Here is a 288,358-nt window from a genome sequence, read left to right as displayed (position 1 = left end):
TGAACTATAAATTCTAATATTTAAGTCAGCTTCTACAAAGAAGCTCTCAGTTCTAAGAACCCAAAATATGAAATGTAGTATATTAAGGATACCTACTAAATATTATTGAAATCCTGACTCATCTTCAAAGGTATATGCCATATTTCTTTATTTCATATACTGTTCCATAAAAATTAAAGAATACATTTTTAAAACCAACTGATCATATTAAACTATGTCTTAGAACACTGCATTTTTTTGAAGGCTTTGATAAAAATGCAGTGGGTCTTAAAGAACACATAGAGAGAATTATTTTTATATGCTAATATTTTGAACATTTAAGAACGCAGAAAATATTTGGTGAAATACTGGTTATTTAAGGGAAACTGAACTAGCATTTTTATTTCGTAAATCATTTAAAGGCTATTTAAAAATAAAGGGGTGTTGCACATCGCTTCTAGTTATGTTCTTTTCATTGAACTTTCATTATTGCTGCAAAGACTTTAAAAAAAAACTATAGTTTATCACATAGTAATTTTATCCACAGCAGAAAACAAGTTTTATAAAGTTAAAAAGGACATTTTTGCAAGAAGTATTTTCAAGCACTTATGACAAACTACATGAAATAAATAAAATAAAAACTAGGTTGTGTGCACTTGAAGTTTATTGCTTAGGAAACATTCTCTTTAAGCTAATATAATCATTTCTATGACTTACCACTGTTTAGCTATGGGGGTGGGAGACATTTCTCTGGTGGGGAAAAAGAAACTTTGAGTTTTCCTGTCAATTGTGAATATTCTTGATTTGGCTGATGGGAGTCTTGATCTCCCAATCCTAATATCTTCAAGTGCAGGGAAATCTAATTCATTAACTTTTCCAAGCATTTTAAAAGTTTCTTTTCATCAGAGACCATTTTGACCTTCTTTATCCATACCACTCTAGAGATCAGAAATACAAATGACAATAACAGATACCCATTAGTAGCTCAGAAGCCCACGCTGTATGACTGTACACTCTAAAGGCAAATTATCTTTGTACAAAAATATCCATATTTTAAATGAACCGTTAGACACTGGATACCACAGTGACAAGTATCCTAAGATCAGCATAGGATCATTTTAAAATGTTCTAATCTTAAAAATGTGAGATATGAAATATTTTAAAATGTATTTACGCAAAATGTATTTTTAAAATACCCTCAGATAATTTACTCATCTCTATTCTCCCACTTATATGTTTAAATTAAATATTAAAAGTAAAGTCAAGTCCTGAGAAACGACTGATTTCAGCACAAAGGATAACTGTTGTTCTTCAAGTTACTTCAAAATTATAGGAAGAACTGTTCTTTTCAAAACTTGTATTGCTTGAGCAAAAATGTATTTAATTTACATATGTGTTCCTTTTACTGAATAACCCTTTAATAGTTAGTTTAGTGAAAACTGTGTTCTAATAATCCAAGGAATAGTATCAGATGCACGTATCAAGAATTGTTCATCCTTACCAATAACTATATTTTAGATGATTTTTTATTTCCAATATTAAAATAAAAATGTTTACAGTTCCTTTGTTTAAAATAATCATTTTATAATTAGTACCTAATATTTGTAGAAACAAAAGGGAATTTGTGTTTCAAATTTAGAATGTATTGAAGTTTTTAGGAGATAATAAATAATTTAAAGAATTTTAAAGATTAAGACAAACGACTATTTTTCAAGGTTATCTATGTTTGTAAGTGGTGGTGTTAGGTTTTCTAGACTTTAAATTTACAAATTTTAGTTTCACAAAGTTGTATTATACCCACACCAAAGGGGAGAAATGTATAAATTTGAAAGTTTTTTCGAACCTTTAAAATAGAAATATTAATATGAATGATTACTGTGACTTTCTTTAGCCAACTATAAGTAACTTCATTCAGGGAAGATAAATTAGTAAATCTCAATGCTTTAAGTTTTTTAAAATAAAAAATTTAAAATTAACCAGAAAATCAATTTTGAAGTACAATATTAGTGAGAATAACTATAAAGATCTATAAAATACTTTAAAACCGAATCCATTAGAGGTGAATATTATGAGATAAATTTTCTTTAAAATTACCTAATTTTCTATTAGTTATGCCGCTCTCTTTTGTCTCAGAGTTTCTATTTCATATACTCTATTTTATATATCTTACTGAAATTATAAAACATACACTGTCCTGAAACAAATATCAGTCAGACATTTCAAACTCCACTGATATCTAAAATGTCCTTAGAAAAAATAATAGAAAAGACTTAAAAATAAATCTGGAAAGACTGGCATTACAATAAGCTTTTCGTTAACTAAAATAATTTATTCACTACGTTTTTATTTTCAATATTTTGTTGAAACAGAAGGCATTTATATATGTACTCTTGTTACTCTTGTAGAAAAGAGATTCCCCCCTTTTTCAAGCATAATGAATGTACTGAAATCACTCTCCCGTCACTTATATAATTGCAACCATTAATAAACATTTGTGTGGCAATATTACCAAGCAGCACCTAAAGTAAATACATACTTTACGAATTCTGGATTATGTTCTCAATTTGCACTCCATTTCCTTTTTCCACTTGGTTATATTTCCCTCACTTCCCTTGTTTATTTTCATAATCACACCTTCCCCGACCTGTCCAAAGAACCATAGTGGTTACAGTAAAAAACACTGTACAGAAACATTTTCTACAGCCAGTTTATGAGAGTATTGATTCATTTTGGATACTTTTTCTTGCCACTCTACTGCTTTTCTGCCATTCTCACACGTGCTCCTTATCCAGGGCACTTACATGAACTCCCCTCCTCTCTCTGCTGATTTCATCGTCCCCCCCACCCACCATCAAACATTAAACCCCTTGAAGGACTACTCCCAAATCTCATTCTGTAACTGGATACATTAATTTTAAAAACTGGGTTTCTCGTGAAAGTTGGCTTTGTGATTAGGTGTCTTAGAAAATTCTTTGCACTGGGAAACGGACTATATGGGAATTTCCTTATGTTTTCTTTTTCTCTCCCCACAATGCCACATAAGGTGCGATTCAATATTTTTGATAACTTTAAGGGCAAATAATATTTCATGTTAATTCCTATTTCCTGAACAGAATTTTAAAGCAAAATAATATGCAGACAGTAACCCCCCAAAGATGGTTTAAAATTTTTTTCTCATTTGCATAGCAAGATTTAATTTTCATCCCTTAAATATGACGAATTGCTGAGATTTTCTCCAGTTAATGCTTTTAACAGCTCCCAATAAACTTCATTAATCAGGCAAGCTCGAGGCCCAATGTGTAGCCTGCAAGCAGCTAATTTGCTTGATGAGACCCCGACTTCAGTGAATAAACAGGTGTATAATCTGAGGGCTTTATGGCCTTAATTACAGTCTAATCAGTTCAGCGGTTGGCGGGCAAAAGAGAAAGAAAAAATGGTGGGGGTGCGGGGGGAGCTCAAAGCCACTTTTCCTAAAATAGGCGACATGTCCTCTTTCTTAATACACCTCAACGACTAATCTTCAGTTTCTTCTCCCCGTCTATTTCCTCCTTCCCGTCCTCTGGCTGTTTCTCCTCGGCCTTCCCTCCGCTTAACCTCTGCGTTCCCGCTCCTCCTTTCTCGCCGTCTTGGCGTCTCCCCGGGAAGCGCTCCGCTCCCGGGCTCGGGCTCGCACCTCCGCGATCCCGGTTTCTACCGTTCCTCGGGCGGCGGGGTCACTTTGCTCCCCCTCTTGTTGGCGTCCCCCCTTCCTCCCCTCTCTTCTAGCCCTCTCCGCTCCCCCCGGCATGTCCCGCCCCCGCTCCCCGCTGCACATCCTCCCTGTCACCCGTGGGCCGCCTGACAAATCACTTCAAGGGCAGCCGAACTTTGAAGGACAAGACAAAGCTCCGGCATATGGTCCGATCCCCAGATGTTTGTCTTTCTTCTGCCGCAGCCCCCCACCTCCCCCTGCCCGGGGTTCGTCGGCAACCCAGCTCAGCACTTCCTTCTCCTTGCGCCCCGCGCCGCTCCCCGCTCCCCCACCTCCAAGTTCCCCGCCGAGGGGGAAGTCGCTTAATTTTCCTCTACGGCTTTTGTTTCGCCGGCCTCCCTCTCTAGCCGATTAGTGGGGGGCAAGGCGAGGTTCCTTTAACCTAACGAGGTCTGTGGAACTCCGCCGTGAGAGTCTCCCGGTCGGCTCCCGGGACGTGGGGTGCGGAGAGGCCGCGACGCGGCGGGACAGGGCAAGGCCCCGGCGAGGTGCCGTCCCGAGACGCCGTTCGCGTCCCCGCTGGGGCGCGGGCTGGGGCCGCTCTGGGTCCCGGCGCCGCCCGGGACTGGAGGGCGCGCAGCGGGTCGGCGGCTCTTCGGCTTCCCTACCCGCTCACTCGGGGGCGCACTGGCACCCCCAGGCCCCGGCCGCGGAGGAGCGAGCCTCCCTCGCCCCGCAGCGCGACTCCGACTGGGAAGCCGCGGCAGGGGTGATGGAGGAGACACCCCCCGTTTGGGCGGAGGGAAGCCGCCGCACCCCGGGCAGCGGGGAGGGGTCCGGCGCTGCGCGAGCAGGGTTGGCCCTGCTCGACCTGGGACCCCTGCTGGGTAAAGTGCGGAACAGGACGGGGAGGAGGGAGCGACCCGCGCCGGGCCAGGCGAGGGCGGACTGGAAGCAGCGGGGCTCACGCGGGAGCGCCTCAAGGCTCTAGACCATAAGCCGAGCCCTACCGCCTCGGTGATGAGCCCGCACCTCTTCCCTATTTCGGACCGGCCAGACCTCCCACCCAGTCTTCTCGGTCCTGCTGATGACCCGTTGCTGACTAAAACTGTTTTGGGTCTAGAGGGTCGCGCACGTCTGGCCACCACAGCTTTGGGGCGAAGGAATTGGGTTTCACTTAGTCAAACTGCCCCGCGATTTACTTTCTTCCTTCCCCTCAACCTGCATCCCCTTAGCGGTGATTGATCCGTAAGAGCCCAGAGAAAGTCACTCCCCCCGCTTCTTAATCAGCTGCCTCTATCTATTTATAACCACACAACTTTGCTGGCGGTAGGTCAACAAAGGCGTGGAGAGCGGCGGAGAGTCTCCGCAGTGCAAACAATGAAATAAACGGGACGTGTCTGTTTGCATATACGTTACCCGGTGAAATCCGATTGTCCTAGGACAAACCAGCGCTCAAAGGCTGCAGTCATTTTATTTCTCCGTAATTTTATTTGCCTACATTTAAGGAAGTAGAAGGTACTAATCCTGCACGGCAAAAATAGAAGGGCATCCGGTAAACAGTCTACTCTCTTCCACGAAATGTTTTAGAAGTCTGAGCATGTGATGATGTCCTGTACAGTGAATTCTGGTTCTGACAAAAATGCAAATTCTAACCCGAGAAACTGAGTTTACATATTCAGATGTTGTTTTTATTGTTACCGTTCCCTCCCCCGACCCCACACCCTAGGTGGGGAGAGTTTTGGAGTTTTTACTTTTTGTTTAGTCCCTACTGTCACCATTCTTTAATAGATAATGTTATTTTTTAAATAAAAGTAATTAGTCATTTTAGAAACGCAGACTCGAATTATGTGAACAAAGTGCACAATAAAATATGTTATCAATATTTTTACTGGTGTAATGGAAAAATATATCCTACGCAGAAGGATTAACTCGAATAAAATATTGACTACTGTAAAATAGAAACTTCATGGTTTCACCACATATATTTTCGGTAAGTGGCTGAATCAGCAGAAAATTATTTAAAACTACACTACAGTTACAATGTCTTAAAAACAGATTATGGCACTACCTCAAACCATGTAAATAACTAGATCGTCATAGTAAAACAGAGGTTTCCAAAAAACATCAGGAAGAACTTAGAAAATTAAAAAGTATTTTTTTTCGCTGCTGTCCTCAAATAAGTTAGGTAGGTTCTACAGTCTTTGTGGACAATAGGTGAGCCTGGACCTTTTGTTCTTTGTGTGTGTGTGATCATAAAGGAACAAATGTCTGTTTTGCGACTAGAGAATCAGGCATCTCCAAAAGAATAGCCATGCTCAGCATCCTCTGCTTATCTAAACTAAATTACAGCTTAATAATATTGCATCCTGTGCTACCCGGATGCTCTCACACACCTGAGTGGACCAGGGCATTTTACTGCCTAATTTCTCTTTTGTGTTATGTCTTGATAATTAAAATGCATTATTCCTTCTTTTTCAAAATACAATAGGAATCCCTCATCTCCTGCCCCCAAGTTCTGAAAATTCTCAGACCGGCCCTGGAGAAATACAAATGCACAAAGCGACAGGCGAAGCAGGCCCTGTGTTCAGCACTCAATCATTTCCTGTCACAGGTGCAGCCTCTATGCATTATCCTGCCATGATTGATAGAGTGGGTTTGTGCAGACCAGGGGAGCTGGGGAGGCTCAGATGGGGTCCTGTCATTTGGGCTCCATTTCATACTACCTGTAGGGAAAAGGAAATGCTTTGCAGGGATTGGCTGTTTAGTGAGTTTTAAATTTTAGTTTCTCATATATAATAGAAAGGTCATATTTTCTAAAAGTTAACTATATCTTTAAGCTTTATCTTAGAGACAACTTCATTCTGGGAAAAACAAAACAGCCAATGGTAACGCAATAGATTTCATTTCATTTAGAGTTGATATGTTACAGAAGTACACCCACAACCTAATTTCCCATAATTACATTAAGTATGTAGAGTTATTTCCTTAAATCTTAGTCTTTAAACAGAAGAAAACCAAAACATTTTTGGTTTATACCCATATTGAGATTGATTTCTATATAACAAGGCTAAAAAATGCACTTACATCATTGCAAAGCACTTTACTACACGACAAATTTTGTTTTGTTATTGTCATTCAATAATACACTAAACATACAGAATACAATACAAAATAAAGCAGAAATATTTATCGTGTTAGATTGTGGCTATTTTTCATTTTAGCTGAGGACCAGATTTTTGAGTTAGCTGTTGCTATGATCAGTCAAGATCTTAACTAATTAATGTAAGATCAAAGTTGGCAACCATCTCACCAGTGTTATGTAAAACTGTAAAATCCTCTAGGTCCTTCATTTCTTTTTGAAATGGCTAAAGGCAAAATGATTTGCATAAGGAGGTCTCAGATTTTAAGATGTAAAACTTCTTTCATTGGGATTATTAAGTGGCTTTCAATGATATCCACAGATGTTCATGCACCCACTGCAATGCTTTAATATTTTTCCTTGTGGTTTTTACATACAGCCTGATAGATTGTTTAAAATGATAGGAGTGGGAAATGAAATGGCCTTTAAAATGTTCCCAATTTTTTTGACACCAGAGCATTCTATCAACACATCTCCATTTTATAATTGCAGCAAATGCTACTACATTTCTCTGAGAAATTTGCCAACTAAATTGTTACCAAACATCAAATTATCCTTTATTTTTCTTAAACTGACAAATTACACCCAAAGAAAAGAAGGATTAAACATTTTAGCTTCCTAGAAAACAGACCTACAATCTACAAGGCATTTTTGGTTTTTCGTATTTTCCCTATTACAGCAATGATCTGGAAAATACAACAATTTAAAATTCTGAGCGTCCACATAATCATTTGGAGTAAATGTTTATATAAGTAGCATTTATAAAGAAACATTAATAAAAGGTAATTCATATTGCCATTTTCTCTTTTTTATAAGAATTAGAATGAAAAGGGACAAAATATTAAAAGTTTTATATTAATAATAAGCTTTCAATGGCTAAAAAATTAATAGACATTATTTAAATGAGCATAATGCTGAGTAAATGTGTGGATTGCTGTATTTAGGTACATATAGTAAATACAAATAATACTGACCATTATCTTTAAAAATGCACATTTGTTTTATTTAGAGCAATGTTTTAGAAAATCAGCATTTTATTATTTGGAGAGCTTTTAATTATTTTAGCTATTATGACAGTATATTTTAAGACACTAAAATAAAAAGACAACTTTAAAATACCTATCATTTTATTGTAATTAGCATTAGACTACTAGATTCATAGTTAACTCTTGTCCATTTTGTTTTACGTTAACCATCAAGCAAGAACTGTGGTTATAAAGTGTTCATGATACAGAATGTTCCTTTGGTGTGTCATTTATTATTATTAGATGAAAAACGTCCTCTACCTTATAACACCATTGCATGAAGGTTCTTAATCAAGAAGAAATAACTTTTGTGTATACATAGAGAGAAACCTGCAGTGTTTTTTTTAAATACGAGTCAGTTTCAGGTTTGCGTTGAATTGCATTTATGACTTACGAATAAAATGGATACTGGATGAAAGATGACTATGGTTAAGTGAAACAAACTTTGTGAGTGGGAGAAAAAAATCTTTGGCATTGGGTATATGTATGTGTTTGTCCTTTTCATGATGGGCTTTTTACAATCTTATTTAAATATTGATATAGACCCCCCAAATTGAGAGAGAAGCCAAATGAGATATCGTCACACAAGGGCAAGTTCATCTTTTTTGCCTATACGAGGAATACCCTAAAAAGCAGACCCAAAGCTGCCAATGTGGCCAGTAGGTGAGTCAACCAGAGCCAGATGCTGCAGCAGGGGAACATTTTCTCTGTCCTTTCAGCTCTTTCTTTGAAACAACTCAGAAGGAAGAGAAGTGGAGAGGTTTTACCTCTAAATAATAGGTGGTATCCTTCAGTGAATAAAAATGACATTTCTACCTTTTTCTCAAACACACACCCACATATGATGGCATTCTTGAAAGAATATTATAATGTTATGCTGGTAGGAGTGAAGGATGAACAACAATATAATAAAACTTGAAAAGTTGAAGCTTGAAAATGTTTTTGGTTAGCTTGAATTATGAAACTCCACTTTTCTATTTGTTTCAAGTTTTGTGTTTTGAGGGCTGCAGACACTGATTATCAGGTTCAATGCTCCTGAAGGATCTTTTGGTTGACATCTAGAACAATACCTTTACAAATAGATCTCTAAGTAAACAGAGTAAGCCAATGAGACAGCTACCTAAGGAAACAACATGATTGAGCTCTCTGTTGGAAAGTCACAATTCTCACCTTTCTACATCCCTTCCCGCCACCCCAGTAGATCTCAGTGCTGTTATTTTTCAATGTCTTGCAGCTTTTGATTCTTCATGGCTTATAAGGCGAGCTTTTTTATTTCCCCCTGAAAGGTATCGTGCACATAGCTTGCTAATGAAACTTTTTGAAGTAGACTGGCATAGTGATTTATTAGTAGTAGCATTACTAATAATATACATAGTAGTATTTCTCAAGTGACAGCAATGTAATTAGTAATATCAAGAATACGAAAAAGACAGAACTCAAGTGCCTGTCTGAGAAAAAGACAAATAACATATAACCAAATCAGGATACAAGTACCCATTCAACCCAGTTCATGAACCTGGAATTTTAGACTTACTGCTTTCTTTTTAGCTAAAGGATAATTTTAAAAAATTACTAGAGCTGCAATGCTAAATCATGTAAACAAGTTGAATAAAATAAAAAGCATTTAGCTAGAAACTTGATTTTCCAATTCTATACTTACAACTTACTTGCCCTAGTGATAATCTCGTTTGGCAGAAAAGCTGAAAAAATGTAAACTTGCCACTATTGTGAGAGAATTCGGGCAGGGTAGCATTCAGGACAGTGCTACTAAAATGGACCCTAGGTTAGCCGTATTAGCAAGCATCTCGTTACCTGGGGCTCTGCCCCAACCTATGGAATCAGATTCATTGTGAGTGGCACCCAGGGTTCTGTATTACAAGCTCAAAGACAATTCTTATGCATAATGAAGACTGATAACGTCTATCTTAGAGTGTAGCAAGATGTTTTAGTCTTTCTCAGAAATGTATTTTCCTGAAATAGCTTCTATTTTAAGTAGGTTTCTATCAGAAAATATTTCTTATATGAGAAACGAAATTGACTAGAAAGTCTCAGAGCTTTGGACCTCTGTCTAAATTACATTTATAACTCTCTGTAACTTGCTTAAGATGAAGTCTCTAAAGTTGAGATAATGTACAAACATTTCCTATATTCGTTTAAATAACATAAACCATGAGTGTGTTAAGTAGTTATGTCTACATGCAGTAGTTGTTTGGTATTTTGGTTTTAGTGACTAGTGTATATGTGTAGCCCTAAAGGCTCTGACAAACCAGCCATCGTTTTTGAGGGTTGATTACAAGCCTGTTTTCTTGTGTATATCACTTCCTACCCTGGATCGCAAAGGAGGTGGCAGAACAGCAGGAACAGTGGAGAAATAAAAAAATAGTCTGGACAGTAGTTGGTATTTGACAAAATGACATGTATCATTTTTTGGAAATACGTTAGCCAATCAGTCAAGATTGAGATGCCCATAATAGAAAAGGCAATGTAACACAGATTTGATCAACAGATATTAGTTGAATGATTAACAAAATATGTAAAAATCTGCTTAGAGAATTCTTAATCACTTCTTCTGTCTGTAAATCTCCTTCTTGATACAGGAGATGAAAATGACTTCTGTACTGCATTACAGTAGAGAAGGGGTGTCCAATCTTTTGGCTTCCCTGGACCACACTGGAAGAAGAATTGTCTTGGACCACACATAAAATACAATAATGATAACTGATGAGCTTAAAAAAAGTCGCAAAAAAAAATGTGTTAAGAAAGTTTACGAATTTGTGTTGGGCTGCATGCAAAGCTACTCTGGACTGCATGCGGCCTATGGACCGCGGGTTGAACAAACTTGCAATAGATCATGCCCGATCAATGGAGCTAGCAGGTCATAAAGCATGTGGTGCTACTGCCTGAAGAGATGATGTCTTTGTCAAGGAGGACAAAGCATAAGTCAAAGCCAGGAGTCAAACCCTGAATGTGTATTGACTGTCTACTCTGTACCAGCACAGTGGTCAAGGAAGAAAACAGAAGAACCAATGGATATTGTTGTACCCTCAAGAAACGTTGTTGGAGAGAAAATAATTGCTTGCTCAAAAACATAGAAAAGCCAAAATGAGCGGTGTCTATTTATTGCAAATGCAAATTTGTTCAAAGAATATGATGGCGGTTTTGTTGCAAGGAGCAGAAACTGGCCAAAACCTAAAGAGAATACTTAGCTTACAAAACTGAGTTGTCTTTAGACTGGCATTGGAAACGACCTAATTGAGAATCTTAGTGATTCATCGCATGTCTCATATGCTTCCTTCTTTCTACCTTACCTACAGGAGTGTCAGTTTCATCCTAGGTCTAACTTGTTCATAGTTCCAAGATGTTTTCCAACAGCTCCTAGACCTGCATGCTTGTTTGTGCAGTTGGAAAAGAAAGTGCATCTTTGTCTCAGCATTTTAGCCAAACCCTAGTAAATTTCATATGTCTATCCCTGAACCAAATATACCATCAAGGGAATTCAGTCCCTGGGTTTAGCTCAAGTCTCAAGTCCTGCTTTTAGAGCTGAGGATGGAGTGAGCATCCTTGGAACCAGAACCTTGTCAAACACATCTTGGGACTGGTTGGAAGGAGGGAATGCAGGAAAAGGAGGCAAACAAGCGGCCAACATAAAGGGTAAGTGAAGGCCAGAATAATGAAGGAGTACTTCTTATAAGCAGTGGGACTAGGCTGGCACTAGAAGAGCCGGTAAATAGAGGGAAAGAGGAGAGGAGAACACTCGGTAGCAGAAAAGAAAAAAGAAGCCCAAAGTCGAGAATTGGCACGGATGATGGGAACAATGAAATGGTCCTGACTAAGCCAAAGAAAAAATCATATTGGAGAGTACAGGCATTAAGTTTGGTTCTTGGGGCTGTATTTTGCAGGGTAGGCCAGTTTAGATTTAATAGGGTAAGCAATAGGGAATCATAGATAGATGGAGTCGCACGGTAAAAAGTATTCTCTTACACTGTTTTGTTGTTTCTCAAACCAATTGAATGTGCCTTCATTTCATTTTTGTTTTGTTTTTTAGCAAACAATTAGGTATGAGGTGCTGGATATAAAGATAAAAGGCGCAGAGCTGACACTTAGAGAATTTCCAACCTAGTAATGTAGATCCATGTAACCGACTTCATTATGCAAACTGTGCCAAACAAATTTGACCCCACTAATTCATTTATCAAAACTAGGAAAAACACGATAAAATATGATTTTATATTTTGCTTCAAAATAATTACATCCCCTTCCTCCTTACATCTTTAGGTTTTATATTCAGACTCAGGGCCTTGTTTGGTCTTCTGTTTGGCCACAGTGAAAGAAGCCTTCATGAGCTCTGTGGGTGTGAGAAAGGAATTGAGAAGTCTAGCTGTGAAGGGACTCAAGTTATTTTGGAAAAAAGTCATAAACAAAAACTCAAAAGAAATGCCCTACACAAGAAGGTTCAGGACACAGAGAGAGAGAGAGAGACAGAGAGAGATTGAGAAAGCGCTCCTGTGTGCTCTCTTTGGAGGAACCTTCCTGTCTCCCAATGGGCCGGGCAGCCTGGCTGCTCCGTTCAGCGGGGACGAGTGTCAGGTTGCTGCAGGTGTCGCTGACGGCCGGTGAGTGATTGCACCATCAGCTTCCTACCGCGATCCATCATGCGGCCCCAGCCGGTGAAGAATCACAGCCTCAGCAAGGTGCTGAGCCCAGCAACATATCATTAAACAAGGTTACCACCGGCAGATTTGTTCCCATGATCAATCTGGTCAATAACCGTTCCACCTCGCTGTACAATTTCTCCCCCACCCCCCCCACCTTAAAACATAAACAAGTATTATGAAAGCACTTGCAGAACAATGTAAAGCTTTCAGAAGTCTTCATTTCTCCCGTGGCATTCCGCAAGCTTCTTTAAAAACCCTTATAAATCATGAAAAATAACCTTTACTACAGGATATATCCTCAGGCAAATGCTCTACCCTAATTCCATATTTTATTACCTGATACTGACTGATTTTTTTTCTCCAATTGATTACTGAATAGCATTGGGACAATTTCTTTTTTTATTTCCCCTCAAGTCTGCATAGCTCACTAGTTTCTTCCCTTAGGAGGTCCCAAATGAGATAGAAGTAAAACACTTATTGCTTTTACGGCTCAACTTTAATTCTCGTGTTTTGCATTTAACTCTTCACGTGCCTTGGCAGACAAATTACTAAGTGGTGTTGGATACTTGCTTGACAGAAAGTATCTTGACTTCATTACAGTATAATTGAGATCGGTAAATGTTATAACCATTAGAATTGAGCAAATTGAACAAGAATCTCACAAGAAAAACCAGTTCAGTACTCTCCATTGGGTGGTTTAAAACAAAAGATCCCAGTAGATATGGGAATTAAACAAACAAAAATGAAAAAGTCCATATATATGAACACTTATTTCAAAAAAGAATATTTTTCAAACATAAACTCTCTTTTCTGACTAAGCCCCTTGACTATTTCAGAAACTTTAAATTTTATCTGATAAAATATCTTATACTTTCAATATGAAATCATCCTTCAACTGTGGATTATGCCTGTAATCCCAGCACTTTGGGAGCCTGAGGTGGGAGGATCACTTGAGCACAAGATTTCAAGACCAGCATGGGCAACATAGGGAGACCCCCATCTCTACAAAAAGTAAAAAAAAATTAGCTGGGCATGGTGGCATGAACACCTGTAGTCCTAGCTACTTGGGAGGCTAAGGAGGGAGGCTTGAGCATGGGAGGTCAAGGCTGCAGTGAGCCATGATTGCACCACTGCAGTCCAACCTGGGCGACAGAGTGAGACCTTGTCTCAAAAAATATATACGTTAATCTTGTTCAAGTGGGATCTCCTCTTATTCTAAAATTAAATTATTGATCTAGTTGCTCCTTATGCCTGAGTCACTTATGGTTGTAAGTTTATATTCATATGATTAAAAATATATATAATATGTGGTTAAAAACAGACACATTGGTGATCTTGGCCTTCTTAAAAATCATTAGAATTTGAAACTTAATCACCAATATGAATTCAAACTCTATACCAATTTCCAAATACTTCATTAATACATTAATACAAAAATAAAGTTTGTTCTCACTCCTAACATTAGGGAAGGCCCTCTTGAGATGGTCCCAGGGAGAGAAAACAGATTTCATTTTTAAATCCTTCCAAAAAAAAAAGGTTTCTACAAAGTCTCTTTAAGTAATTGCATTGAGTAGAAAATCCATATAGAAACTCAAGTTGCCTAACCTATTTTTCTTTATTCTATTATTTAAATCCATTTCCTCCATTTCCTTATCTTCTTAGTAGAGATAAATTGCAGCTGGGGATTTATCTCTGTGTAGAACACCATGTATTCTAAGTTAAGCATTCATGGATACAAGATTAAATGCTTTAAATGCCCATGGTACAAAGCATACCACTGGCTTGATAAGCCTGAGACTTCTTCCCAAGTAAAAATTTAGTTATTTGGGGAAAGTAGAACTCATTGCTTAGACTTCAAAAATATATAATCGCTTCTTCTTTTAAAAGTATGATATGTTTCCTGTTTATTAATGGAATTCACTCTTTATATTATTTTTAATGTTTATTTTTAGCTTATTTTTGAATATTCTTGTAGTAATCCTTGCCAGGGAAGCCAATTTTAAGAAGCGTATCTAACCTATATTGATACTACCACTAGAAAATTGATTGCATACTGGTGTAGATTAAAAGAATGCATTGTTCTTTCAGAAGATGTGTGTTAGTCTATTCTGTTCTGGCTAATGTGAGTTCCAGATTTTCCCAGGAATATCATTTCATATATCAATGTTGATGACATGATGAAAATGTTATAGATTGGTAACTCTTAATTCATTTTTAGAAGAAAAATAGGAAAGATTTGTAGTAGATCCAGGTCATATTTTTAGTTCAACTAATATTTATTGTATGCCCATTGTTTGTAAGGCACTAGGTTTTAGTTTTCTCTTATAATAATTGCATGGCTGCAGATTACATTGCTATGTTCAGAAGATACTAAATCTGAGTCATGTAGTAGAGACTTAATTTGGTTAAAACCAAGATGACTTATAGTCTAGACACAACATTCATGGCAGCTTCGTAATGGGCTTAGGTGGCTCTTATAGTACAATAATGCAAAAGATTGAAGGAAGCTATTGCTTCCATAATATACTATAATTTGACTTAGGCTCTGCGTAGATACAGTCATCAATAACTCAGTAAAAACAATTTCACATCTAAGCATCGGCTCTAACGACAAAAATGCTTGGACTCTTGAAAGGAAGGTGATAGAAATACAAGGCATTTTTCTTATTATCCATTATCTTTCTTTTGTTGCTGATTTAACTAATGACATAAGCTCAAATTTAGAAGGGCATAAATGAAAAAAGATACATATGAAAATATATTAGTTATAGGTGGCTTTAGAGAGTATTTTCATAGCATTTTTAGTATTCTTCATAAAAGTGTTTTCAAGCATTAATAAATAACCAAATACTGTTAAATAATAGCATTTAATTTTTAATTCAATAAAATTTTCATTTTAATCACCCAGAACTAGGGATATTTGTCCCTATTTAAGGGTCAGTTAAAGCTTTCCCATTTATGTGTATTTGTATGTGTGTGTGGTTGTGTGTGCATTTTTTATGTTTTTCTGGGTCCCTATGGTAAGCCCCAGTTGTGTGCCTCTCACAAATTAATTTTCAAAGTCCCTCCAACTCCATCTTACATAAATTTTATTCTCAGTGGAAATATTGTAGGAGAGTCAATCAAATACTTTAAAGATGCTATCACCACATTTACTGTTTGTTCTACATTTAATTATTAATTTACAAATCCTTCCTAGAAATTCCACTCACCTCAAATCAAATGTGTTCCCATATTTGTTTTCCTCTGGATCATTCTCTTTAGACCACGTATGGTCAGCACAACATATCAAGCAAGGCTTGAAGCTTTACCTTAACTGAGGTTGCCTCTCTTTCTCACATCTGGTGCATTACCAGGTGGCATGATGCAACTGGCACGAGACTCAATGCCAACTGTTATGTATTCTAGTCCATTCTGTTCTGTTCGTTTTGTATTCCAATTTCTTTTCGGTAACAAAATTTCACATATGTCCTTAGGTATAACAAAAGAAGCTCCCTTTCTTTTGAAAGAAAGAGAAATGTCTTTTGCTAAGCAAGGATGAGGTACAGGGCTGGGGAGTAGGAGTGGTATGGAAGGTAAGATTTTTGTTTGTGTTTAATTTCATTCAAGGCTGGAAGTTAGCTTACCAAGGCATTGCAAGTGGATAACTTGGCATTGTAGAGAACAGGATTTTCTAAGTTTTTGGGCGATGCTAGCAAAGATGGGAGCCTAGTTATTTCTGAAGGACTTTATATTTTGTATTTTCCATTCTGGCTTTTTAACTTGTGGCCATCATTGCTTGGATACCCCTTCCTAGTTTCGCCTGATTAAAGCACAATCACAAGTAGTCAGCACAATGGAGGCCTCAGCCCCTCCAGTGGTACTTGTTGGTCCCTGGTATTATGCCAGGTTTAGGGTCCTTTGAATGGCAACAGTCTTGCACATTTCGAGACTATAGGGCCAGATATAGTGCCTTCTATAGGGCCAGATATAGTCTCCTACTAATATCAGGCAGCTGTATGGTGTTTTTGTTATCACTTCTGGACACGGCTGTATGCGCCATGGCAAAACAAGACTAATTGAGAGTTTTTGTGTGTCCAATCAGCCATGATGCATTAAGATGGCTAAACACGAACAGCAGGAACCTGTAAGTTCAGGCTCTTGCAATTCATCTCACTGGAGTAGACAAGTTTCAGGGAATCACATCTACTAAAACACGAAATACACTTGAATTTGCCTTTTTCTTGATGCTTTGCTTGCTTGCTTCATTCAACAAACACAACAGGGGCCTTCTTCAGGCTCTGTGAGAAATGGGATTTAAAAACACAGCTCCAGAAGCTCAGGGTCTAAAGCAATAACCTAGAGAAGCAATGAGATCATGCCAGGATTATGTGATAAGTGCAATGGCATGGGTATGCACAGGGTGTGCTGAGAGCAGGTGACAAGGAACTACACTGTCACCCCACATCGGGAAAGTCTTTGTGAAGGAGTTAATGCTTAAAAGCAGAAGACTGCTGTTTGGACAAGCAGGCAAAACGAGCAGCATGGTAAAAGTTCCCCAAGCCCAGGGGCTTGCAATGAGGCAGGTGTGGTGGTTGGATCACTGATTTGCTATAAAGTACAGGTGAAAGACGAGGCTATCTCAATTGGCAGGACCCACCTCCTAAAGGGATATGCTGAGAAGTCTAGATTTCATGAAGGAAGAGAGCAAAGTAACTCAGCAGTAACCTTGGAAAATGATTTTCCATCTTGTGTGGAACACTTCAACTCAGAGTACTAACAGATGTTTTAAAAATGTATTTTTAATAATAAATATCATAATTGTAAAAGCAATTAACTGTCATTTTCAGTATAAGTCACACCATCTGTTTTATAGAGGTTTATCATGGCTGTGCCCATTGAAAGAGAGATTAATTCATTATGTCTGAAAGTCATCAATGGAAAGAGAATAAAATTATTATAGAAATAGAAAATCAAGGGGGCCTATGCACTTAGTGAAATTATACCAATGAGGAAAATTGCATAATATTCTTTCTTGAAGAAGCATTGTTGTCAAAAGGATTTTAAAAGACAAAGAAATGGCAGGTAGAGAGCAGGCTCTAAATTTCTAAAGGGGGAGATGTTGTCAAGAACTGTGACTAGATGGATTGCTGGTGATGGAGAACTAGTGTGATTCTCTCAGTTTGTCAGCTTTTCCTCCAAGATTGCCATGAGGGATGGGACTCTTCAATTCTTGTTTTTCCACTCTGACAGCAGAAGCAGTTCTGCTGAGGAGCCTTCAGTGAGTGGCTGAGCTGGATACAGGTACAGTATTCAGTGGTTCACAGGATAGACATGCATTTGGGGGAAGACGGTCACCAAGTCAACAACAGCAAAGAACTCTACCTAATGTTTATTGCATCCATTGACGGAGAGGTCATCTAAAGAGAAAATATTGGAGTCATATATGAAAGATCAAGTATTTCCATAAGGAGTACTATTTTGAAATAAATAAAATGTTAAAACTCTTTGGCCTTAGACACTAAACCCAAAGTGGAAACACAAACATGCAAACGGTTAAATAGAGGATACACAAGAGCTGACTTCTTGTTTACATTTCAAGATCATGGATAATATTTTGTTAGGCCAATTTCTGTGCCTTTATCCATGTATAAACATTTGAAGGGATCAGAACAGAATCAATTCAAAATGTAAGCTTATTTGTATTCTTAGCATCATATTTTGTTTTTATGAACTTTATATAAAATAGAATCATATAGTATATAGTTCTCATATATTACTTATTTTGTTTAATATTATGTTTGTGAGATTCACCCATGGATTATGCAAGCAGCCTTTCTTTCATTTTTATTGGTGTACGATATTCCATTATATACCGTAATGTACTTATTCATGCTGTTATTGATGGGCATTTAGGTAATTTCCATTTTGGGGTTATTATGAATATTGCTGCTGTGAGTATGTCTTTGGTGAACACATGTACATATCTCTAAAAGGTGTACAGTTAAAAGTGCATCGGTCATTGGGTATATGTGTTCAACTTTAGTGAATACTGCCAAACAGTCTTGCTAAGTTGTATTAATTTATAGTCTTTTCAGCAGTGTCTGAGAGCTTGTTCCTCCACATTATTGCTAAATATTTAACACTTGATACTATTTTTTTAAAGTTAATCATTTTGGAGAGTGTTAAATAGTATCTCATTGTGGGTTTAATTTGCATTTTCTGGTGCATGATATTGAATGCCTTTTCATTTCTTTATTGGGTAATGAATATACTCTTTGAAATGCCTTGTTTAAATTTTTTGCTATTGGATATCTTTATTTTTATTAATGATTTCTGGGGGTTCATTTATAGTCTGGATTTCCATTATTTGTTGGATATACGTATGATATGCATCTCTCATTCTGTGGCTTTCTCATTCACTAGCTTAAGAGTGTCTTGATGAATAGAAGTTCTTAAAGTCAATAAGGTCTAATTCGTCCATTTTCTTCTTTAGAATTATTGCTTTTTCTATCCTATTTAAGAAATCATTGCTCATCCTCACAGCCTACAGACACTTTTCTATATTAAATTTTAAAAAATTTATTGTTTTACTTCTTACATTTAGGAAATAGATCTGAAGTTGATTTTTGTGTTTTGTGTGAGGTGACAGTCAAGAATTATTATTTTTTTCCCATGCTGATACCTATCTGGGCCCCCTCCCCGTTGCACTGGAATGTCACACGTCTACATAAGTGGGAGTCTGTTCTTGGACTATGACATGGTTTGGCTCTGGGTCCCCACCCAAATCTCATCTCAAATTGTAAACCTCACCTATCAAAGGAGGGACCTGGTGGGTGGTGATTAGATTATGGGTGTGGCTTCCCCCAGGATGTTCTCATAATAGTGAGTGAGTTGTCACAAGATCTGATGGTTTAAAAGTGTGGCACTTCTCCTTTGCTCATATTCTCTTGCCTGCTGCCGTGTAAGACATGACTTGCTTCCCCTTTGCCTTCTGCTGTGATTATAAGTTTCCTGAAGTCTCCCCAGCTATCTGGAACTGAGTCAATTAAAGCTCTTTTTTAAAAAAAATAAAATAAATTACCCAGTCTCAAGTATTTCTTTATAGCAGTGTGAAAACAGACTAATGAAGACTCTATTCTGTTCCATTGCTCAGTTCATCTGTTCTGGCACTGATAGCACACTGTCTTAATTACTGTAGATTTGTAAGTCTGGTGGTTTTAGTTCTCTAATCTTGTTCTTCTTCAAAGTTGTCATGGCTGATATTGATCCTTTGTGTTTTCTTGTTAATTAAATTTCTTTCATTTCCACAAAATATGGTTTTTCACTGGAGTTAGATTTTTCTATGAAGTATTTGAAAGGAGAATTTACATCTTTACAATATTACTCTTTTAAGCAATAAGCATGATACATCCTATCATTTATATGATTTTATTTAATTTCAGTAATGTTTTGTAGTTTTTCTGTAAGATATTGCACATGTTCATTAAGCTTGTTTCTAGGTATTTAATTTTATGATATTATTATAAATGTGTTTTTCAAATTTTATTTTTCTAATTATTTGTTGCTAGAACATAGAATACATTGATTTTAATTTACTGATATTTTATCTAATAACCTTGCTAAATTCGTTTAATAAGTCTGATAATGTATGTGTTAATTTCTTTTTAAGATTTTCTCTGTATACAGTCAAATCATCTACAAAATATGTTAATTTTTTCAACTTTTTACCATTTATTTTTTTCTTGACTTATTGCCCTCTCAATAACCTCCAATTTAATGTTGATTGTGGCAGGAATTCTTGTCATTTTTTTCTACTTTAAAAGGGAAATGAAAGCTTTCAATATTTTACATTTAATATGTATGACATTCATTGTAATTTTTTTGTAGATATTCTACACCAGATTAAGTTTTGTTTTCTACTATTTGTCTATCTTTTTATTTTTTATTTTATTTGTTTTTTTATTTTAGAGACAGGGTCCCACTCTGTCACCCAGGCTGGAGTGCAATGGCATTGTCATAGCTCACTGCAGTCTTGAATTCCTGGGCTCAAGCTAGGATGACAGGTGCATGCCACCATGCCCAGCTAATTTATAAATTTTATGTAGAGACAGGGATCTAGCACGTTGCCCAGACTGGTCTCAGACTCCTGGACACAAGTGAACCTTCTGCCTCAGCCTCCCAAAATGCTGGAATTATAGGCATGAGCCACTGTGCCTGGCCTATGTGTGCATGTGTTTTTTTAATCATTAATCAGTGTTAAGTTTTATTAAATGCTTTTTGTAAGTCATGTTTTTTCTCTGTTATGTTAAAGTGGCTAATTACTTTGATTTTCAAATTTTAAACAATTTTATAATTCTGAAATAAATACAACTTTGTGATAATTTATTATCTTTTTAAAAAATATAATTTAAAAGGTTATTTTATATATAATCCGAAGGGTTGAAACCAAAGGGCTTCAAATTGACAATGCAAGACTTGGACAAATATTACATTCCATTTTTACTACTGAAAGTTTCAAATTGTTGACATTATAAAAAACAAGCCAAAATAGGTTAATGCTTATTTATGAAATACTAAGATATTGTTATGATTTAAGTTTGTCTCCACCAAAACTCATGGTCTCATGTTGAAAATTGATCCCTAGTCCAATATTGAAGGGTACAGCCTACTGGGAGGTGTTTGGGTCATGGGGGCAGATCCCTCATGAATGGTTTGGTGCCATTCCAGTGGTATTGAGTGAGTTCTTGCTCTTATGAGACTGGTTAGTTCTCTTGGGAATGGATCAGTTCCCACAGAGTGAGTTGTTACAGATTCAGTTTTCTTCTGTTTGGTCCTCTCTTTGCACAGGCCTTCTTCCCCTTTGATCTTCTCTGTCATGTTATGATGCAGCATGAAAACCCTCACCAAAAGCCAGGGTCATGCCCTTGAATTACCCAGCCTGCAGAATCATGAGCTAAATAAACCTCTTCTCTTTATAAATTATCCAGCCTCAGGTATTTTGTTATAGCAACACTAAGTGGACTAAAACAGACATATTCACAGTGCTTACAAGTGCAAAATTAAATTAGAATTAGAGAGGCAGCCTTCCCTAGGGGAAAGCACCCTCTTTGGAGTCAGATGGCCCTGATTGAAACCTGGGTCTCACAATTTACTTAGATGACTTTGATAAGTGACGGTAAGCTCAGATTGTTTATTTTATCTTATTCTTAGGTTTATTGTATGGTTTAAATAAAATCATGTATTTAAAAATCTAGTTTCTTCTACAGGATTTACTTATTTTAATCAATATGGACTTTTAATTAATTTTAACTGACATTTGTCAATTTTGCTCTTAAAAATGTGTCAGTATGCATTACTGGAACATACCAATGCAATTTCCTTACATTCTGGGGGGATAATTTCCATTATTTCTGTGAATAAAAAGCAAATTAAATAACAACAACAACAACAACAAAAAACCCAAGGAGCTAAATTTTTACTATTACTGCAAGTTTTGGCCAACTTTTCTCTAGCACCTTTATTAAATAAAGCAAAGTTGGCTGGGTAGAGAAGATGGGGAGAACCATATTCTGAGAAAATTCTCCCACATGTACCATGCTTAGAATATTTTGTTGCTCTTAGATTCTTAGTGGTTGCTGTAGGGATTATAATCGGTACTTTATTACGATGTACTTCTGGTTAATGCTGATTTATTTGCAGTTAAATATGGCAACTTTGCTCCAATAGAGCAACGGTTCTTTTCCTCTTTTCATATGTTCTAATAGAGCAACATTTTTCTACATTCTTACTTTGTACTATTACAGTCATATATTTCATGTTATGTGATAAATTCAACAATGCAGAGTAATTATTATTTTATAAAATTTTGTATGTCTTTTAAAGAACATAAGAGAAGAAAACAAAAAAGTACAAAGTCTATGGTATTGACCCACATATTTACCATTTCCACTGCTCTTTATGCTCTTTCTTTTTCTTTTCTTTTCTTTTTGAGATGGAGTTTTGCTTTTGTCGCCCAGGCTGTAGTGCAGTGGCACAATCTTGGCTCACTACAACCTCCACCTCCCAGATTCAAGTGATTCTCCTGCCTCAGCCTCCTGAGTAGCTGGGATTACAGGCGTCCGTCACCACGCCCAGCTAATTTTTTGTATTTTCATTACAGGTGGGGTTTCACCATGTTGACCAGGCTGGTCTTGAACTCCTGACTTTCAGGTGATCTACCCACCTCGGCCTCCCAAAGTGCTGGGATTACAGGCATGAGCTACTGCACCTGGCCTATTTTTCTATAAATTCAATTTACCATATGGTGTCATTTCCTATCAGCATGAAGGACTTCCTTTTAAGTCAGATGCGCTAGCAATAAATTTTCTCAGTCTCTTTATCTAGAAATGTCTCTTCTTTTCCTTACCTTTAGAATGATAGTTTTGCTGCATATGGAATTCTTGATTGACAGTTATTTTTGTCACAGTACTTTGTGGCATTCCACTTCCATTTGGGCCCTGATGTTTATGAAGAGAAGTCAGCTGTTAATAATATTATTATTCCCCCTTACAAGATGAGTCTGTTTTCCTTCTGTTTTGTGTTCATTTTTTAACATTTTGACTATGATATGTGTAAGTGTGGATTTTTTTGTTTTGATCATATGTGATGTTACATTGACTTTCTTGGGTCTATAGCTTAGTGTATTTTTTTTTTTTTTTTTGTCAAATGTGGAAAGATTTTAGCCTTTGTTTCTTTTTTTGTTTTTTGTTCCTCTCTCTCTCTCTCTCTCTTTCTCTCCACTATTTATTAGACTTCCATTACATGTATTTTTTTAATTTTTACTTTTTATTTCAATAGGTTTTTGGGAAACAGGTGGTATTTGGTTTCATGGGTAAGTTCTTTAGTGGTGATTTCTCAGATTTTGGTGCACCCATTACCCAAGCAGTGTACAACTGTATCAATGTGTAGTCTTTTATCCCTCACCCCCTCCTACCCTTCCCCCAAGTCCCCAAAGTCCATTGTATCATTCTTATTCAGTCCTCATAGCTTAGCTTCCACTTAGAAGTGAGAATATATGATGTTTGGTTTTCTATTCTTGAGTTACTTTACTTAGAATAATGGTCTCCAATTCCATACAGGTTGTTGCAAAGGCCATTATTTTGCTCCTTTTTATGGCTGAATAGTATTCCATGGTGTGTTTGTGTGTGTGTGTGTGGCTGTGTATATGTGTGTGTATATATATATATGTGTTTGTGTGTATATGTATATATGTGTTTATATATATGTGTGTGTGTGTGTGTGTGTGTGTATATATATATATATATATATATATATATATATACACCACATTTTCTTTATTCACTCATTAATTGATGGGCATTTGGGATGGTTCCATATTTTTGCAATTGCAAATTGTGCTGCTGTAAACATGCATGTGCAAGTGTCTTTTTCATATAATGACTTCTTTTCTTCTGGGCAGATACCCAGTACTGAGATTGCTGGATCAAATAGTAGATCTACTTTTACTTGTTTAAGGAATCTCCACACTGTTTCCCACAGTGGTTATACTAGTTTACATTCTCACCAGCAATGTAAAAATGTTCCCTTTTCACCACATCCACAGCAACATCTATTATTTTTTGATTTTTAAATTATGGCCATTCTTGCAGGAGTGACATGGTATCACATTGTGGTTTTGATTTGCATTTCTCTGATCATTAGTAATGTTGAGCATTTTTCATATGTTTATTGGCCATTTGTGTATCTTCTTTTGAGAATTGTCTATTCATGTCCTTAGCCCACTTTTTGATGGAATTGTTTGTTTTTTTCTTGTTGATCTGAGTTCCTTGTGGATTCTGGATGTTGGTCTTTTGTTGGATGCATAGTTTACGGAGATTTTCTCCCACTCTATGGGTTTCTGTTTACTCTGCTGATTATTTCCTTTGCTGTGCAGAAGCTTTTTAGTTTAATTAAGTCCCATCTACTTGTTTTCGGGTTCTTGGTCATGAAGTCTTTGCCTAGGCAAATGTCTAGAATGGTTTTTCCAATGTTACCTTCCAGAATTTTTGTGATTTCAGGTCTTAGGTTTAAGTCTTTGATCCATCTTGAGTTGATCTGTGAATAAGATGAGAGATGAGGATCCAGTTTCATTCTTCTACATGTGGCTTGCCAATTATCCCAGCACCATTTGTTGAATAAGATATCCTTTCTTCACTTTATGTTTTTGTTTGCTTTGTTGAAGATCAGTTAGCTGTAAGTATTTGACTTTATTTCTGGGTTCTCAATTCTGTTTCACTGATCTATGTGCCTCTTTTTATACCAGTACCATGCTGTTTTGGTGACTATAGCCTTATAGTTTGAAGTCGGGTAATGTGATGCCTCCAGATTTGTTTTTTGCTTAGTCTTGCTTTGACTGTATGGCCTCTTTTTTTGTCCCATATGTATTTTAGGATTGTTTTTTTTCTAATTCTGTGAAGAATAATAGTAGTATTTTGATGGGAGTTGCATGGAATTTGTTGATTGCTTTTGGCAGTATGGTCATTTTCACAATGTTGATTCTACCCATCCATGAGCATGGGATGTGTTTCCATTTGTTCGTGTCATCCATACTTTCTTTCAGTAGTGTTTTGTAGTTTTCCTTGCAGAGGTCTTTTACCCCTTTGATTAGGTATTTTCCTAATTATTTTATTTATTTAATTTTTTGCAGCTATTTTAAAAGGGGTTGAGTCTTAATTTGATTCTCAGCTTGGTTGCTGTTGGTGTCTAGCAGTGCTACTGATTTGTGTACATTAATTTTGTATCCTGAAACTTGACTGAATTTATTTATCAGTTTTGGAGCTTTCTGGATGAGTCTTTAGGGTTTTCTAGTTATACAGTCATATCTTTGGTGAACAGCAACAGTTTGACTTCCTCTTTACTGATTTGGATGCCCTTTATTTCTCTCTTGTTTGGTTGCTCTGGCCAGGACTTCTAGTACTATGTTGAATAAAAGTGGTGAAAGTGGGCATCCTTGTCTTGTTCTGGTTGTCAGAGGGAATGCTTTAAGCTTTTCCCCATTCAGTATAATGTTGGCTGTGGGTTTGTCATAGATGGCTTTTATTACCTTAAGGTATGTCCCTTGTATGGCAATTTTGCTGAGGGTTTTAATCATAAATGAATGGTCGATATTGTCAAATGCTTTTTATGGCATCTGTTGAGATGATGATGTGATTTTTGTTTTTAACTCTGTTTATGTGGTATATCACATTTATTGGCTTGAGTGTATTTCATCCCTGTATTCCTGGTATAAAACCCAACTGATCATAGTGGATTATCTGTTTGATACAGTGTTGGATTCAGTTAGCTAGTATTTTTTTGAGGATTTTTGCATCTATGTTCATCAGGGATATTGGTCTGTAGTTTTCTTTTTTTGTTAAGTCCTTTCCTGGTTTTGGTATTAGATGATACTGGCTTCATAGAATGATTTAGGGAGGATTCCTTTTTTCTCTATCTTTTGGAATAGTGTCAATAGGATTGGTACCAATTCTTCTTTGAATGCCTGATACAATTCAGCTGTGAATCCATCTTGTCCTGGACTATTTTTTGTTGGCATTTTAAAAAAATTATCATTCCAATCTCATTGCCCGTTATTGGTCAGTTCAGATTTTTTATTTCTTCCTGGTTTAATCTAGGAGGGTTGTATATTTTCAGGAATTTATCCATCTCCACTAGATTTTCTAGTTTGTCCACATAAAGGTGTTCATATTAGCCTCGAATGATCTTTTATATTTCTGTATATCTATTGGTTGTAATATCTCCGTTTTGTTTCTATTTGAGCTTATTTGGATCTTCTTTCCTCTTTTCTTGGTTAATCTCACTAATGATCTATCAATTTTGTTTATTTTTCAAAGAACCAGCTTTTTGTTTCATTTACCTTTTGTAATTTTTTGTTTCAATTTCATTTAGTTCTGCTATGATCTTTATTTCTTTTCTTCTGTTGGGTTTGAGTTTGTTTTTGTTTCTTTAGTTCCTTGAGGCGTGACCTTAGATTGTCTACTTGTGGTCTTTCAGACTTTTTGATGTAGACATTCAGTGCTATGAACTTTCCTTTCACCACTGCTTTTGCTGTATCCCAGAGGTTTTGATAGGTTTTGTCACTATTATTGCTCAGTTTAGAGAATTTTTTAATTTCCATCTTGATTTTATTGTTGACCCAGCGATCATTCAGGACTAGGTTACTTAATGTATTTGCATTGTTTTGAGGGTTCCTTTTGGAGTTGATTTCCAGTTCTTTCCACTGTGGTCTGAGAGAGTACTTGATATAATTTCAATTTTCTTAAATTTATCGAGACTTGTTTTGTAGCCTATCATATGGTCTATCTTGGAGACTGTTCCATGTATGAATGAATAGAATGTATATTCTGCAGTTGCTGGATAGAATGTTCTGTAAATATCTCTTGGGTCCATTTGTTGAAGTGTATAGTTTAAGTCCATTGTTTCTTGGCTGATTTTCTCTTTTGATTACCTGTCTAGTGTTGTCAGTGGAGTATTGAAGTTCCCCAGTATTATTGTGTTGCCATCTCTCTCATTTCTTAGGTCTAGTAGTAATTGCTTTATAAATTTGGGACCTCTAGTATTAGGTGCATATATATTTAGGATTGTCATATTTTTCTATTGGATTAGTCCTTTTATCATTATATAATGTCCCTTTTTGTCTTTTTTTAACTGTTGTTGCTTTAAAGTCTGTTTTGTCTGATATAAGAATAACTTCTGCTCACTTTGGGTGTCCATTTGCATGAAATGTCTTTTTCCACCATTTACCTGAAGTTTATGTGAGTACTTGTGTGTTAGGTGAGAAGAGAGCAGATACTTGGTTGGTGAATTCTTTTCCATTCTGCCATTCTGTATCTTTTAATTGGAATATTTAGGCCATTTACATTCAACATTTGTATTCAGAAGTGAGTACTATTCTATTCACCATGTTACCTGAATAACTTGTTGTTTTTTTTCCTTGTGCTATTGTATAGGTCCTGTGAAATTTATGCTTTAAGGAGGTTTTATTTGGTATAGTTCAAGGATTTGTTTTAAGATTAGAGCTCCTTTTAGCAGTTCTTATAGTGCTGGCTTGGTAGTAGCGAATTCTCTCAGCATTTGTTTGTCTGAAAAAGACTGTATCTTCCCTTCATTTATGAAGCTTTGTTTTGCTGGATACAAAATTCTTGGCTGATAACTGTTTTCTTTTAAGGAGGCTAAAGATAGTACCCCAATCCCTTCCAGTTTGCATTTATCTGGTAACTAGGAATTTGAACAATTTATCAGATATTTATTTACTGTTTGTATTTCTTCAACCATAAAGTAAATGTCCAGTTGAATTTTTTGTTTGTATGATACGAGTTCTTTGAAATTGCATTGGGACTTGACTCATGGTATAGGTATGGTTAATTTTTACAAATGTGACATGTATGTCACAGAATGTATTCTCTACTAGATTAATGCACTTTCTAAATGTACTAAATAGTTCCTGTTAGTTGTGTTACTCAAATAGTCAATATCATTCCTATTGCTTTTGTTTATTTGCCATGTATATTAGTTTCCAGGTTTACCATAACAAAGTATGACAAACTGAGTGGCTTCAAACAACAGAAATGTATTAATTATCTCATAGTTGTAGAACCTACAAGTCCCAAATCAAGGTGTCAGCAAGACCATGCCTCTCTAAAGGCTCCAAGAAAAAAATCCTTTCTGCTGTTTTCTAGCATCTGGTGGCTGCTGTCAATTATTGGCATTTTTTGGCTTGTAGCTGGCTGCATCACTCCTATTTCTGCCTCCATATTCACAGGGCCATCTTCCTTCTGGGAGTGTCAGTGTCTGTGTCTGTGTGTCCAAATCTTCTTCTTTTTCTTTTCCTTTTTCCTTTTTTCTTTTTTCTTTTTTTTGTGACAGAGTCTCACTCTGTCACTCAGGCTGGATTGCAGTGGCGCAATCTCAGCTCACTGCAACCTCCGCCTCCTGGGTTCAAGCGATTCTCCTTTCTCCACCTCCTGAGTAGCTGGGACTACAGGCGCACACCACCACACCTGGCTAATTTTTGTATTTTTACTAGAGATGGGGGTTTCACCATGTTGGCCAGGCTGGTCTCAAATTCCTGACCTCAAGTGATCTGCCTGCCTCGGCCTCCCAAAGTGCTGGGATTGTAGTCGTGAGCCACCGCACCCAGCCCAAATCCTTCCCTGCTTTCTTATAAAGACACCAGTTACTGGCATAGGGCCCACTTTAATTCAATATGACCTCATCTTTACATGATTACAACTGCAAAGACCATATTCAAATAAGGTCATATTTACAGGTACCAGAGTTTAGAACTTCAATATATCTTATGTTCTGGGGAAGAAGCACAATTCAACCCACAATCCTCAAATAAAAATTGAGAACTTTTACAATATTTATCTTGGAAAAAAACTGAGTTTAACTGAAATTTTCTTCAATGAGGAAGTCATTCTGGTGATGGCGAACTGAAGCAATTGATAAATTCTCTTCCCCAAAAAACAATTATAAAACTGGACAAAGTTGCAAAAAATAAAACCCTACCACTTCAGGGATCTGGAAATTGACCAAAAGCAAACAACAAATTTAGAAGCATTATTTATGAAAAATGCCAAACTTTAGGTAGGAACAGTGAGAGTATGGGGGAATTCTTGCCAGAGGCTGCTCCCCGGGTCAGTTAGTACAATAATGCTACCAGGGCAGGGCTGGCTGTGAAAACCAGCAGCTTTGCTGACTGAGGTGGGTAATTCTTTGAAGCAGAGGAAGAAGAGCTCACACAGTAGCGCTGCCAATAAAAACACTGAATTCAATGAGAAACAAAGGACTGCAGCTTTGCTAGGCTAAAGTTACCATCCCATTGGGGTGAGCAAAACACTGGTGGACCGTCCATAAGTTTGACAGGAAAAGCCTTGAAGTGAAGAGAGCCATAGAGAGGCTCTATATGCTCTCCACACACCCCCGGCTGAATAAAAGGCTGTACACCATCATAGGGAAAACCTGAGAAGGCATAATCACTCCACATTTATCTGGCTGACTGGGAGCCTATGTACGCATGCACGGCAGACCCAAAAGGGCCTGGCAGAAAGTTACGGCTGGGGAAGACTTGAAAGCTTCTTGAACCTTGACTATGTTCCCCAGCCCCTACACAAAGCAGTCAGTCAAAGAGGAAGCCTTTCTGGAGAGATGTACTTGAACACAACCTCTGATTAAATATTTACTGATCACTATGCTATACAAACACATGCCTGGCTAGTTTTTTTTTTTTGTATTTTTTGTAGAGATGAGGTTTCACCATGTTGCCTTGGCTGGTCTCAAACTCCTGGGCTCAAGTGATCCACCTACCTCGGCCTCCCAAAGTGCTGGGATTACAGGTGTGAGCCACTGTGCTCAGCCTTAAATTACTTACGTTTGAGTAAAATTAATGCCCCCACAATATATGCCATACTCATTCAGTGCCATCCGTTTCCCAGTTTGGGAGGTTGTGGCACTCAGTTCAATCTTCAGTGGTAATAACATTTTATTGGTTTAGATTTTAAGATGTGCTTATAGTCGTATAAAGATTGGAGAATGCATCATTCCTTATGAGAAGTGTTAAACCGTGAGAAATTGTGATATTTTTGAAGTGATGGAGGTCTGTAGTAGTGTGGTGGCAAAAGGAATAGCAGTCAAGCAAGCACTCAATTCCTTATTTCTAAGGTACAAAATAATAATTTTAAAAAATTAACTTTATTAAGGAATAATTTTCATTTAGTAAAGTGTACTAGTTTTAAGTGAGTCGTTTGAGTAGTTTTGACAAAAGTAGACATCGTGTAATCACTGCCCCCGGATCAGGCTTGCATCTGTGTGCAGTTAGTCTCCCATCCAGCCCTGATCCCAGGCAACCACTAATCTGCTTTCTGCCATTACACAGTAATTTTCCTTTTCTACAACTTTACATAAATAAAATTACACAGTATATACTCTTGTGTTCAAGCTAGATACTCTTCATGTATATACTCTTTATTTGTACTCTTTTGTGTGTCAATAATTCATATATGTTATTACTGAGTAATATTTTATTGCATGGATATTCTTTACAGACTGTCCCTGACTTACGATCATTTTGAGGTAGGAGGTGGGACTTGACTCCAGAGATGGGGCTTGGACACTGGACCAAATTCACGGCTAGCTAAAACAGGGATGGGGCAGAAGCAGCTTTTTCCATAGGACACGCCCACCAGTGTGCCATGTCAGTTTACCATTGCCATGGCAGCACCCAGGACTTACTGTTCCTTTCCACGGCAATAACCCGATGACCCAAAAGTTACCCCCCCTTTCCCCAGCAATTTCCCTAGCAATAAACCACCCCTTGATCTACATGTAATTAAAGTAGGTAGAAATATGACTGCAAAACCACCCTAAGCTGCTACTCTCTGCCTATAGGGTAGTCCTGCTCTGCAGGAGCAGTCACGGAGCTGTAACACTGCAGGAGCTGTAACGCTGCCTCTTCAATAAAGCTGTTGTCTGCCACCCTCCACCATCCAGCCCTTGAATTCTTTCCTGGATGAAGCAAAAGAACCCTTGTGGGCTAAGCCCCACTTTGGGGGTCACCTGCCTTGCATCAGTTTGACTTATGAGTTTTCATCTTTACGATGGTGTGAAAGTGATATGCATTCAGTAAAAACTGTACTTCGAGTTTTTAATTTTAATCTTTTCCTGGGCTGGTGATATGAAGTATGATACTGTCTCATGATGCTGTGAGCCACAGCTCCCAGTTAGCCATGTGACCATGAAGGTAAACAACCAATACTCTACAGCGTACCGTGTTGCCGGATGATTTTGCCCAATTAAAGTATAATGAAAGTGTTCTGAGCACATTTAAGGTAAGGTGTGATGTTCAGTAGATTAGGTGTATTAAATGAATTTTAGACTTACAATATTTTCCATTTACAATGGGTTTATTGGTACATAATCCCATCGTAAGTTAAGGAGCATCTGTAATCTGTTTCTACATTTATGTGTTGGTAGGTATTTGGGTTATTTTCAGTTTTTAGCTAGTATAAATTAAACTGCTTGAACATTTTTAATGACTAATGAAGACTAATAATATTGAGAATCTTTTTATTTGATAGTTGGCAATTCGCATATAATCTTTTGTGAAGAATCTGTTGAAGCTTTGTGTTCATTTTTAAAAACTAGATTTTATCTTCTTATTATTGGTTGTAAGAGTTCTTTACAAATTCTGGATATTAGTAATTTCTCAGCTGTAGGTTCAATATAAAATATGGATTCAAATCTTCTGTCAGAATGTTTTCTTCCAGTTAGAGGTTTTTCTTTTTTTCTTTTCTTTGTTTGTTTGAGACAGGGTCTCCCTCCGCTGCTCAGGCTGAAGTGCAGTGACATGATCGACCTTGACCTCCTGGGCTCAAGCAATCCTCCCACCTTAGCTTCTAAAAGTAGTTGGGACTACAGGCATGCACCACCACGCCCGGCCAATTTTTAAAACATTTTAATTTTTGGTAGAGATGAGATATCACCCAAATTGGTCTCAAACTATTATGCACAAGCAACCCTCCTGCCTCAGCCTGCTAAAGTGCTGGGATTGTAAATATGAATCACCATGCCTTGCCATTTTTCGTTGTTTTTTTGTAATGGTGTATTTGAAAAGCATAAGTTTTACATTTTGATGAAGTACATATATTATCTTTTTCTTTTATGGCTTTTGCTTTTTTGTATCCTAAAAATCTGGACGACTACTACAAGGCTAAAAAGTGTTTTCTCTTATGTTTTCTTCTGGATGTTTTATCATTTTGACTTCTATGTTTAGGTATGTGACCTCAGTCTATGGTGTGAAGTAAAGATGGATGTCAATTTTTTTCATATCGATAGACAGCGCCATTTGTTGAAAAGACTATCCCTTTCTCATTGAAGTACCTTGGTACTCCTGTCATATACCAATCACCCATATATGTGTGGATCTTTTTCTATCCCATTGATTCTTACATGAATACCCACTGCCTTGATTACTGCAGCTTTATATTTTGTTTTGAAATCAGAGTAGTATATAAGTCCTCCAACTATTTTGTTTCAAAATTACCATGACTATTTTAGGTCCTGTGCATTTTCATCATAAATTTTTGAACCAGCTTGTTGATTTTTACTACATCCAACTTAGATTTTGAATGATTGAGATCTCTATAGATCAATTGAGGGAGAATTAATGGCTTCACATTATTGAGTCTTCTAATTCTTGAACCTAGGAAGTCTTTCCACTTTCTTAGATTATCTTTGGCTTATCTCCACAAAGTTTGAGAGAATTTTCAGTATATAAATCTTACACACAACTTATTAAATTTATCCCTATATATTTTATGTTTTGAAGCTACTCTGCAATTGATTTTTGCTTAGTGATCTTACATTCTGCAAACTTGCCACATCTACTTATTAGTTCTAGGATCTGTTTTGCAGATTTCATATGATATTGATTCACATGATCATGTCATCTATGAATCAAAACTCTTTTACTTCTTCCCTTTCCAATTTACATGATTTTAAAAATCTTTCTCTTGCTTTATTACACTGGCCAGGACCTCCAGTATAATGGTAAATAAAAGTCATGGAACTGGACATCCTTTATTCCTTCCTGATAGGAGGAAAGCATTGAATCTTTCACCATTATGTTATTAGCTATGGGTTTTATAGACAACCTTTTATCAGGTTGAAGAAGTTTCTTTTTATAACTAGTGTGCTGATGTTTATGTCACACATGGCTGTTGCAGTTTAAATTTTTTCACACATCTTTTCTGTACCTGTTGAGATAATCACAGAGTTTGCACATTCGTCTATTAATATAGTGAATTACATTGATATATTTTTAAATGTTAAACAAATCTTACATTCCTAGAATAAATTTCACATAGTCATGATGTATTATTGTATCAAATAGGTTTTGATTAGAAGAAAAGAACCACTATACTCAATATAGACTACAGAGTTTGTATATTACAAGGATTTGACTTTATGTAATTGTGGGAGCTAGCAAAACATTTTATGTACTACTATCACTTCTATCTTTGGTGCTGGGACTGGCCCAAGTGTTAGAGAACCTGGCAGAAGAGATTCCTCCAGGAGCTGGAAGAGTTGTGGGCTTGGCCGCTGCCCCAGGAGTTGCACATGCTGGCCAACGATTCAAAGAACCTGAAGGAAGAGATCTGGCGGGAGCTGGAGAAGCTGCAAGCTCAGCTGCTGCTTCCGGAGCTGTACACTCTGGCACTGGATTCAGAAAAGCTGAAGGAGGTGATCCAGTGGGAGTAAAGCAACTGAAAGCCCAGCTACTGTGCAGTGCCAACAACGTAAACCAGCAGATCAGCAACAATGTGTGTACACTGTAACGGCACCAGCTGCTCACATCAACCTTCCATGCATGAAAGTAATATGGTGGTAGCTTCACTTCCACCTTTCATATCTTAAGCAAAATGTGTCTTCATGCCCATGCTAACTTAAAATTATGGATGGAGGCCAGGCTCAGTGGCTCACGCCTGTAGTCCCAGCTACTCGGGAGGCTGAGACAGGAGAACGCTGTGAACCCGGGAGATGGAGCTTGCAGTGAGCCGAGATGGCGCCACTGCATTCCAGCCTGGGCGACAGAGTGAGACTCAGTCTCAAATAAACAAATAAATAAATAAATAAAAGAAAAATAAAATATGGATGGATAAGAATTCTGGAAAATGCAGTTTCAGCTTAGCTAAGTTCATGCAATACAAATCAACCATAATTATCCTTTTTACATATTGTTTAATTTGAATCCTTTTTCTGTTTTTTTGAGACAGGATCTCATTCTGTCACCCAGGCTGGAGTGCAGTGGCATGATCACAGTTCACTACAGCCTTGACCCCCCAGGTGCAAGCGATACTCCTGCCTCAGCCTCCCGAGTAGCTGGGACTATAGGCACGTGCCACCACACCTGGCTAATTTTTGTATTTTTAGTAGACACGGGGTTTCACCATGTTGCCCAGACTGGTCTTGAACTACTGAGCTCAAGCGATCTGCCCACGTTGGCTTCACAAAGTGCTGAGATTACAGGCATGAGCCACTGCACCCAGCCAATACTATTTTGTTAAGAATTTTTGCATCTGTATTTATGAGGGATTTGACCTGTAGCTCTTTTTTTGTGGTTTGGTTTCGGTATTAGACTAAAACTATCTTACAAAATAATTTAGAAGGAGTCTCTTTTTATTTTTTGAATAGTTTATTGATTGATTTAGTACAACACTAGTTTATCTTGTTGCTCATATTGTTCTTCTCTGTCCCTTTGACATACTTCCATCACTGAGGGGCTTGGTTTGTTTATTTGTTTTGAATACCTCTTTACTTTCTGGCACGACAAGAGGCTCCAGGCTCACTTGTATATTTCTTGCTCCAGTCCTAGAATCATCCATTTCTCCAAAGAGCCCTGGTTCTTTTCACTGGAGAGTGATATTAGAAACGAAGTTCTGGGTACTAAGTGTGCTTGTTGCTACTAGAGTGTCACTGCTTCTAGGCCCTCTTAGCTGACAGAAGGGAAACATGCATGTGTATACTAACTCCTTTTTTGTAAACTCCCACTCCAAGAGTGAGAAATTCAAATTCTACCATTCGCCATCCATTTACTAGTGTTTAATTCCATTATCCAGAAGTGTCAGAATTATTAATTCATATTTCTGTCAGGTACAACTTTATCAGCTAGAGTACAGTGCTTATGTACAGTTGTTTCTTTTTTGCTTTAAAAACTCTGCTCATTGATTTAGTAAGGCCATATTAAAAACAAACAAACAAAAATCCATTTCTAAAGTTACTTAGGTCAGCATCTTTTCTTCTAGCCCCTTCAGTGAGATTTTTTTTAATACATTTATAATACAGCCAGATTATTTTGTCATATTTAGGATTCTATCCTGATATTCTCCCAACCTTCTAAACCTCCTAAATGACCTTTTCTCTCCAAATTTGTGTGTGTTATACTAACATTCACTCTTTGGGCTGTAAAATTCAATAAGTTTTGACAAATGCATGATATCATGTTTCCACAATTACAGCATCATACAGAATAGTTTCAGTACTCTAAAAATATCCCCAGCTTCATCTATTTGACTTCTGCTCCTCTACTGCTAAACCTCTAGCAAGCACTGATTTTTTGTTTGTTTGTTTGTTTTGTTTTGTTTTGTTTTTGTTTTTATTCAGAGTCTTGCTCTGTTGCCCAGGCTAGAGTGCAGTGGCAGCATCTCAGCTCATTACAACCTCCACCTCCCAGGTTTAAGTGATCCTCCTACCTCAGCCTCTGGAGTAGCTGGGACCCTTGGCATGTACCACCATGCAGGTTAACTTTTTTTAAATTTTTATTTTTGGAGAGATGGGGTTTTGCCATGTTGCTCAGGCTGGAAGCACTGATCTTTTAATCATCTCTGTAGCTTTATCTTTTTTAGAATGTCATACAGTTTTTAGCCTTTTGAGATTAGCTTCTTTAACTAAGAAATGTGCATTTATGATTCATGTGTGTCTTTTTATAACTTCATAGCTTTATAGTAAGTTTTGAAATCAGGTAGTGTAAGTCCTTCAACTTTATTCTTTTTTCTCGGGCTATTTTACATCTTGTGCCTTTTCTTATAGATGTTACAATAATTTTATTGATATCTAAAAAATATCTCACTGGGATTTTGATTGGTATTGCATTGGACCTACAGGTCAATTTGGGCAGGGTTGATATCTTAAAAATATTGAGTCTACCAATCTATGAATCACAGAATTGTCTCCTTACTTATTTGGATCTTCTTTGAGCTCTTTAATCAAAGTTTGTTGTTTTCAGCTTATAGATTTTGTACATATTTTGTACATATTTTGTTAGATATATATATCTAGATATTTAATTTTTGGTACTATTATAAGTGATATTGTTAACAGATTTCAAATTCCAAATGTTAATTACTGGCATAGATCTTCATTTTTGATAGATGTTTTATATATATATATATATATAAAATTCTAGGTTGACATTTTTTCTTTCAAAATATGGCAGCATAGTTTGAGACAAGAGGCTCACTTTCATTCTTATTTTAGTTGTTTGTGTAATGGGCTTCTTTTCTTTTCTTTCTTTTTTTTTTTTTTGAGATGGAGTCTCACTCTGTCGCCAGGCTAGAGTGCAGTGGCACCATCTTGGCTCACTGCAACCTCCGCCTCCTGGGTTCAAGCAACTCCCCGCCTCAGCCTCCCAAGTAGCTGGGATTACAGGCACCTGCCACCACGCCCGGCTAATTTTCGTATTTTTAGTAGACACGGGGTTTCACCATCCTGGCCAGGCTGTTCTTGAACTCCTGACCTCGTGACCTACCCACCTCGGCCTCCCAAAGTGATGGGATTACAGGCATGGGCCACTGCGCCTGGCCAATGGGCTACTTTTCTATGTCAATATTTTTTCTTTACCGCAGATTTTTGCTTATGATTTATCTTGGTGTGGTTTCTTTGTGTTTATCCTGCTTGGGGCTTATTGAGCTTTCTGGATTAGGGCTTTGTAGTTTTCATCAAACTTGGAATGTTTTGACCATTATTTCTTTTCCAATTTTTTTCCTCTCCATCCTTCTTTTTTGGTAGTCTAATTACTCAGAAGTTAATTCATCTTATCCTATAGTCACTGAAACTCTGTTCATTTTTTCATAACTTTTCTCTTCTTCTTTGCTTTAGTTTCAATAAATATGTCTATTGATATAACTACAAGTTAACGATCTTCTGCAGATTTTTTTTTTCTTTTTGAGACAGAATCTTTCTCTGTTGCCCAGGCTGGAGTGCAGTGGTGCAATCTCAGCTCACTGCAACCTCCTCCACCTCCCAGGCTCAAGCAATTCTGCCACCTCAGTCTCCCAAGTAGCTGGGACCACAGGCGAGTGCCAGCATACCCAGTCAATTTTTGTATCTTTAGTAAAGACGGGGTTTCACTATGTTGACCAGGCTGGTCTCAAACTCCTGACCTCAAGTGACCCACCTGCCTTGGCCTCCCAAAGTGCTGGGATTATAAGTGTGAGCCACTGTGCCTGGCCTTCTTCTGCAGAATTAAGTCCCATATAGTAAATTTCTCATTTGGGAGATTGTGTTTTTTAATCTCTAAAAGCTCAGTTTGTTTCATTTATATATCCTTTATTTCTCTCTTTATTATTTTTATGTTCTCTTTTAAATCCTTGAGCATATTTACAATCTCTGTTTAAAGTCCTTGTCTGTACATTCCATCACCTGTCATTTCTGAGTTTTCTATTGAGTTATTTTTTTCTGATTATGAATAACATTTTCCTGCTTATTTGTATGTCTAATAATTTTTATTGGGTGCTAGGGATTTTGAATTGTACACTGTTAAGTGCCAGATTTTTTTTTATTTATTTAAAGTATTAGACTTTGGGCAGGAAGTCAAATGAACTGAGAATCAGTTTGATTATTTCAAGAATTATTTTTAGACTTTTTAAGGCATGTCAGTAAACTTTTTCTATAAAGAGCCAGGTAGTAAATGTTAAGTTAAGCTTTCTAGATAACACCCAATCTTTATTGTGTAACTTCCTCCTCCTCCTTTTTTTTTTTTTTTAATACAACCTTGTAAAAGTGTGAAGACCGTTCTTATCTGGTGGGTCAAACAAAAACAGGTCATCAACCGGATTTGGCCCACGCACCATGCTTTGCTGATCACTGATCCAGAGCTTCCTTTATTCTAAGGCCAGCTTAGCATCACTATGAAAGTGTAACTACTTGGGGCCTTCAGTGAAGGTATCTTTCAGCCCCTCAAGTCTTGAGTTGTTTTCCTGACCCCATGGACTTTTACCTTATTCATATATAGTTTAATACTCAACAATAGAGTCACGGGATCTGCGTCAATATTTTTGGAACCCTTTCCCTACACAACTGTCTTCTCTCTAGCCACCTCAATCTTCCCAAACTCTGATCTGTGTCTACTCAACTCAGTGAGAGTGCCATGCATTTTGGGGGTTCTCCTCACTGCACTGCAATCTGGAAAGCGCTCCCAGACAGAAAGATATGGCAGTTACATGGCTCACTTCATTTACTTCCCTTCTATAATGGATCCTAGTTCTGTGCTATCCAAAAACCACTGCCTCATATATTCTGCCTCCCCATTTCTTAGTTATTTCATTAGGAGGGTATGTTTGATTTTAGGTACTCCAATGTCATGAAATGGAACTTCTCCCCAACAAGTGCTTTAAAACATTTCTCTTCTTTTTGGAAAATTAAATTCAGAAAGAACTATAAATGGTGATTATTGTTGTTTAAAAGCCTGTCCAGGCCAGGTGCGGTGGCTCACGCCTGAAATCCCAACACTATGGGAGGCTGAGGTGGGCAGATCACTTGAGGTCCGGATTTCGAGACCAGCCTGACCAACAGGGAAAAACCCTGTCTCTACTAAAAAAATACAAAATTAGCCAGGTGTGGTGGCACAAGCCTGTAATCCCAGCTACTCAGGAGGCTGAGGCAGGAGAATCACTTGAACCCGGGAGGCGGAGGTTGTGGTGAGCTGAGATCATGCCACTGCACTCCAGCCTGGGTGACAAGAGAGAAATTCTGTCTCAACAAAAAGAAAAAGTCTGTCTGATTTTTCCTTTCTTCTGTGTTTTTCCTGCTATTATATAAAAGCAAGTTGTACAAGCCTCATCCTTAGATTACTGTAACAGCTAGATTATACACATATTTGAATTCAGTGATCATATACTATATTTGTTATCTTGAACAGGTCCTTGCTATGTCTTCTCAGGTAAGTCTGGACTTATTTTATTTTATTAAAATATTTTTAAACTTTAAATTAATTTTTTTTTCAGGGGACAACATGAACACGGGCTGTACTACTACAAATCATGCAGTCAAGTTTCCAGCATTTGGGGAAATTGCAAGGGTCAGCATACCTGGAGTGCAGTGGATGAGCTTAGCCTTGGAAAAACCACCTTTGGAATCGTGGTTTGTTCCCTGACAGGTAAGTATTAGATTTTTATTTATTTTTGTTATTTATTTATTTATTTATGTTATTTATTTATTTTTATTTTTTAGAGAAAGGGTCTTGCTCTGTCACCCAGACTGGAGTGTAGTGGCATGATCATAGCTCACTGCAGCCTTGACATCCTGTGCTCAAGCGATCTTCCCAACTCAGCCGCCCGATTAGCTGGGACTACAGGTGTGTGCTACCATATCTGGCTAATTTTTAAACTTTTTTAGTAGAGATGAGGTCTCAGTATGTGGCCCAGGCTGGTCTTGAACTCCTGGGCTCTAGAGATCCTCCCGCCTCAACCTCCTAAAGTGCTGGGATTACAGGTGTGAGCCCCTGTGCCCAGCCCCTAGACTTTTATTTTTGTCTTCTTTAAGCAGCTCTATAATTAAGAGCATATAGACTTTTATTTTTAATATGTACTTTTTTGTTCATATGTTGAGATGTCAAAGAACCAAACATCTGAACTTTGAAAAGAATAGGTGAGATACTATGGAAACAATATTTATAATAAAATGAAATGTAACACTTATGGAACTAGACAGTACGCTAAACATGTTTTATATCTTATCTCATTTAATCCTCACAACATTTCTATGAAATAAAGTATTTTATTTCCCACTATATTGATAAAGGGATTATGAAACCATTCCATTAATTCTCTCCTAAACACTCTGAGTTTGGTAGAGCTCATAGTTTTCCAACTTATTATTTCATTAACCAAGGCACAAGAAATCCAACATAGCCTACCCATTGTCATTTTGCAGACAGCATAACTTGATGAGTAATAGCATAAGCTAAATTCTAGCTCCATCGTTTACTATATACATGACCTTGGTAACTTATCCTCTTAGTACCCCAATTTCTGAAGCAAATTAAAAGTAAAAATAGAAATGTTCTTCCCAGTGCTTATGTGCTCAGGTTGGGAAATTTATTTTCTCACCTGGAAAGATCAATTCCAGTGATAGGAACGGAAGCTCTGAGAGGATGTAGAATTATGTAAAACTCTGGCAAGATCTCCTGAAAACAGTCTGGGAAACCAGCCTGCTTGCCTAATGACTTATCCTCTTGGGCATCTGGCCTCCTGGTCTCAATGCCTTTCCAATTGTAAACAAAACAAATTTAGTAAGCTCCACCTATTATTTCTCAAAAACCACCTCCCAATTCAGCCCAACTGCCATGCTCGCGAGAACTGTGCTGTGAAATATGGAGGCTGTGTAAAGACAGAGGTCCAGCACTTGAGCACTAGGCTCAAGGAAAGGAAAGGCCATTGACTCAATGCCTATCCACCCTTCGGCTAACTTAAAGTCACTCTGTTAAATGCACAGCCTCTAGGAATATAATAATTCTGCCTACTCTAGCTTTAAAGGTGAATTTTGCAATTTTTGAAAAGGTCCTTAGAATCACATTGCAGAATTAAAGGGTGTATTATAATTATCAATATCAATAGTAATAAAAGTTTATTAAAGGTCATTAAAATGAAAGGGGATGGCTCTAGATCCCATCAACCTGAATTGACTCCCTCCTCTTGTGTTAATTAGAAAACTCAGATAATGGTTCTATGGGGGAGTACAGGGAAAATTTAATTACGAAAGTTTAATGGGCCACTATCTACTTCCTGCCAGATTAAAAACTGATGATTTACACAATTTTAGATACTACGACAGGCTTTTCTAACAAAACATGTTGCGGAGTAATGTAAAAGTTTACTGAGAACATTCTATTCATTTTTAAACAATGCCAGCAAAAGCCATATTTGCTTGCTTCTTTTAAAAAACCAGGCCATATATTTAAAAAACTTATATATTGTTTTATTTAAATAATTATGTATTATTTACTAATATTTAAACAATTGTTTACAATATTTAAACAATTATATATTATTTACTAATGCTTACAACCCTAAAATAAGTAGCAATCAGAAAATGGAGATTTTTTTTCACATATATATTGGTTAAAAATAAAATTAAATCTTTTATCCTATTGGAACTGGGGAAAGGGAGACATACTGGGGTGGGGTGGGAATAGATTTGAAGCCATCAAGGAAAGGAAAAATGTTTTAATGTTTCTGACTCTTGTTTTTTATTGAGAGCTTTCTACCTGGGATCTCAGCATCTCATCCATTTTCCCTGATCTAGGGTTGCCTGTGCCCAACACAGAGTGATAGGCTCTCTGCAAAACAGAATTTGAAGGATATGGTTGTAGAGAAAAGAAATGACACAGGAGAGAAGTAAAAGAAATAAGAAGCGTCCCATTCTTAACTATGACTTACTTTTTAAATGGTGTAGCATGGGATCATTGAGGAGTCAGTTCTCTAACCTGAGTTGGAAAATATAGGAAATCCAGAACACTTACATAAAACACACAGACACTTTTGAATTTAATGATGAATTTATGATTGCTAGTAAGTCCTCTAGATCTGCACTGTTCAATATAGTAGCCACTAACTGCGTGTAGCTACTGAGCACTTACAATATCCCTAGTTCAAATTGAGATGTGCTGCAAGAGTCAAATAAACACCAGATTTAAGGCTTAGTATTTTTAAAAGGATGTAAAATATCTCATTAATAATGTTTACATTGATTACATTTTGAAATGATTGAGCTATTGGATTGAATAAGATCTATTATTAAAATTAATTTTACCAGTTTCTTTGTACTTTTTTAAATGCAGGTACTAGAAAATTCAAAATTAATATGTGGCTTGAATCCTATTTCCGTTGAACAGTGCTTCTGTAGATATTTAATATGACACTCAGGGAAGTGACGCATTTTAGGATGGAACTCCATGGCTTGGAGAATACTTTTAGAGACCACCAGGACTTACTTTTGAGGCCTGAGAGCCTGCGATCCAGCTCAGGAACAGCACAAGAACGCAGGGAAGTGTGATACTGTGAAGTGTCAGCTCGCCTCACAGCTAGAGGGTCTCAACAGGTTTCTGAGAAGATACAGTAGTGTCACATCATACACATCTTCAACTTATGTTAAAGGAACAAGAGAAACAGAGAAACACTTAGACTGAGCTGGAGAGCACATAGGACCTAAGCAGAACTGGTGAATCTGCAGTGTCCTCCATTGCATTCTTTGACCACATGCCCCAGAGTGAACAACTGTGAAAGAGACATAGAAACCTCATGTTTCTTCAATATCAGCTCCCTTGAGCTTCCCATAGTGTGGAACTCTTTTATGTTAGATATTATTCTAGAGCTCAAAAAACACTAACCCGGTAGGGCCCGGTGGCTCATGCCTGTAATCCCAGTACTTCCGGAGGCCGAGGTGGGCGGATCACGAGGTCAGGAGATCGAGACCATCCTGGCTAACACGGTGAAACCCCCGTCTCTACTAAAAATACAAAAAATTAGCCAGGAGTGGTGGCGGGCGCCTGTGGTCCCAGCTACTCAAGAGGCTGAGGCAGGAGAATGGCATGAACCCGGGAGGCGGAGCTTGCAGTGAGCTGAGATCGGGCCACTGCACTCCAGCCTGGGCGACAGAGCTAGACATCATTTCAAAAAAACAAAAAACAAAAATCAAAAAATGAAACAAACAAACAGAAAACAAAAACAAAAACAAAAAACACTAACCCATGCTAACTTGTTCACATCGTGCTGTACGTTAAAAAATATCCATTGTTCCAACACTGGAGAAGATGATGGCTGTGTTGAATTTATAGAGAGACTATATATTGCATATTCAGGGTGCTATATAAGAGTTTTTTTTCACTATATATGGTGAAAGCCGTGTATAGTTAAAATTACCCTGGAAAATCCCGTATATATGGGATTTTCACCACGTATTAGTTTCATCACATATAATGACTTCTCTGTATGAAAGAAACAGTCTCAAATTTAAAAGGGAAACCTGGGAAGTAGGTTATTTGGAAAAAAGTTAGCCCATCTTCCTACACCGTGCGCTAAAACAATTTCTGCCTAAATTAAATAGTTCAATGTAGACATAAAAGCACTAAAAAACAAAATGAAACAAAAAATAGAAGAACACATAGTTGAATATTTAACTGGATTAGAAAACAAAACACTTTTTAAAAATGCATACAGACAATAAACAGAGTTTCAAAGGATAGCATGGATAAATGTGACCAAATAAAACTTTAAAAGTTTTGGATGTAGAATAAATGAAAATTAAAGTCAAACAACTCAAATGTGAAAAGTATATGTAATAAATATGACTGATAAGGGATTAATATCTTTAAAATCTAAAAAAGCTGTTATAAATAAGAAACATTAATTTCAGTTAGAAAATGAGAGATAGGATATAAACTGGTAATCTATAGTGCAAAAGTACAGTGGAAGCATTTTGAAATTCAAGTTTATTTGTAATAAAATAACTGCTAATTAAAAAACAATACAATATGATATTTATGATAACAAAAATTATAACTAGTTGTTTAATAAGATGGTGAGATATAAATAAATTATTGTACATTCAATGCATAGGAAATAATGTAACTATTTTCAAATAGTTGTATTGGAAAGTTATATTTTCAATTTTTTAAGAATAAGAATAATGCTTTAAATAAAAAGCAGACTTCTAAATTATATATACTGTATGATTCACTTATGTAAAATACATATAAATTCTCATTGGAATAAGATTTAAACCATAAAAAGTAAAATATTATTAATGAGTAAGACATCTCTCAGTTATGCAATTACAAATGATTTTTATTTATACACTTCTATTTTGACATTTTCCTGATGACCTTAAACTACTTTTATCATACAAAAATTATTGAAGAAAAATATAGAAAAATTATTCAATATAGTGATTAATGAATACAAATTATATCAGTATCAAGTTACCATTTTTTCTCTTAAATCAGCAGTGAAAAAGAGCAACTAAGCATGCGTTGCTAAGACAGAGCCCCTGGCTGCAATGTTGCATGACCAGGGATTAAGAACTGTCAATACAGTACCGCGACATTCAGGAATTAAGGGATTAACCTGAAATTTGGGCAAAAATTCATTGTATCAAGGTGTTAATTAAAATTAGAATAGAACATTAGAAATAAGCCAAGCATTCAACAGTGGTGATTTAGTTAAACGAGATTCAGCCATACAGTGATCTATTAAATAGTCATCAAAAAGGTATTTGGGGAGTGCTTTCAATGACATGGGGGATATTCATGGCATTCCACTGAAAGCAAAAATTAAAATGCAAAACTGTATATACTATGTAATCCCATTATGCAAAATATTATATTGTATACTGAGAAAAGACTGAAAGGAATCATGGTAAAATATTAATAGCAATTATCTCTGAATTATAACATGATTATTTTTTTCTTATGGCTAATTTTAATTTTTTCTTTATCATTTTCTATGTTTTCCAAGTTTAAAAATCAGGAAAAATGTTTTTAAATTACTTTGATCTTAAAGAGCTGTGTTTAGTGTGCAGCTAAGATGCTCCTCAGAGGTTGCACTGAATGGTCCAGGGACTGAGGAATCCATAAACTAGAAGAAAGACTGGTTGCCTTAGGAGGTGTGGTCAGGAGCTGCTGCCAAGAGGGGAAGCATTCATGGCTGCTGGGGAAGGATGCCCTGGCCAGAGTAGCAGCTTCCAGGAGCAGCTGTCAGGAGACTTCACAGAGAAATGCCTTGGGAGCAATGCGTGGTCTTTATGCAGGAAGGCCACCAACCGCCCCATCTGCCTCCGCCAGTGGCATCATTCAAATGTAAAGGGCCAGTCATTCTCTTGCTCAACTTGCCCGCTTAGGGAAAAGTAAAGACTGTAGACTTTTCATTATAATCCTCCCTGAGGAGAGGAAAAAAATATTTTTCTTTTGGAACTCTGTTGATATGTGATGCCCAATCTGGGTTGGTCCTTACTGATCATGAATAATAATAACTGAGCTTTTTTCTCAGTTTCCAGCCAGAATCATATCGCCCGGAAAAGAGAGTTGGAGGAAAGAGTTACACGTTTTAAATACTTGTTAATTTTAAACATTCTTTATTTTATAAGTCATTTAGATTATATGAATTATATATACATACCAAAAAAGTTTTTGTCCCAGACCTCATCAGCAAAAAAGTATTGGACAACCCCCTTACATAAAAGTTTTTGCCTGAAATTTATATAATACTCTAATATACTAAGAGTATGTTTACTATAAAACATATAAACTACATAAAAGTTACATAAAAGTTTTTACCTGAAATTTGTATAATACTCTAATATACTAAGAGTATGTTTACTATAAAACATACACATATGTATGTGTGTGTATATATATATATATATAGTATGGACATATAAAACCTACATAAAATAGAAATTTAAAAGGGATAAGAGATAAGATCAACAATATTAAAATAGTTTTATTTTATTTACTGATGCTATAAAAATATAATAGGAACTGTGGTTAAATATGCTTCATTAGTTTTGAAAGAAATTTTGTTAATTCTCTGTAACATAATGATTTGAAGATCTGGTTTTTAAGCCTTTATTTTAGCAGAGTTTTAAGGGGATGTCACTGCTGGGAAAGAGGCACCTCACAAAGAAACATAGATCCAAATGGAAGAAGTTCATTCTTGGCTCATCTTACTAAATTATGATGCTCATTTTTCAATCCCAAGCTCCAATTATGCAAAGGTATTTATTGTTGGCAAGGCTGTGGGGAAAAAGACACTCTCATACATTGCTGGTGGGAGTGTAAATTGGTACAACATTTATGAAGATAATTTGGCAGTATCTTTCAAAATTATAAATGCACACACTTTTTGATCCAGATATTCGACCTCTTAAGAATGTATCCAACAGCCATACAAGCATGTGTGTAAACGGCACATAAAACATGGCTATCCAATGCAATGCTATGTGCGCTAGCAAAAGACTGGAAACAACATAAATATGTATTACTTGGGGACTGCTAAATCAATCATGGCATATCTATAAAAAGGAATATTTCAAATCTTTTGGGTAAATACCCAGAAGTGGGATTGCTGGATCATATGGTAATTCTATTTTTAGTTTTCTAAGGAACCTCCATACAGTTTTCCGTAATGGCTGTACAAATTTACATTTCTGCCAACAGTGCACAAACATTCCCTTTTCTCCAAATGCTCATCGTCACTTGTTATTACACAGCATGGTGAATATAGTTAATAATAGAGTATTGTACATGTCAAAATTACTAAGAGTAAATTTCAAATATTCTAGCCAAAAACATTGTTAAGTATTTGAGGTGATGGATATTTTAACTAGCTTGATTTAATTATTTCATATAATGTTCATAAGTCATAACATTACTTTGTACTACCATAAATTTACATAATTATAAGTTGTTAGTTTACAATAAAAATATTATACAGCCATTAAGAAGAGCACAAAAAGTCTTTACAAATTGATATGGAACTAACTCCATAACATAGCAAATAAAAAAATTAAGATGTAAAATGTTTTGGGATGCAACTATTTTTATTATAAAAGAGAAGGGTAGGCCGGGCAAGGTGGCTTATACCTGTAATCTTAGCATTTTGGGAGGCCAAGGTAGGCAGATTACTAGAGCCCAGGAGTTCAAGACCAGCCTGGGCAACACAGTGAGACCCCATCTTACAAAAAAAAAAAAAAAAAGAAAGAAATTAGCCAGGTGTGGTTGTGCATGCTTTTAGTCCCAGCTACTTGGGAGGCTGAAGTAGGAGGATTGCTTAAGCCCAGGAGTTTAAGGTGGCAGTGAGTTATAATTGCGCACTGCACTCCAGCCTGGATGACAGAGTGAGACCCCGCCTCCAAATAAAATAAAATAAAATAAAATAAAAAGAGAGTGGGTTGGAAGGCAAATATGGAGAAATGCCAGCTTGTAGTGTACGCATAGTGTATCTCTAGAAGAACCATAAGAAACTAGTACTGCTGATCATCTCCAGGAGGTGGATTGAGATGGGCAACCAGAATGGGAGGATGACTTCATACTTTATGCTCTGAAGTGGTTTGGATTTTATACACTATGAAGGTATCATCTTTAAAAAAAAATGTTAGGTTACTAAAAATATTTGTTTTTATAAAATTAATCACATTGATAACATCCCGTAGCATGTAAACTGAAATATATTGCAGCTGACAAATGAAGGCCTGAGAAATGTGCTGTCTACAGTCGCATCGTAGAACTCTTCACCTCTTCCCTCAGGATGTGGCAGATTCTACATGTCACGTAGGAACCAAAAGGGCAAGTGGTATCCATCCCTATATTAAAGGTCAACAAAGCTTAATTTTTTTTTTTTTTTTTTTTTGGAGATAGGGTCTCTCTATGTTGTCCAGGCAGTTCTTGAAATCCTAGGCTCAAGTAGTGATCCTCCCACTTCAGCATCACAAATAACTGGGACTACAGGCAGGCTACCACACCTGGCTTTTTCCCCTCACAATTTATACATAAAATGAATAAAAATAAAAGTTGTATTGTTATGATTATTTTATTATCTGTAGCTAAGGCAGGGGTGTCCAATTTTTGGTTTCTCTGGGCCACATTGGAAGAAGGAGAATTGTCTTGGGCCACACATCAACTACACTAACACTAACGATAGCTGATGAGCTAAAAAAATAAAAATGGTAAAAATATCTCATAATGTTTTAAGGAAGTTTGCGAATTTGTGTTGGGTTGCATTCAAAGCCGTCCTGGGCTGCACGCAGCCTGCAGGCCATGGGTTCGACAAGCTTGAGTTAAAGGATTCCCACAAATCCTGTGGATGCAGGCACCCTGCTTTGGGGGAACTGGTTCCAGATCTGTCAAAAGTCATAGTACCATTGGTAAAATAGCCAAATATTAGCATAAACTAAGAGATAAGAATTTATTAATGCATCCTACATATTGATAATACTCAACTTTTTCCACAACACAAATTCTATGTAGTAAAAGCTGTACACCAAGTCAGTGAGAGGGTAACATACTTCAGAAGTCTTTGTGCCGTCCTATTTCTGTGGCACATACACTAACCATGTGCTACAGTCAAGTCCCTTTGGACATTAAAATGGAGTAACTACTTTTGATTAATCATTTAACATCAGAAATATTTTCCTTTAAAATAAAGAGACATTTATACAAAGGACAACAAAGGAGGTGCCCCAAAGCAAAACAAACAGAAAAACTCAGTTTGCTCTGTTTCCTTCTCTAGCTAGGTTCCAGTGTTCCATGCTGAAGAATTTTGCCTTATAAATCTGGGGCTGAGTTGTCAGTTCTAATTTAGGTGAATGTAGACAGTTTTCCACAGCAGCTCTCTGGCCTGAAGCTGTCTATTTGGCTTCTAGACACCATTGTGTCAACAGTGTGTCCTTGACCATTTCAGGTGCAGATAGAGTTAGTGGTTTATATCAGAAACTAAGAAACTAAGACGCCAAGCAAGTGGAGCCATGTGATAGCAGTAGATATTTGAAAGTCCTCGTAGTCTTGTGTTACAAGATGTCCAATGACTCCAGATGAAATACAGAAAAATATTTATCCTATGGACACTTAGTAAATATATTGCAGAGAGTTTTTCCAAAGCATGTTAATATTTTCTGGGAGGAGGAAGGTGTACCACAAATAGTGAGAGTATAAACTGCAGAAACATTGTCCAGTATGCATCACAAGACAGATGCTGTGCCTTTTCCACATTTTCATTTGCAAGCCTTAAACTCAAAATCAGACTGGCACGTTCTATCTTGCCCATTTGACCAATGCTTAGACACCCAAGATTCATCTGGATTGTAGCCTCCTGACTGTAGTCTTCCTCAAATTTATGAATTTCCGCCCCAGTCCCTAGGCATGTAGAATTATTTGCTCCCTCTCCCGTCCTAAAGGCACTTTTAAGCAATGTCTATTCTTGCAATTGCGTGTTACCTTCTGGCTTTGTCCACATGTCTGCCTTCCTACTAAATAAAGTGAGCTTCTCAGGCAATGACTGTGCCTTACTCACATTTGATTATATTTTCTAGTGTCTAGTGCTATGCCTGACACTTTTAGATTTTTCATAAAAGTAGATTTTAGAGTCAATAATTACAATTTGATTTTGGTATATACACAGAATTCTTTCCTCTCAAATAATTGTTACATTCCTTTGGTTTTTCTAGTTATATTTTCAACAACATTTTTGTGTCGTCTGTGATCTACTATAATTATTGCAGCTGTACATGCTTCTTTGTGCATCCATAAAGTTGTAGATACATTTTTTGGACTGTAGTTAAGAAAATAGCTGGCACATAATAATGACTAGAAAAGAACGGAGTCTGATGTCAGGACCACTTACTTTCTCTAGGCGATCGAATAATTTTTAGTAAGAAAATTTTCTCCCCACCTCCAGGACCTACAGTAAACAAGTTAGAGTAACCAAGAGCAACTGGGTCAAAAATTAAGTTGGCAGACTATTTTCCTTGCAGTTTCCCAATTACCATTTCCCTGTTTCTTACCACCTGCCCTGCAGATTCAATACACCTTTCATGGCATTTTTGTAACTAAGTGCCTATCGTGTTTCATATTCAAAATCGTTTTTTGTCCAGAAATCATTTGAAGAAAAAACAAATCTTTAGATATAAACTCATCAGGATTTGAAGTTAATGAGCATTTTCATTTCAATAGAAAAATCTTAAAAGAACAATTTTTTAATATGAAGTTATCTTTGAGAATAAAAAGTGTATTGAATGGTTAAGATGTGATATTATAAAGAGAGCTTAGAACTAGGAATGAAGAGATAGAGCTCTATCCATCACTAATTTAGCCTTTATATCATAGATTCTAAGACATATGTTTGATGCAAATGAACTGAAAGTTTGTGCCCTCACCCCTCCCAAATTAATATGTTGAAACCCTAATCCAAAAGTGATGGTGTATGGAGTTGAGGTCTTTGGGAGGTAATTAGATCACAAGGGTGGAGTCCTCATAAATGGAATTGGTGCCCTTATAAGAAAAGGCCACAGGTGAGGTGCTGTGGCTCACACCTGAATTCCAGCACTTTGGGAGGCTGAGGCGGGTGGATCATGAGGTCAGGAGATTGAGACCATCCTGGCTAACGAGGTGAAACCCTGTCTCTACTAAAAATACAAAAAATTAGCTGGGCATGGTGGAAACGCGCCTGTAGTCCCAGCTACTCAGGAAGCTGAGGCAGGAGAATCATTTGAACCCAGGAGGCAGAGGTTGCAGTGAGCTGAGATCGCACCACTGCACTCCAGCTTGGGTGACAGAGTGAGATTCCGTCTCAAAAAAAAAAAAAAGAAAAAAAAAAGAGGCCAGAGAGCTATCTAAGAGCTATCTAGTTCATTTCCTGCCATATGAGGACATAGTGAGAAGTTGGCCATCGTCTACTTAGAAAATGGCCCCGGGCCAGGCGCGGTGGCTCACGGCTATAATCTCAGCACTTTGGGAGGCTGAGGTGAGTGGATCACCTGAGGTCGGGAGTTTGAGACCAGCCTGACCGACATGGAGAAACACCGTCTCTACTAAAAAAAAAAAAAAATATATATATATATATATATATATATATATATATATATATATATATATACACACACACACACACACACAATTAGCCAGGCATGGTGGCACATGCCTGTAATCCCAGCTAGTCAGGAGGCTAAGGCAGGAGAATCGCTTGAACCTGGGAGGCGGAGATTGCAGTGAGCCAAGATTGCGCCATTGCACTCTACCCTGGGCAACAAGAGCAAAACTCTGTCTCAAAAAAAAGAAAAGAAAAGAGAAGAAAGGTAAGGTAAGGTAAGGGCAGGGTCCTCAGTAGAACTCAACCACGCTGGCACCCTGATCTCTAACTTCCAGCCTCTAGAACTGTAAAACATAAATTTCTATTGTTTGTAAGCCACTCAGTCTATGGTACTTTGCTATAGCAATCTGGGCTGAATAAGATATTTGGTTATTTTTTAATATCCCTGAAATCAGAACGGTTATGATCAATGACATACCATAATTTAACTGACAGTGTTTTTTCTTTATTAATGGTGCATAAAATAATGGCACAATGCATGGCATTTTATTCATTAAAACATAGTAAATATTATGTTTGGCAATTCATAATCACATTTATTCATTCTGGTATTTAATAAATGTTTATCCAGCACCTACTATGATCCACTGTACTTGGCCTTGGAAACTCAGGAACAGTTTTTATCCTAAAGTTTAAAATCTATTAAAAGTATAGGGGGTGGTGATTCTGTGTATCTGTTTTCTCACCAGTAAAATGAAGGAGTTGAAATAGATGGCTTCTAACATTGACTTTAACATTTTATAGTCTTTAAAAATTAAATTATATGAAAAGCCTTTTGAACACTTTTTTTTCCCTATAAGAACAATCTTTTGTTACATTTTGCATTATTTTATGGTTGGGAAGGACACTAATATTTATCTTGTACCAAATACTGTAATAGCTGATTCACATGCATTAATTTTTTTTAATTCTTATGCTTTTGTCAGATGAGTATTATCCCCATTTTGCAAAACTACAACAAAAAGCTATAGTAAATATTTTAAAGAATCTACAAAAAAGATGAATTTAATGGATAAAAGAGTGGGAAATCCTAAATGAGATATGAACACTGTAAAATCAGAATAAACTGAAAATCTTGGGACTAAAAATTATAATATTTGATATTAAAAACTGGTTTAATGCAACTAACCAATGATTAGACATAGCAGAAGAAATGGCCCAGTAGAAATTATCCAAATTGGAAATTTTTTTAAGTTTTAAAAAATGAACAGAGCCCCCCAGTGACCTGTAGGAGAGTATCAAGTGGACTAAAACATATCAAAGAATTCCAGAAAGGAAAGAGAAAGAGAATGGGACATAAAGATATAAAAAAAATTGGCTAAAAATTTCCTAGTGTATTCGAAAACAGCAATCTACAGATCCAGAAACTGAATAAACCCCAAGCAGAATAAATACTAAGAGAATAACACATTATAGTCAAATTGCAGAAAACCAAGGATAAAATAAAAATTCTAAAATAAGTCAAAAAAAAAAGATGCATTATCCGTAGTATGCTGCAGCTGGTTTGTACTGACTCATGAGAGCTGATTGTGTATGCCACAATCTGTGCTCACAATCTAAACTCTGTGCTCTATGATGTGATGTTGGTACCTTGAAATTGGCCATAGTCAGGGCATTTACACCATGGAAATCAGCAAACACTGCAAATCAGGCTGTTTCCCCCCACAGAGAGCCAATTGTTAAACATCTACCAGCTCACCACTGCACATTACGTACAGGAGAACAGCAATAAGAATGATAGATGATTTCTCATCAGAAACAATGGAGGTCAGAAGAAAATAAAGTACATTCTTAGAGTATTAAAGAAATTGTCAATCTAAAATTGTATGTTGAATAAATATATCTTTCATACATGAAGGTAAATTACAGATATTTCCATGTATCAAAGCTAAGAGATTGTCATCGGCTAAACTGTACTGCTGGTAGTTCTTCAAGTTGAAAGAAAAATTTGGATCTGGGACGAGAAGAGCAATGAAAATGGTAACTATAAAATAGTATTTTCTTCCTTATCTCAAATTTTAAAAAATTGAGTAGACTTGTTAAAACAAAATAACAAAATTGTAGTGTAAGGTCCAGGACTTGTGTAGGTAAAATACATAATAACATTGCTCAATGGATGGGAAGAAGTCTGAATGAAAATATAGTGTTATAAGATTCTTACATTATGTGTGAAGTGGGTAATGCTAATTCCAGGTAGACTATGATCAGTTAAAAACACAAATTGGAATCTCTAGAGAAACCACTAAAAAATACAAAGAGATATGAGTAAAAGCCAATGGAGTAGATAGAATGGGATACTAAAGTATTTGTTTAATCTGAAATATTTCCAAAAGGGATAATGAAAGAAGAAAGAACAGAGTGGATGAATATAAAGCAGATAGAAAGATGGCAAATTTAACCAAATCTTAACAATAATGCATTAAATATGAATGGAATAAGCACTTCAGTTCAAAGACAAATATTATCAGATAATAAAAATAAGACAACTTTTTACTACCTACAAGATATGTACTTAAAATATTAAGACACAAACAAATTGAAAGCCGAAGGACAGAAAAAGCTACACGAACCAAAACTAAACACAAGAATGTTGAGCTCATACTATTATAAAAGTATATTTCAAGAGGACTATTAAAAGAGAAAAAGGGTCATTTTATAATGATAAAATAGTCAATTCGCAAAGAAGGCATAACTCTTAAATGTGTTTGAATCTAATATCATAACATTTTTTACTTACGGACAAGCAAAACTGAGAAAACTAAAGGAAGAAACCAAATCATAGTTGAAGATTATAACATCTTTCTAGACAATAATAGGGAAATCTGGGAATGGGAACTCACTGGGCTGTCTTTACAATTTTTCTGTATGTTTTAAACTGTTCTGCGATAAAAAGTTTGCTAACACCTGTAATCCCAGCACTTTGGGAGGCCGAGGCGGGTGGATCACGAGGTCAGGAGATCGAGACCATCCTGGCTAACCCGGTGAAATCTCATCTCTACTGAAAATACAAAACAATTAGCTGGGCATGGTGGCGGGTGCCTGTGGTCCCAGCTACTGGGGAGGCTGAGGCAGGAGAATGGTGTGAACCTGGGAGGCAGAGCTTGCAGTGAGTCAAGATCATGCCACTGCACTCCAGCGTGGGTGACAGAGCGAGACTCCGTCTCAAAAAAAAAAAAAAAGTTTGCTAAGAAAAAAACAGAGCAAAATGGAATGATAGAGTTGAAAAATTACAATAACCTAAATGAAAAATTTACTAGAGAAGCTCAACAGTAGACTTTAATTGGCAGAAGAATCAGAGCTTATAGATAAATAGAGATTATGTAATCTGAAGAGCACACAAAAAAAAAAGAATAAAGAGAAATTAAGAAGCTTCAGAGAATTGTGGGACACCGTTAAGTAAACCAATATACATATAATAAGAGGACCAGAAAGTGAAGAGAAATAAAAAGGAACAGGAATGTGTGAATGATATTGATGAATGTATGAATGATAATATAAACACAACATATCAAAATTTGAGGGAACACCCTGAGAAGTGCTTAGAGGAAATTCATTGCTTTAAAATGCCTATATTGGATAAGATAAAAGTTCTAAAATCAATTATCTAAGCTACTACCATAAAGAAGCTAGAAAAAAATGCTAATTAAGCCCAAAGTAACTACAGTAAAGGAAATAATGAAGATAAGAATGAAAAACAATGAAATACAAGTCAAAGAAAAAATCATCAAAGTAGAAATTGGTTCTTTAAAAAGATTAATACAATTAACAAACCTCTAGCCAGACTGATCAAGGAAAAAGAAAAGAGAGAAAACATCTTTTATCACTATCGGGAATGAAAGAGGAGATATCACTACAGATCCTACAGACATTACATTTTGTTTGTTTGTTTGTTTGTTATTTTCTTAGTGGTTTCTCTAGGGCTTACAGTACATATCTTATTGCATCAAAATCTACTTCAGATTTATACCAACTTAATTTCAGTAAGATATAGAAAAATTACCTCATATGTCTCCCTATTTTTTCTCCTTTTTTGATATATTATTGTTACACATATTGTATGCATATATATTATAAACCCAATAATACATTGTTGTAATTATTGCATTATATAATTTTCTATCTTCTAAATATGCTAGGAAAAGACAGAAGATCACAAATACATGTGTCATAAGTGAAGAAAGAGAAATAAATATGCAATTATGCTGTCTTTCCTTATTACCTACATAATTACCTTTATCAGAGTGCTTGTGTGTTGGGGTGGACATGGGGCTTGTGTGTGTGTGAATTCAAATTACTCTCTGGTGCTACTTTTAGCCTTAAGAACTCCTTTAATGTTCCTGTTAAGGCAGTTCTGCTAGAAATAAATTATCACAGATTTTGCTTATCTGGGAATGTCTTTATTTCACCTTTAGGAAGATAGTTTTGCTGAATAGTTGGTTGACAGAGTTTTCATTTAGTCCTTTAAATATGTTGTCTCACTGACTTCTGGCTGCCATTATTTCTCATGAGAAGTCAGCAATTTCCTTGCACATTATGAATCATTTTTCTCTGGCTGTTTTTAAGATTTTTATTTGTCTCTGTCTTTAGACAATTTGACCATAAAGTGTCTAGGTATGAATTTCCTTGAGTTTATTCTACTTGGAGGATGTGCTTGTCGACCCTCTTAAATGTGTAGATTAGTGTTTTTCCTGAAGTTTGGGAAGTTTTTAACCATTATTTTTTCAAATAATTTTATGTTTCTTTTCATCTTTCTACTAGTAAATTTCTCATTTAGGTTATTGTAATTTTCAACTCTGTAATTCCATTTGGTTTTCTTTTTTCTTAGGAAACTTTGTATTGTAGAACAGTTTAGAATGTATAGAAACATTGCAAAGATATCACAGTGAGTTCCCAAGCTGTTTCCTCTATTATTAACATCTAACATTAGTAAGGTACATTTGTTACAATTAAGAAACTAATGTCGATATGGGTCACACTTTCCTGTTTCTTTGCATGTCTTTTTGTTAAAACCTGAACATTATATATAATTTATTGAAGCAACTCTGGATACTGATTCCATACCTGTGGGGCTGGTTGTTGTTTGCTCAACTGTTCATTTATTTTTTTGCTGCCTTGTTTGAACTACTCAGTGAAGTTTTTTTGTTTTTTTTTTTTCCTGCATTTTTCAGTCTGTGATATCCCTGCTCAGGTTTTTCTCCTTGTTTTATCTCTTAGCTTCCTATGAGTCACCTTTGGTGATTATAAGTCACTTATTGGTCAAGGTTCGTGTGTAAACCCCCTTAGCCAGTTCAATTTTCACCCTTTGATATTAGATGTGGGTGTATCTTGGAGACTGCTTTACATTTCTGGCCTTGCATTTAGCCAGGAACTAGTAGCTCAAAAGTGCTCTCACTGGCTACTCTTGAGAGAATGCAATCTTGGGTATGCAATAGTCTTCTAGACTGTCAGGAATTAGTGTGGGTTATTTTTAATTCTAAATTTCCTGGAGCCACCTCTGGGCCAGAGTAGCTTATTGTTTAGTCAGTGGTTGGTCAAAGGTTTTGCTGAAGCTCCTTGAACCAGTAAGTCTGCTGTCATTTGCTAATAGATCTGTGGGTGGTTTGGGGAATACTTTCAAATCTGCCCCATGTCCTTCTCTGATTGGCCAATGGTGTGGGTGCATCCTAGTGCATGCATTCAGCCTTGTAGATTGCAGAGTTGACTGTGATCCCAGCAAAGCTCTTCTTGGCTATTCCTTTCCCTGGATTTATCTTCTAAATGTCTAACTACACTGAGATATTGCTTATTTCATGCAGCTAACAGCCTCCTCTTACTTTCTGCCCACCAAGATTTTCACTGTTTTTGACAAGGATGTTAGGCAAGGAGTTCTCTACATTCTGTTCCAAATAAAATCAGTCCCCTTAGGCCGAGTTCTGGAGCTCTTCACAGTCTGCCTTTCCTCCCCTATGCATAACCTGAGAGTTATTGCACTTTAGTTGGGGTGTGGACAGTGGCCCACTTTTCCAGAATGACACCTCTGCAGACACAGAGGAAATGGTAACTCCTGGTCTTCTAGATTTGCCCTTCCCAACATTGAACCTCTGCTCTACAAGTTAGCTGGGACAGGGGTATGGAATATGGCAGAGGGGGAAGTGTTGACATTAAGCCCCAGTAACTGATTGCCTGTTGAAATTAACATAAAAATTTGAAACTAAGAGCTGAATGGGGAAAGGGAGTCCAATGTTTTGGGTCATGACCACTTAAAACAGAACTTCTACAACACTGAGCTGGGGTGAAAAATAATGATGGCCTGCCCCTTTCAGGGTAAAACCATAGCCCCTTAGAGCTGAGATAAGCTTTCATAAAATGTTGCTGGCTGAAGGGAGGATGATGGGGACTAGAGTCTTGTTATTCCTACTGAGATAACAGATTTTCTTCAATTAATGTTTCTCTATTTGCTATATTTTCATGGTCGATTTCTAGACACTTTAATTTTTTTTCTTTTTATAATTTTTATCAGTTAAATGGTTGCTAAAGTGGGAAAAGGGTTGGCCAAGCTCCTTAAAAAATCATTACAGAAGTGCTGCCTCTACAGATGTGAAAATTCAGTATTGGAGTAATAAAAATAACTAAATGCCAATATATTAATCAACTTGAATTAAATGAATAAATTCCTTGAAAACTACAACTTACCAATGACAAGAAATGGTTTTTACAAGGCTGTATCTATTTTCTTTTGATATTGTAATTGATATAAGATGCTACACCCTACAATAGATATTAGAATTCCTATTGGGGAGGATGGGTGGAAAGAAATGGTAGCATTAATTTAGTTTAATGGCTCATTTAGTTCTTAGTGGAATAATTTTGCTATACACTACCCAGTTGGAAATATTTGAAAAATAAAGAGTATAATTTCTAAAATTATTTAAAGACTTGGCTACACTTTTGGCTTAGAAATATAACAACAAATTGCATTAAAAGGAAACCATAGACATAAATATGAAATCATTTGAAAATCAAAGAAACAATTTGTCATTTTATCTATTTCTTCAAATGAGTTTGAAGAGTAGTTCTAAAAAAGCTGCTTCATATTGTTGTGGTTTCACTGCTACTCTTGAGAGTTCCTTGTAACCACCACTTTCTGACCTGTCTAATCTATACAATTAGTTGTGGGATATAAGTTTTCTTCTTTGTTGTTACAAAGTTTCTGGAAGCCTCACTAGAAATGATGGAGTGAAGAGTATAATGTGAAAAGGATCATATTCTAAACAAGTCTGATAACACATACACAGTTTATTCTAAATTGCTTGTTTTGTAGATCATTCATAAAAAATCAAGTAGAGAGTTGCTACAAATTTCCATGTAAAGTGTGCCCTAAAAGTTCAAAATACTCCTGTCTAAATGATCTAAATGTTGATAGTTAAAGTAGTATTGAATGTAGGTAAATTGCCTCAGTTCCCTCCTATGCTTTGAGTGAGAAGACATCACCTGAGAGGAAATAACCGAGGAGGGTATCCTGTAGGCACCTAACAGCTGCTCGTTCTGAGGCTAGGAAACTGCATCATTAAGGATGATGAATGACAAAGTTGAAGGACAAGAGGTGAATTTGGCAGGTTATCCTGGAGTATGGTAATGGAATGTTGTAATAGCACTTGGATCGGCTTCAGTAATTCCATGTCCAGAAATTTCTGATGCATCTGGTGTCAAATTATTGAGTTTCATCTCCAAGAAGTCGTGCTATTAAAAATCTCCTTGGCTTGTATTGGCAGTAGTGGGGATTTAATAAGAGTCAGTAAATAAATTAACGAAATTTTTCAATAGTTGAAAAGCGTTATTATTTCAGATCTTTTGCAAGCCTTTAATAAAATTTCATTTTTTTACAAACTTCTGCCAGACTCCATACTATAGTAATTAAATTTTTCATCCATTATTCCAGTCTACTGAGCTCTGTTGAAACCTGCTTTTATGATCCAATAGATAACTCCTTATTTCAGCTTTATGTCATCTCAAGATATGATCAACATATTATCAGATACACTGTGCCCTAGTTTCCTCATCTATAAAGTGAGAGTAATAGTAATGCCTAACCCAAAGGGTTCTAGCAAGTATTAAATGAGTTAATGTATACAAAGTTTGTAGTAACTTTAGTATTTTAAATATTATTACTGTTATTACTATTTAAAAAACTGATTTAAAATAATAAAGAATTCAAAGGCAAGACCAAATCCCATATGTCACTACTCATACTACTACAAATCTCTTCCAAAAAATGGTGGTCAAATAACCAAAATGATTTGAGGGTTTTTGTTTGTTTGTTTGTTTATCGAGTGATATATCCTATTAGTTGGACCAGCACTCAGTTCATGCTTCTCCTTCTCACAAAAATAAAATGAGAATTTTTGTCACATGGGTTGCTCCAATCAAGAAGTACCATGTATTTTTCTGATATAGGTAAATAACCCAATCCAAATATGAAACAAATTTTTGTTATGTACAGACAATACCAATTATCTGTATTATATTTACAGATATTTCCTCTGTAAATCTCTGGCATTCTAGAGATCATCATTGTCTTTCGTAAATGTTTAGAGATTCTTCTCACATTTATTCCTTATTTTGAGTTGATGAGTACTTTCCATGTTCTAGGTAATAGTCTCTACATTAGAGATAAAGAATAGCTACTGCCTGGATGTCTGATAGTCTAAGGAAACACAGGAAGTCATTACAATTTTATGGGGAAATTATGGCAGGGTGCCATGAAGGCCCAAAGGAGGGGTTTCTTTAAAGACGTGACTCTTGAGCCAAGTCTGAAGACAAGTGAACCCTGGTGAAGGGAACAGGTAGAGCATTCTAAGAAGTAAGAGCATGTGTGAAGGGGTGGACATGTGTGTGAGAGGCAACTGTTGAGACAAGGAAAATAATGTGACCTATAGAGTTGTAGGGAATTGATAGGCAATGATGCTGGAGATGTAGGTAAGACTGATTAGTATAAATTAATTAGAGAACAGCACTGTGTGGTACATGACTTAGTGCTAAATTGCTTGTTCAGTACTGTGATGTTAAAAGAGTTGAAGGCAGGGGATGGCTCTGGGATGGGGAAAGGTTGTGTAATTCTACGGACAACAGAGGCTGACTGAGATATGACATACTCCAAGTCTTGTGAGTCTTAATCCTCTAAATGTTGCATCCTTTCTGGGAAAAGGGTAATGAGGAGATCACCTTGCTCCCAACATCAGTCCCATGGCAGCCTCAGGGACTGGGGTGCCTCTCATCCAACACCCTCGTGGGCAGTGAGTGGGGCAGTGACTCCTACTGTCCTTCCTGAGGTTCCTTAGTGGAGGCAGGCTGGAGGAAGATAGTTCTCTCCTTTCTATGCAAGAGCAGACAGTGGATATAAGTTCCATTTTAACTGGTGCCTTTCTTTGCATGTGTGAGTTCTTTTGTTCTCCACACAATGGGAAAAAGGAAAAACTTGTCAGAATAACTGATGCTAGAATTGCTATTCAATTGTAGTCCATTCTTAGTTCAGGCCTCACTTCTGTCTCACAAAATTTTCTGTTTGAGCCTCATAGTACTTTTTAAAAATGAAAATAACATTTCTATGCTGTACACAGAAAGTTTAATGTAAGAAATTTCCAACAACCTAGCCATTTTAGAACATGAAATTTTCCTTGAGTTTGGAGCCTAAGACTTCAATAAGTAGTAATATATTAAGGGTCAAATAGTGCCACCAACCACTCTGACCAATTCTTGCTAACTTAATACCAAACTGATTAGTTTAAAGAAGCCCAGAAAGCGTCCTACTTCTTAAGATTGTTGTTGTCACAAAATCTTAATGGTCCCTTCAAATGAAAATGTACCTCGCAGGCCTAGTAACTGACCTATTTGATTCCAACATAGATCATAATAATTTGACAGTGTCACTTATTTTAGAGTCTGATTGCCTTCTTTGCCTCCGGGTGCAAGAGAAAAAGGGATTTGTGACTGAAAGGGTTAAGTGGATTTTATTATAATGTGCTCCTATTTCATTTCCCTCCCTTCAGCTCCTTCACAAAATGTTAATCTAATTGTGATACTATCACTTTGATGACAATATGACAAGACAGACAAATTTGATTTTATTCTCCACAGAGCAAAGCATATGCTGCTTGGGAGGCTTTGACAGAGAGAAGGACATAAAACAAATGGAGTTCATGAATATACAATTTTTATTGTACACAGTAGTGACATCCAAACTTCGGAGAGTAGGTAGGTGAGACTGAGACTTTACTATTGAGATTAATGGGTACGTAAAATGGTGCCAACAGAGAGTACTACAGTTTATGTTAAAAATGTCGATGTGGATAAGAATAATTTTCTTCTCAAGATGAATGATACACTTAACGGTTGTGAGACATTTGTGCCCAGTAGCAGTTCCTCCAAAGTAATTTTTTTGTTGTTATTGTAAATTATATAATCTTAACTGCAATTATAGTCCTGTTTAGGTAAAGGTCAAGTTAGTGCTGTGGATAGTTATAAAGCAAAGAGGAAATTGGTATATGGATTCCCTTGTTGATAGCTTATGAATGATTTCAAGTAAGATGATTTTTTGGTAACTCTATTTCTTGTTTAATGTAATATAGCAAGTAAAGACAGCACACATTAACAAAACACAAATTAGATTTCTCTAAGTAAACATGTATCTTCTAAAGGAGTGGGGCTGTTGGGGAAAGGACAGTTTGAAGGTTAAAGGCATCCAGCAAACAGGGGAGGCTCATTTTCAAGAAAAGCAGAAGCATGACAAATTCTCATTTTTGGGTTTTAGTCTCTATTTTTCCATTTGGCTTACCGAAATGCAAAATATGGCACAGTTCCTGCTCTTTGCTTTTAAAAGCTTACTCTGACATTAAGTGAGATTCAACTCATTTTGAATGTCTGAAAGGGATAAAAATGGTGTCTGAATATCCTGGGCTCTAAGCAGGAAAGTTTGGATCTCCCTATGATAATGCGTTTAGAGCAATTCAGTCCAGGTCCAATTTGAATCTCAAAGTTTATTCTTTATTTTGCAAAGAAGAATAAAGGCCAAGATCATCATATGAAATGTGAAAGCAGTATGTTAAACTTTAAAATTTTTTTAATGTAATATATCTCATATAATTAAAGGCCTGAAAAAATATTATTGGAATTAACTGAGTTAGTATGTCTTAAGAAATATAAAACTTTATGGTTTAACTATGTAATTTCCTTCTACTTGAGTTTCCACATGATTTTGGTCAACAGAAAAACTTTCACAGAATGTAATGTCAAATAGAGTTAGAATAACTTTGATATTTACATCTGTTTAAGATCATCTGGTTAAGCTACAGTTTCTTTCTCTAGTAGATGTATCCCTTTTGGTCAGCGCAGCGCCTTCTTGGGAAAAAGCCTCTCCTGGAATCAGGTGGGGCTGACTCTGATCCTAGGCTCTCAGAGGGAGTTTATGACCCAGGCCTGTCCTGTGCAAGCTCTCCTAAATCATTTGCTAGCGTATGCAAGAAAAAGGTACTCTTTTCTTCGCTAGCAGTATGTATGTACTAAACACAAACTGAATGCAGTCTTGGAGCTTTTTGCTACCACCAGAATTTTGGATTAGCTGGGATACCAGTTTTTCTCTTCTGATTTGATATAATTTCAGCCAGAAACAACTTTGATGTCTTAGTTGGCCTGTGCTGGCCCAAATTGGGCTAGGTACATATAAAATTTCCACTGGTGCTTTCAAAATACTGAAAATATCTCATGGACGACTCTTCTTACTATCTTGAAAGGAAACTGGAAAATATAGCCTTGGATTGTCATAAAGGTCACTTATGGATTTTATTACATGCTTGGAACCCTCTTCAAGTTAGAATATGGAGTTCAGATGTGTTTTGGGATTAACTTGGGTACAAACCATATGCAGAAAGGTAATTATAAATGCATTTTTGTTCCCATTTTAATGTAACATGGGTTAATTTCAATAAAAACTGGTTTTAGTATTATATAAAAATAGTCTCTGAAGCCAGGGGCAGTGGCTCAGGCCTGTAATCTCAACACTTTGGGAGGCCAAGGCATGAGCATCACTTGGGCCCAGGAGCTTGAGACCAGCCTGGGTAATATAGTGAGACCCTGTCTCTACAAAAAATATAAAAATTAGCCAGGCCTGGTGGCAGGGGCCTGGAAGTCTCAGCTACTTGGGAGGCTGAGGTTGGAGGATTGCTTTAGCCTAGGCAGCTGAGGCTGCAGTAAGCTGAGATCGCTCCACTGTTTCCCAACCTAGGTGATAGAGTGAGATCCTGTCTCAAAAGTAAATAAATAAATAAATAAATAAGTCCTGGAGCTATTCTAGACCACTTAGAGGCAAGGTAGTCTAGCCAGTGATTGAGAAAGTAGATTCTGGCACCAGTTGGTTTGAATCCTGACTCCTTACTAGATGTAGATCTTGGACAAGAAACTACATGTATTTTTTCTTAGTCTCCTTGTCTGTAAATTGAGGAATAGAATCACATTTTTGTGGGGAATAAATGAGTAAATATATACAAAGTACTTAGAAAATTGTCTGATACCTACTATGTGCCACATACTTAGTTATTGACATTATAATTACTTTCTGCATCTATATTTAACATTCTTCCCCTGAAAGGAATTAGAATATGCAATCCCCAGAATACCTGATTTTGGCATAAAAATTATTTTGAGCTGAAGGCAACCGAGTAAAAACAAACACAGAAAAAGCTATCTGCCTTTTAACCATTTCTTTGAGTCTTCACTTCTTTCCTACATAGGCCTCGATGAACATAGAAATTAAAATGTTAACATCATATAAAAATTTTATGCCTTTTCTCCTATTAATCTGCCTTTTGTCAGTTTAATTTATAGGCTAGCTGCAGATCTAAGAAGGTAGAGGAAAATGTTTGTTTTCTCTCCTACACTCCCCACCCATCCCCTGCAAAATCAGTAACTTCTTTCTCTGTAGGTTCTTCCTGGTCCCGTTATAGGTCACAACGATCCAGCACCCAAACCAGTTGTTCTTAACCGAGCTACACGGTAGAATCACTTAAGGAACTTTAAAGCATCTCAATGCCCAGTCTGCACCCCTAAACCAATAAAATCAGAGTCTCAAGGTGGGGGGGGTGTAGAATTCAGGTGTCAGGATTTTATAAAGTTCCTCAAAATTATATGCAAACTAGCATCACCTGGGGCAATTTTTAAGCAATATCTATTGATATGGTTTTTCTGTGTCCCCACCCAAATCTCATCTTGAATTGTAGCTCCCATAATTCCCACATGTCTTAGGACGGACCCAGTGGGGGGTACTTAAATCATGGGGGTAGGTCTTTCCCATGCTCTTCTCATACTAGTGAATAACTCTCGCAAGATCGATGGTTATAAAGGGGAGCCCCCCTGCACAAGCTCTCTTACCTGCCACCGTGTAAAATGTGACTTTGCTCCTCATTTGCCTTCCACTCAGCCATGTGGAACTGTGAGTCAATTAAATCTCTTTCCTTTATAAATCACCCAGTCTTGCGTATGTCTTTATTAGCAGCATGAGAACAAACTAATACATCTATACTGGGATTTACTTCTAGATTTTCTGATTTAACAAATCTAGGATGGACCTGAAATTAATATTTTTAAAAAGCTTCCAAATGAATAAAATCTGCCATCAAGACTGAAAACAATTAGGGTGTAATGTTAACTACTAGAGGGGCAAAAACCAGCAATAACAGTTCCCTGAACTGGAGGAGCTGAGGTTCCCAACTGATTTTGAGTCCAGCTCAGGCTGAAGGGAAGGGTATGAGACTGAGCAGGTAGAACTGGGTCACATGATCAGAGCAGGGTTTGAAACTCAAGTGAAAGACTGAACTTAGTAAAAGAGACATCTGACTAGAAGAGGAAGAATGGGTATGTTCAATAGAGGGTATGACAGATTGACAGATGGTGCGATAGGAGCAGAAGTGGAGAATGATTTGAGACGAGGCTGAAAAGGTATGTAGGGTTAGGGCAGGTAAAGCCTTACAGGGCCTGTTATGGGTCTGATATGCATCATAAGAGTACAGACAACCACTAACAATTTTGAACATGGAAGACTACAACCACCTTTTCTCCCAGGTACTCTCTTTTCCCCTAATCGGGCTGTAGTTTTTCTCCCTAGCACTTACCACCATCTAACCCACTATAAATTTAATATGTTGAGCCATATGAAATAGCTGAAAGTAAACCATTTTGACCTACAAAAACAGCAGTTTCATTTAGCATAATCTATTGCTTATTTAGTTTTATTTCTTTCCAACTAGAGTGTAAGTTTCATGAAGGCAAAGATGTTTGTCTTTTCTGTTCATATTTGTGTTCTTAGAGTTTAGAACAGTGACTAGCACAAAAAAGGTAGTTAATAAATATTTGTTAAATAAATTCTATAGAAAGGGCTCACTGAGGATTAGAGAAAAATCAATGAATAAGATCTATCTATCTATCTATCGATATATATATATATTTTTTTCTTTTCTTTTCTTTTTTTTTTTTTTTTTTGAGACGGAGTCTCCCTCTGTCACCCAGGCTGGAGTGCAGTGGTGCGATCTTGGCTCACTGCAAGCTCTGCCTCCCAGGTTCACGCCATTATCCTGCCTCCGCCTCCTGAGTAGCTGGGACTACAGGCGCCCGCCACCAAGCCCGGCTAATTTTTTGTATTTTTAGTAGAGACGGGGGTTTCACCGTGTTAGCCGGGATGGTCTCTATCTTCTGACCTCGTGATCCGCCCGCCTCGGCCTCCCAAAGTGCTGGGATTACAGGCACTACATTTACAGTAATCTACATTACAATCTGTAATTGTAGATTACAGATCTACATTTACGTTTGCTGGTGAGATGTTTGAATTGAAAATATAAGAAAAACGTATTTATACATATTCAGAAAAGAAAAATAATTAAAACATAGTATCCGTAAAACAAAAATATTTCCTTTTAGTATCAGATTTCTCCTTGGACTAAATTAACAGAAACCTTTGAAATACATTTCCCAAAATTTTGATGGGAAGACCCATCACCCAGAAATTCTATTGCCCATTTTTTATGTATATGTAAAAGCACATAAGGCTGGGCACAGTGGCTCACCCCTGTAATCCCAGCACTTGGGAGGCCCAGGCGGGTAGATCACTTGAGGTCAGGAGTTTGAGACCAGCCTGGCCAACATGGTGAAATCCCGTCTCTACTAAAAGTACAAAAAATTAGCCCGGCATGGTGGCACATGCCTGTAATCCCAGCTACTTGGGAGGCTGAGGCAAGAGAATTGCTTGAACCTGGGAGGCAGAGGTTGCAGTGAGCTGAGATCGTGCCAGTGCATTCCAGCCAGGGCAACAGAGTGAGACTCTGACTCAAACAAATAAACAAACAAAAGAAAAAACAAAAACAGGCACATAAAGTTTCTCTGACATGAAAGGACTAAATAAAAATACATCATTCTCTAACGTTTTTGGAAAAGATGATCTTTGAAAAGAAATCTGCAGAAGACTGAGAAATGAGTCACAATAAGGAACTTAAGAAAGGGAGAGAAGCCTGGGCAACATAGTGAGAGACCCTCTTCCTACAAAAAATAAAAACAATTAGCCAGGCATGGTGGCATGTGCCTGCAGTCCCAGTTATCTGGAGGCTGAAGTGGGAGGATTGCTTGAGCCTGGGAGGTCAAGGCTGCAGTAAGCCATGATTATGCCACTGACTCCAGCCTAGGTGATAGAGTGAGACCCCATCTTGAAAAAAAAAAAAGGAAAGAAAGAGAGAGACTTAGTTTTAAAAAAAAGTGCTGAGCAATAGGGCCATAAAATGCTTAATCAACCCAGTGTGTATCTCCATGGGGTTCCATTCACATTAGTTTCAGCACAGTTATGAAACAATGCAAATGTTAAAATAATTTCTGAAAGATACATAGCTTATAAAATTAATTATTTAAAATCACATCCAAAATTCTAAATGAACTCAATGAAAATTTGAAGAGATAGAGAGGCATGTTTAAAGAGCATTATTTATAATAATAGAGAATTACATATATGTATTTCTATATGTACATATATCCATGTATACAAATATATACACATATATTTATCTTAATTCCTATCTATGGGCTTATTATTCTAAAACAATTTCAACTTACAAGAAAGATTAGGGGGGTGAAACATCAAGATAAGTCTTTTGACTTAATTTACATTCTTAAAAATTAATATTAGATTTGACCTTACTTTTAAATACACAACAATGGCTAATCATTGATACTATCCTTTCATACCTCTGCTGATTTTTGATGGGATACTAGATATGATATCTCTGAACTATGTGCTTTGTGCTTTTTTCTTAGAAAAAAACTACAAGCTATCATGCCTGCAAATGTGTGTAAGTGAATTCACCAATATATGTTTATGAAATAAAAATTTAATTTTCTTTAGACTAGAGTCTGTGTTCTCCAGTTAGCAGGAGGTGAGATCTGCAGATTCCCAACCCACTCTAAGGGGGATGCTGGCAGAGAGCTCCTGTAACTCATCATAACTTCCAAAGCACAGTGGGGTGGCATGGCTTTGCTCTGAATGAATGCCAAGGTTGACCTTTCTCCTTTTCCTTCCCCTGGGGACTCAAGCCATCCTGATTAACCAAAACTTTGTGAAAAATGATCTCTCCTGCTATTTGCATGTTTTAAGTATCCATCAATATCCTGTGCAGTGACGGCTTTATAATGCAGCTGTGACAGAGCTTGAAAGATGCCAGTTCTATCAATCAACGTGTAGTAGAATTACAAAGCAATGCTTTCCCATGCTATTTTCTTCCCTTTGTTCTTTTACTGTCCCCTTCTTTGGCAGTAATCATTTTTCTGTGTACACATTCTATTTGCCAAAAAAAAACTTCTAGGATTTGCAGTTTAAAAGCCAGGATAATCTTTTGTGGATAAACTTCAGCAAACTTCTTGAATAATAAACTTGGCTGCGCAGGCTATCAACAACCTATTTCATTTCCTGTTGGATGTTGTTATTTCAATTATGGAATGAATGAGTTACAGTTGACTACGTCAGAACTACATATGTTTCTCACTCCTTTGCTGGTTTTGAATTCCTTTAAGGTATTTCTTATTTGGTTCTCTATCCCTTCCATCACCTGCATACACCAGGTAGAGAAATTTAAGCAGTTTTAAGGCAGGAAAAATGTTTTATCAAACTTCACTTTGCTTCCTGAGTATCTCTACTCAATAACTGCATTTCTCTCTACACACACTATTTGTAATTGGCCACCAGATTACAATGATTTTCCTTCTAGTCATCTTTTTTAAAAATTGAGGTCAAATACATGTAAAGGGGCATGCACAGATCTTAAGTGTATTATTTGATTAGTTTTTATTCTATTTATTAACATCTAGCTAGCTATCTTCTGTCCATCTATATCTATACCTATATAGCTATTTAATCATCACCTCAATCAAGATATAGAACATACCCAGCATCCCAGATTGTTCTTTCATGTTCCCTGCTGGCCAATTTCCACCTCCTTCCCACACCTCAAGAAATTACACATCTCATTTTTCTGACTTCAGCTTTTTTTTTCCTTTTCTTAAACTTTTATCAAAAGGAATTATAAAATATATATTTTTTGATCTGGCCTCTTTCATTCTACATGATGTTTTTGAGCCTCATGGTTTTTTATGTCAGCAGTTTATTCTTTTTTTATTCTTTTTTACATATATGTTCATGAGGGATATTGGTCTGTAATTTTACCTTATTGTAACGTCTTTGTCAAGTTTTTGGTATTAGGGTTATGCTGCCCTCATACAATGAATTGGGAAGTGTTCACTCTTTTTTTCTCTTAAAAAATAATTTTTGTAGAATTGGCATTAATTTCTTCTAAAATATTGAATGGAAATTACTAACAAAGCCATCTGGATTTTGAGGGTGTTTTGGTGGGAAGGCTTTTGAGGATGAATTCAATAGTTTTAACAGATATAGGGTAATTTAAGTTTTCTATTTCTTCATGTGTCAATTTTGGTTAGTTGTGTTTTTTAGACAATTTGTCCACTTTATCTACTTTTGTTAATTATTGGTTATTCACAGTTTTTTTTTGTTACTTTTCAAATGTCTTCAGTGTATATATTCTTCATTCCTGATATTGGTAATGTTAATACTTGCCAATTTATTACACTTTATAAACAATCAACTTCTTGGTTAACTTTCTCTTTTTTCTTATTTCATTGACATCTGCTATTATCTTTATTTTTTGTGCCTATATATTTTGAGTTCACTACTCTTCTTTTTTTAGCTTCTTGAGGTGTAAGCGTATACAATTTTCTTTATATCTGTGGTTTTCAGCAGTTGGAGTATGACATACCTAAGTGATTCTTTTTGTACTATAATTCTACAAAATTTGAAAATTTTTAGCTATTTTTATTTAGGCTTTTTTTTGGTTCCATCTCTCTTCTCCCTCTGGAACATTTAAATGCATGAACATTAGACTTCAACATATTATCCCACATGTAACTGAGGCTTTGTTCTTCTGTGCTTTGTTTTGTTGAGGATTGTTTTAGTCTCCTTTCTTCCCTTTAGATCTAATACTATCTACTGATCTCTCCTCATATACACTGGATCTTTTGTTGTCTTCATATTGCCATTGGGACCTTTTGATGTTTTGTTTTGATTTTAAATTTCAGGTATTATACTCTCAGATCAAGATTTTTCATGTGATTCTCTTATCATTTTCATGTTTGTATTGAGAAACTCTATCTCTTCACTCACTTCAACCATTTTTTCTTTTAAGCCTTGAAATATATTTACAATAACTCTTTTAAAGTCTTTGTCTGCCAATTCCAGGACCCGAAACATTTCATATTCTGTTTCTGTTCATTGCTTTTATTCTTGATTGTGGGTCATATTTACCTACAAGTCTGGATTTTCCAAAATTCTATGTTAAACACTTGGGGTGGTATGTTGTAGAGATTCTGGGTTATGTTAGCATCTGTTAATTGGTTAATTAGTTTTGTTCTGGAAGACAATACATTACTGGCAGCTCCTTTTGAACATGTCAAGCATGGTTGTATTTTTTATTAGGGCGAATCTCTTTGGATTTTGACTTTAGCCATTGAGTGTGGCATTATCCTTACTCAAAAATTGTGTCTTTTGGGGAGTTTCAGCTAAATGCACGAAGGGCTTTTGAATTCTTTCTTCTCTGGCTGAGCTGGGCCTCAAATGTCTCCCAATACTGTATGACTCGATACCATCATTTGACATTCCATCCCATAGCTATCACTCTCTGCTAGGTCTTGCATAGTTTTCCCTGTTCATGTACAGCTTAACCTTGAAGTAAGGGCTCATGGTGAACTACTAATACAGACTCATGGTGACCTTCCCCCAACCCTTGCACAACTCCCTTTTCTCAGGTACCTTGTCCTGCAAATCCCAGCCACTTCAGCTGCCTTAATACGCAACTCTCTCCTTCAGCTCACTGTGCCTGCTGCAGTTTGAGCTCTTCCTCCTGTGCTAGCAGTAGGGAAAGTGCCCCCATTCAGAGGACTGTGTCATTTATGAAGCTCACTTCATGAGTTTTTCTTCTGTCAAGTCTCTCTGTTATTTAATACATGCAAACAATGCATTGTATATTTTGCCCAGTTTTATACTTGCCTACTGCAGAAAGACAAGTCTGAGAACAGTTATACTACCATGGCCAAAAACGGAACCTCTTAACTATTTTTTAAAATATAACCACTTTTCTGTATCTCCAAGCTGCCATTATTTTTCATTTTGATTGTATATCCTAGTAATTGGTCTACCAGTGTTTACCCTGTTTCCTATACACTATATGTCTCACGGTAAGCAGAAGTCGGAGGGTTATTTATCATATATGAGTCTGATTATGCCACCTCATTGCTTAAAATTCTTAGATGTGTCACAGTTCTTTTAGGCTAAAAGTAAAATTTATCAAATGATCTGCATGGTCGTGTTTGAATGCACCTCTTCTGCATGCTCTTAAACAAAGACCACCGTTGATCTCTCTCTGCCTTAGCCTTATCAGATTTGCATATCCAGGGCTTTTGCACATTCTAGTCCTTCTCCCTGGAACTCTATTTTCTTTTTTATTTTATTTTATTTTACTATTATTATACTTTAAGTTTTAGGGTACATGTGCACAATGTGCAGGTTAGTTACATATGTATTCATGTGCCATGCTGGTGTGCTGCACCCATTAACTCGTCATTTAGCATTAGGTATATCTCCTAAAGCTATCCCTCCCCCCTCCCCCCACCCCACAACAGTCCCCAGAGTGTGATGTTCCCCTTCCTGTGTCCATGTGTTCTCATTGTTCAACTCCCACCTATGAGTGAGAATATGCGGTGTTTGGTTTTTTGTTCTTGCGATAGTTTACTGAGAATCATGATTTCCAATTTCATCCATGTCCCTACAAAGGACATGAACTCATCATTTTTTATGGCTGCATAGTATTCCATGGTGTGTATGTGCCACATTTTCTTAATCCAGTCTATCATTGTTGGACATTTGGGTTGGTTCCAAGTCTTTGCTATTGTGAATAGTGCCGCAATAAACACATGTGTGCATGTGTCTTTATAGCAGCATGATTTATAGTCCTTTGGGTATATACCCAGTAATGGGATGGCTGGGTCAAAGGGTATTTCTAGTTCTAGATCCCTGAGGAATCACCACACTGACTTCCACAATGGTTGAACTAGTTTACAGTCCCATCAACAGTGTAAAAGTGTTCCTATTTCTCCACATCCTCTCCAGCACCTGTTGTTTCCTGACTTTTTAATGATTGTCATTCTAACTGGTGTGAGATGGTATCTTAATGGATTCCTTCAGAGCTTAATTCAAGGATCACTTTCTAGAAAACTCTTCCGACGTCCTTGACAAAGTCGGATTCTACTAAGATAAGCTTCTCTAGCACCACAAACTTGAATAGTACTTATCATTGCTGCAATTTTACATGGATTTCTATAATTATTTGACTGATGGCTCTCTTACCCACTAGGATATGAGCTCTATTAGGGAAGAGATCTTACTTGTTATTGCTCACTATTATATCCCAGTGCTTGGTGAATGCAAGCATAGAATAAATACTTGCTAAATGAAAGAATTCCTACAGTGGATCCCTGGACTCTTTGGAAATATATTTACAGGTAATTAATATAATTTCTGCACTATAAGGATAAAACAAACAAAAATTGGATTCAATTGAGAAAATTTAGTAAACACTACATAAACAGCTTATGTGTGATGATAAAGCTCCTTGGCTATGTCTATGCAAAGTTACACTATACAATGAAAATACAAAACATCAATTAACTGTTTATGTATTGGAAACAGCCATATAATATCCTGTTTTGTTTTTCATTCCCTCGGTATCTATGGATTTAAGTCAGAAAATATGCAATATAATTTCTGAATCCAGAAATCAAAACAGCCAAAGCTCATTGGAATAATTTTATTTGATGAAATATTTTTATGCTTTCCTAAAAAAATGGGAATGGCCCATTTTCAAAGGCTCCAACTCCTGAAGAATACATCTGGCCTAGTTACAACACATATAGTTTATTTGCTTGGTTACAGAGTGAGACTCTGCCTCTCACTCTCTTCATATCTATCTATCTATATATGTATATATAGATAGATATATGAAACTGACTAAAATGCCATATTTACCACATTGATGTTGTATTACAAATTATATTATATTGCATTACAAGAAAGTATACACTTCATGAGACCATGCAGATCATCTTCTTCTAATTCTTACCTTTATTTTCCTTAAAATATTGCTAAAAATGCAGTCAACCATAGCATAAAAATTTGTTACTGATATTTTAATTGTAATACACTTTATATCACAAGACTTGCTTGTCAGTCTTTACTGTTGGAATATCCCAGCTATGGAGAATCTTAGGTTTTTAGATTAAAAAATAAAGAATATCCCAGCTAGATTATAAGTCACTTGAATTAAAAAAAAATAGGCATATAGTCACATACATAAGTATATGCATATGTATATACTTACATGCATGTGTGTATGTGTGATGTATCCCTTATTAACTAGCAGGAGCATGTAACAGAGTATCAAGTAAAATTTGCTGATTGAATGTTGAGGAAAACACAGACTCAATATTTTAAGTGTGAACTGCCCATAAAGCATCCAAGACTCTCTTATAACTAAAATAAGATTGGCAGCTATGTGAGGACCTCTGCTGTGGTTTCTGATATGATTGCCTCTGTAAGGATATAAGAATAAACAAAGTCAGTTTTTCCTATTGTGCTCTCACAACACAGAATGCTTCTTTGACTCAGATGAGTGGAGTTTTTTTCCCTCCACACACCAAGCAATTCTGCAGCTGATTTTTCAGTAGACACCTGCTAAGTGTCCTCTAACTTAATTCAGTGCTGATGCTGTCTACCCGGAGATAGCACCAGACCTCACAGGTAGAAGGCTCAAACCCACAAAACTGTTCTCCACTTCAGATACCAGTTGTAAGTTTCAGATTGTGGTCCCTGCTTCTGACTCGCTGCCTGTAAATCGTTCCCACAACCCCCTCTTTGGTTTTGATTAATTTGCTAAAGCGGCTTACAGAACTCAGGGTGACACTTACTTACATTTACTCATTTATTAGAAAGGATATGACAAAGGATACAGATGAACAGCTAGATGAAAGAGATGCAGAGAGCCAGGTATGGGAAGAGGCATGGAGCTTCCATGTCCTGTCCCAGGTACTCCACCCTCCAGGAACTTCCCTGTGCTCAGCTATCTGGAAGACACCAGAACTCAATCCTTTCGGGTTTTTAGGGAAGCTTCATCACCTGGGCATGATTGATTAAGTCACTGGCCATTGGTTTGTCAACCCAACCTTCAGTCCCTCTTCCTTCCACAGAGGTTGGTGGGTGGGACTAAATCACTTGGTTGGTTCCCTTGGCAACCAGCCCCCATCCTGAAGCTATTTAGGGGTCCCCAGCCACTAATTATCTCATCAACATACAGAAGACATTTATCACTCTGGAGATTTCAAGGATTGTAGGAGTTATTTATCAGGGAAACAGGGACAAAGACCAAGTATATATTTCACAATATTACGGTCCCATTCAAATTTCTTCTTAGCTGAACGACTTAAAATACAAATGATTGGTTTTTGATAGTCAAAAAAGCAATGACTAAATTGGGCATCACTGGGCTTAATTTAATATGGATTCTTTACCTTTTTTTTAGAATCATACATTTATAATGAAAGTTCTCTGTTAAATAGGAAGTAAAATGCGACAGGATTTGTGCACTAAATAACATATTTAGGTGTAAGTGAGATTCTGAGCAACTTCTGTAATGCTCACTCTTTCTACCATAAACTAGAAGAGGTTGGGGCAGGAGTAGAGGAGGGAAAGGATACGGTAAGGATGAAGGGTGCTATCTTTGTCCATTATTGCTGCTATAACAAAATACCATAGACTGAGTGGCTTATAAACAATTCTGAAGCTTGGGAAGTCCAAGATCAAGGTGCCAGCAGATTCCGTATCTGGTGAGGAGCAGTTTTCTTGTTCATTGATGCCACCTTCTTGTTGTGTCCTCACATGGTAGAAGGGGCAAGGCAGTTCTCTAGGGTCTCTTTTATAAGGCCACTGACCCATTCATGAAGGCTCAACCCTCACGACCAAATCACTTCCCAAAGGCTGCTCCATCTAATACCATCACATTGGTGATTAGGTTTCTACATATGAATTTTGGAGGAAAACAAACTTTCAGACCATAGCAGCTTGGAAACAAGGGAAAAAGTATTTTTGTTGTTGTTGTGTTCTGTTTTAGCAGAAGTTAGAAGCTAGGCACATTAGATAAATTACCTAACTTAATTTTGAAGTCAACTCAATCAAGTAGCTATTGTTACCTTCTTTGTTTTGAAGAGAGGTTCGGAAAGAGTAAGTACTGTTGTTAATTATGAAGAGCTGATAAGGCCAACTTGGAACCCAGGACAAACTTGAAAGAAATCCTGAGAGCTTTCCAGTATAATTTTAGGGAGAGAAGTCTGATTCTTTATTCTAAAATGTCTATAGTTTAACATTTTACTTGTGGCATTAGCCATCAAAAGGACACTTCAAATTTCCTAAGTAGGATAATAGTATCCTAAATCTAATAAGATGTGACACAAGATCTAGGAAAAGATGACTCTCTGCTAACTAGGCTGTTAAGATGTTTTCTGTGACTGGCTCAACAAGAGGACATTCTTGCTCTTTCTCTTAACAGTGTCTGAAGGGGGTCAGCTGCCACTTGGAGGACATGCTGGAGCTGAAGGGAACTTGGTGCAAGTGATGTGCTGCCTCTTCTTCTCTTGTGGGCTTGCCATCTCCCAGCTCCCAGAGGGCTCCAGGCTGCCACAGGGGCAGTCCCAGCTGTCCCCTCTTATAATGCGCATTTAATTCAAGGTTGGTTTTCTCACATTTATAAAATGCTGCTACAGCTACAAATTAGGCAGACAGTTGTTTTCTAAGCATAGTAAACTGTAAGGTGCATATATACATATGGGTCTCTGCATATATATAAGGTGCATATATATACATATAATTTATACATATATAATTTTAACTTCAATCTTTACAACATTATGACCTTTATCAGTTCATCTTGAAAGATGAAGATAGCTTCTTATAAACATATCTTAGTTACCTGTGTAATCTTATGTGTTTTCTCTCGAAGTTTAGAATTAGGCAGTATTTACCCAACTGGTAGGATTAAAGTAGGTGAAAAAAGTTCTGGTTTTCTGTGAGCCAGCTGAAATGTCTTAAGCATGTCACTTTAGTTCTCAGTGTTACAGCTTTTTCTCTCCCATAGTTCAGTGAGTGGAAGGAAGTGGTGCCCAGCAGTTTTTTTGCTTCCACCTCCCACAGCTTGGTGAATGGGAGCATTACAGCTCTTTCACTCCTGCAGTTTGACAAGTTCCTTGTTCTTGTCCTACAATCAAGAGGAATAAGATACGTGGAAACCGCAGAGTGAGTAAGGCAGAGTAGAATTTTATTGAGCGACAGAAGGAAAGCTTTCATCAGCGAGAGGGGACCCGAAAACGGGTTTCCATCTGTGAGGCTGAATCCAGGGTTTTGATGAGCTTAGAGTGGGGGAATGTGTGCTGATTGGTCCATGGATGCACTTGGAAAAGGCACCATTCAATTTGTTAAAAGGGATCATTCAGAAGGAACCAATTGAGAGAGAGTGGGTAAGACAGGGATGGAACTTCTCACTCCCGTCTTGGACTCTATCCAGAACTGGCAGCTCAGTTTTCAGGCTTCAGACTGTCCTTGACTTGAGGGTCGAGTTTCACTGGGGACTCATCCTTGTCTGCCTAGGAACTTGTCTGTCTCCTGTCACTATCATTGGTAGCTCAATACCTTCGTGAGAAAAATGCAATTGGATGCATGTGTAGGTAACTACTGGGACTTCCTTTATCCATCCATTTCTATCCTGTCTAAATTCACTGTTAATTGAATATAAATACATTTTATTATAATCCTAGTAAATCACAATTAAGAAGGTAAATATTCCAGTAAAGTTATATAATACAATCTCAAGCCAAATATATGTGCATGTTTATGTACATGTATATATATATGCACATATATACATGCATATTTTGTCAATTATGTATACATGTATAAATTATTTGTTGTTTTGGCCGATATTCATAATCATTATCCCCACTTTTATTGTATTCAGAAGATTTCTCACCTGTGTAGTGTTTACAGTTTATGTTTTCTACCCTTGGCTCAGCTCCCACATAGTCTGGAAGTTGCTCATTCTACCCATAGAAGTTATTTCTTTCAGCCATGGTTTTACAATATAAGACAACCCCCATTACTTCAATTGCTTGGGTCAGAGATGGGCACTTGACATAGGTTTGGTCAATGAGGAAAATTGGTTTTCGGAGTGGGCAAAGGATAGGTAAACTGGGGAGGTTTCTGAGGGAGATGTGCTTCAGGACTTCACCAGGAGATGTAGAGGAAACTGGCCTGCGTAACAAAAGAAAAGGGATAAAGCAGATTTGCAGAGAGGAGAAGTGATACAGATGAAGAATGATTACTAAAGGTATCCAGTACCTAGGTCCCACCTGTTCCAAAAGCCAGCTACATCTGTGCCCTCAGGTTCTGCAAAACACTCATTCTTGTAATCAATTCCATTTTTGCTTAAGTTGGTTTCAGAAAGGTTCTGTTATTTGCAATCAAAGCAGTCCTAACCAATGTGACCTCCAGCCAGCCATATTTACTTCCAACCAATCAAATGTGTTTAATTCTCTGTCTCTGTAGTAAGTACTGTAATCTGCACAACTTAGATCTAATGTACATTCATTCTAATCAATGTGTACAGCTACTAAAAGAGTCTTTCAAGGGAACTTGGATTTATAAATCTCTCCATTCCATTTTCTCCACCAGCTACTGAACTATTACTTTGCAGCAAAACTCTTGGAATGAATTGTATATATTCACTGTCTCCAATTAACGTCCTCCATTCTCTGTTATACCTACTTTAATCCACTTCTATTCCCTGTGTCTAAAGTGCTTACGTCTTGGTCACTAATAAACACCATTAGAAAGCTTGTGGTTGATGTTTTGTCTTCATTTTACTTGGCCTATCGGCATTTGACAATTGATCATTTCCTCTTTGACAAATTTTCTTGACTTAGCTTTCAGGACACCACACTCTTCTAGCTTTTCTCCCACCTCATTGGTCACTCCTTCTCATTCTTCTTTGCTAGTTTCTTCTCTTCTCCCAGTTCCATTATTGTTAAAGTGGTCCCAGCTCAGTCCCTGGGCTTATTTTCTTCTTCCTCTTTTTTTTTGAGACGGAGTCTCGCTCTGTTGCCCAGGCTGGAGGAGTACAGTGGAGCAATCTCGGCTCTCTGCAAGCTCCACCTCCTGAGTTCAAACGATTCTCCTGCCTCGGCCTCCTGAGTAGCTGGGACTACAGGCGTGTGCCAACATGCTCAGCTAATTTTTTGTATTTTTAGTAGAGATGGGGTTTCACTGTGTTAGCCAGGGTGGTCTCGATCTCCTGACCTCATGATCTGCCCTCCTCAGCCTCCCAAAGTTCTGGGATTACAGGCCTGAGCCACCGAGCCCGGCCTATTTTCTTCTTAATCTATAGTAATTTCCTCATTGATCTCATCTAGTCTCATGACTTTAAATACATTTTTATACCAACAACTCCCAAATTTATGTCTCCAGCCACACCTTTCTCCCAACCTCTAAACTTAACTAATTACTTGATATTTCCAAGTGGATATCTAACTGATAGCCTCAGCTCAACATATCCAAAATTGGCCATCTGGTGTATCCTGCGTTTTGTAATTATGCCATCTCTGTTGATAACAATTCCATCTTTCTAGTTTCTCGGGTCAAATATCCTGTAGTCATCCTTGGCTTCACTATTTCTCACACATATATAAATGTGTTTTTTTCACTATGAAATTCCTTGGCTTGGCTTGTAAATATGTAGAGAATCTCACCCCTTCTTGCCACTTGCATCGTACCACCATTGTCTGAACCACCATTGTTTCCTGCCAGGATGCCTGCAGTGTTTCATAGCTGGTCTCCCTGCCTCCTTTACCTTTGACCTCCTTCAGTGGATTCTCAAAAAAGAAACTAGAATGGTTCTGCTAAAAATGTACATCAGATGATGTGACACTTGTGCTCAAAACCCTTCTACACTTCCCTATTTCAACTCAGAGTAAAAACTACAGTCTATAGAATGGTTTACAAGGTCCTGCCTGATCCAGCCCTTTCTCTCCTCTGACTACATCTCCTACTCCACTCCAGTACTATCTCACCTCAGGACATTTGTGCTGACTGCTTCCTCTTCCTGATCTACCCATCTCCCAGATATCTGCATGGCCAAATCCCTCATGTCCTTCACTTATTTTCTCAAATTCCCTATTCTCAATGAGACTCTGTTTCTTTCCACTATCTGACATCCTATAAAGTTGCAAATCCATTACATTTATTGCTTATTGTCTCCCCCCATGAGAATGTAAGCTCCACAAGGACAGGGACCTTGGCTTCATTTACTGATATATCCAAGGGCCTAAAACAGTGCCCAGAAAATTGGTGGAAATCAATACATTTATTGTTGAATGTATGAGGAATAGCCTGGTGCATCATGAATTCAAGTAACATTCCCTTAGTCCAACAGATAGTAAATTGAAAAGTTGGGATCCCATCTATGTTTGGTTAGCATCATGCTTGATGTAATTTATGCAATTCCTAGGAGGAAAAGTGCATTAAATAATTTGTTCCTTATCTATTAAACTGCACATAAACTGGTGTAAACAATTCCAATTCTGCTTATTTATGAATTGCCAAGTTTTATTATCAAAAAAATCATTGTGTGTCAGTACATCACAACTTTTATGTTGGCTCCAGTGATTGTATGTTCTCTTTCCATTTGGCACAAACAAACACAAACAAAACTAAATAAAAACAAAAACAAGTGTTCAGAAATTGTATGTTGGCTTACTTCCGTGTTTCTGGTCTGCATCTGACTTGTAGACATGGTGGAGTGGAGAGAGGAGGGAATAAGGAGGACAATTTCTTTCTCCTAAAACCTATTTAAAGAGTAACATAAGTTAATAAGTTTCTTTAAACATTTTTCAATTTTAGAGTCAGGGGTACATGTGCAGTTTTGTTACATAGGTATATTGCATAATGCTGAGGTTTGGGCTTCAACTGAATCCATCACCAAAATACTAAGCATAGAACACAATAAGTAGGTTTTCAACCCTTGCCTGCTCCCTCCCCTCTCTAGTATTCCTCATTATCTATTGTTCCCTTGTTTTATGTCCATGTATGCTCAATGTTTAGCTCTCTTATAAGTGAGAACATGTATTATTTGCTTTTGTGTTTCTGCATTAATTCAGTTAGGATAATGACCTCCAGCTGCATCCATGTTGCTGCAAACGACATGATTTCATTGTTTTTTATGGCCGTGTAGTATTCCATGGTGTGTAAGTTTTCTTTCGCATTTCCTTCATCCAATCCTCAGTTGAAGGGCACCTAGGCTGATTCCATGTCTTTGCAATTGTGAATAGTGCTGTGACAAACATAGGAGTGCAGGTGTCTTTGGTAGAACAATGTATTTTCCTTTGGCTATATACTCAGTAATGGGATTGCTGAGTCAAAGGGTAATTCTACATTTAGTTCTTTGAGAAATCTCCAAGCTGCTTTTCACAGGGGCTGAACTAATTTACAATCCCACCGACAATGTATAAGGCATTACCTTTTGTCCCCAATGGGTTGTTTTTGTTGTTTTTGTTGTTTGAGATGAGGTCTTGCTCTGTCACCCAGGCTGGAGTGCAGTGGTGCAATTACAGCTCACTGCAGCCTCAATTTCCCAGGATCAAGAGATCTTCCCACTTCAGCCTCCTGAGGAGCTGAGACCACAGGCATGCACTACCATGCCTAGCTAATTCATTTTATAATTCATTGTGTTTTGTAGAGAAGGGGGTCTCCCTATGTTGCCCACGCCTGGTCTTGAACTCATGGGCTCAAGTGATCCTCCTGCTCCTGTCCTCCAAAGTCCTGGGATTACTAGCATGAGCTACAGCACCTGGCCAAGTTTCTTTTTTTAAAAATCAGATATCCTTAGGGTGAGTTTTTCACTTCATTCCCATTATATATGAGTTTCTTTAACCGTGTTTATTTTTTCTTAATCCATGCTAAAATAGCCCATTTCTGGTTCAGATTTAGGGAGGAAGTATTGGAGAATGGTGTACTCTCCAATGGCTGCCTGATGAACATTCTGGAGAAAGGGGCATCATCCAGCTAGGAGGAAATGTCAGGAGTCATGATATAGAAGAAAGGAAAAAAAAATTAATAGAGATTGGAGGTGACAAAGCCAAATTCCCCTGGTTTAATGTTTTTCCCAGGACTCTATTGTCATCAATACTGATTATGCTGTAGCGGGTGTTGGGGCTTGCCTTCAGCACTTACTTCTCAGCTTTAAAAAATATCAGGGGTCATTTTCTTGCAGTCTCTCTTAGCAGGTCTATTCTCTGTCTGTCCTGTGAAATTCATACAACACACCTGCACAGGCACGCATGAGTCCAGATGATCTTTTTTTTTTTTTGGAGATTGTATCTCACTTTGTCACCTAGGCTGGAATGCAGTGGCATGATCACAGCCCACACAGCTCACTGTAGCCTTGACCTCCCAGGCTAATTGTTTTTTTTGTGCGTGGAGACGAGGCCTTGCTATGCTACCCAGGCTGGTCTCAAACTCCTGGGTTGAAGCGATCCTTCTGCCTTGGCCTCTGTAAGTGTCGAGATTACAGGCATGAGCCACCATGACAGGCCCCAGCTGTTCTTTTGATTAAACAAGTTAGAACTTACCAGGGACAGGAGGAGTCCTTGTTTCTAACCTGTCTCTGCTTTCTGTAGCCCCTATGATGTCTCCAAGTTCCAGCCTCCTCTTCTTCAAAACTGGCGAGTGGAAGGGTGGTTGATACAGATAATCTCTACTGTACTTTTGATCTCAAAAAGTCACAATTTAGTAATTCACAGGCAATCCCAAACTTGCCTTGTAGTAACTGACCCACATATGCCCATACAGGACCATCAAATGCACACAGCAGCCACCTGATGCCTGTTGGAAGAATGTAACTGCTTCAGTTCCCACAGGAAGTAATTTGTGAATTAAAAAATTGACAGGCATAATTCCCTCACTTATTCATCAATTAAGAAATATTTTTGAAGGCTGTGTGTGTGTGTGTGTGTGTGTGTGTGTAATAAGGCAGCAGTTCCTAGGTTTTGTTATTTCACGAAAATGTATAAAATAAAATTTAAAATGGGACTGACATAGATTTGTCTACTTTTGTTTTTTCTGGTTAAGGGCATAACTTTCCCTTCCCATCTACGTAAGCTTAATTTCAAAAAGAAAGGAGAGTTTAACTGAATTAATTTAAGAGAGCACAATCTCAGAAAAATTGAATAAATTTATCTTTTTCTTATTTAATTGTTGAGTAATGAAACACTTGACAACAGATGCCATTGCTCTGCTGGAGTGTTGGGGCCAGTGTTACAGGGAATAAAAAGCAAGTCTCTCCTCACCTGGAGAATGTAAATTCCATTTACATGCTCACATTTAGGAGGCATGTATGAAACTTATGTAACAAAATTTTAATAATGCAATAGGGTAGTAACATTGAAGCTGTGTAAAGACAATATTTGATTAAGGGTCAAATCAATAGTGCAGAATTAATAATATCAGATTTCTCTTTTAGTTGGGATATTAGAAAAATTAATTACCAGCTTTCATATTTTATTGGTGCTGGAGAAAATAGATTAGACAGTTATGTTATATAAGGTCTTTCTTTAAGGAATAAACTGTTGCATAGAGCAGGACACTATTATTTCTGGCACTATGGTTTTTGAAATACATTTAGCATTTTATAGTCCACAAAATGCTGTGCTGTCTTCCTTCCATTCATCTAATTCTGTCCTTGAGTATTAAATGAGTGCTGCAGCACCCTAGGCCCTCTCTTAGGCTGGACACAGTACCTACTCTCTGCAGCTAACCTTGGGCTGGTGGTGGACTGTGGGGAAGGATGTTAGACGGGTTCCTGAAAGGAAAATTTCAGGTTACCTGAACCCTTGGGTTGGAGCATTGGGAAAGGCGCCCCACAGGGAAATAAAGTGAAGTTTGAGAACTTCAGGATGAGTATCAATTAACTGAGTCAAGAGTGGAGGAAGCAGAATTCCAGATAGAGGAAAGAGTGTATGCAAAAGGCTCCCAGGTGGGCTAAAGCAAGGTGGGATACAGCACATCTGGAAAAAAAAAAAGCCTAGTCTGACTGTAGTACAGGTAGAAAGACCACGGGTCAGACCACACAAAACCTTTGAGGCCATGGGTGAGATATTATCCCAGGGCAATAAGAAGCTATTCAAAAGGTTCAAGAAGGGGATTGGTATGATCAGATTTGCTTTTTAAAGAGATCACTGACTGCAGAGACAAATTAATTGGAGATGACTACAGTAAATGTAAGCACTAAAAAAATTCAAGAGAATAAACTGCAAAACTATTAGAACTAATTAGAAATGTCAATAGATCAAAAAACTAAACCTAATAGTTTTCATACACATTGCAAGAATCAGCAGAAGGTTAAATGCATTTCTCAGGCTATACAGGTTGCAAGTGGGAAGGCTGGATATGGAAACCTGATTCCAAGTCTGGTGCTCATCTAGACTCAATTCCTTAACAAGCTTCACTTAGTTCAAGAAATATTTTCTTTCAGTCTAGAAGTTATTTTCATTCAGCAAACTTAAGGGAATCTATCAGGCTGGTGCAAAAGTTTGGACCAGCCTGATAGATTCCCTTACATTAGGTTTGCTGGACTAGAAAACTGCTATTTATTTTAAAATATATTTTAAAATTTTATAAAATGGGTTTTAATCACCAGAACTCAGGTTTACAGGTAACATTAAATGTACTTGCTAAACTCAGTGGCTTAATTAAAGATATTGTCCTAGTTACCTATTGCTAATAATTAACACATTGCTCCCAAAACTTTGTGGCTTAACTTACCTATTGTACTATCTCTCATTATTTTGTGGGTCAGAAATTTAAACAGAGCTCAGCTGGGCAATTCTTTGACTCCAAGTGTCATTGACTGATGCCATTTAATAGTATTCATTGGGTAGCTGGACTGCTTTTTAAGGTCCAAAATGATGTGCTCACATATCTGACCGCTTGGTGAGGGTAGCTGGAAAGCCTAGACTCAGTTGAAACTGTCATCTGAAATGCAGTGAAATTATAGGTATTTTAATGTTCTTTTCCCTTATACTATTGTAGTAGTTTCAAAATTGTTTACAGTGACCATGTGTTGTTTCTATCATCCAAAAGGCAATAACATAAAAATAAATTATTGAAGGTTTTTAAATGTGGTTTGAATGATTGTCCCCTCCAAAACTCATGCTGAAACTCAACTGGCATTGTACCAGTATTAAGAGGTGGGACCTTTAAGAGGTGTTTAAGTCATGAGGGCTCCACCTCCATGAATGGACAAAATGCATTGTTGCAAGAGAAGGTGTGCTATCAAGGGAGTGGGTTTGCCCTCTCTGGCTTTCTCTGTTGCCCTCTGTTTGCCTTTCTACCATGTGATGCCCTCTACCATGTTATGATGCAGCAAGAAGGCTCTTATCAGACACCAGCATCTTATATTGGGCTTCCCAACTTCCAGAATTATGAGCCAATACATTTCTGTTCGTTATAAATTACCCAGTCTCAGGTATTTTGTTGTAGCAGCACAAAACAGACTAATATAACCTATGAAACTTTTATTAAAAAATAAAATGCACTAGGCATGGTGGTGCATGCCTGTAGTCCCAGCAACTTGGGAGGCTGTGGCAGGAGGATTGCTTGAGCTCAGGAGTTGGAGGCTGTAGAGCACTGTGATTGCACCTGTGAATAGCCAGTCCAGCCTGGACAACATAATAAGACTCTGTCTGTAAATAAACAAGTAAAACAAAAATAAAATGTCAGGAATTCAAAAGTTATGTCAGCCTAAATATCAAAGTTAAATCTATAAAACTTCTGGAAGAAGGCAAAGGAGACAATCTTTGCAACTTTATAATAGGCACATTTTTTAGGCTGTAAAAAGCCAAACCATAAAAAATAGATAAATTTGGCTTTACCAATATTATAAACTTTTGCTCGTAGGAAAATACCATCTAAACAACAAAAGAGAAGCCACAGACTAGAAGAAAATATCCACAATACGAGTTTCTGATGAAGGATTTATATCAACCTAGAAAAGAACTCTATAAAAAATAAACCTGATCATATGAAGTGTTGACAAAGGCGAGGAACAACTATTACTCCTGGAAAAGTAAAATGGCACAACTACTTTAGAAAACTGTTAGCAGTTCCTTAATGAATTAAATACACTTCTACCACTCAAACCACATTCCACGACTAATATTTACCAAAGACAAAAGAAAGCATACATTCACGCAAAGACTTATACACCAATGCATATATCAGCTTTATTCATAATAGCACAAATTACAAACATCAAATGCCCACTGTACTAAGTTAAATAATGTCCCCCACTCCCACCAAATTTATGTCCACCCCGTGCCTGTGAATGTGACCCCTTTTGGAAATATGGTTTTTCAGATGAAATCAAGTTAACATGAGGTCATACTGGATTAGAGTGGGACCTAAATCCAGTAAAACTAGTCTCCTTATAAAAAGAGGGAATTTCAGACACAGAGACATAATCATACACAGGGAAGAAGACATCATGTGAAGATGGAGGCAGAAACTGGAGTTATGAGTCTGTAATGCAGAGGACTGCCGGCAACCACCAGCAACCAGGAGAGAGCCGTGGAATGATTCTACCCAGAGCTTTCAGAGGGAGTGTGGCCATTTCCAAGTTCTAGAACTATGAGAAAATAAATTTCTGTTTTGTTTTAAAAAGTCACTCAGGCTAAATGGCAATTTATTAAGGCAGCTCTAGGAAACTGACACACCTGCCAACAGGTGTTTTTTTAGTTTCCTCCATTTGGTCTTGAGGTCTCCCTCTTAAGAGTGATTGTAAACTCAAGCCCAGCCCTGATAGGCACCGGGAATTTGGTTGTTGATGTTTACAGTGTACCTTTCCTAGGACACTTTTTTTTCATTTATTTTTTCCTGTATTACAGCTCTCAAGGCTTTCCTTTATTTAAAAAAAATTATTATTATAGAGATGGAGTCTCACTATGTTGCCCAGGCTGCTCTTGAACTCCTGGCCTCAAGCAATCCTCCCACCTTGGCCTCCCAAACTGCTGGTATTACAGGCATGAGCCACTGTGCCCAGCTCCAGGACACTACTTTATCCTGGTAGATGGCCTAATGCCTAAGCATCCAACCTGCAACCAGGTCCTCCTCTCACAGGAAACTTGTTTATGCTGGAAGATGCCCTTATGGGTCCTCTCTGATCTGTGTCCAGTTTATTCCTACCCAAACAGCCACTGTCTAGGAAAGCCCTGCCCAGGAAGAGGGTTAGGTTCAGCTATGTCAGTCGAATGAGACACAAAGGAGGTGGCACAACAAAACACATGAAATAACAGAAGCAGTTTTTATTACCTACAGATCCAGAGAGGAGAGGACAGCATGCCTCACAGGCCCAGTGGGGAATGGGGGCTGTCTGGGACATGAGCTGTCGCTCAATCAGTGGAGGGGGAACAAGAAACAGAGTCAGGCATCTGTAGGGTTTAGGGCATTACCCAGGCAGCTTTCCCTTGGGGAGTTTCAACGGTGGGTTTACAGCAGGAAGGTATGAGCTCTGCAGAATCCTGCTGTGACTGAGAGGTGCAGTCCATGGGGCTGGTGGGAGTCAGTGGGGCAAATCGAGTAGGAGTAGATCTAGCAGCCTTATAGGGAGGTGGTCACTAGGAAGCAGTTGTATAATGCAGGCATCTGGATCCGCCACATTGAGGAACCAGGAAGACGGGGGAGAACTGGAAACTGTGTCAAGGGTGACTAAATCTTGCTTCGGGTGTGAGAAAGTCCAAAATATATTCAAAACAGATGCTGAGGCAACATAAAATTATGAAAATTCGCTACGAGGTGAATAAAACACAAAACGTGGTAGATCTATATAATGAACAATAGAGACGAATGATCCACAGACCCATGAAGCACCACGGATGAATTTCAAAGTCACTATGCTGAATGAAAGGCGCAAGACACAAATGTGTATATGCTGTATGACTCCATGTATATAACATTCCTGAAAATTGCAAACTAATATATAGTGACAGAAAATTGACTCGTGATTGCCCGAGGCTGTGGAAGAAAGGATGGACTTTGAGAGAGCACAGGGAATCTTTTGGGGGTGAAGGAAATATTCATTTTCTTGATTGTGGTGTTGGTTTCAGGGGTAAATACAAATGTCAAAGCTCATTTAATTGCACACTTAATGTAAATTAAAAATACAGTTTATAGCACATACATTATACCTTCATGAAGCTGCTAAAAAATTGCCATGAGTGGCCGGGCGCGTTGGCTCACGCCTGTAATCCCAGCACTTTGGGAGGCCGAGGTGGGCGGATCAAGAGATCAGGAGATAGAGACCATCCTGACTAACACGGTGAAACCCCGTCTCTACTAAAAATACAAAAAAAATTAGCCAGGCGTGGTGGCGGGCGCCTGTAGTCCCAGCTACTCCGGAGGCTGAGGCAGGAGAATGGCGTGAACCCAGGAGGCGGAGTTTGCTGTGAACCGAGATCGCTCCACTGCATTCCAGCCTGGGCGACGGAGAGAGACTCCGTCTCAAAAAAAAAATTTACCATGAGTTCAAAATAAACCCAAACAGACCGGGTGCAGTGGCTCACGCCTGTAATCCTAGCACTTCGGGAGGAAGAGGTGGGGAGATCACCTGAGGTCAGGAGTTCAAGACCAGCCTGATCAGCATGGTGAAACCCCATCTCTACTAAAAATACAAAAATTAGAGAGGCATGGCGGTGCACTCCTGTAATCCCAGCTGCTCGGGAGGCTAAGGCAGAAGAAGCGCTGGAACCCAGCAGGCGGAGGTTGCAGTGAGCCGAGATCAGCCACTGCACTCCAGCCTAGGCAACAGAGTGAGACTCCATCTCAAAAAATAAATAAAATAAAATAAACCCAAACTACAGACAATTCAACAGAATGAAGCAATTCACTTGGATGTCCTTCACTTCCTGAAGTTAAGGAAAGAACTTGTAACCACTTTGTTTACCTATATTGTTTAAAGTAAAACATTATAGACACAGAGACAGGTGTCAAGCATATTGCTAGTACCTTTAGCAACCATAAAATCATAATGCATTGTAATCCTTCTTTGAGTGTTGCCAAGCTCATATAGATGGATGTCCAAGATGATGAAAGCTCAGAGGAGGCTAGCATGATTTCAGTTCACCTTGCTGTGTTGCCAGACCACTAAAGCTCTCAAGAGCTGTAGAAACAAAATTATTTTGATATTTTCCATTATAATACAGTTACAAAGTGGGCATTCATTTTAAAACATTAAAGCATTTTTTTACAAACACTTACAAACACTTGCCATAAGGAATTCCAGGGTTCTCTAGATTGTTAATGAAGCCCTAGCATAGAAGAGCAATCAATGGGCCTATTTTCTTCAGTTTCCTGTCTGCCACATCTGCCTGTTTCTATAACTATGCTGTAATTTCAAGAAACATGTGTGAACTACGTTTTACAGTAGGATACATTGTCCAAAAGGTCCCTGGCTAGCATCATCTAGGCGGCAGAGGTCCATCAGACTGCTACCTTGGCAGATGGCAGCTTTTCGGAAACCTAGTGACATATGGTCTGCATGCACAGTGGTGAGGCATGCTTGTCACCCTGTGGCCAGCTTGCTGCAACAGCCACCATTCTCCCCGCCTCTGGTTCACTTGCACAGATCACTGTTCCTGAAACATCGTGTTCATTATATCTCAGCCCTATTCAGAAATAACTCTGTAACAGACTAACATTTATTGTGCATTACCTACTGGGCACCACAGCGCTGGTCGCTTTCGCATATGTTATCTCATTCAGTTTTTACAATGCACTCATGAGGTGCTCAGGGATCTATGGTGACTTCTTGTTGCTAATCAGATCACATTCAAATTCCTTAGATGAAAATTAAGGGATTCAGGCAATATGCACCTTAGACAGTCAACCTGTCCTTCATTATTCCTGCTCATGCTGTGTTTGTTAGGGCAGTCCTCCCATTCCTGTGCTCCACCTTTCTTTCCTTGCCAGACACCTTTCTTATTCTTCTTTATCTACTCAGGTTTTTAACTTCCTCCAGGACCACCCCTAGTTCACCTCCTCCAGGAAGCCATGCTTAACCAAAGGCCTCACCAGTTACAAAGTGTTCTTTCCTTCCCATGTTTATCCATCTAGTCTGTGCCTTTTTGGTATAGACATGTTTATGTATTGATTTGAAATAAACAGTTGTCTAGTTTTTTAATTAATTAATACATATGTTTAATTTCCTAGGGTGGCCTTTGTAGCCTTAGATACTGAAATTGATTATTGAATTGAGTTGTATGCCTGTGAGCGAAAATTTTAGTGGATTTGCCCCTGAATAGGAGTGTGATTCAATTAGACTCTAATTTTATTCAGGACCCTTCTTGTGTGGTGTTGGCTAATGCAGGAGGAGACTCAGAAACCTGCTGCTATTGCCCCAGAACTTCTTTTCTCCATCATAGTAAAAAGAGAATCATCTTTCTCCCTCATTGATACCACGAGAGTACAAAAGTGATTCAGACGCTTGAGTCCGTCAGAGCACACCAATACAATGTCAAGCCAGCAATCCGAATGAGTATTTACTCATTCAATAAAATAAATCAGTGCCTCATGTCCTCTTAGTCATATAATCAGAGAAGACTTTCTCGGTCAACAGGATATTTACTCTCTTGAAATGCAATGTCCTTTATCTGTGAGAATATTTTGGTAAAGAAGCCAGAGAGAATACCTTAGACTTACAACCCCAAACTTCAATTACTTTGAACCAATGGCCATCAGGTATTTTCACCTTTCTTTTTCTGACCACTTAAATTATAGTTTCTCTATTTCAGTTCTACTAAATATGAATGAAGCAGGTGAAGTGTGGCCCAGTTGGAACGTTATAGTGTTTGGGGCTGGTTACTATCTTCAGCAGAGATGCTGGAATTCATTCTCATCTCATTTGCTGAGCGCTCTATCATTAAAGTGTCATTGAGAACTGACACCACTTAATTTTAGCAGCTTTCAATTCTCGTTTGCAGCAAGAATAGCTTTAAATGGAGAGGAGTGCAAATTACAGAGAGAGGGATATTTTTACACCACACTCAGCATTTTATCAAACAAAGAAGCCTCCTGGGGAATAGAGGACAATACATTATAAAACCAAACTCTCCTCTGATGCTGCTGAATGGGTATTTAATCTTCAGATTGCAGGCATCCACTCTGATGAGCCTGTCATGAATATACTGGCGGGGACATTATCTGAGCTGTTGTGCTTTCCTACTCCTCAAAATATCCTTGGTTTTTATTTCGGGTGTGGTCAAAATGAAAAAAAAAAAGAAGGAAGAAAGAAAGAAAAAGAAAAAAGCTTCAGAGCTCAGCTGTCCCCTGCAGGCCAGCGCAGAACCTTTACCTCTTCGAAAATTACAGAGCTCTTGAGATTTTTCCCCTATTAATTGCATAATTGCTTTTCCTGCCAAAGTAATTTGAACCCTTGGGGGTTAAGAAAATCACTTACTGTGAAATAGTGGCAATTTTTAACCCATTCAGCTGGAGTTTCTTTGCCTAATTAAATGTAAAATGGCTGTTTGCTGCCCATGGTGTGTATGTGTTTCTGATGCTGCTCAAATTGCTTTGCCTTGGTAGTCTCTGAGTATTTAAACCTTAGTAGAATTATTGCACTTAGTTTCTGTGTGTCCTGAAGACTTAAATCATTATTTTGTGCAGGAGAACACTTTATTTAATCATTGACTGATCTCTAATATTTGTGTCTATCTTTCTGTGCATGAAAAAAACAAGCCATCATTAGTTATAGAGAATGTTTTGGCTGCTGGGAAAATATCTTGTCAGATGCTGGCTGTGAGAGCAGCTCAAAGTGTTTTCATAACAATCCAAATTATCATTCCATGGTGTAAAAACTTGAGCCCAGAGGCTTCATGACTTTTCCACGGTCACACCTGAAGTCAGCTTTGGGATTTTCAAATTATCCCTGCATTTCTGCCTCTTCTTTTCTTGCTTTAGTGTAAGTCACATTCTTATATCATGAACCATTTATAAGAAGCAATTTAACCCAAGGGTTTATGGTTCTAACGACTAGATGTAATTTGGTATTTTGAAAGAGATAAAATTGACCTATAGCAAAGAGACTTTAAATATCCATTCTCTACTTAAGAGAACATGTTTTGTTGCCTTACAATATCTGAGCATAAGTAGTGCAGAAAGAAGGGCCTAGCTGGGCTGTGCACTGGAGACCAATACAAAAGTAACCTCAATTTATAGTCTTTTTCTCCAAAATATTAACTTAACACATGGCTTAAGTTCTAATTTTCACAATTCCCTCCGTGCTTTCTCTCTTTTCCCTTTGTATTTTATCTTAATTTTTTTCCTTTTCCATTTCTGGTCCTATTGCTCCATATAGTTGACATCTGGAATATTTAGATGGCATTCAGTTGGCAAAGTTTAAAAGTTCTTATTAAAGTAAAACTGAACTCTTTGAAAAGCTCAGTTATCAACTGAAAAATACAGACATTGTATAATCAGAGTATATATTTATTCCCCCAAAGGAGTCAAGTTGTTGGTAATAAAATTTCCATGGGGGTGGCTTGTGGCAAAGGCTAAGGGTGCAGAGGAGAAGAGGTAGGGAGAGCTATATTTTGGGGTAGAGCTTCCTCTTGAGCTGTGTGGCTAACCCTGAGTGAGAAAAATGAGGCTCAGAAAGAAGACATGATGTGTCAGGGAGTTCTGGAAAGAAGGGACAAAGCTGGAATAAGATACAGCTCAGGTATTCTACTGCTATCATTTTACATAATACAATACCATCTATTGGACATGAAGTCCTAAATACTCTTCTATGCCTTTTATGTTATTTTAAATGGTTAAATCACAGCATTAGCGATAGTAAGTATTGTGTGTAGGTGTGTGTATAAACTTTTTAACAATCCACATACTGTTATTGTTACTTTACGCTGATTTCTGTTGCAGATGAATTCTCAGCATCTAGTCATTATTCACCCTGGCAACTTTTTGACCTTCTTTAGAGCATCATATGAATCACTCATCCAGGTTGAGTGGCCCTCTAGACACTGTGCTCTTGTCATCATGGAGACCTAAGGTAAATAGGTCTACCTTTCCATCTATAGTTGCCAAACAGCCCTGATCTTGGGGGATAAGTCCCTGGCCTTGTTTCTAAATGACACACAAGCCACCCATGCTAAAAAACAAAACAAAACAAAAAAACAAGTAGAATTTGAGCATAGTCAGGTAAATGGAGTTTGGTAAAGGATGCTGAGGCAAGAAAACACAGAAGTAAGATACTTCAGTGCATGGATGGGAAATACTGAGTAGTTGGGTTTGGCTCTAGCTTGGGGCACTGGAAAGTAAGTTGTGACTAGATTGTGGAAGACCTCAACTACTGGGTTAAGAAATTAATTCTTTACTTTTTAGGTAATAGGGAGGCTTTGAAGCTTTTGGAATGTGACATGATCAGAGCTCTATGGTAGCAAATACTGTCCAATATAAATTAGACATGGGGAGACCAGAGGCAAAGTCAAAGCCATTTCAGAAACTCTGCCAAAAGGTAACGAAGTCCTGAAATCTGCTTTTGGCAGTGAGAACAGATATAAGAAGGTGATTGTCAAAGACATTGTAGAGATAGAATTGGTAGACTTTATTCTGGGGTGCAGGGAGAGAAAACTGAGGAAAGTGATGTCCTACTGTCTAACACTGATGTTTCAAATTTGTTTTACCACCAGGAAGGTGATGCATTTCATAAAATTAGGAAACACAGGAGGCTTAGAAAAGGCTTAGAAAAGTGATTATTTGGTCTCATCTATAAACAGCCTGAGATGTCTTTCTGAGAGTAAGGTAGTGATGTCCAGTTGGTTGTTGAAAATACAGGCTGAAATGGGGAGAGAATTCCATTTCATCTGTATAAAGAAACCAAGACATTGAATGTGGCTATCAAGGGAGAGAGAATAAAGATAAAATATCAGAGTCCAACTCAGATCTTTAGGAAACACTACATTAGAGTGTTCGCCAAGGAAAATACAGACAGCAAAGGAAGAGAGAAGTAAGTAAGAAATGGAGTATGGAACATCATGAGAGTCAAGGAAGGAGAAACTTTTTTTGTTTTGAGAGGGAGTTTCACTTTTGTTGCCCAGGCTGGAGTGCAATGGCACGATTTTGGCTCACTGCAACCTCCGCCTCCCGGGTTCAAGCAATTCTGCCTCAGCCTCCCAAGTAGCTGGGATTACAGGCATGCACTACCACCCCTGGCCAATTTTTGTATTTTTAGTAGAGACAGGGGTTTCACCATTTTGGCCAGGCTGATCTCGAACTCCTGACCTCAGCTGATCCACCCACCGCGACCTCCCAAAATGCTGGGATTACAGGCGTGAGCCACCGCAGCCTGGCCTTGAGTGACTTCTTGAGCAGAAGTATTAGACTTATAAAAACAAGTCTGATCTTTAGAGGTTTAACAAGTTTAGGAAAGTTGTTCACAAAGAAACTTTCAGTAAGAGTACCAAAAGCAGCTTGGTCACAAAAGGAAAGGGAAATGAGAATTTGAACAGCAGACAGAATGAAAGAACGGTTTTATTTGAGTGAGAAGACCTGAGTATGTTTTTATAATGTGACTAATGATCTAACTGCAGAGAAGAGAGAGGGAGGACAATGTTTGGAGCAAGGCCTTGGAACAGGGGATGGGAAAAAATGCATGGGTGAGGGTGGTTACCTGTGAAAGCTACCAAGGATACATTTATCTCAGGGATGGGCAAGAAAGAGAAGAATGGGTGAAATGAAAAAGAAATGTTTAACTGAAAGAGAGAAAAAAAAAAGGCAGTTCATGTCAAAGGTTATCAATACAACATGGGACTAAGTCACATAAAGAGAGAAAGAGAACAGAGGATAGGTATCCTAAAGTACACTTGAGTAGGTACTGTAGAAAATCTGATTTGTGGCTGGGGGCGGTGGCTCACGCCTGTAATCCTAGCACTTTGGGAGGCCGAGGCGGGCGGATCACAAGGTCAGGAGATCGAGACCATCCTGGCTAACATGGTGAAACCCCGTCTCTACTAAAAAAACACAAAAAATTAGCTAGGTGTGGTGGCGGGCGCCTGTAGTCCCAGCTACTCGGGAGGCTGAGGCAGGAGAATGGCGTGAACCCAGGAGGCGGAGCTTGCAGTGAACTGAGATCGAGCCACTGCACTCCAGCCTGGGTGACAGAGCAAGACTCCGTCTCAAAAAAAAAAAAAGAAAACAAAAAGAAAATCTGATTTATTATTATTTTAACAAGCATTTACATATTGCTTACTATGTACCAAGCACTGTTATAAAAGTAGTTTACTTAAACAGTCATGAATCACTTAATGGTGGGGATAGGTTTTGAGAAATGATGATTTCATTGTTTTGTGAAGGTCATAGACTCTGCTTACACAAAGCTAGATGGTATAGCCTACTACACACCTAGGACCACCATTGTATATGTGCTCTGGCATTAACTGAAACATCGTTATGCAGCATATGACTGTATTTGCTTATTAAATATTTTAAACAATCCCAAGTATTATTATTACCTCCATTTTACAGATGGGGAAGCTGATGTACATGGAGGCTAAGAAACCTGTCCAAGGTCACACAGCTAGGAAGCAGCAGAGTCACCATCCCCGAGGCAATCCTGTTGGAACAGGTTTCTCTGAGACATGCAGTCTTTCCTGATAGTGGTCCATTGGGTATAAGCACAGGCAATGGCCAGCAACCCCGATGATACAGGTGAACCATATTACCTCATTAGGATTAGAAGGAATTGGTCCACTGTGGAAATGTTTATCATGTTCTGCAGCCCAAAGACCAATAATGAAAATTTTTAATTTTTATTTACTCAGAATGACATTAAGTAACAAATAACATCAAAAACAAGTCAAGAGAGAGCCCACGGAAGGAATCAACAGGGTTTATACTTCAGTACATTTAATGTCACCTTTAACGCTCTGCATTTTTATTCATATTTTGCACTGAACCCTGCAAATTATGTAGCTGACAATGTAACTACAGCAGAAATGTAGCTGCAGAGGAAATGAACAGTGAGTTTTCCAAGGGCCTCAGTGAGCGTGTCCATTAGAATCTCCAAAGGAGCTTTTATAAAACGCTGTGCCCTGGGACCTATCCCAGAGCAATAATAGTAAAAAGCTGAAGGTGAAGTTTAGGAATTTTTTTAAAAAAGCTCCCCAGGTGATTGTAACAGATAACCAGGTTTGAAAACCCACCAGACTTGGCAAATCCAGATGGAGGATGAAAGAGGGAGACGATCAAAGGTTCTTGTAGGTGTTTCCTTCACACTATGAGGACAGGCAAAGCTGAATGGGTAGCATTGGAGGACAGGAAAGGATGGAGGCTCTATAGACCCAGATTTGGGAGCAGATGAACTGTGGAGCAAAAGAAAGCATTAGAGGAAGTTGTGGTTAACTAGGGACATTCTTGATTATTATAGGCCAGTTTCTTCCAGAAGTAGCTGTACTATAATAGAAACCCCTTGTCACTGTTTCTAGAAAGAAATAAACATCTGTCCCAAAAAAGATCAGATCCCTGCAAAAACAGAATAATATGTCTATAAGCAAAAACAGCTTGTGGACAAAGCACGTACAATCTACAATGCAGGTAGAGATGAAGGCTTCTCAAATGATCTGTAAGGAAAGAGCAGGTTTTTGTTGGTTGGTTTGTTTTAGTTTCCCACCTGTTATGATCTGATGTTTTTGTAAGATAGAATAAAAAGTGAATTGCTAGAAAATGAATTAGACATCCCAAATACCTACAAAACACAAGCCCAAATGTTTTTATTTTTCAATAAAAATTTAAAACAGACTAGATTCAACAGACATAAAATTATTCTGTCAAATTGCTATAATCTTTCCAAATGCTCTGAATTGCTGTATCTTAACATCTCATCATGAAACACTTCAGAGATCAGCTTCAGTTCATAGACCTCACTGTGAATACTCACAGTCATTCTTCCCCCACTTGGAAATGTTCACGTTTTACACCATCTCTGTGACTCTCTCTGCACACCTAGAACCAGGGTTAGTTATACAATTTGCAGGGCTCAGTGCAAAATAAAAATGCAGGGCTCCCTTTTCACAAAGCAGAGAAAACAGTGATGTTGAAGGCACTAAAACATCAAACTTCTTCTTGTCTTCCATGGTCTCTCTCTTGACTTGTTGTGATGCTATTTATTTGCTATTAAATGTCATTCTAAGTAAAGAAAAATGAAAATTTTTAATTATCAGCATCAATGTAACCATTCATCCTTATGTTGTGCAATACCAACTTTAAATTTGAATACAAAAGCATTTAATTATATGCAGACTCATCAAAATTACATATTTTATATTTCACAGCTCAAACATTCATGTCTTTTCTTCTTACTGGAACAGTGGAAACTGTCAAAACAAACTCAAATGTTTTTATTTCTTTTTTTTTTTTTTTTTTTATTATACTCTAAGTTTTAGGGTACATGTGCACATTGTGCAGGTTAGTTACATATGTATACATGTGCCATGCTGGTGCGCTGCACCCACTAATGTGTCATCTAGCATTAGGTATATCTCCCAATGCTATCCCTCCCCCCTCCCCCGACCCCACCACAGTCCCCAGAGTGTGATATTCCCCTTCCTGTGTCCATGTGATCTCATTGTTCAATTCCCACCTATGAGTGAGAATATGCGGTGTTTGGTTTTTTGTTCTTGCGATAGTTTACTGAGAATGATGGTTTCCAATTTCATCCATGTCCCTACAAAGGATATGAACTCATCATTTTTTATGGCTGCATAGTATTCCATGGTGTATATGTGCCACATTTTCTTAATCCAGTCTATCATTGTTGGACATTTGGGTTGGTTCCAAGTCTTTGCTATTGTGAATAGTGCCGCAATAAACATACGTGTGCATGTGTCTTTATAGCAGCATGATTTATACTCATTTGGGTATATACCCAGTAATGGGATGGCTGGGTCAAATGGTATTTCTAGTTCTAGATCCCTGAGGAATCGCCACACTGACTTCCACAATGGTTGAACTAGTTTACAGTCCCACCAACAGTGTAAAAGTGTTCCTATTTCTCCGCATCCTCTCCAGCACCTGTTGTTTCCTGACTTTTTAATGATTGCCATTCTAACTGGTGTGAGATGATATCTCATAGTGGTTTTGATTTGCATTTCTCTGATGGCCAGTGATGATGAGCATTTCTTCATGTCTTTTTGGCTGCATAAATGTCTTCTTTTGAGAAGTGTCTGTTCATGTCCTTCGCCCACTTTTTGATGGGGTTGTTTGTTCTTTTTTTATACAAATATGTTCTATTATCATTTTCTATCCTATCTTTGGCTTAGTGGTGATAGGAAAAGAAGCACTAAACTAAAAAAAGGAATTATGGATTGCCTTGTTGTTCCTCTTTCCTCTATATCATTGTTTTGACCTTAAGTAGAGTGCAAAGAAGTAACTCAGGTAAGGATATGATAGAGTTCCCTAGTCATTCATGTTTTTTTTCTTTTCTTTCTTTCTTTCTTTCTTTTTTTTTTTTTTTGAGACAGTTTCCCTCTTCTTGCCCAGGCTGGAGTGCAATGGTATGATCTCGGCTCACTGGGTTCAAGCAATTCTCCTGCCTCAGCTTCCAGAGTAGCTGGGTTCAAGCAATTCTCCTGCCTCAGCCTCCAGAGTAGCTGGGATTACAGGCACCTGCCACCATGCCCGGCTACTTTTTTTGTATTTTTAGTACAGACGGGGTTTGTCAATGTTGGTCAGGCTGTTCTCAAACTCCTGACCTCAGATGATCCGCCCACCTCGGCCTCCCAAAGTTCTGGGATTACAGGAGTGAGCCACTGCATCCGGCCCATTCATGTTTCTTAGAATGTCATTGCCTTCTTTCTGTGTTTGAAGCGTTTCTGGTTCAGATGGAAACCAGATGGAAACCTCTCATGGCTGTCAGCACTCTTGCTTACTCAATCATAGATGTAACACACTGATCTCGTATTTGCTTTGCACTTCTACATCATGAGTCCACTGTAATTCTGTGCTCGGGGCACTGCAAACACTATATGTAAATGGATGTCAAGTAACAGCAGACACACATATTGTGTGTATCTCCTCTGCTTAGGCTTATGCTTCATTGTCCCATCAGACTTCACCTACAAAACACGCAATGCCAACAGAAGAGCAGACACCAAGCTCAGGGCTCTTATGAGCCTAAGACCCTTGCATGGCTTCACAGGTTGAACTCCTACAGCATTTTGTCAACAACTTTCTTATAGAACATTAAAAGGGTTTGTGTTCTGTATGGTTCAACTCTGAACATCATTTTCAAGGGTTTCAATCATGCCTTCTTGATCCCTGTTTTAGTTTGATCTTGTGCCTTGTCTTATTCTAGCAGGTTCTTCATACCTCTGCCATGGTAAGCTTTCTATACAAAAATCTCATTACACTACTTTTTGTCTGAAAATTCTTTCAGAGTTCCCATTGCCTTAAAGACAGAGTCAAATCTTTTAACTAAGATGCTACAGACTTTCCTGATTTGGTCCATTCCCTCCTCTCTAGCCTCATCACCAACCATGCTTCTATATATATGCAACTTATGATCCAGGCAGAGTCCCTTCCATAGGCCTTCCTGCCACCTTGAACATATGGTTTCCTCTGCCTGAGAAACAAACCTTTTCTCATCCTTCTCTTCTCCTCCACCACCCCATGGCATGTCCTCTGGATAACATGTACTGAGTCTTTAAGATTCAGTTTTTGCAGCATGCTATCTTCAGTCTTTCCTAATATCCAGGCTGGTTTGGAAATCTTCCTTCGTACTTCTCTGTACCCCCCACCGTGTGCCATTTTATTACTCTGTTCTCACACTGCTAATAAAGACATACCTGAGACTGAGTAATTTATAAAGGAAAAAGGTTTAGTGGGCTCACAGTTCTACATGGCTGGGGAGGCCTCACAATCATGGCAGAAGACAGAGGAAGAGCAAAGGCATGTCTTACATGCAGGCAAGAGGGCCTGTGTAGGGGAACTTCCCTTAATAAAACTATCAGATCTCATGAGACTTATTCACTATCATGAGAAGAGCATGGGAAAAACATGCCCCTATAGTTCAATTACCTCCCACGGGGTCCCTTCCATGACATGTGGGGATTATTATAATTCAAGGTGAGATTTGGGTGGGGACACAGAGCCAAACCATATCAGCCATGGTCCAGGGTTTGCTTGCTATGGTTAAGACCGCTCCAAGAGTACAGGCTGTGTATCCCCAGGGCTGCTCACCAAACTTGACACTTGGGAGATGCTTAAGACATCATCCAAGTGTCAGGATGTGGCCTTATGTTGCTTAAGACAAACATTTGATTAAGTCTTTGTTTAACCAAATAAATGAACAATCAGTATTAGGTACTGATTTGAGCTATATTTAAATCCTCCCTTGGGGCATATTTCAATGTTGGGGAGGAAATCTTATCTCTTGATGTTCTAACTTAAAAGAGCTTCCACAGTTATTTGTGCAAGGGGTGTGTGTTTGTGTAATTACTAGTGCTAAATTTTCACCTTTATTGCTCAGAATATGTTTTCATCTTCAACTTTTTTTATCCTTGCAAAAATGCCCCTGTGGGTTTCTAAGAGATGCCTTATTTGAGATCCTGGAGAAGGCAGTGTAGTATTATGGAAAAAGTGTTTAAGTGTTGGGTTTCAATCTCAGCTCAGCCTCTTAACAGTTATGTGACTTTGGAGAAGCTCTTTAATATCTTTGAATATCAGTTTTCTCATCTTCAAAGGAAGATTAAGGATTGTTGGAAAGAGTAACAAATACATACAGAAAACCTTTTTTCCCAGAGCTCATACATAATACTCAATGAGTAGCTGTAATTATAATGCTGTGAAATTTCTCATTCCTAAGTGTATAGCTCTGAGTCTGAAATAAGAACTGAATTCAAATAATGTGCAACATCCTAGAATGTTAGATCGGGAAAAGATTCAGGATAATAAACTTGATACTTTCTAGATGAAGAGACTAGGTCTCAGAGAGATCAGTGACTTACTTGCCTGAGGTTTCAAAGCTAATCAGAACCAGTCTTGGGACTCAAGTCTTGGTCTTCTGATTCCAAGTGCAGTGTTCATTTTCTAATAGCCATTTTTAAAATTCTCAGTGACAGCCAACTCTATGTGCAGGGCCAGTTACTGAGAAGTCTGGTCAGTCTGTGACCCTGGCTTCCATCCATTACATTCCAGGGGCCAGTGCTCTCTTCTCTTACTGCTCATGTTGGTTATGATGTGTGTTGATCTAACCAAAGATATGTAACAATGAGAGTGAAAATACACGAAGGAGACGAAAACAAAGAAGTGCTTCTTGGCCAGAGAGTAAACATCCAAATATATTCTTCCTCTATATTTTGAACTGAAGGCCTTTTGAGACAGAGACACCATAAAGAGGATTTCAGTGGCAACACAGCTGTGTCTGCACTTCTTTTCTTCTTTACTCCTGCAGTGCTGAGCTTGCTAGGGTTTTCTTGGATGCTTTCTGCTACCTTGCCACTCATCAGTGTCACAGTGGAACTCTCTCACTTGACATCTCAGCGTGAAATTATTTACAGTGAGCTGATACTCATTGAGGTCCAGGCTGCACTTACAGAGAGAACTGACCATTTGACTGTGAGGATATACTGTTGACAGGACATATAGCAATGAGTCTAGAATGTAGGCCACTATGATGTGTGGCTTTGGAATATTGAATGAAAATGCACAGATTTCAAATTCTATTTTATTGCAGATGTTGGGATCGAGCAGTTATACTAGTATTCTGTAAGAATTTGCATAGGTCTTTATTTTTTTCTTTCAATAACTTAACAAGAATTCCACTTGGATAATATTTACAGTTTCCTAATTTTAATATTTTATTTTGCATGATAAGGGAGCATACAATACATAGACTTTATTAGTCTTTTGGGTTTTTTTCCACAAACAAGGACTTGAACTCTCACAGTATGTTAGTATGCTATTTATACAAATATTTTTATTATCATACAGGCATAGATTAATCTGCTGTTCTTAAAAACTTGTTAACTATCCCCCAATGGATATAGAATCCTTTGAATTACCCTTTGAAATTACTTTTTACTGTAAATTGCATGGATTTGTAATGATCCATATACCTGACTCATACAACTTCCTTCTAAAAGAATGTTTGTTTCCAACGAGGGTCTGTGAAGTTAAAGGTAGAGTCTAAAATCATGGGAGGAAATGAGAAAATAGGACTTTGAATGGCAGCCTGAAGCCCACTGTTTTAAGCATCTAATTCATCCAGCCAAAAAGTCTACTAAGGTACCACTGAAATATGATCAGGCCACCAAATCTTTATATTGTTTTTCTATTTTTTTCTCAATTTTTGTTTCATTTTGCGGGGGAACATGTGTAGGTTTGTTACTTGGGTATATTGCATGATGCTGAAGTTTGGGGTATAAATGATTCCATTACCTAAGCACTGAGGATAGTACCCAACACTGAGTTTTTCAATTATTCATCTACTGGGTGAAACAACAGGTGTAGTTTTTCTCTCCTTTTTCTTATATCTGACACCTGTGACCCCCTCCTCCTTTACCAACCACTGAAGAAAAAATCCACTGCCACTGCCTCTTCCTCCTCCTTCTTTTCATTTTTTTTTAAACTTTTTTATTTTTATTTTTTAAGAGATGGCGTCTCACTCTGTTGCCCAGGCTGGAGTGCAGTGGCATGATCATAGCTCACTGCAGCCTCAGACTCCTGGACTCATGCAACCCTCCCACCTCAGCCTCTCAACCAGTTGGGACTAGAGGTGCATGCCACTAAATCTGGCTAATTTTTTAATTTTTATTTTTGAAGAGACAGGGGTTTCACTATATTGCCCAAACCGATCTCCAACTCCTGGCCTCAAGTGATCCTTCTACCTTGGCCTCCCAATGGGCTGGGATTACACATGTGAGCCACTGCACCCAGCCTTCTTTTTTTAAAGCACATTTTTGTTCAATTAATTACCCTTGAAAGGTCTTGTTATTTCTTTTACTAACCTTTAGTTCCTGATAGCCTGCAATTTTTATTCCATTTTGTATAGTCATCTTTGTATTTATATCTTTTCTTGTAAGTTGCTCCAAGACTAATCTTTTTTTCATATATAATTTAGGTACTAAATACCTACTGTTTCATTTAAGCAGAATGAATAGAGTATATCCTCTGAATACTTTTATTCGTGGTCTTTAAAGAATAGAAGAATAGATATGCATCTTTAAAGCTTTAAAAACTGTTATTTTTATTTTAAGGTAAAGAACAGATGTTGTAGGTGTCTGGGACATTATTACATTCACGCCTCCACTTTCAGTACCCTTAGTATGATAAAAAAATAATAAGGGAGCATAGACATCTATATACCACTCTCTTTACTCTCTAGGGCATCTGTATGACCATAATATGACATTTTAGCTAATAAGCTAGAACTAATTCATTCAAATGAGTGGTGCCCCCTTCAAAGTTGTCACCTTGGGAAAATACACATAAATTCCATTAATGCAGCCTTGTTCAAACAACATTTTATAACTCCCTTTTTGAAATAACCTTGAGAATCTGAGAATGTCCTAATTAGTGGCAAATTGATATACTTTTTTGAGGATGGGCTTGTTTTTTGGAACTAGCCAAATGTCATGTAGGAGTAAAATTGGATGGGTAATTTGATCATTAGTGGTATAATATCATCAATGGTCTAAAAAGATATTTGACTCTAAATAAATGGCACTGATTCTCAGGACATTCCATATAGAGTTATAGTAATTTTTTTTATCAATGACAGTGTCATTAGAGTAAGTGGGTAGTCAACTAAGGTGACTATTTTGAAGGCGGTTACCTATTTGATAGAAAGGCTCTGGTATGTTTGTTAAATTAAAAATACGACTTAGACTCACAATTTCTAAAACTTCCTTCATCTTTGTAAAGTCTGGTATTATGTAGCATTAGGTCAAAAGGATCCTTCATTTGGCTAGGAGAGAGGCAACGGTCTCAGCAGGACCAAGAACTAGACTCCACCCTTCTTTCAACTTCATAACACGTGATCTTGGCTTTCTTTGGCTGTGTGGTTGCAGGAGTCTCTTTTCTATCATCTTTCATTGTGTTGTTTTCCCACATGGGTTTCTTTGCTTCTTGTATTTTTATTTTTCTAAACAAGTAGAAAGGATTGAAACTGAAGACAGACAGCTTAATTGAGACAGCTGGGACAGGGCAGTTTGTATTAATGAGAAAAATGTTTCACTACAAATGAAACTGCTCTTTTTAAGCATACATGAAAAACATACTTGTTTTTTCTTTGCAAATGGAAGTCTGTCAATCTGCTTAAATTTCTGATAAAAATAAATTATACATTTATAAAATTATAAATTATAAACATCTTACCAATCTTTTTAGATAAAATACATGATTTTCCTAAATATGTTAACATTACATTTCTCCCTTGGTGCCACCTCATTTGTGTGACAAACACAGTTTGACATGGCACAGAAGAATTCAGCAGTGACTCTTGCTGAATTATCACAAATCTTTAATTAAAGGTGCCTATATTTTGAGGATGTTACTGAGGCGTACTTACTAAATACTGTTAATCCATGACTTTGATGTTCATTGAAAAACTTACTGTGTCTGGTATCAACCTCATTTCATCTTCATTTTAAACACCTGGGTATTGTAACCGGATCCTTGAAATGACAAAAATATCTTGATATTTTGTTTCAAGTTTGCCACTATTTCTCATTCATCTTTTTGTATTTTCTCATATGCCTCATAATAAGAAGTTTGCTTTAAGTGGATGGCAGAGGCATTTTTGATATGGTATTTGCTAAGTATTTCTTCAACAACTTGCCTAGATTCAAGGTGCAACATCCTCTAAAAAATGGAGAAAAAACCCTTAATTTGACTCCTTTAGTATATAAATAACTGCAGGAGAGAAGTATCACAACACACAATTGCATGGGGAAAGCGTATTTGAATCATTGGGATAAGATAGATTTCATTAATAAGACTCAGAGTCAAAACTGGCATTACATAAACAGAAATACAATTCCACTTTCCATGCCAGCAAACTTTGTCGTATAAGCTGGTTGTGTGTCTCACATTTTCAAAATTCTGACGTGTTCTATTTCTGAAGAAAACCGTGGGTTCTGCCTTTCCACTGAAAGCATTTATCTTCTCCCCATTTGGGTTGCTCGTGATTTGGTTAAGTCTTGCATAGCTTGAAAATCTAACATTTTTGCTTCACTTTAGATAATATTTCTGGATGTTTGGATCAGGATGTCAAAATTCCCTTTATTCCATTCTCCAAGTTCTAGCTTTAATTCCTTTATCATGCTGCAGTTCATGCTTATTAGGTTTCCCTTGGACCTTTATTCAAAAGGTAATACATCAGATACACAATGTGCCAAGCTTCTTTGCATACTGAAAACAAATGTATGCTTTGGTGTTTGGAACAAGATATAATACATACATACACAAACATATTTGAAATCTAAGTGTCTACTTCAGGCCTTCCTTTAAAGGAAAGCAGAAAGTAGATCACGGTGGGGATAGAGATGGGGTGGGGGCAGATAATTGAACTTTCCAAGATCAGTACTTAACATAAAAATTTCATCACAATCTTTATCATCTTGCAGTGGTTGCAGAAAAGGCCTAGGCTCCCTCCACCTTTAACTTCCTAAAGTCGCCTATTTTACCTTCAAATCTGATGAAGTGTCAAAGTCATTTACCAGTAATGAGTTCTGCTGCAAATTTTATTTTGCTTGGAATTTAATTAATGGGCCAAAGACTTTCCATTGTGATTTGAGCAAATGAATAATAAATCAAGAAAGGAGATTTGTCAAGGAAGGAACATCTGTTTCTTACAAGCGTTACAACATGACTACAGCTTGGCTGTGCATTACCAGCACAAAGACAGTAGGAGTCCTCTCCGGTGGAGCTCTCTTCATTTATTGCTCCACTGAAGGTGAACAGAGAGCACTCTAATGGGCCTCTGGTGTTAATAAAAGCTTTGCGCTTCTCCAGTTTGGCTGTAGCCTCTTCCTTTAGGGTGCTACTGTCCTTAGTACATGGTTTGTTGAGCCACGTCAGGATTCTGCAGCGTCAGTACTTTATTGGATGATTAATAAGGGAAAGACAAATTCATAAGCAGAAACAATATGAAATTACCATCATATTAGTGTTCACTGTCATGCTTTTTATTTTGGGGGGTTTGTAAATGAGATCGTGATTGAAGTTAAGTACTTTGACTTGCACTGTCAAAAAGCAAAAATAGGTCACCCGAACTGTTGGGCTTTGTCTAGTTAACCAATAACAGACTATCTATAGGAGTGTGACTTTTGTAATAGTGCCAGAGCATGTGGTCGATGGTTAAAAAGAGGAGAAGAATTAGTCTATCCACCAAGGTCTGCTCTGGTTGGGGAAAAAGAGAGACACAGTAGTGCTTTCTCTGCTATTTATTGCTGGAACACACTTTGCTCCTATAGACAAAGGAGGTTTAAGCGCCCACCAGGTAGGAATAAATCGCCTTATGAAAATTTGCACTGCAGGGTTCATGATGACCCTTGTGTAATGTTTATAATGTATGCAGAACAGTAATGGGCGCTAATGTCATGCAGAAATAACACCGGGTCCTACATGTTACCCTTTTTAAAAAACCTTTTTTTGAAGGCTGGTAAGATGATAAGAAGAATTTCCAATTTTATGATTTTTTAATATGTCTCTGGAATACACCTTAGAGGAATGTTTCCCTGATGAACCGAGTATTTCCCATCATTAGAATAATGTGCAGCCCCCCAAACAGTTCTTTCCAGCATCCTGCACAACGCTGCTCTGTTTGATATGGCATCCTTCATGCAATTTCTGTCTGAAATAGCTCTATAGAGTGAAAGTAAAAAATAGATCTATCAGCTGTGGGAGAGAAAGACAACATGAAAACAGAGAAAGGGGTTATTTTGGACAGGATTTAGTAAGTACTGAGTCAACAAGATGGGTTGGGATTGCTCCCATTTTTCAATGTCTGGGAATCAAGAATATAAATCTATCTCGAAAACCAGCATACTGAAAACCCTATTAACAGTTTCCCCCACTCGTTCCTTTTCAACATAAAAGAGTAAAATTTTAATTCATCCCAGGAAAGCATTGCCACATAAAATACAAAACGTTCTGTTAAATTTAAGTAAATAGCTGATTTTGTTTTTAGTATAAGTATGTCCCATATATTGCATGAGACATCCTTGTACTAAAAAATATTCATTGTCTATCCAAAATTCAAATGTAACCAGGCAATCTGTATTTTATGTGCTAAATCTGGCTACCTTACTCCAGGGACATTTCATATTATAAACATCAAAATTTCAAATGACCAACACATTATCTTCTGATTGCAGTGACTTAAAACATTAAGACTGGTTTGATTGCTAAGATTTTAAAAATAATTATTGAATTTGAATAAATAATTTTGAGATACATTTGAAAGTCAAATATCTATTATATAATTTAGAGATTAATGTAAATTATATATTAAAGTAAATTGTATAATACCATTATATGTTACTTTAAATATTCATATATATGAATTATATATTATATATAATATGATATATAAAATCATATTATATATGATATATAAAATCATATTTTATATATTATATATTATGTATTATACATATGAATCTCTAAAGTAAATTGTATAATAGATATTTGAAAATACTTTGTCCACTCTCACACTTCATGCCAGTCTTATTCAAACTCTTCCTCACATCTTTGACATCAGTGTCTTTATCACCACTGAGCCTCATTTGTCATCACAATTTTACAGTGGCTTCCCTTGCACTTTCTTCTTAGCTGTTTGAGATATAACACCTTTACATTTATATATGGTAGTGGCACTAAAAATATTATCCCAAGCCATGATGCCTATTCATATTATATTTGGATAGATTTTGGTTTTCTGTTCATCACAAATGCACATTTGTGTTTTTCACAGCATGACTGTTCATGGTGTTGTTTTAAAGTGATCTCTAAAAGACTTGATTACAATGGCAGCCAATACTTGTAACTGTACTCTCAGAATAACTACTAACCTGTGTTATATTTCTTAATATTTGTTTTTTCTTAAGCCAGTTCTAGCAACAATATTAACTGGTGATTTAGGGCTGTTCAGTTTTTTTCCCCAAATGATATGTTACTTTTGAAAATGAAGTAATTGAGAGTAAACCCCTTGGATATAAGAAAGTTCCTAGGGCCTCAAATATAAGGTGAACCACTGTTTTCTGAGGAATAATTTTTGGAACATCTCTTGCCTTGTAATTGGGCATATGACAGAACTGTGCCCATCACAAGAACTTGCCCATGTATTTTGCAATCGGAAGTTATCAAGGTCGCTTCTGGAGCTAACTGACAGTCCTTTTGAGCCTCATAGATATAGCTCTTCCCCTTTTTTTTTCTGAGTCACAGGAAACAAGGAAGACCTTCTTATTTGGATGTATATGTAGTGGGACCTCGGAAACTGGGAATTCATCTAGGCATGGTCAGGAACAAAACAATTAATCAAGGTAAAGGGAACAGAGTTATAAGCATATTATACTTCTGTGACTCCATCTTCCTTAATTGTCTAGGTAAATTATATATTTAAGTGAGGGTAAGAGTTCTTGTATTTTATTTTATATTTGAACATTTGATATTAATTAAATGATCAAGCTCATGTGGTATATTAGTCACCAAATTCTGGACATTAACCTTTGGTTTAGTGTAATTAAACTGTGTGTGTCTGCATACCATGAGCATCTAGACACAGGTACTTATGGCATGGCTTTTTTAAAAAGCATTATAAAGGAAATTTACTTCTCAAATGTAAACCCAGCTTTAGTTTCATATTCCTAAGGCTAAAATGAATTTATTGGACTACTCTTTAAAAGTAATTCAGATTCTTTAATTCCTAAGAAACTAGCAACTCTCAGGGCTATACAATATAAAGTTGCAGAAGCAGGTACCATACTCTATAGAAAACAGCTGCCCCAAAAATGCATGTTGAATGAATTAACTGAGAAGTTAAAAAAAAAGACTGAAATGATTTTTTGCTTCAAGAAACACTTCCCCACCTACCCTCAAATTGATTACATAGAAATATAGTGAAGGTAGCTGTTTTATGTCAATATTCTCACACAATCATCAAAGTTGATCAATTCTCCTCAGTCTGTCCTATCTTGTTTCTATCTCAGTCTGCCTGTGTGAACCTACCCTTAAAATCAGTCTAGACTTTCCATATTTGAAAATGGAGGACTTAAATACCATAATTGATGATGTCATTTTCAATGTGATGCCACTGAAACAGCTCACTCATAAAACGCCTCATTTCTACTTAGTCTTTGCCACGGGATAGTGCCCTAGAGGGACATATCAGAGTCACCTGAGGAACTTTTTCCAACCTCCTCCCTTTACCTAGAGCTGAACAGGCCCCTCTCCCCTTGAGAATTATTCTAACTGATGGGGGGGGGGGGGGTGGGTGTTGTAACCCTCAGGTGGGTTGGGGTAGAAAATAATTTGAAAGCAACCAATCAAATGAAAAGCCAAACATCTGGCCAATTATTAGCTATTTTCCATTATGTTGATGTAGATGTTATGTGAGCAAACATTCAGATAACAGAATTTTCTCCAGAATCCAGTACTTGTCATCATATAAATGCTGCTTTAGGCTCAATGGATTCTGTGGGATAATATATTTGTTTTCTTTTCTACAGACACACAGAAATGTTAACAGCCTAACAGTGTTTTTTAATTTTTATTTTTTAATTTTCTGAGAGAGTTCAAATGTGGTAGGCAGTAAAAGTTTTTCCCGTGTTCTGAAAACATTTTTTTAATGAACCTCTAACAATTATGAAGAAATTTCTGTTCATGAAACAGAGTCTTTACATAAGAGGATATGATTTGCATGCAATTCTACCAATCAAAATCACATTGCCTAACTTGTTTAGTCATCTGGGCAGAATTATGGCCATCCTTCACACTTTAAATTGGTAAGACTTGCCAATTTCCTGTGTCTTGGCCATCAGAGTTCCAAGATTTCATTCAAATTAGTACATTCAGAAAGTATTTGTCACTGAACTCCCACCCTCTCGAGACAGGAACAGCCAGCTACACGTTGGCCTCACTCAAGAGGGTAAAGACTGTGCCTGGCCGGGAGATGCTTTAATTAGGTAATGAGGTGGTGTTCAGCCCCTCTCTCTAAAACAAGGGTGGTTACATTTTAGATTACTCGTCTTGTTTATTTCATTATGGATTCAGATCAATTTGTCTGAATTCAATACAATACACATACATAATTTTTATGTTTGATTTCAACAAAATAACCATTTATAGAGGGAGGATGAGATTGAGTCTGTGAAAGAAGTTCTCTATATATGATGGCAAAATTTGGTCTAATAGAATATTCAGCTGTTGACCAAGTCATTTTTGTAAAGCTCATCTTTGATGGGAATTATAACTGTACGAACAGAGAAACAATTCTCTGTCTGACAGGAGATCCAAGCACAGTGTGATGTTTACTAAGATTTTCCCAATCAGTCATGGCAGTCTGATTCCAGACCACACCTACTGTGAGAAGGGGAAATGTTTGAAACTTCAGTCTGCATGTTCGCATCTAATGGTGAGGAAGGGAATACAGTCATTTAAAGAGCTGGGGGCAGAGGGAAGGAGGGCAGATAGACCTATACTTATGGATGAATTAAGAAATCCTTCCCTGCTTTTCCAAAGTAGCAAGAGTTACTACATTCCAGCCCCTTTTCTCCTCATCAGAGAATTTACACTTACTTGCTTTCTGTTTGCTTGTAACACTCTCCCTGCACCGTCTTCTATCCTTAACTTCTATGGCTGGTTTCTTCTCATTATTTAGGTCTTAGCTTACACTCCAGTGGATAGGCCATTGCTCCCAGATAGATGCAGTCTCTCTTCAACCAACTACCCCCTCACAATTGCTGCTACTACATCCTGATAATTTCTTTTGTTATATTTGCCACTTAAATATCTTCTCTTCCAGGTGTTCCATTCTATTCCCTTTACCTGAAACCACTAATGTCTGGTATATTTCAGAATTTAGATTAGTATTTTTTTTTTTTGAGACGGAGTCTCGCTCTGTCACCCAGGCTAGAGTGCAGTGGTGCAATCTCAGCTCACTGCTAGATTAGTATTTTTAAAAATAAAAGGTATTTAAATATATATATATATTTAGATTTAATTTACATTAATATTTACATTTTTAAATGTATTCATTTAAAACAACAAAAATCTAAATTCTAAAAATATGAATGACATAACCACATGTACAATATGACATGGTACATCATTATTTTAAAGAGCCTGGCACAGTACCTTGTAATCAAGCACATTAATATTTCTGTATAGTAAAACATACAAATATTCCCACCAAATGGGATGGATAGACAAATAAATAATGCTTTATTTTAATACAAATTAGGTTTTACTGCTAAAGGGGTTAAAAAAATACTTTTCAGAGTCTTTGTGATATCAAAATAATTGATGAGGGATGATGACTTGTCTATATGTATTTGTTTATTCGTTCATAGTCTGTGACCACACTAGCCTATAACTTTCATCAGGGCAGGGACCAGCCTATTTGTTCATCACGTACCTGGCTCTGTTCCTGGTTATGACAGGCATTCAAAAGACATTTATTAGATGAATGATTAATTTTTTCCCCAAATGAGTCTTGGCTTGTTCTTTGTGCTCACATGAAATACTGTAGCCATGATTAAATGTCACCTGTAGACTTCCACAGAAATCATCCCATCTATTTGTTGTCTTGCCACAGAATGCACAGAACTGGAATATATGTCAATAGAAACCAATTTATCTTCATTTTGGCAGTAGGAGGTATTAGTACCCATCCTTGTCTTTTGTACCCAAACAACTACAATCAGAATTCAAAATGGCAATATTCAAGTAAGGGAGTTATCCCCTGTATCATCAAAGAAACGTTGAGTAGTATTACTTTAATGTTATTCTTTTTTAAAATTAGCAGTCCTTAAATAATATAAAGGGCATTGTTCAGAATGTTCATGTATAAGTTAGGTTCTTGAAATGTAGAAATATTTTTTCAAGGAAAGAGAAAAGAGTTGGAAAGGGAAACTGAGTAAAAGAGAAAATAAATTTGTGAAAATGTTAGCCTTGGTGAATCTAGGTAAAAGGTAAGGTATATGCAGCTCCACTGTACTGTTTATTCCTTTAACTATTCTGTAACTTTCTAATGTTCCAAAATTAAAGGTTGGAGGGCCGCTGTGGTGGCTCATGCTTGTAATCCCAGCACTTTGGGAAGACGAGGCAGGCGGATCACAAGGTAAAGAGATCGAGACCGTCCTGGCCAACATGATGAAACCCTGTCTTTACTAAAAATACAAAAATTAGCTGGGCGTGGTGGTATGTGCCTGTAAGTCCAGCTACTTGGGAGGCTGAGGAAGGAGAATCACTTGAACCTGGGAGGCAGAAGTTGCAGTGAGCCGAGATCAGGCCATTGTACTCCAGTCAGGTGACAGAGCAAGACTCTGTCTCAAAAAAAAAAAAAAAAAAAAAAGTTGGGGACTATATACAATAGAATCAAACACAATAGAGTAATTAGAAATAAATTATAAACTTAACAAAGAAATGTAAGAGTAGTAAACTGAAAACTATAAGACATTGTTGAAAGAAATTAAAGATCCGAATAAGTGGACTAATATTCTATGTTTCTGATTGAAAGACTTAAAATTGTTACTATTGCAAACAATACTCCCCAAATTGATTTACAGATTCAATGCAATACCTGTCAAAATTTTAAAATTTGCAGGAGTCCCAGAGTAGCCAAAATGATCTTGAAATGGAAGAACAAAGTTGGAGGATTCTCACTTCCTGATTTTAAACTTATGTAAAGCTACAGTGATAAAGACAGCGTGATATTTGCAAAAGAATAGACACGTAGATCAATGGAATAAAAGCAAAAGTCCAGAAATTAACCCATAGATCTATGGTTATCTGGTTTTCAACAAGGATGCCACGATCACTCAATGGTGAAAGCATAGTCTTCACCAAATGATGCTGGGACAACTGGATATTCATTTGCAAAAGAATAAACTTGAATCCCTACTTTCTATCATGTGTAAAAATTAACTCTAAATGCATCAAAAACTTAAATGTAAGCTAAAGGTATAAAACTCCGAAGAAAACATGAGTATAAATCTTCATGACCTTGGAATAGACAATGGTTTCTTAGATATGACACCAAAAGCACAAGCAACCAAAGAAAAAGTATATATATTGGACTTCCTCAAAATTGAAAATGATTATGCATCAAAAGACAATACCAAGAAAGTGAAACAACAACCCACAGAATGGGAAAAAATATGTGTAAATCATATACCTAATAAAGTTCTGGTATTCAGAATATATAAAGATTTCTTACAACTCAACAACAAAAAGACAAACAGGCAACTGAAAAATGGACAACAGATTTAAACAGATATTTCTCCAAAGAAGATACACAAATGGCCAACAAGCACATGAAAAGGTGCTTAACATTGTTAGTCATTAGGGAAATGTATATTAATGTCACAATGAGATACCACTTCATACCCACAAGGATGGCTAAAATCTTTTTTTAAAAAAAGGAAAATAAGAAGTGTTAGTGAGGATGTGAAAAAATTGGAAACCACATACATTGCTAGTGGGAATGTAAAATAGTGAAGATGCCATGAAAAACAGTCTGGTAGTTTCTTAAAAACTTAAACATAGGCTTCTCATATGACCCAGTAATTTCACTCCTAGGCAAATATCCAAGAAAAGTGAAAACATATGTTTATGAAAAAAGTTGTACACAAATTGTTGATAACGGCATTATTCAAGATGGCTACGAAGTGGAAACAACCCAAATGTTCCTCAGCTGATGAATGGAGAAGCAAATTGTGGTATATCCTTATAATGAAATGTTATTTGCCCATAAAAGTAAGTAAAATACTGATTTGTGTTATAATATGGACGAATCTTGAACATGTACTAAGTGAAAGAAACTAGGTTCAAAAGGCCACTTACTGTATGATTTCATTTATATAAAATGTCCATAATTGGCAGATCAATAGAGACAGAAAGTGGATGAGTGCTTTCCAAAGGCTGGGGGTGGTTTGAGGGTGGGGAGCGGCTGCTAATAGGTACGGGGTTTCTTTTGGGGGGTGATAAAAGGGTTCCAAGTATCCAAGATTAGATAAATTGTGGTGATGGTTGTGCAACCCTAAAGTATACTAAAAACTACTTAAGAGTAGAAATGAAACTTCAGAAACTTTAAAGAGTGTTGAGAGGCTGGGTGCAGTGGCTAACGCCTGTAATCCCAGAACTTTGGGAGGCTGAGGTGGGTGGATTGCTTCAGCCAGAAGTTTGAGAACATCCTAGGCAACATGCAAAACCCTATCTTCACAAAACAAAAAAATACAAAAATTAGCCAGGCGTGGTGGCGCCTGGTCCCAGCTATTTGAGAAGCTAAGGTGGGAGGATCACTGGAGCCTGGGAGGTGAAGGCTGCAATAAGCTGAGATGGCACCACTGCATTTCAGACTGGGCAACAGAGTGACACCCTGTCTCAGGAAATAAATAAATAAATAAACAAATAAAGATGAGGGAGAAAAGCCTGAAAGAGTAGTGTAAAATGCAAAGCATAATGACATAGATATAAAACAAAATAAGAGGGCAGACACAGAGAATGAAGAATGAATACTCCTACCAAGTATTATAAATATGCATCTTCCTAGGAGTTAGGATCCTATACTGTGCCTCAATTGTTAGGAATAACTTTGCTTATTAAGCTTCTGAAATCAATGAAGGAAGCAACAACTCTTTCTTGTCCACCACTATGTCCACCCTGCCCTAACACAGGGTATGATGATACATAATAGGTACTCAACAAACAATTGTATAATTAACAAATTAACTAATTATATTCCAGAGGGATAGATCAGAAAGATAGAACTAATCACAGTTATAATAGAAAACAATTCCAAGCTCAATAAATACCAATCTAAAATTGTAAGGGATGTTTAAAATCTAGGTAATTTTGATTTCTTTTAATCAAACTATCATATTTCCTAGTATACCCATATACTAGGAAAAATTTTGAATTTTAAGAATAATTGCAATAATAACTGTAAGCATCCAAATAGAAAAGCTAGGTTTCCATAAAGAAACTGGCTTCAGACTTCTCTTCTACCACATTCAATGACAAAAGATGATAGGGAAACAGATTGCCACTTACGAATTAAATAGCAAGCCAACTTATCACTCATGTGCTAAGCCAAAAAGGCTCTCAGCTTAAGAAGGGCTCAAAAATATGCCACTTTTATACCTTGTCTAAGAAGAAATACCATAAAGATAAACTCAAGCAAAATGAAAAATGAATTAAAGCATCAGAATGGTATAACATAAATGAATGGTGATTAAACAGAGCTAATGCATTATTACAATAAACAATAAGTAGAGGCCTGGTGCAGGTCATGGGAGGATCACTTGAGCCCAGGAGTTCGAGACCAGCCTGGACAGCATAGTGAGATCCTGTCTCTACAAAAAAAAAATTTCAAAATCTCCAGGGTGCAGTGGCACACTTCTGTAGTCCCAGCTACTTGGGAGGCTGAGGTGGAAGGAGTGCTTGAGCCTAGGAGGTTTAGTCTGCAGTGAGCTATGGTGACATCACTGCACTCCAGCCTGGGCGACAGAGCAAGACTCTTTTTAAAAACAAAAAAATGAAAACAAAACAAAAAAACCCCAGTAATTATAAGTATCGTTAACAAATTTAATGCAAATATCCAGAAATGTTTACTGAGAGAGATGATACTAGACTAGAATGTTTCTGAAGGTTTTTCATGTTATGGCAGAGAAAATTCTGTTTCTACAACACACTGGCATAAATGGATGAGCCTGCCAGCAGCCGCAGGCCCCACTGAGTAGCTCTGTTAGCTGAGGGAGTCAACATCCGGGCACACCTGTAGCCAGCGTACCCATTGTACATAGATTTAGATTTAGCTCTCACCGAGTTGGAAAACCAATGGAGTTTTTAATAACAAGTAAATGGTAGGAGAAAAAAATCACAAAACAAATCTGAATAAAAAGTATGCTTTCAATTTGGCTATAATTTACATAATTGGCATACACACATTCACAGGAATGTTAATATATTATCTAGGTGGTAGGAGAGATTTTTTAAAATACTTTTCCTTATTTTCCAAATAGTCTACAAAGAGTTTTTTAATAATCCCCAAAATAGTACACATTTTTCATAGTTTCCAAAATAAAACCCAATAAGGGTTTTAAAAACAAAAGCTGTCTTGGCACTAAATACTGACAGATTAATGAAACAGAATAGCCTTGGGTGTGTGATACTAATTCTAATATGTATGTGTGAGTACAAATAAAAATGTGTAAATATATAAATAAAAGAAATAAGACTCCAAATATGAGCTGGGTGTGATGGCTGGTGGTTATCAGCCCAGCTACTTAGGAGGATACAGTGAGAGGATATCTTGATCCTTTGAGCCCAGAAGCTTGAGACTAGGCTGGGCAGCACAGTGAGGCCCCAGCTAAAAAAAGAAAAAAGAAAAGAAAAAGAAGCCAAATACATAACTATGTTAATAGACATGGTGTTTGCAATGTGATATATCCATTAATTTAAATAAGGGGTATTATAATAATTATTATTTTATCTATAATATCATTAGTCATTATAATTTCCAAATGTACCTTAACTTCTTGTTTTTTTTTTTTTTTTTTTTTTGGAGATGGAGCCTTACTCTGTTGCGCAGGCTGGAATGCAGTGGCGTGATCTTGGCTCACTGCAACCTTCACCTCCCAGGTTCAAGTGATTCTCCTGCCTCAGTCTCCCAGGTAGCTGGGATTACAGGCACCTGCCACCACTTCCAGCTAATTTTTGTATTTTTAGTAGAGACAGGGTTTCACCATATTGCTCAGGCTGGTCTCAAACTCCTGGCCTCAAGTGATCTACCCTCCTTGGCCTCCTAAATTTCTGGGATTACAGGTGTGAACCACGCTCCTGGCCGTACCTTAACTTGTTTTTTTGTTTTGTTTTTGTTTTTATTGCTGTGTTGCCCAGGGTGGACTCGACCTCCTGGGCTTAAGCAATCCTCCTGCCTCAGCTCCCCCTACTTTCAGCATTTCAGCTTTTCTTGGCATTTGCCTTTGTAATTATGTCTGAAAGTCATCCCCCAACTTTCCCCACTTCCCAGGCAGCTAGTCTGTGGAACTAAGTGTCTTAGTATTGAACTCCTCAGCTGCTCATTTAATGTATTTTCCTTAGAAAAGTTACTGTCTGCTTCTCATTGATCCTAATGGGTGCATCTTCTGTCTCATTCTGTCCTAATTCACTATTTAATTTGCTCAGCTTTAATTTTTGTTATTCTCTGAGCAGCAGGAGAAAAAGCAGCTCTGTAGTTATGAGAATTCTGTAGAACTAATGTCTGGCTGTACCAATGAGGGATTTATATATTTTTGAATCACTCCTGCTTGTGTCTCCTCTTCTGCATTATGAAGGGTAATTTAACCAGCAGCCACAACAGACAAACTGACATCTTGGTGGCTGAACATACTAAAAGTTGTATGTTACAGTCTCATACTGCACTTCCTCATTTCTTTTTCTTTTCTTTTTTTTTTTTTGAGATGGGGTCTCGCTCTGTCGCCAGGCTGGAGTGCAGTGGTGTAATCTTGGCTGACTGCAAACTCTGCCTTCCGGGTGCAAGCGATTCTCCTGCCTCAGCCTCCCAAGTAGCTGGGACTACAGGCTCATGCCACCACCCCCAGCAAATTTTTGTATTTTTAGTAGAGACGGGGTTTCACCATGTTGGCCAGGATAGTCTCAAACTCTTGACCTCGTGATCCGCCCACGTCGGCCTCCCAAAGTGCTGGGGTTACAGGTGTGAGGCACGCGCCCGGCCCTTCCTCATTTCTTAGCTACACAATCTGATGCTTGTGGCCCCAAGGTTACTGAGGAAAGGAAAGAGAGAGCTGAGACTCAACAAAATGTTTTTAGGGCCAGACCTGGAAGTGACTTATGTAATATCTGTCCACACTTCATTAGCTACAATTTAGCCCACAGCAACTTAACTGCATGGCAATCTGGGAAATGTAGTTTTGCTGCGTGTCCTACGTGATGCCTGACTTTGTCAGCTTCTTGTGATGCTGTCTCCACATTTTCTTTCTTTCAGCCTAACAAAATATTGAATGCATGTCAAAATGCTTTTTGTCACTAGTGTTATAGGACAGGGTAGCTCAAATATTTGCTGTGATTATGAACAATAATCCAGCTATCTTGATTTCATACTCTAATACATTAGACAACATGTAAAGTGAAAACAAAATGTTTATATTATATATATATATATATATATATATATATATTTGCTTTTGCAAACCTATGTAATTATTGGCACTTTGGGACTTATTGGCAAATATTTCTAACTGATTATGTTAAATTTCCTAACCCAACATTTGAGGTGAGAAGGCCACAGGCCTCCTATTCAGTGCACAGACCTCCTATGCAGCAGGAACTCAATAAACATTAGTGGATTATATAAATCCACTTTGTCATCTACTTTGGGAAGGTGGTAGTTGAGGCAGAAAGAAAGAAGCTTTTGGATTCCTGGTGTCTTCTGTGCCGTTCATTCTCTTGACCACTGGGGCAGAATGTAAGTTTAAATGTATCTACTTTGTGTCTCTTCCCTCCTTTCTCTCTCCTTTATTTTTTTTTTCTCCAAGCCCAAATGTAGGTATGATGGGATAAGGGGCAGTAAATAGCTTAGCAAGGGCAGGCAGAGGGGTTTGGAGGAAAGAATAAAGAGGGCACCTACACATTCACATAACTAAATTCATAAATTATAGACTCAAAGCTGAGAGTTGAGCTATTTTTTAGGTATTATAGGAAGTAGGAACAATGTCAATTTCACATTTTGCCAGTATCTGAGATGGTGAAAGCATTGCTCTTCTGTTTTTAGTTGACACCAGATTGACAATGTTCTAATTCCTTAGAAGTCAGGCCGTTTTTCTCTTTATTTTTAATGTCTTGTAGAAATAAGAGAACAATTCATGAAAAAACAGCAATAAAGAACAATTTATTGGCTGGGCGCAGTGGCTCATGCCTATAATCCCAGCACTTTGTGGGGTGGAGGTGGGAGGATCCCTTGAGCCTGGGAGTTCAAGACCAGCCTGGGTAACATAGTGGGACCCTGTCTCTAAAAAATATTATTAAAAAATTAGCTAGGTATGGTGGTGCACACCTGTGGTCCCAGCTACTTGAGAGGCTGAGGTGGGAAGATTGCTTGAGCCTGGGAGGTTGAGGCTGCAGTGAGCTGTGATCATGACACTGTACTCCAGCCCGCGTGACTCTGTCTCAAAAAAAAAAAAAAAAAAGAAAGAGAGAGAACAATATATTCAAATTTTCAATGTCTCCTTTCTGAGTAATTGCAAATATATATTTCACATATATGCAGACTGGAAGCCATTAATAGAATTTCACTGGTAAACCTAAACATTCCCAATGTAAGGTTTCATAGAAAACATCAAAACCACTCTGTTCCACTTTGGGTTCCCAGCCAAAATTAATTAGGGTCTCATCAAGAGAAGCACTCACCTTGACTTTCAATGAGCCATAGATAAATAATGAACTAAGTTTCAGTTGACAGTAAAAGGGCTTTGCTTAAAGGGAAAAGAAGGTTTAATACTTGGTTTGGGGACAGCCACCTACAGTGTGTCTCTGTAGTTTTTTTTTATTTTCTCTTAATATCTCTCTGTAAAGCTTCATCATCGCCCTCTGACATGTCAAAAGAGAACACGGGCCAAAAACATAACTATGTTTAGATAAAGAGAAGTTTGGGGTTGCATTTCGCCTTTGAGAACAATGTTATATGAGACAACCAATCTTTTATAACAAACCATCCCTAGAGGCCACTGTGGGAAACAAGCACTGGGAAGAATGAGCTATGGGTCTGGATCATTTGGCACTGGGATTTCGATCACAGAATCATCTTTTTTCCTCTGACCTCCAGATGCCAGTTCTCATCTCCCCATTATATGTATTTCATTGTACCTCATGCATGGACTTTGATTTGAGCTTAGAACAGTTCCTGTTGAGACACCTTTTAATTATAGTGCGAAACATTTATTCAGGCAAGGAAGTCTTTACTGCAGTTTTCATACTTCACAAAACTGAGCTAAAACTTATCTGTTTGGATGAAAACTTAAGCAGTGGGCAAGAAACATTGATTCTCCAGGCCAAGACCACGTAAGACAGATATTCTTGATCTGAGTGAGAAGTTTGTGGGTTTGGAGTTATTATTTCTCTTTCAACCATGTCCTATTTGGAAGAGGATAACAATGCCCAACAGATCTTTTGTTTAGGGCTTCTTATATATAGTAAAATACTGTAATTTAACAGCTTGCTGGGGGAACAAGAATTTGTTCCAGTTCCTGATTTAAATGTTTATGCTAATTGCTATTTATTGGCCCAGATGCAAATGATAGGTTGGCCAAAGTGAAATTTTATGACGAGCAAACTCCCCCGTTTTGTGCAAATTGAAAAAGTGAAACAAGAGGAGGATGAAATGAGCCGAAGATGGTCTTAATGGCTGCTTTTTAATGGGGAAGATAAAATTAAGACTGATTTACGTGGCCAACTCCCCTGTTTTCTCTTATCAGCTCATTTGGCAGGAAAAATGGAAAAGTAATTGTTCCTCTTTCAATGTGGGCCTCAAACCATTATTTATTGGCTGAAATTAATCGCTGTTTATCCTTCATTCACGTGGAAACCGCTCTATCAGCATTATGAACCCCAGCAACTCAACTAGTCCCTTGCAATTTTGTCGACAGCAAGCTTGGATCCTGATGAGGCGTGCCTTAATTTTCTGGGCTGTGGGAGTTAATGAAGACTCCTTTCTGAGGTGGACATATTTGTATTTCTACAACATTAATAACAAAGACCCACACTTTCTCTTTGGCAGCAAATAAACTTTTTTTTTTTTTTAAAAAAAAGAGGAAAAATTATTGAAAGGACAGTGCTTGGGGGAAAAACAGAAATAGGATCATGAAACCGATTTGTTTTCACTTCAAGCACATCTAAAACATGAAGAGCTGTGTAGACACTCAAGGGGCTGCACATGGACTAAAGTGCTTGGGAATGCCCTGCAAATTGGAAAAGGGGAATGGAGATACTGCTAAGCCACACATTCAAGAAGAATCACTTCTTAGTTCTTTTTTGCTTCCACTTTGCCTCTTCTTAACACTGCTTGATGCATGCAATTGACAGCCTGTGATTTTTATGGGGCAGAGATTTCTGGATTGCTTCCTGCTCATCCTCAGGGGACCATCTGGAACTGACAGTCTGTCCTCCAGACTCATATCTTCCTCTTTCCAATCAACCAGTCAATCATCAAGCATTTATGCACACCTTATGTGCCCAATAGGCCTCCTTTGCTGTGGAAGAAGCACTGAGAGCCAGAGTGCCCTCCACATTCACCAGAAGCACAGCTAAGTGTCAAGGCTCAGGTTACATCTTAGGAAGCATTTATGGGGAGGAGACAAGCAGGTTGTAATCGCAGGCTTTTCAGAGACATGTCCAGTCTCTCTGTGAGTTTCTTTGGATCTCATCTCTGGCATTTTCCTGCTAAAATCCAACCTTTCTACCCTTGCCTGACTGACTCTACTCTAAGGCTTTTGATCTAGAAGAATAGGTGAGTAAATGTTTTCATCAGTCCGCAATTTCCGTAATCAAAACTTAAATTATGTGCTTTACCACATAGTAGCTTAACAGATGCCTTGAGCATGGATTCACACTTGAAATTTTTTTACTTGACTTTTATTTATTTTTTTCAGAATGAAAAACATATTTTCTTCAACTTTGTAATGATTTTTGTCTTTAGTTAACCTTTTAGTGATGTGTGATGTTTTATCTTATTTTTAAAGTTATTTATTCATTCTTTTATCCAACAAGTATTTAAATAACCACATATTGTATGTCACACATTATTTAGGTATCTGAGGATAGAGCAGTGAACCAAAGAGACAAAAGTCCCTGCCTCTATGGAGCTACATTCCAGTTGACTGCTATAATGATGGTAAGTTCCTATGTTCTTAAATTCTCTGTGTTCCTAATTCTGAATAGCCAGATGCTAGTCCATTTATATATGAAATGGTTTACTTAGCAGTACATGAATTTTCTATTTTAAACAATGCAATGATGAACATCTTTTATGCACACTTGTTTTCTTCATGTCTGATCATTTCCTCAGGCTCTCCAGAATTGTTGTGGTCTGCTTTCAAGTTCTGAGCCTAGCTGCATGCCAGAATCACACCATCTGAGGCTTAATGAATCAGCATCTCCAAGGTAAGTTCCAGGTATATGTATTTCTGATTCTTAGCGAAAGTTTAGAATATTATCTTATTATGATTCTACAATGTCACTTTGATTCTGTTTTTAATTGCATATTAATTATATTTATATTATATATAATATTTATTATATTTATAATCCCAAGTTTCTCTGGGTTTTAAGAATAATTTACTGTAATAAAACCATACCAACTGACCAGTTCCCATAGGGGCTGGGCTCAGTCTTTATTATTATGCCATATTCATATTTTAAATGAAATGCTACCCAAAGAATGAAATATACTTTGCAAGTGAAAAGAGAAAAAACAATGATTTGTGTTTATCACAACAGTTCTTAACCTCCCTTAAGAAGAGTTTTCTCAAGTCGTATTGAAAAATTGATTTTATAATCCATATTATAGATTTTTATATACTGATGCTGTCTTTCAGCTATTTCTTTTTACTCTCCATTAGCACTTTACTGTCTTAAAAAAGAAGCAAAAAAAAATCTTACTAATTCATAGAACATTAAAAAATCCTATTTCTAGATAAGAGTCCCTCTAGTTGACTGAAAAACACAAGGTAACTCAAGATTTTGGTCGGGGGGCAGTGGTGGTAATAAGTTTGTGTGAGGACGGAGAGGTTTGTATGTCTGGTGAGAGGTCTAGAGAGATTTGGAATCTAGCACCTTAGAAATCTTTCTTTTTTTAAAAAAAATTGTACCCTGACTTTTTTAATGAGGTGCCTTTGTATTAAAAATAAAAAGCAGAGATAAAATAATCATTTGATTTAGATATTTTAAAGTATGAATATCATTCAAAACTTTGAGGACCATACAGCAATTGGTCACTAAATTCAGTTTTAAGCCTCCTAGAAGCCAAGGCAAAAAAGGGAAATCTATACTTCTTATTGGTCTAATGAAGTATATAAGATCATTCAGGAAAGCATCCTTTCCTCTGGGAGGTTTTTAAAGATACAGTCAAAAAACTTGAAAATATGATGGATGTATGTTCTGAGGATCAGAGTTATTTCAAAAACCTTTCAAGACTTTCTATTCCTTTCTGCTTCTTACTCTTAATCACTTCTCTTGTTTTGTCTTTATTATTTAGCATTTTGTAGATTGGCAAAAGTGCCGCTATCAAAGACAGGTAGAATGACTCCTGTCTCTAGCTGCTTTCCTGGCACTTGAGCTATGCAGTGATAATACAAGTTGGGAGGACTCAACAGAAGCCAGGTATGTCTAACTTCACATCAACTGTATTAGCTTTTTTCTAATTACATTATCAAATTCCATTAGACAAGGGTCAGGAATTAACATTTTTGGCATTAAATGTTTTTTATATTATTTGTATGATTTAAATTATTAAAATGACATAGATTGTTCTTAGCCACTTGCTATTATTCTCATTTGTCTTCATTGCTATGAGACCACTTTAGTAATTTACAGTTGACCCCTTAATGCAGCTGTATGAATTATTGACTATTCTTTAGCTTTCTGCTACAGTGTTTTCTAGAGAAACTTTTGATCGTGAACACACCCTGCTATTATAGTTTGCAGAACATAGAAATATTTGTGCTTTTTTTGTCTTTACAAAACATTATACATTCTCTCGGTAAACATATTCAACCATTAGAAAGGTAGAAAGTAGAAAGGAATATTCCCTGCTTCTCAATTTCTGTTTTCAAAGACATTTTGCTTGAAGGTTTATTATTTTAGGCTTTCAAAAGCAGTATTAGTGTTTCAGAAAAAAAGCAACATTTTTTTTTACCAGTAACAATTTAAAATTTTTATTTACTTAACATATACTTATCACTTGCCATGTTACAAATTCAAGTTCTATATACTTACATTGTTCTAAGTGTGTTAAAAATCATTAGTTATTGTAAAACTATAAAACTAAGACACGGAGGTTTAGCCACTTGCCTTAGGTAGGAGGTTTAGTCACTTGCCACAGCTAGGAAGTGGTAGAGTCAGAATTTGAATCTAGGCAGCTCCGCCTCTAAGACTTCTGTCTACCAAGCTCTTGATTCCTATACAACATCCCTTATCAACAAAAGAAAAAATTCATCTTTGGGATTTTTCAGACATAATAACATTTTCATAGTTTAAATCTTTATACATCTTCCCTTAATACGTGCAGTTTTTAGAGTTACCATGGTTTCTTTATCCTTCTAAGGTTGCCAGATAAAATAGAAGATACCAGGCTGGGTGTGGTGGCTCACACCTATGATCCCAGCAATTTGGGAAGCTGAGGCAGGTGGATCACTTGAGGTCCGGCCAACATGGTGAAACCCCATCTCTACTAAAAATAAAAAAGTGAGCCGGTCGTGGTGGCGTGCTCCTGTAATCCCAGCTACTCAGTAGGCTGTGGCATGAGAACTGCTTGAACCTGGGAGGTGGAGGTTGCAGTGAGCCGAGATCGCACCACTGCACTCCAGCCTGGGCGACAGAGCGAGACTCCATCTAAAAAAAAAAGTGGGGGGAAAGAAAATATATATATATATACACACACACAAACACACACACACACATATATGATACCTAGTTAAATTTGACTTTCTTATAAACAAATAACTTTTTAGTATAAGCATGTCCCAAGTATTGCATATTTAACCAGTATCCTGTATTTTTCTTTGCTAAATTTGATAGCCTTATCTCTTTCCCCTTGTCTTGAAACTTCTCAAAGTCAATATATTTACTTTCTGACCACCATTCTCTCTGTAATAGGACTCTTGTTAACCCTATTTTCTCAAAATAGTCCATGACCTTGTCTCACTTCCCATATTCTCAGAACTCTTGGCCACCTTGTATAATTTTGATAGTGTAACTACATAATTTAACATCAAAATTAGATATTTTTATGCTGGGACTGTAGGTGAAACAGAAATTGTCTAAGGAATATCAAGACTTAGGGTGGAACTAAATGTTGAGCACCTTATCCTTCTTAAAACTTATTTTTTTCTTGGTTTCTAATGTATGTTACCCTGTTTTTTGCACTTTTAACCAATTACACACTCAAATCCTCTTTACTGGCTTTGTTTTTTCTTTACTTCCTACCTATCAAATGCAGGTATTATATTTGTGATTTTCTCCCAGATTTATATATCTAGACTTGAATGCTTTCTCGAATATATTTCCAACTATCCTCTAGCCATATTTCTGTTATGTCTCCCAGACATTGCAAGTTACATGTAGATAGATAGATACAGAATCATAATATATAACATTTATGTAATGCTTACTTATGCCTCACATATACTGACTTATTTTATTTTCACATCTCTATTATTATACCTATTTTACAGAAGCTGAGGCACAAAGAGGCTTAAGTTACACTTTCAAGGTCACAAAGATAGCTAATGGAATTGCCAAGATTTGTCCCTTAGTACTGGAGAACTTCCCAGGAGCTTTCCATCTGCTGGGTCCAGGTGCCACTTCTCAGAGTCAGACAGATCTTCCATATTCGCTTTCTTTCTTGCACCAAGTCACAGAACCTCAGCCAGAACTTCCTTCTCCTTATGCTAGCTGCCACCGCTACATAGCTCCACTCCTACACCCCTTTCCCCACCCCCAACTCACCCTGGATGGCGAAGGAGGCACAATTTCTCCTGTGAGCTCTTCCATGCTCTCCAGTACAAACAAGCACAAACATAATCTGGGGGAAGGAAGTGGTGCAAATTATAACAAGAGATTGCAAAAATAAACACTTGGGGAAATACAATTATTCAAAGTTTCAACACTCATGATCTGCCCTATAATTTTTACATGTCTTCTGATACAGTAACTAACGAGAAGTCTAGTAGAAATTAGCACTTTTTTTTTTTTTGAGATGGGGGTTTCCCTCTATCACCCAGGCTGGACAGCAGTGTTATGATCAGGGCTCACTGCAGCCTTGACCTCCCTGGCTCAAGCTATCCTCCCACCTCAGCTTCCTGAATAGCTGAGACTGCAGGTGTGCGCCACCATGCCTGGCTAATTTTTAAATTTTTTGTAGAGACAGTCTTATCATGTTGTGCAAGCTGGTCTCAAACTCCTGGGCTCAAGTGACCCTCCTGCCTCGAACTCAGTGGAGAGATTACAGGTGTAAGCCACTGCACCCAGCCTGAATTATAAATTTTAAATGGATGATTTACAAAATAGCACAAGGCAATTTCTGGAGATATGGATATATTTAATGGATATATTTAACCTTTGGTTATGGCGATGGCATCATGGGCGCATGCATATGTCTTAACTCATGATGATGTATACCTTAAATGTGTGCCATTTTTTATATCAATCATACCTCAGTAAAACTAAAAAATAAAATGGGTGATTTGTCCCTCAATAAAGCTGCCCTAAAAAGTAAAAGTACACAATCTTCATGATACTGATCTAAGTTTCTCACATTCTTCATAATTCAGAGTCTGCCCTTTTTTCCTGAAAGCAGCTGTTGTTGTTGATGTTTATCCACGTTACTTGAATGGATCACTACTCGTTTATTTTAAAATGATGATTGAGCATCTAATATGTGCCAGGCCACGTTCTAGATATGGAGGAAGAGTGTAGCGATGAACTGCAGAGCGTTCAGGAAGTTACCGTTTCATCGCGGAAGACATAAGCTAAAGAAGTAAACAAAGGAAACACAAGTGTTCCCTGCCTGTGGGGAAAGGAAGGGCCCTGCTGCCCACCTGCAGCCGACCCTCTGTTCAGCCAATTCACCTTCTAAGCGTCATTTTCTTCATCTGTGACGTGGCAATCATTATCTTTGTTTTGCTTGCCACACAGGATTTTTTAAAAGAATCAAGTGAAATAAGTGCTGTGAAAAGTCCTCAAACTGTAAGAAATATGAAATTTAACGTTAAAAGAAGGTTTGTGTATATTCAAGGAAAAGAAATCTTATGTTTAAATGGAAAATGTAAACAGACACATGAAATGTCCATGAATCTGGGGAAGAGTTTCCTCAGTCACATTCCTCCAACACTTGTGTGCATTTTTAGTACAGTAACGATGCTTAAGATTGTGTAACTGAATATCGCATCAGAACAATCAAGGTTACCCTTCAAAGCAGTTATAGAATTATCTTCTCCTAACTAAATATAGGTACCTTAACAAACAGAAGGGCTTCCCCATGAGCCAAATGAAATGGCCTTTATATTTGAGATACTCGCTTACTTAAAAAATAAAAAAGGAAGCAATTTGCTAAATTTGCAGCTTTTCCTTCCTAGAACTTTGAGTTAAAATACTTGCAAGGAAAGATTTTTCACATGATGTATATTTAGAAATAAGAAAAAGAATTAAGTAAAAGGTAAATTTGTTATTGGTGAAAGGAGAGGGTTTGCATAGAGTTTTATATTCTATCTCTTGGGTATGTTTAATCTTCTGAATTTTAAAAACGATTACCTTGTATCTACCTTTTCTCTTTCTTGATTCCTTTATTTAACCTTTGAATTTAGTAAAAAGTAGTCTCTGTTTTATTATAGTTATAAAGATTAAAGCTGATCTTTACATTTTCCTTTTTTAAATTCAAAACTTTGGTCATTTTTCTTTTTTAATAAAGATGGTTATATAAAATTGATCCACCTACAAATGATGTAGGAATTTCAGGGTCTTATTGAGATTAGTCTCTATTTATTAATTATAAGGTGCATTAATTACACTCTAAATGATAATTAGCCTATTCGCTAATCTATTGCTTATTTTCTATTGGTTTCATACTTGGCTTTCTGCAACTGGTATTTAAGTTAGAAATTTTGTTTGAAAACTAACTTTAGTAGTGAAATTTCCTACATTACTAGACATTAACAAAATATCATAAACTGGGTGGTTTATAAACAACAGAAATTTATCTCTCACAGTTCTGGAGGCTAGGAAGTTTAAAGATCAAGGAACCAGCAGATTTGGTGCCTAGTGAGGATCATGCTCCTAGACTACCATCTTTTTGCTATGACTGCATAGTGGAAGCAGGGAGGGGTCTCTCTGGGGTCTCTCCTTTATAAGGGCACTAATCCCATTCACGAGGGCAGAAAGGACTTAGGCTCTATCTCCTAATGTCCTCACTTTGGGGTTAGGAGTTCAACATATGAATTTTGGGGGGAAACAAACATTGAGATTATAGCAGTATTATTATACATTCAATTTGTTATTTGCTGATTTTGCTCCAAGCAGCTTCCTCACCATCAAATCACTAGCTATGCATCCATCATCATTGCTCCTCCATGTCTCCTATTTAACTTCTCTTCTTTGAAATTCTCTTCCACTTTCCATCTTACCTCTTCAATGCCACTTTGTCTGGATCTCTGACTCCTCTTCTTCCCTGACTTAGAAATTTGGATGTTCTTAATCATATCCACGGCTTGTCTCTGTTTTTTTTTTTTTTTCACCTATATTTTTTTCTTTAGTGATCCCTTTTATTTCCTAGCACCATTTCTTAAATTATTTCATTTTACATGTAATTCATTCATTTTACATGTAATTTATCAGTACTAGAAACTGTAAACCGTCATTGATATGTATGTAAACACTAAATCTATAATCTGTAGTCCCATCCTCTCTTCAAACTCTGATTTCACACTTCCACTTGAGATGTCCTTTTGGAGAGGCTGAAATCTTCAATCTCATTTTCGCAAACCTAACCCATAGTCTTTCTTCTCCTCAAACTTGGCTTTTTTTTTTTTTTTTTTTTTTTTTTGGTTAATGTGTTCTATTTCTATTACACATCCTAACCTTGCTACTTAGGTGTGATCTTTGACTCTTTCCTTGCTTTTTCTTACTCTATATCCAGTCAATCTCCAACTCCTATGTATTCTGCTGCTAAAATGTCAGTTTATATCTAGAAAACTCTCACTAACACTTGTCTGGACTAATTGCAATAGTCTGTTAATTGACATAGTCTTTGTAAAATCCAATTTCCTTTCATTGGCATTATCTTATTCATGATCTATCTTCAACTTACTTTCCAGACTTCTATCTTATTAATTTTCTATGGCACAGCCAAACATAATTATTCATCTTTCCTTAAAACATCCCAAACTTTGTGTCTCTTTGTTCATCATTTACTTTTTTCTTTAATGTGCCCACCACCCCTTTACCTTGTTGAAATACAATCCATCTTCAAGCTCCATCTTGAATACTACCACCTCCCTGGAGATAATTGATTTCTTGATCTCATGATTTCTTCTCACTCTGAATTCCCACAGGAATTTGTTTCTACTGCTCTTATTTTGTACATTTTCAAGACTTTCATTCCATATAGCCCAATATTATGGCTATGTATGCCTGTCATCTCCCTCACTCTTGTATATTCCTGTAGCTCTCTCACTATAGTTAGCTCAGTGCCCTGCATGTGGTAGGCATCTGATGCAGAAATGGTTGCGTGACTGAGCCACTTGGCCATATAACTGAGTCTTGATGTTGTGCTTCTCTTAAAACATTCATCACCAGGCCAATTTCAGTGAAACATTCCACAGGATTTTCAGAATCATTCCTTTCTAAAGATGAAGGGGCAAGCACTCTGTAAGTGCTCAATATTTTCTTAGACCATGTACATTGAGGTCAGAAAAGGAAACAGCCCTCTAGGGAGTTTTCAAATGTCCTTGAAGAGTGTGAAATTAATATAGGTATCTTCCAGCTTTTTAAAATTGTCTTCTGATATATGAAAAATGCCTATGCGGATAAAAAATCCATCATTCAATGGGTACTAATGGGAGCAAGACCTGTAAAGGTAAAGCTCCTCAGACAGAACAATGTAAAGCTGCAAGTGCCTTCATTGCAAAATGCTTTGCCACCTTAAGACCTGAAGCAAATAAACTTCAGTGAGGACACTTACATAAAGACACATTCACCCATTATCTCTCTTCTCTGCAAGGACAAGAAATGGATCTCAGGGTCTCTTTTTGAGCATGATGGCTGTATTTATCCTGAAGTGATTATTCACTTACTTGTTAAATATTGCTCCATTTTAGAATATTAAAACTAATATTATTTCTGGCTTTCGAAGTGATATGTCACTTGCATCCAATATAGAGAAAATCAGCTGTTATTTAAAAACTCCAGAGAAAAGAGAAGCATGTACAAACCTTGGGAACTGCAAAATACCATATGGGAACAAGAATTATGCTAATGTCCAACTTACAAGAGAAAAAGAGCAAAACTGAGGCAACAGCTGCTCTCAAACAATGATATTCAGGAGAATGGCACTGAAATATGTTTAATTTTTAGGATTGAATATCTCAGGTTCCTAGTCTTGCATGAGCAAACCTAGATATAAGAGCAGAAGTTAATCTGACCTAAACTTTTTGCACATAAAACCTCAAGTTGCTTAGCACCTCAAAGACCTGCTGCCAAATATTTTAACTCCCACCTCAATCTGATTCCTAAGGTATAATTCTGAGACCAACAAATTCTTTATCTTGCACATTTGTTGCTAGAAAATAATTTCACATTTCTGAAGGGCAATTAGGTAATTCCAGAGTACATGTCTTAAAATACACAATATTGAGTTATCTTCTGTTTAAAAACAGCTTTATTATAATTCACCTACCATAAAATTCACCCATTTGAAAGCGTACAATTCAATAGATTTTAGTATGTTTACAGACATGTAAAACCATCCCCACAGTCAAGTCTAAAACATTTTCTTTGCCTCAAAATAAAACCTTGTACCTTTAGCTATCATCCCCTACCCACCAACCTCCATCTGATCCCTCAGTCCTAAGCAACCAATAATTTACTTTCTGTCTCAGATTTCCCTATTCTGGACCTTCATAGGACTGGAATAATATGATGTGTTGATGTTATGTGACTGACTTGTTTTCCTTCACATAAAGTTTTCAAGGTTTGTCTGTGTTGCAGCATCTATCAATACCTTAATTCTTTTTTAGATGGAATAATATTCCATTGTATGGGCATACCATATTTTAAAATCCATTTGTCTCTTGATAGTCATTTGGGTTCTTTCCACCTTTTGACTATTATGAATAATGCTGATATGAACGTTCATGAACAAGCTTTTTTGTGGACATATATTTTCATTTCTCTTGGATATATACCTAGAAGTAGAATTGCTAGGTCATATAGTAACTCTATGTTTAATCATTTGAGAAACGGCCAGATTGTTTTTAAAGTACATGTACCATTTTACATTCCCATCAGTAGTGTATGAGTGTTATGCTTTATCCTTATCCTCTTCAACACTTGTTACTTTCTGACTTTTTAATTCTAGTCAGCCTAGTGGGTGTGAAATGATATATCATTGTGATTTTGGTTTACATTTTTTTATAACTAAGGATGTTGACCATCTTTTCATGGGTTCATTGACCATTTGTACCCTATTGTCTGGAGAAATGTCTATTCAGATCTTTTGTCCATTTTAAAAATTGAGTTGTTTTACATGATTGAGTTATAAAAGCTATATATTCTATATACCAGGCCACTTTTGGGCACATAATTTGCAAATATATTCTCCCGTTCTGTTGGTTGTCTTTTCTACTTCTTGATGGTGTTCTTTGAAGAACAACAATTTTTAATATCAATGACATTCAATTCATCTATTTTTTTCTTTTTTTCCTTTTTTGCTCATGCTTTTTCTTCCATCTCTGAGAACAATTTGCCAAATCCAAGATTATGAAGATTTAGACCTATATTTTTTTCTAAAAACTGTAAAGTTTTAATTCTTTCATCTAGGTCTTTGAACCATTTTGAGTTAATTTCTATACACTACATGAAGTAGGGATCCAACTTTATCTTTTTACATGTGACTATTGTTATATCTGTTCCATTTGTTAAAAAAAAAACCCACAAAACTATTCTTTTCCTATTGAATGGTGTTAGCACCCTTATTGAAAATCAATTGATCATAGATGTATCAGTTTATTTCTGGAGTCTCAGTTCCATTCCATGGATCTATATGTTCATTCCTGTGCCAGTGCCACACTGTTTTGAGTACTGTCACTTTGTAGTAAGTTTTGAAATCTGAATTCTCCAACCTTATTTTCTTCAGGATTGTTTTTGCTATTTTTGTCCCCTTGCAATTACATGTGAATTTTAGTATTAAATTGTTAATATCTACAAAGAAATCAGCTGGGGGCGGGGCACTGTAGCTCACACTTGTAATCCCAGCACTTTGGGATGCCAAGGCAGGTGGATCACAAGGTCAGGAGTTCAAGACCAGCCTGGCCAAGATGGTGAAACCCCATCTCTACTAAAAATACAAAATTAGCTGAGCATGGTGGCAGATGCCTGTAATCCCAGCTACTCAGGAAGCTGAGGCAGGTGAATCGCTTGAACCTGGGAGGCAGAGGTTGCAGTCAGCCGAGATCATGCCATTGCACTCCAGCCTGGGCAACAGAGAAGACTCTGTCTCAAAAAAAAAAAAAGAAAGAAAGAAAAAGAAAAGAAATCAGCTGAGATACCGGTAAATGGTAAAGTTTTTGTTAAACCTAGGTATCAGTTTGTGGAATATTACCATCTGAACTGTTGTCTTCTGATCTATGAACCTAAAAGCTTTTCCATTATTTGGTTTCCTTTACGTTCAACAATGTTTGTAGGGTTCAGAGTATAAGTTTTGTACTTCTTTTATCCCATTTCTTTGTAAGTATTTTATTCTTTATAAAGCTATTGTGAGTGGAATTGTTTTCTTAATTTCTTTTTCAGATTGTTCATTACGAGTGTATGGAAGTAGAATTGGCTTTTGTTATTGATCTTGTGTCCTACAACCAACCTTGCTGAACTAACGTATTGATTCTACTAGTTTTTTTAGTGGATTACTTAGGATTTTCTAAGTACAAGGTCATGTAATCTGTGGATAGAGATAGTTTTACTTCTTCCATTCCAATCTGTATTCCCTTTATTTCTTTTTCTTTTTCTTGCCTAATTACCCTAGCTTAAATCTTTAGTATAAATATTGAATAGAAGTGGCAAGATCAAATATTCTTGTCTTATTTCTGATCAAAAGGGAGAAACTATCCAGTCTTTTACCATTAAGTATAATGTTAGCTATGGGGTTTTCTTGTAGATGTTCCTAGTTTGTTGAAAGTTTTTATTACAAAAGAATGTTGGATTTTGTTAAATGCTTTTTCTGCATCTGTTGAGATGATCTTATGGCTTTTGTTTTTCATTCTATTGATATCATGTTTTACATTAATTGATTTCAGAATACTAAACTATATAACGTTTTACATTAATTGACCTCAGGATTTTAGCCTATTGATACAATGTTTTACATTAATTGATTTCAGAATTTAATATTAAATTAACCTTTTATCCTTGGGAAACATTCCACTTGGTCATGGAACATATTTCTTTTTATATGTTTTGGATATACTGTGGAATTTTCAATGAGTTTCATCCACTCTATAGAGTGTGTTTGTATTCTTGACAGCATAAGGAGTGCAACAGAAATGCAGGCATCACACTGAGGGTTCGGCATTTCATATTTATCACAGTGCGTTAGTACTATTTGTTGGCTGACTGCTGACCAATATTGAAAATACTTGGCTTCCTTTACTCACTCATCATATGATAGTTTACTACATCCTCATCAGTCCAAACTCCAAACATACATTTGAGTGAAAAAGCCCAACCAGCTCCTTGCTGTTACATACTAGGTGCTCTGTATATATTTGTAGACTAATTAATTGATTAGACAATGGGTCCTGAGACATGCAGGCAACTCACATGTCATGTCTGGTATCTTGGGCACATTTGTAGGCTGTCCATACAGAAGAGCATCAGACTACCATCAAGTGGCAGGTTGGGAGAGCCATCTCAGGAACTTAGAAGGGGAGCAAAGTAGGCATGTCATGTTCAGGAAACATGGCTCCAAGCCTCCTGAGTAGTGGTTTTATTGCGAGCTGAAGCAAGAAGTGGGATATAGAAACATGAAACATGATTTTACTTTATCTGCTAGAAAATAACATGATGGATGCCTTTCTCTGAGTTCCCACATGCCCTGCGCAGGCCTCAGTCATAATACTTGCTGATTTACTTGCCAGTCCCCATTACCGGAATGTCTGCATATTGAAAGTGCTTGGCATACAGAAAGTGTGCAATAATTGCTTTTTGAATGAGTAGATAGTAAGCTGACCGATCCATTTGGTGGGTGACAATGGTGATCATAATAGCTTTGGCCAAATAAAGCAAAGCAACTCTCAGGGAAAGAGGCTACATGTTTTAAAAAATATTTTAAAATAACAATAGCTACTGTAATCAAATAGTAGATTTTGATGTATTTGGCTTTAGCAGAAGTGTAATTCGATCGGAAGTCTTGAACAACATAGATGATGCTGTTTTATACTCCAAGGGCCAAGCTGCCAAACTCACATGCTTCTTCTCATTTCTAGAAAACAGCAATAATCAACTCCCAACAAATCCTCAAAAAACAGTTTTTCCAAGGTTAAAGCACACACAGAGATCAGGAATAAAGAAAGGATGTTTCTGTCTTTCATTAGTGCACTACATTTCTAAGGCACCTACAATTATATTTTCTAGAATTCATAAAAGTATTATGCTAAATATAAAAATTGATTGCAAATTGGATCCTAATTTTCAAAACATTAAAATATGCATTCTAGAAGCAAAGAAATAGAGTCTATCTGTTTGCACTTTTCAGCTCATGATATCCCACTAAAAATCAAATAGCATTTTAAACATGTGTTTAATGTGGTGTGTTTTTTCTGTTATGTCATATCAGGATGACAATGAGGTACTTTAATGATAATACTGATGACCATAGTACTCTTTAAATCTCACTTGGATACTTATCCAACAGGGCTTAACTTGTGGGTAAATAGATGTCTGATTATATCTATGTAAACCAATTGCAATTATTCTTGTCCTTCAGATAATAAGGGCTTCCCAGCTTTGTGCAGTTTCAAAGGAAATAATTTTGGTCTTTTAAACACAATAACCAGCAGGCAGAAATGAGAACAAGAGCATTTAAATTCCTGTGGAAAATAGTATCTCTGCAATAGGGAGGGGGTCCTTACAAGTCAGGGAAAGATAGATGTGGCTTCCAATGTACTTTTCTCTGCCCTAAGTTCTTGGTTCTCACAGCTCTCTTGGTTTCATAGCTGATTTCATTTAGAAAACCAATAGATGGGAAAGACTTTTATCCTCTAAATGTACTGCCTAGCTTGAAAAGAGTGATATGTACAAGGTGTTTTCCTTTCACCCAATGACAGCTTAAAACCTAGTGTAGTAGACACTGAATTTAAGGCATTTGAAAATCTGGTGAAATTTTTAGAGTATCCGACCCCACGCCCACATATTGTATGAAAGAGATGTTCTAGTTAATCTTTTTTAAGGTCCTATTCACTTAATGGAAATGCTTAGCTGCATAATTGCTTTGAGCCTATTGCCATTCCAAATGGAAAATATAATAATCTAATGGTATTGTCTCTATAAGAGAATGAGAATTTCAGGAGTGGCTGTTGGTGCCACCCATGTGATCCAGAGAGGTTAATGCAGTTAAAGTTATTTCACAGTCCATTAAGGAGCTTACGGTGACCTCGCGACCTTTGCGCCAACAACACGGAATCCATTATCATCACAATGGAGGAGCTGTGGGTTCGGCTGACTTGACAATGGGCCCGGGAAATCCCAAGTTAGTACTTAGTTTAAAAAAATGCACTTTTCTTTCTGCTTCTTGGGTATGGCTATTAATATGCCCTCCTATAATTTGTAACATTAACATTGCTGAAGGTACAGAAAAGGACATTGAAATGAAGATGTCAAAACTGCTGACTTAGTTCAGTGCATGATAATATTGGCTATGTATTGAAGTAGTAGATATCTAACAGCAAAATCAAGATGAAGAAAGTCAAGGAACTCAGTTAAATTAATGATAAATTATCACAGGTTATGAGATTCATTTAGGCAAATAATAGCTTTCCTCCATTTTTTAATGTTACTTCCTATTCTGAGATTTAATACATGATTTAGAAAGAAACAAACACTTTTAAATTAAGAATAAGAATGTTAAGAATGCAATTCATCAAAACTACATTAAAAGAGTTACTTTATGAAAATCCAAATTTCAGAGAAATGTGACACATTGTGTTACTTCAAGCACATCTCACTATGACAAATAATGCCACCAGACAGACATTAATTGTTTGTCTTTCTTCTATACGTAATTGGGTGAAAGATATCACTGTCATTTTTTTAAATAGATTTAAGGCATGGGGTTAAAAAATAAAAATTTTTATGAGAGTACTGGTTAATAGGAAAGTGTTAATTAGCATTTTTGCCCTCCAAGATGAACTTTACTACACAGGACTCTACTGTGGAGAAATAACAAATATTAAAATTAAAATTCGATTTTGCAGTACAGGTACTTTCTATCAACAGAAAAGAAATAGCAGATCAAATAGTTCTTATGCCAAAAAAATTAAACAAGATCATTTATAGATGTAAAGGTTAAATTGTAAACACAGGTTGCGAAAGAGCCATTTATATTTCCAGAACCCAAAAAGGAATTATTTTAAAATAATTTAAGGAAGGCATTTAAATGTAATTAAAGAATCTAGCAGAACATTTCAAAGATAGTTATTGCTGATGTTAGTTAACATATCTTACCTCATTTAAACACAATAAGGTTTCAGCATTCATTACAGTTCCAAATGCCTGTAATATAATCACACTAAAGCTGAGATCTCGAGTTAATTTTCAGGGACACATTGTGACGATGGCTTTTTATGGTTTGCTGTCTGAGAAAATAATTTTTAAAAAAGTTTCTCCTACTACTGATGATTCAGAGGAAAATAACATGATCAAACAGTATTTCCTAAACAGTTCTAGTTGAGACCTGTTATATTTGAGAAAAAATCTTCAAATGACGTATTAAATTTAGTGTTTGAAACTGATGTTAAAATCTACCTGTTAAGATTTAGAATTAAAAGAAAAGTATCTTCTAGTAGGTTTACATTAATTTGAATAAATGTAACTCAGAAATAATAAACGTAATAAATAGGTATTTAATCATTTATTATTAAGGAAGTTTACAGAGGCTATAGTTACCAACCATTAAGCCTACAGTGATGCTGTTTCTAAAAGAGGGTTTAACACTATTTGGCTTTTCAATTTTTACATTGTTTTTAAAATTTTGGAATAATTAAAACCAACTGGGGACTTATTTTAAAAAGTCAGTGAATTTAATTCTGTAATTCATTTCATAACTTACAAAAGAAAAATAGCCAGATAATATACTTTCATTATCAGCTCTAATTCATTAACTAAAATGTTTTGCAAGATATTTACAGTAGTTGGAAGATGTATTTTTTATTGATGAACTCTAAAAGATATGTTTTAAATGTCTTTTCTCAGCGAATATTTGTTTTAATGATTAATCTAATTTTCATTGTAATATATTTCCTGTTAAGCATCTTATTCCTTAAATAAGCCAGAATTTCAGACAGGAACAGTAAGGTCCAGAATGAGAAATTGGGAAATAGAAAAGCAACCATGATAGGTGGTTTTAAAACAGTACATATTTTAAAGGTGAAGAAATAATACAGAGTAATCATGGGTCAGAATTTTATGTGTGCAAACTACAACAAATTTTGATGGAGTTCTAAGCCATAGTATATAAAAGTTTCTCCACAATTTGCAAAATATAATACTAAAAACCACTTAAAATGGATGTAACTATTGGACTTGACTTTCTTACAGTGTTACTGATAAGTGTCATTATTATTACTATGAGCACACATCAGAAACTGAAGGTTTAAGCATTGCACTTGTTTTCCTTTAACTTTTCTTAAAAAATATTGCTGGTTCTGACAGTTCTGTTTTCTGAGGGCTTTGTTTGCAAGGGGACCCCTTCTATCAAGAACTCTCTCTTTATAGAAGTATGAATTAATAATAGAAAAGAAAAAAAAACCTTCAAAACTCTGGCAAAATATAAAACATGATTCTTAAAGGAGAAATGTGTAACTCCAAGCTCTAGTGAGACAGAGCAAATTTGCTATGTAAAGATGCTTCTATTTGACTAAAGGGAAAGTTATCGCTGAGAGGCTGGCATAAAGCGTGAAAATATAAATGCTGCTTCCAAAGTGAATCTCAGACTTCAGTAGCCAAAAATAAACTGGTTCTTGGCTGAAAGACATAAGTGCAATTGTGAAATTGATATCCCTCCTTGGCCGAGTCCCAGACAATATGTTGCCTTTCGGGGGCTGATCAACGTGATTGATGCGATCTGTGAAAGCCAGGGGGGTGCTCCCCTTTAATCAAACCCACCGTCCTCGACAGAGAGGCAGCTGTGGACTAACAAGTTCTTCAGGCTTTCTCCCTCCAGGTCTTTTTAGAAATCTGACAGCCCAGAAGGAGAAAAAGGTGGCAAAACAGCCGCGAACCAAACTCCACCCTGGAAAAGAAAAGGAGAGAAAAGAATGAAAAGATCAGCTATTGATTGAGACATAAGATGGCAGCAATTGAACAGTATATTGCCTTTCAAAGAGAAATTCAGACTTCACTTTTAATGCCATAACAAACTGACTAAAGACATGCAGCTAAGTTTTTTTTTTTTTCCTCCTAAAAAGATATTTTTTTCTGCTTCTACCTAGTAGTGATAATCAGGGTTATAGGTTCAACACTCTTGTTTTTTCATATCCCTCTTCAGTTTTTATGTTTGCATCATAGATTTTAGAGTTTTAGTAATCTATCCCCCACAAAAGACATGCAAAGATAAAGTCATGGAGAGAAAAATAACCTAAACTTTTTCAGGGAGTAGCATTAAGTTTACAGACATGCTGTGGTTATCAGTGTTTTGAGTTTTAAACACCAGGTCCCTAATCTTGTAATCACTGAACTTAACCACTTGTTCAGACACTTCTCTGCGCTACAAATGAAGGCACAGGAATATTAAATTGGAGCTTTTGCATTTCCTATGGTAAATATTTCCAAACCTATAGCAAATTGGCACTGTTCGTTTCTTCTATAGCTATCATATGACTCAAATTGATTCTAGCTTAAAAGATCAACACCAGGGTATGATCTATTTTTTCAGGGTTTTCTTCAATGTTGAAAGGCTTCCAAATTATTTAACCTTACCACACTCCCCTGCATTGTTGTCCTATTCTCACATAATATTCTGGTGCCAGATTGTCAGCTAATTATGTCACAAGCAATCAACTAACAAAGCACAGCCATTCTTGCCTGGAGAATGAACCTTGTTTCAGAGCTACTCCAAGGAAAAAATAGGTTCTTTCATTAAAGAAATCTGGAGCAAGAGTTTTATTTAACTCTACATTCCATTTCAACACTGCTATTTCCTTGATGCTGTGGGGATGTTGATTGCTGGTTATTTCTTAAGCAGCTGCATGGGGGAACACCCTGCAGCTCCATGAAGCCCCTGGTTCATCACGAAGAGGAAATGGGAAGATGCACAACTATTTGGTAAAACTATTATGTCGATTTTAAAAATGAAAACCAACAAGTCATCTTCCTCCAAAAGGTCTTTTATGGCTTAATCTCTTTGAACAATTACCTCAGGTAAAGACTCGGTATGGAGGAAAAATACAGCAAATTGTCAATGATGTGTTTTAATGGAGATGAGGTTTAGCACAGACATGCAAACTAAGGGAATACCCAGAAATCACTGATAGTAGAAAGGTGAATTTGTGATAGAAGTGTGGAGTTGTCTGGATATGTTTCTAAGAGTAGGTGAAATTAGGTGCCTAACAGAGAGCCTGGCATGGTGTTGGCCCTCAGTAAAGACTAGTTCCCAGGGCCAGGCACAGTGGCTCACGCTTGTAATCCCAGCACTTTGGGAGGCTGAAGCAGGAGGATCACCTGAGTTCAGGAGTTCGAGACCAGCCTGGCCAACATGGAGAAACCCTGTCTCTACTAAAAATACAAAAATTAGCCAGGTGTGGTGGTGCGCACCTGTAATTCCAGCTACCTGGGAGGCTAAGACAGGAGAATCACTTGAACCCGGGAGGCAGAGGTTGCAGTGAGCCAAGACTGCACCACTGCACTCTAGCCTGGGCAGCAGAGTGAGACTCCATCTCAAAAAAAAAAAAAAAGAAAAGAAAAAAGAAAAAAAAGACTAGTTCCCCTTTTTATGTAGGCAAACTTTAAAATTAGTTCTCAATTTTTTAGTACATGGCCGCTTGGAGGTAGAGAGACCTAGCCAAGTGATATAACAATAAAAAGCCTGCATGGAAAAAACATTTACTAAGAACAAATGATTTATGTTAGTACCCATCTTTCCCTTCATCTATTAAGGGTTTAATGGTATTCATCATCTATTTAATAAAATAATCATTTAATGATGAATATATTTTAAAATCCTACTGGGGAGGGAAAACTAACACACAAGAAGAAACTGGATAAAATGTTACAATACACAATTAAGTGATATACCTTATACCATGAATAATAAAATGCAACAGGAATTCAAAAAATAGGAAAATTTGCTCATGGCTGCTTCTTGAGTTTCTTAGGTTGTTCCTCAGAGTTGCAAAGCCAAGAAGAGCTTTCAGGTTCTTGGTTATCAGCAAACGAGAGAATAATCTCTTGGAATGCTGACCAGTCCAATACTTTGCTCTGATAATAAAAATGTGAAACTTGAAATCCTGATAAGTTAGGATTAGAATCAAAATTAAAGTTTTAGGTACCATGACCACTAAGATCCTAGGGACTGAAAGTATATCTCCTGTACCTCCAACTATTAATACTTGTTATGGGGCACTACTTACTATTCTCATAAATTTCTTTAATTATATTGATATGAGTAGAAAAAATTTTTAAGGTGAGCCCCTAAAAAGCACCAAACTGCTAAGAATATTAATGAGATCTTCATTGAAAATAATGACGAAGAGAAAAAAAAATTGTTTGGAATGTACATAATGCATTTATTTTTAGTAAGACAGGCTGCATTTCCATCTAGTGTGACAGAAAACACCTTCATCCAAAGGGTTGTTAATTTCATAATGGATGATTCTGGGAAAATAAAATCTTAGCTTGAGAAATGAGTAGATATGCAGGAATACTGCAGAAAAGGATGCAATTTTCACAGTGTTTCACAAGTTGAATCTAATTCAGCTCTGCGGTATCTTTTACAAGACCATGATCTTGAAAACACAAATAGGACAAGAAACCAAAGAAATAATTCAGTAAACCTCTCATTATATTGACAATGATCAAAACTTAGTGTCAAGGCCTTTACCTATGGATACACTAAAACGATAAGTAATTCTTAGGAGGGTCACAGACACTTAAAAGGTGTTAAAATTAGGCATAAGGCAAAATTTAAGAAGTCTGAGTTTCCCAGCTTGGTGAAGTGATTTGTGATTAATATGCTGGGATATAAGAAGTTATAAGAGATTAAAAATGTGATCATATATTTCTAATTTCCACCACCAAGAGAGGAAAACGAGTGGGCAAGTTTAAAATGCATGAAGGGGATTGAGGTTAGAAATTCTGAAGATGGCCTGGACAGGGAAGATTATACTGAAATTTATAACTTGAAAAAGTCTGAAACTGTTTTCCCTGGAGATCTTTGAAAATAGAAGAGAGATGATATATTTTGGTCCAGAATGATTTTAATGCCATCCTGTGTAGAGTCAAAAGAAGAGGTGACTAAAAATGTCATATCCTGGCTTTGAAAACAAGATTATTATGAAGTCAGCCTACATTCTTCCAGTAAAATAATGCCAACAGGAAAAAACAATTTGATTTCTGTTGCTAAAAAAGTGGGTTAGGTTTAACTTTTCTAAGTTGCACACTCTATGGTAAATTTGCCTCCAAGGCCTTCCCCTGCCCATCCCCTCCCCCCAAACAAAATTAAAGAAGTCAACATATTCACAAGCGCCATATGCAGACCTTCATGTACTTATTGGATCTGTGATTGGGGTGCCTTACTTAGGTGGGTTTTTATCTTCATGGGGATCTTGAGGTTTGCTGTTTAGAAGGAAATAGGAATTCTAAGACATGAAAGTAATGTAATTATTCCTATTTTAGGATGAGTTTTGGGACTTTTAAGGCATTATAGATTTTTGTTCTTGTATTTATTCTTTTTTGGTAACAAGAGCGAAGCAAAGCATATGTAAAGTAGTAGTTCATAACCATATCCAATTGGAGGCTGGGAATCTTTAAATAAAAAGTGTTCAAAGTTATATAACCTGTATAAGGCAGCAATTATATTTTAGTGCCTCTTTGAGAAGTACATAGAAAACAATGTATGATTCCACATGGACAATATGTGTACTTTTAAGTGAATTTTTAGAAAGCGTTATTAGTCACTATCTTTACATACACATGGAAAACAGGTGTTTTTGTCTTCAGTCTATAGGCAATGCCTGGTGCACATGGACTGACAGAAACTCTTCAGGGGTCCTCAAGGACCCCTTGCCCTTGGGTTAGGAACCTCTTTTCTAAAGAAAGTGACACTCATTCTTTTTGGCATTTTCCTTCTTAGCATGCAACATTATCATCAATGGAGAAGAAAATCTGTTTTTAGGGGGAACTCAAATTTGAAATAAGTGACTCAACAGTGATTGGAGATGACTTGGCGCATAGAGGAAAGTAATATGCTATTTACAGTGACAAATTTCACAGTTGTTTAACTTCAACCCATTTTAACCATTTGGGGAAAATTTATTTAGCCACTAAAATTAAAGATTAAGAAAATCAGCCTCTGGAATCACCGAATTAATGATTTTTCAAGGTGTCTTTTTCAAAACAGCACCTTATTTATTGCCTACATTCTAGATCAACATTTAAAAGGTCTTCTTTCAGCCCCTGTCAAGCAGGCCTATTAGGAAGTGAGTAAATTTAATAAACACACAACTGCAGTAAGTATGCATCACCTAATTTGCATGTCTGTGCGGGTACAAGTGCAGTCAGTGGGGGCAAACAGCTGTCTGCTCTTCGTTTGTGTGGGTAGGTAAATGAGGCCCGCAGAAAATGTGTCTCTATCAAATATGGCAAACCTAGGATTGGAAGGGAGTTTCAGAAGCCATCCGGGACATCTTCAGGCACACTACATTTAAATCATCCCAAAGGGATATTGGTCTGCTTGTTAAGATCATTGTAAGAATATGCCTCTAAAGAGAGTTAGGAAGGAATAATACACACAGAAGAAACAAACAAAAAAAAGTATATGGTATATTTAAAAATTTTTTTGGTCAGGCAAGGTGGCTCACGCCTGTAATCCCAGCACTTTGGGAGGCCGAGGTGGGCAGATCACCCGAGGTCAGGAGTTCAAGACCAGCCTGGTCAACATGGTGAAACCCCATCTCTACTAAAAATAACAAAAAATTAGCTAGGCATGGTGGTGGGTGCCTGTAATCCCAGCTACTCGGGAGGCTGAGGCAGGAGAATCGCTTGAGCCTGGGAGGCGGAGGTTGCAGTGAGCCGAGATCGTGCCACTGCACTCCAGTCTGGGCAACAAGAGTGAAACTCAGCCTCAAAAAAAAAAAAAAAAAAAAAAATTAGTTTGATAGGAGGTATAACACAATTATTCCATTCTGAAATACTATTTGCTGTAAAAATGGGATTTAAAACTTTTGCAGTAAAATGACATATCAAGTCAATTAGTTGTTTTTGCTTTTAATGGTAATAAGTATTTGTACTATATATCTCGTGGACTATAATACCAAATAGGAATCCCAATAGGGGAAGAGTAAGCAGGGTGGGGGCAGTAGGCGAGGTGGGTCCTCTATGTAATTTGTACTAGTCTTACTGGAAAGAGGTCCCAAGCCAGACCCCAAGAGATGGTTCTTGGATCTCATGCAAGAAACAATTCAGGGCGAGTCCACAGGGCAAAGCAAAAGCAAGTTTATTAAGAAAGTAAAATGGTGAAAGAACAGCTACTCCATAGACAGAGTAGGGCATTCCCGAAAGTAAGAGGAGGAACGCATCCACCCTAGGTACGATACTTATTTATATATAGGATGAAAAAAGATCACGGAGAGATGTGCTTCTGCTACAGGGGTTTGTGATAAAGGATTCATTTTTTTAATTACTGTATTTTGCAAGAATTGATATTATTATCTTTAAAGCAAAATTAGGAATGCTTCTGTTCCAAAGATATCGGGATATCAGGACACTTCTAAGTCTGGGTCTGTTTAGTAAAAGTTATCAATATGTTCCCTTAACCGTAAACATCTAGAGGCTAGGAATACCTAACTTCCTGGGAATGCAGCCCTGCAAGCCCCAGCCTCATTTTTCCTAGCCCTCACTCAAGATGGAGTCACTCTGGTTCGAACGCCTCTGACCCTAGGTCACTCAGATCTTACCAGTTTTCAAAAACAGATACCATCCTCTGAAACTCAAAATGTATAATTGAGTTTTATCAACTTTTTGTGTTTTCATAGTTTATGATAAAAAAAAACTTTGTTTTCTTCATGTAAATAAATAAATAACAACCTGCAGATTTTTGTTCTGTCTTGTTTTCTCAAGCCATATAGGCTTTTGTGTAAGGAAAAAGGAATTCTAGCAATGGATCAGAGTCTGAGGTTAATGGTAGGAAATATCTTCAATTTTATGAGCAGTTTCATAGCATAGCTATGCCACAAAAGATAAACATCTCTAAAGTGAATCAGTTCAGTAAACCACATATGTACATACATTTGTGATGTGTATAGATTAATAGGAATGTCCACAGTCCTGTTCATTCATTGGAAATGCTTCCTCCATGATGATGCCATTTAACAGAGTCTCAATAGAGCCACATTCTGGAAGATTTCGTACTCTGCCATGAGAGGGACCCTTCAGCGGGTGCTACAGATACTGTCTGATGCATGTAGCTGAATGTAGCATATGTTGCCAAATTCCTATTTGTCCTTCACATGAAGTCCATATTGACTGCTTCGAAAACTCTTTGTATGAGCTATTATTTTCAAATTGTTTCCCAACTTATACTGCAACTGAAAATTGGACAGCTTTTCAATTGTTCTCGCATTCCAATTGATTACCAATACGGTTTTTCAGAATTAAGAATATCAGTCTATTCTTTTCCCTGGCATCATGTTGACTCTGTGTGGTTTTCATTTAAATATTGCAGTAGAGTTTGTGCCTGACTCTGTGTTAAGATAACGTGCAAGGCGATCAATTAGATTTATTATCTCTTCTCTTGACTCTGAGGTATGTATCACTGTGGGGGGCGGGGGGAAAAAAACCCTAGACATAATGTTGCCTTCGCTTCAAGGTCTCCTAGGATTAGTATCCAAACTTAGTTTCTGCTGCATCAGACAGGTCTCAGGGTTTGCAATGTATGCTTTAGGTCGAGGCAATTGTAATGATCAAATGACTAATATGTTTTCTGAATAAATGCATTCTAACACTGTTAGGTTATCAGATCAAATCAATACATATTTATTGAGTTATTACTATGTATAAGGCACTATGCTAGGTCCTGGAGGATGGGAAGGGGAGTGAATTTTGAACTGCATCTTTATTCTTAGAAATATCTCAGAAAATACTCAAAAGTGAAATGAATAGGAACGAGAGAGAGAATCATTTAATGTGTATAAGGCATTTCTGAGTGCTTTAGAAATCATTCAGTAATATCCTCAGTGGTCCTGTGATCTTTAATAGTAGTCACTGTTTTCCAATGGGACAATTGAAGAAGGGAGAGATTAAATACTTTTCTCAAGGTCGCACAGCAATACAGATGCAAAGCTGAGGGTGTTACTGTAAGCCGCTGTCTCCTGGCTTTGTGTTCAAACTGCTGTGGAAGAACAGTTGTTGTTAGGTGGCTGGGAGGAGGTCTGTGCTTAGGCTTGGCTGTGCTTTGTTAACTGGTGTTAATGACATAATTAATTGACACAAAACTGCTGGAATTTAAATTAGCATAATATGACTGGTGTTCCTCTATCAATACAGGTTTCTCCCTGTGTGAATAAGTCTAACTAAGCCCTTTGCTTTTACATGACTAAAGGAAACAAGAGTTTATTCTTCTTTCTATGAGCATACATCCCTACAGTTTATTGTGAAAAATTTCAAACAAACATATAGTAAATTAAATAAATTTTACAGCCACCACCTATAGACCCACCACCTTGATATTGTCATTTATATTTACTATACTTGCTTTGTCGGATATCTACCCATTCTACTATTTATCCATCAATCCACCCTAATTTTTGAAATATTGTAAAACAAATTGCAAGTATGTCCCTTTGGGAATTATTTTCACTACAGGGCAAAGAGGCTTATAATAGTGACATGATGGTTTGGGAAGAAATCATTATAACTGATGTTCAGACAGAATTGTTCAAGATTCTCCAAAGTATTGACTAGCCTTATATCTGTGTAGTGCTGCATTCATTAGTTTATTTGATCCCAGCAATTAACCCCATAGAATGGAAAGGCAGATAGCAATAACTCCATCTTACAAATTTGAAAACTGAGGCTTGGACCACCCAAGATCATCATCCAGCAGGTGGCATATCCAAGAACAAATGACCTATTTTTTTCAGCTCCCAGCCCAGTGTTCCTTTCACTAGACTATGCCACCTACCCTTTTTTGTTAAGACCGCAAGATAAGTTTAGTAATTAGTTCTTAAAATAAAAATATTGTGAACCCTGAATATCTGAGACAGGTCTCCATTAATTTAGAAAGTTTGTTTGTCAAGCTTGAGGATGCTTGCCTGTGACATAGCCTCAGGAGGTCCTGACAACATATGCCCAAGGTGGTCGGGGAACAGCTTGGTTTTATATATTTTAGGGAGACATGAGACATCAATCAATATATGTAAGATGTACATTGGTTCTATCCAGAAAGGTGGGACAACTCAAATAGGGAGGGGGCTTCCAGGTCACAGGGAGATGAGAGACAAACAGTTCTACACTCTTTTGAGTTTCTGATAAGCCTTTCCAAAGGAGGCAATCCTATGCATTTATCTCAGTGAGCAGAGGGATGACTTTGAATAGAATGAGAGGCAGGTTTGCCCTAAGCAGTTCCCAGCTTGACTTTTCCCTTTAGATTAGTGATTTGGGGGCCCCAATATTTATTTTTATTTTTTTCACATTTCCCCTCTTTACTTTTAAAAACCTTCAGAGAAAGCATTTTAGAAGAAAATGAGTCTCTGGCCTCAGCTTTTGTCTGATCTCTCATGGATAAGACAGTTTATTCTTAGACAGGTAGGTCCTAAGTTATTAGGGAAACTCACTTTTAGCAGGTTATGATGTCTCATGTCCTATGAAGAGAAAATGAGGAAGGAGGGGAGAAAAACTACAACCAAAAGAACAATCCTGGAATATTGATATAGGCCACATTATTCTGAAGTCCATACATCAGTAGGTAGGTATGAAAGAGGCTTAGGTATGTAAATAGGTTGCTGTTATTTTTTTCTGAAATTTAAGCTGTCTAGCTTCAGTTTGTAGGGCTTTAAGAAAGCACAGTTTAGTTTTCAGTGATTTCAAATTAGAACAAATGGGGGACAAAAAGAAAAAAAAGAAGAAAAAATTGAAAACATTAATTGGGAGATTTATAGCCAGGAAAAATTGGAATTCAGCACAAACTCTAGAAAATAATAAAAATTGAAAAACATTGGGCAAGACTAGAATCTGACAACCCATGTACTATAGTTTTAGAAACATAATGTCTCTCTATCCAGTTTCCCATTTTCACTAAAGACAAATCATGGTAGGAGTGGTTTGCTTTATTATACTTGGCCAGATAATTTGTTTAAAGTGCAACAAGAATAATTATTTTTCACATAAGCTTTTTAAATTGGCTTTGATGAAACTTTGTTCCATAGAAGGAATCTCAAATAAGACTTTTTTTTTTTTTTTTTTTGAGACGGAGTCTCACTCTGTTGCTCAGGCTGGAGTGCAGTGGCACGATCTCGGCTCACTGCAAGTTCCTCCTCCTGGGTTCACACCATTCTCCTGCCTCAGCCTCCCAAGTAGCTGGGACTACAGGTGCTACCATGCCCAGCTAATTTTTTGTATTTTTAGTAGAGACGGGGTTTCACCATGTTAGCCAGGATAGTCTCAATCTCCTGACTTCATGATCTGCCTGCCTCGGCCTCCCAAAGTGCTGGGATTACAGGCGTGAACTACTGTGCCCAGCCCAGATAAGACTTTTTTTAAAGCTGAGTCCAGCTATGGAATTGTACCATCAAATACTACAAGTTGGGTGAATTCCTCTCCTCTTGAGGTTCCAAGATAACTTGGGGCTCCTGGGCCTGTCAGAAAGTGGCATTCTTTACTTACCACAGGTCAGGAACCCTGTGCAGGGACTGTGTAGACAAGGTATGAGGCCAGTTTTCCCAAGGGGCTTTTATTGGTTCCATAAGTCAAGTTTGATTCCTTAAAGGAAAGCACACCATTCCAGTCAAAGCCTGGGAAAATAACCAGTGTCTCCAATTGTTTCCTGTTACAAATGAAAACAGACTCTTATTGCACTTATGCAAATAACTATAGTGCCAGAAGTTAAGAATACTCACAAATAATTTCCAAATTCTGGAGAAAACAGGTAGAGAGAAACAAATATGCTCCAAGTTTCTGTTAAAAGCTGTCAATAGCTCAAAAGAACCGTTTCCTTGACTATGAAAAACAAAACAGCAACGTTTTAAGCAAAAAGTCAAGATTATTTCAGTCTTCTATTAGTTCAGTCCATGCAGTTAATTCCTATTCTGCTTGATATTCATGAACATTTCAGCTATCCATGAATTCTGAAAGTTTTTCCTCTATTCTGATGTCACAATCTCCAAAGTTATCAGAAATCTGCATTCAAGAATACCTCTTAGAGTTATATATCTGATTATAAAACCACTTTCTAAAGAAGACCAAAACAAAACAATTGTCTGTGTATGACAGAGTTTCAGGGCAGCTATAGTCAAAGACACAGTTGACAAGGAATTTTGTTACCTCTGTGACACACAAAAATTTAATATAACAATTATAATTATTACTGATAACATACACTAAATCATATCAGAATTATAGGAGTTTCCCATAATTTTGGAACACATACCAATAACATGTTTGTACAAATACAACCCAAAGAAAGTCAAACAGCATTTCATATTTGACAATGCTTCCTGGTATAATTTTTATACCGAATAAGACAAATACATCATTTTTGGATTGCAGGGAAACTAACATCTTAAAGGATTAACTGTATCAGAAAAAAGACATAATTTATAATTTGATTTTGGAAAGTTTGTCAAATATCAAAGCTTTAAAACACTTGATATTGAAGCAGGATATTACCCTGACCCCTTTGCGGGATTCATACCAGGGGTGCCTCATTTACTCATCCTGCTGCTCTCAGCTCCTCACAGGAGGGAGCATGCAAGCAAACAAAGTGGGAACTACAGTGCATGAGTGCTGGAACCAGCCAGCTGCTTCGGTGCTGGCAGGATCAAACCCTACTCACTTGGACCTGTTGCATTCCACCCTTGGTGGGAGGGAGCACAGAGGTGAGTGGGTGTAGGAGCTGGGGCAAGGACTTTTGGGTGCTGGCAGGAGTGAATTCTGTGCAGGCTCTGAGGCAGTGTCCAGGCAGCATGGCTGCCACATGGGGTGTGTTACAGTGTCCTTTTAGCTCTGCTGTCAGTGGATGGCTTAAGTGTTAACAGCTCAGTGGGCCCTCTGCCTTTTTGCATGAGGTGGCTCCCCTCTGCCAGTGAAGGCAAAGGGCCAGTGTGACAGCCTTTTGTATCCACACTCATGGCTCCTGAACGCTTGTCCAGTGTCCAGGAAAAATGAGGTTGCATAAATGAATTGAAGGATGGTAAAAGCAGGGGATTTTATTGCCAGTGAAAGTGGCTCTCAGCAGGAAGGGGAGCTGAAAAGGGGATGGGGCAGGTAGGTAATCTTCCCCTAAAGTCTGGCCATCTATGGCCAGGTTCCTCTCCAAAGTTATGCTATCAAGCTGTCCCTCTGAAGTCAAGCTGCTTCTCTCCAAAATTCAGCTGTAGACCCTGAAGTCCAGCTGCTTCTTCTCTCTGCTGGCTGAGTCTGAGCTCTTTATAGGTGCAAGATGGGGTGGAGTGGGCCATGGATGGTTTAGAAAAAGACAACATTTGAGGGGAAAACAGGGATAGAAGTTCTCACATTGGCCCACTGGCTGCAGGATTTTCTGCTTGAGGGTGGAGTTTGTTGGGAACCTGCCCTTTTCTGCCTAGAATTTCTCTGCCCCCTGTCACTATCAATATCACAAAATAGGATCACAAGTCATTGTCAAATAAGTCATTTATTTAACCAAAGCGATAACTCAAGGATTTCAAAAAAAAGATGAAAACCTTCATTCTTTGAGAGAGAAGACTTAATTTTCCAAACAATAAGCCCTAATAAAAACAGTGTGAAGCCAATTAAATTTGTTTTTGAAAATTTTATAAACTATCTATTAAATTTTAAATTGACCATAAGATATAACTTCCACAAGCCTTTTATTACCTTTATAATCTTTATTAAGGAGCCAGTTAATGCTTCAAGAAAACCTTGTTAATCTGACATACAGGCCCAGATGCTGGTTTTGCATCTGTGTGCCTTTGATATTAATGGTTAATGTATAGAGAAACTAAACTTATCTCTCAAAATTGGCCCTTACAAAGTCTCATGCTCCCACCTCTTTTGCTACAGTCTCTGGGCCTTGGGGAGTTGAATAGCTTTAATTTCTGGCCCTATGTCTCAGGTATGCTCTTTATTTGATTGGCATTTTCTGCCAGGCCTGAAGATGAGGCTTTAATTGCTGTCAGCATTTAAGATTTAGCAAGACATGGTTTCCTTTTTAGACCCAGGAGTCAAAGCCCTATAACTCAATGTCACAAGGACTTCAAAAGCACATACAAAAAGACACATGGATGCAATAACCTTAATTTAAAAAGAAATTTTTTAAATCTTTTTTCTAAGCCAACCAAAACTTAATAATAATGGCACAGGAATTATTTTGATAAAACAAAAAATCTGTTAAGCCAGTTATCAAAAGGCAAAATAAAAGACCTTCTGCAGGGCACAGAATATTATGTGGAAGAAAATCTTTCCTTTAGACCTTTAAAAAACTATTGTTAGCATCAGGCAACAACAAACAGAATCCAAGGAAAAAATCTTATATGAACTGAAAATGAGTTGAAGAAGACTGTTACTAATTCATGCCCTGTAAAAGGGGAGAAAAACTGAAAATGGTGAGATGCAATAAACGTTGATCTTTGGGATAAAAAAATTAAAATTTCTTCTAATTTATTAAGAGTAAATCAACCCTTTAAGAAAATTGTATTGTTCTAACCAATTCTTCAGTGTATAAGTGTTTTTTTTACATCAAACCCAATCTCTAGAAAGACTATTATAATTTCTCTTTAATTACAGACAACTTGATCATATAAAAGTTTTTGTTTTTGTTTTCTTTTTATGAAGCTTCTTAGTATGACTGACACATACCATTCATAACATACTTGGACTTTCTGGTTTGTCCTGAACACCCTTCTTTCTGAAACAACCATTTTATTCTAGGACTAAATTTACCATACAAGATTCTTTCTTATATAAAATTGTTTCTCTTTAAGCTTTCTTACCAAAAAAAACTATTTATTTCTATAACTTTCTTTACATCTCTCTTATTTCCTGATTCCTTTTACCTTGTTTTAAACATAATCTTTGAATAAGCTTTAAGTTTTAAATTAGACAAAAGTTATTTACTTTTTTAAAAGGACACTTTTCTTTTTAGAAAGAATGTTTTCCTACAATATATTTTTATTGGAAAATACCCAAATAATAAAATATTTATTATTTAATTTAATATAACTTAAGATTCTAAATTATGACAAGTTTATCTACAAGTATTTACCTTATTACATTTACCTAATTGTTTTATTTTAATCATTTACCTAAATTATCTTTGAAAACTATGATAGCCATTGCAAAATTATAACTGAGAAAGTGAAAAAGATCCAACCTAACTGAGTCCATCTTGCTTCTAACCTCCAAGCTGTCCTTATTCATTCCTGGGCATAGGCCAAACTATGCTAGGTTGGTTCAAACATAATTGCGATTCCGGACCATGAATTTTAAATCATTATAACTAGGCTCAAACACATCTTTATTAATCAAAATAGGAACCATTATAATCAACAGATTTTTGCCAATGAAAAATAAGTTTGTTTATTCCTCTAGCATAAAAATCTATACTTTGGGATTCAACAAACTCTTGGAAAGCACTTCCTGCATCATGCTCGTTGTGGAAACGTTTTTCCCTGAAAAAAGTTGTTGAGATGCTTGAAGAAGTGGTAGTCAGTTGGCGAGAGGTCAGATGAATATGGCAGATGAGGCAAAACTTCATAGCCCAATTCATTCAATTTTGATGTGCAACATGCAGTCAGGCACTGTCATGGAGAAGAATTGGGTCCTTTCGGTTGACCATTGCTGGTTTCAGGCATTACAGTTTTCAGTGAGTGCATTTTATCGATTTGCTGAGTATACTTCTCAGATTTAATGGTTTTGCCAGGATTTGGAAAGCTGTAGTGGATCAGACCAGCAGCAGACCACCAAACAGTGACCATGACCTTTTTTAGTGCAAGTTTGTCTTTGGAAAGTGCTTTGGAGCTTCTTCTCCATCCAATCACTGAGCTGGTTGTTGCCTTTTGTTGTATAAAATTCACTTTTCATCACACGTCACAATCCAATTGAAAAATGGTTTGTTGTTGTTTCATAGAATAAGAGATGACAACACTTCAAAACGATGATTTTTTAAATTTTTACCCAGCTCATGAGGCACCCACTTATCAAGCTTTATCACCTTTCCAATTTGCTTCAAATGCTGAATGATCATAGAATGGTTGATGTTGAGTTCTTTGGCAATTTCTTGTTTAGTTGTAAGAGGATCAGCTTTGACGATTGCTCTCAATTGGTTGTTGTCAACTTCCAATGGCTGGCCATTATGCTCCTTGTCTTCAAGGCTCTCGTCTTCTCTGCAAAACTTCTGAAACCACCACTGCACTGTACGTTTGTTAGCAGCTCCTGGGCCAAATGCATTGTTGATGTTGTGAATTATCTCCATCGGTTTATGACCCATTTTGAACTTGAATAAGAAAATTGCTCAGATTGCTTTTTCTCTAGCTTCATTTCCATAGTCTAAAATAAACATAAAATAAACAGCAAGTAACAAGTCATTAGCAAATAAATATATATAGAGAAATGCACATTAAAATGATGTATAACATAACCACATTTATTTCAGAAGCTATTCCAATATCAGACAGTAAACTTCAACAATGCAGTAGGCACAATTACTTTTGCACCAATCTAATAACTTAGGGAGGAACTTAGTTTATAGTTTAGCTTTGAAACAAAGACAATAACAGTCCTTTCCCTAAACAAACATCCTTCGTACAAGTGCACTAGACTGCCTAAAGTCACAAGATTAGAAGTCATGGTAATTTTAGTAAATAATTCAAGATGTAGCTATTTTCATTAAACCAATATCGATGTCTTATTTATTAGACAAGCAAAGATCATTCTGTTTTTGGCCGGGTTTACAGTTGACCCCTATGCCAAATTTTGACACCTTATAGTATTTGTCAGGGATAAATATAAAATTGCTTAATCAATAAATGCAAACAAAAATGTATGCTGGCAATTCTTAAGACATTTATAATATTACTTTAGCAATAATTTTAAAGCTAGCTCATTTATTAAAGATTTTACTTAAGTCATGTAAACTCGAAAAAGCATTTGACTAGTCTTTCCTTTTTTCTGATAAAGTATTTGATTTAAGTGCTTTTAGTTTTCTTTAAGTTAATTAATTAGGGCTCTTTTATATATTTTCAGTAGTGAAACATTGTGTACACAACACATAAATACATAGACATATTAGGCATACTGTTAGAAGTACATCTTGTAGATTCATGAGGCCTCCTTTTTCCCCCCATCTTAGACTTGCCAACTCTTGATAACCTGTTTCAATACCCTGACAGTTGTCAGCTAAATACTCCTTAATCTGCATATTAAAAGAAACAACTCTTAGGTGAATCTCAAGGTACAAACAGAAAAAATCTGGTGGTGCTAGAGGTGCAAGGTACAGAGAGAAAAATTCCAGTGGTACTAGAGGGAAATTAAAGATGGATGGCAAATCAATCATAAAATTATAGAAATCTATCATAGGATTTTAAAAGGAAACCAATTTTATAGATAGGGCTACCTATCTTTTAACTGTATGTGTGAGCTCTGGGCAGAGCCCGCACTGAATACTGGGTCTCCAGAAACGGAGAATTATTATAAGGCTAGACCATGTGATACTTTTACAGTGCAAGTAAAAAAATTTTTTTAAACAGAGACATTTTAAAGTGTCTAAACTACAGTCTTCCTTACAAACCCAAGAGACTCTATTTTAGTCAGAACATCAGGTAACAAAATACAAAAGCAAACAGTTTCAGAGCTGAGACAAACTTGCCTGTTTGCACTCTTGGGGTTCTATAAGGAAAAACAGGCTTCTCCCCAAAAGGGAGTCTGATGCCTTCTCCATTTTCTTTAAGAAATTCCAGGCTATTATAAACTACTTTAGGTCCCCCATGCTGCAGAGGGTGCAAGAGAAAGGAGAGACAGCAGAAGTAAATGAAGAAAACAGAATTTGGTCAACTGAGAAGAAAAAAAACTTTTGATCAAAAAATACAAAGTCTTAGGAGAGAAAAAAAACAAAAGCATGAAGGCCTTTTAAACACAAACATACATGCACACATACACACACAGAACTTGGACGTTAGCTTTTAATTAAGCTGAGTTTTAACCATTGAGCTCGTTAAAGAAAATCTTTTTGAAGCTTATTACCATATTTCAGCTAGGACAAATTACTGCCATTTCAAAAGTACCAAATATCAAACCAGAAAGGTCTTGATTTAGAAACCATACCCTGGCTGTCATGTGAAAAGAAAAGAAGGCAGAACCTTAGCCATGGAACTGCAGCATGGGGTAACAGTCATTGCTCTTTCAGTTTGGCCTGGCTAGCAAAAAGGTGGACTTGTTATGTAAATAAATCCCCTTAAGAAGTCAAAATAGGGAGGAGCCAAGATGGCCGAATAGGAACAGCTCCGGTCTACAGCTCCCAGCGTGAGCGACGCAGAAGACGGGTGATTTCTGCATTTCCATCTGAGGTGCCGGGTTCATCTCACTAGGAAGTGCCAGACAGTGGGCGCAGGCCAGTGTGTGTGCGCACTGTGCGCGAGCCGAAGCAGGGCGAGGCATTGCCTCGCCTGGGAAGCGCAAGGGGTCAGGGAGTTCCCTTTCCGAGTCAAAGAAAGGGGTGACGGACGCACCTGGAAAATCGGGTCACTCCCACCCGAATATTGCGCTTTTCAGACCGGCTTAAGAAACGGCGCACCACGAGACTATATCCCACACCTGGCTCAGGGGGTCCTACGCCCACGGAATCTCGCTGATTGCTAGCACAGCAGTCTGAGATCAAACTGCAAGGCGGCAACGAGGCTGGGGGAGGGGCGCCCGCCATTGCCCAGGCTTGCTTAGGTAAACAAAGCAGCCGGGAAGCTCGAACTGGGTGGAGCCCACCACAGCTCAAGGAGGCCTGCCTGCCTCTGTAGGCTCCACCTCTGGGGGCAGGGCACAGACAAACAAAAAGACAGCAGTAACCTCTGCAGACTTAAGTGTCCCTGTCTGACAGCTTTGAAGAGAGCAGTGGTTCTCCCAGCACGCAGCTGGAGATCTGAGAACGGGCAGACTGCCTCCTCAAGTGGGTCCCTGACCCCTGACCCCTGAGCAGCCTAACTGGGAGGCACCCCCCAGCAGGGGCACACTGACACCTCACACGGCAGGGTATTCCAACAGACCTGCAGCTGAGGGTCCTGTCTGTTAGAAGGAAAACTAACAAACAGAAAGGACATCTACACCGAAAACCCATCTGTACATCACCATCATCAAAGACCAAAAGTAGATAAAACCACAAAGATGGGGAAAAAACAGAACAGAAAAACTGGAAACTCTAAAACGCAGAGCGCCTCTCCTCCTCCAAAGGAACGCAGTTCCTCACCAGCAACAGAACAAAGCTGGATGGAGAATGATTTTGACGAGCTGAGAGAAGAAGGCTTCAGACGATCAAATTACTCTGAGCTACGGGAGGACATTCAAACCAAAGGCAAAGAAGTTGAAAACTTTGAAAAAAATTTAGAAGAATGTATAACTAGAATAACCAATACAGAGAAGTGCTTAAAGGAGCTGATGGAGCTGAAAACCAAGGCTCGAGAACTACGTGAAGAATGCAGAAGCCTCAGGAGCCGATGCGATCAACTGGAAGAAAGGGTATCAGCAATGGAAGATGAAATGAATGAAATGAAGCGAGAAGGGAAGTTTAGAGAAAAAAGAATAAAAAGAAATGAGCAAAGCCTCCAAGAAATATGGGACTATGTGAAAAGACCAAATCTACGTCTGATTGGTGTACCTGAAAGTGATGTGGAGAATGGAACCAAGTTGGAAAACACTCTGCAGGATATTATCCAGGAGAACTTCCCCAATCTAGCAAGGCAGGCCAACGTTCAGATTCAGGAAATACAGAGAACGCCACAAAGATACTCCTCGAGAAGAGCAACTCCAAGACACATAATTATCAGATTCACCAAAGTTGAAATGAAGGAAAAAATGTTAAGGGCAGCCAGAGAGAAAGGTCGGGTTACCCTCAAAGGAAAGCCCATCAGACTAACAGCGGATCTCTCGGCAGAAACCCTACAAGCCAGAAGAGAGTGGGGGCCAATATTCAACATTCTTAAAGAAAAGAATTTTCAACCCAGAATTTCATATCCAGCCAAACTAAGCTTCATAAGTGCAGGAGAAATAAAATACTTTATAGACAAGCAAATGCTGAGAGATTTTGTCACCACCAGGCCTGCCCTAAAAGAGCTCCTGAAGGAAGCGCTAAACATGGAAAGGAACAACTGGTACCAGCCGCTGCAAAATCATGCCAAAATGTAAAGACCATCGAGACTAGGAAGAAACTGCATCAACTAATGAGCAAAATCACCAGCTAACATCATAATGACAGGATCAAATTCACACATAACAATATTAACTTTAAATATAAATGGACTAAATTCTGCAATTAAAAGACACAGACTGGCAAGTTGGATAAAGAGTCAAGACCCATCAGTGTGCTGTATTCAGGAAACCCATCTCACGTGCAGAGACACACATAGGCTCAAAATAAAAGGATGGAGGAAGATCTACCAAGCCAATGGAAAACAAAAAAAGGCAGGGGTTGCAATCCTAGTCTCTGATAAAACAGACTTTAAACCAACAAAGATCAAAAGAGACAAAGAAGGCCATTACATAATGGTAAAGGGATCAATTCAACAAGAGGAGCTAACTATCCTAAATATTTATGCACCCAATACAGGAGCACCCAGATTCATAAAGCAAGTCCTCAGTGACCTACAAAGAGACTTAGACTCCCACACCTTAATAATGGGAGACTTTAACACCCCACTGTCAACATTAGACAGATCAACGAGACAGAAAGTCAACAAGGATACCCAGGAATTGAACTCAGCTCTGCACCAAGCAGACCTAATAGACATCTGCAGAACTCTCCACCCCAAATCAACAGAATATACATTTTTTTCAGCACCACACCACACCTATTCCAAAATTGACCACATAGTTGGAAGTAAAGCTCTCCTCAGCAAATGTAAAAGAACAGAAATTATAACAAACTATCTCTCAGACCACACTGCAATCAAACTAGAACTCAGGATTAAGAATCTCACTCAAAGCCGCTCAACTACATGGAAACTGAACAACCTGCTCCTGAATGACTACTGGGTACATAACGAAATGAAGGCAGAAATAAAGATGTTCTTTGAAACCAACGAGAACAAAGACACCACATACCAGAATCTCTGGGATGCATTCAAAGCAGTGTGTAGAGGGAAATTTATAGCACTAAATGCCTACAAGAGAAAGCAGGAAAGATCCAAAATTGACACCCTAACATCACAATTAAAAGAACTAGTAAAGCAAGAGCAAACACATTCAAAAGCTAGCAGAAGGCAAGAAATAACTAAAATCAGAGCAGAACTGAAGGAAATAGAGACACAAAAAACCCTTCAAAAAATCAATGAATCCAGGAGCTGGTTTTTTGAAAGGATCAACAAAATTGATAGACCGCTAGCAAGACTAATAAAGAAAAAAAGAGAGAAGAATCAAATAGACACAATAAAAAATGATAAAGGGGATATCACCACCGATCCCACAGAAATACAAACTACCATCAGAGAATACTACAAACACCTCTACGCAAATAAACTAGAAAATCTAGAAGAAATGGATACATTCCTCAACACATACACTCTCCCAAGACTAAACCAGGAAGAAGTTGAATCTCTGAATAGACCAATAACAGGCTCTGAAATTGTGGCAATAATCAATAGTTTACCAACCAAAAAGAGTCCAGGACCAGATGGATTCACAGCCGAATTCTACCAGAGGTACAAGGAGGAACTGGTACCATTCCTTCTGAAACTATTCCAATCAATAGAAAAAGAGGGAATCCTCCCTAACTCATTTTATGAGGCCAGCATCATTCTGATACCAGAGCCGGGCAGAGACACAACCAAAAAAGAGAATTTTAGACCAATATCCTTGATGAACATTGATGCAAAAATCCTCAATAAAATACTGGCAAACCAAATCCAGCAGCACATCAAAAAGCTTATCCACCATGATCAAGTGGGCTCCATCCCTGGGATGCAAGGCTGGTTCAATATACGCAAATCAATAAATGTAATCCAGCATATAAACAGAGCCAAAGACAAAAACCACATGATTATCTCAATAGATGCAGAAAAAGCCTTTGACAAAATTCAACAACTCTTCATGCTAAAAACTCTCAATAAATTAGGTATTGATGGGACGTATTTCAAAATAATAAGAGCTATCTATGACAAACCCACAGCCAATATCATACTGAATGGGCAAAAACTGGAAGCATTCCCTTTGAAAACTGGCACAAGACAGGGATGCCCTCTCTCACCGCTCCTATTCAACATAGTGTTGGAAGTTCTGGCCAGGGCAATCAGGCAGGAGAAGGAAATAAAGGGTATTCAATTAGGAAAAGAGGAAGTCAAATTGTCCCTGTTTGCAGACGACATGATTGTTTATCTAGAAAACCCCATCGTCTCAGCCCAAAATCTCCTTAAGCTGATAAGCAACTTCAGCAAAGTCTAAGGATACAAAATCAATGTACAAAAATCACAAGCATTCTTATACACCAACAACAGACAAACAGAGAGCCAAATCATGGGTGAACTCCCATTCACAATTGCTTGAAAGAGAATAAAATACCTAGGAATCCAACTTACAAGGGATGTGAAGGACCTCTTCAAGGAGAACTACAAACCACTGCTCAAGGAAATAAAAGAGGACACAAACAAATGGAAGAACATTCCATGCTCATGGGTAGGAAGAATCAATATCGTGAAAATGGCCATACTGCCCAAGGTAATTTACAGATTCAATGCCATCCCCATCAAGCTACCAATGACTTTCTTCACAGAATTGGAAAAAACTACTTTAAAGTTCATATGGAACCAAAAAAGAGCCCGCATTGCCAAGTCAATCCTAAGCCAAAAGAACAAAGCTGGAGGCATCACACTACCTGACTTCAAACTATACTACAAGGCTACAGTAACCAAAACAGCATGGTACTGGTACCAAAACAGAGATATAGATCAATGGAACAGAACAGAGCCCTCAGAAATAACTCCACATACCTACAACTATCTGATCTTTGACAAACCTGAGAAAAACAAGCAATGGGGAAAGGATTCCCTATTTAATAAATGGTGCTGGGAAAACTGGCTAGCCATATGTAGAAAGCTGAAACTGGATCCCTTCCTTACACCTTATACAAAAATCAATTCAAGATGGATTAAAGATTTAAACGTTAGACCTAAAACCATAAAAACCCTAGAAGAAAACCTAGGCATTACCATTCAGGACATAGGCGTGGGCAAGGACTTCATGTCCAAAACACCAAAAGCAATGGCAACAAAAGCCAAAATTGACAAATGGGATCTAATTAAACTAAAGAGCTTCTGCACAGCAAAAGAAACTACCATCAGAGTGAACAGGCAACCTACAACATCGGAGAAAATTTTCGCAACCTACTCATCTGACAAAGGGCTAATATCCAGAATCTACAATGAACTCAAACAAATTTACAAGAAAAAAACAACCCCATCAAAAAGTGGGCGAAGGACATGAACAGACACTTCTCAAAAGAAGACATTTATGCAGCCAAAAAACACATGGAGAAATGCTCATCATCACTGGCCATCAGAGAAATGCAAATCAAAACCACTATGAGATATCATCTCACACCAGTTAGAATGGCAATCATTAAAAAGTCAGGAAACAACAGGTGCTGGAGAGGATGTGGAGAAATAGGAACACTTTTACACTGTTGGTGGGACTGTAAACTAGTTCAACCATTGTGGAAGTCAGTGTGGCGATTCCTCAGGGATCTAGAACTAGAAATACCATTTGACCCAGCCATCCCATTACTGGGTATATACCCAAAGGACTATAAATCATGCTGCTATAAAGACACATGCACACGTATGTTTATTGCGGCACTATTCACAATAGCAAAGACTTGGAACCAACCCAAATGTCCAACAATGATAGACTGGATTAAGAAAATGTGGCACATATACACCATGGAATACTATGCAGCCATAAAAAATGATGAGTTCATATCCTTTGTAGGGACATGGATGAAATTGGAAACCATCATTCTCAGTAAACTATCGCAAGAACAAAAAACCAAACACCGCATATTCTCACTCATAGGTGGGAATTGAACAATGAGATCACATGGACACAGGAAGGGGAATATCACACTCTGGGGACTGTGGTGGGGTCGGGGGAGGGGGGAGGGATAGCATTGGGAGATATACCTAATGCTAGATGACACATTAGTGGGTGCAGCGCACCAGCATGGCACATGTATACATATGTAACTAACCTGCACAATGTGCACATGTACCCTAAAACTTAGAGTATAATAAAAAAAAAAAATTCACACAGCTGTACAAACAAATAATGACTGAAAAAAAAAAAAGAATGTTTTCTATTAAAAAAAAAAAAGAAGTCAAAATAAAAATGTTTCCTTTTTCCTTTTTTCCTTTTGGTGACCATTTTTCTCTGCCCTCCTTACCATGTTTTTCTTTTTTTATGAGAATTTAGCCACTTCAGAGAACTTGTTCCCAATAATTTGGAAATTTCCTTCAGATTTGATCAAGTCAGATAGAGTTGGTCAAACCCAATGGGAAAAAGAATGAAATGACAACAGAAACAGAAACAAACAACAACAAAAATTAGTCAAGATAAGCAATCACACCACTTGTATGATTACTAAGCACTCTAATGGTGTTGGGAAAAGCTGAGTGTTGGGAGAAGCTGAGGCAGGGCTTGCATGTCTGACATAAGGTAAAAGAGTCTTGGAACATGTCTGGGGTCCAGGGTCTAAAACCCCTTGTGGCCTTTGGAACACCAAGCTCTGTGCTAAAGGGTGGAAGGCTACCCTGATGCACCATAATCTAAGCCCAGGGTATAAAATCCCTCATGGCTTGGACAGAATCCAGGGCTCATGGCTCTGGAATGTGTCTAGACTTGCTGGCTCCTTGCTCCTTGCTCTCTCAGGATCCATTGTATCTTGAGTTAAAAGAACCTGCTCTCCATTATCTCAAGTAGCAGGGCAAATGCTAAACCATCACAGCTGTAAATCATGTGCTTAATGCAATGCACCCTTTTGACCCCCCACATTCTCACCACCTGTTTCTTTGTTGGATTACCAATAAGTAGCGTGAGCTCCCACAGCTCAGGGCCTTCGCAGCCTCCACAATCACGATGGCCCCCTGGTTCCAGCTTTCTCTCTCAAACTGTCTTTTTCTCAATCCTTTGACGCTGCCAGACTTCATTGCCCCCACGACCTCGTGTTGGGTCTGATCACCCCAACATAATGGTAAGGAGAAATTAAGACCAGCTGGTTGTTAATCTTAACTTTAGCCGAAACAAGGCCCAATTCAGTTATTTACCTAGGGATGGGTCTCAGGCTGAAGATTACCCTACCATCCTAGAAGAAGGAAAAAACTCAAATTTATCTTCTCTGTTGGAAGTGAGCTGAAACTCCATAAAGGAGTTACCTGCCTTCCATCATCATGGAAGCAGGAAAAACTTGCCTTCCTTGTGTTGGAAGCAAGTAAAACTTAAAAAAAAAAAAAAAAAGGAGTTGTACAGTAAAATAAACTTTATATCTTGACCAAGTTTTGTGATATCAGGGATTCTCTGGAGGGTGTGCTTCCAGACCTCGGCAAATTGTCCTATTGCTTTGAGCCATAAACATAGTGCAAGCTGGGACCAAGCACTGATAGGAGATTTGTCAAAGGTCAGGAGCACCTCCACTCAAAATCCCTTTGTGGTTACCAAAATGTGAACCTGAATAGCTGAGACTGGTCTCAGTTAATTTAAAAAGTTTATTTTGCCAAAGTTGAGGATGGATGCCCATGACACAGCCTCAGGAGGTCCTGACAACATATACCCAAGGTGGCTGGAGAACAGCTTGGTTTTATACATTTTGGGGAGACATGAGACATTAATCAATATATGTAAGATGTACATTGGTTCCTTCCAGAAAGGTGGGACAACTCAAAACAGGGAGGGAGCTTCCAGGTCACAGGTAGATGAGTGACAAATGGTTGCATTCTTTTGAGTTTCTGATTGGCCTTTCCAAAGTAGGCAATCAGATATACATTTATCTCAGTGAGCAGAGGGATGACTTTGAATAGAATGGGAGTCAGGTTTATCCTAAGCAATTCCCTGCTTGACTCTTCCCTTTGGCTTAGAATTTTGGGGCCCCAAGATTTCTTTTCCTTTTACAATATTTAAATAGCTGCATATATGCCATAGCCACTGCATTTGTGCACCTATAATCTTTTTCCATTTGGTCTTTTTTGTTAAACATGCCTCCAAATCTCTACTTTAGGTAGAGCTTTAGGGCTGAGAAGACATTACATCAGCTTCTCTGCTACTGCTATGTTTAAGCATAGTCCATGGCTATATGCTTCTAGGGTTCCAATGACACTTCTTCTACAGGTTCGATCTGTGGCTTTCCTAGGAAAATTTACATGAAAAACATCCTCATTTATGACCCTGTACATTTATCCTCATTTACCTCCACTTCGCCAATTCTATTTTTGTAAGTTTTGGTTTGTATAACATACGAATGATAGCTTGCTTCTCATTAAAAATGTGAACAAAACAAACATGTTCAAAGCACTTATTTTGTAATCCTACCCTCCGAAGAAAACTTTCTATGTTGCAGTTGTATTTGTATTATCTCAGTCTGAGATTATACTGCTCTGCAACTTGCTTTTTCACCTAATAATAGACCTATTCCATGATTTGTAAAGGCTTCATAGTCTTCATTCTATGACTGTATTATGATTTACTTAATCTCTTATGATGAATATTTCATTTGTTTCTGTCTTTTTATTACAATGCTATATTAGTTCGTTCTCACACTGCTGTAAAGAACTGCCTAAGACTGGGTAATTTATTAAAAAAAGAGGTTTAATTGACTCACAGTTCCACATGGCTGGGGAGGCCTCAGGAAACTTACAATAGTCATAGAAGGGGTAGCAGGCATGTCTTACACGGCCACAGGCAAGAGAGAGCATGTATAGAAAGCAAAGGGGGAAGAAGCCCTTATAAAACCATCAGTTCTCATGAGAATTTACTCACTATCATGAGAACAGCACGGGGTAAATTGCCCCCATGATCCAATCACCTTCCACTGGGTCCCTCCCTTGACACATGGGGATTACGGGGATTACAATTCAAGATGAGATTTGGGTGGAAACACAGTCAAACTATATCAAATGCCAAGTAGACATTCTTGTGACCCCTCCATCCCCTGCCTTTTTGGCTCCCATTTGCTTTATTTGCAAAAGACAGTTCTTAAAAGTGTGGGCAAAGGGAGTGAGAAAGGAAGAGTAGAGTGACTGAGGGAATGGGGGCACCATTCACTGTGATGGGCAACACCAGGGAGGAGAAGCTTCACAGTTCAATATGTTTCAGGCAGGTTGAGTTTGAGATACGCACTAAGTTAAGTGGAAATATCTACACACCAGGTGCTAAGGGTGAAGGTAGGAGTGGAGATAGTAATTTGGGAATCCCTGATCTCTAGATGGTGTTGAAAATCTTGGGGTGGCATCAGATGAGGTCACCTAGGGGAGAGCATAGGTAGAAAATAGGGTCAACATCCTTGGGATGCCCCAACATTCAGAGATTTGGCCAATGTGGAGCCTGAAAATGAGCCCAAGGAAGAGAGAACTTAGTGTGAGTTGGAAATCCAGGAGATTTTGACGTCCAAGAAGATTTCAGAAGAAAATATTTCAAAAAAACAAGAACAAAAACAAAAACGACAGCAGTCCAAATGTCAAATGTTGCGGAGGGATGGACTAATATGAAGAAATAACTGACTATTGAATTTGGTGTGCATTAAAAAAAACCTAAAAATGTCAACAACACATATAATTGTTCTTACTATTATTCAAATATGTGCAAATTGAAATAATATAAACTGTTAGTCTATGATAGTACCAAAGATGACACAAGGAATATCTAGTATTAATAAGAATTAGAGGAAGTAAGCACTCTGACATAGCTGTTGCTTGTTTTAGAAGGCAGTTTGGCAATAGCTAGCAAAATATTTCATGTGCGTGGCTGTCAATTCAGACATTTCTCTAAAGGAAATAGAGTCCAGCTTAACCTATTTTTTCACTTGACTACTGAAAACACCTCCTAATTTATCTCTCAGCTTTCACTCTTAACTCCCTGAAGTCTACTCCCTACACTTCAGATGACTGATCTTTTAAAAATAAATATCAGATCTTGTCATTCACCTATGTATAACTGTCCCTTGATTTCCTGTTTCAGGTAGTGTAAAATCCAGACTCCTTCTCATGGCCTAACAAGTCCCGATGTTCCCAGGACTCATCTTTCTATGTTCTCCTCCATATTGGCCTTCTTTCTCTACCTTGAAGACTTCAAATCCCCTCACACCCTGGGGCCTTTCTCTTCTCTTCTCTTCTCTTCTCTTCTCTTCTCTTCTCTTCTCTTCTCTTCTCTTCTCTTCTCTTTTCCTTTACCTTTTCAGTAGCTGGCTCTTTCTTGTTATTTGAGTCTCTGCTTATTTATTTATTTTCCAATGTATTTATTGTCCATTTCCTCCCTCTTGAACATAATTGCCTTGTTCAGGGTAGGGAGGAACCATTTTCTTAATACATGTTTGTGGATTGAAAGAATAAATATTTATCATCACCTTTTGCTATTGGATTAGTCATATTTTTCTAGTTGATTTATAGGAATGCTGTATACAATTATCAAAGGATGTATCCCTTTGTAACATATGCTGAAAATACATTTTCCAATTGTGGAATTTTAATTTTATTTATGGTATTCTTTTTTTGTTTTTCTCAGAACAGGGTCTTGCTCTGTTGCCCAGGCTGGAGTACAATCATGGCTCACTGCAGCCTAGACTTCCTCAGCTCAAGCAATCCTCCCACCTCAGCCTAGAACCCCAGGGCTGGGACCACAGGTGTACACCACCACACCTGGCTAATTCTATTTATTTTCTGTAGAGATGTGGTTTCACCATGTTTCCCAGGTTGGTCTCAAACTCCTGGGCTCAAGCGATTCTCCCACCTCAGCCTCCCCAGGTGCTGAGATTACAGGTGTAAGCCACATGCCCAGCTGAATTGATGGTATTATTTTTCCATACAGAAGTTTCATATTTCCACATGATCAATCTGTTATTTACTTCTTAGTTCCTTTCAGTAGTATAATGATAAGAAAAGGTTTCCCTAACTAAATATTGCAAATTAGAAAAAACGTCCTGTATTTTCTTTTTGTATTCCTATGGTTTAAATGTTTATAATCCATTGAAAATATGCTTTTAAATATGGTATGAGATAGGAAACTAAATTTATTTTGTTCCCTAATGTTTAACTAAATTGATCACATTTTACCTTTTGAATAATCCATGCTTTACCACTGATCTTCTGAGTAATTCATCCTCTACCCACTGATTTATAATGACCTATTTCTTATATAGGAAATTCCCATATACACTCTGAGGCTCTATCTAGTTTAATTAATCTGTTCCCTAGTAGTATCAAATATACTTATTTACTATAGCTTAAAATATATTTTGATGTCTGGTTGGGTGAGTCTTTCATCATTATTTTTAATGTACAAAACTGTCTATATTCCCCTGTGTATATTTTTTTTCAGACAAACAAAAAAATCAATTTGTCATATTCTAAAAACAATTTATTGGGACTTTTTGAACTTTGACATCTTTAGAATACTGAATCTTTCCATCCTGGAAGCAGAATTTATCTCTGCATTTATGCATTATGTCTTCCTTAATGTTCTTCTGTAAAACTTTATGGTTTCCATCTCATTCAGAGCAGAACTTTTGAGGACTCTATAAGCTGTGTTCCACCATCACCACCACCACCCCACCTCCAGATCTTTGGGACCCCATCTCCAACTCCCTTTCCCTCAATTATCCCATGTCAGGTCAGCCATACCAGCCTTCTTGATGGTCCAGGAACATACCACATGCAGCTTGAGGGTCTCTATGCTGTTGTTCCCTCTGCCTGAAAAGCTGTTACCTTCCAGGTAGGTCTCGTGGCTCATGCCTCATCTATTTTAGGTAGGTCTTTACTCAAATGTGAACTTCTTGGTGAGGCTTTTCTTGGCTATCCTACATAAAATTGCACCTCATTTCGTACTTCTCCCCATATTTCCTATCTCCCTGATCCTGTTTAGATTTTCTCTTCAGCGTTTATCCCTACTTTACTTATGATATATTAGTTTGTCTGTTTACTGTTTCTCATCCCCAAGAAAAATGTATGCTCCAGGAAAGTGGTGTTTTATTTCATTGTTATATTACAGTGGAATCACTTTATAATGTTTTTTGACTGGCTATTTGTGATATAAAGAAAGACTTGGTTTTTTATAAGTGTTTCTTAAATTCCAATTCTAATATTCTTAATAGATTTTCAGCTGACTCTCTTGAAGTCTTATAGCATTATATCACTAACGAATAATGACAATTACTTATTTTCATTGCCCATCGTTGTGTATTGTGTATCTTTCTGTAGTCTCATTTATCACCTTGGCTAGAACCTTCAGAAAAATGTCCAATACTAATGGACAGAATATGCTATATCAGTCTATTTAAGCTAACTTATATGTTAGTAACAAACGACTCCAACATTTCTGTGGCTTGTAACAGTAGAGGCTTATTTCTCACTTATAGTTCATGTACATTATCAGTCAGACACAGCTCTGTTCCATGTTGCCTTTTTTTTTAAACCCAGGCTGTTATAGCCTCTAACTAGGACAGTGTAATCTCGTGGGAGAGAGGAAGAAAACCATGGTTGAAATGGTTGAATCATGAGCTGCCTCTCTTTTTTTTTTTTTTTTTTTGAGACGGAGTCTCACTCTGTCGCCCAGGCTGGAGTACAATGGCACGATCTGGGCTCACTGCAACCTCCACCTCCTGGGTTCAAGTGATTCTCCTGCCTCAGCCTCCCGAGTAGCTGGGCTTACAGGTGTCCACCATCACGCCCAGCTAATTTTTGTATTTTTAGTAGCGACGGGGTTTCACTAGGTTGTCCGGGCTAGCCTCGAACTCTTGACCTCAGGTGATCCACCCACCTCGGCCTCCCAAAGTGTTGGAATTACAGGCGTTAGCAACCGTGCCTGGCCGAGCTGCTTCTTTAAACTTCTGTTTAGGGGTGTCACCATTACTTTTAGCCAAACAAGCCAAAACAAGTCAGATGGCAACTGCTACTATCAGTGAAATGGAAATATATAATTCTCCTATAAGAATGGGCACAGCAAGTCACATAGCTAAGCCTGCCATTGAAGGAGTAGGGATCTGTAATCTTCCCATAGAGAGGTGAAAACAATAGTTAGAGTAATAATACAATCTTCAACATAGCTGTTATTACTTGTTCTTCACACACTTGTTACACATAGTGTGTTCCTATTACATCAAAAGATGCTCTCTATGACATATATTCTCTATTGTATTATGTCTGTTTTATTTTCAAGTTACTAAGACTTTGTTATTTCTATTTGAATATTATCAAATGACTTGACATGTCATTATGTAATTATACCTTTAATAAATTAGAGTTATGTATTAAAATAATAGTTGCCTGGTATTGACCCATCTTTACAGTCCTGAAATAAACTTGCTTGTTCAATTGATTTTGTTGCTAATAGGTATTTTTGCATTTATGTATTTATTCCTTCAGTCAACACATATTTACTCAATGTCTGCTTTGTATGAGGCATTGCACTAGGAACTGTGAAGGTAGCTATGAGAATTCACAGTGCCTGCCTTCTTCCTAGAGTTTAGAGTCTGGTGGAGAGTCATGCATTTTTAAACCAATTATTTAATTACAATTGAAGTAGGATATAGAGTACTACAGGAGAATATAATTGAGAGGACTTAACGTAGTCTAGAGAAGTCTTTTAAGCGGAAGTGATAATTGAGTCAAATACCTAATATATTTAACTAGGAGTTATTTAGGCAGAAGTGATGGAGTATAATTAAGGAGATCAAAAATTTCAAATAATTAGTGACCAGGCTCTGGAGTAGAAAGGAGGGCATTACATTTGATGAATTAAAAGAGAAGGCCAGTGTGGCTGGAGTGCAAGGAGCACATTGGAGAGCAGCCTGAGGTGAGGATGGGGTAGACTGTGGCTAACTGCAGAGAGCCCTTGCAGGGCAGGTTGAGGATTTCCTTTTGGTCTTTACAGCCACAGAGGAATTTAAATAGATGATTTTAGTTGTACAGTCAAGAAAATTTGAAGACAAGAAATAGTATTTTATGGTGACTAGTTGGGAGAATAATAGATTTATCTATGCAGTAGATGATGGCATGATTGTGAGTTCTGTCGGTGAAAATGGAGTTAAATGGAGAGACTCAGGAGATATTTAGGAGGTAAAACTGTTAGGATTTGATCATTGAATATATATAGGGATGAAGGAGAAGAAGTTGTCAAGGTTATATGATTTGTAAAACTGGGTATTTGAGGAGGCCAGTATTTAAAAATAATTGAGAACGAATAGATCTATGGAGAAGACCAAGAGTTTAATTTTGGATATGTCATCTATGAGATGACTATAAGACAGTCAAGTGGAGATATCAGATAAATGACTGGACATGTGTATGTGGAGCTTAGAGCAGGGTGAGCTAGAGATAAAAATTTGAGAGTCAGCAGGGCATTTGCAACTCAGGTAGGAGTGAGATTGCCTAAACGGAGAATTAGACTGAGAATAAAAGAGAACATATGCCAAACTTTGATTGGACCATTCTAACATTTAATTTAGATGAGGATGAGCTAGAAAAGACCAAAAAAACAGTTACAGAGCTAGGAGGAAAAGAATATGGTGTTATAAAAAGTGGAGAAGAGAACTATGTACAAGTGAGGTGGGGATCAGTATGGAATGTCGCTTTGGTGGTCATGGACTTATGAAAAATATTTACCAGCAAGAGATGTCTTAGAATACAGTGAACAAAAGCCACATTAATGTTGGCTGTGAAGTGTGTGGGAAATATGGAATTGGAAGAAAAGGCTTTGAGGACTTTTCCTTGAGGAAATTTGGCTGGAGAGCAGAAGGAGAGTAAGCAGATGGGGGATGTTACCGATTAAGTGTGGGTTTGTTCCCCTAGATGGAAGAAGACTTGAGAATGTTTAAATGCTGATGAGAAGGCCTTAACAAGATACAATGGTGAAGACAGAAGTTGAGAGGGGAATATTTCTAGTGAGAGACAGCTGAGAGAGTGGTAGGGGATGGGGGCAAAATTCAAGCTCATGCTGAGGAATTGAGTATCGTGGAGGGAATGCCTGCTCTGTTTTAACAGGAAACAATTGGGTCAGGATGCAGGCAGATACAGTTTGTACTTTGGATGGCCTAAAGTTGAGGGAAGAGTTCCCACCTGCAAAGCTATGGCATCAATTTCTCTCTGGAAAGATCACATCTGAGAATGATGGAGGAAGATTAGGTGGTTAAATGAGAAATAGGAAGGTTTGGAACAAACTTAATAGACTGTGGGAGAGCAGGGTATAGTCATGACTAAGACTAAACCACTGGCTTCATTTTTGACATAATCTTGGTTGGGTTTTGGTATCAGAATTATGTTGGACACAAAAGATAAATTGAAATTTGTCTGTCTTTTTCTATGCTTGGGAATGAGGTAAACGAAATGATAACACTATATTGTTGAAAATTTGACAGCAGTCACCTGTAAACTAGCCTTATCCTTTTTTATAATGGTTATAGGATGGCTCATTTTCTTTCATGGCTATCATTTTCCAGATTAATATTACTTATTTCACATTTCCGTGAACACCACAAATTCTATTTTAAATACATGTGAAACTGTCTAGAACAATTTATCATATTACAGTAATATTTTGAAAAATGTGCTATAGCCCCTTTCTCATATTTAATTTATTATACTTGAGAATTTGTTATATCCCTCTTCTTGTTCATAATATATTATATATACACATATACACACTTATGTGTATTCTCTTTTTTTCCACAAAGGAGATTTTTAGAGTTTTAACTTACTGATCTTTTCAAGATATTAGCTCTTTTTATTATAGATCAATCTCACTAATTTCTCCTAAATCATTATTTTATCATTTGTCTTTATTAATTCCTTTTCCCACCTAATTTTAGTATACATTATTGTGGTTTTTCAGGTGAATGAATGAGTGCTATTTAATTCATTTTTAATGTTTAATACTAAAAGTATTTAAGGCTAAGGAATTTTCTGTAAATAGCTCGATCATATCAATTTATAGTGTTCCTATTTGCATTGACCTTTAGGTAAACTGGAAACTGAGTTGTAACTTCCTCCTGTAAAAAAGATTATTCTTCTTGTATAGAATATAGTAATAGAGCAAGAGGATAGAGACAAAGTGACCAATTGAGGTCACTGCTATAGTCCAAGCCAGATGAGTGCCATTCAAGGAAATGGGGAAGACAGGGAGAGGAACAATTTTGAGAGAGATTCGGAAGGGTCAACCAACTAGGTCAAATTTTAATGACAAAAATTTTTTTATCACTTGAAAGCAATCACCTTCTAGAACTTTTATTTACTATGCGACGAAATATACCCTGGCATACTTTTTTAATTGCATACACAATATCCATTTTTCTTTCTGTCTTTCTAACAGAATCCTGTCTTTGGTATGCAGTTGTGCCCAGGAAACACTCCCAGACCCCCTTACTGAGATTGACATGGAAATGGCCATGTCAATCAGCTCTGGCCAACAAAATGTAAATTAAAGTCTGCTGGGGATTTCTAGGAAAGCTTTTGCTTTCATAATATAAAGGGATAAATTTTTACCTTTTCTTCCCTTCATGAAAATGTAATGTCTGGAGAAGTAGCAGCTATGTTGTGACCAGGTAACGAACCTGAAGATGAATACCTATACCTTAAGAAAGTTGGAGTAGAAAGACAAAGTTTCTCAAGTAGCTGAACCTAAAGAGCAAATATTTACTAATAGTCTTCTTGCTTTGTGAAATAAATTCTTATTTTTGCAACCCATAATTAGCATTTGTGTTATTGTCAGCCAAATATTTTTTCAACATATATATATGTTGAAACATATATATATTTTCTCTATATATATATGTGTGTGTATATATATGTGTGTGTATATATACATATATATATATATACACACACATATATATATAGTGCCAACTTTATTACTTTCCAAACAGTCCTCTGTATTCTGTGAGACCTGGTTTTGCCTGCTGCATTTTTGCAATGACCTCTCATGTTAAGAATACAACCTTTCTGTGGGGAAAAAGGAACAATTATACACTGTTGGTGGGAGTGTAAATTAGTTCAAACATTGTTGGAGACACTGTGGTGATTCCTCAAAGTCCTGAAGACAGAAATACCATTTGACCCAGCAATCCCACTACTGGATATATACCCAAAGGAATACAAATCATTCTTTTATAAAAATACATGTACTTCTATATCCATTGCAGCATTAGTCACAATAGCAAAGACATGGAATCAACCTAAATGCCCATCAGTGATAAACTGGATAAAGAAAATATGATACATATACACCATGGAATACTACACAGCGATGAAAAAGAACAAGATAATGCCCTTTGCAGGGATATGAATGGAACTGGAGGTCATTATCCTTAGCAAACTAACACAGGAACAGAAAACAAAATACCTCACGTTCTCACTTATAAGTGGTAGCTAAACAATGAGAACACAGAGACACAAAGAAGGGAACAACAGACACAGGTGCCTATAATAGGGTAGAGGGTGGGAGGAGGAAGAGGATCAGGAAAAATAATGGATAATAGGCTTAATACTTGGGTGATGAAATAATCTGTTCAACATACCCCCTTGACACAAGTTTACCTATGTAACAAACCTGCGCATGTACCCCTGAACTTAAAATAGAAGTAAAAAAAGAATATAATCTTTCAAAATGAATATTTTTGTACATGCTATATGTGAGTGCTAAAGGTGCCACATTCTCATACCATCTTTGAACGTTTTCTCTACTTCGTATATCATATTTGTTTTGTCAACTAAGTCTTGGAGTTCTTTTTCTTTATTAATCATCTCATGCATCAGGTTGAGTAACAGTTTCCCTACTGGTTCCTCTATTTCAGTCCTTCTGTTTTCTAGGCCACCTGATATTCTGCTGCCACTCCTGGCTTCCCAATGTTATCATTATTTGATTCCTTTGCACATCGCATAGCAGAGATAACCTAATACATGAGAATTAGACAAACTATTTACTGGGAATGTTCTATCCTTCTCCAAAATCTTCCTGATCTTCTTTTACAGTCATGATTATTTTCATACAAGTGCTTTATTCTAATCAAACTGTTTTCCAGCCCTAAATACATCTATCAAATATATTCTTCTCTATATTAAGTTCACTCTTATCCTCTCCTGCTCCTCTTCGAATCCTACTCATTTTCCAAGATTCAGCTCAAGTCCCATCTTCTCTGTTAAAGCTTTCTTGTGCATCAAGACCAAACCTTTTCTTTCTCTCAAATCCCAGTAATTAAGATCAGTATTTTTATCTTCTATTACACCTGTTCACCTATAGTGTGCCCCAGCTATCTTGAGCTAATCAACCAAACAAACTTTATCTTTGCTCAGGCTGTCCTTGTGACCTGAAATGAGTTCCTTCTTTCCCTATTGGGAATGTTACATGTCTTTCCACACACAGCTCAAAGATTTCTTCATTTTAAGCCCTGTTTCATTCTTAGCTTAAGATTCCCAGCTCTTCCCTTACAGCTTGTCCACTATAATAATTGTTTTTTTAATTTCTTATCTAGTTGCTATTTGTTTACATGATTTTTCCCCACAAAGGCTTACAACTATTAAGACCCAATAGAGCAGCTCCTGCGTCCTCAATTCATAATTCATCAAATCATAGCTTTCTCTCTGAAAAGAAGTTTCACTGATTATCTCATCGAATCCTCCATTTAATAAGAGAAATAATAAGCCTGCAGGCAGGTGGCTACTCGCATAGTCACAACATTCCATTCCTGGGTCAGGGCCCAATCCTGTGAATGCTCAGGGTAAAAACTGTGAATGACAGATAGTTCCATCAAACAAGGAGCTGAAAATTTAGTCAAAATGTCCTACATATATATATATATATATATATATGAGACAGAGTCTCACTCTGTCACCCAGGCTAAAGTGCAATAGCATGATCTCAGCTCACTGCAGCCTCAACATCCTAGGCTCCCTCCTCAGCCTCCTGAGTAGCTAAGACTACAGGGATGCACTACCTTGCCCAGATAACTTCTGTATTTTTAGTAGAGATGGGGTTTCACCATGTTGGCCAGGCTGGTCTCAAACTCCTGGCTTCAATGATCTGCCCGCCTCAGCCTCCCAAAGTGCTAGGATTACAGGCGTGAGCCACCATGCGCAGCCAGATGTATTTAATTAATAAATCACAGCTCCTTTGAAAAAAAATTGTGAAAATCATTCTGTACTATATATTTTCTAAAGCTTCCATAATGCGATGGAAGATAAATTCTATTTAGAAAGGCAACAGTAGGACATTTTTAAATGTTAGTAAGTATATTAATTTCCTACTAATTTAAAATTTAAAAGAGATGACCCATAAAAATGAGCCACCAATCAAGATCATCTGAATCAAATTATATTTGCAACATTGTTTTCAATTTTACAAATTCCTCCATTGTTACATAAGTAAAGTGGTACAAAATTAAACAGAATAAGCAAATACATCTTATCTTTATGTGACTAACATTTACCCATCATCTGTTTAAGAATAATAAAAAATAATTCTCATTCATGCCTGATCTCATGTTTCAGTTCATCTACTCTTTATTTTGCAAGAGAGGCTATAACGGGAAATGTAAATAATTTGCCCAGGGCTCTTTAATAGTTAAGTTCAGCCAGTTGTTTATTTTTTCCAGGATGGATTGGTGAGTTGTTAGTGCAGTAATAATTATGATTAGGGGCCATTCCTTTCCATAGTCAGAATTAGTGGCCATCTGCGTCAAAATCAAATTTCTATTTAAACAGTTTCCCATGTTTGCATTGCCTACTTAGAGAATTTCTATACTTCTTTGTATACTTGAGCATACTGTGTACACCCAGTGCATTATTGTTAAAAAAAAACAAAGTATTCTGATTTTTTTCCATAACCATCATTTTAAACTAAGTACATCTCAGTTTAAATTAAGTACAAACTATGGCCATTCATAGAGGGAAAAAGAATTATTATTTGACAAGTTTAGTATTCTGTGAGATACTGATAATGAGATCCTCTAAGAGCTTAAAGAGTGGAGTTTGATGCAATTAAACATGATCTTGCACTTTCTTAGTTTGGTTACATTAAGTACCAATTCTTTTCACTAGCTTAAATATGGAACTACCCACAGGTCATCTTCTCCAGTAAACAGGGCACTAAATTAAATGGCTGGTTGGAGCAATAGTTTTGCTTATTATAATTTGAAAACAAGACTATTGCAAAAGGTAAGCACCTAATTTCTTTAACTTCAAACTATGAATGAATAAACTTCAAAAAGATATTGGATGCAGATGGGGGATGCTTGTTTTTAAATATTAAGTTATTGATTTCTGGGTTATTCTGAGCATTCATTAAAATTGAAATAAAATTGATTTATCAATATTGACTGAAGATATTGACTTTGGGTAAGATTTATGAGGCCTGAAAACTCTAGACTGGGTTCAGACTAATTCTGACCCTCAGTGAAAGGACTTGGGAATCATCCAAAGTGAATGCTAAAAAACTTTGTAAGAGAAAAATCCACTAACTTCAACTAAATGGCTCAGTGGTATAGATTTGGTAGCAATTTAGATGACAAATCAGAATAACTAGTCAAACTCCAAATTAAGTGACAAGTGGACTAAGTGAAATCATATGGGTAATGAAACTTGGATTTCATTTAACCCGTTCCTATAATTAAGGGAAATGTGTCAGTTTCATTCTCTCAGTTGGCGATCATCTTAGTCTGCTTGGGCTGCTATAACAAACTACCACAGTCTCGGTGGCTTAAGCAACAATTTATTTCTTACAGTCTGGAGGCTGGAAGTCCATGATCAGGATGCCAGTATGGTCAGGTGGAGGCCCTATCCCTGGTTTGCTGATGGCCATCTTCATCTTATATCCTTAGATGTCAGAGGAATGAGAGCTCTGGGCTCTTCATTCCCTCATGAGGCCCTTATCCCATCATGGAAGCTCCATCCTCATGACCTAATTGCCTATCAAGCTCCCCACCTACTAACACCATCACGTTAGGGGTTTAGGATTGCAACATATAAATTTTGAGGGAACACAAACATCCAATCCATAACAGGCATCAAATGCTGTAGAATCACTTCCTAAAGATATTGAGTTGGACAGTCCTTATGCCTGTAACTGAACTGACACCCTCCCACCTTAGAAACTCAGACACACAGCAACCTGGAAGGTAAACATTGGCACAAAGTAAAGACTGAAACTCAAACTTCTCTATGCTTCATGCGTTTTTGAAATCTTGTCTCCCAAGATCCCTGTAATAATTTCTTTTTATACCTACAACAAATGCTTATCGGCTATTTTAATAAAGTGCCCCCTACAATGCCAATTTTTCGAATTCCTTTATTTAAGGATAAAGCAAACTTCCTTCTCTTTCCTGGGCACAAACAGGTAAATACATTTAAAATGCTAACTGGTACTTGAGTAAATCTCTGATAACCAGGTTGTATTTTCCTGTTTGTTTGTTTGTTTGTTTGTTCGACTCTCAGTGATCTCTCTAGCAATCTGTTTTGTCTGTAGTGGCTGACGGTATCTCAGGGAACCTGGCTTAGTAAGATTGATTGGAACCTCCAACTTAGCCATTTCCTTGCAGAATGGCTACTTCCCCACCTCCTCCTCTTTTTTTTTTTCTTTTTCTAATGATGTTACATTTGTCCTGCAGATGATGTAGAGCTCACTGCAGAGGATGAACGGCTGGGCTCAGATCACTCCTTTCTTGGCAAGCTCTCACACTTCACACCAGCCCTCCTCGGCACCATTAATATTATATATAGATACCCTTGTCACAGATTTACATTCAGTGATCCAAAATCAGGACGGGAGTGTGAAGTGTGTGTGAGGAGAGGGTGGAGGAAAGTGGGCTGATTTATTGTGGGGGATGTTAGAGAATAAAAAGGAGGTGATCAAATTTATATTAATGTCCTGACCTATATTCTTAAAACTGCTTTTTGCCCATTTCAGTGCTTAAGCATTTTGCTGCCTAAAGCCAAAAAAAAAAAAAAAAAAAAAAAGGAAGAAAGAAAAAGAAAAGGAAAATTAAGCACTATGTTGTCTTATTATTTATTTATTCTATTTATTTACTGGCAAATGGCTTAAGTTATCGTGCATGTGTGAGCTTCCGTAAAGAATATGGAGATGGAGATGGAGATGGATTGTTTATAGAGACGGAAATGCCGCTTGTCTCCTGTTCATGAAAACAGAAGATATGTGAGAGTTTTTATGCAATAATCTGAAATGACTGGTAAGTTTTGTCTGTCCTGGCCTGATCTAGTGTAACATTACCCAGAAAGTCCTAACAGTGGGTAAAATCATTTTATTATATGTGGGTCCTATACTGAAGGTCAAGAAGAAGATTGACCATATGAGATATAGAGATAACATTAGTGTGGTCCCCCACATCTAAAGTAGATTTTCTGTGGATGGATCTTCTATTTTTCAAAGTTAGAAGTAATTTACCTTGGATTTATCTTTAGTCTAAATTAAGATATTTAGCAAGATTCTAAAATTCTTCTCCATGTTTTGTGCCGGTGTCTATATTTGTGTTGTCCATTCTGCAAGGTATTTGTCAACACAACAACCTCAAAGTCTTATGTCCCAGTTCAATACAAATCATTCCTCATTGAGTCTGTTTGGGCACTCATTGGAGAATATCTGTAATTTCAGTTTCCTTGTCGTATGCAGCAGCATGGATTTCTGAATCTCTCAAGTTTTTATTTGCTATTCAGGACTTGTTATTGAAACTAGTTGCTTAGCGCAAAGAAAATAATGAGACATCCTTTATGCTTTTTCAAAATATTCTAAGAAATTTTATATGACACCTTTTTAAAACACTTTTTGTATTTACCCAAAGAGACTTTACAGAATCTATAGAGACTCTATCCTGAATCTAAATCATTACCTTACAAGTATGCATAGTGGAACCACTGAGTAGACTATAGTCATTGGATGAGCGGAGAGAGGGGAATGATGAGGTCAATACTAAGAGCTGTACCTTCTTTTATTTATTTACTTATTTTTTTCCTGAGACGGAGTTTCACTCTTGTTGCCCAGGCTGGAGTGCAATGGCGCGATCTTGGCTCACTGCAGCCTCTGCCTTCTGGGTTCAGGCAATTTTCCTGCCTCAGCCTCCTGAGTAACTGGGACTGCAGGTGTATGCCGCTACGCCCGGCTAACTTTTGCATTTTTTTAGCAGAGATGAGGTTTCACCAGGCTAGTCAGGCTGGTCTTGAACTCCTGACCTCAGGTGATCCATCTGCCCTGGCCTCCCAAAATGCTGGGATTACAGGTGTGAGCCACCACATCCGGCCGAACTGTACCTTCTTATAGCTCAAAATTATCGGCATCCAGAAAAGCTTGATGCTTATTAACTTGAGAAAATTTTTGATTTGATGTAATTTCAATCATTTTCATTTTTTGAGGCTCACTTATGTGCAAACCATTGTAGTGGATATTGGACTAAACCTTAATTTAGTAGTTAGCTCTCCACCCATTTTAGGCTTTTTTGGTTCCTTAACTAATCCCTTTGCCCTAGTACCTGTTCCTTCTTGTGAAATTAACAAAGCACAAAACTGTAGACATTCATGAAATAGGTATTTGAAGGTGACATTTCTGTGAGTCCTTTCTAGTTTTGTATATATGGGTATGATTAATGCAAATTCTAGATTACTGCTAATCTTTCCCAGACTGGAAACATAATTTCAGATGCCCATTACTGTCTAAAAGGCTGCCTCATGGACTGAGAGTTTACGCCAAAGCTTATGCTCCATTGTAATTACTCTCTTTTTAAAAGTTAAACATTTACTCATCTGAGTGTGAATGAGTTAAACGTTCACACTCATCTGTTCATAGTTTGATTTTCCACTGTAGATGACTCTGTTTGATTATTTTAAGTATGCTCTAGTGCTTTCTAAACATGATCGTTTTAGTCTTTCTTTAGAGAGGGAAGTAGTGTCCCACTAGGACTCTTTTCTTTTTTCATCTTTATTTTATTTGAGACGGAGTCTTGCTCTTTTGCGCAGGCTGGAGTGCAGTGGTGGGATCTCGGCTCACTGCAGCCTCCACCTCCCGAGTTCAAGTGATTCTCCTGCCTCAGCCTCCCAAGGAGCTGGGATTATAGGCATGCACCACTATGCCTGGCTAATTTTTGTATTTTTAGTACAGACAGGGTTTTGCCATTTTGGTCCAGCTGGTTTCAAACTCCTGACCTCAAGTGATCTACCCGCCTCGGCCTCCCAAAGTGCTGGGATTCCAGGCGTGAACCACCACCCCCGGCCCCCACTAGGACTCTCAAGACACAGGTTGGTCAGGCATACCCAGGACAGGTAGAGTACAGGCCACCATCAGAGGATGCCTGGCACTTAAGGCAATTAGTTACACTCCTCTGGGTTTGCAATTGACTTCTAGAGACCGATAGGCTGCTTTCAGTTCTGCCCTTAGACCCAGGCAAGGAGGGATCCCTGGTCCTGGGTCTGTGTAACAAAGGGTCCTGCAGATCACAAACACTGAAACACAAGACCAATTTTATTCTTTCCTAAGAATATTTCTAGAAGGATCTGTAACTAATTGAGTACTGTGTCACTACAGGTGGGGTACCTTCTAGAGGAAGTAAAACTAGGTGCCTTAGGCCAGAGAGCAGAGCTGGGAGTGTGCAAGCGCATATGGAGAAAGAGAAGACCCAGCCATAGTCCTGACTCATCAGAGGAAGAGATGCTGATTTCCTTAAACTTGGCTGCTCCGATCTCCCAAACACTACGTTCCTCCCCTCCTTTGTTCTCAGGGCTTTTGTTTTTGAGAGGCATTTGGAACTACCTCAGTATCATGAATGGGAAAAGTATGGGGCAGGGGAACCTGTCCCTCTTGGCTCCCTGAGGAGCCTGATATGGTCACTCTCCATTCTGAGTTTGGGCTGGTCCCTGCCCAGGTGTCCAGCAGTAGGCTTTGCCCCAGCAGATCATGTTCCCACTCAGGCTTAGAAGCCTATAGGGTAGTTTCACAAAGTCATCCCTGGTGAATAGGCTGAGGCCCTGAGGGTAGGAGCACTAGGATAGAAACACGAGCCAGGCCTTGGGCAGAGGTTGAATTACAACATTTGAACATAAGATACATGAGAAATGGGCCTCCATTTGTACTATTGTTTAGGGCCTCATAAATCTTAGCGGTAGTCCTGGGTGCTTTCTCTGCCCAATCCAGATTCTGGAAATCATAGATTTTTCACTCTGGTGATGACTTTGCAATCTGACCTTTATCATGATCTTGATTACACTTTGCATTTGAATCCCATCTCTTCTCCTCATATTTGACACTTACATTTCTGGCCCAAGCTTATTTTGCTTACAGGTTTAATGTTGCTTATACCTTCCTTGCCTTGGCCTAGGAATCAAACCTAGAAGGGTTCAGCTTGAGGGACCCACCATCCCCTTATTGCAACTATCCTCATGTAAATATTCTTTCAGAATGAATGGGGGCAGCAGGGTGTATTAGGTGAGAAATAAGCAATTTGAAAATAAACCACAATGGAAAGAAGAAAGCAGCACTGGTAAAATGGTTTCTTCAAGTTCAGTGACATGTTTTTGTTGTAACCGGTGGTAACATTAATAGCCACTCATGAATCACTGTGCAGGCCCCAGAGTAGAACTTGGCTCATGCTACCCTGACACTTACTTAGAAGTTGAGTGCTAAATGGCAATGTAATATTAGGGGCACTATTCAATTTACATTAAACTGTCCTCGTTTGGTGGCTGTTCAGTGGGAGCTCCCTGGGTGATTGTAAAAGACAGGCAGCTAATGGTGCTGGCATCTTAGCCTACATTTTTGCTATAAGAACAAAAGTTGCACATACAAACTGTTCACATTGACAGTAATCCTCTTACTCCATAAAATCACTGCAAATGAAGTCAGTAGGTTTGCAGACAAAATGAGTTAAGAGTCAGTGTAGAGAAATTCCCCTATTTTTCCCTGTGTGTCACTTTCTTTCAATATGATCAGATTTGTTGTCTCTTTCTCAAAGACTATAGAAAACATATTAGCCAAATTTTCTTAACTTTTTATTTTAACAAACATTCAAGCAAGCTAACAACTTGTAAAAGTCTCGAAAATGGAGGCTTTAAGTCACAGACTGAGCATTCTTTGAAACATCGTAACTTCAAAGCATAGGTCTAAGCTCACAGGAAGTGCAGCTCCCTAAGGAAAAACAGACTCTCTCTTATGCTGTTGCCCACCCAAAATGACCTTTCCTAATAAACCACCTCAGGACTAAAGAGAACAGCTACCAGACGTATCTTTTGTCTTCTCTATATTTATTTCTTTATCTATTTTAGGTGCTTGCTGACCATTTTCCCAATATGTATTAGCATCATGGAAAATTATTTCATGGGAAGGCAGTATTACAGTCAGACAGACCTTCATTTACTACCAACCCCCTCCTTACTAGATATGTGACCTTGGGCATTCTACTTACCTTCTCTCGATGATCAGTTTTCTGATTTATAAACAAGAAATGATAGAACTTTATTAGGATGATGGGGGAATCAAATGAGATAACCTGTGCAAAGCAGTGACAGAAAGCACAATAAATTAGAGTTAACCAAATGTAGACAGCTATGATGAAAGGTATCAAGTAGTAAGAGAGTACAGGTGTTCCTGAAGCTTCTTCTCTGCTCTGCTAACATAGATTGTGATCTAGACCCTATTGTAGTGACCTTTAACTTGTTTGATTTTCTTTACCATTGGGACAACAGTATAATGTTATTATACATGGATCAAAATAAACCTTATAGTCTGACTGTCAGGAATTTATCTTATGCTGATCCAATTTAGTCTAAGGGAGTATTGCACATAAATGATGTCTTCATACAAGGGCAAGGACCTGGTCTGTCTTGCTCACCTCTGTGTGCTCTGCACACAGCACAGTGCCTGGCATATAATAGATGCTCAATAAATATTTGCTACAAGAATCAAAAAATGCATAGGAAACTTTGTGACTAGATGTGAGATTTAAATGGCAGCACAGGCTACCAAATGGGGCACCTTTTGGTAGTAGAAAATAACAACAATAATTTATAACATATAGGTCATTCTAACTGCATATATCGCACCTTTAAAACAGGAAAGGGTGGGGAGGAAGCCAATATTTTATTAACAGGATATGAATTTAGTTGTGCTCGGGACATCAAGTGATTATTGTTAATGTAATTAGCAATAAATTAATTTCCTTCAAGTTTTGTTCATAATTTTTATAAATGCCTTTTAATGTTTTAAATGTTAATTTTGTTATGAAGTCAGTATATTCAGATGAGGGAATTAAACCAAATTAATTTCAATGCCCAGGACTCTTAATTGCCAATCACAGTAGAAGTCTCCTTTTGCCCACTTTATAATTAGCCCTAATTATAGGTCTGTAATATGCTTATTTTGTTATTCAAAGTTTGTTGTGCTTTGAGGTATAAAACAATACAAGGAGCATTTAAAATTTGTGGCAAATAAAAATTAAAAGACATTGGGGTCATAAAAATAACCCTTTGAGGTAGCCTAGGACATTATCTACCTATCTAGAGAAACACACACGTATTTTCAATGAGTTCCTCAGATTAAATGTGTGTCAATAAAGAAAGATTCATGTTTAAGTTACAATATTATAATGTTGTAAAAAACAAAATGATCTGCCAACCTGCTTAACTTTGGTGGCCATGGCTATTCCCTAATGAGTTATCATGAAATTACAAAACAACTTTCTCATGGTCCCTTTTGGCATCTCCTGGATGGCCAGTTCCAGGAAAGGAAAAATAAATATTGAGAGGTGGGCAAGAAGAAAAGAAGATAGAATAATTGTTGGAACAAAGTTTCATAGGAGAGGGGAGGAATCTTAATTGTATTAAGTACATAGCCAAATGGATTCCCTCAAACAATGAATAAGGGCATTTTATCACCTAACAGACAAAAAGGGCATTTTATCCCCTAACAGAATAAGGGAGGAGATACAGTGATATTTGTTATGGAAGGAAGAGATACAGAAAATTCTAAAATGACCTTGTTGTTCTCACTTGGAAGTTTCAGTAGAGTTAAGAAAGCTCATAGTAGCCAATTGGAAGTATTGGCAAAGGGTGAGAGAGGGTGCAAGGTGTTTAGGGGTGATTTGGAGGTTTAACAAGATATTTGATAAAAGATAAGATAATTTTGAATTGGTTGAATCCATGTCTGGGGATGGAACATTTGCCTTAGAGTCATAAAGTTAGAGTAATCTAAAGTACTAGGGATAGAAGTGTCGCAATGGTGTCTAATAGCCAAACTAGGGAAAAAAATAAAGACAGGAAGGACTCATAAACCTGAGAACTTGGGAAGTTAAAAGACTGGAAAACGGCAAGTGTTCAGGGAAAAAATGATGAGGTACCTGGTAAAACAACCTGTTTTGGGTAAAATATGTGAATTTCAGAATTTGTAATCTTGAAGGTGGGGGAAACTCACATATGGTGGTTGATATGACAGCTGGGATGAACAACATACTATTTGTGCCCTTTCTTTATTAGAAGAAAATACCTTGGTTTAAGGGGTTGGTGGTGGGTGAGATGGTGTTAGACATCTTAGACACTGATTGTTTTGGTTTCAGGTTATATTTTGCCACAAACGTATACTTCCATAGAAAAAAGAGAACTACACTTGCATTCACAATTTATGCTACTGAATCATGCACTATCATGTTCCATGTTTTATACAGCTAAGTTTTTTTTCTTCTTGTATACTAGGATAATATGTCGGGATGTTTTTCTTCCTATATCCCAGGATAATGGTGGGATATGGATGTTCTCATATACTAGAATCATATGTTGATAATATGTTATCCTCATATACCTCAATAATATGAAGGCGAAATCATGCTGTGTGCACAGTGCTGCTCCGCCAACACACTAGCTACACCCCATCCAAGTCAAATCACTGCAACTATTCCACAGTTTTGAGCTCCTCAGGGACAAAATCTATGTCTTATTCATCTCTGTATTCATCACACTTAGCAAAATCTTTGACACTTAGGGAGAATGTTTGATAAATATTTGGTGAATGGAGGAGTGAATAAACGATGACAAGTCCCTGAAATCCCAACTACTTGACAGGCTGAGGCATGAGGATCATTTGAGGCCAAGAGTTCGAGACCAGCCTGGGCAACACAGCAAGACCCTGTCTCAAAAAAAAAATTAAAAGATAAAATGAATACATTAAATAAGGAGAGCAAGGGTAGAACAGAAAATAAAATTATAATTCAAGTTCGAAAAAAGTAGAGAAATGAAGATAGAGTTCAGTGGATGACATGAGGGTGGGGAAAATGTGCTCTAATTAAATGACATTAATTTGAAATAGGGAGTGCTACTGAATTTATGCTTGTGGAAGTAGCAATGGGAAATGAGAAGAATTCAGGCTCTTCCCATTAGCACTGGGGAGGGTGCATGAACAGTAACTAGAAAAGGTGGTGAGGGAGGAGGTGTCATCAGGGAAAGCCATAAACAGTGCTGAAGTCCTTCAAGGAGAAATGATTCACAGTAACACTGTGCACCTATTAAAAGAATGTGACATTTTCCTTAGTGCTTGTCAAGGCATATATTTTAAAGTTTGCTTGAGTGTGGCTTTGCTCTTTCAAGAAGTCTGAGGGAAGATTAACGCCTATTTGTTAAATATTTCTCATAGAGTTAATTTTTCAATCTTGTTCTTTGTATTGCTACAGCCTGCATAACATGATTTAAAATTCTGGTCTCATGTGGCTAGTTCCAAAGTACAGTTTTGATTAATCAGAGAATTGGTTTAATCACTTGTTGCCAGGAATAATAAATTTCCGCAGCTGAGGACTCTACAGCTGCCTCTTGAACTAGGTCTGTTTTGGCCTGCTTCTAAATATTAGACATACTGTGCCACGTTATCATGTTCAAATAGGATTGAATTATGAATAAGCTCTGAAATGAAAAATTAAGCAATATTATGAGATTAGAAGCAGGAAAACATATGAATTTTATCAGGCTTTTATTGTTTTACCTAATGAAAGAAAAATAAAATGCAAAATAGTGGCAAAGTGCCAAAAGGCTATTTGATGAGTGGGTAAAACTGCACCCAGATGATGAAACTAAGAGATCTTATAAAGTTCCAAAGTGAGTTGTAGCAAGTTCACAAAGCACTGGTCACTCACCCTTCACATTCTGAGTTTTATACTTAGAAATACCTGCTATGTAAGACAGAGGCCATTCTCCCATCCCTACCATATTCTGCCTAACATAGTAGGTTGTTAGGTGTTTATTGTGGCCATTAATGCCAGTCACCAAGATAAAGGGTAAAGGCATAAATGTCATATAGCATGAAACAAGTTAAATAGCAGAACTGAAGTTTTACCTCAAAATAGTCATAAGCCAGGTTCCTATTTTTCTAAGTAATGAACTTTCCATGTCAGACCCACCAGTTTCTGATGTGTCTCTTTTAAATTTCTGAGAATTCCAGAAGAAATTCGGAATTCCTGAGAAAGTGGAATAAGTAATTTTTAGTTTTGAGCAGCAGTTTCACCCAAATAAATTTCAACTGTCAGATCCTGGTGACTTGCAGCAAAAACGAATACAAACTAATGTTATAGATCATAGGCCATTTTACAAAGAATTTTGTTTCCTGTGATGGGTCAAATTCACAGAAAGAAAAGACCGGAAATCAATGCCTAGAGTAAGAAATGAAGTAAAAGTGGGCTTTGTCTTAAGCATGTTGTTTGCTTCCATTTCATCTTTGCATCAATAGACTTTGTTTCTTTCTATTCCATTATTATAGCAATAAACTTTCTTCTTCTTGTCCATGTTCTCCAGAAATGTTCCAGTCCCAAAGTTTTTAATGAAAATTCCAGAAGAACCTCTGGTTCTGATATGGGTTGGCTGTATCCCCACCGAAATCTCACCTTGAATTGTAATAATCTCCACAAGTCAAGGGCAGGGCCAGGTGGAGATAATTGAATCATGGGGATGGTTTCCCTGTACTGTTCTCATGGCAGTGAATAACACTCATGACATTTGATGGTTTCATAAATGGGAGTTTCCCTGCACAGGCTCTCTCTTGACTGCCACCATGTAAGACGTAACTTGCTCCTCATTCACTTTCTGCCATGATTGTGAGGCCTCCCCAGCCATGTGGAACTGTGGGTCAATTAAACCTCTTTCCTTTATAAATTACCCAGTCTCAGGTATGTCTTTATTAGCAGCATGAGAACAGACTAATACAGGTCTCTTCTTTCTATCTTAACTCTGAATATTACTGAAACCTGTGGTTCTTAACTGGGCTGGGGGCACTGCCATGCTGTAAGGGGCATTTTGGTTGTTACAGAGCTGGAGGTACTCCTGAGCTGGTCCTGGGAGGTTGGAAAGCAGGGAGCTGTTTACATGTTTATTTTCTGCATGAGTCTTTGAAGTTATATTATTCATCTTTGTTCCTCCAGCACCAAGCTCAACAGATATTTGTTGAATGAATGAAGAAGTGAATAAATGAGAAAAAACAAAAAGTGTGTATTTTAAATTATAAACAATATTTGCTGGGACAAATAGATTTTTTAAAAATTTACTATACTTTGTTATACAAAATATTTAAGGGAAACTTGAATTCAAGATTTAGAGAAGTTACAAACTTTTGAATGGATAAAGAACCATATTTTTAATAGCCTTTCAGATTTATTTACTTAGTGAACCATTGCATTTTTGACAGTTTTTGTGATTGATGAAAATGGCCAAGGGAATAACTGCCTTACAAAAATCAAGAGACTCTTCAATCCCCCCTTTTAAGAAAATCTATTTTCTTAACTGATGAATATCAGAATTTGCTTCCACAGCCTCAGATGGGAACATGTTCAGAATCTTAAAAGCAACTCGGAAGAAAACCTTTCTGGAAACCTATTTCTGTCAGAATGTTGTAATTTCCTTTAGAAACTCCAGCTGTTCCACAGCACGCAGTTAAATTAAGTGTAAGCGCTGTTAAATAGGAGGTAACCATTAGAATATTTTAAAAAATATGACTAGCATCCAATGTTTTAATCAAATAATTTGCTAATCCCTCGCTGTTGTGCAGCCTCCCAATCAGCAGCTCTGTTACTCCATCCTCCTGGCTGCCTGAGCCCGGTGCTCCTGCTCCTCCCCCTCCCCTCCTCCTCCTCCTCCCTCCTCCCTCCTCCCTCAACAGCTCACTAGGCCCTTATTTTTCTTTGGAATGTTCCTCGGAGCCCATTAAGGAGTGCTTTAATCCAAGAGGATCTAGATGATCAAGAAAAATTAAGCTCCTAATAACAGCAAAATCGTAAGAAATTTGGACAAAATGACTCTCCGCATCACAGATTTTGTTTACTAGTGGGTAATTAATTCTCCACATATGTTGGGAACATCTGTCGCCGTGACCTGCCATCGGATCTGCGAAATGACTGCTGTGCGGTTTCCCGGCAGGTCATTAGCAGCGCTCTGAAAGGAAGCTCCTTCCTCCTGCCCTCAGCCCGGGCAACTTTCTCTTTAGCTGGGAGTGTCTCCATGTAAGTTCCTGGGCGTGAGATGCCCTCCGCCACTTTTCTCTGTGTCACCGGCGGGCACCTCTAGCCACCCCCCGTGGTCCCCCAACTAGATGTAAAGCAGGAGGAAAGCAGTTTCCTGGTCATGGGGAAAATCAGCTGGACGGTCAGGTGCTCGAGGAAGCCTCGCTGAGGCAGTCGGGCTGTCTTGCTAGGTGGGGGTGAAACTTTCCCAGCGCAGCTGAATAGGATCCAACAAGAGTCTGGATGTTTCTGACTTGTGACTTTCCAGTCTAATTAGTGAAAAATTGGGCTCAGGTTTCTAAGGTTTCATTGCCAAGAGGCCTTGTCTTGACAGAAACTAAAGATGGCAAAGAAAGTCTGGGAAGGGGCTTTGGCACATACTGTGAAATGCCATCCATTGATTGGCATTCCACAATTCAAGTGGAGGGGAGGAGAGGCTTGTGGGAAAGGAAGAGCATTTGCCCTTCTCCCTGAGATTATGATACAAGGCCAACTCTCCTCCTGGCAGCTATAGGGGCCACCAAGTATCCTGGAAAACCAGACATGAAAAATCACAGATATATAGGGAATTTTAAGGTAAAGTGGTGACAGAAGGGACTCTGCTGACCACTAACTATGGGTTATGAAATTTGCACACATTATATGTTCCCTAAGTGTCCTAACACAGCACTTAACACACTTTGCTGTTTGTCACTTGCCAGTTCTCCACTAGCACACTAAGCTTCCTAAATACAGGAAATTTGCCTTACTCATCTTGGTATCTCTAGCATCTTATTATGTTATCTGTTGCAGAGCATATGCTCAAAAATGTGTGATAAACGAATGGATGGGTGGATGTTACAGTTGTTCCTCACTACAGTCCTGCAAAGAAGGTGTTACAATTTCCATTCTTCTAGTAAGGAAACAGGCTCAGAGAGTTTAAGCTGGACAAGTCTTCCTACTCAACTCTGTCTACATGCAGCATCCAGGCACTCCTTAACTATAATGTTGTCTAATAATAAGAGCCATTGCCTGGAAAGGTTGGGTGATGTTCTCCCAGAAAAGAAAAAGATTTATAACCTCTTGTAAATTTATTGAGTTACACTTAGTTAAATCTTTTTCTTAAAGCATTTATTAAGCATTTATAGTGGGAAAGAGCACAGATCTTGAGGAAATCCAGACCTCTTGGATTTCATTCCTGGTTCAGCCATCATCATGGGCAAGTACTTGACTTTTTGAGCCATAATTTCCTCCTCTGTAAAATGAGAAGACTAATGGTTTCCAGTTCATAGGATTAGCATGAAGATGACATAAACAATGTATGATAAACACAGTGTCTGGCGTATAGTAAGTGCTCAATTAATTGTGCAAAAGAGAAACCCATTACTTCCTGTGTTGCTTTTTTAAAGTTATACTAAACCCACATTCTACACAACTGGCATTTGTCACCTGATTATAATTATGGTTCTTGTTAGTAACTAGATCACCCTTTCTAGTTACTAGAATTGTATCCAATACTTTATAACTGTGTGAGTAGTTATTTCTAAGTACTTAATACCTGCTTTCTTTTTTAGAGAATGCACTTCATGATGGCAGGGGCTATGTTATACACTTCATTGCCCCCAATGTTTGGCTGAATTATGAAACATCTTAGTAGGCTTGCAGTTAAGTGAATCAGAAGTAAGTAAGAAAATAAATATTCCATAAATTCTTAAACTGGATAATCAAATTAAGTTTCTTGGAATGCAGCCTTCAAAATGTATGCTTAGTACCAGAGCCAGCTTTTTTCCCTGGCTTTCAAGTTAGATTTTGTTTCTAAATGGATACTTTTTGAGCAAGGGCAGGATATAAAGTTTGGGATCTAGTTTTAGCCTTCTTGCATATAAATTAGGAGAGATTTTTGGACAGTGAAGAATGGTCAGTTTTGGAAATACGAAGAGTTGGAACCCTCCTCTCATCTTGGGGCCTGATGTTTTCTGTATCTCACTTTTGATGGGCGGAGTCCACCTAAATTCCACTGGTGTCCTTTTATGTCACCCTTAGTGACTCTAGTCTGTTAATGAGGATAAGAAAAATGAGAAGTGATGGCCAACATGATATACTTGTAAGTATCATGTTTAGACAAGGTTGAGGATGCATTGGAGCCAGTACTCCTATTTAAGAGAGCGTAAATAGAGATTTTGGAAAAGTAAGAGCAGCAGAGACACCTTTCCAATACAAAAATGAAAAAACAAAGGCACTTACAGACAGCAAACATAGGTGTACATTAATATAGGATTAAAAGGATGTCTAGTTTAATATTGGTCTTTTCAGCCCCACTCCATAGGACTAGTTCCTTTCAGGGGGATAGACAAGGACCACTGCTTAAGCTCTTCTCATGTGTATCACAGTCACGTGGCCCTGACTTGTGAAAGTGCCTATGATTCCTTCATCTAGTAGTTTGTTTGTTTAATGGGTAATTATTTTGGAGACTACAAGGTAATATTTATTTTTTAATTTGATGTTTCTTTTTAACACTATTTTTTAGTGTTTTGGAGCCCTCACCACCTCTGATAAATTAATTTATTTCAATTCAACAAATATTTCTCAAATGCTCATTATGAGCCAGGCATTCTACTTAGGGCAGGGGATACACAGATTTATAACATAGTCCCTGCCACTGAGAAGCTGACCACAAATAAAGATGAAATAAAATGAGAAGAATGACACAGGAAGAGTATGTCTGAGTGTTACCAGATCACTAAAGAGGGAATATGAAACTCTATCTTGAATGACACTGAGATGTTCCATGAAAGAGAGGACATTTGACTTGAGTCTTGAGGGATGGGTAACTGAGTAGAATCGTGATTAGGAGTACGGACCCTAGAGCTACCTGGGCTCACATTTTGGCCCTCCCGCTCCTAGCTATGAGATTACAAGAAAGTTGCTTAATTCCCCTGTTCCTTGGTTTTCTTACCTATAAAATAGAGGTATTAATAGCATTTGCTGCATAGTGTTTTAAAAGTTTGTATTAGTAAAATGCTTAGAACTCTTCCTAGCACACTGTGGTGTTAAAAATGTGTTAAGCAAATAAGGACACAAAATTATCTGAAGTGATACAAGGAGGAGAAAACCATGGTGTGTCCAGGAATCAGTGAACATTTCTATATGAGTGGGGTGTAGTTTGCTTATTAGCTAGTCCTCTCTGAACGTTAGCCATGAAAATCTAGACAAATTATTTGATGTTGGGACTTTCTTTCCTGCATAATATTGTTTTACTCTTACGTACTGCTGATTGCATGTCCCTATAGATCTACTGCAGCTGGTTCCCCAGGTGAGGCCACTGTTGTTTCCTATTCAGTTGTACAGCTGTCACTCAATCACAGTGTGTATTGTTGCGAGCAGCTCACTCATTTCTGCCAAAATTTCCATTTGCTCATGGTCTTATGGGTACATTTGTCACCAGTTTTTACTTGTATCTGACATTCCTGGTTGGGGAATGTTGGGGTCACCCACATGTGTGGGAAAGTAAGTGACAGCATGGGGTTGGGCCAGCTTGGACCTCTTTGTGCCTGACCTCCTGAGCTCCATATCTTATTGCAGCATAGCCAGGGTGATATACTCTCTCTTTAATACAGGGTCTTCTCCTACATTTGCAACATACCATGGCCAAAGTGCAAGTCTCTGTGCACTCTACCACTTAGACTCCAGTATCTATTTGGATTTCAGCCTCCAGGGTCAATCTTTGGAGAACTTTGAATGACAGGCTGAGGAATTTAAACTTAATTCAATAAACCATAAAAAGCTGTTAAAGGTCTTTGTGTAAAAAAGTGATATGATAACTCAGCAGCATTTAAGATTAGAAAAACAGAATAAAGAACTAAGAAGGTTTTAAAAGACAGGACAAGAACCGATACATCATGGAAGCCAGAGAAGGAGGAATTTCAGTAATAAAAAGTGATAACCAAGACTCTTCTGAGAAGATTATGCATTAGATTCTAAGTTATGTGATAAAGTATTCTTTGATGATAATGGTTTCAACAGAGTGGTAGAAATGAAGGATGGACAATGAGGAGTCAAGATGGATGTTGAGGAAGTAGAGGCAATGCCTGCAGATCATTTTGGAAAGCTGCAGGTGATGGAAATGGGAGATACTAGGAGAAGGCTGGAAGACATCACTGGATTTAGGGAAAGGGTAGTAGCATGCTTACAGTCTGAGAGGAAAGTTTCAGTAGAAAAGAATAATTGCACAAAGAGGTAAGAAAGGGCACAACTGAAGAAAGATGATGTAAGAGAAGAAAGGACAAGTTTTAGGTGTGCTGTGATAACAGTATCTAAAGCAAGAACATCTTTCACAACCACAATGTAAAGTTGTTTAGAAAAATCATGCTTTGTCAATTTATTCACTGAGGTCAGAATTTGTCTCAGTTCAAAATACACCTAGAATACACAATCAAAGGGATGCTTACTTTTTCTAATCTAGCCATTCTCTAGCGCTTATTTTATGCTAGTGTCTCTAATTAATATCCAAATGCCTTGATGGATGTATTGGAATTGTTTTAATTCAGTTCTTTGTAGTCATTCAGTCCATTTTATTCTTATAATTATGGGGGGCAGGATTAACTAGAAAATCCTCTCCTTCTATCAGGATTAAGCCCCAGCTAAATGAAAACACAAACACCACAGGACTAACTAAGAGGCAGCTATTTTCAGCAAATGTGGTGACTTTTGTAATGCAAGCCAAGCTCTGGAGTGAGACAAACAGTAATGGTGAATGCATTATGTCAAATTGGGGGGAGGGGAAAGCCTTCCTGATAGGAGGAATAATCTCTCTTTAAGAAAAGATTAAAAAATGATTAGCTTATGCTTATTTCTTAGGAGAACTAGTCCTAGTAGGAAGACTAAAAAGGAATGAAGTGCCTCCTGTCCCCCTCATTTGGGGACAGAGGCAGGCATCCTCTCTTCCACATCCTGTCAGGACTGAGTATCATTCACCACCCAGCAAAGCTTGAGGAGCTCCACTTTGTAGCATAAGGGAAGAGCCTTATCCATTGCCAATGTGCAGAGAAGGAGGACAGGGATGCCTGATTGTGAGACTTGGAAGATGGAAAGATAAAGGGACTCAGGAGAAGGTGCTGGAAACATCCACTGGAAGCCCTCTACTTCAAGTCCTCATAACCAAAGAGCCTAGCTAAATTAAACAGGGATTCCTAATCTCTGTTTTGCTCAGACTGAGACCTGTCCTAACCACTTTCCATCAAAGAACTTCATAATCCTTTATGTTAAATTTGTTTAAAATGCTTACAGAAAATAATAAAATTATTATTAAAGTACGCTTTTTTTCCCAAGATTATCAAAAACATAGGTATGACTTACCTTGTGGAAATAGTTACGAAGCTGTCCAAGAAGGTAGCTGGTTGTCAGATATTATTTTTAAATGAGTACGTATTCCAGATATGCCTCTTTTAAAAATCCAGGAAGAAAAAATATGAATGTGTAATGCAATGATACATGGTGGACTCTTTATATCCAACACTGATTTTTTTTTTTAGATGAAGTTTCACTCTCATCGCCCAGGCTGGAGTGCAATGGCGCCATCTCGGCTCACTGCAACCTCCACCTCCCAGGTTGAAGCAATTCTCCTGCCTCAGCCTTCCGAGTAGCTGGGATTACAGGCACCCGCCACTACACCCAGCTAATTTTTGTATTTTTAGTAGAGATAGGGTTTCACCATGTTGGCCAGGCTGGTCTCGAACTCCTTATCTCAGATGATCCTCCCACCTCAGCCTCCCAAATTGCTGGAATTACAGGTGTGAGCCACCACACCTGGCCCCAACACTGATTTTCTTATCTCCTCCACAAAATCTGCTCCACCTGTGATCTTTCCCATTAGAATTAGTGGCAATTTTTGTCTTCTAATTTCCCAGCCCAAGAACACTGGAGTCATCCTTGACTCCTCTCTTTTTCTCATGTCCTCCATCCAATCAGGGAATTCTACTAGCTCTATTTTCAAAATATGCCCAAACTCCTACCAGCCCTTCCACCATTACATCCTTGGTTCAAGCACCAAGCAATCTCTTGTTAGATCTTCGTAATAGCCTCTCAACTGACCTTCTAGTTTTTGGCTAACCCCCCAAAAATTAATCATCAAACCAGCAACCAGAGTTATCCTTTTATTAGGTGAATTGAATGATGTCCTCCATGAAACCCTCCAACAGCCCCCATTTTACTCAGCATAAAGCCAAAGTCTTCAGTGGCCTCCAAGACTTGGCCCCACCTGGCTCTCCACTAACTTCCTAAGCTCATCTTCTCACACTTGCTCATCTCACACTGGCCAAAGTGACCTCCTTGCTGTTCTTTGGTTCTATCAAGTTTTTGTCCAAATACAGACTTAGTAAGGCCTCCTCTGACTGCAACACAAAACCTCTAGCCCTGGCATCAGTAATTCCCCTTCTCCTGCTCTTAATGTTCCTTTCATATCACTTATCACCTTCGAACACTGTCTTCCCCACTAGAATGTAAACTCTATTGGAGAAGAAATTTTGTCTGTTTTGTTACTGATGTATGTCTAGCATCTTGAAAAGCAACAGTAAATGATTAATGAATGTTTGTTGAATGAACAAATGAACTTGGACGAACCTCTGTGCTTCATCCTGAAACATTGAATAGTATTACCTCCTTAGAAGGGTTATTGTGAGAATTCAATGGGTTACTACATGCGAGGCATTTTGACTAGTACCTAGTGCATGGTAAATGTTCAAAACATAGTTTAGTTATTACGTATGTTTGGCTTTACAGTAGTCACCCTTATCCACAGTTTTGCTTTCCAGTTTCAGTTATGTACCTTCACCTGTGGTTCAAAATATTAAATGGAAAATTTCCAGAAATAAACAATTTATAACTTTTAAATTGCATGATGTTCTGAGTATTGTTATTGTTCTACTTTATTACTTATTGTTAATCTCTTTCTGTGACTAATTTATAAACTTCTTCATAGGTATGTATGTATAGGACAAAACAGAGTATATATAATGCAGTACTATTTGTGGTTTCAGGTGGGGCCTTGAAATGTATCCCCCATGGAAAAGGGGAGACTACTGTACTATAGAACCAGTCTCTTTAAAAATTATTTTTGAGTGTTGTTTAATGTCCATGTGGAATATATGATTTACTCTTCACCTCAATTTCTATGAGGTAGCCTCATTTACATTGTGAGATTATAGCATTGGGGTTGTGATGAAGATGTGTTCCCAACCCTATCCAACTCTAAGACGTAGTCTTTGATAAGTGTTTGACCTCTCACCTCTTCCTCCAGTGCCATGTACCTGGATACATTTTATCTTCAAAGAAGTCTTCTTTCAGTAGTGTGGGACTCCTGCAAGCATGTTCCTACCATGCAGGTCATTTCAGCCTTTAAAACAACAGTTGAGTCCTCAAATCTGTAGCAAGATCCTTCTTATTACTGTCTCCTGCCAGATTCTTTTCCACCTATGAGATATTAGAAAAACATGGAAATGTATCCTCTTCTTCTCACTCCAGTATTCTCTCCAGACCCACTAATCCATTTTCATGACATCAAGTACTCATGGTCAACAAGTCCTGCATTTATATCTCTAGTCTAGATCGCTCTTTTGAGCTCTAGATCAATGCACCCCTCACCATCCAACAATCTCCTCGATAAATCCACAGAGTATATCCCATTGGCTCTTCATAGGGCTTACCCTAAAATGGAATTTATAATTTTCCCCTCTAAATGCACTCTTCCTCTGGAATTGTGATCTTAGTAAATGGCACAACTTTCCTTCTAGGTCTACAGGTCTCCATAAGTGGTAAACAATCCCCTATTACACACCAGAAGCCCAGAAGGTCATACCGATTCTTCTGTCTTCCTCTTACTCAGTCACTCACCAGAGTCCAGTCCTACATGGTCCTCCAATTTCTCCTCTTATTCCCATCCTCACTCCCATCATATTACTTTAAATCTTGATAATCTCTCTATTCTAGGTTACTGCAATAGCTTCCTACATGAATTTTTTCCTACTCTCCCAAATTATTTCACTTCCCAGTCAGCTTCCACACTTTAGCCACACTCTCCTTTTCTGCTTAAAATTTCAAAGGCTTCCCATTGACCTTGCGATAAAGTCAATGTGTTGGCTTTTGATATTTCAAGTTGGCTAGGCTAAACTACAGTCCCCAGTTATTCAATCAAATGTAATCAAGGTGCTACTGTGAAGAAATTTTTCAGATGTGATTTAAGATCCTAACTAATTGAATTTAAATTAATTAAAAGATTATCCTGAGTGGGCCTGACCTAATCAGATGAGTCTTTTAAGAGGTTAGTCCTTTCTCAAGCTTCAAGATACCAAACAGCTTATGCCGGTGGGATTCTAGCCTTCTTGTGATCTTTACCTCCTGATGGCTTCCCTTACAGACTTTAGACTTGCTAGCCCATCCTCACATTGTGTAAGTGGTAAACATATGTATGTTTGTGTACACACACACACACACACACACACTTCTACTTCTCTAATTGGACCCTGACTGATAGAATTTTTTAAATGGCCTATAAGGCCTGGCACTATTAAACCCAGGCCTACTTTTTGAACTTATCGCCTCTTTTCTATGTCATGTAAGAATGCACTTAGCAGCAAATAACAGAAAACTCAATTAGCTTTTGCCTAGAGATAGGGTTTACTTCTTTCACAAGCAAGACATTTGACCCAGCTCTGACAGAAGTCCAGATTTGGAGATACTACACAACAGTGTAGTACCAGAAAATACTCTCCTCTGCAGTCTCTTGTCTCATAAAGGTTACCTCATTGTGGCAAAATGGCTACAACATTCTTGGACATCAAATCAATGTACAGATGGAAAAAAGGACGAGGTTTAAGAAAAACACAGCAAAAAATGAAAGGACCAAAAGGCTCTCTCATTGCAAGGCTTTGTGTTTTTATTAGAGAATGGTTGCTCTTTTCAGGGATTTATCTCTATATCTCATTGGCCAGAACTGTGTCACATGGCTACCCCTGCTGGAAGATGGTGTGGGAAATCAAACTTTTAACCTCGATAGTCTCTATAATAGAGGCAGGCAACTGATAGTGTTTGTCAAATTTCCTCTCTTCTCTTTTCAACTGGTTAACTCATACCTCAATCTTCAATCTCAACATAAATATCATGAGAAGTCCTTTCTCATCCCTCAGACCAGGCTGAGTCCAACTCTTCTTTATAATGTTTACCATACCAAAGTCAATGTTCCGTGGTATATCATAAGCTGTCCAACAGGGCAGAAACCAAATCTCTGGTATTCTTAGTGTTAACAAAAAACCTACAACATATATTTGTTTCATAGTCTTGGCGGACCTGGTAAACATGGTAGGTTATGAAATAATGCCATCTGCCTCATCCACTAAGTTGTATTTCCAGGATTTCTTTGAAGCACCAGAAAATGGGAATTTAGTAAGATTATCTATAAGGCTCCTTCACTTATGACTAAAGTTTTTATTCCCCCAATGCTAAGAAAGTAGCATTATTGATTTCCAGCATATAGGTGAAGGGGACTTACCATATAGAGAAACCACAAGCACAGTTTTCAGGGCAACTCTCCTATCATAGCCTGATAGGAATACCCAAGAGGTCTGCATGTAATTGGCTGTCATCATTTACTGGGCAGATTTCTTCACGGCATATGAAATATACATACTTACAATTCACTAAAAGAGGATGTATTGAACTATAGTTATTCATCAGTTAGTTATTTTAGAGTTCACAGAAGGCAGAAAGCCTTGGTCCATTGTCTTGGGTGGTGCTTAGATACTTCAATTGAATTGATGATGCCTTTGTTAGAACCCCAAAGATATTTAAAGGGCAATCTAATTGACGAGCACAATAACCAATCTATCACGTGCACACGCACATTGAATCTTTCTAGTTCTCTCGTTAGCTGGATTAGTTTGTTTGCACAGAAAATTTTAATAAACCAGAGTTCTTATAATTCTCAGGAAACTAGATATAGATTGACATGGTTTTAATCATTTACGTAGTAAGATGTCTGCATCTCCTATTCCATGCATTGAAATACCTGAGAAATATCTATATCTGAATTTTTCCCACAGACACCAGATTCAGATGATTAGAATGTAAGTTCCATGAAAGCAGAGACTTTGTTGTTATTGGTGGTGATGGTGGTGTGTGTTTGTCCCACTGCTCTACTCAGAGTCCTGAGCAGTACCTGGCACATGGGAGGCAGTCAATAAATATTTATGGAATAAATTATTATAGAGTTATGAGATGGTATTATGTTTACACCTGTCACTCTTATCCTATTTATATGATGAATCACATTGATTGATTTTTTAATGTAAACCGAACTTGCATATCTGGCATAAAGCCCACTTGGCAATTGAGCTAACACATTGAGCTAACCAACTCACATGATCTAGCTTTATTAATACTTTCAAGAATACAAGCAATCAAGAAGCACAAAGAAAGAAAAAAGAGGTCTGTGAAAACCCACAGGACTCCCCAGGTACTCCCTTTCTGCACTGAGAATGTACTTTATGGACTAGAATGATAGCTGAAGTCCCTAAGTGAAATCAGTACATCATCTTACACATTGGTGAGTCTTTGGGTTATGGAATACTTTCATTTTATACCTCAGATTTTTGTGTAATCTAGGCAATATTCTCCAGTGAGCCATGCTTTAATTATTACTAGAATCTGTATGTTTGTTTATGATATGCAGTCTTAAACCAGAACATCTTGTAAAGGGGATTTCACAGTTAAGGACTATACTACTAACAAATATCATTAGTGTATTTACCCCCAAAACAACAGAATATACATTCTTCTCATCTGCACATGGCACATACTCTAAAATTGACCATATAATTGGTCGTACAATTCTTGGCAAATAAAAAAAACACAAAATTATACCAACCCCATTCTTGGACCACAGCACAATAAAAATAAAAATCAATACTAGTAAAATCACTGAAAATCATATAATTATATGGAAATTAAACAACCTGCTCCTGAATGACTTTGGCGTAAACAATGAAATTAAGGCAGAAATCATGAAATTCTTTGAAACTAATGAGAACAAAGATACAACAGGTCAGAATCACTGGGACACAGCTAAAACAGTATTAACATGGAATTTTATAGTGCTAAATACACACATTCAAAAGTTAGGAAGATCTCAATTTAACAGCTTAACATCACACCTAGAGAAACTAGAAAAATAAGAGCAAACCAACCTCAAAGTCAGCCGAAGACAAGAAATAACCAAAATCAGAGCTGAACTGAAGGAAATTGAGACACAAAAACGCATACAAAAAGATCATTGAATCCAGAAATTGGTTTTTTGAAAGAAAAAATAAGATTGATAGACTGCTAGCTAGACTAAGAAATACAAAAAGAGAAAAGATCCAAATAAACACAATTAGAAATGACAAAGGGTCATTACCAGTGACCCCACAGAAACACAGAAAAAATGATCAGAGACTACTAAGAACAATTCTGTACACACAAACTAGAAAACTTAGAAGAAATGCATAAATTCTTGGAAACACAACCTCCCAACATTGAGCCAGGAAGAAATTGATTCCCTGAACAGACGAATAATGAGTTCCAAAATTGAATGAGTAATAAAAAGCTTACCAACCAGAAAAAGCCCACGACTGAATGGATGCACAACCAAATTCTACCAGTTGGATAAAAAAGAGCTGGTACCATTTTTATTGAAATTATCCCAAAAACAAAACAAACAAACAAAAAACCTGAGGAGAAGAGACTGCTCCTAACTCATTTTATGATGCCAACATCATTCTGATAAAAAATCCTGGCAAAGACACAACAAAAAAAGAGAAAGCTTCAGGCCAATATCTTGGATGAACATAGATCATAAAAACCTCAACAAAAATACTAGCAACCTGAATCCAGCAGCACTTGAGAAAGCCAAGCCACCATGATCAAGTAGGCTTTATCCCTGGAATGCAAGGTTTAGTCAACATTGACAAAGCAATAGATGCGACTCATCACATAAACACAACTAAAGACAAAAACCACAGAATCATCTCAATAGATGCAGAAATAACTTTTGATTAAATTCAACATCCCTTCATGTTAAAAACACTCAATAAACTAGGCAATGAAGGAACATACTTCAAAACAAGAAGATCTATCTATGACAAATCCACAGCTGACATCATCCTGAATGGGCAAAAGCTGGAAGCATTCCCCCTGAAAACAAGAACCAGAAAAGGATGCCCACTCTCACCATTCCTATTCAATGTAGTACTGAAAGTTCTAGCCAGAGTAATGAAGCAAGGGAAAGAAATAAAAGGCATCCAAACAGGAAAAGAGAAAGTCAAACTATCCATGTTTGTTGGCAACACGATTCTATATCTAGAAAACTCCATAGCCTCTGCCTCAAAACACCTTGAGATGATAAACAACTTCAGCAAAGTTTCAGGATGCAAAATCAATGTACAAAAATCAGTAGCATTCCTATACACCAACAACATCTAAGCCAAGACCCAAATCGGAAATACAATTTTATTCACAATAGCCACATAAATAATAAAATTCTTAGGAATACAGCTAACTAGGGAGGTGAAAGATCTCAACAACAAGAACTCAACAAGCAAGAAAACATTTCATGCTTATAGATAGAAAAATCAATATCATTAAAATGGCCATACTACCCAAAGCAATCTACAGATTCAAGGATATTCCTATAAAACTACTAATGACATTCTTTACAGAATTAGAAAAAACTACTCTAAACTTCATGTGGAACCAAATAATGCCCAAATAGCCAAGACAATCCTAACAAAAAAGAACAAAACTGGATACATCATATTACCCAACTTCAAACTATACTACAGGGCTACAGTAACCAAAGCAGCATGATACTGATATAAAAGCAAACATGTAGACCAATGGAACAGAAGAGAGAGCCCTAAAATAATGCCACACACCTACAACCCTCTGATCTTCGACAAAGTTGACAAAAACAAGCAATGGGGAAAGGACTTCCTATTCAATAAATGGTGCTGGTGTCTCGGGATCATTCAGGTGTCACTTTTCCAGCCGGAAACCTCTGTGGCTGGTGGTGCTTTTGCCCGAGTTTTGCTTGGGCCTGCTGGGCTCCTTCCACCCACTTGGCCGGGCAGGCTGCACTTGGCTCTTGCTGCCAGCCCAGAACCCACACCTGCCAAGGGTGAGCCAGGCATGGAGCTGTGAGGGGTGTGTGAGCAAGTCAGTGCAGGGTCCAGCCAGTGTGCGCAGCCAGGCATGCCAGCTGCTGCAGCAGGCCAGGTGCTGGCACAGGCGCCAGCTCTGTGCAAGCCTGCCACTAGATCAGATGCACCACAAGTGGCTTCTGCAGCGGGCACCGGTATCTGGATGAGGAGAATGTGGTGGTGGTGCCCAAAAGCTTGGAGATGCCAGAAACTGCAGAGTCTCGAAGAGGGTGTCACAACCCTGGCTCAGGGAGCCTCTAGGTCTGGGCTCCCCAAAAGGCTGCAGCTCTTCTCTCTTTCTCATTGCCCACAGCATGGTGAGAGGTGGTGGCAGGGCGGTGGGGAGGGGCATGTTTCAGCTCTGTTTTTGTTAGTTCTTTCAGGCTCACTATTCGCTGAGTCCTGAATTCTTGTCCCATGTCCAGGAAGAATGAGGTACACAGACAGCTGGATGGTGAACAAGGCAGAAAGAAGCTTTATTGAGTAACAGAACAGCTCTCAGGAAACCCAAAGTGGGTAGCTCCTTTCCACAGGAAGGTAGTTCTGACAAGTGCAGCCCTCAGTGGAGAGGATACCTGGAGTGGGTAGCTTGTATCTGCAGGCAGGTCATCCTGATGAGTTGGAGATCTCAGCCAAGAGGAGATCCAGAGTGGGTAACTCCTTTCCACAGGCAGGTAGTCCCAATGAGTCAAGGAGACCTGACGTGGGTAGCTCCTTCCTGCAGCTGGTAGTTCCAATGTCTGTGTGAGTCTGGCCAGGTCAAGGATTTTTATGGGCTCAGAAAGGAGGAAGTGCATGCTGATTGGTCCATGGGTGGCCATGGGCAGGCCCAAAAAAAGCGCCATAAGTTCTCGCTCCCTGCCATGGACTCCACCTGGAACTGACAGCCCAGCACTTCAGGTCGTCCCTGGCTTGGAGGTGGTGCTTCACTGGGAAACTGCCCCTTTCTACCCAGGAGTCTGTCTGCCTCCTGCCACCATCAATCGTGTTGTCCATGGCACCCAGGTAGTTCATGCCAAGGGGTGCCTGCAGACCCATGCCAAGCTACCTTCAGACCTCCTGACATCCCTCACACACTTGTCGGCACCCAGAGTCTGGAGGGGGCCAAGGCAGCAAGGGGCAGCAAGGGGCTAGTGTGTCAGCTCTGCTCTGAGTGTGCACACACCTGGCCGGGTTGTGACAGCACCTGGGTTTGGCCACAACTTTGCTCCACCTCAGAGTGAGTCCTGGGAGGTGGGGAGGCCAGGGAGCAGGAGCAGGCACTTCCAAGCCTGTGGCAGCTGGGGGATCTTCCTGGGCCCCCAAGAGCACTGGGATGCCTGGGTCGGGAGCCACAGCTGGGTGGCTGCAGCTGTGCCTGGAAGCTCGGGGCTCCTGCCTTCTGACTCAGTAGGGGTTGGTGTTGCCGCCTGTTCTTGGCCCCCGCCAGTCCACAGAGCATGCAGCCCCAGCCATGCCTTCCCCACTGCAGCTGGAGTCTTTGCAGCAGCCGCTCCAGATGGGCCGCCACTGCCATAACTGGAATAACTGGCTAGCCATTTGCAGAGGATTGAAACTGGACCCCTTCCTTGCACCATACAAAAATCAACTCAAAATGGATGAAAAACTTAAATGTAAAACCCAAAATATAAAAACTCTGGAAGATAACTTAGGAAATACCATTCTGTATATAGGACCTGGCAAAGATTTCATGATGAAGATGCCAAAAGTAATCACAACAAAAACAAAAATTGACAAATGGGACTTCGTTAGACTAAAGAGCTTCTGCATAGCAAAATAAACTGTCAACAGAGTAAGCAGACAACCTACAGAATGGGAGAAAATGTTTGTGAACTATGCATCTGACAAAGGTCTAATATCTAGAATCTTTAAGAAACTTAAATTTACAAGAATAAAACAACTCCATTAAAAAGTGGACAAAGGACATGAACAGACACTTTTCAAAAGAAGACATGTGGGGTTTATGTGCAGGTTTGTTATATAGGCACATTGCATGTCACAAGGATTTGGTGTACAGGTTATTTCATTGCCCAGGTATAGCATAGTATCTAATAGGTATTTTTTCAATCCTCACCCACCTTCGCAAATCCACCCTCAAGTAGAGTCTGTTGTTCCTTTTTTTGTGTTCATATGTACTCATTGTTTAGCTCCCACTTATAAGTGAGAACATGCAGTATATGATTTTCTGTTCCTGCATTAATTCACTCAGGATAATAGCCTCCAGATCAATCCATGTTGCTGCAAATAACATTATCTCATTCTTTTCCATGGCTGCAAGTATGCCATGGTGTACATGCACACATTTTCTTTATCCAGTCTAATATTAATTGGCATTTAGGTTGATTTCATGTCTTTGCTATTGTGAAGAGTGCTGCAAAGAACATATGTGTGCATGTGTCTTTATGGTAGAAAAATTTACATTCCTTCAGGTATATACCCAATAATGAAATTGCTTGGTTGAGTGTAATTCTGTTTTTAGTTCTTTGAGGAATTGCTACACCACTTTCCACAATGGCTGAACTATTTTACATTCCCAGCAGCAGTGTATAAGCATTCCCTTTACTCCACAACCTCACCACCATCTGTTATTTTTGACTTTTTAATAATCCTGACTGGTATGAGATGGATCTCATTGTGATTTATTTGCATTTTTCTAATGATGGCGATGTTGAGCATTTTTTCATATGCTTATTGGCCACATGCATGTCTTCTTTAGAAAAGTGCCTGTTCATGTACTTCGTCCACTTTTTAAATAGGGTTGTTTCATTCTTATAAATTTAAGTTTCTTAAAAATTCCAGATATTAGACCTTTGTCAGATGCATAGTTTGTAAAAATTTTCCCCCATTCTGTAGGTTGTCTGTTTACTCTGTTAATACTTTCTTTTGATATGCAGAAGCTCTTTAGTTTAACGAAGTCCCATTTGTCAATTTTTGTTTTTGTTGCGATTGCTTTTGGCATCTTCATCATGAAATTGATAGGGACAGGAGGCAGGGAAATTCTGGGCAGAGGAGGGTGGGTCACCGGTGAGGGCCCCACCCTCAAGCCAAAAAACCTGATACCATGGCCCAAAGTGAGAACATACACCCGTGTTTTCCGGCTCCAATGTTGCCTTTTCCAAAACCCCCACCCTCCATCCTGCGTCCATAAAAATCCCAGACTCAGCTGACACAGAAGAGGAGAATAGCAACTGGATGTCAGAGACTACAAATGGACATAAGAGAGAAGCAGCTTGACTTCCAAGGGATAGCTTGATGGCCTAGCTTCAGAGAGAAGTCTGGCTGGGGATGGTGGAGTGGGGACTTCCTGCTCCAACCCATTTTAAGCTCCCTCTCCCACTGAGAGCCACTTTCATCAGCAATAAAATCTGCTGATTTACCATTTTCAATTCGTTCGTGCAACATCATTCCTCCTGGATGCCGGACAAGAACTCAGGTGCCACAAGTGTGGGTACAAAAGGCTGTCACACTGACCCTCCACTGAGATGTTAACACTTAAGCCATCCATGGGCAGCAAAGCTAAAAGAGCACTGTAGCACTTCCTCTGGGGCTTCAGGGGTTGCAGACACACCCCAGATGCTGCCACAAGGCCAGTACAGAGTTTGCTCTTGCCAGCACCCCAAAGTGATTGTCCAGGCTCCTGCACCTACTCACCTGTGTGCTCCCTCTCCCAAGAGGGGTGCAGCACAGCAGGTCAAGTGAATGGAGTTCACCCCTGCCAGCACCCATGCATTCCAGTTCCCACATGCAAAGGGGTCAGGGAAATATCCTGCTTCAAAATCTTTGCCAGGTCCTATGTCAAGAATGATATTTCTTAGGTTATCTTTCAGGGATTTTATAGTTTTGGGTTTTACATGTAAGTCTTTAATCCATCTTGAGTTGATTTTTGTGTATGATGTAAGGAATGGGTCCAGTTTCAATCTTCTGCAAATGGCTAGCCAGTTATCCCAGTGACAGTAGCACCAGCCCGTCCAGAGCAGCTGCTGTGTAAATGCCAGCTGCATCAGCAAAGGCATGGCTGGGGCTGTGTGCTCTGCAGAGCCAGAGGGGAGGGAATAGGCAGGAGCCCCTCCCCCTACTGGGTCAGTGGGACAGAAGCCCCGTGCTCCCAGGCTGCAGGTGCCCAGCTGTGGCTCCAGACCCAGACATTCCTGTGCTCTTGGGTGCCCAGGAAGCACCCCCCAGTTCCACAGGCTCAAAAGTGCCTGCTTCTACTCGCTGGCCTCTCCTAGCTCCCTGTACCCGCTCTGAGATAGAGCAAAGTTGTGGCCGAGCCCAGGCACTGTCACAACCCAGCCAGGTGTGTACATGCTCAGGGAGATGCTGACACACCAGCCCCCTGCTGCCTCAGCCCCCTCCGTACTTTTGGCACTGATGAGTGCGGGAGGGAGGCAGAAGTGGAAGAGGGTGCTGAAGGTGGCTCGGCAAGGGCTTGCAGGCACCCTTTGGCAGAAACAGACTGGATGCTGTGGACGATGTGATTGATGACGGAATGAGGCAGATAGGCTCCTGGGCAGAAAGGGACAGGTTTCCAGTGAAGCCCCACCTTCAAGCCAGGGACAGCCCGAAGCCTGGGGGCCAGGCTATCAGGTCTGGATGGAGTCCACGGCCTGGAATGAGAACTTAGGTGCTTTTCCTGGGCCCGGCCATGGTCGCCCATGGACCAATCAGCATGTACTTCCTCCCTTCTGAGACATAAAAACTTCCAGGACCCGCCACACTCACACAGATATCAGGACTACCAGCTGCAGGAAGGAGCTACCCACTTCTGGTCTCCTTGACTCGTTGGGACTACCTGCCTGTGGAAAGGAGTTACCCACTTCAGGTCTCCTGAGAGCGGTTCTGTTGCTCAATAAAGCTCATCTCCACCTTGCTCACCATCCAGCTGTCCACGTATGTCATTCTTCCTGGACACAGGACAAGAACTCCGGACCTGCCAAGTGGCAGGACTGAAAGAGCTGTAACACAAACTAAAAAACGTTTTAGAATTTTACTCCTTTTCCCTTTCTGTTTCTTTTAATGCATTGTCTGTCACATTTATTCACTTTTGTATTTCTTCTAGTCTTCATTTCTGAAATGACTCTTTTATCTATATATTTCCTTCCTTTCGAATCAAAAGTTTCTACAATTACTTTACTTTCGTATTTTAATACTTTAATTTAGAATGGGCATTCATTGATTCCACCACTTAAAATTGTTTTTGGCTCAGTTTGAGATACTAGATGATTATAGTTTTCATAAGTTTTTGGGCATGTGTTTCTGGCATGCTATTAATTGTCTGTAAGGGTGTTTTCTGTCCCTTTTTAAAAAATTTATTTAAAATTTTTTTATAATATCAAATTATCCTTTTCTATGCCTCAGAAAATTAGTTTTTCACTACTTTTAAGAAAGAAAGGTGGGCCAAAATATCTTTTCTATTAGCTTCTTGGCTCGAAGCTTCATTTTCTGTTGTTTTCTCAGAAGGATATATCCTCATATCTGCTGGGATCTGTTTCCCGCGTCCCCTTCATCACTTTTTCTGGATCTCCTCTTTGCTATACCCTGATTGTCCTTGTCCTGCTCAATCTGGATTCTACTTTTAGTAGTTTCTCTTTAGTGTGGTGCTTTGTACTAGAAGTGAGCTTCATTTTGTTCACGGGGTACAAACCACTCTAGCCTATACAACTTATTATGGTCCCCTTGCACTTACCTTACCTATAAATTAGATGCTATGTGCCCTTCCACTTTTAGGAGCTGTTTCCAGATGCGTGGTGTGCTTTGCAGTGAGAATTTGTTGGCATTTGAGGATTCTTCTGTTTCAGGGCTATTGAAAACTCCATTGCCTTTTCGCCACATCTCCTGTATGATATCATAATACCATGTGAGTTTCTTAGCTCTTAATTTTTTGTCCCTACACATTTTGATGTTTTGGAGTTCCTGGAGATACCTTGTCATCCAGTGTTGCTGTAGATGTTCTCTGTGGATTTTTGTTTTACAATCGTAGTTGATCTATTTGTTTTGTAGAGAAATTCAAGGGGATTCCAAATCAGCTTGTTACCATATTCCCATTCTCTCTCAAACTTACTCTAATCAGGCTTTCACCCCAAAATTGCACCAAAATTCTCTTGTAAATCTCACCAATAATCCCCATGTCCCTAATTTAATGGTCATTTTCTTATTATTTGACTTTCCCAGAAGCATTTGAATAAATTTTATCACATTTTCTTCCTTAATATTCTTTGTAAATTTAGCCTCTAGGACACCACTCTCTTGGTTTTCCACCTATTTTACTGGTTGATCCTGCATATTTCTCTTTGGCAGTCTCTTTTTTCCCCCAGTTTCCTCTTTTCCCCAACCTCTTAATGTTACAGCCTGCTATGTATGAACTGAATTGTGTCCTCTAAAAACTTATGTATTGAAGCCCTAACTCCCAATGTGATGGTGTTTGAAGATCAGGTCTTCGGGAGGCAATTAGGGTTAGATGAGCTCATGAGGGTAGGGCCTTTATGATGGGATTGGTGGGAAAAAGAGAAAGCAAGAGAGATGACTTCCTGTGCTATGTGAGGACGTAGCAAAAAGCAGGTCATCTGCAGGTATGAAGAGAGCCCTTGGCAGAAACCAGTTTGGCAGGCACCTTGATTTGGACTTCTCAGCCTCCAGAACTGTAAGAAATAAATGTCCACTGTTTTAGCTACCCAGTCTATGGTACTTATTACAGCTGCCTCTTAGAGAAATAGAGAGAAACCAAGGTGTATTTTTCTCACTCTTACACATCAGTTAACACAACGCTTTTGACACCAGATGTGTATGGGGTTGTACCCACACACCAAGCAATCACGTCTCCAGCATACACTATCAGGGTGTCCTCTAATTCTGATACTGTCTACCTGGAGATAGTGTCAGATCCTACAGGTTAAGGGCTCAGTCCCACAACACTGCCTCCTATTCAGAAGCCAGTTGCAAGTAGTAGGTTGTCATCTATACTTCTGACTCACCAGCCTGGCTCTAAATTGGAGGTTCCCGTGGCATCTTCCTCAGTTTTTATTAATATGCTAGGACAGCTCATAGAACTTGGGGAAACACTTCACTTACATTTAGCAGTTTATGAATAAATAATATGATAAAGGATACTGATGAACAGCTGGATGGACAGGGCAAGGCACGTGGCAAGGGGTGTAGAGCTTCCATGTCCTCTCAGTGTATGCCAGCCTCCAGCTCCATGTGTTCAGCAATCCAGAAGCTTCCTGAGCCCAGCCCTTTTGGTTTTTTATGGAAGCTTCATTATGTAGGCATAATTTATTACATCATTAGCCATTGATCATCAACTCAATTTTTAGTCCCTTTTCACTCCCCAGAGGTTGGGGGATTGAACTGAAAGTCCTAGCCTTCTACTCATGCCTTGGGCTTTCTGGAAAACATCCCCCTTCCTGAAGCTATCTACAGGCCACCAGTCACCAATTATCTTATTAGCATATAAAACATACTTTTGGCCGGACGCAGTGGCTCATGCCTGTAATCCCAGCACTTTGGGAGGCCGAGGTGGGCAGATCACAAGGTCAAGAGATTGAGACCATCCTGGTCAATGTGGTGAAACCCTGTCTCTACTAAAAATACAAAAATTAGCTGGGAGTGGTGGTGCACACTTGTAGTCCCAGCTACTCGAGAGGCTGAGGCAGGAGAATCACTTGAACCTGGGAGGCGAAGGTTGCAGTGAGCCGAGATCGCACCACTCCACTCCAGCCTGGCGACAGAGTGAGACTCCATCTGAAAAACAAACAAACAAACAAACAAACAAAACCATACTCTTATAACTCTGGAGATTCCAGGAGTTTTAGGAACTCTGTGCCAGGAAACTGGACGAAGACCAGATGCTATGTGACATTTTACAATATCACACAGCCCCAACAGGCAAATAAAGAGCTCTTTTATTTTTAGCACTGAATAATATTCCTTTGTCTGATGTACCACACTCTATTTATCCATTTATCTACTGAAAACATCTTAGTTGCTTCCAAGTTTTGGCCATTATGAATAAAGCTGCCTTAAACATCCATTTGCAGGTTTTTGTGTGGCTCTAAATTTTTTATTTCTTTGGGGGAAATACTAAGAAGCATGATTGCTGGATTGTATGCTAAGGGTGTGTTTAGTTTTGTAAGAATTTGCCAAACTGTCTTCCAAAGTGTCTGTACCATTTTGCATTCTTACCAGCAGTAAATGAGAGTTCCTCTTGCTTCAATATCTCTCCATTTATTTAGTTTTCTTATTTTTTCATCAGAATTTGTTGTTTTCCTCATGTACATCTTGTACATATTTTGTTAGATTTATAACTAAGTATTTCATTTCTTGGGATGCTAATGTAAATGGTATTGTGTTTTGAATTTTAAATTCCAATTGTTCACTATTTATACATGGGAAAGTGATTGACTTTTCTATAGTAATCTTGTATTCCCCAACCTTGCTATAATGATTTATTACTTTCAGAACTTTTTTTGTTGATATTTTTGACTTTCTAGATAGATAATCATGTCTTCTATGAACAAAGACTGTTTTATTTCTTCCTTCAAAACCTGTATACATTTTATTCCCTTTTATTGTCCTATTGCATTAACTAGTACAACGTTGAAAAAGACTAGGGGGAGAGGATATTATTGCTTTGTTCCTAATCTTAGTGGAAAAGCTTCTAGTTTTTCACCATTAAATATGATGATAGCCATAGGGTTTTTGTTGTTGCTGTTGTTGCTGTTTTTTTTTTTTTTTTTGAAACAGAGTCTCCCTCTTGTCACCCAGGCTGGAGTGCAGTGGCATGATCTCGGCTCACTGCAACCTCCGCCTCCTGGGTTCAAGTGATTCTCCTGGCTCAGCCTCCTGAGTAGCTACAGGCATGTGCCATCATATCTGGCTAATTTTTGTATTTTTAGTAGAGATGGGGTTTCACCATGTTGGCAAGGCTGGTCTTGAACTCTTGACCTCAGGTGATCCACCCGCCTTGGCCTCGCAAAGTGCTGGGATTAGAGGTGTGAGCCACAGTGCCTGGGCATCGTAGGTTTTTTTTTTTATATATAGCTATTCTTTAATAAGTTCAGGAAGTGCCCCTCTGTTTCTAGTTAAGAGGTTTTTTTTTAAATCATGAGTAGGTGTTGAATTTTATCAAATGTTTCTCTTCATTTATTAATATGATCATGTGATTTTTCTTCATTAGCCTGTTGATGTAATGGCTTATATTAATTGATTTTTGAATGTTGAGCCAGACTTGCACACCTACAATAAATCCAACTTGGTGGTGGTGTATAATTCATTTTATACATTGATGTATTTGATTTGCTAAGATTTTGTTGAGGATATTTGCATCTACATTCATGAGAGATATTGGTCTGTATTTTTCTTTTCTTGTAATGTCTTTGTCTTATTTTGATAGTAAGACAATGCCAGCATCATAGAGAGTGTATTAGTCCACTTTTTTCATGGCTACTAAGAAATACCCAAGACTGGGTAATTTATAAAGGAAAGAGTTTTAATTGACTCACAGTTCTGCATGGCTGGGAGGTCTCAGAAAACTTACAATCATGGTGAAAGGCAAAGGGGAAGCAAGGCACATCTTACATGGCAGCAAGACAGAGAGAGAGAAAGCAGGGGAAACTGCGACTTTTAAACCATAAGGTCTCGTGAGAACTCTCTATCATGAGAACAGCATGGGGGAAACTGTCCCCATGATCCAATCATTTCCCACCAGGTCCCTCTCTCAGCATGTGGGGATAACAATTCGAGATGAAATTTGGGTGGGGAAACACAGCCAAACCGTATCAGAGAGTTAGAGAATATTCTGCTATCTTCTGAAGGAAAATGTACAGAATTGATAGAAATTCTTCCTTAAATGTTTGGTAGAATTCACCACTGACTCCATCTGGGCCTGGTGCTTTCTGTTTTGGAAGCTTATTAATTATTGATTCAATTTTAAAAATAGATATATGTGTATTTAGATGATCTATTTCTTTTAGTGTGAATTTTAGCAGATTGTGTGTTTCGAGGAATTGCTTCATATTAAATTTGTGGGCATCTAGTTGCTCATAATATTTATTACCCTTTTAATATACATAGGATCTATAGTGATGTTCTGTCTCTTTCACTTCTGACATTAGTAATTTGTGTCTTCTCTCTCCCTCGTTTTTGTTTAATCAGCCTGCCTAGAAGCTTATCAACTTTACCAATCTTTTCAAAGTACCAGCTTTTGGTTTTGCTGATTTTCTCTATTGATTTCCTATTTTTAAATTTTATTGTTTTCTGTCCTAATTTTTATTACTTCTTTTCTTTTGCTTCCTTTGGCATTAATTTGCTCTTCTTTTTCTAGTTTTCTAAGGTGGAAGCTTTTATTATTAATTTTAGATCTTTCTTATTTTGTACTATATGCATTTAGTGCTATACATTTGCCCCTAGGCACTGCTTTGGTGCATTCTACAACTTTTGCTAAGCTGTATTTTCATTTTCATGTAGTTTAAAATAGTTTTAAATTTCTCTTGAGATTTCTTTTTCGACCCATGTGTTATTTATAAATGTGCTGTTTAGTTTCCACATATTTTAGGATTTTCCAGTTAACATTGATTTCTAGTTCAATTCCATTATGGTCTGAGACAGACATTGTATGGTTTCTATTCTTTTAAATTTGTTAAGGTATCTTGGTGAATGCTTCATGTGAGCTTCAGAAGGATGTGTATTCTGCTGTTGTTGGATGAAATAGTCTATAGATATCAATTATATTCAGTTGATTGATGGTGATGTTGAGTTCAACTATATCCTTACTAATTTTCTGCCTGCTGGAGGTATTTTTGATAGAGGGATATTAAAGTCTTGAACTATAATAGTGAATCCATTGATTTCTCCTTGCTGTCCTATCAGTTTTTGCCTCATATAGTTTGATGCTCGAAATGCGTTAGGCAGATACGCGTTAAAGATTGTAACATCTTGGAGAATTGACTGTTTTGCCTTTATGTAATGCCCCTCCTTATCTCTGATAACTTCTCTTGCTTTGAAGCCTGCTCTGTCAAAAATTATTACAGTCATGTGTCACTTAATGATGGAAAAAATGTTTCAAAAAATGCATCATTAGGCAATTTTATCATTGTGCAAATATCACAGGGTGTACACAAACCTAGATGGTATGGTCTATTGCTCTCAGGCTATAAACCTGTACAGCATGTTCACATACTAAATATTGTGGGCAGTTATAACAAAATGGTATTTGTGTATCTAAACATAGAAAAGGTACAGTAAATACAAGGTATTATAATCTTATGAGGCTACTGTTGTATATGTGGTTCATCATTGACCAAAATGTCACCAGGTGGCACATGACTGTATATCTACTACTGCTTTCTTTTGATTAGTGTTAGCCTGGTATATTTTTCTCCATCCATTTACTTTTAATCTAATATTTGTCTTTATATTAAAGTGGGTTCTTATAGACAACATATAGTTAGGTCTTGTTGTTTGATCCATATGACAAGCTCTAGTCTTTTAATTAGTATATTTAGATCACTGATATCCAATGTGATTATTTATATAGTTGGATTAACATTTACCATATTTGTTACTGTTTTCTATTTGCTACCTTGTCCTCTGTTTCTAATTTTGTCTTCCACTCTTTCTTTGATTTTTGTGGTTTAAATTTATCATTTTATATGATTACATTTTATCTCCTTTCTTAGCATATACATTATACTTCTTTTGAACTTCTTTTAGTGGATGTCCTAGAGTTTGCAAAATAAAATAACTTTTATTTTTTGTCCCATTACTGCTATTCATTTCTTGTATGTAAGCATTCTAAACACATATATACACATAAGATAATTGTATAATTGAATACATTGTTGCTATAATTTTGAACTATTATAGGCTAGATCAACTAAGAATAAGAAAGATAAAAGTTCTTAGTTTACCTTCACTTATTTATTTTTTGATGCTCTTCCTTTCTCTATGTAGATCTGAGTTTCTGATCTATATTATTTTTCTTCTTTCTGATAAACTTCTTTTAATATTTCTTGCCAGGTGGGTCTACTGGTAGCAAATTCCCTTGATTTAGTTTATCTGAGAAAGTTTGTACTTTTCCTTTAGTTTTGAAGGATAATTTCACAGGGTACAGAATTCTGTTGGTGGGTTTTTTTCCCCTCAACACTTTAAATATTTTACTTCACTTTCTTTTTGCTTGCCTGGATTCTGAGAAGTCAGGTGTAATTCTCATCTTTGTTCTTCTATGTAGAAGGTGTATTTTCCCTCTGGCTTTTTTCAGGATTTATTTGATTTTCTGTAGTTTGAAAATGATACACTCAGGTGTAGCATTTGTTTTGTTTGTGTTTTGCACTCATCCTGTTTAGTGTTCACTGAACTTCCTGGATCTGTGTTTTGGTGTCTGACATTAATTTCTGGAAATTGTATCATTATTATTTCAAATATTTCTTCTCTCCTTTCTTTCTTGTCCTTTTGGAACTCTCATTAAACATATTGATGCCTTCTGTAGTTTTCCCACAGCCCTTGGACATTCTTTATTTGTTTTTATTTTTTGAGACGGAGTCTCGCTCTGTCGCCCAGGCTGGAGTGCAGTGGCACATCTTGGCTTACTGCAAGCTCTGCCTCCCAGGTTCACACCATTCTCCTGCCTCAGTCTCCAAGTAGCTGGGACTACAGGCGCCCACCACCACGCCTGGCTAATTTTTTGTATTTTTTTAGTAGAGACGGGGTTTCACCATGTTAGCCAGGATGGTCTCAATCTCCTGACCATGATCCGCCAGCCTTGGCCTCCCAAAGTGCTGGGATTACAGGCGTGAGCCACTGTGCCCGGCCGGACATTCTGTTCTTTTTTATCAGTCTTTGTTCTCTTTGCTTTTTAGTTTTAGATGTTTCTATTGACATATTTTCAAGCTCAGAGACTCTTTCAGCCTCAGTTGTGTTCAGTCTACTAATAAGCCCATCAAAGGCATTCTTCATTTCTGTTATAGTGTTTTCTATATCTAGCATTTCTTTTGCTTCCTTTTTAGGATTTTCATCTCTCCACTTACATTGCCTATCTGCTCTTGCATGCTGTCTACTTCAGCCATTAGAGCTTTTAGCATATTGCTCATAGTTATTCCAAATTCTCAGTCTGATAATTCAACATCCCTGCCATGTCTGAGTTCTGATGCATGCTCTATCTGCAAATAGTGGGTTTCTCTTTCTTTTTTTTTTGTAACCTTTTAGTGTGCTTTGTAATTTTTTCTTGATAGCTGGACATGATGTGCCAGGTAAAAGGAACTGTTGAGGCCAGGCACAGTGGTTCACACCTGTAATCCCAGCACTTTGGGAGGCCGAGGTGGGTGGATTGTCTGAGCTCAGGAGTTCGAGAGCAGCCTGGGCAACATGGTGAAACCCCATCTCTACTAAAATACAAAAAATTAGCCAGGCATGGCAGCCTGTGCCTGTATTCCCAGCTACTCGGGAGGCTGAGACAGAATTGCTTGAACCCTGGAGGCAGAGGTTTCAGTGAACAAAGATCACGCCACTGCACTATTGCACTCCAGAGCAAGACTCTGTCCAAAAAGAAAGAAAAGAGAAGAGAAGAGAATAAAGAAAGAAAAGAAAAGAAAAGAAAAGAAAAGAAAAGAAAAGAAAAGAAAAAAAGAACAGTTAAAATAGGCCTTTAGAGGCATGGTGGTAAGGTGTGGGGGAAGGGAAGCATTCTGTAGTCCTGTGATTAGGTCTGTCTTTAAGTGAGCCTGTGCCTCTGACTGTGAACTTCACAAGTGTTTCTCAGTACCACTTTACCCCCCATTTAGGTGGGACAAGGATGGTTAGAGGGAACTGGAGTTGGGTATTTCCTTTCTCCCATGTAGAAGGCTGCAGCTGGCTGGAGTTGGGTATTTCCCTTCCCCTAGGACAGTTAGGCTCTGATAAAACCCCAGGAGGTTATACTCTAGTGAAATAATTTCTCTTGAAGCTAGGCCTTTTTAGGCAGCACACAATGCTCTGATGTATTTCAAAATGATTTCTTTTCCCCTCCCACTGCTGGAAGCATGAGGAGATTTTTCTGTGATATTTACTCTGAAAACCTAGATGAACTCCTAATGGTAAAACTCACAAAATGTAGAGGTCTCCCTGTGACTGAGTCCCCTGGAATTTTTAACTCTTAGACTCTCCATATGGAGCCTCCAGCAGTTCATCAATCAGAGTTCAGGGTTTTGTTGTTGTTCTTCCCCAGCATTGATTCCCTGGGCAGTTTCTACTTTTGAGTCTCTGCCCCAGTACCCCATGTCTCCCTGTATTCACTGTCTTTCTCTCCAATCTTGGGGGTAGAAGTTTGCCCTGTGCTCTTACTTCTCTTTTGAATCCAAAAAGAGTTGATTTTTCAGTCTTTTTAGCTTTGTTCTCATTGTTAGAACAGACTGGAAACTTCCAAACTCCTTATCAGCAGAAGCAGAAACCAGTTTATGTGTTTTTTTTGTTGTTGTTAATTCTGAACGGTAAAGTATGATATAGTTCAATAATGTTCTCATTTTACCTGCATTGATTACTTTGATGCATGTGTGTGTGTTTGCGTGTCTGTGTCCCTGCTTGGCTTGACCTTCATGCCAAGCTTGTTTGCTTGAGGGGTTACCCAGATCATTGTGACATGGGCATTGCCATTTCCATCTGAGACTTTCAAGGGGATGTAACTTGATTAGAAACCTAGGAGGTAACAGAGCTGGATTAGAAAGCCAGGACTTTCTAATACCAAAATCCATGAGTCTGTACTATCCCACTCCACCTGCGAATAAAAAGAGGCAGCAGAGACAAGTGTGAAACATGCCAACCCCTCCTATTTTAGTATTGATATTTATGAAAATCCTCAGCCTTGAGTATCATTTCATTTTCTGGTCAGAGTTCATAGTTATAAATAAGTAGGCATTATCAACAATAGCCACCTATAGTATCCTACTAATTCTAAGAGGTGTCTTTTATTTATGGTTAATATCTCTGAAATCAAGATGTAATTTATGATGGCATCTTACATTTGATGAAATCTAGTAATATTTTTGAGGTGTTTATTAAGCATTAGACACCATTCTAATTGTTTTAATACTCCCATTAACCCTACATGGTGGTGAGATTATTAACCTCATTTTAGAGGTAAAGAAGCTGAGTCATGGGAAGATTAAATAGCATGCTCAAGGCCACACAGCTCGTATGCAACAGCGATGAGATTTGTACCATAAGAGCGGGCTTCAGAGCTTGTGTTCTTAACCAAAAAAGACATGGAAGCTACTCATTGCTCTCAAGAAAGAAGGGAGACTGGGCCTACTCAAGACTGAAAAAAGACCTAAATTCAAAGGTTTAATAAAAGTTGACTGCATTACCTAATCATAACTTCCTTTTCTTGCTGTCATATCTTCCTTTCAAATGTTCTAGCAGTGCTTTCTCATCCAAGATGTCAGGTCATTTTCCACTGTGTTAAACACTATGGGAAGTAGGAAAGGAGAAAGAGTCAGGTGTCAGAAGAATGTAGTCCTGGAAAAGTTCTGACTCAGTGTTTTGCTACCTGAAGGCAACTTGGCAGCTTACCAATCGGCAACTTGGCAACTTACCTAGGATATGCTACAAGTCTGACTTCTAGAATTCTGAATTACTTTTCCTCCCATGCTTTTTGGTCCTGAATTCAGTGGAAAATTTATTTTTTGTTTCGTGCTGAAACCAGGGAAGGAGAACTGAATTAGGGAAGTTGAGAATTGTTCCAATCATCCTGCTATACTTTCCAAACTCTGGTTAGAATGAGCATTTAAAAAAAAAAAGCCTCTGCAGATGTAGTTCTCATGATAAATCACTTTTTAATCAGTCATAATTTTGCATTAAGTGCTGAATAAATGCCCTTTGTTTCATACTTAAACTGTCACTTACGAACATGGGGAGGGCAGACTAGTGCCTATCATTAGAGCAGAGAAAAATCAATACCATTTTTAATTAAAGGCAGGCACAGCCGGGCTTTAAGACAAGCAAATCTCCTTGTCAGATCATCTCCCCTTTAAACTCTTTCAGAAGTTCAGTTCAGAAGCTAAGAACGTCCAAATGTGGGAAGAGAGTGACACAAATGCTTTGGGGGAAGGGGTAGGCAAACAAATGAAGATGATAGAAGGAAACACTGGGAAATGTGTGCTTTTCACTCAGTCTGCCCTAAGGGGCAATCTTAAAGTATGATAAAATGTAGATGCTGGCTTATGCTGTTGAGGTGATCTTTTCACTTGCAGACTAAAAGAGGATGGAAGGACAGCCAAACAGACATTCTTGTCAGTCATATTTTATTATGGTTTAGAAGCCAGTACATTGCTTATTTTTAATGCTTCCCTTCACATTATATTTTACAGCTTGGAATTTTCTCACTTTGTAGAGCAAGAGTCCAGCAAGACAGAACTCAAAGTGTTTTATGACCTAATGGCAGAAGTGCCATTCCATCACTTTTGCTATATTCTATTTGTTAAAAGCAAGTCACTAGACCAGCCCACATTCAAGGGGAGAGGATTACACAAGGGTATGAGTACCATGAGGTAGCTCAGTGAGGGCGCCCTTAAAAGCTCCCTGCCACAGACCTTGATATCAAGAAGCATATAATCTATTTAGAGAGAAAATACAAATACATTTAGAGCAATATGAGAAAAAGAAAAGGTAATGTTTAATCACATTTCCAAATATGATAGAGTCAATGAGTTCTAGAGATAGGAAGGATGGAAATGACATGGAAAGAAGTTAATTAATGAAGGCTGATGGCACTTTGATAAAGGTACAAGGCTATTCAGAATAATATTACTTATTTCCTTCCGGTTATATAAGAATTACCATGTAAAGGACCCTCAGAGGCTCTTCCTAGTGTTCAGAGTTTTTATAGACCATGTGTCTACCTTCCAGTTATTGTTATGTTCTTCTTAGGATGAGAATTCCAACTAAGGCTGGTTTTGTAGGCAAAGAATGCTTTTACCAATCCTAATTTTACCAATCCTAATCTTTATGATTCTAAGTAATTTTTTTTTTTTTTTTGAGACAGAGTCTCGCTCTGTTGCCCAGGCTGGACTGTAGTGGCACAATCTCGGCTCATTGCAACCTCTGCCTCCCGGGTTCAAGTGATTCTCCTGCCTCAGCCTCCCGAGTAGCTGGGATTACAGGCAACTGCCACCACACCCACCTAATTTTTGTATTTTTAGTAGACACAGGGTTTCACCAAGTTGGCCAGGCTGGTCTTGAACTCCTGACCTCAAGTGATCTACTTGCCTCAGCCTCCCAAAGTGCTGGGATTACAGGTGTGAGCCACCATGCCTGGCCTAGTATTTTTTTTTTTAATTCATCTCAAAACAGCTTAAGGATGAGAATTCCAACTGAGGCTGGTTTTGTAGGCAATGAATGCTTTTACCAATCCTAATTTTACCAATCCTAATCTTTGTGATACTAAGTAATATTTTTTTTAAAAATCCATCTCAAGATAGCTTAAGAATAAAATATGGTCCAGCAGTTCACATAATTCAAAGGTCCACAGGTAAGTTAAACCTCAGATTCCGTGTGATCCGGAACCCAGCTCCTGATTCTGGGGTTTTCTGAGCTCTGCTCTCCTTAGTGTGTGGGCCTCATCTTCAGGTGGTTTCCATCCTGCAGTCAAGGCGGCTATTGACAGCAACCAGGGCAACATACAACCTTATTCACATCCAGAAGTTCCTGTATGCCCTTCACCACAAACTCCACATATTGTTTTCACATTAGCCACTAATTTCTGCCTTAATTCCAATGTTTCTGTGAAACCCAACAAAAATGAGTCCTATTTTAAATAACATCTTCATACAGAATGGAAGCAGGATGCATAAAATCCACTATACAATCCATAAGTCAACAGCATACTTTTGTTGTTGTTGTTGTTGTTTTTAAACCACTTTTTTAGTCCGGGCGCGGTGGCTCACGCCTGTAATCCCAGCACTTTGGGAGACCAAGGCAGGCGGATCACGAGGTCAGGAGATCGAGACCATCCTGGTTAACATGGTGAAACTTTGTCTCTACTAAAAATACAAAAAAATTAGCCAGGCGCAGTGGCGGGTGCCTGTAGTCCCAGCTACTTGGGAGGCTGAGGCAGGAGAATGGCATGAACCTGGGAGGTGGAGTTCGCAGTGAGCCAAGATCACGACACTGCACTCCAGCCTGGGCAATAGAGCAAGACTCTGTCTCAAACAAACAAACAAACAAAACACTTTTTAAAAAGACTGTTGCACATTTCATGCATACTGTCCTTAGATCCAAGCAGGAGGACCCTGCTCTGACTCAACATCCATAACCCCCATTCCTCCACCCATTTTGGTGACCTCTCCTCAAAATGTTGGAGGTCTATCCTATTGTCTGGAACCAAGCAGGGCACCCAGGGTTCCTGTTTCTGCCTTTTTTGGAGGCTCTCTGACCCCCCCACCCTGCCAGGTCAAGAGGATGCTGCAGAGACTGGCACCCAGAGTGGTGCCCACGTGCTAATTTTGGGTGACTCCCAGTCATGTCAGGCACATGGAAGAATTAAGGTGTCTGGACTACAACCCAGTTCTCTCTGTTAGAGCCGTGCCTCTCTTCCAACCACAGTGCTGCTTCCAAGGGCAGCAGGCTTCCTTGTCCCTTACCTCTGTGTGCCCTAGTGCTGGCACCTAAGGTGGTCACTCACCCTCTCCGCAGATGCCAGGGAACCCTGGGATGGCCACTGCTCCACCAGATCAACAGGCTCCTCCAGCTGAGTCAACAGATGCTCCTGATGCGGCTCTCCATGAGTGCCTTCCCTGAGCTTTTCTCAAAGGACAGACATTTCTTATGGGAATGTGCCTGCTTTGCTTGGGCCGCCCAGCAGATGTTGTATGGCAGGGGTGTGGTCAACAGTGAAGGATCACATTTTAGGAATGTAGAAGTTACAGCCCAGGATTCAGGAGAAGTCATGGCTGAAAGATTTATTTGTGTGTATAATTCTGATTAGTAAATTTGACCAGAAAATGAAATATTGTTTACATTTCCCTGCATACTCTGGATAAGTCTTGAATTTGCAGTCATCCTCAGTGAAACATAGTTAACAACTTTTGAGAGTCGTGAAGCCAGCATTCATTAGTGGCACCATGGATGATGTAAAGAGCATTGACTAAATGATATTAGAAAACTACAGAAACAGTCCGGGTGAGGTGGCTCACATCTGTAATCCCAGCACTTTGGGAGGCCAAGGCAGGCAGATCACCTGAGGTCAGGAGTTCAAGACCAGCCTGGCCAACATGGCGAAATCATGTCTCTACTAAAAATTCAAAAATTAGCTGGGTGTGGTGGCACACGCCTGTAATCCCAGCTACTCGGGAGGCTGAGGCAGGAGAATCTCTTGAACCCAGGAGATGGAGGTTGCAGAGAGCTGAGATCGTGCCACTGCCCTCCAGCCTGGGTAACGGGTATCTCAAAAAAAAAAAAAAAAAACAACAAACAAACTATAGAAACAAAGATCTACGTTGTTTCAGTGCAAGCAGATTCTGAAGAGCTATAGCATTTTAAGCCATAAAAGTAGCATTTCTACTTTTTTCTTATGAAGGGAGACATAAAATTAGCTGAGAAAGGAGCATTTGATGTTAAAGAACACAAAGAGATGGTTCCTGGACTTACACAGGCTTGATGATACCTATCCATGAAGAGAATTTCCATGTGCTCTGATTGAACAATAAACAAATATGTGTCTATTCTCTACCCATCTATTCTAAATCTTCATTAATATACCACTATATCTCACATGGGCTCATTTAATTTTTAATCCAATTGTTTATATAGACAAGAGCCCCATAAAAAACATTTGTCACAGGTCTCCTATACCCTAGGGACATCCTGATATCAGATTGCTAACTCTGGAATGGCTAGATGCCATGAAAGAGACGTATGTATAGACATATAGATAGATAATTTCTGAAGCTGGATTATCCAAATTGTGTAGTTTACAAAAGGTCAGAAATATGCATATATATATGTATATATATATACACATACACATACAAAATCATGACACAATTTGTCCTATGGGAAAGAAATTTGTCACTGACAATCTATTTAATTTTAATACATGCATAACTCAACCAAAGAATTTTAAGACAGGGTCTCTGTCAACTGTATCATCCAGGATGGAGTACAGTGGTACAATCATGCTCATTGCAGCCTCAATTTCCCTGGGCCCAAGCAATCCTCCCACCTCAGTCTCCCGAGTAGCTGGGATGACAGGCATGCACCACCACTCCCGGCTAATTTTTTTTGCATTTTGTAGAGTCAGTGTTTTGCCATGTTTCCCAAGCTGATCTTGAACTTCTAGACCCAAGTGATCCACCTGCCTTGGCCTCCCAAAGTGCTGGGATTACAGGCGTGAGCCATCACACCCAGCCAACCAAAGAATTAGTAATGGTATAGTGTTGATACGTAATCGATTGACCAACAAATTGTAATTGCCTATAAAATCACGAAAAATTCTTGGTGGCCTCCATAGTCTTCCCTCAACACCAGCTGTAGCTGCCCATTCTTGGACAGAGACCCTCCACTCTCTTCAAGTCTCTACACTCCTCCAAGGCCTGACTCAAGTTTGATATTTTAAGTGAAACTTTTGTTTAAGAAGTTGTAGTACATATCCCTGTACGGTCATCAGAAATGATAGGGTTTACTGTTAATACAAGTTATTTGGAGGTTTGGAGTTAACCACACAAATGTCATGTCGCAATTCCTGTTTTGTCTTACATATTTCTTTAGCTTTTGATGTTATGTTCTACTCTCTTTTGCATTGCCCTTAGCTACTGCACAAAGTTGATTGTCAGTATGTATCTATTGATTTGTAGATGAATGAACAACATGGAATTCCAGATAGGCCTTTGTCCCAGGAGGTGACTGGGTCAACTACAATTACCTTGGTAAGGTTGAGGGAAGGAGCTGGGGATAAAGTGTTACATGTGTGTATGAAAGGAAAGGGGAGAGACAAATGTAGGTGACCACAGGATTGTATATTTATTTAATATTAATAAATATATATATTTTACATATATAGGCCATTTATTGGTCTGTATGAAGAGTGTTTAATTAATAATTACACAGTGAAATAAGGTCTATCTCTAGATTAAAAAAAAAAATCCCTTAGTGGATTTTCTATACTTTTTCTTCTGCAATTATAGTATAAACAATACATTAGTAGTTTCGAATAATGTCAATAGTGATTCCTTAATTTTTTAATCTTAAAATTAAATTAAGTAGGTTCAATGTGGCAGTCCTCTAGTGGTTTGATTTCCTGATGAGCACAGGGAAAGGAATTTATTATAGAGGTCTCTAGATTATTTCTCACTTGATTGGAAGTTTTTTGAGAGTGGAGCTATAGTATTTACTTATTTTAACAGACTTTATCTTTTAGAACTTCTTTTGATTTACAGAAAAATTTAGAAGATAGTACAGTGTTCCCATATATCCAAGCATCCAGTTTCCCCTATTATGAATATCTTATATTGGTATGAATCATTGGTTACAGTTTAATGAACCAATATGCATACATTATTATTAGCTAAGGTCCATATTTTACTCAAACCTCTATAGTATAACCAAATAACATTTTTCTCCCCAGGACCCCATCTAGGACACCACATTGCCTTTATTCATCATGTCTCCTTAGGTTCCTCTTGGCTGTCACAGTTTCTCAGACTTTCCTTGTCTTTGTTGACCTTGGTAGTTTTGAGAAATACTGGTGGGGTATTTTGTAGAATGCTCATCTATTAGACATTATCTGAATTTTTTTTCTCATGATTGACTGGGGCTATGGGTTTTTAGGAGGCTAATCACAGAGGTAAAGTGGCATTTTTATTACATTCTCTCATATACATCACATACATATACATATATGTATACATATATCAGATACATCATATCAGCTTGACTTGTCACCTTTGTTGCAACCAGCAGAGGTAGTTTTTGTCAGTTTCCTCCACTGTGTAATCAGTCTTTTTTCCCCACTTTCCACACTGTGCTTTTTGGAAGGAAGTCACTCTGTGCAGCCCACACTTACAGAATGGGGAGTTTATGCTCCTCTTCTTTGAGGATGAAGGAAGTCCTTACATAAATTATTTGGAATTCTGCTACACAGAGTGTTGGTCTCACTTCCCCCAATTAATTAACTAATATCAGCATGGATTCATGAAAATTGAGATATATATTTTGTACTTTGAGTTATAATCTGATACTACTGTTTTTGTTGCTCAAATTGTTCCAGCTTTGACCGTTGGGATCTCTTTCAGTTGGCTCCTGGACCCCCATGAAAGACGCACATTATTGGGGGGTTTTGGTGTTTTGAGTTTTTATTTTTTGATTACTTACTTCCACTCTGGCACATGTCATCCCAACTCCTAGTAACTCAATTAACTAGTTGTTAAATAAATGTAGTATATATTAAGCCATAGTATGCCGTATTTTGCAATCATATTTAGCCAGTTTAATTTTCAAAAATGATAACACCTCTGGTTGTATTTCTGTCTTGTAAAAATGCCCACACCACCTGTTTTGTGACCAAATATGTTTATGTTCTTGCTTCCTGAACATTTCTTCCTCTGTGTTTCAGTTACGGTCCAGAAGTCTAGTGGCATTTCAGCAACATTTTTGGGTATTTACTTAATTCTAAGGGCTCTAAAATTTAAAGAGCCTGAAAGCAAAACTCTCAAAGCTGAAATGATTCTCCACAGCCAAGCTGAAGATGGGAGCTTTGCTTTCTCTCTTCTCGACTCAGGCCTCCCTGCTCCATCTCCCACGGCCAACATAAAACAAGACATCGACCCGGGAGTTGAAAAAGCTAAGAAAAGGGCCTAGCATGAGTGTGGGCAGATGTAGTAAATTTATGTCTCAGGTCAACCCAATTTACTCCTGCCTCCTCCCCCGAGTTCTTCCCTGTCCCTCGAGTCTTGCTTCAGACAATGAATTTCCAGGGAGTTTTTTGCCTTTTGATCTCCTCTCTGATCTAATGCAATTGTCCACTGGCAGAAGCGCTGTGAGGTGCAGAATAAAGTAATGAAGTTAATTTGATTTCCGCACCACCCCCACCCTTAACATCTACATGTCTTTATTGTATTAGATTCCTAATGAGATTCTCAGTCTGCACTCCAGCAAGAGACTTGGAGGGCAGTGTCTGTGGGAGGGGTTCATCTCAGGAGATTTTTCCCCATTTACATCCCATCTTTAATGGATATGGACCTGCCTGCCCTTGAGTCATAGGTGATCACATTTCCCTTCCTGGACTCTACTGGACAAGAAGTGAGAAAACAGCCACAGCTGCAGGGAAGCCTGGGACTTCTTTTCAATTCCAGCGGAAAGAATACAAAACTAAAGGTTTGCGCTGAGCTGAACAGCTCATGGAAAGAGCTTCATACAAATTTCCAGTCCCAAAGCATCTGTTTCAGAAGGAGATTTGCTCCTGTGTGGAGGCGCCTTTGTTTCTATTTTTGACACCAGCACTATAAATAGTGAACAACAAAAAATAACATTTCACAGGGCCTTCCCTAGGATATCAAATTATTCCCTGGACCATTTCAGTTGCACAGAGGTGATTCCATGGATTTCAGATTAACTCTCATCCAAAGTCTGGCTGGCCAGGGACCGTCTGAATGGGACATACATAGGAAGTCTGTTCTGGAGAAGTCTGTCCTTTTCAGCACAATGCTCATTCACTCCCTCAACTCTCCCCACCACCCACAATAATAGATTTAAACCATTTCATAAGTGTCAACCCTCCATTTATCTAGTCCGTCCTTGATCTACCAGGACTTTTGTGGTGATACTGATATTACCCCTTACCTATTTTCCAGATCCAAAATATTTAATTTACCTGTCTCAAATCATAATAGACACAAGGAATATAGTGTGATATAATTTTGCTGTTTTCAGTCCAAAAGCTGCTTTTGAACTGGTGACAATCTTGCTGGAAACTGATTTAATCAATATAATGCACTTATTTGTACAGCTTAGTGAATTATCTTAAGACCTAGTATGGGCAGGGTGGGGAGACAAACATCAATAATTAACAATTCACAAGTTGATTGTTACAGCTTAAAAGAGTTTTTTTACTATTTCAGTTAAATAAAAAGAGAGAAAGTAGAGTGCTGTCCTAGTAGTGGTTTTATAAAAGCAAACATTGCTCAGTTTGTTTTAGACCTCTCTCAAATCTTTGAAATCATGGGAGGAAAGGAAAGGAACGGTGATTGACATCATGACGACTTTTCTAGGGGGAAAAAGGTAGTTTATATCTAATCTAAGGTCTTTAAGAGGAATCTATCAGCTTTGGTTTGGCTCTCGGTGGACAGGTGTCTGTATCATAGAAGCACCATACATAATTCACCACCAGAGAGCCCCAGAACTTAGCAAGAAGGCTAAATTACCTGTCACTTCCAGAAAAGGTGTTCTCTTCAGGTCAAGGTTGAAAGCTCTGGTAAACCCGTGTGAGGAAGAGCACAGCAGTCCCTATTTAAATGTCAGCACTGCTTCTCAGCTGTGGGAAATGCAGGTTGGCTATTTACCCCATAAATTTGCCTTCCTCTTTTGCAGGGCCAGTTAACACGTTATCATTCTGAAGTCAGATTGGAAAGAAGTGAGGTTGTTTGTTTTAGTGACAAGAAACAACTTTGTTTATGTCAAATCAGTGGATGCTGGGAGAACTCTCTTCATAGAGGGGGTGGGCTGTGGGGGGTCTTGTCTGAGGTGTGAGCCATTAAAGCTTACACTGAATACAAAAACGTCTCATTATTACGTGGGGATAGAACACTGAGTCTAGTCCCAGGCCGACTCTGACTTAGGAACACAGTTCGTGAAAGGCAGGTGCCATCTGGCTGTCATTAAGCTGCTGATTGTGCCCCTTTCCTTGATTGACTGGTGATTGATTGGCAGGTGAGATGTGGAGTCGAATGTAGCCTGCATCGGGGAGGTGGGAGGGCTTGTGTTTCAACTCTGTAGTGTGGGGAACTAGTTTGAGGTATCACACATGAATTTCTCTTCAGATTTATCATCTATATTTCAGGAACTTTGTTTTTGAAGTAATATAATACAAAACAAAATAAAACAGAAAACATAGAGCCACCAGATTGAGAGAGAGAGAGAGAGAGTGTGTGCTTATTTCACTTAAAAGCTATTTCCTAGGGTGGGCGTAGTAGCTCACGCCTGTAATCCCAGCACTTTGGGAGGCCGAGGCAGGAGGATCACCTGAGGTTGGGAGTTCGAGACCAGCCTGACCAACATGGAGAAACACGATCTCTACTAAAAATACAAAATTAGCCCGGCATGGTGGCACATGCCTATAATCCCAGCTACTTGGAAGGCTGAGGCAGGAGAATCGCTTGAACCCGGGAGGCAGAGGTTGCGGTGAGCCAAGATAGTGCTATTGCACACCAGCCTGAGCAACAAGAACAAAACACCGTCTCAGAAAACAACAAACAAACAAACAAACAAAAAAAACCTGATATTTTCTGGGTTTAATTCTGAGGTCAGTGAGACAAGACCAGTTCTGTATTTTCAGCACTTTTGCTGCTTTATAATTTTTTATACTTACAAAACATTTTTAGTTTCAATTAAATAATTGGGTTTTATAAGTTCTTTATTTCTAATAAAAGAAAAAAATGACTGCTTAAGATTTCTGAAGGTGTTTGAAAAGATATTTTGTTATATGAAAACACTTTAATCAAATTTAAGTGTTAATCAAATTAATAAAATCAAAATTAAGAATCAACTCTGCAATACCTGAGAAGTTTATTGCACTTGGTAATGCAGAGGAGCAGGAAGGAGAAAAAATCACAGCCACAAAACTTTCTTTGCAACCTCCGCCTCTGGGCTTCAAGCAATTCTCCTGCCTCAACCTGCCAAGTAGCTGGGACTATAGGCACGTGCCACTATGCTCAGCTAATTTTTGTATTTTTTGGCAGAGATAGATTTAAACAATTTCATAAATGTCAACCCTCCATTTTGGAGGGTTTTACCATGTTGGCCAGGCTGCTCTCAAACTCCTGACCTCAAGTGCTCCACCCACCTAGCCCCCACAGGCTGGGATCACAGGCATGAGCCACCGCATACCACCACAGCCACAAAAATTTATAAAGGCAAGAAGCAAAATGCAAGACAACTGGGTGTCACTATTATCAGATGTTGCTAGATAAATATGTGCTCGAATAATTGAGAGCTTAAATTTGTCCCAGCTTTAAATATCTTCAGTGTTTAAATCTGTATGATCTTTTCGCTGAGAAAACTTTCTCGGTTATATCTCAGTAAAGCATAGTGGTTTCAAATTGTGTAAAAAAGTGTGTAAAATTGTGTAAAAAAGTATCATTTTAATTTTGTAAGCTCGAAAGAAGTATAAATGATTGATTCGACAAAGAGCATTTTGTATTTTTTATGGTAGAAATTAATACTCTCTTTAGAGTATTATTTTAGGATGATATACATAAAACTAAGGCACTTAAAAAGTAGCTTTTACAAACATATCTAATTTTATAAAAATAAATTAAATATGAAAATTTTTGCTAACTACTGACTCAGAACTAAAAAGTTATTTTTTCTGTTTCATAGGTATTATTTGTATAAATGTACATACAGTCACAGTGTTTATTTTTATATGCATATTCCAAGTTATTTATATATGTTTTACTTCTAAATAATTCTACATATAGCCAAAAGTAATATTTTTAAAGAATGAAATCAAACATCCCTTCAAAGTGTACATATAACACTTAGATGCTGCAAATTCCTAGGTGACCTCACTATAAAAGCCATGGCTGTGCCGCTGATACCATTAATATGGGATATATGCTTAACAGAGATTATTACAACATAAAATTCTGAGGTAGCAGGATATGAAAGAAGAAGTTTCTGTTGCTATTATTTCAAGCTGATTTTTGACTTTCAAGTTAAATGTTTGCAAAAGCTCACTTCATGCCTTTTGTTGAAATTTTTGGGGGGAGAGAAGCATGCTTAGTACATAGAAGCTTAGAGCTAACTTCTGTTCCACAAAGGTGTGAGCATTTGGATACACCTATGGGGCCTACAGCTCCTTTGGGAAATGACTCAAATGGATCCCATGATGTTAAATACCATCTACACATTGATGACTCTCAAATTTATATCTCCTCCTTGGATATCTCTCCTGAATTCCAAACTCAGTATATCAAACTGTCTACCAGATATCTCCACTTGGAAATTCATATTTAAAACAATAACAAGTTCAAAAATGAACTTATTTTTTGAATGCATGATTTTGACTTCTAGACTTGTTCTTCCTACAGTCTTCCCACATGATAGTTACAGCAAATCCATCTTTCTAGTTGATCAAACCCCAGACCTCAAATCCTCCTTGATTCTCCCTCCCCCTCACATTCTACATTCATTCTTTGATGAAATCCTGTTGTCTTTTACTTCCAGATTTGGAATCCAGTCACTCTTCACCAACTCCAGGGCTCCCCTCTTCTCATCCTGGATTGTGAGAGGCTTCTGGTTGGTTCCCCTCCATGATTCTCCCGAACCTGAGCCATACACTATTCTCACACAGCAAGCAGATTGATGTCAAAAAACTAAATAAAGGTGAGTAAGCTCATGCTGCTCCTCCACTTGGAACCCTCCAGTAGCACTCTTCACACCAAGTAAAGTCAAGTCCTTATGTCTGTTTAGGATTCTCTCAAGACCCACCTCCCTGCTCCTCTGATTGCATTTCCCACTGCTCTCCCTCTGGTCCCCTGCACCAGCCAGCCCTCCTCTCCCTCTCGGATTGTACCAAGCACATTTTTCCCTCTGGGCCTCAGGGCCTTTCTTTGGCTTCTTCCATATAGCCATCCTCTCATCTCCTTCAAGACTTTGCTCAAATATGACCTTCTCTGAGAGGCCCTTCTCTCTATTCCTCTTCTCTGATTTACTTTTCTCTGTGGCACTTACCACAATCTAGTATAACTTAGTTATTTTTGTTTACTATCTTCCTCCACTTGACTGTAAGCTCCCAAATGCAGGTGTTCCATCTCTTCACTGCTCTATCCCCAGAGCCTGCCAGTGCCTGGAATACAGTAGTACTCAATAAATAATTATCGAATGACTAAATACATTTTCTTAAGCCAGTGTAAAACTGAGACCTGACAACTTCCTTACTCTCTACTCCTTTGAAAAATATTTTTTAAATTCCCTTTTTTAATGTACAAAAAGTAGAAATTTATTCTTTTTGCTGTGCAGTTTTATGCATTTCCTAAATGTACATAAAGCCATGTAACCCCTACTTCAGTCAAGATTACAATTCCATCACCCTGGAAGGAACCCCTCATGCTATCTCTTTCAAGTCTAATTCTCTTCTCACCTGTAAGCCCTGGAAACTCGGTCTGCTCTTCATTCTACAGTTTTGCCTTTTCCAGAATGCCATATATATGCAACCATACAGTATGTAGTTTTTAGGTCTGGCTTCTTTTACTTAGTATAATGCATTTGAGATTCTTCCATATTGTTACGTATATTAATCATTCATTCTGTTTTATTGTTGTGTAATATTCCAGTATATGGATATACCAGTTGGAATTTTAGATATTTCCAGGAGACTATGAATAAAAGGAATATACTGTCAAGTTGTATATCACAAAAGCCATTCTTCACAAGAACACATACACTTTTGCAGAGATTATAGAACTAAATTTGTTTGTTTGTTTTTTACCTAAGTACGGAAAAAGATCTGAAGAAAATACACTGAAGTTATTAATAGTGGTTGTCATTAATTAGTAACAACTTTTCCTTTTTCTGTTCTTATTTGTCTGATTTGACATATGCTCTTTACAATAGAAAAACTTTAAAAAGATTATACATTTATATAGAAGTTAAAATATCCAGTGGATATGATTTTAGGAAATAAAAATTCCTCATTTCTTTTTGATTTAAATCATAACAGATAGTTACACTTTTATTGGAGGATGAGAAAAGCACCAGTTTCAGCAAAAAGTTTACTTAATCCAAAGGAGGAAAATAGATGCTAATTTTAAGGTTATAATTGACAATTTTATCAGTAACAATTTTATACCTTCAATCAAGAAGTCTGCTGCCTCTTTAAGAATGAGGGTCTCCAAACAGTTTATGAAGTAATAGATCATATATAAATAGGTTGTTTGCTCTCGGTACAGATGCCATCATTACTAACTACTTTCAGGCTGTTTGAGAGCTAAAGAATTCTGTAATGCATCATTGAACATTTAGTTGCTTCATAGCAGATGGTTTCAGGGGTCCATCTGCTCACAGCAATGTTTTCAACAAGCCCCCTTCACCTTCACCAAAAGGTTCTTAAGTATTAGAGTATTCATTCTCCAGTACAGGTGCATTTCCTTGGCTCCCTTTATTAGGGAAAGGGGCCACTGTCTTTTTTTAACCCCAGAAAGGAGATGCTGGCCTGTGTAAGTATAAGAAGGCTTACCATAGGTATCAGGGAACCTAGTAGAAGAGTTGCTTGATTTCAAGAATTTGTAAACTTATTCAAGTGTGTGTGTGTGTGTGTGTGTGTGTGTGTGTGTGTGTGTGAGATTGCTTTTCTTGGCTGCCTAGATTAAAAATAAGATATTAGGCAGTCACTTTGTTCTGTTACTCCTGCCCCTGATATGTGCAGAAGCAGTGTCAGCTTCTTTAGGGTTTGCTGGGAAAAATAATACATTCTCTCTACCTTTGAGGACATGGGGAAGTCCCTCAGGCAAGGTCGGGATGAACACACGAAATACATGAAGGAGCTCCAACTCAAACGATATGGATAAGAGCAGACTGAATATAATATCTGAATACTGAGGGGATCTAGGAGTAAGTGTTATGGGGACACAGCTAGTTTTATCCTAGAAATCCCAGATGCCCCGTTACCTATGTGATCACTGAAATTTGCAGTCAGACTGCTGAAGAAACAGAATAGTGGCATGCAATGAATAAGACATGGGCGGCAGCTGCTCTCTAAATATGTAGAGTTTTCTTTTCCAAACTGGAAAATAATAAGGAAAGACAAAGTTGGAGAAGAAGAAGCACAGAACATTCAGAGGAGGACTTTTCACAGATCACAAGAAACTAACAGCCAGTTTGCTTGTATTGCGTTAATGGATACCTCGACCCAAATACATCGAATGTGTGGATTCAACACTGTGAACTGTGTAAACCCCTTTCAGGTACTGAATAATTAGAAATGTCACTTTATCACCAATTTGTCAGCAAAGGGAATAGTGAAGAGACTGCTGTTTGAGAGAATAGTGTAAACGCTGATGATTGCTCCTCTCCGTGGCTGCAGAGAGTACAGAGAAGAGATTATTCTGTTTTCTGTTCAAGTGGCTGTATTTTAATTTGCCTTTCTAAAAGGAACAAATGGATTCAGACTAGGATATTGAAGAAAATTACTGTAGCTTTTAGAGTCATATTTCAGAGAGCTGTTTGAAGGCAATTTAATTATCTATTATCTTCTCTTAATATAAAAAAAAGGAAAAAATGAAAATCTCTGGCTTACTGGAATGAAAGGCACTAGTTCTGCAATTGTCATTGGTGGTGGCTCTAACCTTATATTAGTCCATTCATTTTTAATAGGCATTTATTAAATACCTACCAGTTGCACAGAATTGAACAAGGGTTATAATAGGGACCCTACTTCCAAGCTTCAGGATCTTCCTTGAGTCTAAGCTGAAACACCTTTGCTAAATGGTTTGTGTCAAAGGTGAATGATTTATTACTAACCACAAGTCTGAAGGAGTGGCGTCTGTTAGAAGCTGGAGATGTCAATGTCATCTTGATTATCCTGTCAGGGATATCCACTGAAATTGACTTGACCATCACTCTTACTTTTGCCGTCAAAGCAGAAATACTACTACTGACATGTTTTCTGTGTTTGTGAATGCTTTAGAACTCATTTAATTAAATCCAGTTTTCTTTTTTAGACATCAATTGAATACTTGTGAATGTTCTGCCCTATTAGCGCTATGAGAAACCTAAATTAAGTAAAAAGCTTGCTCTGTGTTCTCAAGTAGTTTATAATCTAGTTAGGGAAAGAAGATGGACATAACACTATAAGAAACAATTTAAGAAACTGTAGGAAGCATTTAAGGAGTGTACCACTAAACATTGAGGACATGATAACCAGAGAAAAAGGAACAGAGAGAGGGGTCACTGAGAAAGCCATTCATCTTCTTGTACTTCATGGACTCAGCCAAACATTTGACTTTTTAGAGAAACAAGAGGAGACAAAGAGGCTTGAGTTAACATTAAGGAATTTTAAAGGTGAAAGTGGCTAAAGGGCTGTGTGTTTAGACAAAGCACAGCCTGAGTAAATACACAAATGGAGTGGAATTAAGGAATAGTTGGGCATGGAGTTGGTGGGCACCTAGCTGAGGCTAAAGGGCTGTTTGGAAGAGGGGAAAAAGGAAGGTGGCTTGAAACCTTCTTAAGATCTACTCTCTTAGATAAGTTGGAACCTGAGGTTGATCAGCATCTGGGGAGATGTGCATATGGAAGCTGAACTCTATTGGACCCATGTCATGTGCAACTCAACATAGCGCAACTCAACATAGCACAGCTGTTGGTACATTCAAGACTGGCTGAGATTCAGACCTATTGAGTTGCAACCAGAGGTCTAGAAGCTCTAGAAGCTCTGATTATAATGAATATTTATTACACTGTCTTATAGCTTAAATGAAGATCACCAACTGGTCAGGATCTGACATTATACATCAGAAAATCGACTTGGTGTTTGAAGATACGAATATTACTTTAAACCTGAAAGGAGGACAACTTCTTATTAGAAAGCATTTTAATGAAAAGGATCATCAGAATGAGCAGAAGTATTTCAGAGCAGGGGGGGTCCTTACAGTTTTCAAATCAGAGAATAAAGATACCAGCAGACCGGGCATGGTGGCTCAGGCCTGTAATCCTAGCACTTCAGGAGGCTGAGGTGGGTGGATCACCCGAGGTCAGGAATTTGATACCAGCCTGGCCAACATGGTGAAACTCCGTCTCTATTAAAAATACAAAAATTAGCCGGGTGTTGTGGCGCATGCCTGTAATCCCAGCTATTGGAGAGGCTGAGGCAGGAGAATCGCTTGGACCTGGGAGGCAGAGGTTGCAGTGAGCCAAGATTGCACCACTGCACTCCAACCTGGGCGACAGAGGGAGACTGCACCTCAAAAAAAAAAAAAAAAAAAAAAGATGTCAGCAAACTAATTTAATTCTCTTAAAAGGTTTGAATTCACTAAAAACAAGTTATAATTAGAAGAGTCATTGATTCCTAAATGTGAATTTTAATATGCTCAGACATTCATCCAGTGATTTTAAGGGATATTGTGAAGTTGCGTGATCTCAAAAAACCCCAACTTTGAATTGCTTTATCTATCTACTTATCTACCTATTGCCTATAACACTGTAGGGTAGACAAGCTGGGAAGGTCATGTCAGGAAACAATGCCAAAGCAATGCTATTTTATTTATTTATTTATTTATTTATTTATTTATTTATTTATTTATTTATTTTGCAAGCAATGTGGCCCTGTTTTCACATAAAATCTTGCAGGAACCCATTATAACCATTAAAATCGAAGAAGCTTTTACTGAAGCAAAGGAGAGCTCAGCCTCCAGGCAGTTGATGCCTTGCCCTTGCATCTGCCCAGGACCCCTAGTGCCAATCACTAAACTGTTCTTCTTTTTCTTTTTTTTTTTTTCTGTGTGTTTTTATGTAACTCCTTTTAAAATTTTTAAATGACAAATTAGAATTGTATATATTTATTGTGTACCACAAGATGTTTTGTGTATACACTGTGGAATATCTAAATCAAGCTAACATATGCATTACCCCACATACATATAATTTTTTGTGGTGAGAACCCTTAAAATCTACTCTCAGCAATTTTTAAATATACAATACATTGTTAATTATAGTCACCATGTTGTACTCTAGATCTCTTGAATTTATTCCTCATGTCTAACTTGAAGCTTTGTACTCTTTGACCAACATCACCCCCACCACCACCCACAGCCTCTGATAACCAACATTCTACTCTCTACTTGTTAGTTGGATTCTTTTAGATTCCATATATAAGTGAGATCATGTGGTATTTGTCTTTCTGTGCCCACTCAGAAAGTTCCTACATGGCACCAATTTCTCATTTGCAATCAATTTCTTTAATGTGCAGAGGAAAATGGCATAGATAGTGTCACATTTGGATATTGACCAACTTCTATCTTCCTGTGTAGACATATCTGTATTTTCTCTTTACTTACCTGTGCAATAAATGAATGTCTTGTAAGCATCTCTAATAAAATATTCTGTTGTATACTATCCTTAGCATACAGTTTATTTGCATAGTAATTAGGAGATAATATGTCAAAATAACTTTGTTTTAAATACTCTATTTTCTTTTTCTTTTTTATTTTTTTGAGGCAGGGTCTTACTCTGTCGCCCATGCTGCATGGAGTGCAGTGGCACTGTCTCTGCTCACTGCAGCCTGAATTTCCTGGGCTCAAGTGATCCTCTCTCCTCAGCTTCCCAAGTAGCTGTGAATACAGGCAGGTATCACCATGCCCAGCTAATTTTTTTTATTGTTTTCTTGTAGAGACAAAGTTTCACCATGTTGCCCAGGCTGGTCTCAAACTCCTGGGCTCAAGTGATTCTCCTGCCTCGGGAGAATCCCAAAATGCTGGGATTACAGGTGTGAGCCATTGCGCCTGGCCTGTTTTAAGCACTATAAATAATATATTTCATTCACAAATTTGTGTATAATGACCCAGACATTTGAATTGCTGGGCTAAATTTAAAAAAAAAATCATGAAAAACATTATTTTTCTTGTAATTGTAAGTAGAGACAGAAGCTATTTAATTAAAGGCCATTGTCATTAAATCTTACTATAAGGCAAGCATATTTGGCTTCCTAGGGCTGTTGTAACACCAACTGAGTTGCTTAAACAATAGAAATGTATTCTCTTACAGTTTGGAAGGCTAGAAGTTTGAGGTCAAGGCCCTCAGCCTTGATTCATTCTGAGGACTGGGAGGGAAAATTTGTTCCATGTCTCTCTCTCCTGACTTCTAGCGGTTTGTTGGCAACCTTTGGCATTCATTGGCTTATAGAAGCATCACCCTGATCTTTACCTTAATCTTCACATGGTGTTTTCCTCCTTGCACATTCGTCGCTGTGTTCAAATTTCCCCTTTTTAAATAAGGACACCAGTCATATTAGGTTATATCCCATCCTAATAATCTCATTTTAACTTGACTACATCTGCAAAGACCCTGTTTCCAAATAAGGTCACATTCACAGGTACTTGAGTTTAGTACTTTAACATCTTGTGTGGGGGACACAATTCAACTCGTAAGAGCAAGTGTTATCTTATTTGCTGTTCTTTATAAGAATCACTGTGTGTGTGTCTCTCTCTGCCAAAGAGGCAAAGGCAGACACACAGGGTCATATCTGGTGCAACTTCCAGTGCCTGGAAGCTGTGGTAATTGCATGCACAGTTAGAGATACACTTATGTTTCTAGACTGGGAAGCAGCCTTAAAAAAAAAAAACAAACTTTAAGGAACAATATAATTGGCCAGGAAGCAAGCTAATATTAGTGATTCAATAAAAATGAAATACTTTCAGGGACTTTGTGAATGGCCACGTAAATTCTACCAAATCTCATGGGCCATTTACATCTACAATTATGGTATAGCATAAAGGTTATTATTTGTTGTAAAATCTCTATCACTTAAATGGAAAACTTAATCAGTCATTAGTGTTATGGATTTTCTACTGCTGAAGTTTTGTCTGTCCAGATACCATGGAGGATGGTGGTCTTCTCCTCTTTTGCCAACATTTGTACTCCTCTCTAATTGCCCTCCCCTAGCCTTGGATCCATTGATTACTGAGAGTTGGCCATGAGTTTGAAATCGGGAATACAATGATAAGTAAGATAAAACTCAACCACTTTATCTTAATCGTCTTTTTACCTGTGTGTCCCTGTCTTAAAAAGGTACAAACAGGTAAACAAATGATTAAGATAATGTAGTTGAGTTTTGCATAGACTGTCGGCCTAACTGGAGAGTATCTAGACATTACTGGATCACAGAGTACATAATAAATACTTTCCAGGAGCACAGCACCATGTGACTGAGGTGGTATAAAGAGGCATAATTTATTATGCTGGACTCAAGACACATACAGACTTGTGAGGTAAAAATTCCATGGGATAAGACATTATCCCTTATTGAATAATTAGGTCACTATACGCAAGTTATTTAATGTCTCTGAGCCTTCCTTCATTCCTCATTTGTGTAATGGGTATGATTTTGCTTTCCTCATCCCATTATGAGGATGATGTGGCATAGCATTCCTCAGTGCCTACCTGGGAGCCTGCTAGATTGCAAGTACTCAAAAGTGTTTTAATTTGATTAGGGGGATGAGAACAGTCCATATTGAAAGATAATGACTAGCCAGAGGTAGGGTGTATTTGAATAAAAAATGAGTGATCTTTAACTGCTATAGGATTCAGAGGAGGGAGATCACTAGGGTTTCAGTGATAAGTGGTGACCACCCAGAGGATCTGTATAGCTAGCTAGAAAGAAGACAGAACGGCAGTGCTTACTTATCTAGAACATTCAATTAACAATTAACAAGGATGCCCCATGGCACTTATTATGTTGGCTAAGAGACAATGAGTTATGAAGCATTGATAGAAATGAACCCTAGAATGTGAGAATTTAAAATTCTTATTGAAAAGATAGGCTATGTATTGCCACATAGAATTTTAATTATTTTTCACAAAATGAAGCAAAGAGAAACCCTTGGAACCAAGGTAAACCTACTGTCCTGAAAAAAATCTGTCTTTTAACCAACCCCAAATCTGTGAATTAGTCTTAATTTCAGAACTATCTAAGTTTAGCTTTCTTAAACATAAGATTTCTTCAAACGAATATCTCCAAAACAATACAAATTTGTATTTACAAAGCCATGAAACATGTGGAATGTAAACTACTCCATAAATATTTTATGCAATCAAAACCAAGATCAAGTTTGTTCACCAGCAAGTTTACTACCAGTGGAGTTTCCACTCCTTTTTTTCTCCAGGATATGCTGCTTGAAAGGCAGTACAGCCTCCAGCCCCCAAAGAAAGGAGTCATTCCTGGCCAGGTGCGGTCGCTCACACCTGTAATCCCAGCACTTTGTGCGGCTGAGGTGGGCGTATCATGAGGTCAGGAGATCAAGACCATCCTGGCCAACATGCTGAAACCCCATCTCTACTAAAGACACAAAAATTAGCCAGGTGTGGTGGTGCGCACCTGTAGTCCCAGCTACTTGGTAGGCTGAGGCAGGAGAATCACTTGAACCCGGGAGGCAGTGGTTGCAGTGGGCTGAGATCATGTCACTGCACTCCAGCCTGGTGACAGAGCAAGACTCTGTCTAAAAAAAAAAAAAAGAAAAGAAAAAGAAAGCAGTCATTCCTGTCTTTGCAGAGCTTAAGACTACATATGGAGAGCTGGTGACTTGATACTAAATATTTCTGCTTTTAAGGTGTGGTCAGAGGAAATGTAAAAAAAAAGAGTAATACAGGTGTTCACATTATAATTTATATTGTGAGACAGTAATTTCAATCTCCATTCTCAGTCTCCATGCTGAGGTTCTGTAACTTTGTATAGCTGCCCTTATAGACACAAAACCAAATTAATAGTTTTTAAAAAAAATGGCCAGATAATTATCCCAACATATACTTACTTAAACTATTCAGGTAATTATCACATTTCTACTCATTTTATTGTTGTTGCAGTGGTGGTAGTAGAGGTAACTTTTATGATATAGTTTGCTGATAATATAGGAAAAAGAAAATTACAGAGTGAAGGTAACAGGTTTTCACAATCAGTGCAAATACCTAAGTAATTTCTATTAAAAACCATCACTTTGGTCTCAATTACTAATGCAGTCACAAACTGTGAGGACTTGATCTAAAAATCAGGCTCAGGCAACTCTTTGTAGATAGTTTTATTTGTGCTCTATAGAAGGAAACTTAATTATCTTTATGCTTCATTGATAATTTTGTACTTCTTTCAAATAAATTGACTGAAAATTTGAAGGTTATTAGTGAAAAACTATGCCCTTTAAATAAAAAGCATTACTACCAACAAACGACTGACCTACATTCACAAAATGACTAAATTACTGTGATTAAATCTGAGGCAATCTAATCATTTTGTTACAATAGGAAATTGAGCTTCTTCCCACATTTATTTATGGGTACTAGCTGCTCATTTTAGCTTTTGGCTCAGTTTTACTCTCTAAAATTAGCAGTATTTGTTGTTTTAAAATAAGCAACAAGAAAGATATGCACAGCTGAATTAAAACAGTTTCCTCGTTCAGAACAGCTTGATTCAGTCAGATGGGTTCATTTCAAAGTACGAAAGCAGAAATCAGGAACCGACATTGACGTAGGGTGGTGATGTTTCCATATTTGGAATATTTTATTTGGGGTGTGGAGTCACTTGGTTTCTACAATTAAGCTTTGGGTCACTCTATAACTTTTTTCAGAGGCACGATAAAATGAACCCACCGCTGGACGCCAAATTAGGATTTCGCTCACAAAACCTTCTCCCTCGTCGCTGTTCCATTTCGTTTATATATAGCGAATGTCCAATAAGCTCTGACTGATGCCGCTTTCCTTCTTAACATTTCCAGTCTCCCAGCATTATTTCAGATGGAATCAGAGTCATTTACTTTTCAGTGTGCGGTGCCCCTGGTGCCAGACCAGCTGGAAAGGGTGACACTGCTGAGAAGGCTGCTAATCTCAATGGCCCTTGGGTCTTTCCTCTAAAAGACACAGGAAGTAAACAAGCCAAGTGCTATATATAAAAGGGTGGGATGTCATTGTCATTGCTGCGCAAAAGCACTCATGGTGTTGCGTGTCCAACACTAGGATTTTTTGAGATTATGTACAAGTTGAAAAAGCACCAGTGGCAAGAACAGTTGCCACTCTGAATCACAATTCCTTTTTTAAAATACTATGGGAGAAGGGCTAATAAAGCTTTCAATTCTTCTCTGCCAATGCGTGCCGACAGAGGTCTAAGATGCGACAATACAAAATGTTCCATCTTAATTATTGCCTAACTATAGAGACAGGTGAGTTCAGGAACAGGGAAAAGTCACTTTGGAAAAGACGGAGGCCCAGCTTCCTTTCCAAAAGCTGCGACAAAAATGAATTATCTTCTTGATGAGAAATACAACCCTTAAATAGGCAAAGTAAATAGAAAGCTTGTACTTGATCTAATAAAACCAAGTTGCTCTGAAATTCTCTGGATACCACTGATCTTCGGAAGTGTCATCTTTCTTTTAATGACTGTTTCTATGAAATTAAGCAGTTTTCATTTTTAAAAGGATGAAAACAAATAGCTATATTCTTAAAAAGTAATTAAATAGCTCTTGTAGTAACTTAGTTGTTCTAGGAGCTGCACCAGATCTTGTTTCAAATGAAACAAAAATAGATAAATTCTGACTTCTTCACCACATAAAGTATGTAAGTATTATTGTCTTGGCACTGTCACTTTTTTTCCCTAAAAATCACTTGTAATAAAATGTAAAGATTTTCGTCTAAGTGACACCTATCGTACTAAAAACAATATAAGATTCTGTATTTTTGCCTTCCTAGTATATTCACAAATTATCAAAAATGAAACATTTTAAATGAATTTAAGGTAAAAAATTATAGTTTATAAGGATAATGAATTAAATTTGGTTTGAGATTATAAACTTTAAAGGGCTAATATTGACTTTACAAGATATTTATTTTTAAAAATTATGAAAAATATTAACAAAAATTTTAATCTTTCAACATGTTTTTTAAATTAAAAAATATTTCTTTCTTGGAGAATTATATGATCATACCCAGAATTTCTGACTACTTTGACAAGAGAAGCACGTTAAATTTTATTTTTACCATAGCTAGTTGAAATTTTTTGTTATTATTTTGTGATCATTAAATTATTATTTTGTGATAATATAATGAGATATTATAGGACAGAATTACCAATCTCATAAAATCATTTCCATTTCAACTGGAAATAACATAATTTTGATTTTAAGAAGATTTTAAAAATATTTTATAATTAATTTTTTTACGGTGCTTTATGCTTATTTTCAGAGTAGAATTTCTAGTGAGAAGAGGACTATAATCTTAACTGAACTACTATTTCAGTTGCTTAAAATATTCAATAAGTTCCCTTTAAGAAAGAAAAATTATTTAAGGTTTTAGACACTAAAATTGTTGAAGTGCTCTTTTTCTCTTGAATGAATATATTTAAGGTTTCAGATCTTTGTAGTAGTAAAAAGATGATTTATCGCCAAGAAACAAACCATGGAAGCCAATGTTGGGGGTGGCAGAGGGAGAGGTGGAGGACTGAGGGAGCTCTGTTTTCATTTCTTTTTATTACCTGTGAAATGCTGTTCATCGTTAGTAGCCATCACTCTAGGTCTTAAATAGTTTGGCCCAACAGCATTTGAAACCCTATAACCTCAATTTTTAAGTGGTGTGCTTTCCTGGCCTAGTTGGGCTGTGACATTATTTCCTCTGCCTTCTGAGTTAAGAAAATTACTTTTAGCAGGTCATAGTAAGGGCAGGATTATTACATAATTGGAAGAAGCATGTTCCATTTTTCAGGAACCAGACAGTATTACTGGGGTATTGCGTGTATGTGTTTTCTTTCTTTTTCCACCATTTACACAAGTGCCCTGTGTTCCTTTTGGATAAAGACAAGACTTCTCAGCACCCATTTCACCTCCAATTTAATGAAGTTGTTAAAGTAGCAAGACTGACAGGTTAATTATCCTTTATAAAAGGGGGACAAATTGAACTGTGTCTTTCCATCATTTTTTGATATATCAAGAAGCTCCTGAGGTGCCCAGATGCGGCTCTGGTGAATAGAACAGCTAATCCACTCTGCAATTCTTTGCTGACCCCGCTCTCCCCACCGGGGCCTCACTATATTGCAGTTGGTTTTTGTTTCACATTCAACAGATTCCACTTTATTATAAATTCAGAAGGATTTTTTTCTCCCTCTCTCCATATGTTGGCTGACAGCTCCCCTGAAATAACTGATGGCTAAATTTAAACTCTGATGAAAATTAACCCAAGTGTTAAATGCAAACAGGAGCTGCTTGGAAGAGAAAAGAGTTATCATGGTAGATGCCAAACAGTGGAAAATCTGTGTAAATTAATGGATCCTCGCTGATGACAAGCCGTCAGGCAGTTTGATGGCTCTTGCTAGCGCTTTAGTCCCACTGAAGCTGGCCAGAGGGCAGAATGGACAAGTCCTGCTTTTCAAAAAGACCGCGGGAAGCTTGACAGTAACGCTAACTAGATCATCGAAAGTTCATGGTCAAATAAGAGATTTTTTCTTTTTTTTTTTTTTTTTTTTTTGCAGAGCTTTGCACTAACCAGAGTTTACAGACAGCAGAGCCATGAATGAGATATCAAATTGCAAGTGCAGCAAAATGATCAAAAAAAGAGAAGGAAGCCAGTGAGACATGATTTAAAAATCAAACAGACAAATTTGCCACTGATTTTAAAGTTAATATTGAGAAGCTGGTTCTTAATAATTAAAAATGATAAGCATTTGACTTGAAAGATTTTCCACTTAGAAAGTAATACTTCGCTCGCCCTAGGAATTTTTCAAGAAATTCCATTTGCACTTCTCATTTTTTTAGATTAAAATATGTAATTTTAATTACATATTTAAATTCATTGAAAGGAAATGGAAAACAAATCAAATATAGCTGTTTCCTATTATGATATATATGTGACAGTCATAAGACTCTAAGAAAAAAGTTCAACCACTCATTCAGTCATTCATTTTTTCTTCATGAATGAGGCAATCGTCTGCTTCTCTAAAAATATAACATTAATAATGTGCTATTATAACTTAATATTAGTAGGATAAAATGAATAGGGCATTGAATCCTGAAAAAGCAAAATTGCTTTCAGTCCGGGCTCAATCTCTTAACAGTCTCATGATCTTGAACAAGTGAGTATCAGTTTATTCATTTGTACAATGGGAGTAATAGTAATAAAATCAGGTGGGATTCTGAAGGTGAAAGCTAACCTTTACCAAATGAGCTAAAGGAAGCTTGCAAAACCAAAGACAAAAACTTTCAGACACTAAAGAAGTCTCCTGAGCATCGGACAGTGGAAAGAATATGTGATATCAAGTCACAAAAGTTCTGTCACTCTAATCTCTGCTGCTGATAAGCTGCATTTTCTTGCTCAGTAACAAAAAGGGATATTTACATTTTTTTCAAGATTATTGTGAGCATTGAGTGTGATAATATCCGTGAATATGGCTTCTGTGTAAGCTGTCATGCTCTATGTAACTATTAGTTCTTATTGTGTTGCCTCCCCTTCCTTCACCTGTGTAAATCCTGCCCATCAGATGAAGGTAGACCTCAAAGCACACCTTTCTCACCTCCAGGCACTCCAGCCTCCTTTATTTGGTGTGCTTTTCTTCAGCAGAGCTTAGCAGCTTGGGAATAAAAGCAGAGAATTTAAAAGATAAAAGTTTTGAAGAGTCAGCACATCAGAGAGACAATGAAGTGTGGTGGCAAGTACAAATTTAAGTTCCCAAAGCTGCTATGTGACAAGGTATGTATTTTTTTCCTATGACTAAATTCAACTGGTATCTTGAGCCCTCTGTTTGTTTTTCATGGTAGGAAACTTAATCTGATAATTCCAGGTAAATTTGATCAAATTCACTCATAGATCAGTCATAGTAGCAAACTAAGTCTAACTTAGGCAAATTCAGGATTCTTTGGTCCTCCTCTCTCTGGCTCCTAGGGATTTCATAGTGTCATGGCAGTTCTCCCGTGGCAGTATCTGGTCAACAGTTGGGATCTTCTGCCCATTGTTGTACTCCACTGAGATGTAACTCTTAGCATCCATTTTTCTGGTATGTCATCTTCATGAGACTTCTGTTGAGAGATAATAACTGATCTCCACAGGCTGGCCTATACTGTTTCTTCTTTTGCGGCTTCTCTGCAGACTGGTTGCAAATGCCTCTGCAGGTCTACCAGTTAGCTCAGCTACCTTTCACAGTTCCTTCTGAGACTAATAAGAGCATACAGAGTATTAAATGTTCTTTTTGCTATTCTGGAGTTGCTGGAGACTCCACCCTCTCACTACTCCCTAGAAATGCTTCACCCATCACTATTGTCCTGGTCCCTATGCCATTCTGGCTGCCAGGCACCTCTGCAAGGCTTGCTCCATCCCAGAACTCTAGACAGAAATTGGGTGCTTATCCTGTGCCTTCAGATTCTGAAATATTTGTGAAGTTATCCCTACCACTCCCAGGACACACTGACATCTCCTTTTTTCTCTTTTCCCACTCTCCTTCTCTTTGCTCTCCAACTGGAATTTTTTTTTTTTTTGGAATGGGGAGAAAGGAGATTAGTGAGAAAACAACAAATTCTGAAACATCACATATATTTTCCAGTCTTTTTTTTTGAGATGGAGTTTCACTGTTGATGCCCAGGCTGGAGTGCAATGGTGTGATCTCAGCTCACTGTAACCTCTGCCTCTTGGGTTCAAGCAATTCTCCTGCCTCAGCCTCCCGAGTAGCTGGGATTACAGGCACCTGCCACCATGTCTGGCTATTTTTTGCATTTTTTAAAATAAAGACAGGCTTTCTCCAAGTTGGCCAGGCTGCTCTTGAACTCCTGACCTCAGGTGATCCGCCTGCCTCAACTTCCCAAAGTACTGGGAATACAGGCGTGAGCCACCGTGCCTGGCTTTTCCAGTCTTTTTTATCTGATACATGGATTGAAGCTTTTGATGAAAAAAAGATATGAATTGTTGTCTTCATCCATCAACGCTTTCTAATGCAATGGTTGAACACTTGTCTGGCTGCTCAAATTGGAGGTCACAGGCAAGCCCATCAATTAAATACTTGAAGTTTTGGTGTTTCTGTATATGCAATAGGCAAGAGGGCAAGGCCATAGGTGAGAGAGTGGTTGAATGAAGGATGAGAAGAACTTGGTTAGAGAGAGGAAGAAGTAAAGACAAATTGGGGGGGAGGTGGAGTTATTGAGATATGGAGCTCTCTGTAAGAGTCATGTAGACTAAATGGAGTAAGGAAGGAAGAACACCAAATGGATTAGAGGTTGTATTGAGAGAGAGGTGAATTTTCATTAGTATTTCTAAGATTGAATCATTCTGAGTATTTCATGCAAAGTAGATTCCCAAAATGGAGGCCAAGGAATTGAGAAGACCAAAAATATGAAATTTGAATGTTAGAAAATTGGTAATCTTCTGGATTCTGAGCTTGCCTTATTCATTACCAAACTCCTATGGCACCAGTTCTATCAACACATACTTTTGAAACTTATTTCTTGTGTAGTTAGTGGCATTTCGTGTGAGTTAGGGAGTTAGAGTCCTGTTCCTTGGGGATAGAAACTATGCCTCTTCTTCTTCTTCAGAGAACAGAATAAGGGATATATCTTGCCAGGCAGAAAAGGAAAAGGCTATAAATATTGCATTCCAAGATGCAACAGGAAACATTGTATTTGGATGATGCACTACTTTAAGGCATTTATTTTCCTACTGTATTAACAAATTTAGAAGGTTCACTCTGCTACCATCCTTATTTTACTACCTGCATTTCCAAAATGCCTCACCTCCCAATACAGCTGAAATGTATTCATAAGTTTGCCATTGATTTAATCAAAGTTTACTGCTTGCCAAATCATGTAATATATTGTAGAACTTGAGAAAAGTATTTTGAATTAATGGCTTTGTCTGATTATATGTCCGTTTCTCAGTTCAAATGGAGTAACAGAATTAAGAGTTGATTAAAGAAAAAAACACATTATTAGCCGTTTTACTTATGTGGTTATTCACCTGTCAGGAAATATTATGGAGAGAATCTATTGTACAAAGCGAGCTCTACTTAAGACAATTTTTATATATGTGAAATATTTGCCATCTCTTATTGTACTCTGTAATTTGCAAGCAGTTTTGTGAGATCTGATCATCTCTCATATTGGGAGAGTTACAAAGCCATTTGTTTTTTATGTAATGAATTGGTGGATGGGCAAGCCTAAAACGTATGTCCACATATGTCCATTCTTTCATTCAGATGCTCTCAAAACAAGAGGCTCCTGATTATGTCAAGGGCATTTCCTTATTCTGCAAAATGGCCAGAAATCCAAATGTTTATTTTCTTAAAGTGCTTATCTTCACTTCGGAGTCCCACCTGGGATTAGAAGAGCCAAACATACTAATATCTGATGTATTCTACATCCAAGGAGGGATCCGAAGGCCTGGGAGGCAGGAGGGCTATGGGAACTCCGGTCAGCAATTCCCGCAGCTGGGCCAGGTGCCGGAAAGGCCCCGCGAGCCGGGCGGGCGTGATGGAAAGCCGTTGACATCTGACGGCCCTGCCAGTGGCCTCTGCCCAGAGAACAGGGAGGGGTGCTCATCCTGGCGAACCCATCTCCACATCACAGCTAGCACTAATTGGTCCTCTCGCTGGCTGTCACGGCGGGGAGGCCTGAGATTGGCATGCGTCTGTGCCGCCCGCCTGGGCCGAGCGCGCCCAGGGCCTGGGGTCCCGCCGGCCGCGGGCACACGGAGGGGTCGCGGAGCGCAGCGGAGCCGCGGCTGACTCAGCGCGCTCCGGAGCAGCAAGTGAAGGCGAGAACGGAGCCCTTCTGTGAGGCTGGCACCCAGAGCTGGTTATTTTTAAAACCACAGCAATGATTCATTGGAAAATGTAGAAATCTGCATCACCTATATTTTTTGGTAAAAAGCGTCTTTTTGTTATTGTCTTTTAAAGAGGCATGTTCTCTTTGTCTCAAGCTCAAAAGTTGGCGAGTTCAGACTTTCAGAAACCTTACAAACCCTCTTACTCTCAGGAACCTTGCAAACCCTCTTATCTGGTTAGAGCATGCATTATAAATTTCAAGTCGTATGTTCATTTCGGTTTTTCATGTGACCTCCATATATTGAGTGACATCAAAATGTAAGCTCTTAATGTGAACTCCTATGTCTGTCTTACACAAGATTCGGGATCTGATATAGATTCCCATCTCCTTCTGATGAGGACTAAGTCTAAGTCATGTGCTTTAAATGCTCGCTAGAGCCCATGGGTTGGCTGGTAATGTGATTCTAAGGTTGCCAAGGGGTCATGAATTCTGATGTTGTTTTTGCCTCAAGTGCATGGGCATTTTCTGATGACCTTAGATCATGTAAACATCCTTGTGCCCTTCCCACCTTGTGCACTTCAGTGCACACTTGCACACACATCACCCAGGGCCACAAATATGAGACAGAAACATACCTTTAATCAGTCACACTATAGTCCTTTCCTAAAGGCTCCATCCCATTCATTTAATTAATAAGATGATAGTTAAATAAAGTAAGAGGTGGTCACATAGTGAAATACTATGCAACCATTTTAAAAAGATTTATTAGTGTTGTATTTATTCACATCAATATAAAGTCCATGGTGTATTAGTAAGTTATTTTTTAAAGTATATAGTATAAACTATTTTGTAACAAAAACCTTTTTAAAAGGTCATATTATATATATTTTTGTATACAAAAAAAAAATCTGGGACGACTTGCCCCATGAGTATGGGTTATTTTTTCACGGTTTGCATTAATTGTCCCACTTGTTGGTTGCAGAATTCTCCTTTCCTAGGCTCACGTAGGGATGACTGCCCTCCTCAACCCCAGTCAGGAAAACATACACTTTGGCCTTGCTAGTCAGAGTATTCAGACAAGTTGGAGGTTTAACACAAGATCAAAGATGGGCTGTTCAGAGATTTCTCCGTATTTTGTGGGGAGTTATTAGAGGAGAAGCTCAATTTCCACTGGGATTGTTCCTCTAGAGGTGTGCCCATTTGTGGTCCTTGGCAGCTACTGTGTCCCCTGCAGCAAGACAGCTGGTTAGGAATGCTGAGAGTAGACCCTGGATGGCAAGGGATTTGCCTCTGGATCCAGCCATGCCTGAAGCAAGATCCAACCCTTGACTATTTCAGTTACATTATCTTTTTACTCAAGTTAGATTATGTAAACTACTTAATAGGTAACTTGTGTTCTATTCTCTATTCTCTATACCTCTTTATTTTCTAAATCTTTTGGATTTAGCAAAATTTAGCATTGAGTATGTGTACATTTATAACCAATATGTACATATGTACATACCTTCATAAACTATTTTAAAAGCTACATAAAATATTATTTTCTGAAGGTTTTACTATGTTCCAACAATAGACATATCTAATTCTCACAACAATCCTTTGAATTAAGTGTTATTAACCCCACTTTATAGATAAGGAAACTGAGACTTGGACAGGTTAAATATTCTAGCCAATACTCCTACTACACTGTTAGTAGGTGGTGAAATCCCTATGCAAACTCAGATTCTAAAGCCTATAACTATTATTCTTTACTGTGTTAGATTAATTGAAAGGAGAAATCAAGCCTGATTCTCATATGAAAAAGTAAGCATTCTGTTTTGTGTGGCAATCATATCTGTGTGCATTTATCTATATAGCTAGAGACATAGATGATATATATCATGCACATTTGTAAATGAATATATTAATATATATGTTTTTTGGACAGGTGATGATTTTCCCAAACCTTGCTGTGTCTCCTCAGTAAACTCCTGCCAATCCTACATCAATAAGTGCTCTTCAACCGTTCCTATTCCATTTGTTTTTCTTGTAAATATTTCCTCTGATCTATTCAGTTATTTGTAGATTGACCCTATGTTCTACTTTCTAAGGCTGTCCTGGCTTATGCCTATTGTCCTAGTATACTTATATTGACACTGATTTTTATACTCAGCAGTTGGGACAACAAGTGACATAGTTGCTGTAGTTACCTGTTCACATTTATTCCTCCAGGGTGGCTTCCTGGAAGAATGATACTGGAGTTGAATTTGAGATGTTCCTTCTCTGTACCCCACAACACCCTGCACAGCTTCCCTCATGGTGAGTCTGATTCTGTAATCACCCAGTTCTTCTCTGTCTCACCTCTAGACTTTGTGTCCAACAAGGACAAGGGCTATAGTTTCAGGTGTTTATTTTTTTCTGTGTTTATCTCTTGGACCTAGCATAGTGCCTCACACATACATGCCGCAGTGATTTTTTTGTTCACTTCTTTGCCTGTTTCCTGGACCGTGTATCCACAGTCAGCCCTGTGGGGAAATGCCGTTTTATTCATCATTGTACCACAGTGCCTGGAATGGCCCCTGCAATGTCAGGTTCTCAATATCTGTTGAGAATATGTTGAATATGTTATTAAAGAATGAGATTTTAAAATCAAAATCTCTGTTCTATCTATGAGCATACCTTTATTTTCTCCATTACTAAGCTTTTTGAGGAAGAGCTTGACTTCTGTATCTGACTCAGTGTTGCAGACCTCACAGTGCCTAGCACTGTATCTTGCCCACAGTCAGTAGGTAACATAAAAGTTGGAAAAAATGACGCAAGTCAAGTCCTGGCTCTACTAATTACTACTTGCATGACTACTGGAAAAGGCAGTCATGTGCACCCCATCTTTCGACCCCTGCATGGTTGCATAAGGATGTACCTTGGGCTGGCACATTTCCTTGCAAAGAGATAAGGAGTCCTCCCAACCTGAGCTGGGCATATCTCTTTGTTTGGGCATACCTTTCCCTGTTCAGACCTCGATGTGCACATTGTTGTTCTACTTAAGTGTGTGTGTCCTATGGCACTCAGTCAACTCCACTGCTCTATCTGTTCCCGGCAGGGAGGGAAGAGTTCTTTGCCTGCAGCATGAGAGAGGTATGTGCAGACCATCTCCCTACATCAGCCAGAGCAAGACTCACTGGCACTGTGGACTGATGCTCCCTATTGAAGCTAATCTTGCTCTGTTTATTTTCCATGTGTTAAAGCATCGCTCCATCAGTGTCTGCATGAGTCATGTCTTCCTTGGTGACCCTGCTTCCTGCAAACCCTGCAGCAGGTTGACATTCTGGGACTGCTGCTCCTGGTGGTAAGCATTGTTAAGCTTTCTGCTCTCCACCGTGCATTGGGACTCCTCACCCGGAGGTGGTAACAGGAGTCACTTGTTTGACAGTGACCTTCGGTAAGTTGCTTCCCTTCCATCCTCAGTTTATTCATCTTTAAAATGAGAAGATATATTCATGTCATCGATGATAATATTAATAGCTAACACTTTAAAATTCTTTATGTGTTATTATTTCTATCCTACAGATTAGAAAATGGAGGCACAGAGTGGTTGAGTTAGCCAGCATCACTTAGCAGGGAAGTGAGAGAGTGTGTGCACCTGGCATGCAGTTATTGCTTAACAAACAGCTGAGTCACTGTGGTGGTGACTATTGATGTCATTATTCTTGTTATTATTATTGTTGTTAAAATGGGCCTAGTAAAATCATATGCAGATAACATCACTACTGCATGCTCCTAATTCGAAGTCTGCATCACCTTGGGCTGGAGACAGAAGCAGAGACTTATTGTCTAAGCATTCAGGGGCTACTAGGATGCAGGAGGTGCCCATGGCATCCTTTCAAATTCCTTGCTATTCCAGTGTAGGCTAGTGTACATATAATTTGGCCAAAACTGTGCTTCTGCAAGTCCCACCTCCCTAGAGCTTCACAAGGGAACTCTAGGATTGTCCCTCCTTCAAGAGACTCTAGAAGAAAACCCATCCAATGAAGTGATCACTAGATCCCAGAGCTCTAGGGGTTTCGTAGATTCTTGGGGCTCCTTTCTTGGGGCTCCTTCAGAGGCTCCTTTGGGTGAGAAGAATGGGGAAAATGTGGGCATTTGTAGAATCTTAGGACTGACTTAACAAAGTACAACAAACGGAGTCATTTAAGCAACAGAAATTTATCATCTCACACCTCTGGAGGCTGGAAGTCTGAGGTCAGTGTCAGCGGGGCCACACACCCTCTGAAGGCTCTAGGGAAGGATCTGTTCCAAGCCTCTCTCCTGGCTTCTGGAAATGCCTTAGTTGTGGCTGAATAACTCCAGTCTTCACATGGTATTCTCCCTGTGTGTGTCTCTGCATCCACATTGTCCCTTTTTATAAGGACACCAGTCATGTTGGATTAGCGGCTCACTCAGCCTACTCCAATATGACCTCCACTTAACTAACTACCTCTTCAATGGACCTGTTTCCAAATAAGATCACATTCTGAGGTACTAGAGATTAGGATTTCAACATACAAATTGAGGGCAGTGGGGGGGCAGGAGGGGCATAATTCGTCTCCTAACAATATCAGACGCTGCAAGCTGACAGCCAGCAGCCGCTCAGCCTATGCTTCCAGCTCTGGGCAGAGCAGCAGACAAAGGGAACTAGTGGGCGCTTCCGCAGCCAGGCTGGAATGGTGAGGATCTGACTGCTGCTGAAACCAACAGTTCCATTCTCCCTCGGATAGCAGCATGAGAGGAAGCATAGCAATAACTAAACTTCAAAAACCACCGAGGGAGGCAGCAAGGGAGAAGTGAAGAAATAAATGGCCCAGCTGCCAAGTAATTCACTGAACGTGGCCGTCCTTGCAGGCATCACAGTAACTTCCGTATTGGAAAAGTGAATTAAATGAGAATGAGAACCCGCTAACGTGTTGTTAGCTCACTGTTACAATGCAGTGTGACATTTACTTTAAAAATCATGTGGAAGTGGTTAACAACTTCTATTACAGCATTTACAGAACTTCAGTGCAGCTGCTTTTCCCTGAAAGGGAGGCGTAAAGCCATTGAGCGGAGCTCAGCAACAGCGCCCAGAATGTGTAGCACAGGCAGCGGGCAGAGGGAAACGACACTGCATGCTGGGTCTGAGTGACTTAACCTTTCCGAGTTTCACCATCCTTACCTGGAAAAATAGGATAGCGACAATGCAATAACACATGTCAATGTGCACCACAGCCCACAGGGCAGACGGTGTGTAAATAGGAGAAAACATAGGAAAAAGTTTTAAAAGGTATATATAAACTGAGATAATTCACGTCAAAAATTCTACCTTTTTTCCATGTGTACTCATGATTTTTCCATGTGAACTCATGATATTGTGCCTCAGTTTCTCCTTCACCCTGAATATTATTAGAATTAGTAGAAATCAAAGCCTTTGGTGTGCTGAAGGGAGATAATTTCTGAAAAACTGCAATATGCAAATAAAGGCATTCTGCAAGCATTTATACTTTACTCTGCATATGCTCCCAAATGTTCAAAGAAATGGAATAATTTCTGCATAATTCCTATAAAAGGGAGAATAGTGCTAATGTTCAGCAGCCAGGTCAGTTTCTCAAAGGCCAGAGTCATTCAAAGCACATTCAGTAGATGGGAAGAACTAAGATCAACTCAACATGTGTTTGGGTCTCTTGGATCATGAGAACCTGATCATTTGGCTAGTCAGGGTGAGATAATATCATGCCTAGTTACGTACACACACAGTAGTGTACCAGGGAGAGGACAAAGTTTACTGGGCCCCCAAAGTGGGGTGGGACAGGGGAGGCAAGAAGTAAAAATGCAGGACAATGAGGAGACCTCGCTGAGCCCCTAAGGACTTCACTACTTACTTTTCATGTCTGCCTAGTTCCTCGCCTTTAAAACACCCCTATTTCACAGACGTATTGTGAATACAGAGCAAGATAATCAAAGCAAAAGTGTTATAAAATGTAAAAGGCCCAGTGCAATCGAAGGAATGATTACAAGGCTCCAGCGAGCCCTCTCCAGGCTTTCTGCAATCAGTGGAATGGTTCAAAGGCTGTGATTAAATCTGTGCATCCAACACCTCCTCCTTTCCCGTCTCCCTACTTTCTCAACAATGTGGTCCCTGCAGTTTAGGCAGCATTCAATATTGGCAGGATTTTAGGTGTTCGTGCTGCTATAAATCATCCCCACTCTGCTCCTCAGATCAGAATGTCACTTAGATCCCCCATGGGAGACATGAGGGACCCCTTAGATGGCTCATGGTTCCGGAGATTGTGCGGTGGACAGAGTGGCCTTACCCAACCCAAAACATCCCATCAGCTAACACAGTGTCTCAAAGAGAACCAAATCCCAGATTCATCCCAAATGGATTTGGCTGGAAGCCCCATTTTACATGCCCATCTTTTTAAAAGATAAGTACCTATCTTTGAAATACTAACTCCAGTTTGTTTGTTTGTTTGCTTGCTTGTTTGTTTTTCTTGCCTTTTCCTTGAGCTGAGGTCTAGATTGAGACCTTGGGAGAATGCAGAATGAGCAGAGACCAGGTTACTGCCCCAGACTAGATGAAGATTCTCAAAGGCGACTTAGCAGGCAAGGGAAGAGTGTGCAGGTGTTGGTATAACCTGCCTGCTGAGAAGGAGAAGCAGGAATAGAACAAACCTTATAAGCCTGAGTGTCGAAGGCTAGATGGAGCCTGAGATAGCCCACGAAGTTTCTCCAGGCTGGCACAGTCTTGGCACACTAGACTGTTAGCTGTGCATACCAGAAGGGCCTGGAATAATAATAAGAAATGGAGCAGCCAATGAAGCTCCCTTCAGCAGCAATCCATATGGACCAACCATCAAAGGGCTGAAGGGAATGATGGATACCCCAGCAGTGAGCAGTGTGGACAGATGACACAAGGGCTTCATGCCCCTCTCTTAGGACTTTCTAAGTCTCCTACTATTTCAGTGAATTCCAGAGGAACAGAGGATGCTGAACGAAATAAAGTTTCCATCACTCCAGCAGGGCATGATGAGAAAATGAAATTACAATAGAAAAATAAAGTTAGATGTCTCTCACACACTTGGGTTTGCAGACTGAGGCTCATTCAGAACGAAAGCAATATGCTCTCATTCCCCTTTCCTTTATTTTTATTATTTTTCTCTCTCTGTCATCGACGTCTCCTTTTTGGAAAAAAAGGATGTTGAGCATGCAGAAACAGAAAATGAAATGTAGGTGTGGCCATGGAGGTAAGAGCAGAGACATTGCCAATTGCCATTGGCAGACAGTGCCACCAAATGGAATTCCAGGGCTCCGCTGTCCTTTCAGAAGTGACGGTGTTCAAGGATTGCAAGTGCCCATCCCTGTCCTGTATGCTGCATCTGACTGCCCGGCGCCTGACACTCCACCTTTCCCCAGTCTCTCCAGCACTTTGGGCTTCTCCATCTTTTCCCCTCCTAGCCATCTGTTCCTGCTGCTCCAGCAGTCTCCCTGCTCTCTCCCCGCCAGGGCCTGTCTGAGCAGGAGGGTGTGAGGGCCTCTGATGAGGTGGGCCTCGGCCCCTCCATCACTCGCAGCCTCGAGGAGAGCACCAGCTGTCTGGCTTCATTTGCATTTTTCTCTCCCAAATAACGAAATTAGCCATGAGTTTCCTGAGGTGATGCAAGACGCAAATTTAGGCTAGATGTGTCAGTGTGTGATGGAGAGGGAAGGGGAAGGTCAGGGAAGTATTTTGATAACCAATTTGCAGCACTAAAACAGAAGGGGAAAGCAATACAAATGTTACTGGAGATGGACCTTTTAGCTCAGAGGAAAGTTAGATGAGGCTTTTAAAAGGTAATTTCCCACTCTCTGGGATGAAGGCACAAACATTTTATGAACAAACAGAAAGGGATGCCAACTAAGGCTGATGCAACTCTCAATTACTGAACATTTTTTGGCCACATACAGTAATTGTCCTAAAATGCCAACATTTGCTAAGCTGCATAGGCCAGGAAGCCAGACACTGCTGCAAAACCCCAGTGAGGTATAGAAGCTGACTGCCTTTTCCTCTGAACTAACATTTCAGCCTTCCTGTTTGCAAATAAAGCAGGACTCTGCTCATCCATCATGAAGATTCGGTTACCAGTTCAGTAAATGGTTCTCACATTTGTCATCTCTTTCTGATATTTTTGAACGAATTAATTGGTTATCATCTTTGAGGCAAATAAACAAACTCTTGGTTCTATTTTGAAGCAAGTTCATATATAAGGATTTTTAAAGATCCTGATATTATCCACAGGCTCACAAAGTTGTTCAAATGACCCTCTACAGTAGCAGAGAAAATTGGACCCTCAGATGGATAGACAATGAACTAAATACTTCACACAGGTTAGTTGCCATCCCTCTTCTACTTAGAATGAAATTTAAATTCCTTCCCAGAGTTTGAAAACCCATACATATCTGGCCCCTGACATCTCTTTAACCCTCTCTACTTCTCTTTCCCTCATTCATTCATCCATCCGTTCACCAATTTATCAAATATTTTGGAGTGCCTTCTGTGTTCTGGGCACTCTCCTAGGTACATGGAGTATAACAAAATAATGATTATTGTGCTATGAAGCTTAAACTTCACTGTGGGGGCAAGACAGACAATAGTCATTATACACCTAAGTAATTGAATTTTATAGTTTGTTAGATGCTGACTGCTATGGGAAAAAAAATTAAGCAGAGTAAGAGAGACTGAGCTTGACGGGGGTTGTTATTTAAGATAGGATGGTGGAAGTAAGTTGCATGGAGAAGGGGACTTTTGTGCAAAGTCTTGAAGGAAGTAAAGAGTGAGCCATGGGGAGCTCAGGGGAAGGCAGCAGCAAGCCTGAGATACTAAGGAGGAGGACAGAGGCCACTGTGGCCAGAGCAGAGTGAGAAAGGGGCAAGGTGGTAGGAGAAGAAATCCAAGAGGCCATGGGGCCAGATGGCATGGGGCTGTATGTGCTCCCATAGGGATTTTGGCTCTTACCCTGTGGAAGGTAGGGAGTCTATACAGTGTTTTGGTAAGGGGAATGGCCTGATCTTATTCAGTATTTTTTGTTTGTCATTTTTATCCTTTTGTTTATCTTCAAAAACACACAAAAGTAAAAGTGGCTTACAAAAATTCACTTTTAAAATACTTTTCAAAACATTTTTTGTAAGTGAGGAAACTAGAATAAAAGGAAAATCAAGGCAGGCAAAATAAAATTAAATCAAAGGTAAGCATAAATCACAAAATGAATGCAAATGTGAATTAATTTGGGAGCTAGAGGTGGGCTGCAATTTGCATCTGAGTTTCATAGCTGGTAAAGCAAAGTCAAGAACACAATCAGGTAAAAGATATATAATAAACGACTGTTCTGGGGAAACATAATCTGATTTTGGTCCTGAGACATGAAAAAATTTTCCCGAGGTTTTAAAAAGGGATGATCATGAGGTGTATCAGAAAGCATCCTTCATAACATCTTAATAGTAATAGTAGATACAATCATAAATTCCATGACCTCAGTAGAGAACAATGACACAAACTGAAGCAATATAACTTACATTTTAATAGGACCATTCTGTTTGAGGAGAACAGACTGTGAGGAGGTGAGGATAGAGTATTAGGAGGTGATTGCATTCATCCAGGGACATGATATCTTAGAGGGTTATGGCAATCGAGGTGGCAAGTGGTGGTTATATTCTTGGTATATTTTAAAAGGATGGTGTGTTAGTTTCCTTAGGGATGCCATAACAAATTGCCAAAAGCTTGATGGATTAAAATAAGAGAGATAGGCCAGGTGCAGTGGATCATGCTTGTAATCCCAGCACTTTGGAAGGCTGAGGTGGGCGGATCACTTGAGGCCAGGAGTTTGAGATCAGCCTGGCCAACATGACAAAACCCCATCTCTACTAAAAATACAAATAATAATAATAATAATAATAATAATAAGAGAAATGTATTCTCTCATAGTTCAGGAAGTTAGAGGTACTAATTAAGGTGTCAACAGGATTGATTCCTTCTAGAGGCTCTGAGAGAGAAACCATTCCTTGCCTTTCTCTTAGATTCTAGTGACTGCCATCAATCTTTGGCACTCCTCGCCTGGAGGCAGCATTACTCCAGTCCCCACCTCCGTCTTCATTGGCATTGCCTTTTTCTCTGCATCTCTATTTCTGCTCCTCTTCTTATAAGGACACCAGTCGTTGGATTTAGGGCCCACTCTAATCCATTAGGATCTCATCTCTATCCTTAACTAATTACATCTGCAAAGACGCTATTTCCAAATAAGGTCATATTCTGAGGTTCTGAGTGGGCATGGGTTTTGGAGGGGACACTATTCAAGCCACTTGACTGCTGCCATTGCTGCAGTCTCTAGAGGTAAAGGGTAAGCAGCAGACAGCAAAGTGAGATGGAGAAGGGGCAGAGAGCCGACAGGGTTTATATACAGGATTAATGAGAGGCATGAAGGAAAGAGAGGAATCAAAGATGACCTAGGGTTTTCAGCCTAAGCAACTGGAAAAATGGAGTTGTCACTTACTGAGAGGGTGTGGTTATAGGAGGAGCAGATTTGGGTTTGCAGTGGGAGTAGTATAAAAAGTTTTGTTTGGGGCATGTTCAATTCAAGATATCTTTAGACATCCAAGTAGAGATGACAAATACACAATTAGATATGCAGTTGTCTGAAACAGTTTGTCTTGGTGTCATCATGGACATATTTCATGTGGAATAGAACATTTTAAGTCTTTTTATGTTTTGGGAAGCCAAAAGTACAAGATGCCTGCAGAATGTCCCATAGATCATGCCAGCCTCTGTCATTTTCACAGACTGCCAAGCTTACCTGGGAAATTTAGGACCTTGCTACTGGCCACTTTCAAGTTCTGCCATGTACTATGTGGCTTCAGTCGAGTTACTAACCTTAGGCTCAGTTTTCTCATTCATAAAATGGGGATGAAAATAATACCAACCTTAGAAGAGTGCTGTAAGAATTATGTTAGCTAACATACGTAAAGTGCTAGTGGACACTAATAGAAGGTCATCTGGGGTGATAACTTTCTGACAGTGAGGGCCTCTGGATTTTGCTGACTTCTGCACTACTAGAGGGAAGGGCCTGGCCATTTTTACCTTCAGGACTCATTCCATGTTGTGGACCAGATTTCCAAGTGGAGCTAGAGTAAATTTCTTGGACATACAGGGAGGAGATACATATAGCTGACCTTTGTCTAGGCAGGGTCCCAACAGTCATTATGCCCAAATAAGGATATTCAGAAGGAATTGGTTTGCAAAGAGACTAATTACAAAGGTGTGGATGGGTCGAGAGGACTGCTTAGCAATACTTTGAGAATCAAAGGTTAGCTATAGCAGAGCAGCCATCACTTCTAGGCTCAAAAGGAGGAAAGACGGAGAAGTTCTTGGAATCTTGAAGAGAAAAGAGTTGTATAGAATTGCCCTCTTTACAGCACTTTGGGAGGCCGAGGCGGGTGGATCATGAGGTCAGGAGATCGAGACCATCCTGGCTAACAAGGTGAAACCCCGTCTCTACTAAAAATACAAAAAATTAGCCGGGCGCGGTGGCGGGCGCCTGTAGTCCCAGCTACTCGGGAGGCTGAGGCAGGAGAATGGCGTGAACCCGGGAAGCGGAGCTTGCAGTGAGCCGAGATTGCGCCACTGCAGTCCGCAGTCTGGCCTGGGCGACAGAGCGAGACTCCGTCTCAAAAAAAAAAAAAAAAAAGAATTGCCCTCTTTAGAGGGACGAGGACTTTCTGTAGAGGTGACTCATGGGGAACCAGGAAAATTCATACTGTGGTTCATTTTCCTCCTTCACTCGATTTGTGATAAGATTCTAGCACTGTTGTTGAGGGAAACCAACCAGACACTGGAGGACACTGGAACTCACTCCTGCAGTCTCTAGAGGTAAGGGTTGAGGAGCAGAGAGCATGGTGAGATGGAGAAGGAGAAATGGAAGCTATTCAGCACAAGCTTCTTCTACTTACCATAAACCCAATGCAGGGGCTTGCTTAAACTCCCTACATTTTTCAAGCCTGAAAACTATCCAGCTGTGTTCGACTCTTCTCACACTGCTATAAAGATACTATCTGAGACTGAGTAATTTATCAACAAAAAAGATTTAATTGACTCACAGTTCCACATGGCTGGGGAAGCCTCAGGAAACTTACAATCATGGCAGAAGGCAAAGAGGAAGCAGGCACCTTCCTCACAAGGTGACAGGAGAGAGACAGAGAGGAGGGGAAATACCAGACACTTATCAAACAACCAGATCTCATGAGAACTCACTCACTGTCATGAAAACAGCATGGGGAAACCGCCCCCATAATCCAATCACCTCCCACCAGGTCCCTCCCTTGACACTTGGGGATTAGAATTCCAGATGAGATTTGGTTGGGGACACAGAACCAAACCACTTTGCCAGCCTAGTCTTTTTTTTTTTTTTTTTTTGAGACAGAGTCTTGCTCTTGTCACCCAGGTTGGAGTGCAGTGGCACAATCTCTGCTAACTGCTACGTCCACCTCCCGGGTTCAAGCCATTTCCTGCCTCAGCCTCCCAAGTAGCTGGGAGTACAGGCGCCCGCCACCATGGCCGGCTAATTGTTGTAGTTTTAGTAGAGACAGGGTTTCACCATGTTGGCCAGGCAGGTCTCAAACTCCTGACCTCAGGTGATCCGCCCACCTTGACCTCCCAAAGTGCCGGGATTACAGGCGTGAGCCACCGCGCCTGGCCTTCTTTCCTCAAACTTTAGAAAAGGATAGCAAAGGCCTGAGGATTGGTGCAGTAGAAGCAGGATTCCACCCCTTCATCCCCAACTTTGCCCTCCCCTGTCCCCCGACCCCATGTCTGTCTCCAGATTGGTCTGTGCAGCTGCTTGCAGTACAGTGGCCTCCTGGGGGCAGCACCAGCCTTGTTCTTTTATATATAATTCCAATTTTACCAAAAAGCAAGTTTACCAGTGTCCTTGGGCAGGTTTCTTAATCTCTCTGGGCTATAGCTTCCTCACCTGTAAAGTAGTGGTCATAATACCGACCTCGCAAGGTTGTGGTGAGGATTGGAAGTCAGTGTGAGAGTCGGTTAACACAGTTTCTGGTTGGGAAGAGGCATCTCTGTGGAGCAATAGCAGCAGCCATCAAGCACAGGACAAGCCTGGATTTGGGTAGCATCACTATTTAATAATGGAATCCTGTTGTTTGTCAGGACACATCATCACAATGCAAAAGGAAAAATCTGGAATATAAAATGACAGCTTCTTGATATGCAAAGATATCTAAACTAACTTTGTGGATATTAGTAGTATTAAAATATAGGATAAGTGATATTGCAAAAATAGGATACGCTCTATAACATTCCCCTTGAAGAGGTCATTGCTAGATGCTAAAACAGGGATAGCACAGATTAGCGTGCTTCTGTACTTCTCTAACATTTTGGTGCATATTTCTATTCAAGGACATAACTTTCCTATGTGGTAGCATGGAAAAAATTTTGCTTTAAATTTCATGTTTCTCCTATAATCATTTTGGAATGTGGGTTACAGGTAATATTAATGATAAGGTTCTATTTGATCGAGACAAACTTTAGTATTTTTCCAAATCCCATTCATGGAATTCTTGGATTTAACTGTACTCCTCCAATCCTTTATCAAGCACAGGTGCTGAATGAACATCATAACTGAGCATGCAGTTTCCTGGGGTGCATCTAAGAGGACACTACTGTGTCTACCAGGCAGTGAGATCTTTCCCTGGTTTTCTCTTCCCTCCCTCTGCTCTCCTCCTGCCTTGTTGTCATCACTGGGAAAGATTTCTTCTTGACATCTCTTCATGTCAGTCAAAAGTCTAGGTCAGACACTTATCAATTGACCCAGTGTTAAGGGTAGACACTCATTTCAGCAACTGTCAATAGCTTCTTTTGATCCATTTAGACCAGAGCCTGCATTCCTGCCGTGATTTATATGGAAGCGTGCATAGACTTTTAAAGACAGGGAAACATTTCTAGAACTCCAGAAATCAGCTGATGTGTATGCTGCTGCTTCTGTTGCACTCAAACAAAGAAATCTAAGAGAGAAGATTATGCCTGGGGAATAATCCTGAGACCTTCAAAGATCCTGACCACAGTGTCTGACGTTGAAGTTGGGCACTCTCCAAGGCCAGAGTATGGAAGACTGGAGTTCATTCTGCACACCTTGCTTGTGGTCTCACACACTCAGAGGCCGGAAAGACCTCCACCAAGTTAGTTGAGCTAATTCCTGGGTTACCAGGCTGTGGAGCTGTGTTTCCAGGGGACAGAAACCACAGCTAACCTATAAACACCCTTGGAAGAGTGTGCAAAGTTACAGGAAGTGGGGCCAGTATGGGATGTCCCTGTGGACTAGTGTGGACTGCCCTCCTCTTTGATTTGGCAAAGGATAAGCAGAGACTTCCCCCTCAAGCTCAGATGTCTTTTCACCTCCACACCTCCCTGGTTCCTAACAGAGATAATGTACATTTTTCTTTCCCAGGTGTTTGTCACAAATCTGCCAATCCCTCCCTACTTGTGAGACAGGAAAAGAAATGTGAACATGTAAGAAATTCAGAGGGGCCGAGGAAATTTTCCTGACATGCTCCTGCTGTGACACCACGGCAGTTGAAGAAGGCCTGTCATTGGGCTGTCAACCTTTAACCTCCCCCAGACGTATTTTGAAATGATGTGAAAAGAATGGCTGTGCTGTACCACCAGCTCTTTCCAGCTCTGCATGTCTGTCCTTGATGTCAGTCAAAAGTAGTTAACTGGCACCCATGGTGCCTTAAAAAAAAAGCCTCTGCCAAATATCAGTAATGACTTTAGTTAGGAAGACTAGCTCTTGTCAAGTAATGACTTTTTGACATAAGGTATTGTTTACCTAGGCAACGTTCTCTTACTTGCATTTTAATGAGCCTAATTAATAATAAGTTAGGAGTCCTCAGCTATTTCTTCACAGCTGGACCATATGCACTAATTACACTGAATGTGCAAACCTAAAATAATCCATTTAGTCAGAAGAAATAGTTTAAATATGGAAAAAAGCTTGATTTATGTATATTTCTTCTTCCCCTTTATGATGTCAACTGTGATATCACAGCAATTTGCAAACAATTAAGGCAGATATCACCTCTAAAATGTAGGTTTTCTTTGTGGTTTTTGGTTGAAGTTTTCATTTGTGAAAGTTTCCAGAGTTTGTATGAGGAACTGATCGATAGACTTGCTTGGTCAAACCAGAGTAGTTCTCAGGTTGAAGAATAAACACCAGAGGTAGCAAAAGGTAGTTTCTTCATGACACTATTTTACTTATAACAAATAAATAACCTCCAAAGGGAAATTTTGGAGCTTATAAGAGTCTTTATGTATTATGTAAAACAGGCTTTTATGAGCTTCCCTTAATATTAAGTTTCTAGTTAGCTTTTAAGCAATCCTCAATATAATTTTAGGAACCAAAATAAGTATTTGGAATCAGGGCAAGACAACAACTCCAAAGAAAAAAAACCGCAAGTCACTAGACAAAATTTCCAAGGGTGACAGGACAACTCTGTTCTCACCATCTACCTGGCTCACAAAAGTACAGGGTACCCTTGCAGAAACATTCTTTCAGAAAGTGCAGGGAACACTATTGTTCCAGAGAGAGTTTAGTCTTATCAAAAACCGGTTGCAGAGAGGTGGAAACTTTAGTGTCATTATTTGACTCTTAAGTATTGGGACTGTCACAAGGATATGATGAGCTGAGGTGCAGCTGTTAAAGGAAAGATAATCTGTGATTAAATATATCATCGATCCCTTGAGCACGGTTTTTTTTTCCAAAATAAATTGTGCAGTTTTCTTTTAGGTTGTGGAAAGATCCTGGAGGAAATGTCGTAGGGAATGCTTCAGGGAAGGCATTGCTCCAAATCCCTACCAGGATTCTCTTAGAAGTCACACTGAAAACTAGAGCACTAAGACTGCTAACTACATTAAATGGAAGAGAGCGGAGTTTCTGGCATCAAAGCTGAATTAAGAGACTTCAGTTTTAGAATGACTTTTGGACTTCACCAGGTCCCCATCCACCCATGTTTTAACAAGACATAGTTCAAAGCAGTCAGAGACAATCTGAGCTAATTGGTTGATTCAGCAAGAAACCTGGGAAAAGGTGGTGCTGAGGTTGGAGGCATCAGGCTGGCAGGGTTAGCAGATGCTCTCCAGAAAGGGCCTTGGAGTGGAGGTGCACCCTGCCAGGCACCATATGTGTGACGGACATGACGGAGAGTGCAGGATGCCTGAACGAAGGTGACAGCCCAGCTCTCATTCGCAGAAAAAGAAACTTCTCTTGGAGTAAACACGAGTGAAAAAAGGTCCATAGAGTGGGCACATTTTCAGGCTGGTGGCCACTTTGCAGAATTTTCCCTGCTGTAATCTTCTTCACTAAGGAGGAAAACCTATACTATTTTCCATGAACAGGACACCTGTCCCAGTTGTCCGGCAAGGCTCTTCAAGACTGCAGAGGAATGACAGAATACAGAGATGCAATCACCAGGAACATTTGGGAGCACACTGCCAGCACATTCACAGGTATTCCCTCCTTGAATATGTTGAATTCTCACATTATCCCAGGTGAGACAGACATGGAGTTCGTTGACAGTGGAGCTGGAATTCAGACTCATGGCTTCCTGACTCTATAGCCAGTGTTGGTTTTATTGCCTTCTTGGGTTTAAGCCAGAAGAACTTGGGAAAACAGAATCACAATATATTATGTTGAAAATTGCCATTCCTTTCTAATGGAACAGATGTCATTCCCTGATAACATTTGCTGGTCCCCAAATATCCCAAGTTTCCCCCTCCCCGCCCCTGCTGGGAACTTCTTCCCTGCCACTGCGTTGAAAACCTGCTGTTTGAGACTGCCCCACTTGATTCTGTCTCCTATACCAAGAGAAGATTCTTAAAAATCTAAATGATATATAGATACATATTGTTTCAGTGCAGGTAGGCGGATGGAGGTCAGATACATGTTTTTGAAGACTGAACTCGCCAAAAAAACTTCAACTCCTTATTGGGTGTGACTTCCAAATAGAAACCATTATTGTCTTATTTATACTCAACACAACCACAAAACATTTGTAAAGCATAATTGATTGTAGATGGCAAGAGAGGTCTCAGAGGCAGGTTCTCTGACCCTATGAGCTCACGATCTTTACATCTGAAGAAATAGGCTTCTATGGGAGGTTTCTCAGTCTTCTCAACAAGGATGTTGAGTCATTGCAGTCACTGCAGATGATTGGACATCAGAAACACCTCCTGAGTCATCATTTCCATTGCTCAACATTGACTGTTGTCATCAAAACCATCTACCCATTTAGGCTTGCAAGTTGCCGAGTAGACAATTCTCACTTTATTCACTTTATTCCCCAGTATACTTTTCAAGGTAACAGAACTAGTAGATATGACTGGATGAGATGAATCTTATTTATTGACATGAAAGGTTGGCAGTCAGAGCTCTGGCACCCACCAATACTGCCCCCAACTCCGTCCCAAGCAGCCTGCAGCACCAGCTTCTCACCCAGCTTCCCTTGCCTTTGGGGTCAGTCTGAGTTAGCTCCAGGGTCAGTATTAACTCTGCATGGTCCTAGGATCTGCAACACACAGAGAGAACTTATCCTGGGATTGGGACCAAACTGGAATGTGTCTTCTTTAATCTCAGCTGGAGGCTTCAGGATGTCACTTAATTAACACCCAGGCTAGAATTTTCACTCTGGATTTGCAACCTTGGGCCAATCTGAACTGGAACAATTCCCCAGAATCTAGATGAGAAGGTTATGACCCTGGCTCTGTTTAGAGCATGTTCTGGTCCTGGGATAGAGCCTGAGCCCCACTCCCTGCCTTTATTCAGGCTGTTCCTTTCTCTGGGAATTTCTCCCCACCTCCACACTCACTTGCCCTATTTTATTTTGTTTTATTTTATTTTTTGAAATGGAGTCTCACTCTGTCACCAGGCTAGAGTGCAGTGGTGTGATCTTGGCTCACTGCAACCTCCACCTCCTGGGTTCAAGCAATTCTCATGCCTCAGTCTCCAGAGTAACTAGGACTACAGATGCGCACCACCATGCCTGGCTGATTTTTGTATTTTCAGTAGAGATGGGGTTTTACCATGTTGTCCAGGCTGGTCTTGAACTCCTGACCTCAGGTGATCCGTCTGCCTCAGCTTCCCAAATTGCTGGGATACAGGCGTGAGCCACCACACCTGGCCACTGCTGAATTTTTTATTTGAGACCTATCTTTTAAGATCCATGTTTAATTCTATCTCTTATCCAGAATCCTTCCCTGTCCCTTAGTTGCAAATGTAAGCTTATTTCTTTTTTTGAATGACATCCCTACCTGCTTCTGTATCTTTTATGACCCTTTCCTATTGTGTTAGTTGTGTAAGTGGCCACAAATTTAACAACTTAATGGAACACATATTTATTATTATCTCACAGTTCTGTAGGTCAGAAGTCTGCCCACGGTGTGGCTCATTTGGGTTCTCTGCTTACGGTCTCACTGGGTGAAAGCCAAGGTATCTACCAGGGCTACCCTTTTCACCTGGGGCTTAAGTCCTCTTCCAAGCTCACTAGTTGTTGGAAGAATTCATTTCCTTCTCACAGTATCTATATGTTTCCCTCCATCTTCAAGCCATCAGTGATGTTGAGTCTCTGTTGAGCTTCAAATCTCTGTGAGGTCTCCCTTCTGGTGCATCTCTCTGCCTCCCTTTCTTTTCCATTCTCATCAGGGGAAAAGCCCTCCTTTTAAGGGCTCATGTACTAACATTGGTATGGCCAGGGTAATCCAAGATAATCTCCCAACGCTAAGGTCCCTGATTAGTGACATCAATTACAATGGCAAAGTCCCTTTTGCCATGCAACATCACATACTCATAGGCATAGCCCCAGAGGGTGAAGGGCATAGGAAGCACAATTCTGCCTATCACACCTATCGAGCAGCCTCTGATATGGCACTACCTCAGAGAAGGTGGCAGTGAACTGCTATGGAAACATTGGATTTCCCTGATTGGCTGTCCTAGAAAATGTCATTTAAATTCTATAAGGGTGTCCCTCAGAGGTTCCCAAATGTCTGAATGTGATCCCAGAAGATTTTAGAACTTCTTAAGTATGAACTAAAGGAATCTTTACAAAAGCAAATAAGGCCTAGACTTGAGTACAGTTCAGCTTCTTAGTAGGCACAAGCTTTCAGGTTTGGGGTCTTCTAATCTCTCCCTCACCCAGAATTATAAAGATCATGCAGGGTCACATAGATGAAAGCATCTGAAAACACTAAAATGCCACACGAATATAGAAAGAGTTTCCTATTGATGCTGTAAGAAATTACTATGAATTTAGTGGCTTAACACAACACATGTTTATTCTCATACAGTTCTAAAGGTCAGCAGGCTGAAATCAGTCTTACTGAGCTAAAATCAAGGTCTCAGCAAAGATGCATTCCTTTCTGGAGGCTGGAGGGGAGACTGTTTCTTTGCATTCATCAGCATCTAGAAGTTGCCCGCATTCCTTGGATCATGACCCTCTTCCCTTTCCAAAGCCGGCAATGATGGCAAAGTCTTTCCCACATTGCAACGCTCTGACACTCACTCTTCTTCTGCCTCCTGCTTCCTTATAAGGATGCTGGCGATGACATTGGGCCCACCCAGAGAGATGATCCAGGATAATCTCCTGATTTTAAGGTCAGCTGATTAGCAAACTTAATTCCATTAGTAAACATAATTCCCCTTTCCCATATAACATAGTCATGGGTTCTGGGGATTAGGACATGGACATCTCTCAGGGGCCATTACCTATCTACCTACCATGATGATTATGAGAACAAATCAGCACTCATCTTCTTTAAGATTGATGTGCCTATCTGGCTCGGTGTTAGGGCTGGGACTACTTCTACAAGGTTTTAGAAGCTACTGATAGTAACTTTTTGCTTTCTGGCTCCACTCCCAAACCCCTCTCCTGTGGGCAGGCCAAAGTGACAGCTGCTTTGCAGGTCTTCCACCCTGGGTGTTGCCAGTTTGTTTTCTTGGGGATAGCCCTGTCACTGGGCCTCCAAGTTTCTCCGTAGCTGCTGGAGTCATGCAAAATGGGTACTTACCCTGCAACCTCTTCTCTGGGAGTCAGCTTCAGACTATTTCCTGCTATCTTGACCTGATTCTCTTCATTTCTCCATGTAGTTTGCATACATAACCAGTTAGCGTAAGTTCTATTTAATATCCTTGCCAACTTATAGAGTGTAAATCTTTTGGCTTCATTCACTCATTCACTAAAACATCTATTGAGTGTCTACTATGTGCCACACTAGCACCTACAGTCAACAGTCACCAGCAAGACTCTCATTAGACTATCTCTTAAAATGCACAGTTGATTCTCATTATGTGTGGTAGTTACATTTTATAAAGTTATTGTGAACACGAAATTAGCAAATACTTAACCTTTGCTCCTAGGAAAAATACAGGGTTAGGTTCCTGCAAGCCTCTGGTCATAACTTTTTTGTCAACTGATCAATGTACAACCTTGTTTTATGTGTGTTTCTGTTTAAAGATAACTTATGTAATATATATTGCTGATTCATTAAACTGATAGCTAATAACTATAACTCATGCCTGAAGAAACCTTATCTAACACACGTATTTTCTCTGTAAGCCTCATCTCAGCCTTCTTGGACTAACAAAACTAGGCAGCCCTTTAGCACTATACTTGGGAGCCATTTTCAAAAGCAAAATCACCACAAAATGTCTAAAAATGTGGAAAAGGTGGCACTTGATAGACTACAAAAAAGTTTACAATATATAAGACCTGAAACAAGAAGGTAGACCATCACTTTGACCTAAGCTAAGAATGTGCACTCCAATTTTTCACCACTCTGTATATGTCCTCAAAATTACGTAACAGCACCAAGCATATTGACTTAAGGATTACAAACACATTTTAGCAATCAGGGAAATTCATGCATGTGGAATTCACAAATAATGAGGATTGGCTGTATTTTATTAAAAAGATGGACTTGAACAAATCAATTTAGAGGCAATATTGTTACAGGTCTCCCCCAAATGTAATACTTTATTTTAAAAAAATAGTAGTAAGAAGTATCATTTGTGTTTATATAAAATAAACATTTTCAGAAACAGAATTAAACATGCCGCAGATTTGGGTTCTATAGCACTCAGATATCTGAAATCTATTGATTACTCGGCTAATTCATATCATTTCTCTTGGGCTTCTTAGCTAAAATTAGCTCGTTTGCCATCTGATCTGCCCTCAGTTATGCATTTTACATTCTCATTCTTTTAGCATCTCTCAATGCACGGAGGTCCCTGAGTTCGGTCCAACATACCCTGCTTTCTCAGGGTGGGTCTAGTGCAGGAGGTTGGACCCACCCCCTGCCTCATGCCTTCCTAGCTGGCCTGCCTGAAACTCACAGTGCTTTCCCAGTGGAAGAGCCCTGGCAAACTGCTCTTCAGAGGGTGACAAGCTGCAGAAGGAGGAAGAGTAAGCCCAAGCTGCTTTGGTTGGGCTTTTTAAGCATAATCCTCAATCGTTCTATTTCTGCATATATGAAATGGGAATTATGCTCACTGTCCTGCCCCGCTTATGGGGTGGCTCTTCTTAGACTGGAATAAGACAGAACATGTTGGAGAAACTTATACACTGTAAAGAGATATATTAAGATTATTAGAATTTATTTGAGCTTGTTGCTTCTTTTCTTACTTTCCTCTTCCTATCTCAGGCTTTGCACTCTCAGGAAATAGCTAAAACTCTAATAACCTTACAAGATTATTTGTGAGTGGTTCTAGCAAAATGGACATTAATATAAATCTTTGGACTAAACCATAGATTTAGGGGTTTTTCTTTCCCTTTTATTGTGCTCACATGTAAGGAAAGTTGTCTAGGTCTTGACTTCGTTTTCCTTAGTTGTCAAAATCAAGCTTTTAGGTCTTGAGTGTAAAAAGCAGTGCTCTTTTGGCAGCAATATTTCATAAAATAATAATTCAATGAAAGATTTGTCACATTAGGCACTTATTAAACACTCCCAGTATGCCGGACCCATGCCTTGCACTGCAGCAGACATAATGTGAATAAAATACCTTTTAAAAAGTTGGAAATCCTTCCTTTTTTTTTTTTTTTTTTTTTTATGAGACAGTTTCACTCTTGTTGCCCAGGCTGGAGTGCAATGGTGCAATCTAGGCTCACTGCAACCTCCGCCTCCCGGGTTCAAGCAATTCTCCTGCCTCAGCCTCCCCAGTAGCTGGGATTACAGGCATGCGCCACCACACCTGGCTAATTTTTTGTATTTTTAGTAGAGATGGGGTTTCACCATGTTGGTCAGGCTGGTCTCAAACTCCTGACCTCAGGTGATCCACCTGCCTTGACCTCCCAGAGTGCTAGGATTACAGGCCTGAGCCACCATGGCCAGCCAGAAATCCTTCTTAACTGCCAACTAATTTTACTTTTTAAAAAAGCATTTAGGCAAAGGCAAATTATTTAAGCAAAGTGTATGGTGCCTAAAGAACTCTTGGTAACTATTTATAGTGCACCTTTGTCAACCATGGGCACAACAGGCACACCTGCCCCTCAAGTATTTTCTAAGCACAGCATGGGGCCGTGAAAGGAGCTAAGTATGGGAGTCACGTAGACATGGATTTAAATCCCAAGTCTCCTACCCACTTAAATCTAGGCTCAGATAAGTTACTCAACCTCTTTGAGCTTTAGCTTTCTCACATACCAACTGAAGATACAGAAGTCCCCCATTATTACAAAAGCATATGTTCCAAGAACCCTGTGAATGCCTAAAAATGCAGACAGCACTAAACCCTATATATGCCCTGTTTTTTTTTTTCCTGTACAGTCATGTATCACTTAAGGATGGGGATAAGTTCTGAGAAATGCATTGTTAGGTGGTTTCTTCATCGTGTACACATCATAGAGTGTACTTCCACAAACCTAGATGGAATAGCTTACCACACACCCAGGCTATATGATATAGCCTATTACACACCCAAGGTATGTGGTATAGCCTATTGCTCCTAGGCTACAAACCTGTACAACATGTTATTGTACGGAATACTATAGGCAATTGTAACACAATTGGAAGTATTTGTGTATCTAAACAGAAAACATATAGTAAAAATACAGTATTATAATCTTATGGAACCACCTTCATGTATGAAGTTTGTCATTGACTGACATGTCATTATGTGACACACGACTGTGGTGAAAGGAAAATATCTTGGGCTCCTGAAATCATGAAGCTAAAGGGAAAAATCAAGCTGTGAACTGCCTAGAGCAAACCTGCCTCTCATTCTATTCAAAATTACCCCTCTGTTCACTGAGAGAAATGCATATCTGATTGCTTCCTTTGGAGAGGCTCATCAGAAACTCAAAAGAATGCAACCATGCCAGGTGAGGTGGCTCATGCCTGTAATCCCAGCACTTTGGGAGGCAAAGCTGGGCGGATCACCTGAGGTCAGGAGTTTGAGCCTGACCAACATGAAGAAACCCAGTCTCCATGAAAAATACAAAAATTAGCGGGGCGTGGTGGTGCATGCCTATAATCCCAGCTACTGGGGAGGCTGAGGCAGGAGAACAGCTTGAACCCAGGAGATGGAGGTTGCAGTGAGCCAAGATCGCACCATTGCACTCCAGCCTGGGCAACAAGAGTGAAACTCTGTCTCAAAAAAAAAAAAAAAAAAAAAGAATGCAACAATTTGTCTCTTATCTACCTATGACCTGGAATCCCCCTCCCCACTTCCAGTCCTTCTGCTTTTGCTTTTTGCTTTTGCTTGTCCTCCCTTTCTGCACAGAATCAGTGTTCATCTTTTGTATGTTAATTGATGTCTCATGTCTCCCTAAAATGTACAAAACCAAGCTGTGCTCTACCTTGGACACATGTCGTCAGAACCTCCCGAGGCTGTATCACGGGTGCGCATCCTCAACCATGGCAAAATAGACTTTCTAAATTAGCTGAGACCTGTCTCAAATTTTGGGGGTTCACACTGTACATACCTATGATAAAGTTTAATTTCTACATTAGGCATAGTAAGAGATCAGCAACAATAACTAATAATAGAACAGAACAGTTATAACAATATGCTATAATAAACTGTATGTAAATGTAGCCTGTCTCTCCCTCAGAATATCTTATTGTGGTGTACCATGGGCAACTGAAACAGCTAAAAGCAAAGACTCAGGTAAGGGGGGAAGCTACTGTCATTAGATGCCCTCCAGTGGGTTTTGTAAGGATTAAGTACAAATTTATCTTATTTTATTTTATCTTTTTTTGAGACAAAGCTTCACTCTGCTGCCCAGGCTGGAGTGCAGTGGTGTAATTAGAGCTCACTGCAGCCTTAAACTCCTAGGTTCATGCAATCCTCCCACCTCAGCCTCCTGAATAACTGGGACTACAGATGTGCGCCACCATGCCCAGCTATTTTTTGCAGAGATGGGGTCTCACTATGTTGCCCAGGCTGGTCTTTAACTCCTGGGCTCAAACAATCCTCCCCCCTCAGCCTCCCAAAGTCTGGGATTACAATTTTATATGTTAGAGCTCTGAGCTTAGTGACCAGCACATAGGAGATGACCAAATAGGCTCCCTTCCCCCCACGAACCCCCAAATGGAGCTATTCAGACTGAATTTGTTCATGTGGCCACATTCACTTACTATACATTTTTATGTAATAGGCACTCTACCTAGAGTTGGAGATAAAGATAAAGTAATATATACTTTCTACCTTTAAAGGAGCTCGCAATCTCGTGAATTTAATCAAAGAACAGGTCACAGTGATTGCAAATTAAATAAAACTTTATTCAGATAGAAATATCTGAATAAATACATACAGCCAATTTCAGAATTTCTTATTCCAATCTTTTGTCCACGGAGACTCTATGGTGATGGCAGGAGTTGTGCAGTACATTTATTTGTTTTCCCACAGAGATCTTTTTTTGAAAAATCTACTGAATTCTGCCAGAAGAAACTCATGACATGTTGTAAGTTTAATTATGTTCAATTCATTAACACAATTAGAGCTGTGAACAAATTTATTGACACAGCCAGAATCACTTAGTAACAGGCAGTAAGTCATAGATTAAAAAACTCATTCTTGTAGGCCTCTCAACTCTGGGAATGAGAAATGGCAAATTCATCTTTAGTTCTCTGAAACAGTTCTAAGAGACCTGACCAGAGGTTGCCACTAATAATTTATTGCAGGAATCGTTCATATTTTAAGAATGGTTCTTATGTCCCTTGGAACATAAATTGAATCCCTTTGAAATACTACTTTTCATTTTAACAAAATAAGTGATCCAAACAGGGAGATTTGATGAATATGGATTTGATTTTAGCTGAGCTGAGTTGGCCTCTCTTGCAAACAGGTGATGGAAACTGACTCTTGCTTTTTTAGTGAAGGCTAAAGGGATGCAGTAGGTTGAGATGAACCTAATGATCAATTGCCTTTCCTTCTGGATTAATCCTTTCTGGGTTAACTTCTGTCCTTCCTCTGAGGTTGATTTGCACAAACAGAAGGCAAGGAAACTTGATGTACATATATGAAGCAATGTTTCCGAGAAAGATTTTTAGTATCTGAGACCATTTTTAAGAATATGTTTTGGATGAAAGTTAATCTATCATTCAGCAAGTAAAAAATTTTTTTTCTTTTTTTTAAATTTATTATTATTATACTTTAAGTTTCAGGGTACATGTGCACAATGTGCAGGTTAGTTACATATGTATACAAGTGCCATGCTAAGAGGCATTAATAAATTATTAAGTTGGTTTTTTAAAATTACTAGTAAGAAGTTAACTAAAGGAAAACATTTTTAAAAGTCACATATAATTAGCAATTTATTTTTTCAGCCAGAGTTGTCTACTTCTCTAAACAATCCTTAGTTGATGTAATAGCCTTTGCAACTTGACTCTCAAAGCTTCACAAATATATATTTGATAACCAAGGCTGGGATGGATACATCACTGATCATCTACCTGAGTTTACCTAGATTTTTGAAGTGCAAGCATATTTCTGACACTAAGAAGTGATTAGGGGCCAGGCATGGTGGTTCACGCCTGTAGTCCCAGCTCTTTGGAAGGCTGAAGCAGGTGGATCGCTTAAGCCCAGAAGTTAGAGACCAGCCTGGGAAACATGGCGAGATCCCGTATCTACTAAAAATACAAAAAATTAGCCGAGTGTGGTGGCGCCCACCTGTAACCCCAGATACTACAAACAATCCCAGGATTGCTTGAACCCGGGAGGCAGAGGTTACAGTGAGCTGAGATTGCACCACTGTCTTTTTATTGAGACTTTGCCTCAATTTAAAAAAAAAAAAAAGACCAGGCACGGTGGCTCATGCCTATAACCCCAGTGCTTTGGGAGGCCGAGGCAGGTGGATCACTTAAGGACAAGAGTTCAAGACAAGCCTAGCCAACATGGTGGAACCGCGTCTCTCCTAAAAATACAAAGAAATTAGCCGGGCGTGGTGGCATGCACCTGTTATCCTAGCTACTCGGGAGACTGAGCAGGAGAATCGTTCGAATCCGGGAGGTGGATGTTTCAGTGAGCCGAGATCACACCACTGCACTGCAGCCCGGGTAACAGAGCAAAACTCTATCTTAAAAAAAAAAAAAAAATAGAAGGAAGAGGAAGTGATTAGGTCTGAGAGTTCTTAAGCATACTACCTAGGTTTGAGTCCTCCATTCAGATAATTTAGTTACTAGACTGACTTTGCACACATTTTTAGTGTTTTTATGCCTTTGCTTCTGCATCTATAAAAATGACCATAATAATTGTGTCTCTCACAGACATTTTAAGTTTAAATAAGATATATGAAAAAAACTTTAGAGTAGCACCTTGTAAGCACTCACAAAATGGTAGCAATTATCACGTACAGCCTATCATCAACACCACCCCCAACCCAGGGGTTCTTCTCATTTAAATTGTCCCTTCCCCAGGTCTAATAATGAACCTGGGACTCTCGTGTTACTTCCCAAGTTTTCCTAGTTGCTTCTCAGACAAATTATTTGCATGTACAACAAGCTTGCCACCTTTGCAAAATAAGGACTTTTTTATTAGAAAAAACATCTATATGTTATTCCTCTTCTAACACAGACTTACAATTTTCAGCCGACATGCAGTGCAGTTTAGTAAAAAGATGGAAAGTAGAATTAGACATGGAAAGTTAGATATGTGGCCCTAAAACTTCAGAGACATGACTTGAAAAATGCACCAAACACTAACTCACATTCATAGCAGAATCTTATTTAGAGAGAAAAAAAAAAAAAAAAACAGGAGACACAAAACATATGCAAGAAGCATGTCTTCAAGTTCCCATTATAATGTGTTTTTAGTCTCACAAAATGATGGGAAGTAGATGTCCTATGAGACAAAAATCAGCTGGCATCCTTCATACTATATGTTGTACCCAGCCGAAGCTGAATGTGGAATGGTGAGGATGAATAAAGCAGCAAATGCCTGTACTTCAGGAGAAGATAGGTGCCATCATATTAGAGAAAATTCAACAGAGATCAATAAAAATGATTAAGGGACTCAGAGAATTGATTTTTGAGAGAAGATTAAGAAAAATAAATGTGCAGTTTGACACATAGCCAAGGAGGAATATGAGAACTGGGTGGTCAAATGAGGTATGTAAGACACTGCCAAGAAGGCATTCCCTAGGTACGTGGAGACAAATTCCCTAACAAGGTCTCTGAGGATACATCTTCCCCAAGAACTGGTGGAGATCTCTGCCTCTACAAATATTGACGACCCAAGTGGCCAGATGATTCTTGAACTTGGCAGCAGGCAGTTAAAGTGGACAAGACAACCTTGTATGTCTTTTTTTAATGTAATAATTCCTGGGAACAAGAGAATGTATGATGGCAGAGTTACAATTTCAACCAAGCTCCTATTTTCAGGTTGGCGGCATCGTAGGAGAGTATTAACCTATTTCAGACACAAAATTAAAATAAAGGAATGAGAAATAACTATAGCATTCAATTTGATACATCTCTGCCCTTAAATGCATACACACCGTATGTGCATGTACAAACACATTTGTGTTATTATAAATATCTATATGTAAAATAGATGTGTACATGGCATACGCTTGCATATAGGTATATGTATATATAAATATATCAATTAAAATGTTTGTATTTAGTGATGTGCCATCTTTTTCCAAATTGGATTGGATGATGCTGGAGCTCCCTAGTGAATTGCCTCTGTCCTTTGTTCTGGCAGTTTCCAGAAATGGCTCCTAAGCCAAGTATGAATCATTTTTTCTGGCACTAGAAAAGCCATTTTCAGCAGAGCCACATTGCAGGGTCATTATTCTTAAGGCTGCATTACAGGGCATCAGGGGAAATGACATAATCCAACTCAATTCACAAAGAATGGCAAGTGGAGGGAGCTTAAGGCTACATCATGCCATCTATATATTCTCTTCCAAAAGTGGCAAAACTTCAAACAGTCCCTTAGGGAGAATATCTCTCTAAGGATAAATGCGGGAAAAGGGCCAGAGATACGCCCTTCTGCTACAAAAGTTTCTTAATATATTTGTTTAATAATGAATGTATATAATAATATACATATAATACTGTAGCGCACCTTTATTTATATTACAAAAATAACTATACAATGTTTGGCTGCAATTTTTCACCCTTTCCACAGAGTATATAAGACCCTTTAATAGCCATCATAATAATAAAATGCAGAGAGGATAAAATGACTGTAGAAAAATGTCAGGGAAGAATGTTGACCTATGTATTTTTGACGACGTAGCCTCACATTCATGGTACGGCGTTACTTAGATTTACTTCCCACATTATTGAAAGGATGCAGGGGGTTAATGTGCCACCTTTTCACTGCTCGAGGACTGAGAGAAAATTTGATTTTCCTCTCAAGTGAACTGTGTTGGACTCCACTGAACAGTTTTCCCAACAGGCCTCTTAGCGTTGTTATCCCTTGAAGAGGGCTTAGCACCACTCAGCATGAAAGAAGATTGGAGTAAGTGGCCATGCTATTATTGGTGTATGTTCCAATGCACAAAAGCCAAATTTTAACCCTGTGCATGCTCATGTCATTCACTGCAGATTTTCTGAAACTTTTTTTTTGGCTATTTCTTCAAGTGATATTATCACTGACTTATGCTGCCCTAAAAATGTCTAAATATTACTTGTAATTTTAAAAAATGGAAAAAAAAACACTCATTCCGATCTAAAGTATCTTGTACTCTGGGACATAAGCACACTCATTTTTCTGTGAATGAACGGAACTTGGGGAGGGCAGGGTAAGTATTTAAAGCAAAAAAAAAAAAAAATACAAAAACAAAAAACCAAAAAGTATTTCTATGTTAATAGGATATTTACATAAGAATTTTGACTGAGATAGTTGGGTAAGAACCCTCATCATAACCCCTAACTCTCTCACTCACATTGAGAGTATAAAAGGATCAGGTGTAGGAGATTAGAGGCAGATTTTGGAAGGAGGATTTCAGGGAAGAGTTGTTGCTGTGCTGTGAGTACCACCCCACCAAAGAGAACAGGTGATGGATTTTTCTTTTACCTCAAGCCAAAACAGTAAGACTCTAACAGACAACTTGGAGAAATTACTACATAAGCCACGCAGTGTTGGGTCACAGTAGACTGTAATAGGGGTCATTTCTGAGAAACAGAGAGTGATAGGCTGGCTAAGATGGCGGGTGGTAGCAAAACAGAAGGCTGAGGTTTGGAAGTAATTGTCCTCCCAGAAACTTTTAGTGCAAAAAATGCATAATTTTTTGTGAATTACGTAAGAGTCATTTACAATAGGGAGTAAATATGGGATTTTCTCATATCTTACCCTAGAAAACCACTTGGAGAGACAGAAAGACCTCAAAAGAAACAAACTGCAGGCCAGGCACGATGGCCCACGCCTATAATCCCAGCTCTTTGGGAGGCTGAGGCGGGCAGATCACTTGAGGTCAGGAGTTCCAGACAAGCCTGGCCAACACGGTGAGACCCCATATCTACAAAATTGGCCCGGGCGCGGTGGCTTATGCCTGTAATCCCAGCACTTTGGGAGGCCGAGGCGGGTGGAGCACGAGGTCAGGGCTTCAAGACCAGCCTGGACAACATGGTGAAACCCCATCTCTACTAAAAATACAAAAATTAGCTGGGTGTGGTGGCATGTATCTGTGATCCCAGCTACTCAGGAGGCTGAGGCAGGAGAATTGCTTGAACCCGGGCGGCAGAGGTTGCAGTGACCCGAGATCGAGCCACTGCACTCCAGCCTGGGTGATAGAGTGAGACTCCATCTCAAAAAACAAACAAACAAACAAAAACCCAAAAATTAGCCAGGCATGGTGGCGCAGGCCTCTAGTCCTAGCTACTAGAGGGGCTGAGGCAGGAGAAACCGGGAGGCGGAGCTTGCAGTGAGCTGAGATCGCGCCACTACACTCCAGCCTAGGCAACAGAGTGAGACTCCGTCTCAAAAAACAACAAGAAACAAACTAGAAGTGGCCCCGCAGATGACTAGCAGCTGTAGGAGTCACAGAAGATCAGCCAGAATAGAGGTGAATTCAAGAACACTGCAGGGATATATTTGTGATATTAAGTCATTAAAAAACCCATTAAGGATCCCAAGAGAGAATGGGCCATCTGAAGCATCTGCCAAGTCCCACAGCGTTAAGCTACATCACCCAACATGACCAATCAAGTGAGAACTTTCCTGTTCTTCCCTTTTCTTTCCCTTCTTTATGTTTTTCCTTAAATTAAAAAAATAATGAAATTTTACTCCCAGAATGTGCTTAATCTTTCCCGTCTTTAAAACTAGAAGGATCAGGCACTGCAGTTAACCAGGTACAGGAGGAGAAGAGTTGGAGGAGAAAAGCAAGAAGAAATCAACTAGAGAAGACCCAAGATAGGGAAATGGAGACACCTCAATTCTAAGTTTTAATTACTACAAGGAACGAGCCACTTTACTGAAATGAGACTGTGTTTTGTGGCTTAAAGGGTTACAGAAATTTTTAGTATCTAAACATGACTAAAGCAGTCAGGGGAACAACCTGCACTCTCACCCAAGGGCAGAAGATCTAGATCAGTGGAATACATTTACAGGGACAGTAGGAGATGAAAATAAAGTTGCTTGTGATTACATGCCATGACTTGTCTTATTCAATGGAATAGTTATATATACACATATATATATTGACATAGTTTTATATATGTATATCATTGTGTGCATCATCTGACCAGAATAACTTTGCCAATATATGCTGTATGTGGTTGTTGACTGTAGAGTTAGTTCCCTATTTATAGATTTCAGGCAAATTCTGAATGGCCTGTGTATTCCATGGCTTCATTGACTTCAATATTTCTATTTTTCTGAACCATATCAACACTTAGGCCTGTTAGGAAAAATTGCCTATTGTTTGTAGTTCTGAAGGTTTCCATTATCTTTACACTCTCATTTATTGTTTCTCTTCTACTCCTCATCTTCCTTTATATTTGCTTCTCCCCTTCCTAGATAACATCTAAAGTGGAGAAAAAGGGAATATAATTTGAGGAGCAAAGTTTATAGATTAAAGGGGATAATATTGATTTATTTCTCCCATTTTTCTAATCTCCCATGACATTACGACATATTTTTCTATTGTGTTTGAAAAACGAGCTATTAGTGATAACACTTTATATAATTGAGGTATGTATATATGTATGTATTTATTTAACTCTTTATTTTAGAACAATTTTAGATTTACAGAGTTGCTGAGTACAGAGAGCTCCCATAACACCCAGCTTCCCCTAATGTTAACATCTTACATAAATTGTACTACATTTGCCAAAACTAAGACATTAATACAGTAGTCCCTTCTTACCCAGGGTTTCACTTCCCATGGTTTCAGTTACCTGTGGTCACCTGCAGTCTGAAAATGCAAAATCGAAAATTCCAGAAATCAACAATGTATATATTTTAAATTGTGCACCATTCTGAGTAGCATGATAAAATCTCACACTGCCTCTCTCTGTCCCACACAGGACGTGAATCATCTCTTTGGCCAATGTATCCACACTGTCTAGGCTCCCTACCTGTTAGTCACTCAGTAGCCATCTCAGTATCAGATTGACTGTGGTGGTGTTACAGTGCCGGTGTTCAATAACCCTTATTTTACATCATAAAGGCCCCAAAGCACAAGAGTAGTGATGCTGGCAATTTGGAAATGCCAAAAAGAAGTGTTCCCTTTAAGTGAAAATCTTAAAGTTCTCTACTTAATAAGGAAAGAACAAAAATTGTATGCTGTAGTTGCTAAGATCTATGCTAAGAATGAATCTTCTATCCGTGAAATGGTGAAGAAGGAAAAAGAAATTCATGTTAGTTTTACTGTCACACCTCAAACTGCAAAAGTATATATAGTGTTCGTTTTCAGGCATCCACTAGGGATCTTGGAATATATCCCTTGCAGAAAAAGAGAAGACTACTCTACTTGCTGGTATAATACTTTAACTAAGCTATAGACTTTATTCACCAGTTCTCCACTAATGTCCTTCTGTTCCAGGATCCAATTCACATTGCATCTATTTGTTATGTCTCCCTTTTCTCCTCCAATCTGTAATAGTTTCTTAGTTTTCCCTTCTTTTTTCTTAATCAACATTTTGAAGAATGCTAGTCAGGAATTTTATAGAATACCCCTCAATTTTATTTTATAATGAGATTAAGGGTTTTAGAAAAAGGACCAGAGATGTGGACTATGCGTTGTATCATGGGTATGTGAGAACAACACGATTTATCACTGGTGATTTTAACTTTCATTATTTGGTTAAGGTGATGGTATCTGCCAAGTTTTTTTTCCTGTAAAGTTACTACTTTTCCCTTCCTACATTTTATTCTTTGGAGGTGAGTCACTAAGTCTAGCCCACATAGGAAAGTGGAATTAAGCTCTATGTCCTGGAAGGAATAATCTCTACCTATATTATTTGGAATGTTTCTGTAAAGAAGATTTGCTTGTTCTTCCCATTTACTTATTCATATCATTGTGTACTTGTGGGCTTGTGGGTTAATAATACTTTGGGGATTACAATCCAATGCTCTCATTATTATTTCTTGCTCAAATCATTCTAGCTTTGGCCCTGGGAGTTCTTTTGACATGTCTCCATCCTTCTTTTTTATTAACTTTTTTTTTTTTTTTTTTTTTTTTTTTACAATTTCTTTCTTTTGTCTAGAAACAGTTATTTCTCCAAGAAGCCCTGGTTCCTTTTATTGTAGAATGGTATTTAGAAATCAAGATCTGGGTACCAGGTGTGCTCATTGCTACTGAGGTATCAGTGCTCTCAGGTCATCTCAGGAGATAGGGCTAGACTAGATGTATATTAACCCATGTATAAACACATATCTACATTTACTTCATATTTATCTATTGGTATATATGTTAAAAGAAATCAAGCTGACATCTCCAAATTTAAGCCACCACAATGGGAATTATTCCAGCCTTCCCACACCCCCACCCCTGCACCTCTACCTGCTTATTTGCAACTTTTTTCTCTAATAGTAAGCAAGTGAGCTCCCTTTATCTACAAGTTATTTTACACATTTTTTCAACCATAGTGAACATGTAAATTAGTTTCAGAATTTATAACCCATACCCCTATGAGAAACAAATTTACCAATCAGAGTACAGTGTTTATGCACAGTTTTTTGTTTGTTTTTGTCTTTAGCTTTACAATGTCAGCCCAAACACCATTTTTACAAAGTTATTTAGATTGGCTCCTTTTTCCTCTCCTCTTCATTATGCTGTATATTTGTAATGTATTTGTAATTCAAAGATTGTATATTTAGATACAATCTTCATTCCATCCTGGGACCCCCAATATTCTGGTTGATTTTTTTAAATTTTGAATACAAAAACACTCACTCTTTGTAATGTATTGTTCTATGGGTTTTGACAAATCCATAGAGTCATGTATCCACCAAAACATTATCAGAAAGAATGGTTTCATCACCCTAAAAATTCTCCTCTGTTGCTGCTTTTTAGTTAACCCCCTCCTTCCTCCATCTCCTGGCAACCAGTGATCTGTTTTCTGTCCCTATAGTTTTCCTTTTTCCATAATATCACGCAAATGAAATTAATTATACACTATGTGGCCTTTTGGTTTTGCCTTCTTTCACACAGAAAAATATACTGAAGATTTTTCGTGCTATTGCATAAATCAATCAGCTCATCCTTTATTTGTTTTAGTATTCCATTAGATGGGTGTACCATTCACTCATCTGTTGAAAGACATCTTGATTTTTGTCACTTTTTAGTGGTTTTGAATAAACCATTAATGTACAGACTTGTGTGTAAACATAAGTTTTCAATTCACTTGGGTGAATCCCTAAGAGTGGAATTTGGGGTTATATGTTAGGTATATGTTTAACTATATTAGAAACAAACTGTCTACCAAAGTGGCTATATCATTTTGCATCCCTACCAGCAATGAATGAGAACTCCTGTTGCTCCGCATTCATGTCAGCATTTGCTATTGTCAATTTTTATGGTTTTAATAATTCTAATAGGTGTGTATGGTATCATTGTGGTTTTAAGTCACATTTATTTAATGGCAAAAGGTATAGAACATCTTTTCATATACACATTTGTCATCTTTATATCTTCTTTTGGGGAAGTGTCTGTTTATATATTTTTGCCAATTTTAGAATTGCATAGTTTTTCTTAAAAAAATCAATTTTAATAAATATTTTCCTTACCCTTATGGCTTTTTATGCAAATTTAAAAATATTTTGCATACCCATTTGCCAATGGGGAAGATACTACAATTGATTTTCATTACTCATGGGAGTTAAGTTCTATAAAGTCAGCACAAACACTGAATTAATTCCTACTGAACCATTGTTCCTAGGGGAAATACAGTATATGTACAGGCCTGGCCCAGTGGCTCACACCTGTAATCCCAGCACTTTGGGAGGCCAAGGTGGGTGGATCTGGAGCGCAGGAGTCCAAGACCAGCCTGGGCAACATGGTGAAACCCCTTCTCTACTAAAAATGTAAAAAAATTAGCCCGGAGTGGTGGTGAATGCCTATAAACCCAGCTACTAGGGAGGTTGAGGCACAAGAATCACTTGAACCCAGGAAGCGAAGGCTGCAGTGAGCCAAGATTGCCCCACTGAACTCCAGTTTCAAAAACAAAACAACAACAACAACAAATACATATATCTCACATAGCTTATTGTCTTATTGCCAAAAACCAACACATTCTGATATTAATAGATTCTATTTTCTTTATTTTACAAAAGACAACATGAGATCCAAAAGTGTTAGGTGGTTGGTCAGACGCCCTCCACTCACAGATGCCAGAGTTGGGATTCAAACCCCGCCAAATGGTCCCCAGAGCAGGACCTTCTTGCACTACCCTGCGCTGCCCCCTACCGTCCCTGTCCTCTGGCCAGCTTTGCATGAGATGGGAAAGAAGGTCCTTGCTGGACCTTAGCCGGAAGGTACTGGTAGAGCGACTCAAATTTTTCGCTACTCTGCGATGTCCGCGAATGATTACAAAAGCACTAGCAGTATTGATTTTGAAGTTGCAAATAACTTTTAGCAAGTACAGAATTTGTGAACAAGAGGATGGAATGTACTTTGAAAGTTTTGGAAACCTACACAGGAAAAAGATAAACAGTTGTTCTAACTTAGAGCCTTACCTTGAATAAGGAAGTTAAATGGAGGCAAAAGCATTAAAAATATACAGATGCTCCTCTACTTAGGATGGAGTTACATCACGGATAAACCCACCATAAGTTGAAAATATTGAGGGTCGAAGACAATCTACCGAACATTGTAGCTTAACCTAACCTACTTTAAACATGCTCAGAAGACTTTACATTAGCCTACAACTGGGCAAAATCATCTAACACAAAGGCTATTTTAAAAGAGTTGAATACTTTATATAATTTATTAAATGCTGCACTGAAAGTGAAAAACAGAATGGCCGCATGGGTACCATCATAAAGTCGAAAAATTGTTAAATCGAACCATCTTAAGTGAGGGACCATTTACATATCAATCTCATTCCTGTCCATGGCACTTTGCCTCCTGGTTTTCATATATCTTGCATTATGTCCTTTTTAAGTAATGCAAAACTTAGTTTGATCTATTATATACTGTTTAACACCAATATTAAAATGTTAATATTAACATCTGATCTATAGTCATCTGATCTAATGAATCAAAGCTTCTATCTTTGAAAAGTAGAGACATCATGTACTTGCCTCTGTAGTCAGTCAGTTTCATGTTTAAAGGAATTGCCACAGCAGTGCTCCCGCTGTCAGAATCATTATCTCCCTTGACTTTTGGAGCCAATATGCCCCAGATCTTTTATTTTTCCTAAAGCACAAGAACTACATCTATTAGCAATGGAGTGACTAGGGATGACTCGAATGCACAGAAGCTGATTGATGGAGCATGGTGCATCCCTTAATTAAGCAGAAGCTACTAATAAAAATGAACTTACTGGATGATTTGTGGGGTCCTAGCCATAGCCATATGTGTCTCACAGCAATAGGAAACAGGAGTGACACCAGGCTGCTACCAGCCATTAATGGAGATGAGCATTTTTTTGTAAAGGTGGTAGAACTTTGTGTCTGCTTTTGGCTTTGCAGAATGAAAATTGAAAGCACCTGGCATAACAGGTTGTCTTATTATTCTTCCCTGGCTTAGCAGCTCTGACATCTGCCCCTTACTTCTGCCCTCCCTCCACCAGGAAACATGGGACAGGTCTAAGTGAAGCTCTCCTTAGTTTCCCCAAGGCTTTGGAGTGGGGCTGGGTGGAAGGAGCAAAAGGGCTAGGGAGAGTGAGGAACTGGAAGGGTAAACTGGCTTGTGTGCACTCAATTAATATATTCCACGGAAGGGCACACTGCTTGTCCTGAGAAAATTATTATTCCAGAGAAATACTTCAGTGTAGTCAGATTACATTAGCCTTCTCTTCAAGGAGCTCCTCCAATCTCACTTCCTCTATGACATCATAATGCAGCACAAGCCCGATGCAGACACCTGCCCTTCGGCTAGCACCCCAGCTGACATTAGCACACAGTGCCAATGTCTGATGTCCTGCCCTCCACTCCTAAGTGTTCTTACTTTCTCCGTTGTCATATCTGGGGACCAGATAAGCTCATGCCTACCAATTCCTGCATCAGTCATTTCCATGGCGAGGTCTTAGATGGTAGGTTCCAGCATCAGCATTCTCAGGGAGACCTTCCCTGACTCCCTTATGTCAAATTCTAACCCTTCTCCCAATACCTCTCCTTACCCTTTAGCACTCTCTATATACATTTACTTAGAACTTCTTACTGTCTATGTACATTTTACTTTAGTTTTTATTCTCTCTCTCTCTCTCTCTCTGTCATCAAAATGTAAGCTCTGAGATTGGGGATTTGAGTTTGCTTTCACCTCTACTATATTCCTGGTTTATAGAACAGTGCCTGGCATAGAAGGGACTCAGTAAATATTTGTTGAATGTAATAAATAAATAAACTTTCCTTAGAGTAATTTTCCAAAGGAAGAAGATATATCTATTTAGTTCACATTATCTAAGCCCTTGAAATACATGAATTTTTATTAAAATGCCTACCCATTCCTGCCTCAGTCATCTCCACAGCAAGGTCTTAGATGGTGTTAGTACCTTTGGCACCTTAGATTTAGCCAATATGGGGATTTGACTTTCCTTTGTGGTAGGTGCTAAATATTTAGAATGGTAGGCCTGCTGCTGCTTCTAATGTCAGGAAGTTTAGCCATTGTGTTTTTTTTTTCCTATTCAGACCCTTTCTTCACAGTCAAATCTTCTAGAAAGCCCTTGATTGACTCTCAGGCATAAAGGTACATAGAAATCAAAATCCATCAATTTTTTTTTCCAACCTTAAGATCAGGATACCATCTGGCTGTTTAGAGCATTCTGTGTCTGTGTAAAGTCCTGAAGCTGAATTAATGTCAACATTCTTTGGAATGAAGCTTCTTTTGTTTTGTTTTTGTATACCGGTGGCTAATATAAACAATACATATTCATAAATGCTGATGAGGTGGTAGATCTGACATGGTCTCCAAAGAGCAGCAGGACAAGTGTGGGTTGGTTGGAAAATGGAGGGACAGTCGTAAATGTACGTGTCCTTCCATCAGGGATGACAGTGCTGTTCTCTGGGCCATTTTCTTTTTGAAGGCCACATTGCCTAGAGTGCATTGGTAGTGAAATTTAGGTCTTTTTGACTTTCATTGGACTTTGCTTTATTTATTTATTTTTTTTGCAAAGAAATCATATGACAAATGTTTCTTCACTGTTTATTATATAAAGGACACTGGATGAGGGACCAGGAACACAGAGCCACACACGGTCCTATTCTCTCAACCAAGAATCACATACTGAATTTTATTTGGGGTCCAGCAAGTATTAAAGAAGGATATTTGGAGAATGTTAATAAAATATCTCTGAGCGGCTTGTAGTCTTGGTAAGAAAGTGAAAAATTACATTCAGAAAATTACAGGTGAACAATGTAAGAAAAAATACAGATTGACTACTGTCTTTGGTAGCTCTAGTATTTAAATCTCAGGGTTTGGAGCAGGAAAAAAGACTATATGCATCACACTATGCAGGCAGGCCATTTTAGGAGATTTTTAAAAAGTGTAATCTCTGGTCTCTCCAATGGCTTACACTCCAATCCAGAAATAAAATGACCTGAATAGATTATTTTTACATAGCTTTTAATACAAAAACTCTCAAACTGCTTTTAATCTCTTCCATTTATCTTGAAACCTTTTTAAAAGAAGAAAGAGAAGAAAAGAGAAAGTCAGTGGTGCTTCTAGTATAAAAGCTGTGAAAAGCTTGCACCCTAAAGCCTATATTATTGCAGATACAGTAAGGGGCAGTTTTCTTCCTATCTCAGCAAAGCTAGAAAACAATATTCTAGACTCATAGCAGTCAGCAAACTTTTCCTGTAAAGGTCTATACAGTAAAAATTTCAGGCTTCGTGGGACATACAGTCTCTGCTGCAAGTACTGGTCTTGCCATTGCTGTGCAAAAGACGCCATAGACTTTAAGTAAATGCAAAAGCTTGACTCATAAAACTTTATTTACAAAAACAGGCAGCTGTCCAGATTTGCAAGCAGTGCCTCTCAAACTTGAATGGGCATAGGAATCACTCCAAGGATCTTGTGAAAATGCAGATTTAGATTCTGTAGGTGTGCACTGGGACCTGATTTTGCAACTCTAACAACCTTCCAGATGCAATGCTGATGTTGCTGGTAACTAGACTCAAGAGAGCACACAGATAAAGGCAACCAGGAAAATGTTTCTGATCCCCAAACTACTATACTTACATCATTTGACTGCTTAAATGGGGTGCTAGCTTCTCAAAAGCAGTCAACAAGCTCATACTAAGAATGTATTTAACGTTACTTCTTCCATGCATCTTTGATGATCTGTGTTTGTGTCCTGAAATTTAGTGAATTAAATGTTAATTTTGCTTAGACCAAGAGCAGTTCTTCCCTGGTGATCTTCTGTCATTCTCTGGTAATAAATGAGCTCTTAAATTAATGGGATTGGTCTAGAATTACACAAAGTATGAACTGGTCATCACATCTCACTTTCCATGATGATTTTTAATGATAAATTGTCTTAGTCTACTCCAGGAATAACGATTTCTGATGACAGCCTCCTATGCCATTTGTAAAGATGCCATTCTATAAAAGCAGTGACAGAGGCGGCAGTCAGCAGCAAGCAGTGGTAACATTAGTCGATATTAATTGGCCTTGCCCAATGCTGAATCAAGCTTACCTGCTCAACTAGGTACTGAATGCTTTGCTTTTTGAGTAGAAAATGTCTTTCTCTGAAGGCATGGCAATTGTGGCTTTCAAATTCATTTTAGCTTCCTGTGAGCAGAAGCCTACTCCTACAGAGAGCTGGAACCTAGCTCAAAACATAACTTTATGTTCTAGCATTTCTCATCCCAAATAACTCGGGTACAATACTCCAAAATTAATCCACCTTCAAGCTGAAGCTTAAACTGAAGTGCCATAAATACGCTGTGTCTACTAAAACATTCTAATCTGCTTTTGGAGCCTGAGCCACTGAGTTTATTTTGGATATGGTTTAATTTCTGAGCTTAGGGGTGTTACAACAAAAACGGCATCTTTGTAAGGTCAGCTCTAAACTTAAACTACCCAGAAAGATAAAGAAATGCACTTTCTGATTTTTTTCCTAGACAAGGAGACTCCATAAACCTTGATAACTATTTTAGTTTTCCATCTACTTCTTAGTTAGCAAATTGTCCTCAAATTGAACCTAAATTCTTCTTGCTGCAATAGAAACCCATGTCCCTTTTTTTCTTATTTCAAACAGCTGCTAAACACTACTTATCCAGTAGCATTTAGCCTGAACTAATTTTCAAAGTCTCCTGAGAGGCACTCATTTTCCAGAGATTTGGGTGGGGATTCTAGGCGGGGTAGAAGGGCCAGGAGCTGGTGGGAACGTGGCTTGAAAAACACCATTTGTCTTTACAAGCAGAATGCGGAGATAAAGAAAACTATTACCTGATTGTAAGAAATACACAAAAATGTGTCCTTGCTTTACACTCTGGTATTTCTTAAACATTTACTGAATTAGAATGTCTTTAGAGCTTACTCTTCTTCTTTGTTGTTTAATTAAAAATTTAAATTGCTGTAGCATTTTAAAGCTGGGAATTATTTTGGTCCATTTTTTGCCGTCACCTCAGTTTATAGATGAAGACAATCAGGAAAAGACAGAAGTTAAATGGTGAAGAGCAAAGGATTAACTCAGGGCTGTTCACACTCTGCATATTTCAAGGAAAGTTTGGGCCTTGCCAGGCTCCCGGGAGGCAACCTATAAGCCTTTAGAATGTCCTGCCTGATAAGAGTATCTTTGTTTACCTGGGGACTTTGACCATGCCACAGAGTCTGTGCTAATGATGTGATTTATGGTGGGGGCCTTGAACCATGCCAGAGAGCCAGAGATTCCATGCTAACAATGTGATTTATGGCAGGAGCCTTGGGCTATGTGCTATCAACTTGACCTCTGGTGGGCTGGAGAATAAGGTCAGCCACATAGGTGGTCAGCAATGCATATGTAACTGGCCCCCAGTAAAAACCCTGGACACTAAAGCTCAAGTGAATGTTCCTGGTTGACAATGCTTCCTAAGTGTTGTCACACATCTTTGCCAGGAGAAATAAGTGCTGTTCATTTAACTCCACTGGGAGAGGACAACTGTGTCTTCTGGACCCTAGTTTATGCTCCTCCTTTTTTTATGGTTTCTTTTAATCTGCATCCTTTTGCTGTAACAACCAACCCAAGGTATAATAACTTTGCTGAGTTCTGTGAGTCCTCCTAGTGAATCAGTGAACCTGAGGGTGGTCTTAGGGACCTTCCAACACAAGAGACTTTTTCAAGCTCGCAATTAGTGGCAGAATCTGAACAAATCAATTCTTCTCATTCATTTTTGCAACCCCACATAGATGGTTGGTTTTTCCTTGTGCATACTGGCAATCATCAAATGTATAGAGCGAGTCTACCATGACTGGGAGTTAGGAAGGTGATGACAAATATGGTGAGCCTCCTTCCTTATGGAGCTAACACTCTCATCCTTTGTGATCTTCTTATATGATTTTGATTATGAAATTCTATTTTTAACTAATTGATTTTTAGATCATAGAATTTATATCTCTCTTTAGTTTGCCATTGTGAACTTCTTTAAAACACCTATCATAGTCTCCTCCGCATCATAGCAATTGTACTATCTGTTTCTCTCTAGATTTTGAAGTGCTGTCCAGATGGGAAATCTGTCAAGCATTTTTGCATTCACCCCTTTTTCCATAACCACCCATGGAAAATTATATGCTCAATATATGTTTATATACTAAATGAATCAATGCATGAATGAATAACTGCAGAATGAATGGATTTTTGTTAGCAAAAAAATGCCTTCAAGTTCAGGTTGTAATAAAATGTTTTCCAAAATCTCTGTGGACTAAATATGGTGGATAGATCACTAAATGAATTAAATAAAGGTCTCCAGAGACTTAACAATGAAGATAACAAACACTATACATGCAAAGCATTTTCATTAATGTAACATGTTTTTACATATTTTTTTAAAATACAATAAATGCAAGAGCTTTTTGAAACTCTGGTCTGTACCTTTCAAAGTAAAAATAGCTCAACAGTCCTGAACTCCACTGAGTCTCTGTGTAAAACTATCTAAAGCAACATGGCCATCTTTGTAGGCAAAGAAAGGCAGAGTGTACATTTTTGAGACTCAGGATCACTCCAGAAAATGAGTCAGGACAAGTGCAATATCATACTGTCTATCTACATCCTCAAACACCAGAATGCTTGGATATATTTGCCCATGAGAAGAAAGCTCAGAGTGGTAGAGGTATAAGCTCACTCAGGAATAATTTCAACAAGGAGAAAAAAAGGTATTATCTTCTTTGAGAGAGAGGAATGTGAAGAGTTGGGTGGAGTCACAGCATGTTATAAATACAAAGATTATTGTATCTATTGATCCCCAAGATGTAAACATTCTCAAGAATTGGAGGTAGTAGAAGGGAATAAAATCCCAAGTAGTCGAGTCCAAGTATCAGAATTGCTTCACAGATAAAACAAACAAACAAACAAAACAACAACAACAACAACAACAAAAGTTATACTAGCTATAGAGATTGCATTAAAGAAAGTACTCTCTTTGCCAGTTACCAATTCATTACCTCTCAGCTCCAACTCCACCCTCAATGCCTAATCTGTGAAAATAGGTTTGGGGCCTTGAAATGTTTCCCTTTTGTCAGTTGGCGTGATACATTCTATCAGTAGAGGACACTAGAGAGACATTTCGGGAGGTTTTCTCCCTGGTTCCAGTGTGCTCAATCAGCAGGCTCTTGCAGCACAACCCACTTCTCCAGCAAGGGCCACTTCTTCAACATCTGTCCCTTGTGACTGCAGAACCAGGCTTCTGCAACATATGTAACTTCTCCAGCGCCAGACTCCTAAAATGTAGGTGGCTTTTCCAGCATCTGGTTCTTGAAGTATGAGTAGCATCTTCAGTGCCTGACTCCTGCAAAGTGTAGCAGACAGCAGCACCCCCAGCCAGCCAAGGAGAAGGGAATGAGATCACTTTCCCAAGGCTGTTACATGCTCTCTGATATATAGCTTCCTCCAGTAACCCCCTTGGGCAGTTTTGTAGCAGACTGGCTCCAGTGAGGCATCTCCAGTGAAAAGGTTTTCCCGGCACCCTAACGGGTGGATATACAAGTTCTGCTGGTCCAGCAACACAGTGACTTCTCTGACATTCAGCAAGCCAAAGCCAAGTCCACCAGCTGACCTAGGGGGTGGGAGCTCTTCCTTGGATGCTCTATCTCAGCCCTAGGGGTATTATCTGCTTCTTTTATCTGTATTCTTGCATTCTTTAGAGTTCCCTGTACTTCTTCCTGGACAATCCCTTGGTATGCCAATCTTGTGTTACAGTTATCAATTCTTTATGTGAAACTGTCCCTGTTCAAATTACTGTGTGGTTTTGTATCCTGATTTGACCCTGACAGAAACATTCTGGCTTCTATGAATCATTGCAAAATAACTTATATTGGAAGGATTAGGGCTTTCATAATTTTTTTCCCTATGAAATAAAGCAGCATGTAATCTGTAATTTTTTTTCTCTCTCCAATGCTGCTAGTAAAAATGCTACTCTTGATGATAGATTTGATTTATTGCATGTATTACCACAGAGCTATTCAGAAAGTTCCTTCAAATCCATGGCTTTCACTAAACATAATGCCAAAGCCAAAATTACTTCACTATACAAGCCTTTATGGAGAGCATTATATCAAGGAGCATATAACAGCTTTGGGAAAGTGATCTCATTCCCTTCTCATTTCTCCTTCTAAACACTTATCTCACTAGACAAACTCTAGAAGGACTTTTCATTGCCCTGTTCCATCTTCTGCCTCTGAGGAGGGGATGTCATCCTGGGCTTTTTTTTTTTTTTTCCAGTTGAGCAACTCTAAGGTGAAGTAAAGGTGTCTAAATTCAACCTCTCAAAGCCCAAACATGATAGAGAGATTAAAAATGTGAAAAAATGTTAAATTTC

General features: G+C 38.3%; 4 long non-coding RNA genes and 1 pseudogene across 6 annotated transcripts, besides 4 other annotated features; 1 reads left to right on the top strand and 4 right to left on the bottom strand.

Moving 5' to 3' along the window:
- Positions 1-625: 625 nt before the first annotated feature.
- On the bottom strand, positions 626-4,188 carry LOC105372923 (uncharacterized). Of its 3 annotated transcripts, none has more exons than XR_001738467.2 (3): positions 4,003-4,188; positions 2,516-2,623; positions 626-917 (listed from the first exon to the last, which is right to left on the bottom strand). It is a non-coding gene; the product is annotated as an uncharacterized LOC105372923 (long non-coding RNA). The 3 variants fall into 3 exon arrangements; XR_001738468.2 differs by lacking the exon at positions 4,003-4,188 and adding an exon at positions 3,574-3,684; XR_007067049.1 differs by lacking the exon at positions 4,003-4,188 and having other exon boundaries at positions 2,516-3,684.
- On the bottom strand, positions 39,293-39,450 carry RNU1-141P (RNA, U1 small nuclear 141, pseudogene; annotated as a pseudogene).
- On the bottom strand, positions 110,105-125,740 carry LINC01653 (long intergenic non-protein coding RNA 1653). Its single transcript, NR_110794.1, has 4 exons — positions 124,648-125,740; positions 122,992-123,111; positions 117,983-118,090; positions 110,105-110,511 (listed from the first exon to the last, which is right to left on the bottom strand). It is a non-coding gene; the product is annotated as a long intergenic non-protein coding RNA 1653 (long non-coding RNA).
- On the top strand, positions 120,318-253,175 carry LOC105372922 (uncharacterized). Its single transcript, XR_001738466.2, has 8 exons — positions 120,318-120,430; positions 120,731-120,814; positions 120,989-121,083; positions 122,177-122,301; positions 227,023-227,181; positions 246,489-246,575; positions 247,502-247,695; positions 252,544-253,175. It is a non-coding gene; the product is annotated as an uncharacterized LOC105372922 (long non-coding RNA).
- Positions 134,089-135,155: an enhancer, noted in NCBI's record as "VISTA enhancer hs1257". NCBI's record gives its function as "enhancer in: hindbrain (rhombencephalon)[5/6] | trigeminal V (ganglion, cranial)[3/6]" and the evidence as "EXISTENCE:transgenic organism evidence [ECO:0001131][PMID:17130149]".
- Positions 134,320-134,856: an enhancer, noted in NCBI's record as "OCT4-NANOG hESC enhancer chr1:218207731-218208267 (GRCh37/hg19 assembly coordinates)". NCBI's record gives its function as "activates a minimal SCP1, AML or CMV promoter by ChIP-STARR-seq in primed H9 embryonic stem cells {active_cell/tissue: H9 hESC(primed)}" and the evidence as "EXISTENCE:reporter gene assay evidence [ECO:0000049][PMID:30033119]".
- Positions 203,428-203,928: an enhancer, noted in NCBI's record as "H3K4me1 hESC enhancer chr1:218138659-218139159 (GRCh37/hg19 assembly coordinates)". NCBI's record gives its function as "activates a minimal SCP1, AML or CMV promoter by ChIP-STARR-seq in naive H9 embryonic stem cells {active_cell/tissue: H9 hESC(naive)}" and the evidence as "EXISTENCE:reporter gene assay evidence [ECO:0000049][PMID:30033119]".
- LINC00210 (long intergenic non-protein coding RNA 210) lies at positions 248,441-276,345 on the bottom strand. The gene is made up of 4 exons (NR_048550.1): positions 276,319-276,345; positions 257,264-257,487; positions 250,941-251,052; positions 248,441-249,661 (listed from the first exon to the last, which is right to left on the bottom strand). It is a non-coding gene; the product is annotated as a long intergenic non-protein coding RNA 210 (long non-coding RNA).
- Positions 267,338-267,958: an enhancer, noted in NCBI's record as "OCT4-NANOG hESC enhancer chr1:218074629-218075249 (GRCh37/hg19 assembly coordinates)". NCBI's record gives its function as "activates a minimal SCP1, AML or CMV promoter by ChIP-STARR-seq in primed H9 embryonic stem cells {active_cell/tissue: H9 hESC(primed)}" and the evidence as "EXISTENCE:reporter gene assay evidence [ECO:0000049][PMID:30033119]".
- Positions 276,346-288,358: the final 12,013 nt, after the last annotated feature.

This window comes from Homo sapiens, chromosome 1 (genome assembly GCF_000001405.40).
Source record: "Homo sapiens chromosome 1, GRCh38.p14 Primary Assembly".
NCBI classification, from domain to species: domain Eukaryota; kingdom Metazoa; phylum Chordata; class Mammalia; order Primates; family Hominidae; genus Homo; species Homo sapiens.
Note: the sequence above shows the minus strand (reverse complement) of the source record. Positions and strands in the feature narration are given on the sequence as shown.